Source organism: Anguilla rostrata, chromosome 9 (genome assembly GCF_018555375.3).
Source record: "Anguilla rostrata isolate EN2019 chromosome 9, ASM1855537v3, whole genome shotgun sequence".
NCBI classification, from domain to species: domain Eukaryota; kingdom Metazoa; phylum Chordata; class Actinopteri; order Anguilliformes; family Anguillidae; genus Anguilla; species Anguilla rostrata.
Window position 1 is genome coordinate 41,320,451 of NC_057941.1, and position 286,274 is coordinate 41,606,724.

Sequence of the window (286,274 nt, forward strand, 5' to 3'; positions counted from 1 at the left end):
ATGCGGCAATCGTTTTAGCATTCTCCTGTGGACGGAGATATTTTTTTAAAACGCCGGTCATGTGGATAGGATTTTTTTTTTAACGGAGGGGGAAAAAAACTAAGTTTTCAGAAAAATCTGTATAGGTGTGGACAGGGCCTTAGATGGCCCAGTGTGTATGTACAGCTGCAGCGCTTCCATGCCGCAACTAAAAAAGACCTCACACTAGTGTTGTCACGATACCGAAATTTTGACTTTGATACCGATACCAGGTTTAGTATCACGATTCCCGATACTGAAACAATACTGATTCAATACTCGGTACCTAACGATACTGAAATTACCTTAATAGATCAGAAACGTAATGTCCACAAGGGTTGACCTCATTTTTGAATTCACGGTTTATTAAAAACCTGGTTTATTAACAACCTTTAAGTTGAAGCCTGTTCAATAAGCATAGGCCTATAGTGTTACAACACTAAACAATAGAAAAATATATTAAATATATTTCAAAAATTAAACAGTTGTAAACTAAATCTTTAAATGGGTCTTTCACTTTTAAGTAGATCTAAAAACAGCATACTTTAATAACAATACAGCACCTTCCTATAATAAAATATTTCCAAATTAAAACACCTATTGCTACTGAAGTGAACTGAGTCGAAGCTTACGCTGTATCAACGAGTGAGTGCACAAGCGCAATTTCACCTCAGTTGGCAACCTTAGTTGCTACTGCCATCTAGCGAAGATTCGGACAAATTACACTTTTCATCCTCTCAATCAGTAATGTGGGAGAGACATTTCCCTGGCTTTTACATTTGACACAACTACTAAACGTCGGAAAATTATAATACCGAACCATTTTTTTTTTTTTAAAGTACCGAAAAAGTGCTGAAGTTTCGGAATACCGTGCAACACAGACACATATTCCAATCCATTGCTCAGTTTAGCAGAGAATGCACACTTCAGAGCGCTTCAGAGACAGATAGAATAATAATACATATTTCAAATAATAAATACCACATTGAAAAAAAAACAAAAAACTAAATATCAACTCGCCATCCCTGCTACCTGTGAGCTGCGCGCAGAGGAGCCTACCTTATTTATTTCGACATTGGCAGACTACAGCATAAATTGTGTCTTTTGTTTATATTCAATATTAGTAATTGCAGCGAGAAACTGCAGCTGTAGACACAAGAAAGTTTGTTATATTATGGTAGCAACGGAACAAAGCGGACTATATATTTACCGTCATTGTTTTATTTTACCAGCGTGTTTACGCGTGTTTGCAGAGAAACTCAAATACTATAAAAAAAAAAATGGTTTTAGCTATTTCTCAGCAAAATGACGGATGGGGATGGGACGATAAGAAAAGAATTTAACCGTCCACCACGTTTTAGCAATGTTCCAAAACTCTCGTCATCACTGTTGTCAATCAAGCCAGGCTGTACTAAAAATGGTGACAACGCCCTAAACAACAGGTGTGGTATAACGCACAGCTATTTTTGAAGGTACCCAGGCATCACAGATGCGCGTATATTTCACAAACGGATTGTCCAAGACAATATATGACCACTCAGTCTCAAAAGGGACACCTCTACGCGTAAAACCAACGGTAAGGTTGTATATTTATTCAATACTTAGTCCCAGATATTGACTGTAGAATGACATGGTATCATTTTTTAAAACGTTGTCTCGTTTATTTCGTTACTCAGTGAGCAGTGTTTTCACTGCTGTATTGGCATATCTTAGGGCTATTGTCTGGTTTATCTTGTTGCTATGACGGAATACGATTTTTTGAGTGGTGAAAGAATATTTTTATAAATGCCCAGATAGATAATATTGTCCATTATGAAGTTCAGACCCTCCCCTCACTGATAAAAACTAGACCCGACGGTGTCGGATTACTTAGTTGCGTCGCCATGGATGTCTTCTAGCCGCTTGCCTTAAAGGAGTTTACTAGATGTCCTAACACTTTAGATTTTGAGCTACAGCTCTTCCGCACCCCAACTAATAAAAAAGTCCAAATGGCGGGCAAACAAAATGGCGGACATAGGTGGTCCCATAGCAAAGTTGTATGGCACATTCAGATGCATTGGTCGATGAAGTGTTGTGTTGATCTGACTTATGGTGTGGGAGTTATGACCTTTTATACATGACCCTTTGTTATAGCGCCACCACCTAGCTGACATAGGTGATTTGTAGTGCCTGAGTAGTGGGGGGCCATAGGAACCAATTTACCAAATTCTGTTGGTCTACAACTTATGGTTGCTGAGCCTCAGACACTTTTAGTGGAGAAAGCTTCCACACCTCAACTAAAAAGTCAAAATGGTGGGCAAACAAAATGGCGGACATAGGTGGTCCAATAGCAAAGTTGTAGAGCATGTTCAGATGCATAGGTCAATTAAGTTGTATGTTGATCTGACCTATGGTGTGGGAGCTATGGCCTTTTACGCATGACCCTTTGTTATAGCGCCACCATCTGGCCGACATAGGTGATTTTTAGTGCCAGAGTAGTGGGGGGGGGCCATAGGAACCCACCTACCAAATTTGGTTGCTATAGGACTTATGGTTGCTGAGCCTCAGACACTTTTAGCGGAGAAAAATAATAATAATAATAATCCTAACAGATACAATAGCGCTCCACCAGCTTCGCTGCTTGGACCACTAATTACGGTAGAACCACAAAGATATGAACTCAATGCTTCAAGACTGACCAGTTAACTGAACAAAACGCAAACCCGGAAGCAGCATACGAAATAACGCAGTCATGCTCCTTATAAAATACATAGATTCTCTTTATTATCCCGGATGCAATAAAGCAAGTCTTCATTGGAAAACAAAGTCACACCTTCCATTGATAAAAACCGGGAAAACACCTGTAACTCTGCAACTGCATGTTGGGTCCGTCAAAAATCAACGACTTTAAAGTCCCAAGTGACTGAGGAAACAAAAACAATGGTATCTTCTTGTGCCAAAAAAATGCACGTTTTATTGTGCTGCTGGACACATTGATGGATGCATTCATTAACAGTTCGGGAAGCAGTTTCTGTTTAACCGTGTTGTCCGCAGTCACTTACTCATCATTGGTCCCCCTTCCGTGTTCCCTCACCAATGCCTTGTCTGTTGTAACACAGCTATGATCATCCCCTGCTTGTTTTGAACTCCCTACAAAGCTGATCTCTCCTTCTGTCTAGCTCTTTTCTTGGTCAAGTTTTCAGTTTCTCTGTGATTGACACTCTTTTAGGGCACATTCATTGGGACAATTAAATTTCTCTTACACGGCATTCTTCGGAAAGCACGTTCCAATGAGAACACATTCGTTAAGCCATTTCCGCTCTGTAACGTTTTCATTTTTGAGAACACAAAGTGGATAGGATTCTTTTGCCAGCAGTCCTTAACTGAACAGGTCCTTAGAAGGCATTTTATTATGTTGCATCTTTTGGTAGGCTGAAGTAGAAAAAAAAAAAAAGTTCCAAGAAGAACCTTCCAGTTGCTCGTCTGATTATTGGTTAAGTTACAAAAAGATTTACGGCAACAAAATAAGAGCCTGACAAAAATAAAGTCTACAACAACCATTCCAATGAATAATTAAAATGAAAACAAGCACATTTTAACTTCGGTTTCAGAGTTCTGAATTACTCACATTCCCCAAAGGGTTTCTGAGATTCTGTACTACTCTACTGTATTATAACGGGTGTGAACCTTCAGTTTAGACCATGTAGAACACTGATCTCTACAATATATTCATACCAAAACAGCAGTCAATCAGTGAGATTATTTGAGAACGAGACAATCACTGCAAAATTAAATCAAAATATTATTCCATCACTGCGCAACAAACGACAGAAAACATTTTCCTTTGCCACATTTATACTTTTCACATACATTTATTCTTTAGAAAAAAAAGTAAAATTGAAAAAAGGCTGCGAAGATCAGAATTGTTCCACAATTTTTCCTCTTCTCTTTTCGTCAGCAGATAATTGTTCATTTGATCTACGTTAGTAAAAAACTGATGAAACACGAAGACGGCCATGATCAAGAGCAGCTGTCACTAGTCCCTTCTGCAGTTCTGAAATTGCTGTGCCCTTTCACACAATCTTTAGTGACAGTCTGACAAGACTGAACAATACAGTCAACAGCTTGAAGGAGACACTTGCCTCGAACATAGACAACCGCAAATCCTGCTGGTACACAGAGGGAGGGGGGTTTCACACTCTTAATCCAGAGCAAGAGAAATGGGTAAAAAGAGAAAGGAGTCTTTCGTAGCTCTCTGAAGAAATGTCCGCAAGTCTGACGCAGGGGTGGGAGGCTGGCCTAGCCGCCAAGGCGCTGCCCCTCCCCCCAGGCAAAGCCACCTGGGCGCTCCTCTGGGAGGGGGTTATAGTTAGCATCTTCTTCCGGAGTGTCAAACAACATCTTTCTGTGGGAACCACACGGAGACATCCTATTTAGAGAGTACTAGCCTTGTAACAATTAATTTTTTAAAAAGGGAACGAATGGCAAACATTTGTGACCGAGGTTATAACAGAATTCAACAACAACCAATTTGCTCCTTACAGAATGGTTGGTGTCTTCAGCCACCTGCCACCCCCAGGCTGGTTTGGGAAGACATCCTCCAGAAAGAAGTACACATGTCCGACAGCAATGCCTTTAAGGGCGGGGGGGGGGGGGGTGGACGACAAAAATGCGAGAGAGACAAAGATTGAACACATTTAAACATGAGCAAAATAATTTCCAAGACTGTTACGTGCTTAACAGGGTTACTGAGATGAAGAACGTACCTAGAAGGTCAACAATGATGGAATTTCCTAGAAGCAGGGAGAATCCCATGAGCACCCAGGGCAGAAACGGGGCTTGAAAGTTTAGTAGGCCAAAGAAGTTCATGCGAACATTGGGGTTACGTCGGCTCCACACATACACCAGCATGATAGTGAAAGCTTGGCCCAGGAACACAAGGCTCACAAAGGTGCCAAATATCTGAGCAGTTGTAAAGGTAGACCTTGGAATTGGAACATGCATAAATTCAATGAAGAGTGAATTCACATGCATACATTTCTATAACAATCAAAAGCACAGCCTGCATTCTTAAGCTGAATGGTTGTTCTCAAAATTCTCATGGCATTTTCACAATTTAGAGATATTGGAACTTTCGATTCTGCAGCCAGAAGGGAGGAGCTGCTAAAGCAAAGCTCACCCTCTTCAACATGAAAGTTGTTAACAAAGACAAATTAAAAATATAATGTACATTATAGCATGTCATTGAAATGACACAGAGAGAAAATTCCAAATATGAAAAGATCACACATTTTATTTTGGGGAAAGTGGTTCTCTCACTGTCAACAACAAAGTATGCAAGTAGCGGTGTCAACAACTGACGAATGTGCCAAAATGGCTAATTAAATTCCAAAGCCTAAAGATCAGGGCTGTGTATCTGTGCAATGACCACAGCATAAACATGGTTGTGTTTTTGGCTATGCATTTAGGCTCATTACTGGATTTCATGGACATTGCTTTCTTGACCACATCGGTGGCGAGAACTAAAAAATATGCATGTGGACAGACAGTGTTAACGGTTGAAGGATACGGTCATGAGGACACCACCAAAGAGGAACATGAACACAAAGTCAGCAGTACGGCCTCTAAATGAGCCCTCCTCCAGCATCCGGCAGTACCGATATCTGTGAGCCTGCAGTTAAGGACATCTCAGGACAAACAGTAAACATTACAGGATGAAAACGATCTGCTTTGCATCTTACAGGTAAACCCAACATTTTCAAAGCAGGACATTTAAAAACAATGCATTTGAAATGGCAGAACATTAGTTTAACAATTAGAAGATTTCAATACTCTATGCTCTACTCAATACAAACTGAAGCCATGAACAGTCATCTTACCAAAGAAAGGATACAAAAAAATCATATTGAATAGGAAGTTGAAACCAACAGGACCAAAAAACAGAAAATTGGTTATGAGCCGCCATACCTGCAAGGGTGAAAACAGCAAAACAGTACGGCAACTGTAATCTTGGCAATATATGTTATCTTGTTACTGATTTTACTTTTTTCTTGATATCAAAATCACAGACATAAATTGTAAGTCAACGCTGTGATATTAATAGCTCAAAACAGGTCACACGTAAGATTGTCCGAAATGACAGAAACTCCATTTCAGGAAGATTCCACTCACCTGATAATGTTTCAATATTAAATCAGGATTGAAATATAGCTGGAAAGGTGTGATTAGTTCCAGTTGCTGCGGGCATAGTAATTCAGAAAGGTTACGAGAGCAAAACAACAATTTGAGTTATGAATAAACTCATTGAGTTAGCGAAAATAGACGTCGTTTTCTACGTAGCTAGCTTTGGATTTGCTTGCTAGTCAGTCACATCTGGTATGGCTACCTACCCATGTCAGTGTGGCTAACAAGCTACCTGACCTTCCCTTGTAGCCACTAGTCAAAGTTGAAGATTTAGCACGTAGCACTTTACACTTACACACGTGCCTGTCGACAATCAGCTCTTCATTAGTTACTAACGTTAGTTAGCTGTGGAGCTTAAAATGTAACGTTAACATTGCAGGTAACAGAATAGGCAACTACACGATATAGCTAGTTAGCCTTAGCCGATGTGGTAACACCAGGTTTTATCGCATTTGTAACAAGCTAACACACTAGATCCGAATTTCAATTCAGACGTTATCTTATTTAATCATTTTCTCTTACCACAGCGGCGGTTGTGAGAACACAGGCGGTGGTATATGCCCTGGTTACAACAGGAATCTGAAGATATTCCTGTTGAAACGTCTGGTAAGCCATCTTGGACAAATCGGCGCTTCCGGCACTTTCTTGACACGTCATTACTCTGGGCGTAGAAGTGAAGAACGAATGTTTTTCTACTGCAGTTTCTCATTCGTTGTGGTGTTTATATCGCTTTACCTGATTAACCCTCGCAAGTGTCAACCACAACCCTACCGCCTCAATTTCGATGATGGCACTCTCTGATTGGTCCGCGTATACTTTGTTTCGATAAATAAGGAGAAAGCTTGGGGTGTTTTTGTCGATTCACATGTATTCTGCAATGCATAACGCAGGTTTTTAGTAGTGAAATGTACACCTCCATGCTATACAATGAAATGCATTCTCGCAAACCATCAATGCTGTTTATTAGCCAAATGGCTAAATGTAAACAATGCAACACTTAATCGTATCATTTAGGATGTTAGTTATCCAAATGGATAGAATATTTGCCAAGTGTTAATGAGTGTGATCACGAATAATATAATTTAATAGCTCGAATAATACAATTTAACAGCTATTATTAACAAATATATTGTTGCTCGTCAGTTTTGACTGGCGTTAGCAAAGCGTCCATCTCATAAACCAATCATATTACAACTCTGGTGATGGTTGAGTGAAAGCGAACGCGGGAAGGTAAGCTTTCCCGTTAATTTAAATTGTCTGCGAAAATTAATTACAGTAAAATGTATCATTACATGTGTGTTCATGTACTTCAGATCAGTTAATTCAGTTTATATAGAGATGTATCATAAAGTTAATTATACAGTTGCAGTGGGTTAACAGTCCCGCTCCGGTTTACTGCAGACAGCAAGGGTACGTGTCAGTTCCCTTCCACTGATTGGCTGAGAACAAGGTTTAGTATATTTACTTTCCTCTAATTCGCTGTCATGCTCGTGCGTTTCCGCTGGGGAGGGAACTTCGAATGAAGTTGAACTGCTGCACAGGCAGGATTCCAGTACAGATTAATGGGCGGGAGAAGCAGAAAATGGCGGAGTGCGCAAATGAAGGTATTGCAAAAAAACTCATAGTTATCTCAATTTATATTTTTTCTGTAACTAACTGGATAAATGCACATATTGGTTTAGTTATCATAGTGGACAATTAAACGGTATTTAAAACGTACACTTCCAGTCGAGTGTAGACAGGCTGTTTATCTGGCTAGCACAGTCAGCTAGTCCTAGTTATAGTTTTAGCTATGCCATGGTGTTTTTATATGGATATTTAAGACTAAGTTAATAATAATGACCAAACCAGCTACATTAACTTCTTAACTTCACATATTTTTAAAAGACGTGCTTTAAAAATGTTATTTCTTTCTTCCTGGCTGTCTACAGTGGAGCCGCTGTGTCCAGAGTCGCTGAAGTTATACGAGGCTCAGTTCTTTGGCTTTACCCCACAGACTTGTATGCTGAGAGTGTACAGCGCTTTCCAGGACTCCCTGTATGACATTTTGACCACCGTTGAAGCAGTTTTTGTTAAGAAGCTAGGCGGGGCAGATCCACGGCCGGAGTTGTGTCAGCAAGCCAGAGAATGCACCGAGAAGTTACTCAAATTCCTGCAGGAACGCATTCAGCGTCTCTCCAGTCGTATGGAGACCCTGCTCGTGAACAACGTCCTGTCCATTCCTCGTAACGTGCTTCTGCCCGCGGACCAACCACACAAGAAGTACCCCCAAGGCGTCGAACAGCTTCTAAAGTTGGAAACTGAGCTGGCAGAACTGCAGCAGTCCTACCAGGCTGAGGTGTGTGCCAAGCAGGCCTTGCTGGCAGAACTAGAGGAGCAGAGAGAGGTGCAGAAACAGCTTGACGGCTTGATGAAGTGGATCGGTGAGCTGCGCTTTACCTGGATGCAGGGCGGCATGGGTAGCCTCCAAGACAGCTTCGCCTTCATGACGCAGACAGTCCAGAATTTGCAGGACACAATGAAAGAAATTTCCAGAAAAAGCAAAGGACTAGAAGACATGTGATCTTTCAGGTTAAGTAACTTTGTGGGAAATCGGTCTTTATCCTTGTTGCAGTTTTGGGTGTGAATATGTGCATTATTCACATGTAACCTTGGACGGTAATGTCAGAGTTGGACATAATTCTCCATTCCAGTAATTGAAATGTACATATGTATATACTTGTATCAATAGTTGTTGTTATTCTGCATCTAAATAACTGATAAGACAAGGACGTAGACTCCTGTTTTTACTGTTGGCATTTAATTTTCAGAATCAACTGAGCAGAAATCTGTATTTGGATAGAAAAACATAAAATATATCAGCCCAACTTGCATTGAAATAGGTTGTCATTGTGGAAGATATAATAAAATTTCCTCCAGGTACTCCGGTTTCCTCCCACAGTCCAAAGATATGCAAGTAGGCAAATTGGAGACTAAATTGCCCATAGGTGTGAGTGCTCTGCGATAGATTGGTTGCATGACCAGGGTGTATTCTTGCCAATGAATGCTAGGATAGGCTCCAACAGCCCCTGCGACCCTGCACAGGATAAGCAGGTATAGATGATGGATGGAAGATATAATCAGAACCATTTTTAGTTTATTATGCAATACTACACTCTCTTAGAATTAGAAATTAAAACAACCATCTGATGTGTGTGTGTGTGTGTGTATATGTATGTATATATATATATATATAATTATAATTGAAAGAAATAACCAGAAAACTAACAATCAAAAACAAGAGATTTATCTTATAAAGGATTTGGTGTCATTTTGTATGTGAAAAGTGTAGGCCTATTAAACATGCTATTTTGAATTATCAATGGTAGAGAGGCATGCTTGCACACACAGCTTTTTGCCTATTTCTTTCTGACAAACGAAATCCTGTAAACGACTATCTTCTCTGTATCAGAACCTTTTACAGGCATGATTAATCCTGAGCATGTCTTTGAACTTCACGTGATTATTGACATCTCCTCACGCTCCCTGCTTTCTGACAGTGTCTTCACAATTGACCCCAGGTATCTGTGAAACTCCTGCCGCACCTCCTCTGGATCCTCCTCTAGGTTTGAGTGAATCAGGGGCAGCTTGCTCAGCTGTGATGCTGTGGGTAAAAAAAAAAAAGCACAATACTGGTTTTTAAGGAATTTACATGATAATGCACTGTAAATATTGTCCAGAACGATTACTATTGAGACAGATATTCTTCCATTCCCGCCAATGCAAAAGGGTGAACCAAAAATGAGCATGTGGCTAATTTTGAGATCTTGTCAGCCACACAATCAGACTATTTCAAGATTGCATTGCTTAATATGTCTAGTGATAAGATGATAAAAACGGTGTTACACATTACATAGAACTGGTCGTCCGTTGTCAGCTGCACTGCCTGGTTTGTGATGCGCCATTAGCAGACACTGGCTGTCCTGTAAACCTTGTGAGGAGATGAATGAGGAATGCCACATCTCCGCTTCCTTCAAATGGCTGGGCACATCTGGGTTAAAAACGATGGCCACTCCGTTGGAATCCTTCATTAAAGCTGGCCAGCAGGACTCAAACCTTTGGATCACAAAATTTGTTGGAAAAATTAAAAGTCACTGCCACAAAATGTTTTATCACCAACTTCACGGAAATGGTGGGCTGTCCCAATCTTTTCTCTTATGCAGTTTCCCCTTAATTTTGTAGTGCATATGAAACTACTTGTGTAATGTACAGCCATTCACAGAAAGATGTAGCTTGTCAAGCCATTTCACATATTACCAAGTTTGCATGAAAAATATAGATATCAACCCTTAAACACAAGTCCAGACTTTAAAAAAACTGGCATGGAATCTTTACCAGTTTTAAAGGCTTTCAAGATGTTAGCCCCAAAACATAACCTGTGTTTCAGAGTAAACTGGACAGTTTTTCAAAATTTGCATGACTACTGATCATAGGGAGGTAAATAACTGGTGATTAAAAATTGAATAACATCTTGGAGTTTTTGCATTAAATGTCGTCTGTGTCTGACTAAAGTTATGTAAACGTATGAAAATTTGAGCCATGTGTATGCGATTTTAAAAGTGAATTCGAGTGATGAGGCATTTGCGTGTGTATGACTGTTTCTATAATATATGTGCTGTGTGTAAGTGCTGCTATTTCAAATATGTATGCATGGGGGTGATGATTTGCTAAATAAGTAATGGGTGGTAGTGACAACGTGTGTGTGAAACTGACTGTGTGCAATTACCCTGAACTAACCTTAAGTCTCCAGCACAGTCCCAGAGCTCCACCTCACAAGCCACGTTTTTCCCACTGCCACTCAAAGTCTGCGATTCAAACTCCAGGATCCTAAAGCCAATAACGTTAATCAATGATAGAACGCATACATTTCTGTTCAAACATTTAAAAATATTAAAACAAGCATAATATTTTAATAACAACCTAGTGTAGTCAGTATAATGTCAAAATACTAGACTGACTACTATGCACTACAGTGTAACACTGCTTGTGAACACACGGGTTCACTTGGCCATAGTAGTGCCCCAGAACAGACGAAAAGAACAACATGAGAGGATGAACACAAACGCTCGTACCTGACACCTTGCGTCGGGCTGTAGTCCCCTCCTATTGTTTCAACAGTGTCCGAGAGAAAATTGGACAGCACCGTCTTCCCACACTATTGGAAATAAAAGCGATTTCAACACGTTCTTGTACTTGCAACACAATAACAAATAAAATCGAACTAGCTAGTCTAGTAGCCAACTAATTATATTTAACCAAATCCGACGTTAATATCATGCAAGCAATGCTAGTTAGCAAATTATTAGTCACTGGCGTAAGATAACTTGCTAGCTAGCTAGTCTAACTTAACATATCCGAGGTAGCTAGCTAGCTATAATTCTTGAATGTCAGATGTTGTTACATTCTGCATCGTCTTACCTCACTTGGTCCAATAATTAGTATTTTTGCTTTGAACATTTTGCATGCTAGAATATGCGAACTATCACGTTAGTCTCTGATCTGAGGGCTAACGTTACAGCTAGGCTAGGTAACGTTGACGTTAGTTATCCGCGTTAACAGTTAGCTACCTAGCTAATTATCCACTTCTCAATTCAACGTAGTTAGCTTAGTCTAGCTATAAACTAAGGGGTAGTATTTCGCACACGACAGCTACAATCAGGACCTAACGCCACATTCATCACTTAAATAAAATATTATGTCCTGTGCTTAATATAAATCTGGTGTTTGGAAGCCATAGCTTATTCAGCTAACAAGCTACAAGCTGTGATCAACAAGCTTTTCGTAACTAAGGGCGTTTCTAAGCAGAGGTAACGCTATCTGACATTCTGAGTGCACACATTCGTAGATTGGAAGACGGAAAACGTTTTCATGACACTAGTTTAAAATAACCGGACAGAATACATTACTTAACACAAAAACAAAATTGGCCAAATTCTGATTTTTGAAATAATTTGTACAGCAATTTAAACGAATTTACTCTTTATTAAAAAATACATTTACTCAGAAACAATGGGGAAGGTTTACGATGTGACACCACCTCTAGCCTAGATCACCAATGAACTACATAATACATTCTAATTCAGTATCACTCATTCACAGTAATACGAGTTTAGTGACTTACACCGACTTTGCAGTGCTTTGCACACATTAGTAGCGAGGTTGGTTGTGGCTGAGGATGGACTGATTTATGAATGAGGGCACCTCGTCTTTTCAGCCATACCTCTTATTTTTGTTAAGGACATGAGCACTCTGTCAGTCCATCTGCTCAGTAGGCCTGTACTAGTTCATGCAAAAACTATCAGTTGTGGTGAGGTAAAAAAAAAAAATTCTTCTGTAGAGATTATATATGGCGTGGTTTCTCCGATATTTAATGTACTCCACTTCTTATTTTTAACAGTTTTGGGTGAAAATAAATTTGAGAGATCCATACCAATATCTGTGTTTGCATTCAAAGAAAAGAATGCTGCAGCCAGCTAGCAACTCATTGTGGCTCCCAAAATGATGCCTGGCTGGGTCTATGCACAATGACGCAAAGGGGAGTATTATTAGGTTATATCCTCATTTGGTTATTACTTGACAGTTTTACATTTGGAGACTCAGTGACAACACTCAGCACAAACTCAAAAACATGCAAGCTCACTGATGTAACTGTGACAGAGTCTTTCACAGTCTGGCAACTGACAGAAGGCACTGAACCTGAAAGTCCATACTGATAAAATGCATTAAAATATCGCTGAATCATTGTCTGCCATGACTGATGCAGGAAAAGTGGCTCCCCTAACCTTTTCCACTTCGACCTGTTGGATGATGTACCATCACTAGTCCTGCAAATGTAAAATCTCTTCCATCCACTTGGATCTTTCTTTGTTTCTCTGTATGTCTTTTATTCTTAGGCATTCCTCGCCAGGGAGTTCAGTTAATTCAGTTATCCCTGGCCTACTAAGAACTGTTACTTTTGCTTTCTTTGTAAACTATAAGTGCTATAAGTTTCTGGTCCTCAAATTACATTTGGAAGGAAACGCTATTTAACTTTATTTAAGTCAGGGTTAAATTTAGCTGTTTAGGCTGTTTAATTTTCTCTCACACAGAGAAAATTAAACAGCCTAAACATTTGCACAATTTTTATGCATACTTTATTTATAGAGCTGAGTATTTACTGAATCAAACTGCATGCCCAGTTCCCTAACCATTACTCTGCATTACTGCCCGATGCCACCTGGCAAATGAAACTTTCATAGTGTTTCTGTTTGCCAAAAGCCCTCTACCTCTTTGATATATATATATATTCATTATTTCATACTGCATGTGGTCCTAAAGTATTTATCTACTCTTTCATGCACCCCTTTTCAAATTTTAATTTAGGTTATTGGTTGCAACCATTACACACATGTAATGCCATATTTTGCATGTTTATTTTTTAAACTAACATTAACATTTTTCTCCTGAACTATTTATAACCTATCCCTTGCTTCATTAAATTAATGTAATGCATTGGCAAATCAAAGATTGTTGACATATCTGCCATCAATATTAATTACTTCATTGTTTTTCTTTTTTTATTCTTTAAAATGTCTTTGAATAAAGCAATGACTTAAAATCAGAAATCTAGTTTATATTTAACCGTTGAGATCTACCTTGGTAGTTGATAGTGACTAAACACAATAGAGCAAAAAATAAAGACCAGAAAGCAAGACACTCATTGATGCAAACATCAGTTTATCTTACAGAGAGCATGAAGTCAGATGAGACCAGAGAAAACTCTTCAGGCTAAAAACAAGAAACAGTGTTATTGATCCAAAGCAGCATTCAGTTACTTGAGTGCTAATAGCTCCCCATAGCGGAGAATCTTCAGCCTGCTAAACGTGAGTGAGTGTTACAAGCCGGGTCCATGAGGTTCTTTGCATCAAATCAAAGGTCCTGCATATCAATTGCTATTTCATGTTTTACATGAAACCCCATATTTTATGGTTCATTGAAGTGTACATTTCCCTTCTGCACAAACCAATCTCAAGTGAAGGGAAGTATTTCATCATATAATATCAAATAAACAAATATTTGGACAATTCAGTGCAAAAAAAGTTGTCAGTTTTCCGATAAATATTTCCCAAAAATGTATTCACATAACCAGTTCACAATGGAGCGAATCCATGGCAATGAAACCACCTACCCATCTAAAGAATATTATTCATTAGACAAGTTTCTGTGTTATCATTTAAAGGGTTAAGGTTTATGCCTTAAGGATAAATAAGTGTCACAAGTCCAAAAAGATGCTGATTAAAAGCCATGATCACTACACAGGTGTTCCTTATGATGGGGTCAATAAAAGGCTACCCTAAAATGTTGAGTTTTTTGTTGTTCAACACCATGTCACAGATGCCTGAGTTAAGAGATCGTGGAATCGGCATGCTGACTGCAGGAATGTCCTGTAGAGCTGTTGTCAGAGTAATGGGTGTTCATTTCTCCACCACAAGCCACCTCCAACATCGTTTCAGAGAGTTTGGAACTTCATCCAACAGGCCTCACAACTGCAGACCACGTGTAACCACGCCAGCCCAGGACCGCCACATCTGACTTCTTCACCTGCAGGATCGTCTGAGGCCAGCCACACAGACAGCTGATGAAACAGTTGGTTTACACAACCATAGAATTTCTGCACAAACTGTCAGAAATCGCCTCAGGGAAGCTCATCTGCGTGCTCGACGTCCTCACCAGGGTCTTGATTTGTCTGCAGTTCGGCGTAACAATTGAAGTGAGTGGGCAGGAGCTCACCTTCAATGGCCACTGGCACGCTGGAGAATGGTCCTCTTCACTGATGACTCACAGTTTCAGCTGTACAGGGCAGATGGCAGGCAGCATGTATGGCGTAGGGTGGGTGAGCGGTTTGCTGATGTCAATGTTGTGAACGGAGTAATCCGTGGTGGTGGGGTGTCGGTATGGGCAGGCATATTCTATGGGCAGAGAACTCAAGTGCATTTTATCCATGGCAATTTGAATGCACAGAGATATCGTGATGAGATCCTGAGGCCCATTGCTGTGCCATTCATTCACCGCCATCACCTCATGTTTCAGCATGACAATGCCCGGCCCCATGTTGCAAGGATCTGTACACAATTCCTCAATGCTGAAAATGTCCCAGTTCTTCTATGGCCTGCATACTCACCTGACATGTCACCCATTGAGCATGTTTGGGATGCTCAGGACCGGCGCATACGACAGCGTGTTCCAGTTCCCACCAATATCCAACAACTTCGTACAGCTATTGAAGAGGAGTGGGACAATATTCCACAAGCTACAATCAACAATTCGATCAATTCAATGCGAAGGAGATGTGTTGCGTTGGCAAATGGTGGTCACACAAGATACTGATCGGTATTCCGTTCATTTCATGGTATCTTCTTTTTTTGGGGAATCTGTGACTAACAAATGCATATCTATATTCCCACTCATATGAAATCAATAGATAAGTGCTTAATGAATCTATTTCAGTTGACTGATTTACGTTTATTACCTTTGAACTCAATAAAATCTTCGAAATTGATAACTGTTGCATTTATATTTCTGTTCAGTGTATATGGTTAATGGTTGCCATTTACCTCTGCTAGATCACATTTGACAATGGAAGTGTCATTCAGTTTTTGTGAAAAAGATTTATAAAAATCCACTGTAATGAAGTCATGGCGGCATAAATTATGTCTATCTGAGAAAAAATGAAATGAAACAAGGGTTTTATGCAGTAGAATATTCATATTTATTGTTTTGCACTGACATTCTCAATTATTTTTAATCTTTCATGTTATTACACTCAAAGAAACCACAAAGGCAAAAATACATAGAGAAAATACAGATGGTGAAGAATTAATAGAAACACAAAACAAGAATTTATTAAACCAGATTTATTCACTGGAGATTAAATTCATCTCCCAAAAAGGTCATTCCTCTTTTCATAAAAGTTTACAATGGGTCAATATGATCAAAACTGAACACAAGGGTTAATTCAAAATGATTATAAATGGATCATTTGAAAACAAAGTATATTCACCAAAAACATGAACACACACACACGCACACACAAACACTAAAATAATGAGCCCCAAATATTTATTTACAGTTTATTTCGCTGTGTCTTCAAGAATAACTTTACCAGTAAAACAAGTTTCAAATATATATGTAAAATAAGATAATGGATGGTATCATTTATCACATCAGCACGACCCCAGTAGTATAAACACTATTACCACCCTTAACTGCCAAACAGTTGCTTTATACCATCTTTAACATTACTTTGGTGCAGAATATACATTCTATATAAAATACACTTGTACATACATTTACAATATACAATATACATACATTTACAATATACAGCAGACATTCCCTTGTTCATTTTTTCACCCACATAAAACTTTACAAAATGTTGATTAAAATTACATTCAGCTGAACATAAGAAATACTACATAACGCATGTGTGGTTTCAAAAGTTTATTCAAGTACATAAAATGATTTATTTGGGTCATTCTACGAAAATGTGCCATTTTACATCCGAAGGACAAATTGCTCTGTTAATCTGAACTAACAATAAATGGACTACATTTTTTGTATGTTCACAATGTGTATCTGATAATATAAAGCCAAATCAAATGATTTCTTAAGGTTTGATGTGTCAGCCCAGTGATCATGAATACATAGAGAAACATTTTTTTTGAAATATTCTAAATTACCATTATTATCATGTATGCTAAATTTACATACCTTTTTAATGCACACAGTGTAGAGCCAATGTCTTTGCCGTATGGTTTAGTTATGATATTTTTCATCAACCCAGTTACCGTGAATCCTGTTACTTTTCTGGGGTAACAGGGTTGACAAGATTATGTGCATTTGCATTATTTACAGCATTATTTACACAATATGCACAACTTGTTTTCCATATCTTACTGTTATAATTATTTGTTCTTATTTCATTGATATATGGTATGTTATGTATTTTTTACTTTTAAGGATGTATTGAATTTCAGTTACAGTCTAACACATCTATCTTAATACAATATAAATAATTTCATAAAATATTTACCGTACTTACCATTAACTATATACAGTATACAACAATGTAATTCATACTTTTGGTTAGTTTTTGTTATGATGTGCCATTCCGCTACTGAGAAACAGTAACAATACCGACAGCATAGGGATTCAGATCCAGCCAGACGAGAGAAATATAATACAGATGGGTTTTGTATAGGTCAACATAGCTGTGTGTGTGTGTGTGTGTGTGTGTGTTACATGAAACCCTGGTGGTGAATTAACCCCAACTGTTAATTTAACTATTTTACTTGGTTTTGTTAGAATTTTGCTGTACAATTCAGTAACATCGCAATAGGTTATAAATCCAAAAAGGGAGTACGAGGCTCTCTGTCTTGCAGTAAAAGCATGTATTCTAATGGCTGAATAATGGATCTTTCAGATGATAGCCCAGTAAGACCCTGAACCTGAGGAATGGAGAAAACTACCCTTTGGAGACTGAATTCAAATATTTTGAGTGGTCCAATGAAAGAACAATTGAAGATAGAACAACATTAGCTTACAAAATTATTAGCATACAGAACAAGAAAGCAGCAGCAGAAGACCATATAGAAGATAAGGGATCCCCATCCCAAACCTACAGATTATATAGTACAGAATATCCAGAAGAGTGTCAAATATATTACAGGATCCTACAGTGCCCCCACAAAGTATGGTAACGGTCAAGGAAAATTTGCTTTTTTTGCTTTATGCTTAAGGCATTTGGATTTGCATTCAAAGGATGGATGTGAGGCAAAAGTATAGACAAGCAGCTTCTATTTCATGGCATTTACATGCTTATATGTTTTAGCACTTTTCAGAAACAGCTGTTTCAGTGTTGAGTACCTCCATTTTCAGCTTCGCAAAATTAAGGTTACAAATGACTGACAGGTGTTAACTGTAGCTCAGGTTTTTCCTTTTGCCTGAGTTGTTCACACATAAAGGAGCAGTGAGTCTCTAGTTTTAGTTTCAGCCTTTGTTTTCATCTGTGGAGACTGAAGACCAGAGAACTAACTATGGATAAAAACAACTATTCTGTAAGCTGAGAGAACAGAAGAATTCATTTAGAAGGATAGCACAGAAACTGGTCATATCAAGTACAGAAGTTTGCAAGATGCTTAAAAAGAAAGACACCTGTTATGGATTCAGAAACATACACCGTACAGATCGGCCAAGGAATACGACCACAGTTGATGACAGACTAATCTTGAAGCTGTGAAGAAAAACCCTAAAACTGTGGTCAGTGACATCACCAGCAGTCTACAGAGGGCAGAGGTGAAAATATCAAAAGCCACAGTACGTGGAAGACTTTGAGAGCAGAATTATAGCAGCGACGTAGCAAGTTGCAAACCTCTCAAGAGCAGCAAGAAGCAAGAGGCCAGATTAGAACTAGCCAAACAAACACACAGAAGAACAAGAAGAGTTATATGGATAGATGAGAGCAAAATAAACCTTTGCCAAAGTGATGGAAAGTGTGGAGAATGGATGGAACAGCCCATGATCCAATGCATACCACCAAAGCATCATCAGTGAAATATGGAGGACGTAGTGTCATGGCTTCAGCATGTATGGCTGCTTCTGGAACTGGCTAACTAATCATTATTGATGATGTAATGAAGGATGGCAGCAGTAGGATGAACCTGGAAGTGTATAGACAGATTTTGCCTGGGTATGTACAAAGAAAGTCCTCCAATCTCATCAGCTAGTGCTGATAACCTCAAGACAGTGACCCCCAAGCACACTGCCTATGCAACCAAAGCATTCATCAATGGAAAAAAGTGAAATATTTTGGACTGGCTAAGTCAGTTACTTGCCAAAGAGGAAACTAAAGCCCCCCCGAAACAAAGATCAACTGAAAGCAGCTGCAGAAAAGGCCTTGAAAGCATTACTAAAGAAGATACCAAATATTTGGTGTCAGTGGATCACAGACTTGATTCAGTTATTTCATTTAAGGGCTCTGCAACCAAATATTACACTTTATTGTTTTGATTTACTTTTCAGTTAATCAGTTAACTTAATTTTGCACAACTGAAAATGGGGTACTCAACTCAAAACAGCCAATCTGTACGGTGTATATTTCTGAGTCCATAACAGGTGTCTTTCTTTTTCAGGATCTTCCAAACTTCTGTACTTGATATGACCAGTTTCTGTGCTATCCTTCTAAATGAATTCTTCTGTTCGCTCAGCTTACAGAATAGCTGTTTTTATCCATAGTTAGTTCTCTGGTCTTCAGTCTCCACAGATGAAAACAAAGGCTAAAACTAAAACTAGAGACTCATTGCTCCTTTATGCGTGAAGGCAAAAGGAAACACTTGAGCTACAGTTAACACCTGTCAGCATTCGTAAGCTTAATTCTGCACAACTGAAAATGGAGGTACTCAACACAGAAACAGCTGTTTCTCTAAAATGGTAAAACATATATGCATGTAAATACCATGAAATAAAAGATGATTGTCTGTAATTTTGTGCCATATTCATTTTTTGATGATGATTTCAGATCTAAACGCCTCAGGTTTATAGCAAAAATAACAAATTTCACTCTACCATTGCCATACCTTTAGAGACCTCAACAACCTCATTAGGCTTACCCACAGAAACAGAGGAGAAGAACAGGAGTTTAACAGAAAATACTACCACTGAGGAACTGAATGCTGTCATAACAAAACTTAAGGCAAACAAAGTGCTAAGCACCGACGGCTACAGCACATCATGATATAAATCATTCCAGGAGCCACTTACCCCCATGCTATTGAGTGCATTTAACTGGGGGATGGAGAAAGGTGAGGTATCACCCTCATTGAAAGAGGCTGTTATTTCAGTCATACCAAAAAGAGGGGATTGACAGTTTACATTACATTACATTACATTATAGGTATTTAGCTGACGCTCTTATCCAGAGCGACTTACAACAGAGTAACCAAACTCAGGATCAAGTCCGCTTAAGTCCATTGAACAACATGTAGATAAAAGCCTTTACTATGATGCATACATAAGGAGAAACAGATAGTCTGAACAAATTTTTTTTTTTTTTTTTTTTTTTTTTTATAGTTATGGAGGGGTTAGGAAGAGAGAGAGGTACACAGAGAAGGTGCGTCTTGAGTTCGTTGAAGGTGCTCAGACACTCTGCTGTTCTGACCTCCACTGGAAGATCGTTCCACCATCGTGGGGCCAGAACTGCAAAGAGTCGAGACCTTGTTGCTGCTCGTGTAGGGGGAGGAATCAGCCGCCCTGTAGTAGCCAAAAGTTTGGCGTGTGCAAATTATAGACCTATCAGTGTTCTAAACCAGGACTACAAATTGTTTGCCTTCATTTTAGCTAGACTGATTGAGAACATTTTAGGCAGACTAAACTGGATTTGTTAGACAAAGACAAACGTAATACAACATTAGACGCTCACTCCACGTATTTGCATGAAATTGTACAGAACATGATTGGAGCAGTCTTGGTGGGGCTTGACGCGTTTATATGAGACCATTATTAGAACAATACAGACATTATGACCATCAGCCAGAATAAGGTTTAATAAGGGGCTATCAGTCAAGGTAACTGACAACCATCTCTTCAATTGGGACAAAAGGAACTCAAGATTTATGGAAAGGAAAAAATTCCAGAATTGTCATGGTTCTGTGTTTGTCTGCGTTTCCTTTTTTGGGCACTTCAGTTTGTAGTTCTGTTCCTTTTCCCTGTTTAATTGTATTATTGTTTTAAATTATTCTATTATTGTTTTTTGGTTATCTCATTTTCCCTTCCCTCTCTGTGGTCTGATTGTGCATTGTGCCCTCCTGTGTCTCGTTAGTGTTGTGTCTTTTTAAGTTCTTTGCTTCCCTGACTCGGGTGCTGGTTCCTTATGTTCTCGCGTGTGTTTGCGCTTGTGTTTTCTGCCCGTTTGTTCCTGCCTATGTGTATTCTGCCTGACTGTCTTTCTGCCCCACCCGACTTCTGTTTCTGCATGTTTTTGGGCTTTTGGATTTTTTGCCGTTTTACCTTTTTGAGAAAGTTTTTGTTTTTTGTGAGCAGCCCTGCGTGGCATTGCTTTGGTTTCCTGCTTTTTGTTACTTTTTGTGATTAAAGCCTTTGTTTGGATTTGCCTTTTGAAGTTTGAGTTTTTTTACTCTGCTTTTGGGTCCATTCCCTCGCCAGTCCTGATAAGAATAGGTAAAAGAACTCGCAGCTGCCTAAGGATGAGGGGTAATGACTGTCCCATGTCTTAAGAACTACTTCTATACTGCACAAATACGGCCATTGGTGTGTGTATATGCAACTCCGCCTACACAGCCGGGTGGAAGTAAGTGATGATATTCCGACGAAAGCACTGCTAGGGGGGTGTAGATTGGTAGGGCACATAATCGGGATGCCTTTTACTAACCCATGGAACATTTACAATATGGTAGGATACCAACAGAGTGAGCGGAATGAAAGAAGTTTGAAAGATGTAGCAAGTGTGCACTTATGACTGACTTTGTCCCAAATAGGTTAGATCACAGTTGTCAGAGTCGACTAGGACGGGCCTCAAGCCACGATTTTGACCAGGAGCAATTAGGTTTTACAAGAAAGAGAATAGCTACAATGGATTTTACAGATATCGTAAAGTTTCTATAACTTTGTGCTAGCGCTCGGATAGAGTCTGCAATGCCAATGTATATCTACAAGTATGTCATTATTTGGAACAGATAATTAGAAGAGGAAGAGGATTCGGAGCTTATGGAATCTGTGGCACAAAGTATTTTCAGCAACCTATGAATCTGAATGAGGCAATAAGATCATCTCCCAGAAAAATGAAAAGGAGCAAACATAATATACAGTAAAGGGAAAATAGGAGAAAGATACTGGAAGGGGATCCATGAAAGCATGGAGGCCATTCTAAAGGTAGAAATTCCATTGACATTTGTCAAGCTAGGTGTCAGAAGAGCAATCTTTGGTTCTACATAGAAAGAAGATGAGTATCTTTGCAAAACAATGCTGGATGACTGGGTTGATGTAATGCATGAGATATTTGTGATGGAGTGATTCAAATTTTTTGTAGTCACTCCAGCAGGTTTCAAGTTTTAAAGAATGTGAGACTACTGGATACTGGAGTACAGAAGCCCAAAGAGACCAGAACTGGTTTATGCACGCAAACATGTACACGTATTAATGTTATTAATTAATCTTTTTTTTACATTTTCTTCTTTTTAGTCCAAATAAAAAAGAAGAAGAAATAAAACCCTTTATTCATGTTTCAGAATTTGGTTCAGTCTTTTCTGGGGAAACTCAACAAAATACAAGGAAAAGATCATTGTTCAGAAATCATTGCTTAAGAATGAACAGGCACACATGCCCCTGGACTTAGAGAAGTTATTTTTTGACCTCTGTAAATTGATGGAAAAAGAAAAGCACCTGGACCCACATACAATTACCCTGTCAGATTACTGAAGGATAACATTTTTTAAATGCAAGACAGTGCCTCAGACTCCCTTTTTTGAATTGCAAGGATGAGAAACAATTTCCAGAATGATTTTCCAGCCTCCCTATTTATACTTTACTAATAAGCGTAACAATGGGTGTTTTATGTTTTGTATTTTTAACCAATTCAGTAATGAATGTGTTGGTTACAGGGCTAATGAAATTATATACATGGACACATGAAATCTAAAATGGCACAGTGTCATAGAATGACCCTTTGTCTTTTCTACAGTGCTCTTATTATACATTTCAAATAACATCAGCAAAAAACATAAACAGGCCTGGCTGCTCCATGCTCTTGGAGGTGCAGTTTCATTAAAGAGTGGCCATGATCTCTGTTCGATAAAGATCTCTATTCACCAGCACCCCTACAACAGACATCAGCCCAGTCACACTACCGGAAAACCTCCCCCAACACAGAACTGCACATGATGCTATTGCCACAGAGGAGCTTTTTACCTGTAGTCACAGCTCAGCAGTAATTAAACCTGTACCACACTCACACAATGGCAGGGCTATAGTTACGGATGAGCTCTCACCTGTACTCATAAAATAGGATATAGGCGGAGTTTGACCTCTGCCTCAACACAGACTTCTGGTCCAGCTGTTGGACTCTCTCATCGTCGAATGAGAGCCAGTGTGTGTTGGACTCACAGCTCTCACAGATGTAATGACCTGCAGAATTATAGATGGATGTTCAGTCTATGCTCAGTGTGACTGTAATAGTGGGTTAATCATAGACTGAAAATGTCTCTGGATCAGACTGTGCATACAGGGCCCAGGAACATGTGAGTGTGGACTTTGTGCCTCCAGTGTATCTTACCGTGTCTCATATTCGACCCAATGTGGGACAGCACACTGGTGATTCTATATTCATTCTAGGAGACAGAAGGTAGAGACCTACAGTCAGAAGGGGTACACACCCAAACCCTAACCCCCCATCCTGCCCTATCCCAGACCACCATTATTTTCCATCAGCGCTAACAACAGCAACCTGCCATTATGGCAGATTTAGGCTGTGGAAACAATCAGGTTCCTTAAACAATCAGTGATGTACAACACTGAATAAAGGTGCTTAAATGCACTAAAAACCAGCAGACACCACAGCAATCCAGGACGGCAGTTTGAGGTCCCTGTCTGTCAGTGATTATTAGATAAATTAATGGGGCAGCCCCAGGGAGGAGCAGACTTTGGCTACTGCCATTCTACTCTTTCACTCTTTCTTCTCCTTCTCTCTTTCTCTCTCTCTCTCTCTCCCTCCTTCTCTCCTCACCACAGAGTAGCTTTTCTGCTCTATTCTGTTGATTGTACATCCCTCCACAGGGTTCTTCTTTTCAGCTTCAGGGGAACCAAACAAAATCAAAAACACCATCAGACCTCATCTGTACGACCAAAGATTCTACACACTTACCCCTCAGCTTGGGATTGCAGGTTTCTGTGGTCTCCTCTTAACCAGCAGCCAATACAGGCCATGGAACCAAGGTGTATGGACCTCTTACCAAAACAACTAACTAATTAAGACTTAAGTGTGGAAACACACCAAAAACCCACAGACACTGGGGCACTTTAGTAGTACACTCTGACACTCTGGGCCTAAATTGTTTTCCAAATCACAGGAAGTGAAATTGGTTGGAATGAGTCTGAAGCATAAAATACCTGCAAAGGGAACAGCACCCCCTGGTGATGGGGAGGTTTCAAAGAAATCCCCATGGGTGAGGTGGGGCTTGGCCGTCCCTGGCAAGCGAACGCTGGCCGTGCTGTGGGCCTGCAGGCTGAGTTGTGGGGAGATGTGCAGACGATCGTGCAGCTTCACCAGGTTCCCTCTGGAGTTAAAGCTGAACCGTTTCAGCTGCACGACCAGCACTCTGCACAGACGCACAGAGGAATCCTTTATTTAAACCAGGTAAGTGGTCATTTAACCGGCCCAGATGTGCTGAAAGACAGAAGGACTGAAAGAGAGGGGAGGAGGCTGCACTTACCGAGGCAGTGACTGTAACGTTGGCTCCACAGTGGCCAACTGCCCAGAGCACCACTGGCACCGACACTCTACCTCATAGCCCTGTGACAGCAAAACACATTAACACAGTCAACACAGAGCTGACAGCCCTGTGACAGCAAAGCACACTAACACACTCAACATGGGGATCACAGACCATAGAGCACACTAACACACTCAACACAGAGATCACAGACCACAAAGCACAGTAATACACTCAACATAGAGCGCACAGACCATAGAGGACACTAACACACTCGACACGGGGATCACAGACCACAAAACACAGTAACATACTCCACACAGAGATCACAGACCACAAAACACAGTAACATACTCCACACAGAGATCACAGACCACGAAACACAGCAGCACACTCAGCACTGACCTCGCACACCACAAAGCATAGCAACACATTCAACACTCGGCTTGCACCATTTCAAAGTCTCCCTGGTGGATACTTACCTTGAAGTAGAGGGCCAAACTGTCTTGTACAGAGCCCCCAAGGACTAAGTCCACAGACAAGCAGTTGTAGGACTCCGTTCTACGCACCTTCTCCCCGCAGCTTTGGAGAGGGAACCACAGAGACACAGAAATGAACACTCACAGGCAGGGCTGGGGATGGAGTCAGTTCCCATTAAGGAAATTCAACTGTTCAGTTTAACCGAGCACATGGGAGAGACTGCACATGGCGGCTCACCTGAGGCACGTTCTGGTGGTCAGGAGGTCAAATTCAAAATATCCCTCAATGGAACAGGTGTAGGGGTGCAGCCCCTCCCTTGTCCTCAGGGAAACGCCCTCCTCTTTAAGCTGGGACAGGAGAACACTGAGGAACTCATGAGCATCCTGCAGTGAGACAGAGAAAACCCATGAGAGAAGGAGAAGGTGTTAGGCTTCAACAGTGACCTGGTCCTAGCCATTGGAGTCACTAGCCTTTTGTGCTTGTGAGCAATCTTTCCTATGCTACATCATACACCATATCTCCTCAATCTTGATTTGCTACTTAAAGCACAACTCTCTCAATCTCCCTTTAGCATAACAATTTGAGTCAATCGATCTGTCGAAGAAGGCAGCTACTTTATTGACATGCATGTAGAAAACATCTTATTCATGCCGATGTTTATAAAGGTTACGGAAAATTGGTGCCTGTATTTTTAAAAAGAATCTTGCCTATGGGAATAAATATCGGAAGAACACTGGGGTGCGTGTTTATGCGTCTGTGTGTGTGTGTGTGTAGGTGCGTGTCTCTCACCTGCTGCTCGGTCCCACAGAAGTCGCTGAAGTTCGTCGCGATGGTCTGTTTTAAGGTTTTCAGCAGGCTGATTTTTTGCCTGCTGTGACTGGCCCTTGCAGAGTGCAGATCTGCAAGGCACCTGCAGGGGGCAAGAGAGGCAGCAAGCAGTCAGATAGTTGCCACTTGAGTTTTGTGGAATTAAGGCTGGAAGGAAACCCAGCCAGCATACACACTGCAGTCTGAGGACCAAGGCTGGGAACCCATACATTTGATACTGCAATCGTAGCAATATAATTCTTTAATGAAAAAAGAACTTATAATAGGGACACAAAAACAGTTTTCAGCTGTCATTCACAAACGTTTTTCAATAAACATAGTTAAAATGTATTTTCATGTGATTTCTTGGGCTGAGTACATTTTTAAAAGCAGATAAACAGACTTCCCATAAAATCCACAATACCTTTTCCACCATTAATCCATAGCCAATACAAAAACACTGGCATAAAAGTGCTGTCCATAACAGCACTAATATCTGCAGATCAGTAATGATAGATATCTACATACTTCAGTAAAGCTGTCAGATTTGACCTCCAGCAGCCTTCCTCTCCCCTGATGTCCTGGGCGAAAATCCGGAGACTGAAGAGACTCTGGAGGGTTGCGTTCATGTAACAGGTGTTCCCGATGTTTGGGAACCTGTGGCAGAGACATTAACACATCCCTACTCTGTTACTGTGTGGAAGTCAGATAATAATAGGTCATTCAAAGACAATGAATGGCTTGTTTCTATTTCTTCAATACATGAACTGACAAGAGTTTTCCAAACAAAGACTGGGTCTCAGAGACAGGGGTTGGGAAGATGAAGAAATTATACAATAAAATGATATAGGATGAAAATCAAGCAGTCCAGATAGCACACCAATTCTAATGTACATACCTTACTCCATCTGTATTTACCGACTCCCAGAACAATATAATAAATATAACAGAGTTCTGATCAATAATAATTTCTGGAGAACATTTAAGATTAAATTTAAGCACACTAGAGAAAGGGAGTGCAAAAGATGCCTGATTTGTTTTTCTTGTTTGTTTTTTGTTTTGCCTGTCAATAGGATGCAGCGCATTCATTCCATTGTGCAGCTTGAATAAACTGATTGTGATTCTTACCCAAGAACAGTGTGATCAATCGTATTCCTCTGGGTCTCCTTCTGGATGCTGTGTTCCTCCTGGAACTTCCTACATCTTTGGAATTCCAGCCTATGGAACAGAAATGAGTATAGAATAAAGACAATAAATCAATTTTGCTTTTGTAAATTGAATGCCCGGACAGCAAACATAAGTGGCAAAATGAAATTAAACGAAGTGAAGTGAAAAACACTACCTTTGTCGTTTTGTGCAGTCAATGGACAGAGCAGGATTTTCTACGCAGACAATCGGAAGAGCTGCCTGCTCTGCACGGCCGATGTTACGGGTCGATGTCTGTTCTGCACGGTCAAGGTTCTGGACCGATGCCTGCTCTGCACGGTCGATGGTACGGGCCGATGTCTGCTCTGCAAGGTTGATGTTACGGGTCGATGTCTGCTCTGCGCAGTGGAGAGTCAGGACTGGCTCTTCTGAGCAGTGGACTATCTTTGTCCCCTTCTTCCCTTTCTTCAAAGAATGTTTCTTCTTTTCTTTCTTCTTTTGTTCTTCTTCCTGCTCAGTATGACCAACAAACACGGATGGAAAATCTGTGCAATCAATTTTAAGAGCTGCTGCACACTCAATGTCAACAGCAGGTTGTTCTGCGCAGTCGATGTGCTGGGCCAATGTTCGCCCTACGCAGTCGAGGGTCAGGATTGATTGTTCTGAGCAGTGGACTGTCAGGGACACTGACTTTTCCTTTGTCCCCTTCTTTCCTTTCTTTAACGACCATTTCTTCTTCTTTTTCTTCTTTAGGTCTTTCTGCTCATTATGATCATCAGTCAGGGATGACGACTCAACGCAGTCAATGGTGGGCTGCACAATGCAATCGATAGCGGGCGTTGGCAGCTCAACGCAGTCGATAGCGGGCTGCTCCACGCAGTCGATGGCGGGCGTTGGCAGCTCAACGCAGTCGATGGCGTGCTGCACAACACAGTCGATGGTGGGCTGCACAACGCAGTCGATGGTGGGCGTTGGCTGCACAACGCAGTCGATGGCGGGCGTTGGCTGCACAACGCAGTCGATGGTGGGCTGCACAACGCAGTCGATGGCGGGCGTTGGCTGCTCAACGCAGTCGATGGCGGGCGTTGGCAGCTCAGCGTAGTCGATGGCGGGCGTTGGCAGCTCAACGCAGTCAATGGCGGGCTGCCAACGCAGTCGATGGCGGGCGTTGGCTGCTCAACGCAATCGATGGCGGGCTGCACAACGCAGTCGATGGTGGGCGTTAGCGCTCAACGCAGTCGATCGGCGTGGCTGCTCAACGCAGTCGATGGCAGCGCTGGCAGCTCAACGCAATCGATGCGGGCTGCTCAACGCAGTCGAGGCGGGCGTTGGCAGCTCAACGCAGTCGATGGTGGGCTGCACAACGCAGTCATGGGGGCGTAGGCGCTCAACGCAGTCATGGCGGCAGCCAACACAGTCGATGGGGCGTGGCTGCACAACGCAGTCCATGGCGGGCGTTGGCAGCTCAATCACAGTCGATGGGGGCGTTGCAGCTCAACGCAGTCGATGGCAGGCTTGGCAGCTCAACGCAGTCGATGGCGTGGCTGCACAACGCAGTCGATGGTGGGCGTTGGCAGCTCAACGCAGTCGATGGGCTGCACAACGAGCGGTGGCTGCCAACGCAGTCGATGGCGGGCGTTGGCAGCTCAACGCAGTCGATAGCGGGCTGCTCAACGCAGTCGATGGCGGGTGTTGGCAGCTCAACGCAGTCGATGGCAGGCGTTGGCAGCTCAACGCAGTCGATAGCGGGCTGCTCAGCGCAGTCGATGACGGGCGTTGCCTGCTCAACGCAGTCGATGGCGGGCGTTGCCTGCTCAACGCGGTCGATGGCGGGCGTTAGCAGCTCAACGCGGTCGCTGGCGGGCGTTAGCAGCTCAACGCAGTCGATGGCGGGCGTTGGCTGCTCAACGCAGTCAATGGCGGGTGTTGGCAACTCAACGCAGTCGATAGCGGGCGTTGGCAGCTCAACGCAGTCGATGGCGGGCGTTGCCTGCTCAACGCAGTCGATGGCAGGCGTTAGCAGCTCAACGCAGTCCATGGCGGGCTGCACAACGCTGTCGATGGTGGGCGTTGGCTGCACAACGCAGTCGATGGCGGGCATTGGCTGCTCAACGCAGTCAATGGTGGGCGTTGGCAGCTCAATGCAGTCGATGGCAGGCGTTGGCTGCTCAACGCAGTCGATGGCGGGCGTTGGCAGCTCAACGCAGTCGATAGCGGGCATTGGCAGCTCAACGCAGTCGATAGCGGGCTGCTCAGCGCAGTCGATGACGGGCGTTGCCTGCTCAACGCAGTTGATGGCGGACGTTGGCAGCTCAACGCAGTCGACAGCGGGCTGCTCAACGCAGTCGATAGCGGGCTGCTCAGCACAGTCGATGGCGGGCGTTGGCAGCTCAACGCAGTCGATAGCGGGCTGCTCAGCGCAGTCGATGACGGGCGTTGCCTGCTCAACGCAGTCGATGGCGGGCGTTGGCAGCTCAACGCAGTCGATAGCGGGCTGCTCAACGCAGTCGATGGTGGGCGTTGGCTGCACAACGCAGTCGATGGTGGGTGTTGGCTGCTCAACGCAGTCGATGGTGGGCGTTGGCTGCTCAACGCGGTCAAAGGAACGATCTGCCTCTCTCATCCATTCAATGGTCAGAGCTGGCTCTACGCAGTTGAGGGTAACATCAGACCCCTCCACGGAGTCGGTGGTAAGAGATGTTTCCTTTACGCCGTTGATGTTAAAAGCCGGCACCTCTGCGTAGTCGATGTTAACAGCTCGCTCCTCTGCGCAGGCAATGATAGGAGTGGGTACCTTTACGCAGTCAATGGTAGGAGTTGGCTTTTTCACACAGTCAATGGTAAGATCTTGCTCAGTGCATTCGATGTTAGGAGTTAGCTCCTCTGCGCGGGCGATGGTAAAAAGTGCCACTTTCGTGCATCCGAGGTTAAGAGCTGGCTCAGCACAGCTGATGGTATCTGCTGGCTCGTCTGTGCGGTTGATAGAAAGCGATGTCTCCCCTGCACAGGTGAGAGTTTGAGCTGGCTCTTTCACGTAGGCGATAGTAGCAACTGTTTCCTCAGCGCAGGCAATAGTAAGAGCTGTCTCGTTAGCACAGTCAATAGCAATAGATGTTTCTTCCGTGCAGACGATAGTAACAGCCGGCCCCTCCCCACAGCTGATGGTAACCGCTGTCTTCTCGGGGCAGTTGTTATTTAGGGCCAGTTGGTCTGCAGATGCTGACTGTGCCTTCTTTCCTTTCTTCCCTTTTTTACATTTCTTCTTAGTCTTCTTCTTCTCGTCATCCTTTACCTGGGCCAACGTGTTTTAAAAATTATTAATCATATAAATACCTGTTTTCCTGACACAGAGATAGTGGTTTACACACCACAATATGTTACATCGTTCTTGTCATTTGAATGAAGAATATTGTTTTACTGCCAGTTTAAACCTCAGTCTAACAATTATGTAAGATCATATTTTATAATGAATTTTACACCCTGATTATAGGTTATTGACTTCTGTTTATGTGAAACTATATCCTAAATAATTCTACAATAAAACATACCCAACAAAATACTCTAAATTGAAAAATGCTATTCAGAGAAAATATGTTTGCATTTGATTATTTTAAAATAGCTACTCCATTATATATTATATTAATCTATATAATATAATATATTAATATTAATATTAATATATTATATTAGTCTGTTTTGTGCAAGAGAACGACTTATGAGATGAAACCAATATATACGAATTTACAAAAAGGCGATACCATGGACAATTAAATATAAAGATTAAGTACTTACCGGACAACAACATAAAAATGAATACTTGAAGCTCATTTTGGTAGTTTGCAGTGTTTCGTCTTGTTCAGTGAGCTGAAGTAGTAATGATCAATGATGAATTGGTTGTAAATTTTCAGTGTACATGTACGTCTGTGACATCATTGTGAAGATAAAAGAGCGAATTTACAATGATTCTTATTTCACTGTGACGTCGGTTATTTTTGCATTGTGTTGCCTAGAAATGTTCGATACCTTAGTTACTAGTGTGTAAACAGACAAGTTTCGTTAATAAACTTAGTTACCGAATTTCTACTAGCATGTACGTTTCTATCCCTAGGTGTTATGATCAGCATTACTGTAACCAAATAAAATTGTTGTGTTCAAACTCAAATTTACATTTGAAGGACACTGTTTTTGACATCTCGACAGCATTAAATTAATGACCTCTTAGAACGCAACGTGTTATTATTGTTCAAAACATCCGAATTCCGGAATTAGTTTTTAACACCATATTTAGAAACGGTCGCTAAGTAACAACATCTCTTCATAACAACCAAGTCTGGCGTGTATAGATCATAAATCCCCAGTCTATCCAGTTCTATATGTTTATTTTCGGTTTTATGTGTTTTGTTAATACCGCTTTCTGACTCGGAGGCTGGATGCAGTTAATTCAGTGCAGTACAGGGTCAGAGGCTGACAATTACCCACTGCCGTCAATGACATGCGGCACAGTGACCCACAGAAGTAGATCCACCTTGGATTTTCATAGACCTGTAGGGATGCCCCGACCAGTGAGCAGGCCAATCCCTCCCGATCCTCCGTTAATTCGAACTATGCATGCGCGCATTTAACGATATTAAATATGTCGCGAGAGTGTAGGCTACTTTAAAAGGGAAGAGTTGACGCGGAGTGAATCAAATACAGGCTATGTTTAACCTTTGCTGCTTCCAATCAGTTGATTTGCGAAACTTGGTACGGTTGGTAACGAATTGAGTTAGAGCTTGACCAAGCAAAGTAGGCTACCATAGGTGTTTTGTGACATTTCAATACAATGCAGCAGGTGCCTGACGCTTAGTCTGGAGTCACTGTTTTTCCAAAACCAGTGTTATATAGCCTTTTAATGAAATGTGAATCAATTTACACAATGGAAAAGGAGACTGTAAAATCTTAATACATCAGTCTAACAGCTGTCAGCTAATAGTTTTTTTTTTTTTTATTTTTATTTTTTACCAAAAATTAATCGCTTGCAAATAAATTGAATTATGTGCAATCATCCTGAGTTGTGTTGCAGAAATGCATGGTTTATTGGCTTAGCTTTCATTCCTTCTCAGTGACAATTTTTTAATTACTGGATTAGCCCCAAACTGGCGGTGTCATTTGACCCACTGTTACAAATGGAGTTGTCCATTGAATCACATAATGGTACTGTAGACAAATTGAGAAGTAATGTATTAGAGGTACTGAATTTATATAGCGCTTTTATACAAAATACAAAAATTTATGCCTCTCATTGACCCATTCACACACACACTCACACACCAACATGCAAGGTACCAATCAGCTTGTTGGGAGCAATTAGGGGTTAGGTGTCTTGCTCAGGGACACTTCGACAAGCCAAGGGCGGGGGATCGAACTGGCAACCCTCCGACTGCCAGACACCCGCTTTTACCTCCTGAGCTATGTCACGGTGGTTGTCTGGATGTGGTGCGTTTGCAGAGGATGTTTTAATATCTTGAGTGGGTTCAAAGAGAAATTGGCTATTTGCAAAAACACATTTTACAATATGGCACAATCTATCCATCCATTCATTATGTGGCTTATTCTGAGCAGGGTCGCGGGGGGTGCTGGGAGCCTATCCCAGCGTGCATTGGGTGAGAGGCAGGAATAAACCCTCGACAGGCCGCCAATCTGTTGCAGGGCACACACACCATTCACTGACACACTCATACCTATGGGCAATTTAGAGTGTCCAATCAGCCTATCTGCACGTCTTTGGACTGTGGGGGGCAAACCAGGGTACCCGGAGGAAACCTACGTGGCCACTGGGAGAACATGCAAACTCCACACAGAAAAGCCCAAAGCCAAGATTCGAACCCACAACCTTCTTGCTGTGAGGCGAGAAGGTTGCACCACCGCACCACCCAATGTGGCACTAGCATATACGAATTAATGACTGCAACACAATCATGGACTGTTTATTTGTCTAGATTTTACACTAAACAAAAATATAAATGCAACACTTTTATTTGTGCCATTTTTAATGCGTTTAAATAATACCTGAAAGATTTGTTCTATGTGCACAAAGATCTTATTTCTCTCAAATTTTGCCAACAAATTTGTTTATATCACTGTTAGCTAACATTTCTCTTTTGTCAAGATAATCCATCTCCTGCACAGGTGTGGCATATCAAGATGCTGATTAAAAGCCATGATCACTACACAGGTGTTCCTCATGATGGGGTCAATAAAATGTTGAGTTTTTTGTTGTTCAACACCATGTCACAGATGCCTCAAGAGTTAAGAGATTGTGCAATTGGCATGCTGACTGCAGGAATGTCCTGTAGAGCTGTTGCCAGAGTAATGGGTGTTCATTTCTCCACCATAAGCCGCCTCCAGCATTGTTTCAGAGATTTTGGAAGTTCGTCCAACAGGCCTCACAACTGCAGACCACGTGTAACCACGCCAGCCCAGGACCGCCACATCCGACTTATTCACCTGCAGGATCATCTGACGCCAGCCACACGGACAGCTGATGAAACGGTTGGTTTACACAACCATAGAATTTCTGCACAAACTGTCAGAAATTGCCTCAGGGAAACTCATCTGTGTGCTCAACGTCCTCACCGGGGTCTTGATTTGTCTGCAGTTCGGCGACACATTCAACTTGAGTCAGCAAGAGCTCACCTTTGATGGCCACTTCTTCCATGTTCTTCCATGGCCTGCATACTCACCAGACATGTCACCCATTGAACATGTTTGGGATGCTCTGGACCGGCGCATACGACAGCGTGTTCTAGTTCCCACCAATATCCAACAACTTCCTACAGCTATTGAAGAGCAGTGGGACAATCAACAATATGATCAATTCAATGCTAAAGAGATGTTGCCTTGCATGAAGCAAATGGTGGTCACACAATATACTGATTGGTATTCTGTTCATGTCATGGTATCTTTTTGGGGGAATCTGTGACTAACAAATGCATGTCTGCATCCCCAATCACATGAAATCAATAGATAAGTGCTTAATGAGTCTATTTAAGTTGACTGATTTACGTTTATTACCTTTGAACTCAGTAAAATCTTCAAAATCGATGTGTGGCATTTATATTTTTGTTCAGTGTATATAAAGCAGGGAATTTATGTTTCTTTCACATTCATATAAAATGTATTTTATTGTATTAAATTTATAGACATATGACTACCTTTGTGAATATAGCCATTGAAAATGTCTAGCCAGCTAGTGCTCGTATGTAGAATAGAAGTGTGTGCTGCAAATTACTTCTCCACATAATATACGAATTATGAACAGGATTTTATGGCAACCGTTAAATATGTACTTTAAGATGAGTTAGTCTTTAGTGTTCTTTGAATTGACAAAAATACGTTTTGTAGTTTGCAAAGAAGCTCATTTCAGAAGACCACAACGTTATTTAAACAGTCCGAGCAGTTGAGAGGTGATGGGCTTGATTAGATGGGCGTGTCATACTCAGCGAATTCTTCACTGTACGATTCTGTTAAGGTTAAGTAAAAACAAGCGTGCGTGTAAGACAAAGCGCTACAGTGGACCGAAACCCGCTAGCAAATCATTTTTTCTTGTATTGGGAACAGCATTGTTTTAGATATTTAAAAAAATAACGCTAATACAGTGTAAACCCGTAATACACGGTCATGCCGTTTTGATTGGGAACGTGCAAAAGAATAACGCTCATTTCAGACGTACGTCGTTACAATTGTTTACAATTTATAATTTTGCTACAAACACTGTATTGCTTTTGACAATAGCTGACGATGTTCGTGGGGAGGTGCCTAGCGGAAGTTATTGGCTGTGTTCAAAATGGCGATATAATTGTGATGAATGAACGGTTAATACTTCAAAGTGAGTATTTTTGTACACGAAAAATACTATTAGGCTAATCAATATAGTTTTAAAAATGGAAAATGTCAAGGGCATTTTTGTTAGTGGCTAGCATATGCTACTTACTAGATAGTGGAATTAGACTGACTTAGCCAGACTGAGCAGAGTATAGCGTATGTAAAAGGGGGAAAATGATAGCTGCAACAATAACACGTAAAGCGTCGCCTATTTAAATAGTAGCCTAATGTTTAATAGGCTATGAGTGACTATTACTAATCTGGTGCGGGCAAGGATTGCATGCTTTCAAGCAATATTTAGTTCAGCACAAATGTCTATTTTAATTTACTTGCTGTCTTGGAAACATTTCATATTTCATATTTTCATCGATTTCATATTTTGAAAACGGTTCTTACTCATATGGCATTCCAGATCAAGGGCAATTCCCTAATTTATCAATGTTGTTTTGCCAGAAATTAATCTTAATTGTTTTGCCTATGGAAGTCAGCCGAGAGCAAGCTTTACTGTTAATTGAATCTCAAAAGTATTGAAAGTCTTAAAAGTCGCACTTTTTCAATCAATCAGTTGACAGAGCTTTATTATTTAAAGCTCATTTGGTATACTTAAATATGAGTAGGTTTATGTTTTTATGGGTGTTCTTTGAATATCTGCCATCTTTTTCAGCTCTGAAGTACCACATTTCCCATTGCCACTAGAGGGGTTTTAGTAATGGAATCTGTTGCATTTGATGAAGATTCATCTGAAGAAAGGGTATTGCCTGATGGAGCCGAAGTACCTGAGCTGGACCCTGCGGACCAGTCGGAGGATTCTGAACTTGGGGACCGGTTTATTCAGGAACGCGACTGTGAAAATCTGCACATTGTTGTGAAGGAGGAGGAAGAGGAATGGGAGCTGGGTTTAATGAACGAGGAGCGCAGCCCATCTCAGTTGGAGGACTGCACATCGGGCGGAGAGGGGGACACTTTACCCTCAGCAACTGTAACAGTTCTGGGTCCCAAACGACGAAGTGCTAGACACAGGAAAGAGAAACCTCTGCAGAAGTGTGCCGAATGTGGTAAGTGTTTCAAATTCAAGTGCCTCCTCAAGCAGCATCGGCGAATTCACACGGGTGAGAAGCCATACTCTTGCAACGAGTGTGGTAGGAATTTCGGGAACCTCACCAGCCTTCGCATGCACTGGCTGGATCACAAGGGAGAGAAACCCTTCCTTTGTCAGCAGTGTGGAAAATCCTACAAACAGCGGTCCCACTTACTGGACCACCAGCGCGTTCACACTGGAGAAAAGCCGTATCACTGTGCTGACTGCGGGAAGACATTCAGAAGACAGCAGTACTTGAAACGGCACCAGCACACTCACACGGGCCTGAAACCCTATGCCTGCAAGGTGTGCTCCAAGACTTTTGGCTGGATGGAGAGCATGATAAAGCATCTGCAGTCTCACTCGGGTAAAAAGCCCTTCCAGTGCAGCCAGTGTGGGAACAAGTTCACGGAAAAGAGAAACCTGCGGACCCACCTGCTGCTGCACACCGGCGAGAAGCCCCACACCTGCAGCTTCTGCGGTAAGAGGTTCAGTGTCGTGAGCCACCTCCGCAGGCACGAGAACATTCACAAAGGCGAGAAGCCTTATCGGTGCGACGTGTGCGAGAGGAGCTTCAACCAGCTTGGCAACCTGAAGGCCCACAAGAGAGTTCACACAGGGGAGAAGCCATTCCACTGCGAGCACTGTGAGAAGAGCTTCACCCACCGGGTCAGCCTCAAGAACCACCAAAAGTACCACTCTGCCAAAAAACCCTAGCGCAGCTAAACCTTGAGGTGAACCACCTGACCGGCTGGAAAATTCGCAGGGCGCTACATTCATCTCAGCAGAACGTCATTAATCCAGGGTCGCTCAAGAACATGTGACTGTACTTAAACTGACACTTATCTGCAATGGAGGTCACTGTGAGAAAGGAAGGGTCAGAGGTTTCCATCAAAGACCTTAGAACAAAGGCTGCTGATTAAGGGACTGAAGTTTACTTTAAAAAATGAGCTACGGTCAAAGGGCTTTGGTCCTTTGGGTAGATAGATTTGCTTGACTGAAGAGGGGATTCACTAACACGTGAATTAAGTATTACCTGGCTGCATGCCCTGTGTTGTATGGCTGATATACTGAATTAAAAAAAAAAGTTAATTGCAAAGTTTTAGGTCATGGAGAAATAGGCTTAGAATTTATTTTTTACCAGTTTATTTTTTCCCACAGATCTTAAAACAAATGCTACACTATGTGACTAATACAACAATCATTATGTACATGTTTAGGTTATACTCAGATAGCAGCATGGTAGTTAAATGGCAATGTTTATAGTGTTACAAATTGGATGTAGACCAGGTCTGTGCAATTACATATTTGGAATTGCACTTCTGAAGTTTTAATTAATTTATGAAATACAATGAATGTGCATATAGCTTTCATACAAACAGCCAAAGCTAGCTTTTTATGTATGGAAGTATGCTGTAAACATTATAGTTATGTACCAGAAATATTCATACACATTTGATTAATTTGTCAAAATTCTGAAACCTTGTTCATTTCAATTTGATAACTTTGGTCTGTGCATAGCACAGAAGAATCATATGAATCCTAAGCAGTAGTATACATGTGAATGATATTGATCATTAGATGGGGGGCCTGGAGTATTTGTTCATTCTTATTTAAATGTATTCTGGCTTAATATCAAAGCACCACTGGAATAACCTGTTTTGACAGAGGTCAAATTTAAGTGTTGTTTTGACATTGCCTCTAAGTAAAAACAGTAAAATATAATCTGTGGTATATTCTGATGTACCATGAATGTTTTTTTTTTATTATTCAATCTTTTTTCTCATTTGCATTCCATTTTGTTTTCACCCTAAAGGTCACTCTTGGACCCTCTTCATTCATCAAAAGTTTTTTTTTTTTTTTTTGCTGCTACGTATTACAGCACATTTACTTCAGTGTAAATGACTCTGCCAGCCATTCAGATTCTGGAAATTATTGAATCATATGTGTGTAATAACAGAGACAAGTGTTTAAATAAATAAAGAAGTCTTAAATGGGGTCTGAAATGTAGAAACAGTGCCTAAAATATACACAATGAATTAAACATTCTAATCTCTGATTATATACATTAACTTGTCAAGCACAAAGATGAAAGCAACATGCATTGTATTCTGAAGGATGTACTGTATTTGACTGTCAAAAAATAGCACCTGTTCTAGCTTTAAATACATTCAAATCTCCACATACTTGGGTCAGAAGTATTATTCTTCTGTGTTGCCAATTAAAAAATTATCATTGTGGGCTTAGAACTCACACATAAGTAAAAATTCTGATTGAATCTCCCTACAGCCGATTGAACGTAATAGAGAGCAAGCAGAGTTGTTTGAATGTCACAAAGTCACTGTACCCGCTTCTTATCTTTCAGGTGATTGGATGAAAAAGGAGGTAGATAAAGGCAAGTGGTTAATATGTTAAGTGTGTGCAAAGACTGTTATCAATGGAATCTTTTTCATAGAAGGAATTAGGAATTTAAATGAATTTGTTCATTTTCTTATCTCTGTATTTGTTTACACATGGTAAATTATTAATTTTTAGAAAGTTCCTTTTTCTTGTATGTTTTTTTTCAATGTTATCTTGTTGGAATTCTGAAAATGAAAACGTAATTAGATAAACAAATATATATATATATATATATATATATAATATATATATACCTAATGCACTTAATATGGTCTATACATAAGGTCTATACATTTTTAACTAAACTTTTGTTGGAAACAGTACATATCTTAAGTATATTTACAGTAATGAATTCTCAGATGTTTTCAAAGACTGAATGTGAATGTAAAAAATTACCACTTTTGAAGGGAGTAAAATACAAGAAATTTGTTTAATCTTGAAAAGTTTATTTAAAATATTGTTCTGTTTCAACAAAAAAGCAATAATCACTGTGTTACTGTTGTGCTGGTATTATTTCCCTTAATTATATATGGTATGGTTGAACATAAAAAATTAGTACTTAAGTGAAAAAAGAAAAGTGTGCGCTGGATCATAAATAGATTAAAGGAATGTATAATTTTTAACATGCATGTCAAGAACATCTTACAATATACACTTCAATATTTAGGTACTGACAATAAGATGACAGTTGAAGGAAAATTATGAAAAATACTGAAACAAAGCCTTCTTTAACAGCATATGGGTACATAAATTCACAATAAAAAAAACAAATGTAAAAACAAATGCAATCCAAAAAAGTTAAAAGGAGCCATGTGGTACAATGTAAATGTTTTTTTTTTTTTTTTTTTTCTTCGTACGAGGAGTAGGCCGATCATTTCAGTTGGCAAATCTTAACGGAGGTGCCCACTCCAAAGCCGGGGTATAGTGACTCCTTAAACGTTGTCTCAAACTTATGCAGGAGGGTCATAGTCTCCCCAATGCTGTAGAAGGACAGGATCCCAGCGGTGTGATCTAAATAGACTCCTATCCTAGGGGAGTGGGGAGCGTTTATGGCCTTGTCCACTCTGTTGTGCCAGGCCGAGTAGCCGGAGTCGGAGCAGAGCAGGCTCCAGGACTTGTCGTTGTAGCCCAGGAGGCAGAGGGACCCTTTGCCTTTTCGGCTGATCCCCTTGTAGGCCACCCCGATGGAGAACTCCCCGCTCCACTCAATTTCCCAGTAGAAGCGCCCCCCTGACAGGGCCTCCCGGCACAGCACCTGGGCAAAGCTGTCGAACCTCTCCGAGTTCTCGGAATACGGCTGCAGGTCTCTGGTCCGGATCACCTTTCTGTTGCCATCAGACAAGTGGAGCTCTTTGTATGCAGTACTGGGATCCAATCTGAGCTGGCAGAAGTCTGTATGGAAAAATATAGTGTATCCAATATGCTTAAAATAATACTTATCACAATCTTATTATATCAAAGTGGTACCTAAATTACTCAGATTAAATGTTAAACCAAATTAAAATGTCTCCTCCGAGTAAACCACTTACATTTAAAGGTAACATAGAACATAGAAATTGTCCAGTTGTGTTATTTTATCATCTTATTAATAGATTATTATAATATTTCATCATCATCATCATCTTATTAAATAATGGGGAAATTTTGATATGAATTCAAATAGTATTGACCTGAGCGAGAGAAAGATGGGGGTTTGAGACAGATACTTACATTTCAAGAAGTCAGATCTGCTCTTTGGTTCAAGAGGTGGAGCACTATCCACCATGGTCATCTCTTTAGCTAGGTTCAGAGCAAACACAAAAGCTGTTACTTCAATGAAAAGGTATGTGGAGCCTGTCTAGGATAGTAAAGAGTAGTTCCTGTTTCAGTCCTATGCTTGCAAATGCTTTGTTGACAAAGGAATTCAGTATGCTTAGTGAAGCCTGGTAATACAGGAAAACTCATCATGACATATTCTAAACATGTTCTGCGGTTTAACAAATACACACCTTCTTATACTACTGTAACATGGTTGTGAAATTTAAAATTGTGCAGTAAGCATGCAGGAATTAATCATTACCTCTAATGGTTCTGTCCCTTGTCCGGTTCTCCATTGTGTAAACGGGAGTTTCATTCACTGTAACACAACACACAGGAACTTGTTAGAAATGTTCGAATCAGAGATTCAAAGCTACATACTGTGACAGGCCCCTTCCCACTTGGATGAATCTGAACAATAATCCCATTGTTTCATTACGTGCAGTGCCTTAGCCTTCAACCTTTGTTGGTAGCAGGTCTGACCTGATTTGGAGATCTTCATTAGTTCCTCTCTGCTCAGTTCCTCCAGGCGCTCCTTAATTTCAGCCACCGCTTTCCGAGCAGCTCCGAAGGAGAAGTCTGGGTTGAGTGACACCCGTGGTATGACCCCATCATCAGTAGGGGTGCAGAGATAATTGAAGTTCTGTAACAGGCAAGAGCAGACAAAACATGTGAGCTTGTGATAAAGAAAGATAACCTTCTGTGAACACACTTTCTCTGAATATAATGGTGCAGGTTAAGTAAATAAGGGCATCATTTGTTGTTATTATCACAAAGGTCCAAATTCATTATTCCCTTAGCGATTGAAGGGAATTGAATTTAAATGTATATTTTAGAAACTTTGTGTTTCAATTACTGAAATTGAAATTTCAGTAACTGAAACACAGTGAAATTTCAGTTTGAAATTACAGCATACTGAAGTATTTGATATGAATAATGTGCAGCTTCTGACCTGTAAGAAATGTATATGGTCCTCTGTACTGTGCAGTTGTTTCAGTCCTGACTCTTTCTTCTTCAGCTCCTCAATTTCTTGCTCCAGCCTCTCCACCAGCCCCTCCGCCTGGTTGAAAGCGGCCTTCTCGTTGATGCCGATGAGCTTGGTGACCTCAGCGCGCATCCTCTCGATTGACCGGATCATCTCACTGAACAGCTTCTCGCTCTCAGTCATGGCCCTCTGCGCTGAGCTCTGATTGGGTAGTCCACATATCAGTCAAAGCTGTAATTCCCTTTGCCTGATAGGCGTGCATGAATCTATCAGTGGCATCAAATGCTCTTCTATGAAACATTATTACCACCTCACATCAGTATTAGTGTTTGTACTAGTGCTTATACTATATGTATATCATGGATTCTTGATAGTTGTCAATCTCAACTAAATTTACACTTAAAACATACCACTTCAATGACAGCATAAGCCTGTAGGTATAGAGTGCCTGATCATGCTGATTAATGTTTTCTATGTATGTTTAAACTGGCCATTGAATGAAACATTTAATGGCTCTGTAGAACATAATTTAAAAATGAGTATTTAAAAAACAACAACACGGGAGTATTTGATTAGAAGTACCAAGCACAACCTGAGTAGATCTTTGAATACTGATGGATAAATGGCATTGTGCACTGTACCAAACGCTTCCCATTGCCTTATAATTTCAGTCAAAGAAAGTTGTGTCAATCAAAGAGAAAGTGTCCTTAAAAGAATGCAATATTGGTACATCAGTTAGACTTATTGAGGCTGACTGATGGTATGTGATTGTTTGTTTCACCATTGAAACTTACTTTGAGGGAATCCACTGCTGTTCTGAGTTCGTCCAGTTCCTTCATCCTTTCCTGACATTTCTGACGGATTTCTGCCTGTGAAACTCCCAGCAGTTTCTGTTGAAGTGATTCCAAAAAAAAAAGGTCAAAACTGTAGAGGGTGGCCTTCACTGGCACTGATGTGTGCTTTGGTCTCTGATAGTGTGAACAAAGAACACAGAACTGACAGTGTGGTGGCTTTTGAGCTTTAGGCCTCAATATACTCAACATACTATCTAAAATATAATGTACAAGTGCAATTTAACTAGTTTGGTCTGAGAATGGAAACAGTTATTTAATTTATCCAGAAAAAAGTCACTTGCACTAAACTTTCTGAATGGAGCCATATTTTCATGTAAAATGCTTTGAGTCTGACAGATCCATTGTAGAAATCTATTGTCCACACTACAAAATATGAACACTCATATAATAGTGGGTATGAACTGGATATTGAGTTGTGAACAATGGGATGAATGGTGAACACCCAGAACATTCTGAAGGTATGACGCAGGGCCAAATTATAAATATGTCGTATATAAAAATATAAGTATTTGTGTTTGTGTAGAAACATTTTTGTTACCTGTAAGAAACCCCACTTTAATAACTGCTGCTCTTCTGCTCTCTCTCTTTACTTGAGCGGTGAAAGAGCTGCCAAGCGTGGGCTGCTTTATCTCAGAAGCAAATAAGGAATCCTAACCATGCTTGGAATGTGAAACCGACATTGACTGCTCCAAAAGCCGTTTTCAAGGTGCTCACATTTTGGCCTTGTAAGTCGAAAGGAGTTTTAGTCAAGCCATTAGCCGAGCCCGCTGACCCATTCTTCAAGATAAGCTTGAAGAATGACAGGAATCTGATGAGGAAAAAAGGGCGGGAGGCACAAAGGGAGCAGCCCCTGGTTGTAAATCTGGGCTTGAGTGCAATGAGATCTACCAACCGAAAGCAACACGTTAAGATATAAAATAAAGCACTTCAATGAAGAAGTCTGTTGGCTTTATTATGTTTGCTTATTTTGCTTCACTGGGTTTAATTATTTACCATTTCATTTCAAGGAGGGCCATGTGTTCATTATCCAAAATTATAGCAAATGGCATACTTTTGGCTGAAACGGGAGTTGTGGAAACAGATGTCCTGTTTGTTTTAAAATTCGCAGCTGTTTCCTCATTCATTGTAGCTAAAAACTAAAGGCGGAACACGGTGTGCAATTTACTTTGAATTTGGTTGCCAGCCACGTACGTGGTTTACAACAGGCACATAAACAAGAGGTGGAGTTGGGACCTTGATACTTACAATGATGATGATAAAAATCATTATACAATCAGCACTGGTTCCTGTGATATGAGTAATGGAGGTATGTACAACAGCAGACATCAGTGGGAGAATTGGACTGATAGTGAAATGCAAGGTCACACTGAATCTGTAGACGGAGGGTTTGTACTGGTCATGAAGTGGGTGACGAAAATTCTGGAATTTCAAAGTACAGGTCTCACAAGTTTTTGTGCAAAGGAATACTACACATATTCCTCACGCAACATTCCTGTACCAGACCACACCCCTTACAATTCCACTCCCAAAATCTGTTCCACTTTTTTAAACGGATGAAAAATCTCTCGTGTATATTCCCAAGGCAAAAAGTGTTAGAGGGGGAGTGTTGCTGAAATAATCATTAAAAGCTTGCCTGCAGTTCACCTTGACTATTTGTTTGAACAGCTCAGCTGAACACTGCCTCCACACCTTACAATAAATTCTACCCCCTCTTTCTATATAATCTACGGCAGGCCTTTTCCATCATTTGACAACTTTTTTGACAGGTGTTATATTTGTATTTCAACAAATACAACACCTTGTTAACACAGCTGAGATACACACACACACACACACACACGAGAGAACAGGACTTTGTCTCTTGAAACAAACTGTTTACCTTACAATTCACATTCACCTTCAGTTTTTTTCGTAGCACTTTTGGTTGTTCATTTGATTCCTTTTTACAAGATCCATTAGCACAGCTCTTATGAGTTACGGAATGACCCACTTTAACCACCATGGCAACCACAATTACCACAAACAATTTGGGTTTGAGAAAGAGAGCTGCTTACCTGCTTCTCGCCCCTCTCAGCCTCTGCAGAGACGATGTCGTGGCCCCTGTGCTCACTGACAGTGCAGATAGCACAGATGCACATCTGGTCGGTCCGACAGAACAGCTCCAGGGACTTCTGGTGCTGGGGACAGATCTTGCGGTCCAAGTTTCCCAGCTCGTCCACCAGCTTGTGGCGCTTGAAGGTGGCCGACTCATAGTGAGGCTTCAAATGCTTATCGCAATAGGAGGCCAGGCAGTTCAGGCAGGACTTGATGGCCTTGAACTTCTTGCCCGTGCAGAAATCACACGGCACATCGCCCGCGCCAGCGTAGCTGTTAGGAGCAGCAACCGTCGGGTTGAGGCCCGACTTCTTCATCTTCTCCGCCACTTTGGTCAGCAAGGTGTTGGGGCGCAGCACGGGCCTCTGGGTAAAAGTGATCCGGCACTGAGGGCAGATGTAGATCCCCGTGTAGTCTGCCTCATTCCAGTAGTTGCTGATGCAGTCCATGCAGAAACTGTGACCGCAGGGAATGGCCACAGGATCCCTCAGCATACCAACACAGAGAGGGCAGCTGAAGTAGTCTGGAGACATCGGATCAGCCATTTTTCCACACCTGCAAGGAAGGCACAGAGGCTCCCAGCTTCCACAATACACAGAATGCTTTGCGCTAGCGCTACTAGAGGACCTACTTGTATTTCTGAATTCCAGAGGTTATTGATTGAAAGCAGGCGGAGCTCTGCCCTTTGTGAGTGTGCAGACGCAGCCCAGTTCAGATAAACAGGTTGAGCCGAGGCAGCTGAAGCACAGAGTTAGGAGGGGGCGGGGGGAAGGGATAAAAAGGGGAGAGGCTAAGCACTGGAGAATGAATGAACTGCAGGAAGGAGCACTGGTTGTAGCTTAAGAATGCTGAAAGAAATTAGCATTCCAGCTTGTGTGTTCATCCTACAGCTCTGCTGTAGGTGTTTTCAGTCGTGGAAATTTGAAAAATATAGAAATAAGATTTGGAATAAGTCTAACTGAGCCATCTGTGTTTTTCTGTGTTAAAAATTTAACCACATCTACTGTATAGTTATGTATGTTAAGTCACGGTTCTTAAAGTTGCATGCTGTGTTCCCACAACAGGCATTTTCATCATCAAGCCATTCAAATTTCAATTCTGTGTTATTTTGTGTTTGTGGATCTTGTAATCATGCCTGTATGATATATTAAGATCTAAATTCTAAATTTCTAAAGGAAATTGTAGAGGTTTTTATTGTAAATACTTGCCATGGGTGACAACATACGGAGCAATGTTGTGAAAACAAGAACTTGATCCAGAACATGTTAGTTTTGCTACCTTTTGCAACCCAAAACAAACACAAGTACTGGTAGATGTTTGAGGTGCACTAAAGATCATTTGACTTCAGCAGTCTTCAGTGGAGACATGGGATGTATATTTAAGCTGTCACCTGTTTAACTAGTTTTGTGGCCTTCAAGACACTGAATGAGAGTACCTATTTAAAAAATGCTAATTAGTTGTTACACCTCAACCAAAGAAAACTATCTATCAATGAGAAGTATGGATAAACATACTCATCACCTGTGTTGCAATTTTCAGTTATTAAAGGAGGACTAATACATTCTTCAAATATTTCTGGGTATTGAAAATGGCATGCCATATTGTGCAAGAAGAAAATACAGAAGTGGTGACAGTTAATGATGACATATTTCACAACCACATTCACACATTTATTGCTTCATCAGTTTCACCTGTTGAGACTCCTCCCTTAATTTACATAATAAGGAATAAACCACATTCTAATTCTAGTGGTGACTTTAGTGATCTCAAAGTTGCCACTTTTGGATGAATATCAAAAATTCCAACTGATGGTTTCACTGTTTTATATTTTTCTTTCAAACATATTCTTTCCAGGATCGTGTGCTGAGACTTTGTGCGTTTTCTTTCATTTAAAAAGTCTTTGCTGGTTGTGCAAGATCTTGTGGTTCCTCCTTCATTGCATTTCTGACATCACTCCATAGACAGTTTCACCTCACTCCTTATTAGGAAAGTGAGTTTCTGATAAGCGAGTTCTTTTTTTTCCCCCCTCATTCTTGTTTTCGGTGTTGACCAGAAACCAGAAAAGGCTCTTTGTGTAACCTGCTCACAGTCTTTGCTACTGATTAACTACTTCTGAGAGAAGTAAAATTCAGTTGAAGGACAGAGTTCATTTGCTGTCAAATGAATATGCTCTAGTTTTATGTGAGAAATTGGTCCAATTGAGGATTTAATGACCACTTTAAGTTCATCAAAATCTATCAAACTAATTTATGCATGTAGTCTCTTGTACTTGATTAAAAAAAGAAAATCTGTGTTTCATATTTATCAATGTATTAGTGTTTTATTATTTAATGAAAGAGTATAAACCTCACTGCTCATTGGAGCATAAAACAGTCATAGTTAAAAATGAATAGCTAGGTATTGTTGGCGTAATGGTTTCGAATCCAGCCTCTTCAGTAATTTCCTTTGATCAGGCAGGTGGAAAGTCTCATGTTTCAGGGTAGGTAGTCAAGGCTATGGGTCAGACCTTCATTTTGCGGACTGAACTTTAAATATGCTGGGACATTAGCCTTGGTGAAGGGTGGCCCGCCTGTTGGAAGAATGTAAAAATCGACATTAGCGAAAAAGTCAGGATCCTTTTTGTAGTGGTGACTGGTCCACGCATGGAGGCGAGGTATTTACAAGTGTTTCCTCAGAACAATGGCTACCTTTGTGAGCACTGGCAGATACACAGAGCAAACAGGAGGGACCTGGAAGAGTGCCACATTAAATCACACTGGCTGCACAAAAGCCATCATAAAAGTACAGGCAAATGCAGAATTGATTGAACATGACTATAAAGACATTTAATATCTTTGAAAAAAAACCCAAATAAACCAGTGTTTCCTAAAGAAAATAAGCAAGGCATTTGTAGTTCATTCTTTTGTACTTCGTATTGTACTGACACCATATCCACATGTTTTTATTTCCTTTTGTTTGTCGGCATAGTAGGGCTGGCATTTTTGTTCCTGGATTAAACATTTCACAAAGCAAACAGGGTCTATGTCAGTTTCTGTTTGCGTAATTTAAAACTCAGTGTTGGGAAGAGTGGTTAGCTACCAGAAGGAAAGAAAGTCTTAAGGTAAACACTCTGGGGAAAAAAATTAGAAGCATAACTTTTACTTGAACACACACAAAACTTGAAAATGCATGTGTCCTTTTGTAGACTTGAAGGCAGCACACATGAATAAAATCTAGATCTGGTTTCAGTTAGCACTAAATCTGAGAAGCTGTCTGACAACTTCTGGCCAAGAGACCTACTTTATCAGAACAACCTGATGTTGAGACTATTTATAAACTTTCACACCAGTGCAGACTGAAATGAACTCCTGCAGTGAAACTGAGGCCGTTCACACTGCTTTCCTGGGATTCGGTTTGGGCTTAAAAGAGCAGCAAGGTCTCATAGTATTGGCCACCATTGTTCTAACTCTGACCTTCAAGAAAGCCCCACCAGTAATGAGTTTCCTTTTGGACACATCCACTCTGCCTCTCCTCATTGAAGGTGACTGAATACAGCTCACCCTCTCATATTACTGTAATAGACAATGCCATACTGTATGTGCTATGTATAAAATGGCTGTAATTCATAGACAGAATACCCAACATGCATGTAAAAACCCTTAAATTAAACAGTCTGCACTTTAACCTTGTATTAGTGTTGAGTGATTAGTTTTTTTTGTTGTTGTTGTTGTTTGGTTTGATTTCGAAATCACAGTTTTTTATTTTGATTTTTCAATTTAGTTTGTTTTATGTAGCATGAAATAACATTAACTTTAAAAAAGAGTTTTAAAACTTTCAATCTATTTTCAAAGGTTCAAATGTTGTGAATGCATATTACAGTAAATCATTACATCACTTCAGTCTTTAAAAATATATATGAATTTCAGGTGTGTATATTTCATTTATTCATTTGTTAACTTTATAATTCATGTTGCTTATCATACACTGTTGGCTCTGGAAGTAAAGAACTTTTCTCTTTGACAGGCGGCCAGGCAACCAGCCATCGCTGTTGAATGTTACCGACCCACAGTTTTCAGTGTTCCTTGTAAGCAAGTGAACTAGTAACGTTGACAGAATCATGACCAATTTCGAGGCAGATATAACATTCTGTTGAGTAAAAGCGACCAGTTTGTTAGTTTGTGTTGTTCGGTACAGTGTTACAGTCGCATACCTCCTTAGCCCAGCTCCAGTTTCGTTCATATGGTCTGAGTAGACCAATGAGTTCTGGGTTTTGTGTTTCCGAACTGTCACATGACTTGCGTGTCTACAGGCCCAATGGATTACGGTCATATAGAAATGAGATGTCTTCTGTACGAACTGTGTTGAGTAGACGCCTTTTTAAAAAATACTACTTTAAACTACTAAAATACTACTAAACTAACTCACCGAGCTTGGAGAATACCGTTTATCCGAATTATGGCAATTCAAATAATAGAACCGTCGTTGATGAAAGGAGTACAGCCAAAACAACAAAAATAGTGTCGCTGTCCAAATACAGATAGACAGACAGACAGACAGACAGATAGTACTTTTGTGTATTACAGTTCAAACAAGGTTAATGGATAATAATATGAAAAGGAGAGAAAAAAGACACTAAACATCGAACCATTCAGCTTGACAAGTTAGAGCTACTTATTTTACTGCAGTTTAATCTCCAGCAATAAAAGAACAAAGCTCCCTGTTACATTGTCAGGTACTTCAAAGGAAACAAATTGTCAGCACAATACATTTGTCTTAACTGGAAAAGTAATTTAGTGTAGCCCTACAAGACAGTTGTTAATGTTGAACTGATTTAACATGTCTTTCTCTGGTCTGATGTATGCATCTATAAAATGTACTTTAGCATGAAACCTCAGAGAGTGAATTACGTGTCTGAAGTTTCCTCACTTATGGATTTCGACTAAGTTTAACACTGGCTGCCTGTTTGACTTGAGGAGCCACGTTGACACAGTGGAACTTTTTGAGAAACCTCTTGACCCAGTGCTATCTCATGAATCTGGCTTGGCCACATTCTATTTGTAATCCTTGTGACAATGAGTATGATAAGAGAAGGGGAAAATGTATTGTCATAATATGCATGTTCACCTGTCATATACACTGTGGTAAAGCAAAACAAAGGCACAAAAATGTATGTCCTATAACTGCAGATACAAACAGAGAAAAAATTTGCATTATAGCTGCATTATAGGAGTCTTCACATTTCTGTAATGCGTAAAAAAGAAACATGAAGAATTGACATTAGGCAAAACAAAACTGCAAATTAAACAGGAAGTTGGTAACTAACCACTCCAAACAACAAGCTTCAGCACTCATTCCAATTTATAACCTCTGGTCACCAGTGACAAAGACTCCTGCAGCTCAGTGGAGTTTCTTCAGCTGCGCCTAGGAAGTTAATCTGAAAAATGTTTCTTCAGCAAATGAAAATGTAGCCTGCGGTCTCAACCGCTCCATAGCAGTTATCAAGCACCCTAAATTCAAAGCAACTCTTTCAGCATGATAAATTAGAATTTTGAAACGGGGTCTGACCAGACCGCATGAATCTGTGGGCGAATGCTCTGAATCACAGATGAGAGAAGCTGAAGACGGGTGAGTAAGGACTACAGGAATGCCAGAAAGGGATTGGGAGACCCCACCAAATCTGCAGACCCCCACCTACCTCATCAATCTCCCGGCTCCTGTTGCGGGGAGGTCGGAAAGCTTTGATGTTTACAGTCTCGGAGTAAATCCATCACAGACACTCCCCCGGTTTGCCGTGACATTCCGAGATCTGGGGCAGGTGGGAGCTGCCCGTGCCTTGGCTAAATGTCCTGCCGCAGAACTTCTCTAAAACAAAAGTCATCATGAGAAAGAAAGTCTCTTGCATTAGGCCTCCTTCGCATGTGACTGCACCACTGCTTCAGAATTGGCAAAATTATACTGGTAAAACAAACAGCTGTAGACACTGGCTATGTTTATGTCAGTTCACTCTCAAAGATCTTTGCTGTTTGACCATTCTCAACTTTGCACCCATGATTAATGAATATAGATACTGCAATGCCCCTTCCTGTAAACTTCGGAAAATCGGAAAAGGCACCAAAAAAATTCTTGTGACTGGATTTGAATTTTTAAGCTTCCAAAATGTAAATAATTAAATTCTACATAAAAGGAAGATAAAGTATTTGAGATTGGACAAATAACCAAGGAATTTCCATGAAATACGGTGCACATCACAAGCATTGTGGTTCTTTCCAAGCACTTGATAAAACTGATATGTAAATCTTGTTGAAGTGACTTCAGAGTTGCTTACCCTAATGATGTCACCTTGCTGTAGTTACTTTTAAATCCAAACCACTCCGCAACCACCACAAGTTGTAGTAAAACAAACATATTGGACCATGTGAAGTGTTTGCAGTGGAAGATGCTGCTGCCATTTTGTGTTTTAATGGCTAGAATCAGGGTTCACATTTTAAGTTCTGTGTCACAGCAAGTCAGTATCCTCAGATCACACATTTCACACTCATTCCTCCCTCTCTCAATTTTTACAGATCCCTGTGATTGATGCCAGCTTGTTCCTCATCCTCAGCCCCGCCCCCTTTTTTTCTAGTTTCTGCTCAACCAGTTCAACCTCCAACAACCCTCCCTATGTACTCCATATAACATGCAGCCCTGTCACCGTGATTCAGTTTCTGCCTGATCTGACAGACCGATAAGTCTCTTTCCTGAGGAACTGAACAAGAGTATGACCACAGAAGACGACTGCTACCTGTGCAAGGAGGACCTGAGGGACCCCGTGTCTATTCCCTGTGGACACTCCTTCTGCTCTATTTGTCTCAAAACATATTGGGACCACGCTGACCACATCGGGACCTACAATTGCCCTCAGTGCAGGGTCACCTACAACAGGAGACCGTCCCCTCGCCGGATGCAGAGCTCCAGGCATTCGGGGGCTCCCCGGAGCTCCGAGTCTTTCCCGCCGCCGCCTCCGTCCCCCGACTACAACTATGCCGGACCCAGGGACGTGGGCTGCGACATCTGCATCGGCAGGAAGCACAAGGCAGTCAAGTCCTGCCTGATGTGCCTGGCGTCGTACTGCGACAAGCACCTGAAGCCCCACTTCGAGTCGTCCACCTTCAAGCGCCACAAGCTGGTGGACGAGATCGGGCACCTGGACCGGCAGATCTGCCCGCAGCACCAGAAGGGCCTGGAGCTGTACTGCCGCACCGATCAGATGTGCATCTGCGTCCTCTGCACGGTGAAGGAGCACAAGGGCCACGACATGGTTTCCGCTGAGACGGAGAGGGCAGAGAAACAGGTAAGGCGGCTTTCGTTATGCCTGACCCGTTTCAGGGCGTGGTGGGTTCTGTGTGTACTAATCTGATCACTATAGGAACTTTACACTGTATAAAAGACAAAGTTTGGAAGACGTCAAATATATTTTTCAAATATATAATATAAATAGCAACAACAACAACAATAATATAATTATGATCATATTATTATAATAATATAATTATTATATTATATTATAATATTATTGTTACTACTCATAGGTTATTTGTCAAGCTAAGACAAAGAAATGACATACGCTTTGACATTGCGTAACCACAGGTAGGTAATTATATATTTGTTCTTTTTTTTTCAAACGTCAGTTAGTTCCACCCAGTAAATAGTAAGGTTGCTATGGAATGAGTTCAGACCAGGGTGTGCAAGGGGTGTGGCAATGCAACACTGCAATGCATCACTAACCGGCCCTCTGTTCTGGCTCTGCTGCATGGTTTGAAAAAAAAAGCAGCGCTGTCCTTCCTGACTTTTCATTGACTGAAAGCAGAAAAATGTGGTTCTGCTCCAGAGAACCTGTGGGAGGGTGCTTCATGAAGCCACTGAGGTACTGGTCAAAATAACACTCTTTCTTCTCCTCAGAATCTTCTGGGTGCCACGCAAGCAGAAATCCAGCAGAAGATCCATGAGAGATTGAAGCAGATGGAGGAACTGAAACAGGCAGTGGATTCTCTGAAGGTACGCATGGCTGCTCTAGAATCAAAAGGGCAGGCTCACTTGAGGATGACCTCTTTTATTTTGGTATATCACAGAGAGGGAAAAGGTCAGGTCTTTTGAGACGTTATGGAGTTAGCACAGGACAAGCGTAGAGCAACAGCATGTATGATAGGTCCTCATCCTCAGTCTTACGTTCCCCTGACCAGAGCTCCGCCCAGAGGGCCATGCAGGAGAGCGAGAAGCTGTTTGCAGAAATGCTGCGAGCCATCGAGAGGATGCAGGCCGAGATGACCAAGCTCATTTCCACCAACAAGAAGTCGGCCCTCAACACAGCCGAGGGCCACATGGAGCGGCTGACCCACGAGATCGCCGACCTGAAGAAGCGGGACGCCGAGCTGACGCAGCTCTCCCGCACCGAGGACCACATCCACTTCATCCAGGTGATGCAGGCAGTGCCGCGAGACGTGTGTTAGAGCAGGGCAGCGCGCTTCCGCAAACTAGGCAGCAGGCGCCGAGTGCACGGGAAAAAAAAATCTGAACTGAACGAAGGTTCCTCACTTTCTGACCGATTGAATTTCGGACTGAATTTCTCCCTCTTTCTGTTTCACTGCAGAGCTTCCACATGCTCATTGCCCAGACCGAAGCGGAGGAGCTGCCCACCGTGTCGGTGAACCCGTACTTCTCCTTTGGGTCAGTGACCAAGACTGTGTCTGAGATGAAGGAACATCTAAATGAGTACAGCAACGAAGAGCTGGTGAAGGTGGCAAAAACAGGTGGGTAAAATAAGGAGTCATTGCCCATTGACTTTTAACTTGGGGCTACATGGCTACAAGATCACACCTGCTTCAAACATATTTTTAAACGGCCCGGATTTCATAAGCTATAGGGGTCAAGATCTCGGCTAGTTATCTACCGTTTTTACTGCGCTTCAGGGTATTTCAGTAAATTCTCTATTTTTTAATTCTGCCACCTTTCTCTTTTCAGTCAATAAGATGCCATTTTGCCAGCTGGATGAACGCAACAGAAGACAGACAATGAAATGTGAGTCGATCACAATAATGACATCTCATGGACCTCCCTTTCACACACAAATGATTGGACTCATCTGTTGATGCAACATGCAAGCATCTTTTTGACTGCCCACGTTTATACGATAAAACAGTGATTCTGTGATAAACTACAAAATTTTATTTTTTGATCATGTCAGATTTTCATTACAACAATATGGAATTCATAGGGTGACACACCCAGTAGTGACCTGATCGCATAAGCTACTGTTTCATGCTATTCAAAGGAAAGTAAACATTTTATTGAGCTGCCTTTATTTGAACAGCGTGAGCTTGGTGGATTGCACAATTATGTTTATTGGAAGTTAGCCGGAAAACCGGTACTTTGCCCAAGCCCTCAGACTGTTTTCTCTGTTTACACTTCCTGATTAAGGTACAGCTCATGCAGGAGGTTACAGTTTGAAATCAATACTTACACACTGAGTTTGAGAATCATGTTCATAAAAAGCAACCGTTGTAAATTCTTTACAGTTCCCTCTTATGACTTCAATGTGTAATCCGTAAAGTTACACATTAACCATTTGATACAACGAACAGCCCCCAGGCAATGCTGTGGGGCAAGTGGAAAAGCAAGCTTGGTTTCACATCATTTTTCTACGGGGTCTGCCCCTGTCTGTGAAATGATAATTCATCTGAAAGATCAAAAAATAACCAAAAAGAAAGATAAAGATTTATGGATTTTGTAGATTTATGTCTGCAGAAACACTCCTCGCTTATATCTCTATTCTGTCTCCTCAGCCAATGAAGTCGGGCTCTACAAGTCTCCCAGCCACGAGCCGCGAACAAGAGATGAGTTCTTACAATGTAAGTGCATTTTTCTTATGTACTTTAAACAGGCTTGTGAAATACATTAATGACAATGAGGATGAATTTACCCAATTAGGTTAATTACATTTTATTTTATTTACAGCAGTAGCAGTATTCAACATACTTATTTGTACTCTAGCACAGGCATGGAGGATTGCTTTAGGTTATACAGTAATGTTATGAGTTTATGATAACACAAGAATAATCTTTGAAGACTTTCGCTCCTCCTGGCAGTTGTACATACAAATCTTAAAAATGTGGAAACAATCAAGCAAGAATTTGGAACAGGTTCAACAATACCCAAAGATTATCTCAAGGTTGCCGGATGCCTCTTTTGCATTCTTGATTGTTACAATTTCAAAAAAGACACAAAAGATACAAAAATTATCTGCAGCAGGACTGATTGGAGACAATGTCAAAATGGAAACCAGGGTATACTTACCATGCAAAAAATAATAATAAAAAAATCCAAAAACAAACTAAAAGTTAAGGATCCACAGTCAAGGCAAACTTAAATGGAAAACAGGTTAACTCCCATTTATGGATAAGTTATTTTGGCATTTCTGCCATTCCAGATCAACGCTCTCGTCCGTCTGGCAGAGACGTCAAGCAAGTATACCATGAGTTCTGACCTTCTGAGGTGCAGAAGCATAGCCACCAGGCAGGTGACTTCTTCTGTGTTTTCTATTTGCATCCCGTTGTAGACCCAGATAGTTACATTTTTAACATCTAGAAAACTGTTGCATGAAAGGTTGCAAGGTGGCATCAGGCTGTTTGTTTGGTCATGAAAAACCCCAACCATGTTTCAGAAATAACCAATGCGAATGTTCAGGCATGCTATGAGTGGTCTTTGTTCAGTTACTGTAAAGTGGGTATTACTTGGTAGTTTCCACATTTGACCAAATTATATTCTTCGTGGATTAACAGAATCCACAATGAAATACAATTCATGCATATTAGTTTCTTGTGAACACACAAACGATGTAAAAGTAATCATGGGAGGTTCTGCAGCATTTCTGGAATATTCTGAGTAGATCTGGGCCAAATACATGAGCATTTAAGTATTTATATTTGAAAATGCTATTTTCTTTTCATTCAAATATTTGCAAATAAAACGCTCCAAAACCACTACATATTTACTTCTACTTAAAGTTTTTATAATGCTACATGCTGTCTCTCTTGGGACTATACTTTGCCCCTCTATGGAGAAACTGCACTTCAATCTTTGAACTTGTGCTTGCATTGTAAGCTTTGGAAATCGAATATTCTGTTGAAATGCATTTAGAGCATTTACAAATACTTCTTTAAAATACTATTTCAATCTTTAAATATTTTTCTTCAAATACTATGCCCTATAAGGACCCATATCAGACCTGGGTGAAATACTTATTTGTTTTGAATTCAAATACTCAATTACACCAAGTAAGATCAATAGAGCACAGAAAAGTATTTCAGTCCAAAACAAATACGTATCTGACCCAGGTCTGACCCATATACATTTATTTTAATTTTATGTAACAACATTTTCATATTATTTTTGTATATAGTACATAGAGTTTTCTATTCATGCATGACACAACAGAGTAAAATTAAGCCTATGAATATTATTTTGGCACTTGATCCAGAGGAGGTGTCTTTTAAGATCCAAAATCAAGATCTTGACTGAAAATACTAGTTTTCAAATATTCGTGTTTAAAAAGTATTTGAAGAACTTGTAAATATATTTGAGTTGTTCTGAATTATTTTAATACATTATCTGAATACATTAATGTGTTTGTATTTATGTATCTGTATTTATGTATTAAATAACACAGAACAAAGACTTGTTTCCAAGAGTATTTAAATGCAATTCAAATACATGAAATATGCATTTGACCCAGGTCTGGTTATGAGTTTGCAGGGAAAGTGTATTATGTGCTCTTCAGTGTTCATAATAAGACAATAAGGAAGTGACAAGATAATAAGTAAAAGAAAAGACTTAGAAAATTAGTTATGAGTACATAAATCTTTATAAGCTCAGAATCTGAGATAGACATGAACTGTATAAATGAATAATTAACCCACACAGTGTATAATGGGATTTAACTTAAGGGGTAACATAGTCAAATGCAGAAATTGCCTTTTGCTTCTCCATAGTAATGTGCTTTTAATAATATTTTCAGCCTTTGACTAATTTTTCTCCCTTTGATCAGATGCCTGCCAGCTCACACTAGACCCAAGCACAGCGTACAGGCAGCTGTACTTGTCGAGAGGGAACAGGAAGGCCGCCTTGAAGAGAGATGCCCAGTCTTACAGCGATAACGCGCACCGGTTCGACTCCCTGCCCCAGGTCCTCTGCAAAGAGGCCTTGTCCAGGGGCGCTTATTACTGGGAGGTTGAGTGGAGCGGGGAGGGGGCAGCCTTAGGGGTCACCTACAAGGGAATCAAGAGGACCGGATACGGGGACGGAGCCCGCATCGGATACAACCGCAAATCCTGGAGCCTCTTCTGCTCCGACTCCAGCTACTCCGCCCGCCACAACAAGGACCAGACCGAGATAAACGCCCCCTACTCGTCCCGCATCGGGGTCTTCCTGGACTACGACGCCGGCACCCTGTCCTTTTACAGCGTCACTGACACCATGTCCCTCATCCACAAGTTCCAGACCACCTTTAATGAGACCCTCTATCCTGGCTTCTGGGTGTGGTATGAATCTGCCATCACCATAAACCAGTTGTAAACAGGTTTTCTGTGTAATATGCTGTATAAACAGCTCATGCCTCCTGCATGAGCTGTACCAAAACAACAACTTTCCCACTAACATATTAAGAATACTTTAAAGACTTTATTTTCACCAGTTAACTCTAATAAATTGCATATTAAATAATTAAAGTGTGTCGTTTTTATAAGCAAACCTAAAGCCAAAATATGGGTAGTACTGTGAATCTTTTAAATAAACAACATGAATTAACTGTATAGCTTTGGCTTACAACATGTAACAGTCCATTGGGTGGCCACATTTGGTCCTGGAGAGCTGTAGGGTATGTTGGTTTTTGTTACTCAGCACATAGTTGGTCAATAAAATCAGTTGATTACACACTTAAACTCACCTCACCTGGTTTTTTTTAGGTCTAAAGTGGTTGCTGATTTTAAGGTTAAACAAAAACAAGCATACCCTGTAGGTCTCTATGGTTAACATTGGCCACCCCAGCCATAGTGTGTACAATAATCTGCTTGCTACTGTGTCTCTATATAGAACAAAATGGGTTATAGCCCACCAACCTGAAACTTGTTAGAGAAAAGCAATGTATTTTTTAAATAATGATATGCATGTATCACAATGGGTTTTTATTACACTGTATTTTATCATACAGATATACAGAGAATTATATGGACATTATATATACCTAATTGTATAAAATCACATTTAAAGCCTTTTGTCAAATAAAGTTTTTCGTTTTTTATTTTGTTGTTGTTTTGCATAATTAAGTTTTATCCAGTGAGATTGTTGTTGCACTGCTGAATATAATAAAATGTAAAATGAAATTCTATTTTATTGATATAATTAACGGTAAGAGTGACCTCTATTGGTCAAATGGATTATGGCCCGATGATTGCAGTCGACTACTGTTTATGAGTCAACTACACTGGCTAGTGTGGCTACACCTCACCAAAAGACGTAGTACGCGAACTCAAAGAGCAGTCTTAAAAATGTCATATGACTATTTTTAAGTCTACGTATGAGAGATGTCATGCAGTTGCTGCGCGTGCACGACATTCTATAAAGTGAATGAACTAGTAGTGCTAGGTCCTTAAAGCTGCAATCTTTCTCAGTTTTCACATTTCGGTCCTAGTCTCACATCAATTGTATAAATCAACATCTTCCTGGGCGCATCAAGGTATGCAGTATAGCTTTAGGTGCATATTCTGCGAACGTGTATTGTAGCACAAATGCAGATATTTGTTAAAACTGTGTAATAAAGAAGGAAATAAACATGGTCTTGTAAAGTCCAGTTGAAACATACCAACGCAGGCTGTAGTGTGCTGCAACGACACGGATCGCGGTAGCAGCATTTGTTGATAAAACAGGTGCACGTCAGTAAGCAATATTTGCAGAAGTGCGAAACAGTTGATGCAGCTGAATGCAACCTGAGAGAACCGCTTCTGTTGTTGACAGCAGGCTAACTAACTCGGTTACTATAGTACACCGCAGAAATAAAGCATATCCTTTCTTCCTACTAGCTAGCTAGCCAGTTAACTGAAAAACAGACTGAGAACGACAAATGTCTTGACCAGATAACCTATGGGGACCTTTGCTCTCTGTCACGATGCCACCAGGTGCCCCCCTATATTAGGCACTTACCGTAAAAAAAAAAAAAAAAAAAAAACAATTGTCAATGTTTAGGTTAAAAAGCTGCAGTAATTACCATGCATTCATATAATTTTTGATGCTGAATTACTACGTTTGTTAGTGGGAGGATGAGTGATATAATTGTTGATGTTATATATACACAATACAGAACATTTAACGTGAAATTACAACGAGGACTGACTGCATACTATTTTGACTTCACCACTCATCTCTCGGCGTGGGTTGAAACCATGGAACTGAATAAGCATGCTTCCAGAACATTTCGTTTTGTGTATTGTTTCTATACGGAAGTAGTTTGATAGTGCACCCAGGTCGAAGCGGCAGCCGCATTTTTGAAAACATGGCAGCGCAGGTGAGTGACTTGAACGCTGTAATAAAGACTCCTGTTATAAAACATTCGTGGTATTTATTATATTAGGAAAGATTTAAATGCTACTATGTTATTTGATGGGCCAAATTACCAGGTAATTTGCAACTATTCAAATGCGAACGATTGTGTGAGTTGATGAATGAAACCGCGTAATGTTAACGTAGCTAGCGTGCTGTTAGTAAGCGAACAAACGCTAGTTAGTTAACATCTTGACGGAGCAAACGCGGCAAGCTGAATTTGCGACATTGTCCAGTGGTTGACTTCAATTTTTGCTTAAATGTAAGTGAAGTTAATAAGCTGTGGTTGTGAATTCTCGGTTCATCTCTAGAACATTCAAGTTAGCTAAGTTAGCCAGATGTACTATAGGCCTCGTGTTCCAGCTATTTCTAGAAGTGTCATAACGTTAGGCTAGCTAACTTGGAGAGCAGTTGATTTCATGAATTAACGTTATTCATTTACATTTTAGTACAGGTGGCTCATTTTAGTTAATGCATCGATTAATAGTGACACGTGTTTGCATTTTTACTTACTAGTTGTAGTGGGCCACTTGCTGAATCTTGTGTTGTAGTAAACTGAACAGCTAGCTATATCACTATGGCAACATGGTGCTGCTCCAGCGTATCTAACGTTTTCTATAAACCGAAGAAAACACGGAATTGGAGACTGTTTTTCCACATAGAAAACGCTTCATATTCTGCCGTATTCAGGATACCTTTAACTGTTTCAATATTAGGACTGTCAAAAGCTCTCAAGTTGTTTTTAATTTGATAAGCTAGCTTGTTTGAGAGTTTGGTGTATTTTGTATAGCTCTCTATCGTTAGCCTGACTAACGAGACCGGATACTATTTGTACAAATTAATTTACATATTCAATAGCTGACACGCAAGCTAGCAAATTGTTCTGACCAACGGAATGACCTTTAATTTATCTCATTTTCACTATCCTCAAAATAAAACAGATGGCAGCCACAAAGGTTCCGGAGGTGCGTGACATCACCAGGATAGAAAGAATCGGTGAGTTCATGGCATTTATAATATTACAACATGTTAATAATTCGATATCTAGTTAATACTTCTTTGTTATGGTGCTTGTATGGAGACTCTGTGATATTTAAGTAAAATCTACATAGTGATGCACTACTATGTCAATATTAATTAAATTTTAAATAAGCCAGCTCTATATCCACCCTTCTTTGCCGGACTCCTTGATAGTGGGGCAGCTTTGGCCTGTATTCTTTTTTTCATTTAAAGTTGTCTATTCTGTTTCTGTTTTAAATATTCCTTTATTTCACTTTAACTCTTCTTGGACAGCCTTGCATCGCAAATGGACTCAACAGGTTCTTACTCTCAACTGTTGAACACATTCTGACTCGGGATGGTTTTCACGATTGGGAAATATTCAGGAATAATTATGTTTGTAATGTTGTCTCCTTTTTTACCATAGGAGCTCATTCTCACATCCGTGGCCTTGGATTGGATGATGCTTTAGAACCTCGTCAGGTAAATCTCAGCTTCCGGAAAGTCACAGCTGTTAATGATGGCCAATACAGTATTTTGACCGTGGCTAATCGGCTGCATTACTGTCGCTCCCAGGTTTCCCAGGGGATGGTGGGTCAGCTGGCATCTCGCCGGGCTGCAGGGTTGATCCTGGAGATGATCAAGGACGGACACATCGCTGGACGAGCCGTCCTCATCGCTGGCCAGCCAGGCACTGGAAAAACCGCCATCGCCATGGGTATCTTTCATGTTTTTCCCTCTCTTTTTTTTTTCTCTGTGCCTCTGAGAAAGTCATCATGGTCTAATTAAAATTTGTATTTCAGTAAGTTTAACTTTTAAGAAACAGTTGACATACAGTGGTGCCTTGTGAAACATTTTATAGAAGTCGTGGTCTCCTGACCCCTACAACTTGGCACAGCTTGGCCCACTCTTGCCTGTTGAATTCGCACCAGTTTTAAATGAAGTGATATTTCATTGTCACTGGGTTTTGGAACAAGTCCTATCAGCAATAGCCTTAATCAGTTGTACTTTTTTCTTTTCGATGCATTGGGTAGGGAAAGCTACATTCAGTTTGCAAAGTTACATATGACAGTGAGGATATTGATCTTCTCCTCTGACTCGTCAGGTATCGCTCAGTCTCTCGGACAGGACACGCCTTTCACAGCTATTGCTGGAAGTGAGATCTTCTCTTTGGAAATGAGTAAAACCGAAGCCCTCAGTCAATCGTTCCGGAAAGCCATCGGAGTGAGGATCAAGTAAGTGTGTGATCATTGGAGTAGAGTCCTGACAAAGAACCTGATGTACTCATTCATTCTGATGGTGTTTTTTAATGACTATAGCACTGACTTTGTAGCTTCACTTCTTCTGTTGTAATCTAAAATGAGTTATCCTCACATAATGGATCCTTTCATCAGAATTTTCAGTGACCTACTTGTGACATAATAAAGGAGCAGAAGTGGACTTTGTGTAATTGGGTATGCTTTAGGTCAAGAATTCTAGCGAACGTTTTTCAGAGTTTATAAAGGAGTTGAAACTCATTTAATTTCCCTTCATCTTTTCAGGGAAGAGACGGAAATCATCGAAGGAGAAGTCGTAGAGATCCAGATTGACAGGCCCGCAACTGGAACAGTGAGTTCTGGGCTGACTGTCCTTTTGTGCGCTGACTGTGTGCATAAGCGTATATTTATACGGTATGCCCAGCTGGCTAGAGATGCTTTCAGGCCAGTCTCTAGAACGATTAACGTCCCTGATACAACAAAGGAATATGATTCATTTTTGCCATGTCATTTTCATATGCACCCATTCGATTGCAGTCTTACGCTGTGGAAGCATACATTAGAAAAGATGCTTGGTTATCACAGTGACAGCAAATGAAATGTTATTGACGAAAGGTCAATAAAGATGCAGTATTAACCAAGCAACTACAGCACACCAGACCTAAGACATGGCCTTTTCTGTTCATTAGGGTGCCAAGGTGGGAAAACTGACCCTGAAGACGACCGAAATGGAGACCATTTACGACCTGGGCAGCAAAATGATCGAGAGCCTCAGCAAGGAGCGAGTGCAAGCGGGGTGAGAAATCCTAATCCGTATCGATCCTCACGTGCGCGGCAGTGCATGCTGCGAGCTCCATTTGCTCCTCGCTAGCGAGTAAATCACTGGACGGCCAATGGCCCCGAACGGTGACGAGCGGTGCGCTTTTGCGTCTGCAGGGATGTGATCACGATCGATAAAGCCACGGGGAAGATCACCAAGCTGGGCCGCTCCTTCACCCGCGCCAGGGACTACGACGCCATGGGAGCGCAGGTAGGCCGGCCGCGTCCTGGCCTCTCGCCCACCCTTCGTCTGCTGAAATGGGTATCCTGTTCCAGCGCTGCCCTGACCTAGCCCTGGAGCCTCCTGGTTTATGCCGCTTTTCATTCCGGCCGTAATTACTCATCTGCAATCGTAGTGAGCTGATCATTGATCTGAACTCGACACCTACAACGATTTGCTCTCCGATGTTAGACGATGTTATGTCAAAAAAGTGTGCTTGCTGCAAAGATAAGTCAATGTCTAAAATGTATTTAGAAATTTTTTGATCAGTAATGGAGAGTGCTTAAAATGCTAATGCATTCACCTTCTGTTATTTGGACTAAGGCAAACAATACCTTTGGAATGAAGTTACATACCATAAATGCAGAACGCACGGATGCCTTAAGTTAAACGCTTACCTGTGGATAAACAAATTTGTAATCGGCCAAAGTTGAAGACTTTAAAAATCACCTCAGTTGAAATTTGGAAGTACTTCAAATTCTGTTTTCGTTAACTTCAACTGGTTAAAAAAACCAAACGGCATACAGTGACTCCTGAGTGGCGTGTTTAGCTGATGCGCTACCCAAAATGTACATTAATTTTGGGACGGTCCTATGATGATGATTGGTTGTTCCAAAATGAGGAGAAAAGGGGTGGATAAAAGAAACACAGCGCGCATGGGAGGTGAGCAGGCAACCCAGGACTGAATTTGTGTCCTGGACCGACACTGGACCTTTTCCAGTGTAGACTGCTAGTCCCGCTACTTGCTCTGTTACTCTGTTTTCTCACCGCCAGCGTCTTTGCGTTTTAGACGCAGTTTGTCCAGTGTCCAGAGGGGGAGCTGCAGAAGCGGAAGGAGGTGGTCCACACGGTCTCCCTCCATGAAATCGACGTCATCAACAGCCGCACGCAGGGTTTCCTCGCTCTCTTCTCAGGTCCGACATACTTCTCCCCGCCTGGTTTTAGGACGTGCGCACAGGAGAGGGTTTCAGCACAGTTAAGACGCTGAAGGCTAATGACGCTCTGTTTGATACGACAGGCAGTACAGGAGAGGGTTTCAGCACAGTTAAGACACTAAAAGCTAATGATGCTCTGTTTGATATGACAGGCTGTGAAGGAGAGGGTTTTAGCGGAGTTAAGACACTAAAAGCTAATGACGCTCTGTTTGATACGACTGGCCGTACAGGAGAGGGTTTCAGCACAGTTAAGACACTAAAAGCTAACGACACTGTTTGATATGACAGGCGACAGGAGAGGGTTTTAGCAGAGTTAAGACACTAAAGCTAATGACGCTCTGGTTTGATATGACAGGCTGTACAGGAGAGGGTTTCAGCACAGTTGAGACACTAAAAGCTAATGACGCTTCGTTTGATACGTACAGGCCGTACAGGAGAGGTTTCAGCAGTTAAGACACTAAAAGCTAATGACGCTCTGTTTGATACGACAGGCCATACAGGAGCGGGTTTCAGCACAGTTAAGACACTAAAAGCTAATGACGCTCTGTTTGATATGACAGGCCGTACAGGAGAGGGTTTTAGCAGAGTTAAGACACTAAAAGCTAATGACGCTCTGTTTGATATGACAGGCTGTACAGGAGAGGGTTTCAGCACAGTTAAGACACTAAAAGCTAATGACGCTCTGTTTGATACGACAGGCCGTACAGGAGAGGGTTTTAGCAGAGTTAAGACACTAAAAGCTAATGACGCTCTGTTTGATATGACAGGCTGTACAGGAGAGGGTTTCAGCACAGTTGAGACACTAAAAGCTAATGACGCTCTGTTTGATACGACAGGCCGTACAGGAGAGGGTTTCAGCACAGTTAAGACACTAAAAGCTAATGACGCTCTGTTTGATATGACAGGCGACACTGGAGAGATCAAGTCAGAAGTCCGGGAGCAGATCAACGCCAAGGTGTCGGAGTGGAGAGAAGAGGGCAAGGCTGAGATCATACCAGGGGTGAGTCTGAGCGTGTGATTTGTCATTCCTGCGATTCTACTGGCTTATTTATGAAATAATGCTGAAATATAATGAAATTCAGTTCCTGAATGAGGTATCACTTTGTATCATTGTTTCCTTTTTTAATTATGCTATCAAACCTCAGCTTTTATTGTGTAATGCTACGCAGTTTAGCTTCTTCTAGTTCGCTATGATACTTTTCCTTTGGGAGTGTTCACGCTTGTGTAAAGTCTGAAGTATCGTTGTTGTCTGATTCCAGGTGCTCTTCATCGATGAGGTCCACATGCTGGACATAGAGTGCTTCTCCTTTTTGAACCGAGCCCTGGAGAGCGATCTGTCTCCAGTCCTCATCATGGCTACTAACAGAGGAATTACCCGGTATGTAATCACAGTTCCTGTGCTCCCTGAACATCACTGAAATAAGTGAATTTAATAAATCAAATCTGACCTTTGTTCTTTGCTAGCCTGATATTTTCTCCATCAACGTTAGTGTTAGTGTAAGTGTAACTGATACTGTTAAATCTCCTTGGTCGCGTGTACAAAGCCTGCTACCAAAAGTCATTTGTACCTGGTATTCAGTGGCTAACGCTTCACAGATGTGTGCCTGTGCTAACGGGGAATATTTTAAACACAACTTTTGTGGAAAAAATATTGCTTCTTCAAAAGTAAATCTTCAAAGCTTCCCAGTTTCAGTGGAACTTTTGAATGTCTCAGAGAAGGCAGGAGAAGTGTAAATCTGATTGGGAGTGTGTGATCTTTTCGGATCTTATGGCTAGAAGACTAAATACAATTCTTGAACTTCCGTTCTGTTGTTTCCCAGAATTCGGGGAACAAACTACCAGAGCCCTCACGGGATCCCCATCGACATGCTGGATCGCCTGCTCATCATCGCGACGTCTCCCTACACAGAGAAGGAGACGCGCCAGATCCTCAAAATCCGGTAAGACTTGGCCTTGGCTGAGAAGGGCTCACAAGCTCTAATCTTTCTCATACAAACCCTTGAGCACCAGTGCGCACTGCAATCTTTTAAGTCAGGAATGCACATGCTGATTTTTGTGCCAACCACTTACCTCAGTTTTAGTTTTCTAACACTTCCATAGACTATGCTGGTTCACTCCTCTACTTGAGCGCAGTGAAGTCTTTATTTATTTGTATTTTCTCATTGACAGAGACAATGGGTGAGAAATTTTCTTGTTGGGCCGTGAAGGCCGGCCGAGAACAGTTAATGTCTCGTACTGAGGGGCTGGCTGACCTGCTCAGTCGTTGGCTCCCTATTGTTGAAATGTGCGTGAGTGGCGGTGTCCAGTAGATGGCGGTATTAATCCATTGTTGAAACGTGTGCGAGTGGCAGTGGTGTGCAGTCGGTGGTGGTATTAATGTTACAACTAGCTACCACAAGTAAGTGCAATAATTTTCATGGACAGAAAAGCAGTGCAACTATGGATGTAAAATTGTGTTCACGTTGTACGTAGCTAGCTAATTATTGTTTAAGCATGTTAATAGAATACAGCAGGTTGTATATTTGTTAGATAAGTAAAACAGGGCCTGGATGGGCAGCATATTGGCTTGGATGGGCAGTGTATTTGCAAAACCAAGGATGGTTTGTGGTAGTATGAATGTCATTATTATTATTTCATAACTTATGTGAATGTTACATTGACAGTGATTTTGTGATATGTTTTACATTTAAAAGCTAGCTTATTATTTCTAATTAAGATGCTTACTTATCACAGAAAAGGGATGAATTTTGTTATTTAACAAAAGTAGCACCGCCATGGTCCAAATCTGTTAGGCTCGTGGCTGTTGGAATCCTGTAAAGCTGTGTCGTCGTTCATTTTTCTAGTTTATATGTTGCCTCTGAGCAAGTTAACTGTCCAGCTCTTGAAGTCGGCCTGAGAGGAGTCCTGTGCTTTCCTGTAGGTGTGAGGAGGAGGATGTGGAGCTGAGTGAAGAGGCGCACACAGTGCTGACCCGCATCGGGCTGGAGACGTCCCTGCGCTACGCCATCCAGCTCATCAGCACCGCCGGCCTGGTGTGCCGCAAGCGAAGGGTGGGTAGCGTAGCCGTAGCGTAGCGTCGGCACAGCCACACCAAAACAACTGGTGTGGCTAACGCTTTGTTTCCCTTCCACCTCACGGTAATTATATTATTGTTTATGGCTGTGTTCTCTTCCTCCCTTTCAAATGGCCAGCCACATTTTCCTTCTCTGTGTGGCCAAGTTCTCCACCAATTGGGAAGGTGTAGACTAGCATGCCAGTCCACCAAAAAGCTTCCAGCCAGCTTTCGCCTTTTGACCCAACTGTCCCTCCTTGGAGTTGCACAGGCATCGTGTAAGAAGCCCGTACATCTCCAGCACGTGGTGGATAATGTCCAGCCCAATGAAACCTCCCTCCTTAACTGATGCTGTGGCCAGTCATGCCTCAGGTCCTGGGAGTCCTGGCCACCGTCGGCTTGGTACCCTGAGACGTGTCACTGGCAAATGGCCATGTGTATTTATTTATGGAAGGTTTTTGTGTGAAAGCCTGTGTTAGCGGATGGGTTCTGTGGCTACCTTAGACTCTGAGCTTTAAGACTGTGTGCTCTGTTGTGCTCAGGGTACTGAAGTGCAAGTGGAGGACATTAAGCGGGTGTACTCGCTCTTCCTGGATGAGTCCCGGTCCTCGCAGTATATGAAGGAGTACCAGGATTCCTTCCTCTTCAACGAAACGCGTAAGTGTGGCCACTTGAACACAGAGTCTCAGTGTATCAACTTTAATTTCAGAGATCCACCGTATTTGCCCTGATACTCGGATTGCATTTAGAAATGCAATTATTTGTCCGTTGTAATATGGTATGCAGTGAGTTTGTATCAGGTTCGGGGCTTTAATGCTTTAAACTGTGTTTTTTCACATATTTTAATGAACAGCAGAAAACATGTTTTAACAAAAAGATGGTTCTGAAGGAACATGAAATTAGTTGATTTGTTGATGTATTGCTCAATTTGAGCCATGCATCTAAATACTTTCCTCCAATTTTTGTGTTTTTCAGAAGGAAATCAGATGGAAACTTCCTAATGAAGCGGACTTGGACAATTCTTTATTTTTTTACTGTGATACCTTTTCATTGGCGTTGTGTGTCTTTACCTTTTCAAGGTCGCAAGGCAGTGTTTCGGATGTTTTTTGGAATGGGGGCCTTAGCCCCACTCAAATGCACACCCTTGGTTCACTTTTTCCTGAAACTCCTCACATCTTCATTCTAATCTTTCTCGTGTTTGACTTTTATAGGTTGCTTATTTGGAATTTAAGTTGTGTTACTCAGTTACTCTGTGGGGGTTAACATTTCCTCCGAAAACCAGCTGGGTCTCCAAGCCTAGTAAAACAGTGGATGATAGACTAAATAAACTCATTGTTTATAAAAATAGGATCTAAGCAAAAACTTGTGGTTTTTGATTGCTCATTTCTCAAATAGAGTAGAATTGCAATGCAACACCTTTTAAAATACCCTGCGTAGGCGGTCCAGAGTGAGTCAGCTGGTAAAAGAGCTCAACCCGAGAATAGGCTTGGTCCTGTAACCTTCTGCAGGATTGAGTCTGCTCTTTGTCATTGGGTGGCTATGACCGGGAGTCCAGGCCGGTGGGATGTAGTTGTCTTAGTCTGCCAGGATTTTGATGATTCAGGTTTGGTACAAACATAGAGAGCAAAATGTCGATCTCTTCTCTGTGTCCCTTCACGCTCTGGACCTGCTCACATACCACCAACTGGACCAGCCACGCTGATATTATGGTTGTTTTTATTGCTCATTTCTAACACCTCCCACTGCCTTTACTTTGCAAACTGAGCCATAAAAAACATGGGTCATTTTGTAGAGAATATTCCAGAATGAAGTACAGTATTATGTGATGAATTATTTATTGGTTGTTGACCTTTTGATGTGTGTAGATAAGAGAAAAAAATGTTCTGGTCCGGATGATGTTGACATTCTCTTTATATGCTGGGTTTTTTCAGTGGGCTACACATCAGTAGAGCTGCTGGTAAAAGCCCCTCTGCTGGCCATTTGAATTTTTAACACAGAAATACTCTTTATTCTGTCTGGACTATTGCTATAATAAGCTGTGCTTTGATGGGATACTGAGGTATGCTCTGTCTCTCCTCTGAAAAGTACAGGTAGTTCCAAGCTGCTTCTAAATCGGTCCTGTATATATTTCCAAATGGCAGGCGTACAATGCAGTGAACAAACCATTGGGTGGCGTTGTTGGAACGCATATGATTTTAGGGCAATGAGAAAGGCGCCGGTGCGCGAGGCAGTTATTTTTTCGATTTAATAGGCCACTCCGCTGTAAAGCATCGCGTACAATTTGGAATGGTTGCTCTAAAACTTCTGCAATTTACGAGAAAGCCGTAAACATACGGTGAGGTAATTGTGTCTCTTGCAGTATCCTCCTCTGCTGCCATTAAGTCGAACAGAATCCAATTATCTTGGACTGATTCTTTTGTGGCTGGACCTGTATCTACCTTCTCTCATGGTTCAGGCTCCATGGCACTATGGTGTATTACAATGAATGTATGAATGCAAAAATCATGTTTTTAAAGGGCAACTGGTCTCTTAATTTAAGATCCAGTGAAAATGTGCAGTTGGACGACTCTATCAGGGCTTGTTTGCCTTGCCCAAATAAACACTCCTGAGGTGTTTGTTTTCAAAAGCACATCGACTCTCCTGAAATGTACATTTTAGGTTGTGCTTTGAACTAATATTAAACTCTGATCGTTAGTAAAAGGATATTTTATCATCTGAGACGTGTGGACTTCATAAAAATATTTGTATTTACTTCAGCGCAGCATCTGTATGTATAGAAAAACATTTGAAGGTAGCCACCGGAAAAACGGTCTCAACGCGTTATTTCTGTAATGATAGGATGCTGTGAATAAGGACAGACCAAAGCAACCCCTTTCCAGTGGTTAAGCATGCACCTGGACAGTAATGTACACCGTGCTGGCTTTGTGGTCTAACCTGAGTAAATAGCTGCACAGAGACTTCCCTGTGTCGGGGAAAGATGGCTCTGGCGGTGTCCAATTTGAGCGCACATGAAGTATTAATAGGATGCCGGAGCGTAAGAAAATAACCAAAGGGAACAAAGATCCGGACTGTGCATAAAACGACATTGGGCAGCGGAGATAATGCTGATGCCCACAAACGCGCAGTCAAGAGACAGAAGGCTCTCTTGTAGCGTGAGTTAGGATCGAGGGATGGAGAACAGGGAGGCTGTTGATGAGGGATGTGTATACAGTTTCAGAGATAAATGAGGGTGTAACTGAAAACTGCGGATTTGCCTAACGGAAAAGTAAGAATCGCTGAAAAGCCCGATAATCGTCAATTAATTCTTAATTTGACCAGGCTAATCCTACGTGACAGGTGTTAGTCTACAAATAGCATTGCAGTATATCACAGGTTTTGCAGAAGTATGTTTCAGAATCAGAACTAGAACTTTGACACACCTGCTATAGCACACAAACTTTTTATTCCTTGGAAGTAAAATATCTATAAATTGGAAGCATGCTTTGGATCAGTGGTGAATCTTCCCAACAGTGGTAAGGACACCGTGGCAACTCATCCAGAAAGTCACAAAAGATCCCAGGAGAACATCCAAAGAACCGCAGGCCTCTCTAGCCTCAGCTAAAACCAGTGTTTATGACTCCACAATAAGCAAGAGACTGGGCCACAATGGAATTCATGGGAGAGTAGCAAGACTGAAACCACTCCTAACCAAGGGAAACCTCGGTGCTCCTCTCACATTTATAAAAAGCACTTGGATGAGCCCCTGACCTTTTGGGATACTGTTCTATTGACAGATGAGTCAAAAGTGGAACTTTTTTTGGATGACACGGGTCCCATCTGGTGTAAAGAAAATATTGTATTCTCACAATAACATTATACCAAGTCAAATGTGGTGGTAGTATGATGGTACGGTGACCTGATATTGCTATTCTTGAAGGGGCCAGATTTTCTACTCTACCAGAAAATTCTGAAGGAGAATGTCTGGTCATCTGTCCATGAGCTGAAGCGTAACTGGGTTATGCAGCAAAACAATGACCCAAACCACAAAAGCAAGTTCATATCTGAATAATAATTAATAATTCATTAATAAGTGACTTTATATTTTATATTTAGGCTTTATATTTTATTTGACTTGAAAATGTTTTTCTGTATTAAATGTTAATTTGTATAATGATATAAATAAATAGGAATATTCTAATGACACTAGTTTGACTGCAGTTTTCCAATGAACAATATAATGATGTTGATTGGCAAAGCTTTAGAAGCTGAAGAAAATGTTTTGAACTGAAGCAGTGTAGTGCATTTAGTAAAATTGTTGTTTCTTAAAAAAGAAGCTCCAATATATTAAATATGGCACTGATTTCCTAGGTTTGGGAAGTTAATCTAAAGAATAGGTTACCCTTTCAACAGATTTGGCATGTTAATCAACAATCTTTTTAGGAGTATACCATGTGTCACAGAATTACTGCAGTAGTCCCCCCTTCACTGAGCCCACTCCAGATATTAATGGACTGAACAAGGGGGCCTAGAAACTACCCCATAAAAACTGCCAGGTAACACCAGATTCAGGCAACCCCATGCTTACTAATAGTATTCATGATTTTCTAGAACTAAACCATAAAAGTATTTAATTCTGCTAATATGGTAACCATAGTAGTAAACCACGGTAGTTGATAACCATGAAAGCCATGAGTATAAACCAAGGGTATAAACCATAGTAATAAAACAAACAGTTAAGACCATGGTAATTTAAAACCTTGATTACCTTCAGTGTTAAATCAACTCTTACAGAGTACATATAGCCCCAGTTGGATGCATATGTACTCTGTAGGAGTTGAATTAACACTGGGAATTTTACTGTGTGGGAAAGGGGGAGGGGATGGCATAATGGGTGATTTTGATGCCCTTCCAGAACGGTACTGTGAGAATATTGAGAGGCCAAGCTGTCACTGACAGTTGCTGACGTGGAAATAACACAACTGTTATGTAATCACATACGTGGCTGCGGGTATGCTTTCAGCAAATTGCTTGCAATTTTCCCCTCTCTGCATCCATGATCTGGACAGACACATAGGCTATGGAATGTATCAAGAAAGAATGTGTGAAGTAACAAATCAACAAAGGGACCGCTCGTTATGTTCCCCTGAAGCTAATTACCTACTGACATTTTGTTTTAGCCCATTTAAGCCTGCAGGCAACTAAAGTTGATGAAGTCTATACCACTCTTTTTCCATCTGTGAATATTTTATGGATGACTATATATGCTTATGTAAGAAATCTCTGGGGAAAATCTAGGCATTAATGGATTAATTGTGCTTCGAATCCACGAGACTGTTCGTCCCAGTCCCTTGTACTCACCTTGCGACTTGTGCCATGTGGACAGGAAGGAAAGAAGCTGAATATTTGTATAGAATAGAATGTCATATTATGACTGACTGTAAGGAGAAGGAACATTCCCTATGGCAGAGATCACCTCAGAATCCTGTAATTTTCCATACGGAAATGTCGTGTGCTCACATGAATCACACAGTGACGTGGTAGGCTACCGTTATTTTCCTTCGTAACCTACGTGTCAAATGCTGCATTTTCTCCACTTCCTCTCTAAGTCCTCAGTCGAACTGCGGGTGCTGTTGACACAGTAAGGCCCAGGTGTGTTCTGACGATAGCCTCTGCGTGCAATTGGAATGTTCACTATTTAGCGGCGTGCGTTCTTATTTATAGTGTGTAAAAATAAACAACCTTTCAGCAACAATGCCTTCCAGCGAAGGTCATTTCCCTCCCCATGGTTTGTTTCCAGTGCCAGCTACCTGTTTACTTTCAGACCTGTGACATTCCAGAAAGATTGGTAATAGTCTGCAAATGGATGGTAGGGGAGATGCTCCGAACAGAAGGCCAATCACAGCCGTTCTCCTGTGGTCCTCGCGCTGGGAACCCACTACGTCTTCTGTGGGCATCTCCTGCTCTTTACTTCACCTGTTGACATTGCTCTTTGTTCTCAATGGATGGATCCAGGCTAGATCTGCCCCCCTTTGGCTTCCCATTGCCTGCTGCCCCATTTGACAGTTTTACAGATAGACCACATTTCTCTCTGGCAGCACTGCACCTCTGCATCAGTCAAAGACACAAGGGGGGCTTCCATATTAATGTCAAACACAGCAAGGCAGAGAGCATAGACCTGCCCTCCCTGGTGTAAATGGACTGCATTTATATAGCGCTTTTATCCAAAGCGCTTTACAATTGATGCCTCTCATTCGAAAGAGCAGTTAGGGGTTAGGGGTTAGGTGTCTTGCTCAAGGACACTTCGACATGCCCAGGGCGGGGTTTGAACCGGCAACCCTCCGACTGCCAGACAATCGGTCTTACCTCCTGAGCTATGTCGCCCCACCTCCCCTCCTCTACCCCTCTACCCCAACCAATCTGCTGCCTTTGCCAGGAAACCCCCTGCCTGGCTACGCAGGCCGCCCTCCTGGTTTCTGGAACCCGCAAGCATCCCAGCGCTAGGTCCATTGTTCACTTCCAGGAATTGACCACCTCCTTTCATATGTGGCGAACAGGATGCTCTGTTTTAAACACTTGTTTTAGATCAGTAGAGACATGGTGGCACACGAGTGACTAGAAATCTCCATCGCACAGAACAGCATTGTCAGCTTCGCACAGTCTTGTGCTTTCTGTTCAGACTGAACGCGGTACGAATTTAAAAAAAAAAAAAAGGAAACTGACATCTTGGAGAGTACCTCTAACTCTGTTAAAGCTGTCCTACTTCTAACCGAGTGTTGTCTAAGGGTTTAATTTTCAACCACGGTGGGTGTGAGAGTGTAGATGAGCGTGTGTGGGGGGGCTCAGCTGTTTGGGAATGGCCTTATCGAGTTTCACACAGTCTGCACAGACATTTGCCTGCTGTCTTTTCTCGGGGCCAGTTTGCTGTGTCAGCCCTGCTGTTCCTGCTGTTCACACATAAGAAACCTGTTTCCTGGTGACACTTCTCCAGGATTTTTTTTTTCTTTTTTTCTGTCGCCTCTCAATGTTTTAATCACTGCGATTGCTGAGCGCCAGACTCAGAATCAGTTAGTTTGGCAAAGGCACACACCCCCTCCAGCTGTGCTTGCAAAGGTTGCGCGCCGTTACTTCAGACTGATAGTAATTTCACGGCTTGGTGCCTGAATGTACATGAGGACTGTCTCCAGGGGGGTCCCTGAGACACGGAAAAGTGCCACACTGAAACGAACCGCAAACGAGCGCTCTTCTCCCTTTTTGTTTTGATTATAGCTTGCAGGCTAGGGCCACTGTCAGCTCTCTCCAGTAGCTGGAGTTGCTGCTCAATCCATAGTGCCTGTTAACGCCTTCCCAGCAGCCTCTTGTGCCTCCACGTGCCAAGCACCGCCCACTAGTCTATTTCCCTGAAGTCTGTGAGGTCAGTGTTATGTCATGTGACATGAAGAGATTTATTTTAAAAATTAACAGAAGACAAATATTAACAGAATAACATATCAGTAACTGTATATCAGACATTATGTAACCTTTGACTCAACAATAAAGAATTTCATCATACAATTGAATAACAGTTGTGTTGAAAAGTGAGTGAATCATTAAAACTGTAGTAGATTTGATGTGGACGATTCCAAACTGGGGTTTCAAATGCTTGTGAGTGTCCACCTGTGACTTGTGTGCCATCTAATTGGCGTTGAATGGGTTTTTCTTCAGACCAACCAGAAAGTTTAAGCCGCAGAGTGAACCCTGAGATGAGAGAGCAGTGAAAGGGGATGTGTAATCTCGGTTTGTGTTCCTGAGCGGTTCCCCGCGTATCGGTTTCCCGCCCAGAGAACCACACGCGGTGGCTGCCGGCGGCTCTGCCGCGTGTACTGCCGCTGCAGCTGTGCCTGGCCCGCTGAACCGTTCCGAGTTATGAAAACAGTCGCTAATGCCTTGCGTAAACAGGGCGAGGGCGAGGGCCCCTCGGAGCGGGCGAGACAGAGCCACCGTCGGGATCACGCAGAGCGGAGCGGTCTCCAAGGAGGTGTTCACGGCTGCCCTCTGGAGCGCTGGCCTTTTCGGAGCCCCCCCTCTCCACATTCTCAGCTGGGAGAGCGTCTCCCTCACACGTTACAATTAGAGGCTGGGGACTGGCTTCCTCAGGGGAATCTTTGAAGGATAATGAGTAGACCAATTAAACAGATGTGTTTTTTTTCTTCACTGGGTTTAAAAGGACACGCACTGATTTTTTTTTATTATTTTTTTTCCCCCAAGACGTGTAGATGTCTGTCTAGGTATGGGAAGCAGTTCCCATTCAGGGCACCAACATCTGTCCATTGGGTTGATATGCTTCATACAGGACAGAGTAATGGGGTGAAAGGGTAAATTACATTCTGCCTCCTTTTGACTGGACATAATTAGGCTTTTGACATGCACAAGAGGGCTTTGTTTTTTGGATCTGCAAAAGTATTAATAGGAGGTTGGAGTAATGTCAAGGTTGTTTCAATTTTGGCAAGCATAGAATTAACTTCTCTGTAAGAAGTTGGCGTTTAGTGTCAAAAATGAATTTACTGATATATCCATTTACTCAGAACACCTAAAGATATCATTATCTTTGTTCCCTATGAGTAATATACCACCAACAGGATGACCGAGGACATATGACTGAAAGAATGCTGGAGGTTGTTCTTGACAGGATAGAGGTCTGAGCAGTTTGATTTCTTGGATTTCCCTTTCTAATCTTCACATTTTTTGTCTTTGTTTTGGAGTTTCATTTTTCTGGCTGCAGACATTTGCCAAATGGTGACATGTAACTACCGTTTGACCTATTTTTAGGAAGCCATGTTTCTTATCTGAAAAATGCTGATGTGGGTGCAGGTATTTTGTTTTAGCCCAGCACCTGATTTCTACTAATTGTCTAATCATGGTCTTCAATCAAGACCTTGATGTATAGAATCAGGTGTCTGAATGTTGGGCTAAAACAGAAATCTGCTATCAGGTAGGCCCTTTTTGGATAGTATTGGGAAACCCCTGGTGTAAAGCGTTTCATTGAATTATATTTTTAACCAAGGAATTGTTATGTGGTATCGATAATGGTACGTGCTATTAGAAGGACACAGAAGCGATGCATGTAGTGCTAAGTCTGCACTCTTTTGTACCGTCCTTTTTCTTTATGCACACGTGCATTGGACCATCTTATTGCGACTGCTCATGCGTGCATGTTTGGTCCCGTCTGCACGAAAGCATCTGTGCTGTGATCTTACGTCTCACACGTGCGTGCATCCCTCAAGGGCAACGTGTCTCACGCGGCTTTGTGAATGATTCGCACGCGTCGCGTTCCGAGGAGTAGAGGAGTGGTAATGAATGGAGCAAAGAAAGGAAGTGAATGAAGGCTGAGAAAAAGGGCCGAAGGCTGAAGCTCATCCGAGTGGAGAAGTCTGCTCCCAGCTCCACTCATTACCGCGATTAGCATCCGTGTTGACGGCGCGCAAGGCTGCCGTGTCCAACCAGCTTCAGATTCAGCGTAACCATTTGAAATGACGGCGGAGTCTGTTCAGGAATGCATTGTCTGCTTCATTTCCTTTAGTTTATCTCAATTTGCATTCTTCTCCATTCCATCGGTATTCCTACTCCAGTCATTTCATATCAGTGTGTAAGCAGCCTACTCGTATATATTATTTGCTAAAAACAGACGCATAAATGTGTTGGTTTTCTTTCCTTTGGTACCTTTTGTTTCAATCAGTTGAGCCCTCGGATTCTATTCGGGAAGAAATTAGCTTTTACGTATTCGGGGGGCGAAAGGAATGTTTACTGGGATGCAGGTGCTGAAACCAAGAAAAGAAAAACGGGCATTTATCTTTATTCTGGCAATTAAATTAACAGCTGTACGCTAAACGGCAATGACTGGGGGCAGTTTAGAAAGTGGCCGCCGACTGGCATGTCTTTTTTAAGTGATATTAGTAAAACGTGTGATAAAATTACTGCTGAAATAAAATACGTGACACAGCTAACATTTGCTGTTTAGGCATTTAGTCTAATCTCCCTGTCCTCAATCATTGTACCCTGTTACTCTTTCAAAGTTGTGGGGTACGTAGATTGTGTGATTAGAACTGTTATGTATGATATTGTATATGGCATCCATTTCATCCAGGTTTCAGAATAAATAGTTTTGTTTTGGTACATGCCTGTGGGCTGCCTTGGATTATAATTTCTGTGATGCCGTTATCTCCAGTTACAATCTAGTGGAGAACAATCTGAATATTAGGCACAGCTTGTATACAACAACAATTCGACACGTGCAGAATTAATAGCTCGTGCACGGATCATGATGAGGATTACTCATCGTTTGCTGATGCTAATTTAGCACCGGGGCACAGAATGGCCCATGTTTTTTGTGTTCCCTTGTGGTTACAATTCACTGTCCCTTAATTCTCATGAATCATAAAATACAGGATACGGCAAATAAGAATTTCATGTCGTGCGTGGTGGCTGCGTTCCTCCCTACTTTAAAATGGTTCCACACGCGATTTATTATTTTTTCCGAGATTTTCTGAAATCTTAATCAGAATTATATTGCTTTTGTTCATAATCACGCTACCGTAGCCTTAGTTCTGTTCCTAGCGAGTTACTACTGAATTTATAAAGACGAATGCCTCCATGTATATTCTCACATTCGTGTGGGAAATATGTCTGAAAATACTACTGTGTAATGTCTCGATTAAATACTGTGCCATGCGGTGAAATTCTGTCATTTGATTTGAATATTAATTTTATTTATTCCTGCATGCGTACAGGTTTGCCGTCTGTTCGCATGCAATTAATTTTCAGTCGTCCGTTCCCAAATAGGACGTAAGATTATATCTTTGACAAGGTCCTTTTTCATGATAATGTCAATCGTATCTACTTATTGCTATGGTATATGGAAGCTCCATCCATTTGATTCTTGTAAGTGCAGGCCTTTTGTAATTTGATTTTCTGTTCTGTGAAAAACACTAATCATCATTTGTAGCATGCTCACATAAATACAACAGACCAGCTTCACAATTTTTCAGAAACCACTCTCTGAAAGAAATCTAATTTTGTCATTCATCCCCCAGTTTGGAGTGGCCGATATTATTCGTAGACTCATTTCATCTTTGCAATCCCCCATCAACGTGGCGAATTCAGACGAGTGCGCGCTGTCTTCCCAAGAGCGCGCTGTCGGCCGGTCTCTGTAGTTCGCCAGCTGAGTTGCGCGGTCGTTGTGTCGGAGGAATAATGGAGTATACTCCATGCACAGCTGGCGCAAACAGACTGCAGGTGCCTGACTGACCAGAGGTACCGCCCTTATGTGATGATACAGGAATAGTCTAACTGAAACCCTCCCTGTAGGACTGGCAATTAGCTCCAGTCAAATAAAAAAGTAATTGTGGGTCGCATTGAAAAGACGCAAAAAGGTGTGTGGCATACAACAAAAGAGAAGAAACCTGTGTAAGGTGAAATGAGCATGGTGTGTGTTTATGTAGGACGGTGCTTTGCATGACAAAGAACTGGGTGTTGCATACAGTTTGTGTGGTTGTGAATGGTTTGTATTGATGGATTTGAATGGGAAGGAAGTGCTGAATAGTAGGGTAAAGCCATGTCTGGCTGCTATGAGAGATGTGGTCTCTGGAGTGACTTGAGTGCGGAAGGATCAGTGCGCCATGCGAAGAGGTGAGAAATTCACACTGGAGGTGTGATCGCAGTGTGCTGATGTTCCCCTTGCCCCCCCTCCGCCCTTGACTCTTAAAGGAACACCGCTCAACTCTCTGAGTAAGGTACAGTTTTATTTCTCAGCTCCTGGTCTATGAACAGGGGTATAGCAAAAAAATTCTGGGCCCTATACATAAACGTCTCTGTGGGCCCCCTTCCTCTCTTGATCCATGTCTCTCACGCATCATTCCAGGCTTTTTTTGAGGGCCCTCCCCTCATTTGGGCCCTGGGTAGTCAGTCCTACTTTCCCCCCCACTATGACGCCCCTGTCTATGAATAATGTTTAATAATCGTTTTATTTTCAAGTGTTCTGACTTTTTTGTAACTTGCAACAAATTAGTAAACATAATTTAATATTTTTAAAAAGGAGAGCTGGACAGTCTGCCCTCCTGTATTTTTTGCTTAATTTAGACAGGCAGAACACAAGGATTAACAGATAAAGAAGGGCCCACAGCTGAGAAAGTGCCACACAGGGACAGAACTCCCACCTGCACAGGGGCATATGACCAGGATTCAGCTGTCCTACAGGCTGTGCCACACTTCTCATCAGGAAGCGTGATTTTAATTTGGGAATGTGTGCTTGGAGAGAGGCACTCTGAAGTGTTTCTTGACAGTACATCTGAAACATGATAGAGTAAACGGCCATTCTCTCAGGCCACAGTCATCTGCTTTCAAGAGCGGTTGGCTATTTATCATAGTCAGGTGTTCAGTGGGCATGTCCAGTATGTTACTATGGTGCCATTACCAGCCAGATGTCACTAGCATCTGATTACACAAAAATGATGGAGAGAATTGAAGCCCTTGAGGTTCTATATTGTTACGTTATGCGGCCAAGCAGCAAAAGTTTAAAAGAGTAAACTGCCAAGAGGCGGCAGCTTGACCGCGAGAGGTTGCGGTCCACTTCAAAATCCTCGGCCGCAAGCGTCCCATTGAGGCTAACAGAGGAGGTTGTGACGACCGCAGCCCGTGAGAACGGCCTTTCACTCGGCTGCCTTTTCCGTTCCAGTGCTCAGTATGAACTTGTCGATATTGTAGCATCTTTAGGTTTTCCCATGAAGGACCTTCCTATCATTTAGAGTAGCCTCCTCATTTGTGTCCCTTCCGATGGGCTGGAAATTACACAGGAGGTACAGAGAGACATTAAAGAGCTCTCAAAGAGCATCTTACTTTTCTTTCTTTTGTATTTTTGAAAACCTGTATTTTTCAGTGATTTTCATCAAAGGTTCCCGATACCCAACCTAACGTGTTGTCATTAGCTCCAAGGCCATTTCCTGTCAGGTTCCCTGTAATTTCCTCTTTTCCCAGTGCACGTGAACCCAAATCTAATGCCAATCCTTTCTTTGAACCACTATGCATAAAATAAAATTAGAAAATCTGAATGGATTTGTTGTGCACCATTATATTTAAAGGACATTATTTTAAACTGTCAAAATTGAAAAGGGCCAGTGGAGATTGTATTGACCAGGTGCAGGCTCACCTATACAGTATATCTCCCTGGCTAATCTGGATTATTCTACAGTTTGCCAAGCGTGCCCTCACAGAATATTCCTGGTCTTGGCTCCCGTCAATGTTGTGGATTTTTTTACTTCTGTCTGTCTTTGCATTCCTATGGAAATAAATTAAGCAACTCCTCTCTTAACATCTTGGCCATAATTGTCCTCTTCATGACATAAGAGTCAAATAATTGACAGTGTTAGATGAGGTCTCTTCTTTTTCTGCTTATTTTGTTCTTCCCTCCGTCTGTATTTCAAATTCTCTGTTTATCTTTCTGATATAAATGCCTTTATATATTATCAAAGTGTTCTGTCTTTCACAGTTTCTCTCTCATTATGCAAAATATTTGCAACCTAATTATTCATTACCCTTATACTCATAAATAAGAATAATACCATTAATGTAACTTACTGATGTAACTTGCATTACTCACCGGACCCCTGCTTCACATATAGCAGTTTCTTTGACAATCAAGTTACACTGGGATTAGGCACATAATTATTTCTTTTTTCTTTCTTTTCTCATAGTTTTGTATTTCTTATTTCTTCAATAAAAAGCTACATATATTTTGCATGTTGAGAAATATTACGCACATACTGGTTTGTGTGGTTTAAGACACTGTCGCTGGCATTTGATTTCTGTTCTTAATTACGTTTATATCAGGTTGAATTTAACTGAAGCACCATATGAATGAAGAACATTAGCATGGGAAGTGAAAGACACTCAGTCCTCCAGTTCAATCCAGTTGTATAGCTGTATAGTTTCAGGAGTTTATTTGTTACAGGAGTTATACAGGTAGGCAAGGCCCCCAAAATTCCATTGTGGTATCCTCAGTGTTTTATTTTGAGTGGGGAGGGGGGAACATAGAATTTCCAGCTGACTATGGTGTCTCCGTTTCCTGTCTACACCCCAGTATTTCCTGCTTGTTCTTTGGTTTAGTGCATTTGCTCGCAAAACGTTAGTCACTCGTTCTCCAATGGGGGTGGGTGGGGTGGGTTTTTAGACAGTGTGAAAGACATTGAGATGATTCAGAGAAACGATTCTGCTGAGAAATTCCCTCCAGTACATTTATTTTTTTTAAAATGTTCCCTAATCTCCCAGACTCACTCTGAATCCCACAGTCAATAAAGAGGCAGCGAACCATAAACAAAGGCACAAAAAGTATTCGCTTAGATCAATACTTCTCTGCAACAAAAGCCCGCAATGCAAGATGAGAGCTAACCGCCTCACAATGATGGGAACATGAACAAGCCTGTTATGAGTCTGTCAAAATCTCTGTTGGCTTGCTTTCTTGAGGAACGGATTTCCGCAAATAAATATCGCTGAAACTGAGTGACCATTCATATTTGTGTGTTCTTTTTTGAAATTTAAAATAGCTTCCTCCCCAGGAGATGAAAACATTTTTTATGCTTAATGTTGGAATCTGTAAGGAACCTGTGTGCTCCTTCCCCTGGCGCCCTGTCAGTCCCCGTTCCTCACCACATACCTTTTCACTACGGTCCTCCGCGTCTCCATTCAGACACAAATGGCCCCACATCGGTGACCTATTCGCAGGGTAAAGCTATAAATAATACCACTTACCGCCTCAGTGAGTCCCTGCCCAGCACTGAAGCCGGGTTGAGTGGGGAACATGCAAGGCTTCATTCCCTAAACAATGCAAGGCTTCATTCAGGGCTTAGGCCTACCCAGCCAAGCTAATGTTTCCTTGCCTTGATAAAATCAGGCCTTTGTGAAGTCTCCATAAGAGCCGTATAGCAGCAAACTGACCCCCCCCCGCCCCCATCCCCCGCTCAGGTATTTTTCTAAAAGAACTCGTACATTACTTTTATTTATTACATACCTCTTTTTCTATGTGATATAGTATTTCCAGTCACACAATTTTGAAGGGGGAGGGCATCTTTGCATACAGCAATTTAAAATGAACTCCAAATCTGGAATATCCATGCAGATTTTAAAAGGCACTAGTGTTGGGTGTAGGGTGTTGCCTGTTTAGAAAATCTCCACCCACTAAATTGTTGGATGTGGTTAACCACAGAAAAAACCTGAAAAAAACTGTTCACATCTCCAAGTGAATTTTTCCTTTTAAAGAATTCTAATTAAAATTGTGCACAAGAACATTTGATCAAAAGTCCATTTTGGTACATATGTCAAATTTATATTCCAATAACGTGCTACTTAAATACATGTACAATGACCATTCCTCTAGCAGAATTAATAGCAGTAGATAATGGCAGATTCTATACCTTTGATGTGGATTAGTACTTTTGTATCCTTAACAAAACATATTGTTTATAATGAACAGGATTTTTGACTATATGGTACAAATGAAATCCAGTGGCCACCAAACTGCTTTGATTAAATAAGTTTATTTGATCATTGACATATGGTTGTACATTTCTTCTCACTCCAGAGGGAGTGTCACAGTCACTTCCTAGACAGCATTTTTAATCACACTCGCTCTAAAAAATAAAACAGCTTCTGTTTTCTGTTTAAACCCAGAAATAGGATTATAATTTTACATGATTCTTGTATGACAAGAAAGAGCACAATCTTACATCACATCTCCCCCGTGACGAACAGGTGCTATTCAATAGTAATTCTTCAAAACAAAACAAAGGAGAAAAAAAAACCTCATTTAAAATAGTGAAGACCTAGTTTTGGCATTGTGAACCCACTGTAGCTTATCCAGTTCAGATCATCTTTACTTCAAGAGCACCGCTTAAAAAAAAAAAAAGATCAGTTAAATGACTCAAAACAATTACAAATTACTGTGGCCATGAAATGCCAGCCTCCTGTTTCATCATGGGTGTTGCTTTAGTGAGCACTGTAGACATGACAGTTTCTTAACAGTGGATTCATCACTGAATACAACTCAAAATGTTGGCCTAACTGTAGAAGCATGAAACCATGATCAAATCAGGTGGTATTAATGTATGTGTTTCACTTGATTGATTAGTTCAACTTGCAGAAGGGCCCAACAAAGCATTTCAGTCTCAGATACAAGGGTTCAATTACCAAGCAATTGCCAAAACTGATTGCCAGATTACCAAAACTCAGAACATTTGAGGATTTAGTCCTTAAATTTTATTTATTTAAATTTTTGCCTTTTTCTCCCCAATTGGAATGCTGAATTGTATGCATATCAGCTCCACCATGGATTCTGCAGAGCACAGACAAGAATAGGACATCCTCAGAAGCACGTAATGCCAATTCTTATCACGCTGCAGTTCACAAGATGGGCTCGCCCACACTTCAGGGAGAGGGAGATACTTCACGGGCAGCTCAACAGGCGAACCGGCATGTGCCTGATCAAACCAGTGGGGTTCGCTAGTGCACAATGAGATGCTGTCATCCCAGCTGACTGAAACCCAACCTTCCCCAGGCAACCCCCACGACCAATTGCACGTAGCCATGTGGGGCAGCTGGTTACAGGTGGTACTGGCATAATACAGAATTAATATCTAACCCTGGGGCCCATCCATACACTAGAACAGTGCCTTAACAGGTTGAGCCACCCAGCAGATGAGAACTGGCCAATACAAAGCTCGTTATCAATTCAATGGGAGCTCTGCATTAACATACACAGTCTTTCTGTCTGTGGGCACTGTTGTTTGACATGTGACCACAGTAAGTGCATTGTGATTTGCTGCGATGTAAACAGAATGGTGTTGTTTCACTGTGATACAATAAACTTGTAGGAACACATAACTCAAACAAAAAGGTGAAAATATACATAAAGTCCATTAACTTTCCTTTACAGGGATTCTTCATTGTGGTAACAAACATATAAATACATTGTGTCCAAGCTTTTGTTTATAATATATTAAAATTGCTGCATGATATATCCATATATCTCTATAGTAATTATATATAAAAACTTATCTGTAAAAAAGGAAGTTCCATTAGAGAACCACAAAAAGAAAGGAGCTTAATAATATTGATTTTCGGTGTAAACACATTGTTTGGACAGAAGAACGTCAATATGTGCTGATAGCTGACAAAAAGAATCAAGAGAAAAAGAGAAAAACAAGATGGGGTCCAGGACAAATTCCACATGCCGACAAAAATCAGGTCATGAGGTTGTTTTCTCTTCCCAATTTTCCTCTAAATGCAAGCCTTGTTCAGCACAATGCTTTTAACAAAATACGCAACTGTCTTTTTTCTGTGTAAGAAAGAAGCAATGCTGATATAGGGATTCCTGGGGGGAAAGAACACAGCTTTAAGTTTAAAGGCAGACATTTCCATGGGGCAATAAAACCAAGCAATAACCCCCCTATTCCCTTATTAGACCCCCCCCCCCCCCCAGGGACGTCTCCTGTGAAGAAAAGCCTTAATGGCACAGATCCACTCTTGTTGATCACGGTAAGCTATACAGTAGGTGGTGCATTTTCAATCCATTACGTATCAAAGAGATTTTGTCAAACCATGTCGTCTCAGAAAACGTGAGCTGACCTGCATTGCTAGCTTTCTTTGGGATTCAATGCAGTGCTAGATTGAAAAAAAAAACTAACTATACAAACTACAGTGTATCTAGTTTAATTTGAGGTTTGGTTGGCAGTTTTTCTTTCCTCAGGGGTAGATTTCTGTGACTAATTAATTTGCAGCTGAATGGAAAAACCTCCTGCCAGGGAAAAAGCACTTCTCAGGAATTGGATATCTACAAAGAGGGGGTGGGGGGTGGTGGGAGGAGGGGGTGAACCTGTGAACAAAGCCTTCTGTTCTATTGAGCTTGGATTCCAAATCTTATCCGATGTTCTGTGTAACTGTCATTTTTCGGCAGTTCAGGAATTCAAAACCAGGAAGTCTGTAATCAATCCTTAAATTGCACATACTGTTCTAAGATAAGAGTTTGGAAGGTAGGTTGCACCAATCCATTAAAATTCCCAGTGTGTCTTCACACAAGAGAAGCAGGGCATGTTTTTTGGCATACACACCTAAATTAATCAAAGATTTTGTTTGTTATCATTTTGTTAATATTATTTGCCAAATATTTTTGTGGGACAGGCTATAAGTCAACAGATCAATAAATCAAAATGCCAGCTGGAGAGTTTTAGAGCAATGCGCAAGTCTTACATTTCTCCTTTTCTCTATGTCTTTTCATGTGCAATATTAATAATCTTATACATGCCCTCTATGAAACAATCATAGGTTATAACCTCCCGTTCCAGTTCCACTTCTATACATAGTCATAACAACAAATACAAAAATCTATTCCATTGTGACAGTGAATGTTACGTATCGGACAATTTACTATGTGGTGACGCTGGCACTTTATATATTATCTACTGTAAGTGCTAGACATTGTGACGTAGAAAAAAACACCAACAGAGCAGGTCTGCCCTGCAGTTTCGTCAGGCTCAAAGTCTTAAGGCTGGTTCTCCAGGCGCTGTCGTCGTCAAGGGCAACTGAGGGAGGTCACTGCTCTGATATTTTCAGCGACTTCCTGTCGGCTGCTGCGGTCAGTGCAGATTTGGGGAAGGAATGTTGTGATAATGCACTTGGTGCAGATTGACAGACGGTAGGACACCCTTATCCTTCTCTTCAGTAGTATGGCACTGGCACTGCACGGGGGCGGGAAGGAGGGGGTGGGCGGGGTGAGTTTGTGTCACCTGACACGCCTAGCGGCCTGTAGCACCGACAACCTCGCACAGCCGCGCAGCTGGTTTCGCGTCTCAGTCCTTCTTCGCGTGTGACTTCATGGTGTACTGCGGGTTTCTTTGGATAGGCGGTGCTCCTTCATTCCAGTTTTACACACAGTCTTCAAAGTGTAAATATCAACGACGAAAGTAGTTATAGTAATGGCGGCGATGATGATGCAGGTGAAGAACTGGGCTCCTCTCCTCCCCCGTTCTGCTCGCTCTTCCACTCCTCCCACAGCTCTCCTCACGTTTAGACCTGAGAGAGAGGAAATGGAAAGCGGTTAGGGTCTGGCTTCCCCACAGGATATTCCCGTAATTACGGATGGAGAGCTGCTGGCCATCTGTTTGTCTTGCTGGCGGGCCCCACTGGTACAACATGCCTACTGGGACCCATCTCAAACTGGGCCCTTCAAAATACTGGTGTCAGTAATGCCCCCCGCCCTACATTTGTGCATGTTATGGTCACTTAACAGACCCCCCAATGCTTCCAATTATATCACGTCTGTAATAATCTCTGATACCTATAAACCCTGAATAATTTGTACACAGTAGTATAATTATGAACAAAGACCGGTTTGAGCCAAGTTAAACTGCTTATCAATTGGCTGCTGTACCCTCTGAAGAGTAATTAGAGAAGATGTTTCTCTGCCATTATTTCTCTTTTATTATGTGGGATGATCAGGCCGGATATTCCATAGAGCTGCTGTAAACGACTGTCGGATTATAGCCCTGGGCCTGTTTCTTCCCTGCTCCTTTTACTCACATGAGCAACACACTGACACATTATAAGCAAGCATAGTCAGCATTAGCACTGCACTGCCAGATTTCACGAACAAAACAAGAGTATATGTGGAGAAAATAGCTTTTTCAGTTCGTAAAGCACTGAGTTAAAATTCTGCTCTTCCTCAGCATTAAATGGTAACCTGTAGTACACAGTTTCATACCCGATACCTTGAAGCAAGAAAATATACCTTGGATCAAAGCTAGTAGTTCAAAAAGCAATAAAGAGACCTAAATATCAGTGATACTCCAGGCGTCTGAATTTAATTTGACATGATAATGAGACAGAAACTGTTAATTAGTCTGTGAGTTCACTTCGAATTGATAACAATATGACCAAAAAAAAAAAAAACAGATATCATGAAGGTATTTCTGCACTGATACTACTTGAACAGCTAGCTCAAAATCCTGCATTCCAGACGCACTTAAAGTTGACATTAATTTTCATCCATGTGGACAAAGGACACTGGATGAAGCGAGGGACAAACAAACGTAATCACAGAGTCCAACCAGTTGTCAAAAATTGTTGTGTTGTGATTGAGGGTGCCTAGCTTGGACAGCTTTATGGACAAATTTGGAAATGGGGCCGGCCACTCGGCAAATGCCAAAAACAACACATCGGTGAAAGGTCCCATTTGTGTCGTGAAGCCAAAACTTTGCCCTCTTGGTCTCCCCAAGGCCACAGACAGAGGGAAGGTAAAAGGGACAGGAGCCTTTTGGTTCATTTCTGTCCCCAGCTTTGCTGAATCAAGGCTTTCGGCTTCCTGTCGTTCCGCGTACTCCACGACAGTTAGGATATGCGCAGAGATTCTATCGGCGTTTTGCCACCCACACTGTTAGATTCAATCGATTGACAATATTAATCTCTCTTTATACAGCAGCCTAGCGAAAGGTGCTCTGGCTGGCCTGTGGTGCCCCACAGTGCAAGTTAATTGGATGCTCTGCTATCTGAGCTCCATCTTTATTGCGCCATCAAATATTTATGGCTTGTGATGCGTTAAGGGTTCAGCGATTAAAGCCGCGTGGTTTACCCAGATCCCTCCCCTTCCCGCCTCCCTCCGCTAACTACCTGCTTTTCACCCGCGAACAGGGCTCCCGCCTCAGTTAAATACTGTTCCCGCTGCCTAATGTAATCAAATGGCATCCGCGATGTTTCAATTACTCCCCTCTCAGATGCTGTCAGATCAAAGCCTTGCTGCATGACCACTGATTAACAGGAGGGGAAGAGGGCAGGGGCTGTCTGGGCTATCCCGTGTGTCTCTGTTAAGATGGCTGACCCCCCTGAACTGCATTGATCCGTGTGTACCTAATTTGTGAGTGACACGTGCAAGGCACCGCTGCACTTGAATGATATACTTTGCTGATTGGCTTTGCTTTCAAGGGCATGATTGACGGTCGCTGAGTTTTTCATTCAAGGCATCCTTTCATTCTGAACAGGGCTGTGTAGTCCAGACCTCAATATTTGTGTTTCTTTTAGCAACTAAATAAATCTTTTAACACAAATGAGCAACAAAGTGCTCTGATTAGACGGAAAAAAACAAAGCAAAAAAGAATGTAAATTGTGGGCTGAAAATTGCCAACTATTCTTTCATGCTTCCCTGTGCATGATGTGTTGTTTTGCCAACTGAAATTATCACCCTGCTAATGAAGATGATCCATGCTCGTTCCACTCACTGTAATTAAGTTTCAACCCTCTATTTGTGTTCCTTACAAATCCCTGTTGAAAAGCTTGGCTGTTCGCACCGGAATCAAAGGGCCAGAGGGTTAATCAATCTGCGACTTGTGCCTCTGCGCGATAACCTTTGAGGAGAAATAATACCACCACAACACAAATCTTTGACCTCCCAATCAAATTGTCTGGGCTTAATCTTGTTATTGTTTCTGTCGAGCCCCATTGTCCTGCCCCAGCTCGTTGACCTGTGTGTGTGTGTGTGTATGTGTGTGTGGGCGTGTGCTGAGAGTGTTTGTGCATGTATGTGTGTGTGCATGTGTGTGAGTGTGTATATGTGTATGTGTGTGCCTGTGTGTGTGTGTGTGTGCATTTGTGCGCACATGTGTGTGTGTGTGTGCACACTTAAGCGTGTGTGTGTGCGTGTGCGTGTGCACACGAAAGCATGTATGCATGTGTGTGTGTGTGTGTGTGTGCGCGTGTGTACGTGTGTGTGTGTGTGCGTATGTGTCTGTGTCTGTGTTCTGCTGTGGGCCACAGTAATTAGGCTGGGAGGCTCCACTCTGCAAGTGGCTGTCTCAGATAAGGAAAAGGGGGAGGGGGAGAGAGGGCAGACTGTGACACTGAGCCAGACGCACAGCAATGACAGGCTTACAGACAGCGACTGAGGCGTCTCCCACCAAAGGAGGACACCCCAAGATGGCTGGGATAATTCGCAGCAACTCTCTTTGAAATACGAAACTCAGTTCAAATCTTGATCATTGGAGCCTGTCAGAAGTGGATGAAAGAGGCTCCGTGTTATGGAATTTGTCATTTTTCTGTGGGGGCTGTGCAATGACTGCATTTACAGGTGCAAGAAACAGTTACCTGATCATACCTTGACAGAGGATGGTGACTTGGCCAGCTGACTCAACCTGAATGAGAGAGGAGAACAGCTGTCAGATGGGCTGGACAGGAGAACACATACATATCTTTTAAAGGGGAAAAAATCATGGGTCATGTCACATCATAAACAACAAACATTCATTGACTCCAGTTAATTATCCATAATAATAATAATTATGGATAATTAACTGGAGTCAATGGGCCTCAGCTAAGTAGCGGGTATATAATAATAATTTTTATTATTATGTCCTTCTCTCTTCATTTAAATCAGATTTTTTTCCTTAGCATGCCTAGCTTGGCTGGGTGCCTGTGAGGCTCACGCAGTCCAGGCTGCCTGCTACACGCCTGAGGGGCTGCGGGGTCTGCGCAGATGGGCCCCCGGCTGCGCAGCCGCCTGGCGAGGTCTCTGCGCGTGAGAACGCGGGCAGCTATTAACGGAACCTCTCTTCCCAAAACAGACAGCCTCATAGTAATAAGACGCACTTCAGACCATGAATAGAACAGCGTTCCAAAGAGCTTCTCTCGTGCTGCTTGGATTATTTATAGGGCACGAAATCAAAGGACAGCTGACAAATTGAACACTTTGGTAGATATTTTTGAGGGAGCTGCGTGACTCTTAAAAGCTTCTTTTTAAAAAATAAATAAATAAATGACTATTTATAGCACTGTTGTCTCGGTTACATCATTCAAATCATACAACCTTACAGCTCGCTTTGGCCCTCTCACGAGCTCAGACATAAAGTACACTCCGAAGTGCTCCTGCACATTTTGGTCCACATGATGTTTTTCATGCACACAAGCTTGTTGTCTAAAATAAATGTACATTCATTTAAAATGTAAATCGGTCACAGCCTGTAAATTTGCATGCTAACTCATACTGTAGCTTCTACTTGTGTAAATATCTGCGGGGAATGGATGCGCGATGAACTAACTTTCTTGGAAATGAACGACTTCCTAGCAACTGCTGTAGGGGCTCATCGCATTTGCACAAGGCTTTGTACAGTGATGATAGACTTCGGGATGTGCTGTGGTTAGATAGTGGCTAGAGGACCATAGAGCAGTGTAAACAAAGCAGTGAAAGTACTGCTGTTCCACAATAATCCCCGAGGTGGATATGGCACAAAAAACTTGGCCAGTTTGCTTACTGCTGCTTAAGATCTGCACAAAAAATGTGACTGCCGTCTCTTTAGCCTGTGCTCCACTCTGGGAACGATGACACTGAAATATGAAAAGTCGAGTGTGAAAAATATGAAAAATAGTGTGATTATCTGTATGTAATTGTAAAAAATACCAGTGGATGATTTGCTTCAGATCACTTTCAATAAGCCCACAACGTCCCCATTGTTTGGTGGAAACAGGAGATTATTATGGGATAGGCTATGTACTGACAAGGGCAACAGGGAGCCATGGGCATTAGGCATCACATTGCCACCCTGCCTAAATATGTCCCCCCCATCCAGCAGGAAGGAAGTCTTTGTGAGCGGCATGGAGGAAGTGATCCTGATAAAAGGACGCGAAAGAGAAAATGCTTTCAGGGTCCCAGAGTGTTTATCTTCGCCTTTTAAGGGAATGGGATGCGGTTGTCTGATGCCAGCTCAGTTAAAGTGAAAAATATGCTTGTTTTTTCTGCAAATGTTGGGTGGTACTTAAAAAAGACAATGTAATGACAGCCCATCCCTTCAGAATAGCTTGCGTTGGCTCCAGTGCCAGGACCATGACATGCTCAGAGATGTGGCTGCTCCCTTCTCCCGCTCATATCTACTGCAAAACCTAATGCTGTGCTTTCATTCACAGTAATGCCTTTGTTGAACCCTTGACCCCCAGGGGCATTAACGTAAATGACCACAGCATCCTTTCAGCGTCGCAACGGCGTCCATTTTAAAAGGTCTTTGTTGAAAGGCTTCCCTTTCCTGCCGGTTCACCTCTCCTATCAGGAATATTTACAGATTTCCAAGACTGCTGCAAACCCGAAGGCCTTTAAATGTAACTTATGCTATGCCCTCTTTTTAACACCAACCTGTACATATGCAAAGCATTTTCATTTAATTCACTTTCATTTGGTAACCAACATACTGCATCTAATACATCTTTATTATATCCTATTCATAGACCAGTTACTGGGAGGTCCGCAGTTTGTTGTAAATCTTCCATGAAAATAGAACATTTAAAATCTGGGCCACTGTTATTACACTAGGTGAGGTTATTTCCACTTAGTAAATGTTATAGAATTAAGATTAGTATGATATGCACTGTGTGTAATCATACCGTGTCGGTTATCCACATTCTGTGTGATATTTGGCAGTAAAAGTGCTATGCTAGATCATATCCATAAACCGCACAATGCCCGAGACTGGTGGGTCCAGACTGGGATTGTTGCTGCAGAGCAGGGGGGGGGGCTTACTGTTTCTCTGCTTTCTCTCGGTCGTCCAGGAAGAAGAGGGCGGTGGCCAGGAAGAACATCCCCCCCAGGACGATCACGAAGGGGCACACCATGAGGGCGTAGCCCAGGCTCAGGAACTGCCACAGGACCGACTTGGCGTAGGTCTTCTGCAGGGCGTCCGAGATCTGACAGCACACAGACGCACGCACCCAAATGAACTACGTTTCCATACAGTCCCGACCCTATCAAACAAAAGCCTATGCACATATCTGTAGTCCTGAGAAAAATGTATCTCTGACCCATATCCACCCAGGGAACTGTACCTCCGTGCTGATATTTACCAGAAATGATGCTGATATTTACACAACTGATCAGAAACCGATCCAAGCCTGCATGCACACCTCAAACAGATGAAACCTTTAGAGAAGGGGTCCTCAGTCTTATCCAGAAAGGGCCGGTGTGGGTGCAGGCTTTTGTTCCAACCAAGCAGTTACACACCTGATTCTACTAATCAAGATCCTTTGCAAAGACTCTAGTGGTTGATTAGTAGAATCAGGTGTGTAACTGCTTGGTTGGAATAAAAGCCTGCACCCACACCAGCCATTTCTGGATAAGACTGAGGAGTCCTGCTTTAGACTGACTGCTCCAAATGTAAAAGGAATCCAGAGGGGTTCTGTGTGACCCAAACAAATCCAGGGAAAGTGTTTGGTCAGACATACAGTACCACGCATTAATCATGAATCAGTCTCACAAGGGAACACTGACTCAGTGTGTGATTGACGCATTCAACTAACACTCTCCCAGGGTTAATTTTCATATACTTATTATGAAAAATACTTCAATTTCATTTCTAGTTCAAAATGGTAAAGTAAAACATATTTTAGACGATGAATCCAGCTGAGGTACTGATTGACAAAATCAGACACCCAGTGATTTGTTCTTTGGTAAAAAAAAAAACACCCAGCGGTTTAAGACATATTAGATTAGTCTGTAGATTATCTGTAATGATTATCAATAGCCTGATTTTGTGATATTCCCCAGGGGAGGCTGAAGAGAGCTGGTGCCAAAGTGTTTCTGTTTGCTTTCTGCTTGGGCTTCATTGAACAGACATTTAAAAGCCACATGAGGAAACATTATCCCATAAATACTGGAGATTGAGAAAAAAAAGCAGATTATTACACTAGTTTAAAAAAAAACTTTTGGCTGCAAGAGTGGGTTGTAAATTAAGCCTTTAGATTTTTTCTCTGATACTTCTATAGACCCATATTTCACATGTATAATAAGGTATTAGGGATACACAGTATAATTTTATTTTTAAATGCAACTTAAGAAATACAAGATGTACTCTATACGAGTAAAGTGCACTGTATCAGATTTAACACAAAACATTTTGCCACATGAGAAGCACCATTAATTCTTTGTTCACAAAAATGAAGGCCTGTTTCTTTTGATGTTTTAAACCTGGAGAGTCTATCAGGCAAGACAGATGAAAAATGAATACAGACTAAAACTGTCCTTAATTTCTCACTGTGGCTTTCACTTCAAGTGAAGTTCAGTCATGTTAAAGCAATCCTCCCAGCAACCGTGGCCACAAAAGAGCCATCCGCTTGTCGAAGTTACTCCACTGACATGCACATATGATGTAGTAGAGAAGAGAACTGGACTTCACGTAAACGGAGACTGCAGGTTTAAATTCTGGATACTCTACTGTTATACCCTTTGCTAAGATACCAAACCAGAAGTGCTTAAGGCGATACTGAATTGCGTATTTGTAATGCAATGTGTAATACTACAGAACAGTATTCAACTAAACTGTGCCAGGTAAAGAGACTTGCTATTAGAATACATAAGGTAATACGCAGCATATTAGAGCAAATCAGAGAGCTATGACAGCTGGATATATGGGCCCGTGTAAATGCCAATCATCAGAGTGGGTGACCAGAAGCTCTCTGAGTTGCTAAGCAATACGGCTCAGTTCTCCTTTCTCTCCTTTTATGCTGGGAGCTCCATTCAGTCCTGGGCTGCAGGGGAGAGGAGCGCATCACCGGCCCAAAATCTCACCACCCCGCGAAATCTCCCGCGCCTACAGTGGGCCGTGCTCTGACGCACTTCACCCCGGGCCGCGCCGCTACGACAGGCCGAGACGTGGGCTCATCCTGTGCGTCAGAGCGACCGCCGTGGCCGTGCTCCTTCCTCAGGGGGGCCGAGCAGCGCCCGATTCCGCGGGTGCCGTGTCACTTCCTGCGGAAGCCAGCTCGGCTGGGTGCAGTTCAGGCCCCACGTGTAGGCGGTGAAACGGAGGTAGAAAGAGTGACGTGGCAACGTTTTTCATTTTCTCCAAAGACACTACTATAGGGCGTATAGTATGAGTAACCAACCCTGTTCCTGGAGATCTACCATCCTGTTGGTTTTCATTTCAACCCTACACGCACCTGATTCTACTAATTAGCAGCTCAAGAATATCTGTAGCTGTTGAATGAGGTGAGCTGAGTTAGGGTTGGAGTGAAACCATACAGGATGGGACATCTCCAGGAACAGGGTTGGTTACCAGTGGCATATAGGCTAATTTCATTTATGTTCATTTCTCTTTGACATGCAACTGAACAGCCCAGCCTAGCCGATCGAGAACCCCCCGGTATGTGCACTTAAAACAGACGGCAGCCACCGTTAAAAAAAAGGGCTTGACATGACATTTTCGGTCCTTTTTTTCCTGTCACAGTATGTGTTCTTTTCCACACTTAAAATGCCAGTGAGATCAATTCATGTGCCAGGAGTTCTTGACATTTCATGGTGCGAAGAGATATTACGCCTTTACACGTGATGAACTGGAAACCTGAGGCATCAGTCAAAGCAGCTGTTGTGTCCCTATGCGCCAAAGCTATCCGTGGGACTTCTTGTCTGAAATAAACTATTTTTATTTCAGGTACACTGCTCTACAGAATCTGGGTGCCATGTTGTAATGCAGTTTCACCTCATATTAAGTACCAGGCACATTCACCTGAGAGGAGTGAGGTGGCTGGAATTCAGCTCAGCATATTCCAGACCACATGTTAGACATTAAAAGCACAACCTCACCGCAGTGTCAATCATTTTATTGCGCAACAGGCTGATAAGAACCTGTTCAGTCAGCGGCGTATTCAGTCAGCGAGCCAGCCTACCTTTACCCCCCTGGGTCTATTTACCATTCAGTCATCGCATGGAAGGATGACGAAACGCGATTCTGAGGTTCGTTCTAAAGGGAGGACTCTGCGGGATGTAAGGTACTTCAGGAGTTACTGGTTAACTTGGAAACTCGCTGCGTTTTTAGCGAGGAACGGCAGGAATGTCGAGTGGCGCGCGGTTAGTTTTTTGTGGAACCGTGCGACATCGTGAGTCTGCACACCAGCCATTGTCTGGTGTTCGTGACAGGACATTTAGGAGGCCACGGGGAGCATTCAAGGAATGCTCAACCCTGTTTGTGCCAGTTACTGCCATTCTTTAACACTGCCTAATTCAAACGATGCAGCCTCCCGAGACGCTGGTTACTGGAAGGCAGCTGGCAGGATGGAGCGAGGAACGGCAAAATCACAGCTCAGTTTTTCACCCGTGTGTTTTTCCATGATTGTCGCTCTGGCATCCTGCTATGTGAGTGAGTAACTAGACATAGAGATGTCCTGTTTGAATGCACGCCACTTAAATGCTGTGAACCCACCTCAACCCTGGGCCCAGAATCTCTTCCCCAGAATGTTCTTTGTGTTCCTCACAGTGGCAAGCAATGACTCTGATCTTCCTCGTCCTCCCTCATACAGACCAGCCTAACGTCCTTCTGCTTGGTTTAAATATTGTAACCCCAACACCTTATTTAAAATGAAAGTCTGGGAAACTATTTACTCTCTTCAACGTAAGTAGGGTATGAACAACTTGACCAAAAATGGTTTCCACTATATTGAAGGGCATAGTAATAGGAGGTAGCAGTGCTGTCTTACCAGACCAATCAGGTAAGGGCTCCCAGCATCCCCCAACAAGTGCGAGGTGAAGCTCTGGAAGGCGACGGCCGTGGCTCTTCTTGTTGGGACGACGACGTGCTGCACAGACAGAAACGGGGGGGGGGGGGGGGGATTCATTAGGGGAGGTGGGGTTGGTGGGCCAGCAGGGGGCAATCTTCCCTCTGGTCAAATAAACCCCAATGCCCCAGTGCAGTACACTGTGCTCTAGGAGATGCCGTCTTTCAGATGAGATGTTAAACCGAGGTCCTGACTCACTGTGGTCATTAAAGATCCCATGACACTTATCGCAAAGAGTAGGGGGTTCCCCGATGTCCTGGCTAAAATCCCAGATCTGGCTCTCGCAAAAACTTGCCACCTAATCATTCCCTGATTTAATTGGCAAAAAAAAATGTTCTCTCCCTCCAGTGGAGCTGCTCAGTGGCCAACAATAGAAGATTGTGGTTGTACTGGGCAGCTCCCAGGTGTGAATGTGTATGAGTGTGCAGCAGGGCGTTCCTGCAAAAAAGCATTTGTGCTCAGCAAACCTACCCTGGGTAAATAAAGGTAAAAAAAAAAAATAAAAACAGGTGTCGGCCCATTAATCCATCCAAAAAAAACCCCCTACAGGAGTCTTCAATTATGCATGCCGAGTCCTCCTCATCATCTCAAACCTGTAGTACTGTCAGGTCCTATTAAATAACATATTGAACTGTTTCTAATCCGGCAGCGAGTGCTGGAGTTTCCTTTGCCATCTCCCTCTTGGGACACTGGCGGTGGGTTTATCCTTAATGGTAGAATAAGGGTGAGTCTGTTCTTTCATGCTACAATTATGTTTGACTTTCCTTAGGCTTGATTGAAGCTATACTGGGGAGTCATGAAAAAAAAAAGCTTTTATTTTGAAAAGGGAATCCTATTTTTCCATGGGTGGTATTTGAATTTAGCTCTGTCCGGGGAGTAGTTGCACTCCCCGACATCATTTTGCGCAAGACTTTTACATTTGCTCGGTTTTTGAGAACCTTCCAGAAATTTGACCAGCTTTGTAATGCAGCATAACTTTCCAGCCTCTTAGTGGATAAGTATATGTTGCAGTCCTTACCATTAAAATGTCTGCAGTAATGGCCCAGTTTAAAAAGAGCAGCGTCTCTCCTATGAAAATGCAGAACTGTAAAGAGACAAGAAGACACAGGACATTAGTACCCACACAAAGGTCTTACTATTTGGTATTTTGGTTGCATTCTCCTGTGGCTAAGTCATGATTATAAGTATCTTTGCCAACATGCTACAGTACACAAAATTTGCAGCACATATCACAATGAGATGGTTTGTCCTGTAGATGCCTGAACCTACATTGGCAGTAGCGTGCGCCAAGCTTCACTATTATTCATGATGGAAAGATGAAACCACTGTGGCTATATCGTATGCGGATGTAAAATTCAGCACTGACCATTGAAAAATATTCCTACTGTCCAATAGATTCAAGCTTATGATGACTTATGAAGGCCTGGAAGTTAACTCAGAAGCTTTTCGTGACAGCATTGTTCCTAGATCAAATCCTTTCTTTGTACCCCTGGTTTTTTAAAAGTCTGAAATACCACATTTGCAGTGAGAACTTCTAAATTATTTGTATGACTGTATACTGCTGTGTGCCATGCGCTGTCATTGATCCATGAGGAAGAATAACATTTAAAGGATTAGTCTGTTCATATTACTGGTCAGGAAGTGGCGATTGGTGAGCAGTTACTGAGCGTTAGATCAGGAAAAAACCCCAGCCAAAGACCTGTCTTTTACAATTGCATGGTCTGGACTGGCCTGACAAGTCGGGACCAGCTGTTGACGGGAGCAGGTGACACTGGCATTCGTGTAATGGATCTGTGGAGATACGGTTGCGCTGGAATCCCGTGAATTCTCGGTGACTTTGGACTTTTCGCGGCGTCTGCCGGTTCCCGCCGGCTGCCATGGGAACGACCCCTCGTGCCAGACGGACAGCGGCGGGTACCGTCTCTGCGGCGTCTGGGCCGCCCTTTTGGGACGCCGCGACTAGCAGCCCTCGGGGAAACGGCGAGCACAGATCAGCTGCCAGCCCTGTGCGCGCCGGGGTCACGGAGCGGCAGCTGTTCCGAACTCGCTCAAACGCGCCGGCGCATTCTGATACCGAGTCACGCTCGTTAAACCGTCTGTAGGTTTCACTGAATGCCAGAGGAAGCGGGGAATTGATGGAAAATCGAGCACCGAATGTAATGGGGCAATGTCTACGGGAACGACGATGCCGTTTTCTATGACTATCCATTATCTTCAGTAATTATGGATTCATCTGGTAATGTGGTCAATATTGGGGTCAATTTAGGATCAACCCACATGCATTAGTCAGCCTCAACTCAAGTTTTGACCAGATAATGGGAAACAGTGGTAAATGGTAGGATTTCCCCAGAAAAAAATCTATTTGGCCTATTTGGACTTGAACTGACTGAATTGTGACCACCTGGAAACTGACACAGGGCATGGCTGGGGGTGGCCTGGCCCCTGTTCCTGCAGGGGGCCATTAGGAGCAGCCAGGCAGAACACAGACAGCCCCCCCCCCCCAGCCCATCCCAACCCAAAAGAGGGGGCCAGTGATGCAGCTAAGTATAGCTCAACATAAACCTCCAAAATGCCAAATACTTACATCAGACACCATAAAATGGCCTACATGATGCCCCCATTCAAAAGAAACATACGCTAGAGAGGAACAGGTTGGGTTTGATAACCTGTAGGGAAATCAGAGGCATGGATGATCTGGCTACTTCTTTCTCGATCACTCAGCACATAGTCCATATGCACTGGTGCGACTCCATTGTTCATAATCTAAGGGGTATGGTATTTCCTTGTAATAACCGTAAAAGTGAGTCCAAAAGCCACACATTGTTTCAAGTGGCAAACCCTTAGCAATTAAATACGCCCTTCCTGGTTTTCGAGGAAATTAAACAAGAAAACAATAAGCCTCTTGGCTTAGTCCACCTTTCTGACAGATTCCAAACAAGCCTAATCTCTGAGAATTCTTTATGAGCTCTCACGTAAACACGATCAGGGAATATCAATCATTATTGAAAAAAAAAAAAAACCACACACACATTACTGCATGTGTCACAGTAGGTCACAGCTCAGCAAGGGACCAACATTCCCAGTGAATTACAGAAATACATGTAATGTAATGCAATGTAATGTATACGTAGAGAAGGTTTTTTAAGGTTCACGCAACGGTACTGAAACCTTTCAGACGTTCGCCTAACACTCACATATGCCCCCACGATGCTCTTCTTGGCCACGACGAAGATGAGGCAGATGAAGATGGCCGAGCCCAGCATGCTGACGGCGCACACCAGGGGGTCCGCCCTCTCGGTCTTCAGCCGGCACAGGCGCGTGGTCGCCGCGCCAATCAGCACTCCCAGGAGCCCCGTCACGCAGGTGATAGCCCCGAAAATCAAACTGGAGGAGGACCAAAGACTTTTAAAAGGCCTTATAAGGCTGCATAGTAACCAGTAGTACACATTCAAAGTAAGAACTTAACGTTTAAAGTTCTGCTCATGGATATGAAAAGCAGCACATCCTGTCCTGAGTCTCCACCATCTCCAGATTGCTGCTCTACTAAGCATGATAAAGGTGTGTGTGTGTGAAAGGTGCGTGTGAACTGCTCACCTGTCCCTGCTGCTGCAGGGCTCATTGGTACAGGGCACCACGGTCTTCTGCACTACCTGTGCCCTGTACAGGTAGATCGGGATCCACATGCCGAAAGCACCGGTGGCGAAGGAGACCGCGGACGAGGCCAGCGAGGAGAACACGTAACTACGGCTGCCGGAGAGAGAAAAACCAGCGCGCTTTCATTCCTCCTCAGGTCAGAAGAGATGGCCCAGTTCCACACAATGCATACAATGGTGGGGCATGTCACGATGGGCAAATCCACAAGAGAATGACAGGAACTACACAATTAGCTAAAGGGAAATGGAACAATTGCAACATACATGCATACATTCTGCGCAGAGAGGAATGGCATTCTCAGGAAACTGTGCGTGAGTTTGAGGCTGAGTTTGAGCCCCTTACTTTTTGGCCAGTGCTTTCATGTCACAGATCCAAGGCGTGCGAATCCTCAGCTGCCCTCCCTGCTGGTCCACGCTCCCCCGTTTGGGGTCGGGTACGAAGAACAGGATCAAGGTCCCGGCCGTCATCCCCAAAACTGGGGACACCTTCAAAAAGGCAAAAAAGACTGCTTCAGGAACTGCGCTAAGACCACACCCACAGGTTACATCAGCAGTGACATCATCAGCAGGACTTATCGAGCCTGTACACGTTTGTCACAATGTGTGAATCCTTGTATATGTCTAGCCTGCTGCAACTGAGGGGAATCTGTATTGTGTGACTACAGGGAAAAGCCAGACCAGATAGAAGCTCCCGTTTGCTAAATCGGAGACTCATTTGAAATGTTTGCCAACCACGCATGCTGACATGTCTAAGCAGCCTTCTTGGTCACCGCCTCACGTCTGTGCAGGAAGAGGTTCAGCTGTGTGGATGAAATTACCCAGAAATCGATAGAGTGACTGCAGAGCTCCACGCGAAAGCCGCCTCTCGCTCGCTCTCTCTCTCGCTCGCTCGCTCTCGCAATGCCGCATTAGCTCCTTTATTACCCTTTACGATTCGGGCGGCGGTGCGAGCGGCACGGAGAGGGGCGCGTGTCGGCAGGGCGGATTACGCGCAGGCGAGCGCCGGGAGACGCTCTCCGCTCGGCAGAGTGAAACCAATCTCGTCTGCCAGAAGCGATCCTCCACCGCATCGGCGCTTTCGTGGCACGGTGACCCCCCGAGCCTGCCGGCCGACGGGCGGGGCTGGGCGGGGCGGGGCTATTTGCTTTAATCACGATGCCGCGCTTCCTGTTTTACTGCCCGTCCGTCTGCCGGGCCGCCGTACGCCTACGACGGAGCTGTGGAGCCGCGGTCAACATGTCCTTGACGGAACACGCGCTGCAGGCGGCAAGAGGTCAGAGCCGAAACGATTACAAATGAGCCTTCGCAGACGCGGCCGCGCTCCCCGTCTCCGCCCTGCACGCCAGATCCTCCAGCGAGATGCAAAGCAAGGCCTCGTAAGTCACGGCGAGCCGTTCCCATTGGCAGATAAATGCATTCCTTGCCGCAATTAAAAGGTGGGGAGGTCACGCAGCAGGTCTGCCAGGGCCTTTCCTCTCTGGCCTGTGAAGGCGAGATATGGAACAGGCGAGCTGTCTAGCTCCCAGCTCCTAGTCCTCCTCCGTGACCCCCCCCCCCAACCCCCCCTAACATCCACCCCTCACTAAGTTTGCGAGAAGGAAAGCCGCCGAAATCCGGGCACAGAAAACAAACGGAAAGCCGAACAAAGTGTTTTTTCCTAAAAGCAGGATATCACAGGCAAAACCTTTTCATGTGTTTATTTTCTTCTTTTTTTTTAAAGTGGGCAGTATGATTAAATCTCCTCCGATCGTAATTGTTTTATTAATGGGTAACTATGCACACTCCAAAACAATATGGCTCACGCTTGTTTTGAAATTCGGTGAAAAATGTACATCCCGTTTCCGCTGATTGCTCAACTAATACCACAACAGGTAATGGAGGCATGACGATCGAACATCCAGTGCCTTTCATCTTTTTTGCAACACTTGTAAAATTTTTGGAAGGACACATTCCCTCCCCCACAGAAGTGGAATGTACAGCACTATATTGTAAATATGTTAACCTTTTTGAAACAATGAATATATTTTATAGCAGTGTACTTTTTAAGCAAAAGTTATTTGTTATGTATTTTATTGAAATATATTTTCAGTATTTTATTTTTTCAAGGTCTTATAAGGTGCAATCATGATATTATTTTTATCATCCGGTTTGACCTTGACCAGAATATCAGAGGAAGATTATTTTTCAAGTTAATCACGCCACTGTTGCTAGGAGCTTTCGTATTCTGTATGGTACTTCTGGGCATCTACATCTAACATGTGGAGGGCCAAGTATTTTGAACAAGGCTGTCTTTGTGCTTGGCAAACTTTACCCTGTGCAGCTTTACAAAGGGACTTCTGACAGATCATTTGCTGCTCTACGGTAGGACTAAGAACACACTATTTCATTGAAGCTGATATCTCATCTCCTTTGGCCACATTAAGGGAGTGTGAATTTGTGCATTGTTTAACAGGCAGCAGGGGTGCATATAATAATTGTCTTTATTGGCACTTTCACCTCTTCTTGATATCAGTTAAAATTTGCAAGATTAGTCATTTTAGGTCATGGGTATTTCCATGATGACCTGGCACTGTAACCCAGACTAGGTGTTTCATTGGATGTACAGGGCATGTCAGTCAATGCTAATTTTAAATACTTCATATGGCCAAACATTTTCTCTTTTTTTAACATAATATAATCATGGTGTCCACAGGAAGTGCATGACTAAACGGAAATCACTGTGGTTTTATCTTCTGCTAAAGAAGGAATGGACGGGGAGAGCCTGAAGCCAATATAACACTGCAGACTCAGCTTCACCATCCCAGGCTTGGCTGCCAGCTTTCTGCAGTGTCATATCAGCAGCCCTCCTGTTTTAGCATGTGTCCCTCAGAAGAGCAGTCAGTGCATTCCCCCTTTGGGCATGGCTCTCCGGAAGGACCAGCTAAATAAGCTGAGCGTGGGCGTCGTGGACAGCCAGTGAGATCTCTTACCCTCAGGGCCCAGTGCCAGTCTCCTGCCGCGTCTTTCGCACTGGAGCCCAAGATGTAGCCCAGACCACTGCAACAGAAAACAGCAGAACGAACGTTAGCATCCCCAGGCCTGAGGTGAAGCCGTAACATCTCTACATCTCATTTGACTCAGGATGCGGGAGCAGCCAAAGCCTGCTCTGATCCTGGCACAGAAGAGTGAATCACACCGAGTGTAATATTATTCATAGACCGAGACTGATCTTTGATGACGTTCCCAGATAACTGAATACGCATTCAAGTGAACCACCCGGTGCCTTGATCTCGATTGTGCCTGACGTGAACTTGTGTTTGGAGTGCAAACACCCAACAGCCTTTATTCCTAGGGAAAGAGCAGCGGGTTGTTTCTTTTCCGCGTGTTTGATTAAGAAAAACTCTGAATAGCCTTTGGCCATTTGAGCCTTATGACCTGCACATGGCCTGCATTATAAGTCTCTATAGGTATTCCCATTGGACGGTGTCTACACAACAGTGTATTATACCTTATCGAACCTGTGTTTTGTAGTTGTTCCTATGACCATGATATGCACTTTTGTACGTCGCTTTGGATAAAAGCGTCTGCTAAACAAATGTAACGTAATGTAAATGTAATGCTTAGTGTTATATTTGGGTGTTGAAAACCCAAAGGAATCAGGAATTTAGGAATTCATGAATCACACAGGGCTGGTTCCTGCCTTGATTACAAAAGATGATACTCTTGGATCAGCGGCTATGTGTTCGGCACATGACCCGATAAGAGGCTTAATTACCACAACAATTTCTTAATGTGGAAGGGATATGACGCAGCCACTGATCAAAGCAACAATGTCTGGGCTCTCTGAAGCCATGCCAGCTCAAGGAGTGTCTCTTCCAGGCCCTTTGGTGGGAGGCAGCTAAACAACAAGAGCTCCTCCATGGTAATTACTCCTCCAGACAACATATTTTACACCATATCATTCAACTGGTCACACCTATGGTCCTCTATTTATATGATATGTGGAGGCTCAGGACATTTAGGACAAGTTATTGTTGCTATAATTAGTGGGTGGGGCTTTGTGGAGAGACAAATAAAGAATGAGTTAGGGGTTGGGTGGCATGCAATGCATGGTTGTTGCTGTCAAGATGACGCATTTTGGACAGACAAAGATTAACAACTGAAAACTGTAAAAATGATTGCCTCCACTCCAGTTAACTACAATTTTTTATTGAACATAGTGGAGTTTTTGGAGATAAGTGGCTATGAAAAATATGATTCACTCCATTTCATATGTCTGACAAGGCAATGTACTTGGAATATCAGGAACGATAAAGGTGAGGTTGTCAATTTAAAATGCAAGACATGGTTTAGATGCTAAAATGGTTACAGTGGCACGACTGCATTGGGATAACTACTGTAGAACAATAGTGAACAGAAGTGGTGAAGCCAAATGTGAATAGCTGTCTCATTACTGATACCTGATTGGTCTATTTATTTTCTTATGTCTTCAAAATGGACACCGTGTGGCTCTGAGGACAGTGTTACTTTCCGAAAGGATTCTGTTGAAGAGATGTGAGCAAAACACAAGGGACACCCACCATCTGGCTTTGTGTGGCCGAACAGGTGCCCTCTTATGTTTTTATTTCACCATCGTAACTGCAACTGGGCTTTTCCAGAGTAAACAGATACTCCTTCATACTACAGAGGATGATTAACTGCAATGCAATCAGCTAGTGCTTAGCACCTACACTGAAGTTCATCACTGTACATGAGTCACAGAGAGCACTATGGACAGCTCACTGGTATCGTGATCAGATAAATGTTGGGTGTTTCACCACATTCCCGGTCTTTGTTGTTTCCTGTGTTCCAAACAATTTGGGGCAGCCTGTCAGGACAGGAGTTTGACTTTGCAGGCACCGCTGACCATAATTAGAGATGAATTCGCAGACTGAATCAAAGTGATACTAGGGGGCTTACAATACACTATTATAGGGGTGTATATTAACAAAGCATTGCGACCTCCTGATGGCTACTCCCTATCTATTGCATAAATGGAGTAAACCATTCTGCAATTTTGTTTTGTACTGATTAGCACTCAAAAAATAACAGAAAAAAAGTCCTGGGCACACATTATATTTCCAAGGAGCGACTAACGACAAACCTTATGAGCCTTACATCCCATGTCTACTTGGAATGTTGGACATCAACACCGCCGATATCTGAAAAATATTGCCGCCTTTGTCCCGGAGGTAAGAGACCGGCTTGGCAGGGCGTGTTTATTAGCTGGGGAAACCTTTTCTTTAGGAGACCCATTTCCTCTGCACCCTGTCTGATTCCTGAGGTCACTTCCTGGAAACGGTCACAACAACTCAATCAAGATAAACAATCAGGGAAGTGCAGAGGATGTTTTGGTCACTGGTTCGCAGGCTTCGGTCACTCAGCTCCTATTGTTCCTTCGCCTAAATGCTTTATTGAAGTGAAACACTTTGCCTCAGCATTCCAGAGCTCCTCCGAGGCCAGGCCTTTCTTTCCTGCCTGTCTCCGACTATATTCGTTCTGCCATCAATTCTGTTAGTGGGCTGCATGCATGTCTGATGAAGGATTTCCAAAATGTAAGTTGCTGCAGGTTTTGTTCTTTTTGACATTTAATTGAATTCCAGCCACAGCACAGATTATGAGGGACATAAATCTCTCGGGCTGAAAATATAAATTTTAGCTCTCTTGCTAGTTCCTTCGTGAAATTAATGAACTACAACTAGAGTACTCTGTGTTGCATTTGGAGAGAAAAGACAGCACTAAGGACCTGAGTCCTTAGAGCACTACGTCTGTTCATTTATTCACCATTTGATTTTCTTCCTCCACTTCTGCCTTGTCTCTCATTGCCGCAAAGGTTAAAAACAACCTGACACAGCCAAAAGCGGTTGTGCAGCAAAGCACCTTGGGGGATTTCCACGGTAAATAAAAACAAAGAAACAGGAGCCATTACAGGCCCATTCATTTTTTATCATCCAGCTTTGTTTGTGTTGTGTCTTTCCCCATTTTTCTTCCTCTTGAATAAACCCTTGCCCTGAAACCCAAAAACAGCTTAGCTCCTCATATACCGTGACCTTTCCAGTAATGTATCTTTATATTATCCAGTCGATCTCTGGAGTATGGGGGGTTTCATTGGAACTGTAATAAATAGAAAGAGGCAGGATGGCAGTTGGATATTTTAAACTCCACAGGACTGGTGCGTCTGACCTTTTTGTTGTGAAAAGGTGTCTGAGATAAGACTCTCCTTATCTCCGTCTCAAGAGCCATTTGACTTTTCTTGTCCTCATCTGCACCATCTTGCCTCCTTTTCTTTCATTCCACATTCCTCACTATTAACTGAAATCCTCAATTTCAAATGTCTGGAGACTCCTTTCATCTCCAAAATGCAGAATTAAATCGACCATCATGGTGATATTTAAACTAACTAATCTAAGTTTTGTGCCTTAGATCTTTTAACCTTCCACTGTTTTGCAGCTTATGAAACTCTACTTCCACAAAATGGTACAGGAAGTTAGTGTTACAAATTTGTATTCCACTAGCATGGTCAGGACCTGATACCAAAACATGGGGTGTGTCACATCACTGAATTAGATCAGGAGAAACACTTTTGGAATAACTGTGTCTGAACATATAGTGTCTGACTTATTCTGGCTTTGTTGTGATTGTTTTGTGCAGTGGAACTGATTTATGACATACCTGCCCAGGGGAATGGCAAAGTAGAAGACAGAGAGCATCATGGTCCGTGTGTTGTTGGTGAATAGGTCGCCGATGATGGTGGGAGAGATGGAGGAGTAGCTCGACTCCCCGATGCCGACCAGAACCCTCGACAGGACAAACAGCCAGTAATACTGTGAAGGGAGAAGAACGTGGTCAGGAAGGTAGGCCAGTTAACAGCAAGGACACGCACAGAAACAGAGGAATCCTGCTTGCTTTTCATCCTGTGAGAAGGCTGTTACACACGAACGTGTAAGTAACTTCTCTGGAACGTTCTCTCCGCTCCAAGTGTAATTCATTTTTCCCCATGAATTGTCCTGAATGCTTATTATGAACCATCACAAGTTCATAAATCTGTCAACTTTAAATCACGCTTTTGGAGCCAACTGCCAAAGATAATATATGTGAAAAAAGTGTCGAGAACATGACGTCAAGGCAGGGCAAATGCGTGCATCGAGCTGCTTGAACGCTTACAATCCCAGAATCTCTGTGGGGGGTGCCAGTTGGTGAAGGACACAATTGTGGTACATAGGTCAGCCATCTTCTTTTCCAGCACTCCAGTGGTCTGTATGACACAACGGAAAGGAATGGCAGTGTTCTCAATCTCGTGAAAATGTGGCCGCTGACCTTTGTCTTTCTTTTGGTTTTAATAGGGGAAAGGGGAAAATCTGAACCACCTCTTTCATCTTTCCTACAATATTCATCCATCCATTATCTATATCCGCTTATCCTGAGCAGGGTCGCGGGGGGTGCTGGAGCCTATCCCAGCATGCATTGGGCGAGAGGCAGGAATACACCCTGGACAGGCCGCCAATCTATCGCAGGGCACACGCACCATTCACTCACCCACTAATACATATGGGCAATTTGGAGTCTCCAATTAGCCTACCTGCACGTCTTTGGACTGTGGGAGGAAACCGGGGTACCCGGAGGAAACCCACGCGGACACGGGGAGAACATGTAAACTCCACCCAGAAAGGTCCCAAGCCGAGATTCAAACCCTCGACCTTCTTGCTGTGAGGCGACGGTCTTACCCACTGCACTGTCAGTATTGAGTTAGTATTTATAGCTGAAAGTGAAGTCATCTTCATATGCTCAGGCCGGACATTCTCCGTGCGTTCTTCTTGAGTGATCTCATTCAGGGAGAGCGAAACGTGGCCAGTGCTTCCAGTGCTTTTACCTGGAAGGGAATGGCTGAAGCTTATGGGATGCGTTTCAGTGCTGAAGCACAGCCTCCCATGGCCGAGTCTCATGCACGGCAAATGAAAATAGATAAACGAAAAACCGACAAAAGCGCGGCGCTCAGCGCCGTATCCGAAACGCTGATGCGCCAAAAAAAGAGGAGTGATGGATAAAAATAGAAAAAGAAAAAGACGTAGAGTGCGGAGCGTCGGCGCAGCGAAAGGAGGGAATGCCCAGGGGGCAGCGCTCCCTTCCATTAATAGCCGGCCGTTCGTACCCGACGCCGCCCCCCGCGTGATGGGCCTCTGAGCATCACTGAGCTATTGTCCTGTTACATAAGTCCCCCGGGATTGGAGGGGAATAGTGATGGGAATCGGCAGTGACTGAAGCAGGGTTATCCGATGTGGCTATTTGGACGCATGCCTACATGATGATTTTTTTGCCTTGCTTTCCCCCCTCCCAGATGCCTGAGGACACATTAGTGACCGCCTATTCTGTTTATGGAGAGGGGGCAGGGGTTGGGGTGGGGTGGGGTGGAGTGGAGTGGGTGCTCAGGAGTGGGTAGTCAGCTGGCACTGACTGTATTAATTACAATTCAGACAACGCCTCAATGTAAAATCTGAAGCTGCTTCCACTAGACCAAGAATTTAAAGAGCAATCACCCACTGGAGTGTACCCATATATACAAAATTCAACAATGCCATCAACAAAAAATGGTGCCAGCTGATCATATCTGAGCATAGACAAAAATACTGGTGCTTGTTTTTATCATTGGCACGCAATGTTTAGACATGTTATCTGGCAGCATTTGGTTCCCTATCATCCAACCTATTTTGGATGATAGTTCCACTCACATTATTTCTGTATGCACAGTCAGATGCCTGAAGATTATCTTGATATTTCATGTGGCAGCCATGACAACAGATATATTTCCATGTTTTTCCATATTAGATTTAGGAGGCTGATGCTGGCAGAGAAATTACATAGACCCCTCATAGTGTGGGTGTAGAAAAGCTGTACTACAGTTGGTGCACGCTACCCATCCCCCGCTTCCAAGACAATTTATTTTTGCTTCATTACGTTCATCACAAAGAAAAGACAGGGGATTTGAATGAATGAAAAAAAGACACTACAGCAATAGGTTTTCTTCTGCAAATGAAAACACAAAGCTGTTTGCTGTTGTCTTAATTAAGCAGGGAAATTACTTCAATCTAATTTGCATTATTGCTTCACACCATGAGTAATAATGCGTAGCAATATTAGACATGGAGCCTTGAATCCCAATGACGCACCTCTCTGCATGTGAGTGTCTGTATGTTATACATAAACAGCAAGAGATCAAGAGATAGAAAGGGTAGTGGGGGTTGGTCTACTCTGCAAATAGCCACTGCCGCACGTCGTACCTGTTTGAGATTATCTTCATCAGCTCAGTGAAAAGATAGCAATGTACTGAGAGGCATATTCTCAGTAGTGTGGGAGAGGTTAGTGTCCCCTGCAACTGACAATCATAATTATGATCTGTCACTTCTCAGACACCTTATGGATAGGACAGCAGTTTAATTAGCAGTCATAGCACAGCATTGTCTAATACATTCCCTTGAGACTAAAAAGCCACTAAATCCTCCTTGATGCTGATGAGCTCTACAAGGAAATGTGTGGGACAGTTACAGGATTGAATCAATGAGTTTATGATGCCAATTAATTTTGATATGCAATGCAAATTAATAGAGATATTACATGTATACTATTTTATTTGAAAAAAATAATTTATTGATGAAATCTGAATAATAAATTACTGAACTATTACTGAAATTGGTAGTAGTAGTAGTACACTTTAATCTCTTTCGCCTGTTACTGAATATTTTATGAATTCTCTGGTTGAGCAAATCCATCATTCGGCATTAACAAGGCAGAGATAAGATGGCTGCATTTTCCCTAAACATTTAATTCAAGTAACTGCCTACACCTGATTTTTATTTATTTTTTTTATTTTTTATTTTTTTATAAAAATAAAATTGCTGACACCCCATTTTTTACTGCTCAGTGGAGTGTACCCCCTCTGCAAATTGTCCTCTGAAATAGCATCAGCATTACTGAGGAACAAATGCACACCGTGTCCTTCCCAGACATTATGGTCACGCCAACCTTCTAGAGAACCTCCAGTGAATAATGTGTTTTGGCTTTGTGGACAAAGCTGTGGCCTGCATTTGAGTAAGGACATTTCACAGACCGTGACTAGCCTTTACTTTGGAACAAATCGTTTGACTTTCTGCAATATTTTTTCTCACTGTACGATTTTAGTCCTTACTAAGACAAAGTGTGTTCCGCGTGTCTGTAAAATAACTCACAAAATAATAACATACTTCATACTCTTTTTTTTATATCTGATTTTCAAAGTAAGAGTGCTCTGTTTTCTTAGCTGATAGTACATGCCTAACTGTCGATTCACAGACATTCATTTCATTAAAGTATTCTTGTGAGGGTACGTTGTGAACCAATTTAAAACCATTCCCCATCTAATGTGTAACTAGTGTGATAGGTTTTAGTATGAACAAACCATAGCAACACACAACATTTTTTATTGTATCCCCTTCCAGTTCAATCCCTATGGCCCTTAAATAAACTTGGGCTAGCTTTGGGTTTTGTTAAATACGGGAGGAAAGTGCTGTGGAGCCTTTTTATCCGGCAGATCTGAAGATGTTAAGTGACAGCCCAGAGATTACATTTCCTGTTCCCAGCTGCCCCATCGAGTCAGGCACAGGGTGCCTAGGGAGAAGAGCTACTGGATTCTAGCTGCTTCTCCATTAGCGATAGCATTAGAGTGTTGTGCTGCGCAGCGCCCATTGATGGAAGGGCACTCCAGGGCCACCGTAAACCTCAAACGGAAATCACCAGAGGCCGAGGAGACCTCAAAAGCAGATCGGAGCTCTTGCGGTTTAGCCCAACCTGGATTTAAAAGGCACAAGGAGCACGTGACCTCCACGTTTGAAATATAAAACTAAGTGATTGTCTGCTGGGCGCATTCATTAGGTAATTGCTTAATACCAGGGACCGCTTAATTTCATTTGCTGAGGCTTAGAGATAGACAGAGATAACGAGAGCTTGAAGGCAGTAAAAACCAAGCGGAAGTCACACTAAACGAGCATGTCATTTAATCAGGTGCCAAACGAACAGGCTTTAGACGGCAGTTTTGTTTCGCCAGTTGTAATAGTCAGCATTATGCATCAATATTGATACAGTATCTGTGCCTCAATATACAGAATATATTGTGAATAGGTGATTTATTTTGGGGGCTGTATTTTAGTGGAACAAAAACTAAAGATGGCTTTGTGTACAATCGAACCACCCTCCCCCACTCAAGGCACGGAGACAGCCCTTACCTCTTTGGTGATGAAGGAGCTGAAGAGAGTGACGGCTGACCAGAAGAATATACCGCAGCTCAGTATGATCTTCCTGTTGAAACGGTCGCCAAGGTAACCGAAGATGGGCGCTGCCACCATGAAGCTGCAGATGAACACTGCAAATGACAGGAGAGAGACAAAAGGGGGTTCAGGGTGGGGCGGGTTAATGACACTGGAGGAGAGCGCGATTAACATATGTCACATTCTTCCTACAGAGAACTAGAAATACCGCTCTGAATTACAAAGGCTGAGATGTGCCGTGCGCTATATTCCCTCTCAGCGTGTAGCATCTCATTGCATTGCACTGACCGCGTCCCCTATTTTTAGGCAGGTTGCCGTGTTTGTTAAGGGAAGCCGATGTGCTGCTAGCGGTTCGCGAGTTTTAGCACGTCCCCGGTGCCGCGCGTATCTCATCGCGCTCCGCAGCACGTGGCTCGCGATGAACCGTCGGCCCGCTGCCCTTTCCAAAAAGCCCTGGCTCACACAGAGCTCCCAGGGGGCCACGCCCTCTGCATTCCCAGATCATGGAACAGAAAATTCCCGAATTCACAAATTCTCACCAATTCGAGGATATCCTGAAACCTGTTTAATTTGGCTGGGCCCAGTCCTGTGCCCAGTGGAAAATTTTTATATTTTATGGGGAAAAACAGCCTTTAATAATTCTCTATTAATAACCTTCCCAGGCACTATCCGGCCTGACACAATGTTGTTTTACACAACAGAATATAGTGTGCAAGGCTGGGACCTGGGAGTCCTTTAAGGCATTCAACAGCTGCCTTAACCTTAATGTTGTTAGGGTATAGAACTATTATCAAAGGAAAAATAAGGTTTTAAATGTCTGGCCTTTTTAAAACATGAATGATGAGAAGCCACATACAATGGTTTCATACAGGTCATGTTGCATTTCCCAATATGACTTTGGGTAATGACTGATTTTAACACACAATTGCAGGTTGTAGCTCTAGCTGTAGATATATGGCAAATGGAAAGAACACATTTTTTAGTTAACACATTATCAGTTTTCTTGCCTGTGGTGTGCAAGAGTTTTAAATATTTGAGACACTGTATGACTGAGATGTGACCTTCTCTACTTTCCAAATCCTTTCAGTGCTGACTACAAGAAAACCAAAGTCAGAGTCAATATTACAGAATATACAGAATATACCCCAAGCAGGCTTAAATTATTCATGTCTTTAAAATTAGTTTGGGAAAAAGGGAAAGCAGACTGCTCTTTGTGGCATAAATCCAAACAATTTATGATTATCACAGTCCAAGAGTTTATTAATACACACTCTGCATACAACATGATCTCAGTGGAGTCAAGGTGACGATGTTACGTTGCACCCAGTATCACAGAAATGAACACATATTTTAACTGAAAGACTGTGACTTAGCCAAAGCAACAGCATTTCATTGTTATTTTATGTAGCGTGTCTGCTTTGTGAGATAAATAAAACATTCATTCGTAACGTTTTGTTTTTCTTTTACTTTACTACTACTTTTTCCCCTAGTGCAGGCAGACCAATGGATGTATTCCAAAATACTCTTTTGGGACCTGTGTCTATTTCTTCCAACTTTGATGACAAGAACATTGATGCTGGAGAAATGCATTTTAACTGGCCGTGTTTAAAGGGTACTTATCTCATACAGTTCTGTTGACAGTTTAAATCAAGCATTGTAGTCATGATAGCTCAAACAGGTGCACTGGGCTAATTTAAACTGCACACCAATAGCAACATGCATCCTTGATGCCTCTATTAAACCAATATAGCAACAATGTTTCAGATCATTGGCACCCAAGCAAGTTTGTCATCTGATAGTATTATATTTAATTCTGTCATACAAACACAAACAAGCTATTGGAACATTCCCAGGTCCTTGCCAAGTATTGACGGCAAGATTTTGACCTTTATATTTCTGGGGTAAGGGTTTTCTGAGGTCGCAAAGCTGATCCATTGTGCTGGATGATTTTTTGTGTTATTCATAGACTTCATGACGGGGATGCAGCCAGTGCAAACGTTACTGAAAAGTATTCTCACAAAATAAATGCCTTTTTAAGCCCACAAGAACCAGCTCGTGGTGTTTTAATAACTGTTAACAAATCAATTTGCAGCAATGTTTCAGGCCACCTGAAGTGGTTCAATGAGAAGACAAAATCCATGTTAAACATACCAAGCATTTATGAAGAGGCTGAAATGACGCCCTTTAAATGATTTAAGATTAGGTGAATTATTTTATGGGAACAACCCTGGGTGCACTTTAACTATACATAATGCATATTCATCATTACACATGGATTACTTCTACAAATCCTTAGGCTGGTTTAACTGGTCTTGTTTCCATAAAATATACCAGTGAATCGGCGTACAAGAATTTGCACTGAAGTTGCGTGGGAAGTCCAGGTCACAGCTGATGTAACACACAAGCTAATAAGAAGGTACAGTATCTATTGTGATCAGGGGACTGGCCTAAACAAAGCATTGTGCAATAGCAGCCTGTGAAACCAAAACATAAGCGCCCCGGTTCAGATGGTTTCTAAGTGTGGCTGTCTGTGTCATCCTCAGGCCACGTGCCTCCTACCTGTGCAGCGTCTTAATGGGTCTAATTAATACCTTACCCGACTGCTCTAGGCCAGGAGGAACCCGTCTCCTGTCTCCTCCCACAATGCCGCAGTCAGGTATGCACCACTTAGGCCTGTCCTTAAGAAGCCAACGGACCGCTCCTTCTCAGGATGCACTTGTTACAGCCTCAAGGCATTTGTGGAATTCTGTACCTGTCATGGAGTGCCTGCTTTGTTGTGTAACATTAAATTTAAACGAGCCACTTTAGCGACTTTAGTTTGTCTGTATTCTTCTGTGTTGCCCCCACTCCCCATCCATTTCCACAGTCCTGCTGAGCCACACAGATATAACTGGGTGAAATAAACATGATAAGGAGAGAGTTTTTGCAATCAACCCACTGCAGCCACCTCGTCTGCATTTGAACACCAGGGAGAAAAACACGCTTATCTAAACAAGCATGTCAACAATAAAAAGCACAACCAAGTGTCTCTTTAAATATAATTTAATGCGCTAATGTTCTAATAATAACGGGTAGGTGATTACCCTTTGTAAACTTTTAGTATCAGTATAAACATGTTTTTTTTTTTGTCTAACCGTTCATATGTATTTAAAAAATGACTTTGCTCATCCATAAGCAAACTGAGCATATTCTTTCAGATCCATCCGGCTACAGTAAATAAAATGATAATACATGATAAAAGACTGTCAACACAAGATATTAAGATGTTCTAAAGAAATGGCACAGTCATGCACAATCCATGCACACCTTCATAGATGGGTGAAGTGAAGTGGAACTGAAACACAATCAGGTGATGTCAGAAGAATTTCTCAGGTTCTAAGATGACAATACCAAAGGTTCAGTTCCTGGGAAGATGAAAAAAGAAACCTCCAGCCATTTTTCATCCACATTCTTGGGGAAATGTCCCATCATAGCAGAAGACTCTGTCATTAGACCGAACACCTTGCTTGACCAGTGGAACAACAATTTTTTGTGGGGTTTGAGTGACTTGAAACATTTCTTTAAAAAGAGCCCCACCCTGTTAAAGAATCAGGGATCGTTAGTTCCGGTAAAATCCTGCATTCATCTGTCAGACATTCTCATTTTTAAGTGAACTCATTATCTGGATACTCATCATTAAAGACTATCACCACCCTTAGATGATTGATTGGAAAAGGCTGATGAATTAAAATGACACTACTAAATTAGAAGCTCCTTAGTTTTTCACAGCAAGACCAACCAGCAGAGACTGAAACATACTATACCTCATTATTTCATACTGTAGTTTAAATCTCACTTATGCAAAGGCATTAAGAGTAATGATTTTAAAATATTTTTTAAATGTAACCATTTGTTATCGGTAGTGACTTTAATACAAAGGATACTAAGTAGAAAAAGGTCACATATTAGACCACAGGTAATTACATAAATGTGATTTGACCGTGGAATTGTACATGACATGTCCCATGAGACATCACTTTAGAAACTACCCACTTATCCAAGTCACATATGGAGATAGTATGTTCTTACGTGATCAACAAGTCACACCCTCCCCGCCCAAAAACAATTGCTCAGAAAAATGAACACTACAGAGGAAGCCCCAACATGACGTGCAGCTTTCACCATCTGAAAATCCTCACTGTCAAACACACACCTCCAGCTGCATGACGTTGAGCCTAAAGAGGCTGAGCACGGTCTCTTCCGACCGTCTGTCAGGAGTGGCCCACGGTGAGGCCCGTTCCTCTGTTTCACCACAGTGGTGATGTGAACGGACTAAATTTACAGACAGTTCTGGGAAAATAAGTTCATAAATGCCATGTGTATACATGCAAAAAAGGGAGGAAATCCCTTGTCTAAACAGTCAGGACTCGGGGCACTGGCTTACACAAGTTATGTTTCCTTGTGTTTATATATGTATAAATACATAAATCCATACATACTTGGATATGTTTATGACAGGAATTGCTGCTGCTGAATAGGAAATGGCTTTGATGAGCCACAGGACAATATCGAGCTCTGACCCTATGTCAACAACTGACTTGGGAGAGAAGTTCATGGATTTGACTTGACAAGCTCAGGTCTATGATCTGTGAGGCTGCAGTCTTAGAGGAGAAGGGAGAAAACAATGAAATCTGTCAACAGCAGCAAAACATGGAGAGTAGTGTAGCGCAGCCGTCCTGATGCCTGCTATTGTTTGCTTTTCTGAATTTAACAGACTAGAAGGACAAAATGGAGCAGACAGGGGTAACTGTTCTTCAGACAGAGAGCAGCTGTTTAAATAAATTTTGATTGGTGTGGGAAAGGGCAACAGAGCCCTTTGATGTAACTACCCTCTTTATACAGTTGGGGGAAATACACAGACGATTGTTTGCACATATTTTTGTGAGATATGTTTATAGAAGTGGAACTTATCAGTTATTATCAGGGAATCACAGATAGGGCACTACTGGGACAACTCAGACAGATATCTCAATCTCATGATATCTCAAACTTCAGCTGTGTTCTAGGTATTGTCAACAGTGACTAAAACATTCACACACAGTCTCTGAAGAGAGACCAAATACACACTTTTCATTGATTGTTGGTTGTTCTAATACCGTTCTCAGTCTTGGTTTACAATGTCATTAAATTATGTAATCCCTCTTAACTGACCCAAAAAAATGTTCACAAATAAGTTATTTGCTCCACCTCAACAAAGCCATCACCCCTGTTTTATTCTTAGTTACCTACATGCATGCCTCTGGCAGTCATTTACTAGCATTCTAGTGTCAAAACCCGTCTCCACAGTCAGTACTGATTTATGGAAGATACGGTATTCCGAATTTTTCAAAACAGGCCGCGAGACAAACAAATGTCCACCCATTGTTTATTTCCACAGAAAGCTTTAATGGAGCAAGACTGATCCAAAAAAAATCTTTTTTTTTTACGCCTTACGGTACATATTTTCAAGTGGAATAAATTAATTGTGTTCTCTACCTTGACCTTCTTCGTCCGTCTGGCAGAATATGGATCAGTTATTATTGCCTTCTCAATGAAACCCATTACCAAGATAATGCAATGCTTACAGTTGTATCACAAGGACTCCAATTCTGGCACGGATCACCTGACATGGATGAAAATACCGTCACGTTAAAGCTGTCCGTCTACACTTTGCCCTCATATTCACTGTTTTATTTCAAATCCAATATGCTGGATTTGCTGGAGTACAGAGCCAAAACAAAAAAAAAAAATTGTGCCACTGCCCTAATGCTTTTTCATTCAACAGTATACTCTGAATGATGTTTTTACTAAATAATATGTTCAAAAGTGAAGTAAAGTAAATGGGCTCAGTTCTGGTTTTATTGTGAGAGAAAAATCATTGTTGATCCATATGCGCTGTCTTTAAACAGAAGATATAAAGGCAGAGTGGGTAGGGCACAGTTGACACCATTTGCTCTCTTTGGCATTTTGAACTGCTAATTTATTGCATTACACACCTTGCTCCAAAACTATGAGGGGGAAAATGATGCCAGCGACACACGCACAAAAGAAAATTAATATTCCTCACACAATTTGCTTTGCTTAATACTGCAGTTAATTTGACAGATCAGGCATGCAGTAGGTTATCTTTTCAGATGCTTAAGTGTTGACACAGTGAGCCGATTATCTTCGCAAAATCGTTTATATTGTTTTGCTACCACTTCAAAAACACAGAGCAAGGAACAAAGTGCCAACAACTGTGGGGAACAAATGTCTACATACCTGAGGTAAATTCCTGAGAGGTTTAGGAATGTCTTTATTCAATTAAATAGATCTACTTTCAGCACACACTGTAGGTGACATGACATCTGAGTGTACTGTATACCTCATTCTGGGCACAATGGGCTTTACTTTAACTTGTTTTTCAACGAGTCATAATTAAAATAGCTTGGTCTAGTGAGCCTATTTGAGGAATGTTGCCTTAGAACAGTTGCTTGAGAGCTCAAAGTGTTATGACGGAGGTGTTTAATTAAGTCCAGGGGCAACGTCACATTGTCAGAATCATCAGTCTCTTAACAAACAAAATAGAGATACTCTTCCCTCAAACGTTCAGCTGGATGTGTAAGAATGCTCTCACATCTACACATTACACCCACAGGATGCAACGCCTGGCCAAAACGGACAGATGAGTCATTGAGAACTATAAATGTCATGTTTTTCATGAAAAAAACAAGCATTTATTGGACTTGGTGAAATGAAATTCATTGTGCTTAGTGACTGCACATAAAATATCATCTAAAAACCAGTCTGGCTCTGATAATACTAGCTGGATGGCTTTCAGCTTTACACTGCATCAGCACAACGATGCACAATAATCACAATAATCAGCTTCCTTCAACGTTATAATACATATGTATGTAATAAGAGGTACATCTGTGATGTTCTTGTCCAAATACAAATTTGCCTGATTTCATGCTTAATTTCCAGAATCTTTACAAGTCCACTTATGATTTTGGTTAAGATGAAGCACTCGTGCAGATTTTCCTGCCCAGCTCAAGACAGCGCGCATTACTGTACGGTGTTAAGCTGCAAGGCACGACCACGCGGACGACCGCTTTGAACGAGGCACGAATCGAGGCGATTCAAATAGACCTCGGCTGCCGGAGACAGAAAGGTCCTCTACGCAGGTCTGGACATGCTCGGTCAGTCATCACGTTTCTATTGCAGGGCCCCTTGGCCTGAGTCTGCCTGTAAGCCGAGCGCAGAACTGCTACCGGACAAACATCCTGCTGCCCCAGATACTCAACCCCTTTTGGGTCACACTTTTTTTTATTAACCCTGCGCCTGTACTTTCCCCTACCACCGCTAGCACAACCAAGGTTAACCGGTTTGCTCAGATTTCTTTTTCGATTGCCAGAGATTTATGGTGCGGGAGTTTATTTTTTCCTCCATGTTCACAGTTACTGGTTTGGAACTCTGCAGTGTTTCACTGGCCCAGACTTTGTGTTCTTGGTTTTAGGTTTTGATTCTCTGGCTGAACTGGTGTGCTGGCCGAAGAGGCTGTTCTGAGGGAGATGCTGGACCAGCATACTTGCAGTGTGCGAGCATTTGAGTATGAAGAAGCTCAGTCGTCAGCCAGTACGTTCGCTTTAGATGTCCAGATATACTGAAGCCGTGGTCAGTGATACTTTGGATCCAAAGGCATCACAATTTTTAAATAAATTACAACTGCAATGATATAACACAAACAGCAGCACAAACAGTTAGACTGCTACCAGATGTTTACAACAAAAATCACAGAGCACCTATTCCTTGGTGTATATTGAACATTTCCAGCAGGGCTGACTGAGGAAGACTCTGGGCTTTACAAGTACAAATACAAATAAATAACAAGCCAATGTTCATAAGTCAGTTTTTCTACAAGGTTCCTTGATTATATTGATATTATATTCTGTGATTATCATTTCTGTTTATGTCTTGTTATGTTATCCTTAAAAGCAAAATTTCATTGACAGTACCTTGACAGACAAATAGATAGTAGATTTACATTGACAGTAACTTGACAGACAAATAGATAGATAGATAGATAGATAGATAGATCTGTGTATTGGAGGTTTAGTCCATAATGAAGGGTACAAAGAATTTTCCTACTGCACCACAGAAACTGAAAGACTGACTCATACGCCGATGATTGAAACACTGCTATTAATGTTTGCACTGCACACAAGCATTAGGCATAACGACGCCTTGTGCAAGAGCAACAACAGAGGTTCCAGTGATGGTTACCAAAAGATCCGTGAAAGCATATAATTTACTTTACACGGATGGAAATTCGGTTAAGAACGCAATTGTTTCGAAAGAATACAGACCGAAAAGGTCAAACGGTCAAATTGGGGAAGAAATGAGAGAGAAAAATATGAGCGGTGATTAATGGCTTACATAAGAACAGAACGGAAGTAAAGCACCTTTACCTAGAAGTGTTGGCATAGCTGCGGTTCTTTAGGGCATTCCAGCCCATGGGAACCAGCAGTTTCATATTGTCGTGGCCGAGCCCAACTCCTTTTGTTCCCCGGAGGAATACCGCACCGGTTTCCCTGAAGAAGGGAAGGGCTGCGGGGGTTACAAGCCATCCTCCTGATTCATGCGCCGGTATGGCGGTCCTGTGAAGACGCACTGCCACAAATGTCATAGCACCAAGGCCGAAAATGAGTCCTTTTCATGAGGACAACAGGTCCATATCTCTGTCAAAAAACTAATCTTGGGTGGATTTTTTTTTTTTTTTTGGATCAGGCTCCTCTTTGGCGTCTTGTGCTGCCGCTGCTTTGTGTTTGGAAACTCGGCCGGCTACGTCTCTAAAGAAGGGGTGGGATTCGATCACCTTTAGCCCTTTACTTTCACCAACAATTAAGAACAAGAACAAGTGTGTTCTTCACAAACACACTTTGGCTGGTTTAGCAATGACTAAAACGAACTCGCCAAACTGAGTTTGTGAAGAAAATGTATAATGCCTGCATCTGCTTATGAGTTACAGTTAAGGATAAATGTTGATTCAATACAGGCCAAGAGCTGGACAACTGCAAAAACAAAATGTGCAAAGGGATCCACTGGTATACATATAGAATATAAAAATGTAACCCGACTTGGAAGGCAGCTTGCTGTTGGCATGCAATGCCAGCTTCATTTAGCTGTGACGGATTGCTGTCTCTCTGAATGGGGCTCAGGTGTTTGGAATTGATGCTGTGTGGATTAGATGTATTGCTGTATTCATAGCAATGAATACTAGCCAAATGGAACAGCTTAGCAGGCAACACAAACCCGATCTTTATGAAAACAAAAATCCTTTTTTGACTTTTCCTTTTGACCGGGTGAGGTAATGCTCAAAGTCTTTCATGCGTTTTTTCCGCATTCATTCAAAAAAAGGAGATGAAAATGCTGCAAAGCCCTCCTGTAGAAACAGACTTTGTAGTTCACCTGGTTTCCACAGAAACCAGCCAGAGGGACAAAGAACTCTGATGCAGTATTCTGCTGGACTCAGAACTGCAGTTATTTTAGAGCCATCTAAATGATCTCCTTCATTCTGACTCTGAAGGATAAAACCAATGTGTATGTTCTCAGACAGAATCATTCATCGCCTGGCCAACAAAGGTTTCAATTTCATGTTCAGACAGATTTTTAGAAACACTCTTTGTTATTTGGGTTATGCTTTGCTAGGTAATGACAAATTAAGCTTAACTCAAATAAATAAAAGCCAAAGCTCTAAGGCAAGCCAGTTCACACATTATCCTGTCCACAATAGCAAGGGATAATTGAATGTAATTCATGTTATACTATAAAGGGATTTCTCTTCTGTAATTCTGCAGGGACTCCAGCCACTATTCATGAAGCATAAAGAGGACTTCTACCAGTCATATTTCAGCTACGGTATGTGGGCAGCCAGTACTTACTGCAGGGCAAATGATTCATTACTACACTTTGAGCGCAGGCTTTTAATGCTACAGTTCGCCTGCCCCACTCAAACTTTAGCAAATTGACATGATGATGAATGCAACGCTTAAGCCCTCGATGGCTTGACAATGGATCAACTGTGCAGCTTCCCAGCGCATACAGCACACACAGTAAGAAAAGGCACGAGAGGATATCCTGACAATGCGGGCTTATTTTCCTAAAGGCTGAGGAAATCTCCACAGAGTGTAAAAGTGCAACGCTCGGTGCTGGTGTAGTGTGTGTGCGTGGGACTAATGTGTGTCTAGACAGTGTGTGTGCAGGGCTAATGTATGTCTGGCCTGTGAGCGCTGGATCTAGCGTTCTTATTTATTTATTTTCTCAGAGGGAGAGAGAGAGAGAGAGAGAGAAAGAGCGCAAGTATAACGCCAAAGGTTTTTTGGGTAAATTATGTGCTCCTTTACTAGCTAACCGACGTGTAGTAAAAGCTGCTGATCCCATAAGAGCACAGGAAACTTGTGTGGAACCGGAACGGTGAAGCCCACTATATTTCAAGCCGCCTGACCCACGAGAGGAAGCGGACTGTGCGCAGACGGCCATTGGCGGAGCGCTCTATTGGACGAGACAGGACAGAGCAATTCAATTACCCGCATGTCATCTGGGTCACAGGAGCTCATATCAGCCTGGCGTCACAACAGTAACTTTAATGTCAGAACTATCGCCCTGATTTCATTAACAAGGGGTTTTGTTCGTGGCTCGTGGTCGAGGAGGAGGCTGGGTAAGTGTGTGTCCAGTGGACTTCCTGCGCTCTCCTCCTCTTCCTTTGTGTCCTGGAAATGGGCAAAGCTGGCTGTGCTCACGCAGGGGTATGGAGAGCTGGGTGTTGAAGCAGGAGGGTGACCCCTCCCCACTGCAAGCCGCTGCGGGTGAATCTCTCATCTGAGACTAAGGGAGGGGCCGAGGGAGTGGGCCGTTCTAAAAATAGCCCGGCGGGGAAGAAAAACCTTTTTTTCCCTCCGTGCAATTCTTTTTTTTTTATTTCTGCCCGTGTGTAATTGCAAAAATCACAAGGGGGAAGGAGCAGCGGTACGGGTGGAGTGGCAGTGGCAAACGAAGACAAGTCCCCCGCCCCCCCTCCGCCTCAGGAGGGAATCGGTTTAGATTGAGTCTGCGGACAAAAGCCGCCACCGATGCGACACATCGAAAGGGCCGTTTTCTTACGTAGCGCGCGCACACGCACGAGCAGCTCATGAACACAGCTCCCTCTGAGGCGTCGGGTCCGCGGTGTTACAGGTACGAGGCCGGGGGACCCCCGTCCCTGCGGCAGGCGGGGGGAGGGCAGGCGGGGGGGGGAGGTGTCGTTAAGCTCTGGAGGTCTGGCAGCCCCCCCCCCCCCCCCCCCCCGCGGTACACTCGGAGGAAGAGGAGAGAGAGGGGAGCCAAAACAGTTTCGAGTCCTCAGGCTGTGTGTGTTTTTTGGGCTCTCTCCTCTTCAAATATCCTCAGGAAACCCTGTTTAACCGCGAGGCAGCGCGTGCGGACGCAGCCGGGGTAAAATACGATATAGACACCGCTTGCCACGGAGACCGCTCTCGGCTCCTTCCGCACACCAGAGGCGCTTGTATGGCGAAGGCGCCCGGCGTCCCTCTGCGGTGGCACCGGTGTTTTCCGCATGGGCCCTCAGGTGTCCTGTTACCTGAGGAATGTCCGGACGACGGGCGACGAAAGGGCGTCTCGTGATGAGTGATCGCCGCCGACCGAACCTGGCACGCTCACACGGCGCAGGTCATTGGCTACAGCGCCCTGATTAAGACATTCCGCTCTCTGTGGCATTCCCCCGCAAAGAAAAAAAACAAAAGGCGAAACTGTACACGGGAAAAGGGAGGCGGCCGTCAGTCGCATTCCGAGCGTTTCCTTTCGTGAGATCGTTTCAGAGAAACGATCCTCAGGCGACAGCGGCCATAGGTCGCCGCTACGTCCTCCGTTAGCCTAGCGCCGCCGCTGCAGAAAGACCGGACCGTGCGGGACGAACCTACGGACGGTTGGGCGCGGCGGAATGCTGCGGTCGGCTTTCATCCGGAGGCATTAAAAGACCCGCAGCCCCTGGCGCACATCTGGAGTGAAAGGGACGTTCAGGGTTCCCCTGGTTACGGGGCAGACCCGCAGCCTCCCATTAAACCGGAGTTCCCTGCTCCCTGCTCTCAGCTCTCAGCTCTCAGCTCTCAGCAGGCAGCACACTGCAGCCCCCCGGTTCAGGGAGGTCCAGAGTCACAAGCACTCTGGGCTGCTGGGCGCTCTTATTAGGATGCAAGTCAAGGAGCTTTGGGCTGATGCTGGGTGACAAAGAGGAAGTGAATCTGCATATCTAATACAAGTACGCACACGCAATGCACGTGCACACATAGCCAGAAATGACACCCATGTATACGTGCAGGCATTTATGCAAATGCATTCAGTTACACAGACATGCGTGCAAAGTACTCACTCACTCACACACACACACACACACGTACACACACACATACACACAAACGAATGCAGATGCACAGAGACACAAGACCTTAAGGGGTTGTACACATGACAAAGAGATGTTTTGGATGTGTAGTTTGTGTAGGGCAATGCCAGCACATTTAGGGCACTGATGTCTGGTCGCATCTTACATCTGAAAATTCTATCAAACCGTACAAACCATATTATCATTTTGTAGATAACCAGGGTAATCTTTGGAAAATAAAGAGATTTTTGCTTCAAGCGTTTATTGTAAACTGCCACACCCTTTATTTTTAACAACAAAATTCTGGAAAACACCATGGAAACATGCTGGTGCCTGTTTGAGTACCTCCTAACTAGGGGTGTACTGAGACATGGATGCATCAGTGCATTGTGATGCAGATGTCACGATACAACCACGTTGATGTGACATGCATGAATCGATTTATATTGTGACATTAATTTACATGGCAAACTTATTTTTTATTTAGGCAGACTGAAGTTAATAAACCAACTTGTTAACTTTGAAAGTTATACTGTTTGTTATTTCAATTATCTCTTAGGCGTCGGTGGGGTGGAAGGAGTCAGTCAAATCTAATGGTCACATCCACATCGCAGCTAACTGCGTTACATCATAGCGTGATTAATCATTATTAATCATATCATATCATTATAAATAAACAGAAATCGTACCGCATCGAGTGTTACTACTGTATCGTATCATCATCAAGAGGTATCGTTGCACCCCGACTCCTAACTACGCCAGCAAAAAGTTTACATTGCATCTGAAAGATGCATCATCATCATCATGCTGAGTCCCACAGCACAACATAATTACTCTGCTCATGCAGGTTTATGCTACGCTGGCTTTCTGTAAGTGAGCGGTAGGCCGCAGAAACTCAAAGAAAAGAAAACACGGTGTTATTTTCTCCTCTGGACACTTTCTCTCGCCGGTGGCTATATTTTCATTCGAGCGGGGTCCGGAGGCATTTCGGCAGAGAGAGGAGGTTCTGTTTGCGGGGGCCCTAAGTACAGGCGCAGCCGGCTTAATGACAGGCCGTCCCCCGAAATGACAGGGAGCCGCAAAAAAGAGCGCTACATTTCTGCTCCGGCTAATTCGGCTCACAGGCTAACGGCCTGGCCGCTAAGCGACTGGCCCGCCCGTCGCTCCACGAACGTAAACAACTGCCCCTTGTCCCGCCTCCGTCCTTTTTCCCCAAAAGCGGATGTCTCTTAATCAGAAAAGCGTTTATGCTAAATGGGACTTCGGGAGTGAATAAAAAGGCAATGATCTGGATTAATAAACTATCAGGGCAGGGGAGGACACAGGAGGAAGTGTATCCTTAGGAACTGTGACCGGCAAGCCATTATTTTGACTAGAAGTTTTTATTACAGAAAGACGACGGCAGGGGCAGCTAGTATTACTTTAGGCCACCGTCCAGCTTCACGAGCACATCCCGGACAGGCCCAGACCTGCCTGCTGTGTGAACAGTGCGTCGGAGCGGTTCGGTGAAGGAAAAATGATTTTTTCGCGCCTATAATCCCCTGCCTCGCTACCCTTGTTCAGGGCTCCGGGGGTCATTTGTTTTAATTGGCTGCGATGGCAGGATTAAAATGGCGCACTCCATCCGGCAAGACTTTGGTGGGAAGGCGGAGCCACTGTGGGGGGGGGGGGGTGTGCGTGGGAGGGCTGCCAATCATCATCTGCCATTCTTCCTCCTCAGTGACGAGGTGTGCAATATGGAGTGAGATGCCTGGGGACAGGGTTCAGTTAGAGCCCCTTTCCCACACAGCCCCCTGTGGCCCTCGCAGTGCAGACATCAGGCTGCGATTTTCACACCTCTCAGCATCTCGGCCATCTTGGAACAGGAAAACGTCCACCAGAAGGGTCTCCATATCAGGGCTGCGCAGCCCTGTTCCTGGAGATCTACCATGCTATAGGTTTTAATTTCAACCCGAATTTGGCACTCCTGACGCTACTAATTAGCAGCTCAATGAGATCTCAAGCTGTTGAATGAGGTGTGCTTTGTTAGGGATGGAGTGGAAACCTACAGGATGGTAGATCTCCAGGAACAGGATTGGGCAGCCCTGGTCTATATAAAGTGCAGAACACAGCCAAGTCCAATTTCAGCAAAGAGAGACTGGAGTGGTACATTATTTTGTTCCTGACAAGCATGATATTTTATTTTACAAATTTAAAATAAAATATATATATTTTTTTTTACCGGTTCATTCTTTATTTTGCAGCAGCATACTGTAGAGGTTTGTGTTCATTTATGAAACATAAAGCACTAAATATTATCAGGACTACCACTTAACTTTCACACCATATATTTTCCAAATCTAAAATTCCCAAATTATGAGAATTCCGAAATCAAATACCTGCAATGCCAACAGCAGCCTTAAGGACATTCCACATTCCAGAAATGAAGACCTTGTAAATTAGATTAATTAGGTGCATTTCAGAAGCATGGGACAGCAGATACTCCCTCTCTCAAGCTTTCTGTACAGGGGACGATAAACGTCATTTTCAGTACTCGGATGCTCATTTCACTCAGTACCAATAGTCAAATTCGGCATAAGATATGAAACTATTCAGGAAGAGGATGTGTACACAATTCATCCACAGGAAATGATGTCGTCAAATGAAAGGAGGCTCCTCTGGAGAGAATATTTGCCGTTTGGAAATTCCCCGTAGTTTCTCTTTTTGTTTATGGCATGAAGCATTTTGAGCCTTTCATGATCTCCGGTTAGATTTAGCTGCATGCACAATAACGAGTAAAATGGCTGTAGACAAACGGCCTTGAAACTGACAAATGCGTCGGATAGAAACGGATAAATCGATACTCCAAACGAGACGTGTAACTGAGGCGCCAAATGCAGGTGGATACGCAGCAGGTGCGTATCCACTCCACCGCGATTGGGTTCTTTAAAAAGCGCCCGTCTAAGTGGCAGTCTAAGAAAGAGACAGCTGCTGGCAGGAGAGGAAGGAAAATAACACGTTCCGTCACGCCTGATCGCAGAGAGACGCGGTGCGGGGGGGGGGGGGTGGGGGTGGGGGAGGTCGCTCTGAGAGAAAACCACGGCGGATCGCGGGCCGCTAACTCAGCAGCCGATTTGAGGAGGAGGCGAGAGAAATGTGGCCTGAATGAGGAGGTGGGAGGGTGGGGGGGTTTGCTTCGATTTACCTCAGCAACCCTATCCCTGGTCTGCTCGCGGCACGCAAGCGTGCAGGATTTCCAGAATGCCTTCACGTCGGTCCCCGCAGACTCATTTTCATGCACCGCGTGCGTGTCATGACAGCGTGCGTGTCGCGACGGCGACTCAAAGCTGGGGCCAGAGACCTCCACCTGTGTGCCAGTTACTCAGCCCTGAAGCCGAGGCCCCTGACACCGGCACAGCACAGGGCCAGATAAGCTCGTCTCGCGTTTCAGCCCGGGGCAGACAGACACACACCCAGCAGCAGCGGCGGCGGTGGTCTGTCTGTCTGACGGCCGTGGAGCAGGCACGACCTCGGCCATGACAGTGATGAATAGCACACAGCCTGCTGGAAGTCTCTCTCTCTCTGTGTCTCTGACTCTCTCTCTCTCTGTCTCTCCCTCTCTCTCTGTCTGTCTCTCTCTCTCTGTCTCTCTCTCTGTGTCTCTGTCTCTCTGTCTCTCTCTCTGTGTCTCTGTCTCTCTCTCTGTCTCTCCCTCTGTCTCTCTCTCAAATTCAAATTCAAAATGCTTTATTGGACATATTTCGAGATACATATTGCCAAAGCTCTCTCTCTGTCTCTCTCTCTCAACTCCCCACGGCCTGTCAGTTCTCTCAGTCACACACAAAGCGTCTCTGATATGGAGCTGGGTGATCGGTGATTGAGTAGGGGGGAGAGGGGGGTGTCTCTCACAAATCGCTCGGTCTGGGTCCACAAAGGATGGGATCATGCAGAACTACTGACCTCGAAGGAGAGTAATACTACCCAGATACTGCCATCAGGCCTTTTTCCAACCCACACCGCACATTCCACGCACAAAGAGGAAGAGACTCTCGTTCTAAGTACATTTAATCTGACACCGTGGGTTCCTTCCTTCCTCCGAGGCCTGTCAGGAGAAACCGCGCAGAGAGCGCCGCAGTGGTTTGAGGGCTTTTTCCCCTTCATGGTCAGGGTCAGCCCAGGAATGAGCCACAATGGCGGAAAGAGTTCAACTCATTTCCAGGTGATCCATGGACTCCAAAGCAACCTCTAAGAGGAACCAAAGCCTATATGGTGCAATCTTGCACAGCCCTCTCTACGTCTTTCATGACTTGCACTCCACACATCCTAATGTCTTGGGCTTGACAGATGTTCCAGGACCTGAAGAGGCCAAGGCAACTTGGGAACAATTAGAGCGTCACTTTTAACAGGTGCAAAAGAAGGCTGTGCATGTGAAGTCATCAAACGCTCTCCGGAGAGTTCATTCGCCTCTCTTTCACTCACTCTCACTCTTCCTCGCTCGCTCTCCCTCTCTCTGACTCCACAGATAAGACTGCTCTCGCCTCCCACACCTCCCTCTATGACAACACTTTGAAAGGGAGGCCGAGTTCCACCCTTGGCGTGAGCGATGAAGAACGGATGGCAGCCTGTCAGCAGGTTCATTTGTCCTGATCCCCAGGGCTTAGGGGGGGGGATTGAGCGGGTAGCCTGTCCGCGATAGCCGCCCGTGTGCGCCGCATCCCAAGCAGCGCGCTAACGATTTCAGCAGACAGTCCGCGCCGCGGCACAGTCGCCGCAGCCTCGGGGTATTAGGGCCCGCGCAGCAGACCTAGCGCCAGCGCTAACGCTAACGCTCATCGTTCCCCGCTCGGGGAATAATTAACGAGCCGACCTTGAGAGCATCAGGTAGTTCAAAAAGAGTAGTCAGGGAAACAAGGAAGCGCTGCCGCTTGCCCCCCCACTCCCTCTCTCTCTCTCTCCCGTTCGCCGGGGACGGCTTGAGTAGGTGACAGCTGGGGAAGATGGCACCTTGCAGCCCCAGCAAGGTCAGCTCCCCTCCCTGGAGAAAGCGAGCGCCGGGCTGGCCTGTGGAGTCCAGGGCCGGGGGGGGGGGCGGCTCGGCAGCGGCCAACACCCGCCTGGGCGCTGAGGAAACCCAGGCACGGAAATCAAACAAACCGTAAGAGCAGCAGCCGCTCGGTAGCGGAGTGAGCACAGGGGAGGGTAATGTCGCGAGGCAGTTAGGGGGGAATGGGGGGCGAGGGCAGAGGGAGGGGAGGGGGCCGCGATCCTCGTTATAAAAGGAATCAGTCAGCGAAAGCGCGCTCTTCTCACATCAGCACCTGAGCAGCTGGCGTCAGCAGTGCGGGGCCAGGTAGCGAAGCCGGGGGGGGGGGGGAGGGGACAGGATACAGCAGGCCGCTGGTGCTCGCTGCGCTCTCCTTACTGAGGACGGTCACGGCCTCTGAGCGGGCTGACTTCCGCGGTCTCCCTTCCCCCCCTAACCTCCCCCCCTCACACGCACGCCCTGGGTCAACGCTCGCTAGTATTCGGAAACCCTCCTCGGCTTCCCAAATTCCTCGGGGCGGCGCGAGCGGCGATCGAGGGGGCAGAAATGCGCACTTGGACGGGCGTGTCGTCGAGAGCTCTCACCTCGCGGGCCGTGCGGTTTCGCGGATTCCAGAGAGCTGACAGAGCGCGGCTCTGACGCTGTGATGCGTGCTGTCACGGGGCATACCTGCTAATTCGCACCTGAAGCTCTCTGGCTCTCCGCGGCTTTCACAGATAATAGACAGGCGGGGCTCTGTATGGGGATGTAGCTGTTGGGTCAATAATGCTTTCATGAGAAAGCGCTGGATTTTAGAGAACTAAACTCTACTGGTCCTCGTAAAAAAGTTGACTAATTGTATGGTAATTGACTTACCAGAACCTTGCCTGGTGGCCTTTTGTGTTAGGTCTAAAAAGCATTGTTCACAATCATTCATTTAATACAGTTTTGTAAGGAGAAGAGGATAAGAACGTATCTCTTCATTGCATTGCCAAATGACTGGTGTTCGTCTCTTGGAATTAAGAAGATGCCAGGTTCCCGTTTTGAGTGTTGAGGAAGCACGGTGTTCCGACATTCAGCACCGAGCGGAGCGAGCTGTGTGCTGGATCCATGCTGGGATATAACAGCATTCCCCGCAAAGGCCAACATGTGCTCCAAAACATCAAGGCCCAGCAGGCAGAAAGAACCAATTGCAAACAAGCAGATTTTTACGCTTCTTATTATTTTTTTTTTTTTGCTTAAGCGCTCTTTAAAAAGTCTAATTTCATACAGTGCAGCCCAGTGGTGATTACTCTCCAGGGGGTTTCATATAAAGGCCAGTGCCAAAAATACAGAGCTCTTAATGGATTGAAAACATCCCAGGGTAAATATGCTCATCACTGTGACCAATAAAATGAAAGCCAGAACTCTGATTTAGCAAATCCTGCATGTATCTCACTATACATAAACACTCAAACTCACACACAAACACACAGACACACACGCGCACACACACACATTAAAATAAAAGGCACTACATTAATGACATTACAAAACGCATACTTAGAACAAAAGAATGTGGTTTGCCATTGTTCTCTATATATAAATATAAATATAATATATATATACTGCGCAGATAACAAAGGCATTACGGCCAACAGTAATATTTTACCATATACTTTCTGACTGCCTACACTGCAAGGCAGGATAAAACTAAGCACATGCTATACATACACTGTACCATAGCACCTGGGATTATCTTTGGGTGTGCTTGTAGAACCATTTCTTCACGATTTGTGAAGCAGTTAAAAGAATCTGTAAAACACTCCCCATACTGTTCTGAATCAAAGAAACATAACTTGCCAAATTGTAATTAAGAAGCAGAACCCATATCCATGTCCCCATAACTGGAGGTCTGGATGTACTCAGACGCTTTGAGAGGAAATGGAGGGAATTACCTTCTTCATTAAAACTGCCATGAAGTCAAATCAAAACAAAATATTATACAAATATTTGAAATATTTGAAGTCCTGACTATTCTCAGTAGTCATATAGGCCTGTTAATTTAGACTGTAAAAAGAGATCATGGGGTATTTCATTTCTCTGTGCCTCAAAAAATCTATATGCCCTTCATATAATAAAATATGAATTGGAGAAATATTTTTTTTGACCCCACAATCTATAACGGACAAAGCATTTCTCAGAGGACTGGTTCCATCCATTATGGAGATGTGCTATAGTCATTGCACAGGAATATAAAAGATTAATTTCCTTATTGTGTGTAGTATAGTAGAGTAGAGTAGACACGGAACACCCTAACCCCTCTCCTTCTCCCTGCACCCCTGCCCCAGACTCACAGGCTCAGTAAGCCTCTGTGTTTCCCTGCGTGGATGTGTGTGGGTAACTGACGAAACAAGGCAAGGCCTCTTCCTCCACTGTGAGCTTTTCATACAGACGCTCCCTCACAAAAGGTGAATTCAGCAGGCTCTATTTAACAGGAACTTCGGCTCGTGCCAAAGCTCATGTTATTTCTTTCTACTGTGCATGAAGAGTCTCTTGTTTCTCCTGGCCCTGGCTCTAAGGCCCGATTCTTAGCCAGATTCGACTCGTACCCCTCTGTTCATTATTGGCCCTCTGGTCCTGTCGAGGAATTGCCCCCTAAACCCCGAGCACCCGAGCTCGGGTGTGACGTGGCAGAAGTGTGCCTCTCCCTTGCCTTCTCCGCAAACCCAACAACCGTATCAAACACAATCAATTACACCGGCTTAGTGGAATGGGGGGGAGGGTGAGCTAATGCACGGGCCGCTGCATACTCCTTCTTTTTGTTGTCATTACTGCCCGAGTGTTAAGAGGCTTAAGTGTGCGGCCACGCTCGAGCACCGGGTCGCGTTACGGGCGGTCCCTGGAAAATGACCGCATTATGCAAAGTGTGGGCGGAGCCGTCGGGAGCGAAACCGGGACCGCGAAGAGACGCACCTGTTTGCAAGAGGCCCGCCTCGCTGTCGCTGACGCTGAAGTGCTTCTGGATGTCGAGCAGAACACCTGGAGGACAAGGAAAAGGGGAGAACGGGGTTTGATTAAGTGCGTGTAATTCCAGCCTTCCAGTAAAATTCCTAGCTTTCACATAGTTTCAGCGGCACATTATTATACAGACAAAAGATTAATTCTTGTATCTTTCATCCGTTTGCTAAAGGATATTAGTGAAAGACAATTCTTCGGCTTTATTAAAAGGCTGCTGTTTACCCCTCCTTCCATTTGTGGTTTTTATAACACCAACAAAGGCTACATGTAACAGATTACTACCAATGAGCACAATGCAATGGTTGTGTCTGATTCTGCTCAAGTAATGTCCATTAATAAAAAATAAAAAATAGACACATCGCATTTGAAAAGAACAAAATAAATTGTAGAGGATAGGATAGACTATCCGATAGAGGATTAGAGGATTTCATGACAATTTTAATCATCCAAGTAACCTCCTAAATGAGTGTTTTCTGAGATCACGAAACAGCTTTTTGGTTTACTGTAGTTCAACAGGATGTGTACAGATAGGGGCTCTCCTGGCAACCTGAGTGTCCCTTTAAGTGGCCTCTGCCGCTGCACCGCAAGCTGTACTGCGCGCCAGACGAAGTACTCTGCGCAGCAAATAACACCGTGCGGTAGCGGCCGGAGGAAGGAACCTCCCGCGGAACGCTGTCATTACCCGAGTCCCCTGCACCGCTGCCAGGCCTGGGCGGAGAGACACCGCCCGCCACCTACTCCCAAAACACCATCAATTACACCCCACTTCTCTTTCTCAGCTCAATATAAAACCTGCGCATGAGAGTAATGCTTGTGGTGTCTGTATGCTTGTGTTGCTCAGATACACGCACAATACAAGCGCCTATGATTGGTTCGGGCATGGCGACTGGTACGCCTTAACCAATCGAGCAGAGAAAAAGGGAATAAGGAATGCAAAATGGCCCATGCCACATGTAAACTGGTGGGAAAGGGGATCATGGCCAGCGCTGTAGACTGTTGTAACATTTGGCTAAACCCTCGTGATTTCACAAAGCAAGAATGTCACGCTTCGGTTTCACTACATGCAAATAAGTTTGAAATGATTCTAATCAATCAGTCAACTGTAACCTACATTTCTCTTCCCCATTCTAATATGACAGCTTTCTTTGATCATCAGCTTCGGTGTGTAGAGAAGAACTTGATTGATGCTCATCAATCAGTTTAGTATGGAACAATTCTGCGGCATTTTTCATGTGAAGATATTAGGCTTTAATTGCAACAGCTTCCTGCTTTCAGTATGTAAATCTTGAAACAACTTTAAACAGTATTTAAAGTCTTGAAACAACTACATGACAAATGTTTCAAGGCATTGTTAAAATCTGTCAGTTCTGCAATAGTAAGATGCATATATGTTAAGAAGACAATTAGTTCACAGGCATTTAGAAAATACGTTGGTCTTTGTTGTTAAATTGTGGCTATACAAAACTAACAGGAATTTTCAGATTGAAATTAGGTCAGCAAAGCAGAATCCTTCTCAGCAGGTTTAATTCACCGCTCCCTTTTTTGATAACTGCGGTTTGAGCATTCACATGGATTTCCTTAAATAGTCTCACTCTCCGCTCCAATTTAAGGATTTAATTTTAATCAGATATTGCTTTTCTTTCCCTACTTTTGACCAAGGTGTAAAAACGTTTACACTTGACAGGCTGTCAGGGGATGTACTAAAGCAAGGTGGCTGTTACTGACAGGAAAGAGTCCAAAGACTCAGGGATTCAAATGTGAGGCTTGAATTTGAAACAGAAGCGTCTCAAACTGTTGTATTAAACTACTCGTTTCAGCTCACCGACATACAAATGTCAGTTACCAAACTGTTGTATTAAACTTCACGCTTCAGCGCCACAGTACTGGACTTATATTCATGAACACAAGCTTGTGAAGAAAAAATGATGACAGAGAAGAATAACAAGACATTGGTTTATATTTGAGTCTTTGATCTCTTCGAGTGTCACAAAGCAAAGAGAAACCCCATTCCTTTCATGACTAACTGAAAGATCACCGGCATTAGAAGGTTTAGCGCTTCCACAATGCAACCATCACAGTCATTGACGATACTGCGCACACATGACAGACACACGGTGACTGGCAGGAGCATTCAAGGGGAAAGCGGCACAGCACATATTTTCCAACGTATTCATTTAATGTGGTAATCATCAGCCTCGAATTCCCCCCAAAGGTATGCGACTTTGTGCTCAACAGATTTTTAGCATCGTGGGAGAGCTATGTTCGCGGCAACGTTGAGAAGGAGAGAGATCGCGATCCGAGCCAGCGGCGCTCAAACAGCGCTTAATCCTCGGGTGAGCGGGTTGATTAAAGGGCTCACCTGCCAGCGTTCTGCTCCTCCAGGCGATCGTACGCCCGGCTGGGGGACTGATGCACATACCTTTCACGCATTAGCTCCGAGAGGAGGAGCCTTTGGTTAAGGCTTCTCTAAAGACACCTCGGGCTGTTCAAGGAGAAAACAAAGCGCCGAGAAACTAGCCCGCACCATCGAACATACCAAGCATTTATTTACACGCCCTATAACGAGGACTGACGACTGGGACTTGGTCTTCACCTAGTATGTTTAGCTAAGCAGCTTCTCTAGGTTTCATTTTCAAACACAATCCCCACCTCCTGCCAAAAAAAAAAACAAACAAAAAACAACAGCTTATAAATTCCAACTAGATAAACGATAATGTGTCAGGTAAACTCAATTAACTCAATTATCAAATAGATGGCTTTTCAGAAGAAAAAAAAGCTGGCACTCTGTGCTTTTTAAGTGATTGAAGATGTAGCCGGGTTAGGGCCCTGGGGAGAGCAGGCTGCACCTGCATGGCCTGTGCCCCACAGGAAAGGCACCACCTCTACACTTGCAGGATCAGAAAATCTTCTTAATATAGGCTAGTGTTGAGCCAGCGCTCTATATGGGTCTCGCTGCAGTGATTATGTCTTGGTGTGCATATGCGCCCCCGAGCTTCTACCAAATTCTGCCGAATTTCCACCACAGTGCCACGGATGTATAATGCTGTCGCTAAATAACTTTAGGCTTTCTAATTGTCCAAGTCACGTTTAACAATAATATATTTAAATTGAATGCTCTGTTCTACATTTTTCTGAAGGGGACAGAATGCCATGCACTATCATTGGCTAAATGATAATACAATTTACTTGATAATTATAATTTACTTAGTCATTATAACACAGAGTGGAAAAACTTGTTATTTTGGCGGACACGATATCATCATTATTACTGATATTGTTAGCACAGCATTTTGATTGCTGTCTCCACCCAGTTCATTCAGACAGCTTCTGGGTTTTTTTAATGCGTCAAACACAATGCAGGCACGGCTCAATGCTAAAACAATACGTAGCGACACTCCTGTCGCCTGGGAAACATCTCTCACATTCCTGTGCCACCGGTGAACATTCTTCAGCGTTGCTACACCCAGGCACTTCCACATACTTTTGGGCTTTTGTTTTTAAAAGCAACCACACAATTAGGTATTCTTACTGTAAATGTTAATCCCGAGAAACACCAGTTCCAGTTATGTACAACGCTCCAGTTTGGCAGCCAAGTATTTTTTGGACCAGTGTCACCAGTTTGTGCCTATAGTTATGCTAGGTTACATGCATCAGATATAGGCCTACTGACTTCACTGTCAACTAATGTGCTAATTCACATTAAGGATTTCTCACGCAGCCACATTTGAACGAGGTCTGTTGTTTTGTAAACTACTTGAAACTTGCAATATGCTCACTACTCAATGTACAACTGTCACTGTTCATCAGAAATCTTTCTTGTTGATTAAACAGAGGTTTTACTGGTTTCCGCTCCCGTCTCCTGTATGAAATGTGTCGCGAATGCCGGAGAGCTTGTGTGTTCAGGCAGCTGCTTTTTGGGTTTTCGTGCTGAAAACGGCCGTGTGATCATGTGCACTGAACCCTAGCCCTAGCGGACGTCGGGCCTTTTCCTGCGCGACCTGAAGTCGTTAAGGTGCCACACTGACCCCTGTGGCCTCGGAGGCTCAGCGGACGAGCGATCAGGTGACGCGGGCGAGGGCGGGGCACACAGGATGCCCCCGCGGCGGAGCTCTGGGCGTGGGTCGGGGCTTTCGGGGGCCCCGCAGTTACAGCGCGCCTCTGCGCCCAGGGGCCCGATACACAGCCACCGCCCTGCACCAATCAGCTGGCCGAGTCAACAGGCCATAGACCGCCAGCCGCCACACCCAGCCTGGAGGAAGGCCCCCGCTCCAGATGGCCGAGCATCCGCCCGTCAGCAATCCGGACCGCGCCCACCCGTACTGTCGCCACAGTTACAGTAAAGCTCACACCCCCAAACTCCCTTCCCCATACCCCACAGGAGCTCACGTGAGACGGGAGATGGCCAGGGCGCTCACAAATTTACATCGGCCATCTTGAGCATGTGTGCATGTGCGTGTCACCTCCCATCCACCTCCCCCTGCCTCATCGCCTCCCCACCATGGCCATTAATATTTTAGTCTCCTTTCCACTCCAGGCTGCAAGGGTTAACTGAGGTGGAATGAGGGATGGCTTTGTTCCCATAACAACCTGTTTTGATGGAAATAGGCTGCACTCCAAAATTCAGCCTTTATATTGTCTTTGGGAAGACAGTGGCCTAATTCTAAAACTCGGCTAGATATGTTTGGAGGATGAACCATTCTAAACCCCCCCCCCCCCCAAAAAAAAATGCTTGCTTGTTTTCCTCGAACACACAGCTCAGCTACATTTGTGCAGCGCAGTTAAGACTCATTCGCGCGGCCATTTCCTCTCTGAAGGTGTGCATCTGGAATAAAGCCGTACAGCAAGCCCCAAGGTTTGCCCTCACCTTTCTTTCTCCATCCCACTCTTTACCCCCCCCTCCCTCTCCCTCTTTCTTCCTTTCTTGGGTTTGGCAGGCTATCACGGTCCTCCTGACCTTGCACATTTCAGTGTCTCTCACCGCATTGCATGAAGCCCTGCTTTTTGTCCCCCAGCCACAGTCAAGCACATTTAACCCTGAATGCACACAGTACGTGTGCAGCACGTTCACACTGGTCTGATCCTCAACTGCCTCCTCAGAGCCAGCAGGATATCAGTACATAAAACGTGATGAGATTTTTTAAAATATGAGCGAATGTGAACATAAAAATGTCAGTTACCAGTATCCAACGCCACCCTGCACCCTCTTTTCCACAGAATTTCACGGCTAGAGCCTGAATTACATGTGCCCCCACTAAACACATAGATGGATCTGAGAAGGATGAAGCCTGACATTTACAGGAATAATATTCCATTTCATTAAAAAATGAAAATGAGAAAAGAATCGGGGACGTCACCACACCAGATGTCCCCTGGAACAAAATAGCCTATAAATGCTGCCTGTTTGGATTTGCCTCATTTTATTAAGGCCCTGAAGACACTGTCCAATAAAACAATGAACCATTTTCCCTGTGTTTTTGCCGATGGACTCCGTGATGCCATCTGAGGCCGAGGATGCGGGGGTCATCCCCGTGACCTTTTCTGATTATTTTCGTGGAAATGGTGCGACAAACCGGTGAGGCCCTCGCGAATGCACGGCGCCAGGGCCATGCTGCCATGGCAACCTTGTGTGTTCACGGACAGAGAGGAAAGGTGAAGCAATGGGCCAGGAAGTCAGAATGGGTGTGAGGGCTCCATACAGGAAACACCCCCGTTTCCCTGACACCCCCAAACCCCCACACACACACACACACACACGCAAACTAGTTTCCACAGAGACCAGCACTGTTCATCTGACTCTTTGCAATAACCTATCAACAGGGCCGGGGGTTTTCCCCAATCCGTAGAAAGCCAGTATCCTGCACATGTGATATCATCTTCTCAAGCTGACCATTCAGTGCGATCAGGGAGAAATCGCTTCAAAAGCAAAACTACTGTGGACACGCCCTGCAGTTGATGTTCAGCGCGACTGCTTGAGGCCTTCCCTTTGAAACGGCCACAAGGCGTGCCAGCTTTGAACGAGCCGAGCGGGCCGCACCGTCACGCTCTTCTGCTACCACTGTCAGGAACAAGTGCCCTCATTGTGACAAAGGGAGGACGGCTCAATGTCGCCGTTTAACCAATCTACGACGGCGCTCGATTTGGCTTCTGCGTCTCAGAACCGTGGGAGCAAAGCCGTGCTCGAATGGTTTCCAGCAACTGTGTGCCAGTGTCCTCACTTATGAGCAGATAAGACGGGTCGCTTAAAGCAAGCCTTCCAAACTGTTCCTCCTTAAGCACATTAGGCTAGTGATAGTGATTTCTCTGCCCTGAGAAAATATAATTTGTAGCTTCAGCGGTCCTGTGAGACCAAGGCATTAATCAGACCACAGTGTTCCCATCTTCCCATCAAAATGAATAACTGCCTGCCTCAGGCGATATGCAATAATCAATAAATAACATTTCAAAAGTTTGTGTGCGGCATCATTTGTCATCATCCATCTACTTTAAAATTGATGATATACAATGAAAAAGATCACTGTAGGTACACAGCTACACGAGTAGTACCTTTCTGTGCATACACAGTGTTTCTACACACTGTTTTAGCAAAATAAATACACTTTCTTAGCCTGTGATCTGTTAGAACAGCAATGTTGACGTTAATATTTTTTTTTTTTATTGCTAGTTCTGAATATTTCAGGTGAAGAGTTGCCTCATTCTTCATACATGGCTAAAACATGTGAAGTAACACACAGACCTTGCTTTGTAAATTAAGGCTGGCCTTTTATTGTTGCACCAACACTCGGAGACTAAACCTATTGTAGTACAACACACTGGTAGCCTTCTTCTGCGTTTAGCGTAGCATTGATACTGGTATAAGCTTCCCAAATAATGACTGATTATACATCCTGATACAGCACTATAGGCAGTCCTGTCGTTTTGGAACTACAGAAACGTTAATTCAGCACTGCTATAAATGGAGCCTTTATGATTAAACAGTAAGAAAAACGTTCTGCATGTTTTCAGCAATATGTCCTCGGGAGACATGCAGTAATCGTATACGTTTCATATGTTTTACAGGCATGAATGCAGCTAGTAATAAGAAACCACTAACGACTAGGGGCAAATGCATCTCATGTTCAATTGTGAGTGAGCTGTAACCACCGTCCACCCCCCTACCCCCCCCACCCCGGCCTGTGTGCTGGTGTGCTACTGTTAATGCCTCCCTGAGACCTCTCAGCAATCAACTAGTAAAGAGGAGGAGGAGCGTTAAGTCATTTCTGCTGATCCTGCTTGTCGGCAGTATGGTTGAGCTATGGGCATGTGCACATGGATTTTACCTAATTTATAACATTCCTGGGTGCTTGACTGTGAGGCCAGGCGGAGAACTCGGATTGAACTGTGTATCTGTCCGCCAACCGCAGAGGACCCGGAGCCAAGGCTGGGAACCGCTAAGACCTACTGAGCCGTTTAGTGCAACCTGGAATTACAGAAACATTTCTGGCAGTTTTGGCGGGGCCTGGTTCATACTGCTGTTCTGTTTTTGTTTGTTTTTTCTTCTAGCGACAAACCCATTGGGCTTCATAAAGCAACCTCTGCCTGCCTGCCTACCTGAGCAGCTAACGCGAGTGACATGGCACAACACAGAGGCTGCTGTTGGTTACTCTATCCTCACCCGTGTCATGAAACTGTGACTCAAAGCCTCTCAGGTTCAGCCAGACGTAAACACAGACGCACACACACACACACACACACACACCTCATCTCACGTTGCAAAACACAATCATGCCTGGGCCAAAGGAGACGGTTTCACAGTCGGCGTTGTGCAAACAGTGCGGTGAGGGCAGACCCAATTTCCAATCCCCCAAAGGGATCCCCAGATTGCTAGCCCCCAATTCTATTTCAGGACTCTGAAACTAGGATGACTGGGAGCATGAGCGAAGGACAGGGGAAACCGGTGCATTCGGCAGAGAGTAGTACAACAAGGAAGAGAGCCATGAGGAGAGGGGTACAGCACGCGGTCAATGGCGCTGAATACTGCCAAGCACACATTTTCTTTTCTGTGTAATGCTATGCTTTGTGGTAGCACCTCACTTCCTTTTTCCCATAATACACTTTAATAAGAGTAGTACAACAAGGAAGAGAGTCATAAGGTTAGGGGTACAGCACACGGTCAATGGAGCTGAATACTGCCAAGCACACATTTTCTTTTCTGTGTAACGCTACGCTTTGTGGTAGCACCTCACTTCCTTTTTCCCATAATACGCTTTAATAGCATCGGATCTCCTTGGGAATTCCTTTCAAAGGGGTGGGGAGCTGCTGGCCGCTGACCGAAGCGGATCGTGTCACGTCTTCGTCAGCTAACGACGGTTTGTTTTTGATTTGGGTCAGTGGAAAGAGCCTCTGCTCCGAGGGAGGAAAAGCGGTGAACATGAACTCCGCGAGTGAGTGTGTCTTCAGACGCCCGTTTCCCAGCAGGCCTTGCAGAACGGGGGGGAAAAGCCTGGCCGCAGATTGCAATGGGCCGACCACAGAAATGCATGACTGTGGCCGGCGAGCTCCTGACCGTGTCTCCTCTGGGCCTGCTTGCGCACGGAGGGACGCTTTTCCACTTCCTCTCTCTCCTCCGCACACAGGGAAACGCGCTGCAGCTGTGTGAAAACCAGGGCTGTGCACGGCACACCCTGGGTCAAACTGAGCCCTCTTTAATCTGTCAATGATTTTGTCACCAGTATCTAGGAAAATTTAAAGAGTAAAATCCTCTACGAACTGTAGCCAACTGTTTTTGTAGCCAAGTTGTAAATATATATATATATATATATATATATATATATATACTCATTAAGTTATTATTTTATCAATGTTTTTACACTATTGACCATTATGGACCATTCACTATTCAACATTGGTAGAGTGGTCAGATGTGGCTTTGGTACATTTGCATAACACATTAGCCAGCATATGAATGACCACGCCCATTTACTAAAGTTACGTTTTCGTCTGTTGTTCCCCGGGAGTCCAAATAATATCCCGGAGAGATTCAGCTAGGACTGTTTCAGTTAAAAGCTGGCCTAAATCACCCAGCCAAGATCCGCTAAATATTGCAACGCTGAGAAGGAATCTTAGCGTCACAGACGGTAAGTAGGTAATAGCGCATCAATAATGAATCAAACATTATCTGACATATCCTCAGTCATGTGTGACTTGCCAGACTCAGAGCAGCGGGTAGTCAACCAAGGAAAATGCGTTCAGCACTGGCTATATATAATGTCTTTCCAGGTACGAACCTGGTGTTCCCTCTCGCGACCGCTCATTCCGATAAGACGGCGGAGAGCCCACGAGGGCCACCGCCCCTTTCTACCGGTCTCGCTTTGAGGGGAATAATTGAACAGGAAGGCTCGGAACGATACTAGCACAGTACGGCGCCGCCGCGGCGTGTGGCCGCTGGCCGCCGTGGGGCGCGTCCCTTCGGTTTTCGCCTGTTCGAGTCTGTTTTCGCAGCTCCCCCCGAAACCCGACGCCGTGCGAGACTCTAATTAGGAGCAGTCGGAAGCGCCGCATCAAAGCCGGACGGCCGAGCCCCGCGACGTTCTAAAGAGAGCTCGGGAGCAAGGAAGACAGGCAGCTCAATTAAATGAGCAACGGCTCGACCCGCTGCTAACACTGCTCTTGTCCTGATTTACAACCAAACTGACAGATATTCCGGGGCTATTTCGGCACATGAAATTGAAAAGTCCCATCCATAATACAGCCATTCGTTTTACATAACACTGTGAGGGATTACAGTAATTTTGAGGATTTCTTTCTTTAATGAGATTCCTCTCCTTGCACCTTCCCTCCTTCCCAGTGCACTAGGTGGGTGGGATCGCTTCAAAGGTCAATAAAACTGCCTTGCAGCATGCGTAGTGAAAGTGCACACACCATTTGATTAGCTGCCCTAATTATGGCCGTTTTGACATGCTTTCTTAATTACTCAGACTGACAAAAAACGTGCCCACGAGATCACATATGAAAAGGGCTGTGTTAGTCAACCAGCTACATCTCGCTTGCACTGTATTACAGCTGGTTCAGCTTCTCTGATTGAATTTAAATTGTTTCTCCCTCTCCTGAAAAATTGATTTGATTTCAAATTGCAAAGATGGATTTTTCACTAACTCAAATCAAAATGGGAGATTGAGAGAAGAAAGAACACAGAGTGGAGTACGTTGACTTTTTTTCAAGGCATGCTTGGGGTGAAGTTCTAAATTTCTGACTGGCCAAATTTAGCTGCACTGCAGCCATGCTGTTTGGCTGCCTTGAGCAGGGTGCTTATTAACTATGAATCAAATGGAGGTGGTTAAGACAGGGAGTGTGATGGGAAAACCCCCCCTCTCTGCACACACACACACACACACACCTTCATAAATACAAGCCCTGGAACAATCTGTAAATACATGGATGACTGCATCCAACCCCCCCCTCCATTCCTACACCCTCCAATTCCCTCATGATGGCCAACATGCAGCCCAGCCTGCCGGTCCAGCTGAGGCTAATTATGAGCGATTGTCACAGGGTCCATCTCTTGTTCTGTGTTGTGCAGAATACAGGATTGATATATCACAGTTCCCCCTGTACCCTATATAAAAACCCTGTATTTGACACACAGCAAGTCAACCCAGAAAAAACCAAGCACATGGCTTCCTTCACTCCATTTGGTTTTTTCTGACTGAGGTGTGCACTTGTTTAAATCAGCTTTTTGAAAATTCTGACCGATATTCCTTCTTATGATCTTTTTTTCTTTAGCTGCAGTGAGATTCCTGTGCTCGGTTTGTCATTCATTCACAACTTTACATCAGCAAGCCGCAGTGGTGGCCAAGTCTCCCTTTACAAGGGCATTTTATAAATGTAAAATGGACTTCCTGGTTAAGTAAAATATGTCAGAATGGCTTGGTTGTAAGAGTGCGGAAATGGTGGGGGTGGGGGTGGGCTATATATCATAATTGGGGTCTTTGCTATTGCTCCCATCAATCTCACCCCGGTCACTGAAACGGCTGCTCTCTAGCATTTAGTTTGCCACTCTGAGGGATTCTAGGAAGATGTTAGCTATAATTGTTTTAGTGAGTCTGCGAAAAAACACTTTTGAGGATTCAGTGTATTCACAGAGAGGAGAGGAAGAGACTATGAATAAAGAGAATGAATAAAAGGAACCAAAACCAGCTTTTTGGAGGACATTAATAGTTTAAATCACTAAGTAGATTATTTGTGACTTCCCCATTCTTAGAATACTCTTGAGTGGCCAGAATTCTCAGAATACTCTTGAGCGGCCAAAATGCTCAACAGAAAGCATCATGTTATTTCTGTGTACAGTGTATTTGGGGAATTCCACGATTAAAGCTGCGCCTCTCAGGCTGTAATTACTGCGGTTCCGTAGCGGTTAGAATGTTCCGCCTGTTACGGGGTGTTATCTACCTGTGACTCACCTGCACACAGGCAAGTGACTGATTGGTGGAACCTCTGCCCAAGGCTCAGCAGTATGATGAACTGCAGTAGCGCTGCAGAACGAGCACTCATTGAGCAACAGCATAGAGGCTAATGAGCGTGTTGCTATTTACACCCCGACAGTACCTCTTCATTTCACCTCACCTCACTAACAAAGCCAGGAATAAGGTGCTGAGCGAGAGTGTGGAAGAGAGGAGCGTTTATCACCATTTTTTCAACACTGTCTGCATGCCACAGCTGCCTCTGTGTCAGAGACAATGGCGCTACAGACTTACACCATATTTATTTTTGTCTGCAGATGCTACTACGTTGATGCAGTCACAACACCCACTTCTCTGGGCTGGTGATCCCTGTCAAGTTGATGTATTGCAAAGTGTGTACTACTGCTGCCAGTCAAGCACAGTATTCCACAAAAGCACGCCTACCTTATGGAGTGAATAATTCAAAACGCACTCAAATATTCCAACTGTAATCATGAAAATAGAATAGAAATAGATATATAGTAGAACATAGTAAATATAGTACTACCCGTAAGTAAATAACATATTTCCAGTAAATATTTTACTACTGTAAACACACACGCATGCATACACACAATAGAGAGAGATACTGCACAGATAGAGATGCAGATATAGATCAGCTGATTCATTTCCATTTCTGATATTCTACTAGCAGTGAAAATCCATCTAACATTAAGATTTAAAATCACAACACACAAAGGAGAGGACAACGGGTGCTTGTTAATCTTCTCCCCAAAGTCCAGGCTCTTGGAACAGGAGCACTCTGTGCTGGAGGTGTACCTGAGAAGAACAAACCGAGACTCTTCAGCCAAAGAATTAGAAGAATGCTCAAATCCGGCCGGGGAAACGAGGTGTAACCATCCTGTTAATTCTTCCGAAAAAACACCCGAAACCTTGCCCTTCGTTCCATTCAGCACCTGACCTTCACGCATGAACTTATGTCTCATTAATTCCTCCCGCCTTGCCGCCTCCTGCCATTACACAGAGTTTGACAAGCCATGGAAGGAATTCAACCTCAGGTGAGACTGTGACTACTCTGCTAAGAGGGAAAAAAAGAGTGTTCTTCCCCGTGTGTCTGAGTTCTGGTCTTCCATTTGGTGGTGAGAGTGCTTAGAAATGTAGGTCTACTCCACAGGGGCCAGGGACGTCACGCATTAAAACAGACATCTCTGGTCACAGAGGAAGGGTCAGTGCCCCTGTTTGTCCATAGTGCTTCAGCTCCAAGCAAACCCTGTGGCTCCACTCTGGTCATCTAAATAGAAAATCCTGTCTGATATTTTTTTTCCCCCACTGCACCAAATGAAATCCTATAGAAACTGAGATAAACTGAGATATTGTGATTGTGTGTCTATAAAAACCTGGCTATCACAGACAGTAGTGTACTATGACCTCCGATGACCGGGGTTAAACACATTATATAACTACACTGCTGTTTGTTTTGACTACTGCTTTTTTTGTTGGGGGGGGGGGGGGTGGTGGATAAAGTGACAAAGGAAAAACTATGTCAGCAACAATGCTGAATATTACCACGGCAATCCTGTGTTTTTGCTTACAGTAAGTTGTGACTAAATTATTCCAGCAAATGGGGGCATGTGCTGTTTGGGTGTGTGAATCCATTCCACACCATAGCCTAATAAATAGCCCATAATAATCAATGCAGAAATGAGCAATAATTGGGGAAAATATGGTATTTCCTCCATTATATACATTAATTTGTGTGTCTCAATTACTATTAACATGTGCTTCAGGAGGAAATCATTGTTGTCATTGTCACAATAGTAACTAATGTCTGTGACATTGCTTTAACCTTCAGTGTGGAGGAATATATTTCAAATTTGCCTGATCATTTTCACGATTCTAATTCCACAAAAAACCTGCTCAAACTGATCCATCCCCTAGTTGCATCCCCTGCTGTTGAAAGCTGTATAAAGATGGATTTAAACCTGGGGGCAGAAACTAGAGCTAGGATATATGTCTTACTTAAATACACTGCCAAATTAAGTCTGGGAGCTTGTGATCGAAATATGATCATTTCCCAACATTTCAAAGTTCCTACTGAGTATGTAGATAGAGAGTGCATTCACCATTTTATCGCTGATTTTGGTTCCCTCTTCGATGGCTAATTGTTCCACAGAGGATCTCATTAGCTGGACACTCCTACAGACTGAAATTGTGTTGCATACAGCCTGGTAGCTCTTAGAGAAGAGACAACAGGCCGAAGGAAGAGTAGGTCTGAATCTGAATTCTGTAGGCGCCCATTTTGAGCATCCAATCTCCTTCAAAATCCTGGGTAGGCAGCATCTGGGGAGTCCGTGTGGGAGTAATGAGTTCCTTAAGACGGCAGAAGGGGCATCGCTGTAGGTTTCCCTTAATCCAACTTTTTTCCCCTGATCTTCTGTCCGCTATTTCCCTGCAGGGGTTTACAGTCTCATGGAACGTCACTGGAAGGCTGAACAGGCTAATCTTGAAAAGGCTGAAAGTTTAGTCAGGCTCTAGAGATGACACTGAAAACCAACAGTTGAAATTAGGAGGAGAGCTTACAACAGGGGATCAGAGGTATGGTTAGCCCGGTTTGATTGAAGGGCGGCCTACTCTCCGCTGTCGAGCCTTTCCAAAAACGCATTCCTCTCTGCTTACCCATGAATCCATTATCTCCAGGGATGTGAAAAGGATTTCGCAGGTAAAACGAGAGGGGAACTCCAATCTGTGCCTGGGAACTGCGGTTCCACAAGCAGGAGCGAGGATGTGTTTATTTCCCGTTTCAGTCCTTGTTTGACAAGTTCTACCAGTCATGTGTGCAAAATCACTGCCTTTGGTCTGGAAGTTACTGCTGCGCTCTGCAATGCCTGCCAGCCTCGGAACACATGCGAGCCCGGGTGGGTGGGACGCCGCGGGAGGTCACGCAGGAAGTGCTGCTCTAACAAGCAACACCTGAGCCTTTAAGTACCGCTAAAGCCGCGTAGGCCTCACCTTCTCCGAGCCTCGCAAGGACAAACACACAGGAGAGCGCTGCCGAACGGAGAGAACCCCTCACGCCGCCGCGCTCCTTCTCCCTAACTGTTTGAACACGCCGACGAGCTCGCCACAGCACCCGCGGGGTCAGCGCTAAGCAAACAAGCACAGAGGCTTCGGTCGCGGGCATGTGCGCCGTCAAAACACACACCGACACAAGTTTCCACGTCTGGCTCCATACCTGCGGCACATCAACAATCGCTGGGCTTCTTTCCGAAAGGACAGGATAACGAGGTAAAACAAACGCGGGGCGGTATCGCGTTACACGGCGCTGACCTCCCGGGCTGTTTTCCGAGATGGCGGTCCGGCATGCCCGCGCATCCCGCGTCACTTCTGCAGCCCGAGACAGCACGCGGCCGGGGCTCCGCGTCTGCCCAGGGCCGTGCGTGAATACCCTCCGCCACCGTCACATCTATTTTAGCCTCGTTGTTGCGGTGGCGGGCGGGAGCAAAGTGAAGCCATGGATTCAGACTCCGCGCCTGGCCAGCACTGAGTAAACAGGCGAGGGAGGGACGTTACAATGCGAGGAGCCCGCGGGCTCCCTGCAGCCCCAGTCTCGGGAAGAAGACCAGAGGAGGCGAGCTCTACTCTCCGGGTAATGGCCGCCGCGGCAGCGGTTGCCAAGGGAATAGCGTGGCAAGCGGCATAAACCAGTGAGGCCACATGAAAGGCACTTTGGCAACGGGAAGAGGCACCGTCTAATTCCAATGGTTCCTATTACAGAGGCGCGTTCTAAATTCAACCGGGGAACCTGGCCCCGTTCTGTATTTTGACAGCACAGAACACGGGAGGGGTGTAAATCTTTCCGCAGCCTGCGAGCAGAAGGAGCTTGTCAGAGAGAGCAGATCAAGGAGGGACGGTCGCGCTGCAAGTGCCGAGCTGAAAACCGTCAAGGGTTTAAGCGCTCTGCCATGGCGGCAAGTACTTTACGGGCCGTCAAAATTGCTACAGCTTTATTTCATAAAGCGACAAAACGCAGACACAGTCATATTACCCCACTGAAAAAATCTGACTCCCAGCTCATTCTGTTATGCAGCATTAATGAGGAAAGGGAACGGGTTCCCAGGCGGACACAAACAATAGCCAGAAGGGATGGAAGCTCTTAAGTGGTTTCTGAAAAGGAGGCAACCCTATAAAATAAATTGCAACTTTTTCCACGAGTAAAACACATTTGTTGTTTGGGAGCCTTTAATATGAGCATCGTAAAAAAAATGTGACTGAAGCCTGCCCAAGTAGGCTGCCAGTTTGGGCAGACCTCATTCTGGGTAGTGCTTCGACACGTGTTCTGTGCTCCTTGGATGTTCTCATAAGCAAGGCAGCATGTAGAATTAGGAAGTGATTCAAGTACTTTAGATGAATGCTTTGCTTTAGGCACTAGTACATCCTAATGTAATGCAGTTAGGCTGAACTTACGGGGAAAGTCCAGATCAAAATCAATGTTCTATGATTTTATCAGGCACTTACATGCATGACTGAGAGAGATGAGGAAAACAAAACTGAAATGGAACAAGTAGAGAGATAATGAAAGCACATTCTATAGGAATGAAAAGCACCTGAATCTCCTTTAAGAAATGGGGCCAACACCCAAAGAGCAGTAGACATTTGCACAGAGCAGTCGGGAAGATGTGCAACTGTCTCCAGTAAGATTCTATTCTATTATATTCTATTCTATTCTAGACGTTTCCCCTTCTACAGTCTTCTACAGTGATGCTGGCAGCCCTGCCCAGGTGTGGCTGACAGAACTATCATTATGACCTGAGACGAGGATTCTGAAAGGGACGTGTGTAGCAGCCGCAAAGTCCACTGCAGCAAAGATTGAGTTAATGTTGCTGAAGATCCTCAGCCGCCATGACCAAAAGGCCACAGCTGACAGAGGGATCAGCGGTGGTGAGGACTGGCCTGTGGCAGGACATGTTGGACTGGATGGCCTGGTGACATCAAGCCGGCCTCATCAGGCTGACAGCTGGAATGTTTACAGCTTCCTCTGAGGGAATTAAAACGCTATCTACAGTGGCTTATTCCTGCTGTATTTGTTGTTTTTTTTTTTTCAAAGTCTCCAAGTGTTTTAAATTGAGGCAATGTACTGTTGCCTGCCCATTGTGGTGCCTTCAAGCTGACTGGTTGGAGTTGATCACACTGACATGGCCAAGGGCACTTATTGGATGAACATCTTTGAAGCTTCTATCCTACTCTCCACCCCCCTCCCCCACCCCACATCACCTCTGTCATCTTGCTCAATTTTATAAAAGCAAAACTGAGTACTGTGGCTTCAGGGGGTCATAGGGTTGCAGATTACCATACAGAGAGCCCTTAAAATTATCTGCTTGACAGGGACGAATAGCGGGATTCCCAGAGGACTGGAAAAGCCTCATCTGTGGCAGTTCCCCATCTCTAAGCCCAGATATAGGGGCAGGCTTGCCTCCATACACAGGAAGGATTGAGTTTACAAATGGGGTAGCTCCATGCATCAAATAACTTGAGTGATCCCCCAGTCTGTCACCCCATCTTTCCACAAAGCTAATCCAGTCTTTAACTTAAGCTCCCTCTGAGTTAAAACTGTCTACAATGGGATTTAAGACAATCAAGATAATTGGCTGTTCAAACACACAGCACCATTGGCAAAATTTCATAAAAATCCATTATTTCATCTTTAAAAGTATACAGCACTAATTTGAATTCAGGGGGGAAAGCAATGTCACCCCCCCACACACACACACACATACACACATATACCTCCCATTGCTACATTTTCCTTAATCTGTTTGAAAAAATACAGTCCTTTGGTGGAGGGTTATGGGTGTCTTCTGACAGATCCACATACAACTGATCCGACTGCTTTTTCCATGTTGGCTTGGACTGGTAGTGTTTGGCAGCTTGTGCCTTAACATGACTTCCAAACACATGTTGAGGCCTTAGTGCATCCTCATGTAGTGTGACCACTTTTCCCAAACAACTAAAAACAGTTTCCCACATGATCTATTTACAAAGGGGAGAATGTTGGAAATTGCAAAATTACAACTTTACCGCTCTCTCTACCCTACATGTATTACAATTGAGCAGGAACCAGACTGAGATTACAGGGCGGTACAGGGGGATAAAAAAGTGATATTGAAAACACATTTTTTGTGGACGTTTATTTACATTCAGGGCAGGACAAGGTTTTTGTAGGTCTCCTCCAGCAGATTTGTTTCCAAGTTCATTTTCTGCAGGAAATCAAGACCTGAGCTTTAATTAAACACTTTGCACTGCTGTAACAGCCTCTGATATCCCTGGTGAGCCCTGGTGTGCGAATATATTCTTAACTTAGAATAGGGGGCATTTTGCAGCCTTAATAAGTAGGAATCACAAATGCAGCCCTGATATTATAAAGCCATTTTAATCTGAACATCTAATAGCTTGACCTACTTCATATTATGCTTTTTCAGGGCAGTTGTTCCTTGTAAAACGGCCAGTCTGGCCACACTTAATTATAGCCAACCGTAAAAAAAGCACATCAGCAGTTAACAGCATGACTGCTTTGCACTGTTAAAAAACTCAATCAAATCTTATGCTTTTATGAACACATCGGCCCTTTGCAGTCAATGAAGGCAACGTGGGGCCTCTTTGTGTCAACTCGTGGCTTGGACTGGGCTACGGTAAGTGCTGAATAATAGATTACGCCCTGTGTCTGAGATACGCTTTCAGCTGGGAGAACAGAATGGAGGAGAGGAGTGTGACCGCTCTTGGTTCGGAAGCCCTTCTCTGCTCAGACAAAGCAGAGACTCAGCGCGGATCGGGGCTGCGCTGCGAGACGATGTGGCAGCGCAGCAGAAAGTCAAGTCTGCCGAGGGTCACAGGGGACAGGACTCCTCTCTCCTCCGCTAAATCTGCTGACAGCTCAGGGAGTGCAGGCCTCCAGTGTTGACCCAAAAATCCCTAATTGCCAACTGGGGGATTCCAGACCCTCCACATGCGCTCCCCACTCCGTAAATCCACTTCTTCTAAGAGCAGCCAACTCATGTTTAAGGAGGCGTCCTCATCCCCACAGAAGCAGCTTCGGATAAGGTTGGGGGGGGGGGGGGGGGGGGAGCTTTGGAGTGGGAATGACTCCGAACATACCCTGAGTCCCCTTTCAGAGCCCAATTAGCACGCATGTCCTAGCTCTGTCAGCTGTTCCTAGCTTTAGCCAAGCTGCACAAAAAGGGTACCCTACACTACACACAGTCTAACGAATCGCTCAGGGTCTGAGCGATCCCACCCCCTAATCTCAGGTCAGCCAGGGACTTTTCACACAGCAAAATCTCCCAGGATTCCCTCTCTACCTGTACCTTTTTTCTCTCAACCTGTCACTGCAAAAACCTGTACATGTTCACACTCTAGCACACCAGATTATTGAGGCACATGCTAGTATTGTCTCCCTTCAAAGACATGACGATTGTACTATACTCTGTATTTTTATGATGTGATAAAGTAACTGGTGATTAACTGAAACACTATCAAAAACACCCTCTATGCTCTGTTTATGAATTGCGTTAGTAAGGACGGGGAGTTCCAGGGAGAGGTCATTGTAGCTCAGTTTTACTTATCTGTGATAACCAATCTAGTCTATGAAAAACAGGACTTGAGTGTTGAGTGCCTTTACTATGTAATCTTAATGGTTTACCCATTTATCTTTTGCTGACAGAACTGCGCTTCAGGCGCTTTTTTTATATTGCATGAAACCATATATCGCTAAGATACAGAATCTTTCCAAACTGGGTACTGGAGTCGGGCAATCATTTCGGGCAATGCACTTTTCACTGTTAAATCCACAGGCGTCTACATGACATCAGCCGGAAATTAGACTACAGGAGCATTCAATTTATTTTACGAGCATTGTATCAGAAGCGTGGCTTAATCCAAAAATATTTCTCCAGGTAAGCCTGATAGTTGCCGACCACCCTGGTAACAGCACTATTGTCTACAACCCTGTGTGCGATTCGTTTCTTTTTCAATTTCAAGAAAATCTTCGTTGCTTGGACGAAAACACGAGTTTATGGATTGTCTCATTCGAAGATGCTTTGGCGAAATAAAACGGACTGTTGCCGGGCATTCTTGTGTATACCGAGCACCCACCCAATGTGACATTATACAAATGTGAAGCTGTTAAAAGGGTAGGCCTATTAACTGTAATTTTCAGTACCCAAGCATATTTGTGCAGTCTTAACCTTTGCATGGTCGAACTGGCCTATGCCGTTTCGTGAAAAGATGATACATTTCTGCTCGGACTGCATGCTGCGGCACTGAATTTAACTACTTCACTGCGGAGAAATGGCCACGGGCATCCACACAAAGCCTGGAACAAATAGACGATGGCGTTTTCTACGAACGTCTGTAGACATTTCATGTACATTTACATTTAAAAATAGCGATGAATAAAATCATTAGTTGGGCTGCTATCATTCATTGATTAATTAATTAATTAATTTAACCAGCAGTAGTAAAAATGTCAGGTGTGTTACGATATAAATAATTACATTACAACGTTGTATATGCATATTCCGCTATATATTATATTCATATATAGACTACAGTGCATCATTTTACTCTGCACCGAATATAAACTATATGTTCACCAAAGTCTTCATATGGTAAAGCTTGGAAATAAATAATAACAGTGAGCGTTATGCATTATAGGAGGTGAGATTACTCCCCCCCCCCCCCTTAAATTGTCTTCTAATACAGTAAAATTGCTTCTCATCTCAGAATGACGAAAATGAATGAATGAATGAATGCATAATATTATGTCATTATAATGACATGCTGTTTGCAATGACTGTATCCTACTTTCCTGCCTTAACGTTCCATTACTTGTCCTATAATAACACAAACGGTTTTGAAATTAATGATTCAGAAAAAGCAAATAGCCTAATAAGTGTCTGCACTACAGTCGCGCAAGTATGAACATACTGATGTCAATTCAAAAATAATGTGGTAGATTAGTCAACAGAACTTTATATTGGACAATGAAACTAATTGGAGGACAGCAGTCTAGTTTCCATGGATACCTCTACCTCTAAAAGTCTGCACTTCAGGTAGCCTAGATGATTTCTAAAACGACATAAATGTTCTATAAAACATCAGGATCTTAGATTATAAATGTTGCAGATTCAGCCACATGGTTTATCTCGCTGTAGTAAAACAGCAAAACGCATACAAACATGAATGTTGTAAACAACCTACACACAACACTATACGAGTTAAAGACGTTATATTCTTTGTTCTATACTTCAACAGTAAATATCCGGTATTGATTCAACTCTAACAGAGTAAATATGATCCAATAGGGACCATATATACTCCGTTGGAGTTGGTTTAACACTGAACATTTTACTGTGTTAAAGCCGGTTCTTTTGCACCTGTCAGCCAAATCTGACCTCATGCGGTCCCGGTGGAAGTTGTAGTTAGAATGGCGTGTTTACGCACTCTGGACGAACTTTTTAATATGTAATATTTCTAAATAAATTACAACCTTGTTAATTAATTAATGCTTGAGCCTTCTGAGTTGCGACACATTTCTAAGGAATAGACTATCTATGACTGAACTGCTACGGAACGCTCTTATCTACGACTGAACTGCTACAGGACGCTGAAACGCTCCAGCTAGCGCTGACTGAAAATAAGTATCTACTGTGATGCAAACTTGTTTTACTATAGCATTCTAGTTTGTATTTGCATAAATAATGTCCTATGTTAACTTTCTGCCGATCTAAGAAGGTAAACTTTTGCTTACTGATATATGTTTTTGAGAGAGTTTATTAAACAATCAGCAAGCTCATAGATCTGTGTGTGTTTCGAGTTGGCTCCCCTAAACAACATCTCATATGCTGTAACAGCAAAATATTAGTTAATTTCTAAAAGACCTTTGGGATGTAACCTATTTCAGGGCGCATACAGCAGCAAATTAGCGCACACTACAGACTCAGCTCTGCATTGTTCGCTGGCAACCGACAATGAAAAAGGAAATAGCCTAATGTAATCTGATGTAATTGTTTAACTATGTTCTCAATACCAGTAAATCACGGGCTAAGTCAACCTACCGAAACAAAAGGTATGTAACCTACACCTCTTCTCACTGGGTACGATCATTCCATGGGCAGACAAAAAACTTATGGATCTGTCAATAGGCGGTAATGTTGGACTTACCTACCACGGTGTATCTATCCATGTAATTAAGCACATTCCCAAAACTGAGAATCCCTGCGGCTGCCGTGGGAGACCTGCATTTTAGGAGTGCGGCACGAAATTTTTGCCCGGGTTTGCATGGATGGAGATCGGGGTTTGATTTCAAGCCGGGACTCATGCTGCCTGACAGCGTCTGCACCTCGTCCGAACTGCTGCAGCCCTCTATCTCGCACCCATCGCTCTCCACACACATCTTCTGACACGAAAGATCCAGCGCAACGAAAATGAGCGGCACAACAGTGAAAAGGCAGCAATCCTCTCAGGATCAGAATCGCGATGAAATATTAATCGCGATGTAGGCTTTAAGCGTTTGAAGGGGGAATGTTGTCCTGGTACATGTTTTGCCAGCAGTGCAGTGGCCGTCGATAGCGTTCCTTAAGGGTTTTCCCACTGCCCTATAGTGCCGTTTAGAGTGGACTAGAGGGGGTGTGTCGGTATAGCTAAACTCCTCCCCTCCGAAGCCGGCGAATGATGGAAGTTGCACCTGATGTAGAGAATGCTGAGAATTGCAACTTGAGCTATCATGAATGCAGAGCATTTCGCAAAAATGCCGCTGTTGGCGCTTGTACATCCGCGACAGTGCCTGTCAGGGAGAGATTGTATGATATGAACCGTTTTATCAGAAGTATTTCCTCATAAAAACATGCTGAAAAATCAACAAGGTATGCTATGCAGAACACTGTGAGGATTATAAAGCTGTCTGAAATATATTTCTTCGATTTTGGCATTGAGTGGCTGGTTGTTCAAAAATTGTTTTTTTTTTTCCGGCGCATGGTTCTAACAAGAAGTTGCTACATATTAAATATTACTGTTCAGAACATTAAGTGTAACATAAGTCAAAGTGTGGGGTATTTCACATACCCTCGATTGTTACATTTTAGTATCAACCCGAAACCTGATTCAAAGCTGAAATACAGTCTAGCTCCAGAGACATGGCTTCCTTGAGAAATAGCATGGTACTTATAGTTTCTGCAGAGTATGCCTATTTTACGAATGATCAGAACTAGCTAATTTACGATGAGAAGTTGTAGCTGGTGAACGGAATGCGTGTTTTGTTACTTGGTACGGGGCAATTTACTTGCGCATTTTAGCTTTGGAAACGAGTAAAGTTTTATAGCCTACCGCTGAGTTATGCAGAGCACTTATCTTAAACAGTAACAATACTCAGGGTCCTGCAACATTATCGGTGCTAATGGCGCTCAGTTATCCGATATCCTTATAAACAGCATTTTTAAAGTGTAACATCTTTGCACATTTGCAACGGCATGATTATTTACAAAATGAGAATGAAATGCGCGTCAGAAATAAGCCACTACACTAAAACAAAATCATAAAAATATCATAATTGCATGTTATTATTTTTATGAAAAACAAAGTTCTTAGCAAGTCTCATTCGTTCACATAAAATCAAAAATGAATGTTTTCATTCCAGGACCTGCATGTTTAAATCTATGCAGATATAGCGTAGCTTCGGTATTCATACAGTGCATTGGACTTTGTGTTCAACTTGTTGTTTCCGGGCAGGTCACAAGGGGGCTTTTAATAAGTAATGTTTTGACAATGAGTTGCCATTTGGCCACATTGTCTCAGCTAACTATGTGTGACAATGTGGAGACAATTTGATCCGATGCCTCTGTATGAATTGATTAACTGGTCTGTATTCTCTCGTTTTTCTACCACTTTAAAATTTGTCTAAAGGATTAACTTGAAACGCGATTATGCTAAACCAGTCAGCGTTGATAGCACACGTCCGAAATCATTAGAACAAAGTCGCTTACCACCCTATCTTTTATTGCAGATTTGTACGTTCGAGAAGTATGCCGTGGAAATCGTCCTATTGACTTTAGCCGGGACTGTTCAATAGACAATAGTCAGTAGTCTTGATACAGTCGTAATTTCTGTTCCTTTTTTGAGTTTAATTTACGTTTATTTTAGATGTGGAGATAATTGCACTGTTATATTGCCCTGCAGTATCAACTATACACGATTGTCAGTACGTATAACGGCAAAATATAGCTCATTATTCTGAATTGGTATTGATAGTGGTTGCCAAGGAGGATGGGTCATGGAATTTTCTAATATTCAGCACCCTGGAGAGCTCGGGGGGGGGGGGGGGGGGGGGGGGGGAGGGGGAGAGGGGGTGGGTTATTGTCTGGCAACCATATTGTTGTAATATAATAATATTATATTATATAAATGTGCATTGTAATGTGCACGTGACAGTTTTAAACCTTTTTCGTCTCTTATTTAATTTCACGCACAAAACCATAGTTATCTTATGAACGTCAAGTTCCAGCATCTCTGACTTGGTGTTTGCTTTTTTTCGGAAAAGAAAATCTGGAAGACCAACTCCTAGTGTTGGTACTAGTGCTGATAGACCGTTCAAAAAGTTCAACGGTGCATTCATAGATCAAAGGCATTTTATCTAATGTTGACAGAATAATTTCAGTAAATTAATTATTCACAGAATTTTTAATGTTGCAGTGCTTTACTGTGACAGCAGTTACATTTTGGGCAAAAATAATAATTAATAATGAGTTGTTTCAAGGGTGCAGATTTACTGTACCTGTCCTAACAGGAAGGGCCTGTTCCATCCATTCAGTAGGTGGGCCAAAGTACATAGAGAATGTTACCCAGATGTAGAGAGTCTCATATCATGCATTCAGTGTGTGCTTATGCATTCACACAACCCCTAATTCTTCACATTCATTACATAACTAAAACCATTATTAAAACAATGAATCCTTTCGTCTGATAAGGGGACTCTCTATGTTCATAGTTTATAACTGCCCCAGTTCTTTGACTGTCAGGTCTTTTGATTTTGAAAATGAAAATGTAAAGGACAATTTGCATTATTTGAATTTTGTCCGGGTAGATGCGTGCCAACACAGAAGTGAATTTGCAAACAGCAGAACTACTGTGGATTTTCATTTATGACAGTCTTGTATCGTGAGAGGGTGGTTGGCCTTCAAACATTGAAAGTAAGACGACTAATTGAATTATCATTCATTTTTGTCATCAATCATGCAGTTACAACAAGAACATGTTATTTCAAATGTACAGATTTGATGGTTTCCATTTGCATTTTAATTAGTTTTGTCATGTATTGTATGGAAAATGAAAAGTCAAATGGGAAAATTGTCAGATAAAGTGCGTTAGAAAAATGAAGATGCAAACTGGACTTTTGCATTTGAATTTGAATTATGTCATGATGTTTGCACACATCCAATGAAAAAGAAATGCAATTGCCAATTTGCTTTTTAATTTGAAATATAGCCAGTTTGCTTCCAGGATAAACCTTTAATGTGTGATGTAGTATGATCACAAAACAAACGTTTGTTCATGTTACTCACACCTGCTGGTAGAATGTGGGAATTTTCACTTGGTCTGTAAAGGGTATATTACAGTTGCACATAATCCATGTCCACGCAAGCACCAATGTAATTCAAAATCCGTGTCTACACAAACAGCAGGGCAATGTGCACATTGAGTCAAACAAAAAACCAACACATATCACTGTATCTATAATTATATGTTTATTATATATTATATATCTATATTATATAAGTTTGTGATAAAAAAAAACTTAGTCATTGATAATTCCGCTCTACTTTAATTACAGTTACAATTTGGGCTACCTTGCATAAGTCAAAAATGGCTGATTAGGCTACTTACATGATTTTGACAATGAGGCGTCCGTTCAGTAGCTAGTGTAGAAATAGACGTTTTGGGGTGCTCCTGTGTCAAATTTGTGCCTTGTTGGATTAGGATACATTGGGATTAGGATACTTTTGTGTGAAATTCTGATCTTTTTTCAGCAACTGCAATTACATTTACTATTTATTATTATTGCAAGAATTCAATGTTGGCTACAGTTCAAAACAGGAGGTTAAAGTAGGCTATAATCAATCAGCGTGATGGCAAAAATTATAGAGAACAAGACAAATTTCGAAAACAACCCAAATTTTGAGGACAGCAATGTTGGAATAGCATTTCGTGGCTGGAAAACTGGCTGTCAAATAGTATTTGCAGCAAAAATATATTTACTGTAAATTTCACCTGTCATCAAATTTTGGCCAGTATACTTTGCAGATCTACGGCTACAGTAAGGATTTTTTTATTATAAAATTGCCGTGAAAACTACAGAAACACTTACAAAATTAGAGCAAGATAAGTGGGACACAGAACTGAAATATTTGATTTGTTGCTATTTTTTGTCATATCAACACACCGGCAAAGCATTCATTTTGAAAACTGAAGTTTACAAGGATATGAATACGAGGTATAATCCTGAAATAATGCTGTACGACTGAGGTTCTGAGGTTTCCAAGGTAACTTACATTGTATGTTTATGACATAGACTTTTAAAAATTACGTAGACCTGAAAAAATTTTCATAAATCATCTCACACCAAACAGGCAAAGAAACTGGCTGTTATTGTCATATTCCTAAAAAGAGCCTTTCACTCTGTAAATGTGCACAGTCACAACATGAGAAGACTACAGCAGTGGAGAGGAACTTTTGAAAGTTAGTTCATAGCATTTTCAATATGTTTCATTAAGATCTTAAAAGATCTCATGCATCACTGCCACACTGGACTGTTTGGGATATTAGCTAGATGTCGTCTTCTGTGTGTTGCTATCAGTTATTTTTAGACATAAAATTACTGCATATCTATAATTTAGCTTTTTATTTCCTCCATGCTGTTGTACCTAAAAGCAGATAATGTCACCTCCTATGAAGTAATTATGAAAATTACTTCATGGGATTAATCAAAATCAGATGCTTTGTGTTTTCATATTTGGCTGGAATGAGTAGTGTAGTCCCTGAGAGATGGATGCATGGAGTTATAAGGCTTGTGAGTGTTAACATGATTATGTGCCATCTCAGTATGAGCTAGCAGGGTTTAGCAGCTAATGAGAAATGGTTTAACTGTAATGCACAAAAGTCTCTGTCCGTGATTCATATGGAAGAACACATGAGAAAAGTGTGCATGAATTTCTAATTCATCTGTAGAGCTCAAAGGTCAATCATACTTTACCTATATACATTTGACCTTTTTCCCCCATTCTATACACTGATAATGCCCACTAATTCCATTGACATACTTATTTCAAGGTTAATATGTGGCATAAATATGACAGCTTTCCTTGGACAAGCCCTTATTGCCCCTGAATGCACACGTATATCGTTCATTGTTCCTACCATATATATCTGTATATCTGAGTTATTACAGTAATTTTAGGTCAATGCATCATTTCATTCAATATTTCATTTTAATCATGCTTCCATCTTAAAATTACATAGTCACTTGCTAAAATAGGGCAGTAGAGTTGGTGCAAATAGCAGTCAGTAAGTTATAATACACTCAGTATTTTAAAAAAATGTTTGACTCATCTTTTATCGGCTTCAGTAAAAGTGTAGGTCCTGCATTCTTGCCCAATTTATTTCATTTTGACACAGACAGCATCTGGTACTGGGTCAGAGAATGCTATGCACAGCACAGGGTCATTACGGGTTGTGTAAATGGGCATTTCACAGAAGTTTACTGAAATCAACATATAGCTTTGAAATTAGGAAATAAATACATTTTTTTTTTTTTTTTAAATCAATGAAATAAAAAAACACCTCAGTAATACTGCGATGCCTTTTGAGAATCAAGCTGAGTGAAATCTTTTTGGTGCGTCTGTGTATCACATCATCAGCAACTGTAACACATGAATTGCAGAGATCTGCTAGAAAGAAATGTGACCAGGAAGCTGAAGTTGAGTACATAAACGGTATATTTTGCACACATGAGACCGTCCAGTGCAGGAAATGAGTGATGCGTACATTGCACATATAAACGCCATTCTTAACAAAACGCTGTCTAAGCAGCAGCAGAATCGTAAAACAGGCCATTACATTCTGCTGAAACAAAACTGTGTTAAAGCCAATTAAGAAGAATAGTCCCTGACCTGGGAGATTAAAGTAATATGATCAACTCTACTTCTGTGTTAAGTTATTACTGCTTCAAGTCATATTTTTTTTCTGACGGAAGTTCCATGAAGGACATGGATCAACTCACATGCAACTGAGGGAATACATAAGTACTCATTGTGGTTACAGAAACGATGCTGTAGGTGAGCTGCGTGAGGAAGGGAATACAATCTCGAAGCACGTTGTGGTGTCAGCGCGCACTGTTTGCAGCGGTGCGGTTAGCCTTTTTAGCTCCTGCGGCCACTCATTCGCTTCGTGCGGTGTAAGCCAAATAAAACTAATTTCTTCAGTACTCAAGAGTTCCCCAATTTTTTTGGCCTTTGGTACAAAAACGATGAAATGCGACCTGACATTTTGGAGGGCACTGAGCTGGTGTGACACAGGTCAGGTTAGCCGGAGGGCCTCTTATTTACATTCTGCTCCAGCGCAGCAGCATATGCCTCGCAAAGCTCTCTGTGCTTCCATCTACCACAGGCCTCGCCCGATTGTCTGCTTAATAACGCATCGCCCTGAACACAGTGTGACAGTGGCAGTGTCATGTGACGGGTCTCCAGGCGCTGTGAGTCACATTTAACTCTGGGGCCATCTTTGCAGCGTGGTGTCCTGCTCCGGCTCACACTGCATAATTGCTTATTATTTACTGAATATGTTTTTTTTTAAAACCGTCTGTAAACGTTGACCTTTCCGTCGTATGGGGCCGCCGCGTTCCTGGGCCGCGCGCCATCGCGGACTCTGATTGTTCGGCTGCCTGTGGCCCCGTCGGCGGCTATCGGGGCCATTGTGCGTGTGTGCCGTGATTGATAAGGAGGCGCGACCCTGCAGGGGAAGAGCTGGGGCCCCGCTGCCGCCTCCCCTCCTGCCTGAGAGCAGGAAACGATAAGGCCGAGCCCAGACAGAGGGAGCCCCTGTTTTTGTGCCTTTTGTTTTGTTACCTCCATACCGTCTTGCCAAGGACGTTTCGTTTGCACTCTGCGTATTTTTCAAATGGGATTTTCTTTTTCAGGCACATGGGAAAAATGCAGGGCAGAGGCCTATTTGATTAAGGGGCTGTTATTTGGCTGTTGTTTGATATATAATTTGGGTGGGAGATCTTGCCTGTGATGCATGCGGAGCTTTGGAGTGGGTGATGCAGTGCGTGTTGCGTGTGACTTCAGCGCTAGGAAGATGCCTCGGCATCAGTAAATAAAGCCTCCAGCCAGGCGACTGCGCAATGAAAAATAATGCTTCAGCCGCACTGGAGGTGCATCTCTACTGCCTCAGCGACCCTGTTTATCATAACAGTGTCCTGGACTGCGCGTCCAGCTCGTTTATCCTCACTATATATCTGTGGTTTTAATAGAGAATTAGCTCCCCACCACCATGCTCATTTCCCTGCCTTGAGTGTAAGGGATGGGAAGCCCGAACAGAGCATGCTCAGAGGCAGTGACTCAGTGGGACAGCTCGCAGCGAGCCCGGCACCGGCCTGGCACCGATCCCATATCAAAGGGAGCGAGAGGCCGACGGAGCTGTTTCCTCCCCCCCCCCCTTGGCCATGCGTGCAGATGCTCTCGGAGAAGAGACAGCGGCGAAAACAAGGGGCAGCATTGATCAGCCCATACTGAGGAGCCCACAGTCCGCCCGGTCCGGGGCACAGCTGTGCGGGCTGCGTCTCTCTCCACACACCCCCCCCCTCCTCCTCGAAAAGCTGCCAATGCTGGACCAATCACTCTGACCCAGACTGCGGAGAGGGCTCCTCTTCAAAATGTCTGCATTGCTGCTGGACCATTTCCAAAGCTCCAGCAGAGAGAATACAAATAAGCGCTCTGTAGGTCTGTAGGTCTGTAGGTTTGGCATGCATACTGTACATCCTATGGCTGCACAACAGAGGTTGCTAGAACTGGTGGATGATCACTTGTCTGTAGAAGAGAGGCCCAAACTGCTCGCTGTTTTTTCTTTCATTCTTCAACCTAATGCAGCCTCCATCATAACAAAATCTGGTGTGACATGTTACAATGCCCCCTCCCCCCTGCCCCTGGCCAATGGCATGTTGGGAGATAAAGTGAATGGTGATTGGGCCCATCTGGACAGTGTACTTTGATGAAGATCATTAATGCAAGGTGATTTAGTGTTTGCACTTTGCAATCAGTTTTATAGGGGATAGGCACTGGAGCAGCGGAAGTCCAGTATTCCCCTGACGTGCCCCAGCTGGGTTGAATGTCCGACCCACGCACTCTGAGTGGCAGTGGGAAAAATGGCAACTACTCGTTTAAAGGAAAGTGAGAAATATGCCGCATTGAAAATCACATCACACGAAACTTTCCTTTTTCCCCGTGCCAGAATGGGAGGTGTCGACACGCACTGGACAAGTGGAGTTAAATTTACTGGGCAACAAGCAGCACATTGTGAGGGATGGAAGGGGCTGGGCGGCTCACACGTGACAGAAATCGTGTGAAGGGAGAGCTGGGCTGCGTTTCGCCCCGCCGTGCTGACCATGTCAATAGGGGCCCGCAGCCGGCTCTGTCCCCCTCCCCCCGCAGGCGGGCCGAGTCGCCGCAGAAGAGCCGCGGCGACGGGACCCGCGCGGACTCTGTGAGGTGAATGGGGATCGTTTGCTGGCGCGGTCCAAAAAAAAAAAAGGCTTTCGCGGTCAGGGGCCGCGGCAGACCTGAAAAGGCTCTGACTCAGCCGAAATGCCGCGTGCGTGAGAGCCAGGGCTGGAGGGGAGGCGGGGGGAGGAGGGGGGTAGAGGGGTGGGGGGGGGGGGTGGCGGTGCAAAAAAGGAGCTGGCAGTCAGACGGGGTCCGTCGGGAGCCAAACGCTGCCGGGCGGCGAGGTGCTTGAGATGCCGGTGGCGTGCCGGGGCTCCTGTTGTTTTCCTCCGGCGGCGGGGAGAAGGCTTTGTCTCCCTTCCCCGTCGGCCTCGGTGGACGGGCCTCTGCCTTTCCTTCCTGGGGCTGCGTCTGGGGGCACGAAGGCCCTGGTGCAGGATGGGCGATAACCCCTTTATCTCCCCGTCCCCACGCGTGGTGGGGCTCGCCGGCCGATAAGCGGGGCTCCCTTTAAAAGGCGGGGCAGGGCAGTGATGTCACGCTGCCTTTGGGTTTAAAGAGCTCCGATGCCGAGGCTTTCCCTGATAGGCCCCGCTCGGCTCCACTCCCTTCACCCCCACCACCCCATACATGTCACCAGCCCTGTGTGTAGTATTTACTGTCCGTGGCCCTCTCCTCCCCATTTCCTGACAACAGCTCATAAATTATGTGCCCTGCAAAAGAATTTTACGGGAATTGTGGGGTCAGTGTGCTTGCGCGCGTTTTGCATGCTATGAAACATAGCCGGTGTCAGGGTTAACAATGTGAGATAGTGAATCATGGGTGTAAATTAAATGTAGCCCGGTGAGCACTCAAACACTTCATTATTAATGCCTGTACCTGTTCCCTTTCAGCTTTCCTCTGTACGCTGACATACCGCAAGTGGTTACACATGACTGGGAGTAACCTTATAATGTGTGCGCCATATTTATTTTAGATGAGACAGATCTGATGCGTTTTCGCGCAAAAGGTGCACGCACAATTTACATTTATGAGCTAACTAAGCCACAGTATATCACCATGGCATGCCGTGCTCCCCCATGGAATGCCAGCTTTCTAACCCGATGGCCTGGATTTCATTTCGCAAAGCTACCTCCTCGTTTTAAAATGTTTGTTGCGATAAGCTGGTAATCCGTTCCTTGTAGTATCTATGGTGGACGTTCAGACCGCGTTGCGTGTGATCCGGTAATTTAATTTCACGGATCACCACGTCTCATGTCAGGTCGTTCGTCATGGCTTTGTCATGATACTGACATGGGAAGCATATGACTGCTCGTGTAATACTGATACGGTACGGCTCCTTGTCAAACCTCCCCGTGGCCTCTACCCAGTACACAGCCTGAGAAAATAAGGGCTGAACTTGCTGGAGTTTCCTGAATGATAGGGAAAGAGACCTGGTCTATTAATTGATCGTGCATTGTTCTGTGAAGTGCAAATCCAGCTGGCTCAATTTTCATTGTGTTTATAAACTAAATGATTGAGGGCAAAGATTATCTTGACCTACTGCTGGACAAAGATGCTGGAATTGTTCCATCGAAGGCTCCTGTGTAAGATGATGTTGTTCTCTTCTATGATGTGTATGAAGTGCTGCACATTTTAAGTTTCTTTATTTTTTCAGCCCTCCCTTCAGTGTATTTCAACATTTGGATCTGCTGAAATTTTTTTTTTATTACAACCCTAAACCAAATCCTAAATCTTTAATGTCTACCTTGTACATAATGCTTTTGTTGATTGTAGATGTATTTCGCCTAGATGGTTCCTATAGTTAAGCTGGTTAAGGAAGAACCCTGTGAGATGGATTGCAACATAGCGCTTACTTGCAATGCAGATGTCCTTATCCTGGGCAACTTACTTAGCTAATATGTAACCAATTAATATGGTAGGGTATTTAGTGAAGTCATTCAGGTCAACTTCCTTGCTCAACAGAAGTGCCCCACTGCAGTTTTAAACCTCCTGTCGGCCCAATATTTGTCCAGTTCTCTACCTACTACACACACAGCAGCCCTTATTGTTTGATATTTCTTCAAATAGATTCAAAAGTTCACCCCCAACATATTTCCTATATATTTTCAGTATTGCTATGTGTTAATTACTCTTTTTATTTTACTTAACTTAATTGCTGAACTAGATGGCAAATACTAAATCTTTCTTAATGAATTAGAAATCATGTTCCAAGATGTTCAAGACAATGACCTTGAATCTTTGTCATTGCTTGAAAGCGCTGCTAAATGATGTGTTAAATCCATCACCAAACAACTTGTGTGCTGAACAAAGAATCAAAGAGCATTGTGAAGCCAAACATGTTCTATGGATATAGTCATGACAACCTCAGTAAATCATAATAAAGGCTTCTTTATTTATTTCTTGTCACATGTATGCAAGAGGTATGTAAGAATAGTAGCTCTTGCTGCACATATGGGCAATATCAAGCATCAAATCATTCGCAAGCAGTCGACTAAAAAGAACAATGTTGCAAGCGAAAGTTTTCGGACTCTGGGTTTTGAATTGTGACCGGTGTCACATTGATCAATGATCGTTGCGTGTCACCGGGCATTAATCAGGTGCGATTATCATTGAGAATCCGTCGGCTGCTCCTTGTTGTGCTCTATATGTTCAGAACCCCCCAGCCCTCAGAACCCTTAGGTATTTGTGTTTTGTTCTTGGAGCCAAGAGTGTCTGGAGTGCAGTGAGCGTGGAGCCGGAGTGTTTGCCATTGGTGACCCCTGACCTCTGCCACCTTTATTTTGGGAAGTCCTGAGTGTGACAGCTTGCATCCACTGAAGCCTCTGTGAAGAAAGACATTAACAAGCATCACCAAGTGGAGGAAAATGCTGGCGGAGCATTACATGCTCACTGAATAGGAAAGGGGCATTAATGGCAGCAATAAAATGCTCTTGAAATAGCCACAAGAATGTTTCTTACATGTCTTTGAGGCACTTGTCAAACTCTTTTCCCCCCACCTCTCCCACCACCCACACACACACATATAGTGATACTTAAAAATGATGCGGTACAGCTGAACTCTTTGGCATTTGATAGATCTAGGCTGATGTTTCCCCTTATAATGGGTCCCATCTGGACTAACTGAGCTCTGGCTTAGGGGAATGCCTTGTTAGAATGAGGCTGAAATTTAGGCAGGCAGCAGAGAGGGGCTTAGTCAATTTTCCATCCATTAAATGTCTCAATCTGAGTTTGACTCCTGGTTTTTGGCAGCGCCGTTGAAGTGGATTGCATTTTCTCCTCAAATTACTCATCGTGAAAAATGTGTTGTCCTCCCATCCAAAAAGGCCGATCCTGATGGTTATAAATTGGCACCCAGAATATTTGTTCAGGGTGAAGTGCTGTCCGTTCCACAGAGGAGAGCATCAGTGTACTTTTTGTCAGAATCAGATCCTGCCTTTGCCATGATATGTAGTCAGAACTCTTGGCCTTGTGTAACTCAATGATCATCATATGCATTCTTCTTCTGCGACCAAAGAGGTGGACCCGAAGGAGGGTGGCATGTTTGTTGATGTGTTTCAGTCTCCAGAAACATTTTATTGAAGGACCCCTTGAGATGTACGCGTGCAAGCACTAAAATCCACTGTGGAAACTAGAGGTTGGGTTGTTGAACGTGTTAAATCACAGTTCTGAAGACGAGCAGACCGGCGGAGCCTGAATGCGTTTCCGCTTGAGTGGAAGGTCCAAAGTGTTGCAAAAATGCTGACTGTGGTATTGCAATTCCTAAAGATTTCATAACACTGCACACCTCTAATGCATTTTTTCACATGAAATTTCTTGTGCATTTTCATACGAGAAAAACCCCACTGCATTTCAGAACGCTCAGCGTTTTTCGCAGGCTTCGACTGCGCATGAAGCAGAAGAAAAAAAACTTTTGGTCAGGGAAAGAATGAAGCCACATCGCAACCTGATTGTCAGACGTGGTCGCTGTTATATTTAGTTCACAGAGACTTTGTAATTATCTCCCTATAGCAGGGAACCAGCATGTCAGTCACAACAGCCAAATGAGTTTGGGAGGCTTTACGAGCCCAGAGAAATACAGAGCATGTATCATTATAAAGGTCCAAATATTGGCTTTATTTTCAACCGTTAGCTTCAAATAAAGTCATTCCCTCAACTCACAATCTAAAATGATATTGCCATTGCATAATTATTCAGTTGTACAACTGCAGCCTTAACATGCAATGATAAAGGTATGTGACTGAAGCAGACACTCATTGTGAGTTAATTCCTCCTAGGACTCTGAGCCTTTGATTTGATGCTTACAGGAATAATACCGTGAAGCCAATTTAAGCTTCTGAATACCACATAACAGCAAACATATACAGAGGGATTTGGATAGGTCAATGAAGAAATGGTTGATTTATTTGCTACTAGAAATCAGTCACTGGATTTCAATGCAAAAACAGGCAGTTAGGGTTAGAAATTTTTTTTTCTTTTCTGAGGCTTGGCACAAGTTGTAGGATTTTCAGCATTATCCTTACATAGTCTTATGCATTCCCCATGACAACTCACATATTTGCTGACAAGACTTTTTGTCATTTCTGTTATTCCAATACTTTTCAAGTTTTACATTTTTGTAAATTTGAGGTTTCTCATCTTTTATGCAATTCACATCTAACTAATTTAAGATCGATTAACATATAACTTAGCCTGCACTTCAAAAGGTTGTACGGAAAGAACACCTAGTAAGATCCAGCATGCAGTTTCACATTTTGTGATATTTCAGATCAGGATAGTAGGTGATAACATAACTATTTCAGAACATTTAATCCTGGGACCCCTGATTGACATTGGTCTATTCCATTATTTTAAACAATGTTATTTTCATCTCCCCTGCCAGTAAGAGTCTTACAGAATACTTTATTAATAAGCTGACATCCTCTGTAGCCAGTGGCATGGACGCAAGCCCACAAAGATGTGAATTCTAGGAAACGTGACTCTGATGTAACATGCTGTATGTGTGAGCATGTGTGAGCGGTGGTGATGTCACCCCAGCTGGTAGGAGATAAGGCAGCCGCACGCCTTTCCCCCGAAAGTTGTCCATTGATAAAGAGGACTTTCACAAGCTTCCTCGGCCTTATCAGAGCAGGCCTCATGTCTAGGCACAAATGTAGGAGGGCAACAGCCCCATAGAGATGCCCGGTGAAGGTACACGGCCAATCAGCTCGTCTTACCTCCTCTAATGCCATCACTTCATGACAAACACGCCGATACCCCAAAATGCCCCCTGCCATAAGGAGCAAGTGATCTGATAAAAGCTGACACATTAAAACCCAGAACCAGAGATTCCATGTGCCAACTGAATAGAATTTTAACATTAGCTTGTTGAGCACACAATAATTTTTCAGGGCATGATTTCTGAAAATGTTCAAATATCATTGTTTTCATTTGCTATGGTGACGTTTCTGTAATCAGTATTTTTCAAATAAGAGGTAAAACAGATCTAATACATCATCTTGACATTTTGATCTGAAGTGGGTACAGAGATGTAGACTTTCACTAGCTTCTAGCAGCAGTGATAGGATCTGATCACCACTATGTGTAGAGGAAGGTCACTTTATGGGTTATTTTATGCGTATCTCCATCACCTGCTTCTCTTCATTTTCTTTTTCAATGGGAGGACATTTTCACAGGCCATAAATTCAGTTCCATTCCAACTACTCCTGCACTCAGCTGAAAGCTCCTCATTCTCAAGATAGTTCTTGCCAGTTCTACATTTTTTCCATGCACTGATGAAGCAAGAGAATTACAGGTTTAACTGGGTTAATCAAAGGATACGAAACGCAAATTATGAGAATTTTACCATTTAATGAACAACTTGAATTGTAGGACGATATTAATTGAACATCAATGCATGCTGAAATTGATAATTAAATGTTGGGACAAGTGTTTAGCTGAATTAATATGTCAATTTACCTTTCACAAGGCTAATGTATGACCACCACATTCGCCTAAATTTTCTCCTTTGCTTTATTTTCTTATAGACTTGCTCCTTTAATCATTGAGATTAAAGGAAAGTATTATTAAGATACATCAAAATTGTCTATATTGGTCTGAATATCTATTTTGTCAGTATACCCACTAGTCACAGGATAATAAGTCACAGGATTATGAACTTTGCTTGCACAGATATAAAATATATTTTTATTCACACATTGTTTTATAAATGACCATGGATAATGTTTGGCCCATATGCACCATTTCTAAAGAAAGAATTTGGCCCCCAGGAAATGTCTGAAGACCCCGGGTGTACATGTTGATGAGTGATGGACGCTTGGCTCAACTTGGGTCTTTCCATAGATCGTCCGTAATTTATTACGCATTGTGGCGACTTCCTGAACAATAAAAGCCAACAGGGGAAGTGAGTAGCTGTGGAGATAAAGTGTTCGGCGCAGGGCAACAATACCTATTGTTTCCATAATTGCAGGTTAAACGATTACGAGTGGGAGAAAAAATGTTTCCAGAATGTCTCTGGCGTGCGTGTTTACGATAACACGCAAGCGCCGCTCCGTGCTGCGGACGGGGACCCCGGTGGACCATCTGAAACATTCCAGCCTCAAGGTTAGAACAACACAAAGGTAAAGCTCAAGGACAAGTGGGCAGCAAATGCTACTCAAAAGCAAATAAGCTATCGACGAGGTTCCTGACCCGCACATTCATTTAGGCTACGGCATTTAGCGCGAGTTCGGCAGGATTTCATGTGGGAAATACTTACACTAAAATAATATAAAATATGACATTTGAAATTTAAATTATGTTTTTGAGTTTATGAGAATGCACTCCTCTCATAGAAGTACTCAATGTAGTAACAAACTCATACTAAAAGTAAGTATAAATAAAATATATTTAAAAATGTATCTCATATAAAATGAATACAAAAGTCATACATTATAAATATAAGAGAATGTATATAATGTATAAAATAAGGATATAAAATATATTTTTAAAAATACCCAGTAAATGTTGCTTTCTCATGATATGAAAAGAGTTTGTGAGGTATCTGTAAATGTGTGAAAATGTATAATATTTATATATATTAAATATGTTGTATAATATTATAAAGTTTATATAAATACAATATATTAATTACATCTATGTATGCTACATACATACTGTCAGTAAGTATATTGATGACAAATTGTACATTTTTGGAAATTAAATGTAATAGAATTGTACATATTGTTCTTAAGTAAAAATATTTGGAAATATAATCTTTGTTTTTGGGAGGGTGAGGGGATGGGTGGGGGTTGGGGGAGGGGCAGTGAATGGGGGTTCTCAGATCTTGTCTTGCCAACGTGATCACGCTGAGCCCTGTGAGCTGCTGCAGTCCATTTGCGCGTGTGATGACAGGCCCTCGTCAGGGCCAAGCGATGACATCAGACACGTCCGAGACAGCCGTCCACTCAGCTTAGGCCGGATTGACGGGCCGCTGTCACATCTTAGCGTGTGAGCACACGGCCCGGTCCGGCGGGCACAGATTCCGTCCACTTCCTGCCTGTGAAAACGCCGAGGGGCCCAGGTGAAGAATGAGCACTCTGTGAAAATCGCCTGTGAAGATCACACTGGAGGTCGGAAACACGAGAGCCTTCATTTTGTGGTCTCATTCAGAGTCACAAAGCATGTTCATGCAGCAATGGGAAGTGGAGTTAGGTGACAGAAGCACATCTGCGAAGACGAGTGATATTGCAGCCGCTTCCTGGGGGCAAAAAAATGAGATGTGAGTCGACACTGTTAAAAATCACTTGGCTTCCTCAACGGTCTCCACACTGGGTCATTGACGTTCTGAAAGTCAAAAGTAAAATGAATCTGTCTACAATTTATTGAGTGCTATGTCACCCTTGAGTCACCTACACAATGCCTATCTGATTAGTAGAGAGGGACATTAAAGCCTAATTTGTTTTATATGCAGCCAGAATAGTGTCACGCTTTAAAATGGGCACAATATTGACGCTGCCTGATTTAACATCCAAGGAGGAGGTAGACTGTGGGGAGCCAGTGGCTCAGGTCCCACTAACAGATACAGGCTGCATTTTTAACAGGGCAGTCCGAGCCTGCAAGGCTGCGGGATGTTTACAAGCGAGTGCAATGAAGTTTTGTTTTCCTTTGATAAACAGTGCCACCTAGTGCTTGCTTCTGAGATGGAAAGTATCATCTTTAACAGGAAGTGGTTCTCATGTACTTCATGTTTGACTTCTTGTATATTTTATAATAAATGTCTCCGTTGCCTATGTACAACCTTTAGCTTAAAAAATAATTACAAGGTCATTACTTTTTTAAATTTACATTACTGACTATATAGGTGAAATCTAAGAAAAATGTGTTCTCTTCAAAGAACAGACAAACTCTCGGTTCTCTTATACTCAGTCTCAAATAAGAAAAACAATCAAAATGTATGTTCTTTATTAATCTTAATCAGGTTTCAATAACCTGTTTTCATATTAAGTCCAGTATCTGAACTGTTCAAGCCCATTTTATATACATGCAGAATATTCTGTTGAACAACACTCACTTTTTTAGGAGCTTGTTTTAACTGACACGTTCATTATTCCCTCTTATATTATTTCGGAGGAAAATTTGTGAGTACATTAAAAGCCTTTGATATCCTACTGTAAATATCCCGTACAGGTCTAAAGGCCCAGCTTTCTTCCTCCCCAAGTACTAATTAGTACTAAACAGCTGCTGGGTGATGGGTCTAAGGAGTGTGCTTAATTCTCATAAATGATGAGAAAGGCAAAAATGAGACATCTCTGACGGAGTGTGGATTTTTATTCATACCTCAGTCAATAGGTGGTGTGACTGATGCAGGTAATTATTCCCACTGGACATAGCAAATATATTATTTACAAATTGCAAAAATATTTTTTAAAACAGGATAGATTTTTTAAATTTAAAACTAACAAAAACACAAAATACTGATAAAAATTTCCAGCCAGTTCCTGACTGGCATTGAACGAAGAAATGGTGTTTCATTTTTCATTATTAAAGCTCGTCTGTATACCCATATTTGTATAATTCCAAAAGTACCCTCATAAGGGCTAAATTAGCCTCCTGGCCAGCACTGAGTGTTCTCCAGTTGGTACATCCATATGTGCCTCTTCATGTGCAGCAGACTGGCCTGCCTCAGGAACAGGCAGGAATTTGGTTCTTTCTGCAGTCAAATCTCACTCCATTGAGGTCAAGCGGACTCTGTGACAGGGACAGCTTGTGGAGGAGCGCCACCTGAAACACATAGACAGTGGCTGTTATCTTGTACTGTGCTGTCTGTTCGGGCCTGTTTCACAAGCAGGTAAAAACAACTGTGTGGCATGTAGATGGCTTCACTTCAATCTTTTATTTACATACTTTTATTTACATAATATATGAGAGTAGCTGGCTATATAAATGTATGCATTGAATAAAGAAATCTAACAATTCATACCACCATTTTACGATGCATATCTCGCATGTCTTGCAACACTTTGTACAAAAAGACTTAGTAACTTCTCCTTAGCAGAAGTGTGGGAGCTGATAATGTCAAAAAACTCATCTGAAAATTGACGAAAGGGAAGTTAACCGGTGGTTAACTTTGGGGTGATTTCAAGGCAAGCTTGTTTTGCAGACAGTGCAACTGATAGTGTATAAACCTCTCCTAGGGGTCGCAAAAGGCAAGGCTAGAAGACAAAGATGTCTCTTATCTTATCCCTGTGTCTCAGTGCTGAATGTTAACTGAATTCCTCAAGCCAGATTTCTGGGGACTGGGGTAATCACTGAAAGCACGGGTTATCTCTGACAGTCTCGGGGAACGCTATCTGAGGGGAAATGTTTTGACGTTGGGCTTGGAATAAACAGCGGGTTGCTGTTGTTTTTTCCAAACCTCGAATGCTGTTTTTGTTTTTCCGAAACCACGGACGCCCCGAGTGAGTCGGCCCTTCGCCGACTCATCGTCGGACAGGGAGCTATGCTGTCGCACAGACGACCGTCGGTCGCACACGCGCTCCGTGTAAACACCTTGCGCTTCTCCCCCGCGCGTCACACAAGCCGGGGTCGGCTCTCGCCGTTTCCGCGCCGTTTCCTCGCCCATTGTTTACCTGCGGCCTGCAGCTGCGCTGCCTTCCTGTCCTCCGCGATGTAGAGCGCCGTCATGAGGAAGAACAGGCCCCCCAGGACCCCCACAAAAGGGCACAGCAGAAGGCTGTACTGCAGGCTGCGGAACCTCCACGTGTACGTGTCAGGGTAGGACCTGTTCAGAGCGTCAGAAATCTGGGAGGGGTACAAAGGGCCAAAAAAAATGCATGACTTCAAAGGGGACTGAAAAGCTGGAAGGAGCATTTTCCTGAAAACACAGTTTGTGGGTTACTCTGGCTGGCGGGAGGTAGCTACCCGAGGTTGCAAAGGATGCCAGTCAATACGAGATACGTGATATCACGCCTGGATTGGAGACTTGATTGAAAGTCAATGGGCTACTCACACACCAGGCTGATTTCGGTTTAATGCTGCAGCTGATGGCTGTTTCCTCACCATGTTGAATGTTGGCCTCTCTGATTAGATTTTTGGCTTTTAATTATGCTTGATGTTGCAAGAGAATGATATCAATCAAAACAGGAAGTGTACACAGGGGCAGGTTGGCCAATATTGTGTCAATGTATGATAAGCATTGTGAGATATGACATTCTCACAATAATCTGGGTCTAAATCATTTACGAAATGGGCATAGTTGAAAGTGTAGTTTAGTCCTCAAAATGGCCCAAGAATCTGGTTGAAGCCAAATAATTGTGTAAATGGAATAATTATTAACCAAATACTTACTGCACCCAGCAAGTAAGGACTTCCTGCATCACCAAGGAGGTGGCAAACCATAATTTGCAAGGCCTCTGCTGTTGCCCTCCTGGTCGGTATGACAACGTACTGAAAAACAGCAAATCAAGACCTAACAGCTTAAAAGATTTCTGAATTGCAGAAGGAAATTCTACATTATTTCATCAAGGCAAATACGGGGGTCTAGACAATGAATGCTTGATGCTACAATACCGTTGGGGCCTAAAGAGTTACCAGAGCTAAAAATCAGGATCCACCTGGCAGATTTCCGGCTTTAGTTTTTTTGAAGTGTCACACTTACCAGCAGGATGTCAGCCAGAATTGCCCAGTTTAGCGAGAGTAACGTCTCCCCAATAGCAATAAAAACCTGGAGAGATAATGATGATGTCATTAAGGGAGGTCCTCTGGTCCACGAGATCCAGGTAGAGAGTGATTCCAAGTGCTAATCTAGGAACTGATAGCCTTACTATCACCCTGCCTCAGCCATTCAGAACGGGTCCAGGCATTGAGCCAGGCTTGGGGGCATTGGCAATCTACACTGCATTGTGATACCTGAGCAGTGTTAGAGCCTGTGGCTCCTTTGGGAATCTTGCTGATCACACTGGGCATCATTCACAAAACATGTGCACAACGATCACATTTGTTCGTAAATTGCGCGTAAGAACGTTTCCAAGCATTCGTCATTTTTTTTTCTTATCTGTATTTGTTCATGGCTGTTTCCTTATGCTAATCACACGAACAGGATTGCGCATACAATTTACAAACAGTCAGCATTCATCATCTCATAAACCTGGGATATGCACAAAACAAAGGTCTGTACATGTATCATGAATCCAATTTTGGTTTTTCATAGGAACATTTTTAAGAACATAAGAATAATTTAAGAAATGTTTTGTGAATGAGGTCCATTGATCTTAAACCCATTGGGGGTATTACAAATATTTCAAGGTAGAATCTTTCAATATTGCTCACCAAAATTAGCAAAGCTATTCTTATTCTGAAAATGCATGTCATTGAACTGTTGAATAAATATTCAAAATCAGCACAGAATTTAACCTATATTTACCAGACAAGCAATGACAACCCCCAAACACCCTCACCCGTTTAACATGACCAAAGAATTTTTCATATACTCATTTCATAACAAACATTCCAGTATAACCTCAGTCATCATACAAAAGAAACTGACTCATAAACCAGATACAGAGTGCATGCCATTAAGTCCCTTATTAACAGTGTATGCACAACGTGTTGATGAGAGAATGGTCATAGAAAATGTCTGCTGTTGCACAAATTGTACAAACAGCATAAGACCTGCGTGCTCACATAAGTTGCTGGGATGCTGTTGTAGGCTAATACAATGGCCAAGAACAAGCAGGGAGCGGAGGACAGCATGCCCGTCGCACAGATGAGAGGATCAGCGTTAGGCACTTTGTCCCTCAGTCTCCTGGCAAGCAAGGTGCCAATGGCCACTCCCACAATCCCGGTCACCACGGTCACGGCGCCAAATATGTAGCTGCGAGAGGAGAGAGAGGGCCGAGCGGTCATCAAAGGATGCTCACAGGGCAACGGAGTTGACTGTCGGAAGTAGGTGGGGGGGGCGCTACCTGTCAGTGGTGTCGCAAGGCTCCTTTGAGCACGACGGCCTGATCCCCTGCATCACCTGAGCTCGGGACAGGAAGACCGGCGTCCAGAAGGCCAGCGCCCCCGTCACAAAGGCCATTGCTGTCACCCCCAGCGAGGACCAGACGAAGCTGCGACTGGGGGAGCAGTCAACCAACAGTTAGACCAAAAATTTACTGTACCGACCGGGGTCACTACGTACTGAAACAAGCTCCTGTGTGAATACTGTTCCCTCCCCAGATAGGACTTTCTCTTTCACTTACTTCTTGATGAGGGACTTGATGTCCTCTAAATAAGAGGTGTTTTCCATGAGCGCCCCTCCTTGTGTGTCTGAGGCCCCCCTTGGAGGGTTGGGGATCAGGAGTATGAGTAGGATCAAACCAACAAGCCCCAGTATGGGATTGAGCTGAAACAGGAACAACACAGAAGTCAGGTGCTGCGGAAAACAATTGCCTCTCATCAGCCGTGTTTAAACCACCATACAACGCCACTACTTCCCATCGGAAAAATTTTGCGCTATGAAACCAACCGCAAACCAAGTATGTGGCAGCTGAGCCAATGAAAAGTAGAAATGAAATGCGAGAAAAGTTCACTTGCAAATGCTGAGCTGGTTACTGGTTAATTTCAGTCTGACACTGGGCCTATAGATTAGTACAATAAAGGGAAGAAACCTTTGCCCAATTAAGTGGATTATCATAAAATTACACTAATCCAATTCCACCAAAAACCAATGAAAATGAAAGCTATTACTGCCTCCTAGTTTGGCATTCATGCATAATAACTGAAGTTATGATTGTGTTTCACACAAGAAATCCAAATTTTCATACTTTGAATTATAGGCCCCATTTGTTTGCAGTTTCCACGAACTGCAATTGAAGACTGTTCAATCCAGGCCAAAAATGCTTTATGGTGCATAAAACAATTTATGCACCTTAGGTTTTCAGACTGTGTTTATACTTTAATTAACTCTGCTTCACAGAGCATTATTTACCTCTTGTGCTTAACTCCAAATCAACATGGCCTCTCTTACCCTGAGTGCCCAGCGCCAGTCCCCAGTGGCAGTTGCAACTGATGATCCAATTATATATCCAAGTCCACTGAAAAAGCAGAAACATATCCAAGTGGTTATTTCAGTTGTGCAATCAATGAGTCAAGTTTTTTTTTTTTCAAACACTCCCAATCTCAATAAATATTTCATTTACAGTTTTCTAACGCCTTCGCACTTGAAGGCGTTGGCTGTCTGCTCTGTGTAAGAGATGTTTCAAGATGGTTCCACGACCAGAGATCTGGCATACCTTCCCACTGGAATAAAGATGTAGAAGAACGATATCATGACAGTCCTTTGCGTACCAGAGAAGAGATCACCAATAATGGTGGGGGCTATAGTCGAGTAGCTGGCATCTCCTGTCCCAACCAAAGCTCTCATCAGTAGTAGCACCCAGAAGTACTGCAAAGAAATTGTTATTAGGGCAACACATCAGTGCTACTTAGATGGAGCAAATCAAGGCTGGTAGCATTGGGGGGAGGGTGGGGGTTGGCATGGGTACATGGTTATTATACAGCTATACTCTTCAACAAAGAGACTAAAACACAGATCACTTTCGCAAAAACCAATGTGTGGATGAGTTTCAGTATACATACAGAGGGTAAATTAAACTAATAGAGCGATTTGTGGAACAAACATCTCAAAACAATTTAAGATTATATATGAAAAAATCTACTTGATTTACACAGTTAATTATGTATATTTCTGTAGCCATTGGTGTTAGTATTTAAACATTTTCACTTTCATTAATTTGCATCCATCTTGCAAAAGATGTTTCCTGTTATGTGGCACTAGCTTCACATTTTTACCAGTTTAGGCAACCTGGCCGCTTTAAAAGCATACAGATGTAAGATATAATATGTCTCAACCAGAAACCCTTGTCTGAATAATCTTAATTTCCACTCTACCGACTCGGTGATGAAAGAGCTGCCCAGAGTTGTCACAATCCACACGCTCAGTCCGCCCACCATGATCAACTTCCTGTTGTAACGGTCTCCGAGGTAACCAAAAACTGGGGCCAGCAGCATGGAACTGCAGATGAAAACTGATACAAAATACATAAATAGATTTGTGCTCATTGCGATTTCCCATGTGCACATTGTGGCTGTATGATTCTGCGGCAGTTTTTCATTTTGTAGTCAGAAGAGGCTGAGGTAAACATGGACTGCATAAACACAAATTTATATGAAATTAGGACTCTTCAGATGTGGCAGTAAGGACATGTCTGAGTACGTAAATAACAATGTCCCTGCTTCATAAGATGTACTGTTTTTTATTTCATTGAGGCTTCTAAACACTGGCGACAGTTTCATTTCAGTATGTTCAGTTATTATGTACATGTTTCTGTTTCTTTATTTATACTCAGATAAGCAGCATATTGAAAATCTGAGACCGAATGCAGATATTGCGAGAAATGTGTCATAAAAGCATCATTGTACCTGTCTGAAGAAGGCCGGCTGTGCTGTCATTTATCCTGAAATATTGCTGGATGTTGAGAAGGATACCTGCGGAAATATATCTTTGATTAATCTATGATATGATAAATAAAACATGGACAAGGATGCATCATACATGCATTTTATGAAATGACATGTGTATTGCATAGAATAACAATTGGCATAAGAAAAGTCTGTATTTGTAGCTCATTTTCAAGTTTTCAGTATCTTACCTGCAATTGTGTAACGATCCATGTAGTTCAGTAAGTTCACATAGCAGAGCACAGCAACAGCTATGTATGAACGTTTTGGTGACGGGATCGCCATTTTAACTGATGTAGTTTCATCCTTTGTCTGATTTTCACTTATGGATCCATATTGTGGCGTAGAGCTTGTTCTCGAATTCAGGCGGGCGTTGTCACCATCTTGAAGGGTCATCACTATTCCACCCGTCTCCATTGTGCATGTCGTAAACCCGTGTGGTTTACTGCAGTAAAAGAGAAGTGGCTGAAGTTTAGACGACCTGCCACTTCCTCAGTATGGTGAAACAGGCAAGAGGTCGTACTCCGAGCCAGACGTTTTCAAACTTGTTCCTGGTGTTTCTCATAGCCAATATCATGATCAAGTATGATTGTTGAAAGTGGGTTTGAGTTCTAAAATAATTTTGTACTTTATTCCAACGTAATGCAGGTTTGGCTAATTGCTATTTGTTCTGTCATTGAGCTCTTCATTTATCACAAACAATATAGTTTCAGTGACTAGGTGACCACGCATTCAGCAGTAGAGAACATAAATAGCATTATCTCTGTGTGAACCACAAAAGATAAATTCAGTCGTGTGTCTGTTATATCTCTCAACTAAATCATTCACATTGATATAAGACCTTAGAGCAGGAGCCCTTGGTCCTCAAATGTCTGTCCATCTTCAGCTACAGTACCACTAGCAGGATACTGTTTGGTCATAATGTCCCTGCACATAATGTAACTGTAATAGATGCAACAACTTTCCATAAGAATACAAAAGATTAAACTAGTCTAAGGAATGAACTGTACAGCAGATGCATGCTGCAACTCCAGTTAAGCATGTTTATTAAACAGTTGTTTTGCTGTATTTGCTTACGAACACTTCATGGTTGCCATAGGAAAATATCCATGTGCACATATGAAACAAACACAGTAAACTGTAGCTGACACAAATACTTTGGTATGGTTTTGCATTATTAAAATATTCCTTACATACTGGTCAATGAAGTCTTGCAAAGTTGTTCAGTTAATTCCCGTTTTGTGCCACAACTGCTCAGAATTCTTCTCAGGCTGCACAGATTTGCTGGGCGAAATGAAAGAGATCTTTCTACAGCTTTATAATGCTGGGTGTTATCCAGTTAGCTCATGGTCCTGCCCCCTCTGGGCCTGTCATACAACCAATAACAATTCCTCATTGTGACGTCAAGTTAACCACATGCTGCATTCATTAAGCAGTTTTATTTCAGGAGTCAAAGTACCCTGCAAATGTTTCAGAATCATCTCGGAATCACTCTATAGCCAAGCTTCTGGTGATCTGATAGCAATGCAGTACAAAGTGGCAAGGGAATGCATACGAATTCACATAGCTGAACACTGACCTGTATGTTCACACTAATACTAAGAATCTGTTTTTGTGATTTCTGCATTTGTTTCCTCGTACATACCATGTTTATTTCCCCCATCTATATAGTTACACACTTTTCAAGGGATAGGTAACAGCAATGTTTCTGCCACAAGCACTCACAGAGCCGTATAGTAAATGAGTCAGCATAAAGACTCATTGCATTTGTATTTGACTGTGGTAAGACAAAAAAAAATCTCATAAGGAAGTCTTACTTACATGGATAAAACACTGACACAAGACACTTCCTCAGATCCTAATATGGAGAAATTTAAATTTATCCAAATGGTAGATAAGATGGAGCACCATTACCTACTGCAGGCATCAGAACAGGATATATTTTAGTCTTTATGTTAGAGAACCAGTGACATCAGTTGGGGTCTATCAAAATACCTTCAAAGATGAACTGAAGAATATTAACCTGTGTTCTATTTAAAATTTTAGAAGTTGGTGCCATATTATTAATGTAACATTTTATATGACAGAAAACACTGTGCAAAGTGACTGTTATCTGACAGACCACACCATCCATTCTGCTAGTCAGTCAGTATTATCAAACTGAACAAAAGAAAGCTCTTTGTGAGATTCACAGTTTTTTTGGTTTTTTTTGTGACACAATAGACATTGACACAAATTGGCCAATTAGTATGCATAAAGACAACATAAGATTTCCGTGTTGGTGATCTTCTGTTCATAAGTACATTTAATTATACTTTTTCTACTTTGTACTCACTTCGGTTATGTGCAGTTTTGCCGTATTTGAATCTAATATGCTTTCAAAATCTTTTTTTTCAAGTGAGAAGGCAATATGAGAAAATATCAATGTAATTATGTTAGTCAGTATGGTGCACTGGGTCCTCCAAAAAAAAAGTGAGTCACTCTGAATTATATAGGATGTCAAATTATAAGAAGCAAAGAATTGGAATTTTACATGGTTACAAATCAAACTCACATATCATAACATTTATATTCTGTCTGCCTGCTTTAATTAACATGTAAGGTTGCAAAACGGAAGTGGGGAAGCAGGGGAGAGGTGTCAAACTTCACATCTAAACAGAAAGCTGACAAGATTAGATTTTTGTGACTGTGTGACTCATTCACCAACTGAACTCGCATCATTACATTACATTACAGGCATTTGGCAGACGCTCTTATCCAGAGCGACGTACAACAAAGTGTATAACCATAACCAGGAACAAGTATGTCGAAAACCCTAGAGAGAAGTACCGGTCCAAGTGCAGGGAACAACCGCATAGTTCAACTTGGACCCTGAAGGTTAAACTGATTAACACTAAACAACGAGAACGGCAACAACGCAGTCTATGGAAAAAATACAAGTAGTAGTTAAGACAGTTAATGCACCTAAGTCACCTACGAAACAGCTGCCTAGTTACAACCCTAAGCTTACAGTCATTTACAGGGGGGTAGGGAGGGATGGGGAGAGGTGCAGCCTGAAGAGGTGAGTCTTCAGTCGTCGTTTGAAATGGGTCAGTGTCTCAGCTGTTCTGACCTCCACGGGGAGGGGAGGCATCAGCTGATTCCATTTCAGATTAGCCAGAGCAAAAAAGAAATTAAATTAAGCTTGTGTAAAAGGTAAAGCATTGTGACAACCATGATTATATATATATATAATATATATTATATATATATATATATATATATATATATATAATCATGGCTGATTATACAAAAACATTTGGTGTTTTCATGATGGTGGTGGAGAGCACAGTCTAACATGTTGGTCTCTAATTTAAAAAGATCTCCCATAGGTGTTCAATTGGGTTGAGATCTGGTGACTGTGAAGGCCATAGCATATGATTCACATAATTTTCATACTCATCAAACCATTGAGTGACCCCTCATGTTCTGTGGATGGAGGCATTGTCATCCTGGAAGAGACCACTCCCATCGACACAGAAACGTTTCATCATAGGATAAAGGTGATCACTCAGAATGACTTTTCATTGATTTGCAGTGATCCTTATCTCTAAGGGGATAAGTGGACCCAAACCGTGCCAGGAAAATGCACCCCACTGCATAACAGAGCCACCAAACCTCACTGTTGGGGTCAAGAATCGAGGCCTGTACCGTTCTCTTGGTGTACGCCACACATGCACTTGCCCACTTGATGAGAATATGGGGAAGGATGACTCATCTGACCATATCACTTTTTTGCACATATCTGTAGACCAGTGCCTATGGTTTTTGCACCACTGAACTCTCAAATGTGCATTTGTCTTTGTAATGAGGGGTTTATGCACTGCAACCCGACTATAATATCCCTCTTTATGTAGTTGTTGATGGGATATTCTTGCTGATACAGTCTGATCACATCCTGCATTGATATTCTCACTCTCCTGAGGAGGAGTTGCCCTTCTGTTTTTCTTTACATATCGCACTAATGCATGAGCATCACAGTCATCGAATATTTGCTTTCAACTACAATTTCCAACCCTATTTACTGATGTCTTTCCCATAGATCTAAATGCAGAAGTCACTTTAGTCACTGTTACTGTTGAAACACTAGCCAGTTCAGCTTTGTGTGTTTGTGACTGAAGCACCAGCCAGCTATACCCCAATAATGAACCTTATTTCAAAGTCACTTAGATCTTTTCCTCTTGCCATTTTTATCCAAAATTGAGGTCAGCTGGGCCTGCTCAGCATTTTTATACATGCCACAGAAACTGAATTGTAGAGTGCAAAGGCAAGTGATAGAGCTTCACTCCTTTCAATTTATCACTGCTGAAAAAAAGAATGACAGGCATATTTGTTGACCAGGAGATGTAACAAGATGCAGGTGTCAAATGCTTCATGGCACCGACACTTCAACAACACTTGCTGTTGCTTCAACTGTGTCATTGCTTCAGAAAACTTCGCACACCACTGCAACCAAAATCTACAATGAAAAGACGGGCAAGAAACCACAACCACAATATATATATATATACATATATTTATTATTATTATTATTATTATTTTTAACCAGGCAACACCATGCAGCAGTGTCCATAAATAAGCAAAATAATTAGGTAATGGGCTGCAGCCAATGTGATTACAATAATTCACAGCTGCAATCATACCTGTGAGTAGGCCCAGTGGATATATATTACTGGCACAGATTATGTAAACTCTTCATTTATAAACATAGTCTGACAATGAATGTAGTATTTTGCAACAGTTTCTTTTCTTTAATAAATATAATATCAACAGACAAAAAGAAGAAATAATTAGCATTTTTTGTTAAACAAGTAATAAATATTACACCTTCCCATATGTATTGGTAAATGGACTGCACTTGTATAGCACATTTATCCAAAGCACTTTACAATAGATGCCTCTCGTTCACCAGAGCAGTTAGGGGTCTTGCTCAGGGACACTTCGACATGCCCAGGGCGGGGATCGAACCAGCAACCCTCCGACTGCCAGACAACCGCTCTAACCTCCTGAGCTATGTATTAGTTTGTATATAAAAAAATTAGCAGTCTAATCTATCTAACGGTCTATCTTAAAATCAGCTTGAACACGTATATTTTTGTTCATTATTTTTCTACATAAAATGATAATATTCATGCAAAGAAAACCTTTTTGGCTTGTAAAGTATACAATATTTCAAATTACTGATAGACATTTAATGTCACTACCACCCATGGTCAAGAAGATAACTGTTTAAAATACATTTTTATGGATGAAAATGGCTCCGTTTTCTTTAAGCACTGTTTTTCCTTCATTTGTGCCAGTACTGTATTTAGAGTGTCAGTCTGTAAGTATTCAGACACCATTTTTGTTGTTTGTTCTGTATTTCAGCACAATGAATGTGAGGTTATGTGCAGCCTGTCAGCTTTAATTTGTGTGCATCTACATCAATTCCAGGTGAACCTGAACCACGTAGGAATTGTAGCCCTTTTTATACATTTTCCCCATATTTTGGAGGACCAAATGTAATTTTACAATTGGCTGCGCTTTCTTTGCCAGCTGTGAGCTGTTGCATCATTAATTCAGGCACAAGAAAGCTAACAAAATGTCAACAGTTGATCATAGGAGTAGAATTTGCATTTGAAGGATTTAGCATTTGTTGCCATTGCCTTTCAGTTTGAGGACCTAGTAAGTGCCAATGCTAGAATAGAAGCATCATGAGGCTGAAAAATCATAATAAATTGTTCAGCCAATCATTGGGTGTGTTAAAATCAACAGTTTGATGCATTACATTACATTACATTACATTCATTTGGCAGACGCTTTTATCCAAAGCGACGTACAAAAAAGTGCATTTCATGGTCGTAAACAACTGCTGAACACGGGTTCAGTAAGGTACGATACTTATTTTGTACAGCTATTTCTAGCCGAGAACAGTGAACACTATTCTGGCCTAACATCTGCAAAGCCAACTAGGCAGAAGAATAAGCTACAGTATTAGGACAAATACAAATTACCAAGAAGTGCAGGGATGGGGCAACATGTAACAAGTGACAGGAAAAAGGTTTTTTTTTTTTTTTTTAATTTTTTTTATAAAAGAGTGAAATATACAGCGTGGTGGTGGTTAGTCTAGGTATAGTCTGAAGAGATGAGTCTTCAGGCCACGGCGGAAGATGGGTAGTGAGGGGGAGGTTCGGAGAGGGACGGGGAGTTCGTTCCACCACTGGGGAGCTAGGGTGGAGAAGCTCTGTGATCCCTTTGGGCGGGTGGGAGGGGTTACAAGGCGCCCTGCTGCCGCAGAGCGGAGTGGTCGAGCAGGCACATAGAATTGAGTCATGTCCTGCAAGTAGATGGGGGCTGTCCTGTTGGCAGCAGTGTAGGCAAGGGTCAGGGCTTTGAACCAGATCCTGGCAGCGACCGGTAGCCAGTGAAGTGATCGCAGCAGAGGAGTGACGTGGGAGAATTTGGGGAGGTTGTAGATGAGTCAGGCAGCGGCATTCTGAGTCATCTGATGCATTGTTAGGAAGCAAGAATAGCAAATGACCTGGCAGACAACAAAAAAACACCTTAGTGTATGACCGAAGAATACTTTCAGTTATGAAGAAAAAACCCTTTTCAGCTGACGAACAGATCGAGAACTCTCTCCAGGATGTAGGGATAGATGTATCAAAGATGCCATAAAGAAGACTACACCAGTATAACCTCAGATGGTCCACTGCCAGGTCACTGGTAAGCCTTGAGAACAGAATGGCCAAGTTCGAGTTTGCAAAAAGGTGTATGAACAAATCTGTAGAGTTCCGGAACAAAGTCTTATAGACAGATGGGATGAGTATTAATCTGTACCAATGTGATGGAAAGAGGGAAATATGGAGAAAGAAGGTAATTGCTCATGATCCAAAGCCCCCTTCCTGATCTTTGAAACATGGTGGAAGGCAATGTTGTGGCTTGGGCATGTATGGCTGCCACTGGAACTGGCTCACTTGTCTTTACTGATGATGTGACTGCTGACGACAACAGCAGCATGAATTCTATAGAGTACACAAACATCTTATCTGCTCGGATTCAACCAAATGCCTCAAAACTCATTGGATGGTGCTTCACCCTGCAGCAGGACAATGACCCAAACACACTGCTATAAGGCAACCAAGAAATTCTTCAGGGCCAAAAAGTGCATGTTCTTTACTGGCCGAGTCAATCACCTGCCCTGAATCCAATTAAACATGCATTTCACTTGCTAAAGATGAGACTGAAGGTAAAAAGGAACTGAAGATGGCTGCAGTACATGCCTGGCAGAGAATCAGCAGGGAAGGTACCAGTGCCTGGTGATAGACCGCAGACTTCAGGCAGTCATTGAATGCAAAGGATTTTCAACCAAGTACTAAATATGACAACTTTTATAAAGATTTTGCTAATTTGTCCAATTTCTTTTGGTCACCTAAAATGGGGGACTATGCACAAAAAGGGCTATAATTCCTATATGGATCAGTGAATATGGATGTAAATACCCTCAAATTAAAGCTGACAGTCTGCGCTTTAACCTCACATTTATTGTTTTATTTCAAATACAATCTGCTGGAGAGCAGAACCAAAGCAAAAATTGTGTTGCTGTCCAAATACTTGCAGACTGCTCTGTCTTTAGTTGACTCCCGATTCACACTGTTACTGAAAGCCTGACCTCTGGTGGTCGTAGGGTGGAATGTGATGAACCAATTAAGTTCTAATCTATTTCTAGAGTCTATTACTCATGATACACCTATTTATAGCCATATATTTACTGACGCATATTAGATGAAGTGTGTTACACAAGCATTCAGCGGCAGTGCTATGCACTATGGCCAACCAATTGTGTGTTGCCTCTCATGACTTCCAGCCAAACCCTATACTGGCATGCTCATAATTTCATTCCAGACTGTGGGGAATATTAGTGCATTAGGGATTGGTTGCTTTAACGAGACAAGCCACCCAGGACTCACCACATGTCAACATGTGGTTTATTAAATTTTATTTTTCAGAAACTTACATATACACAATTAATAAAGAAGCAGTTGTGTTCATTTCAAAATGAGAGTTATAAACCACAGGTAATGATTATACAGTATCTCTGTAAAAAAAATGATTGTTGTGTATCTCTGTCAATATCAAGGTCAATTTCACAAATATCAATTTCACACCATATTCTAACTGTAAATATATATTCAACGATACACATCTGTGGGTGCATAACCTTTTCAGGCAGTGAATTATTTTTTAAGACCATTTGTTTACTCTGGAATGACAGAACCAGATGGCTACCTTCTACTAAAGTAAACATGTTGTATTGAGTGTTAATACTTACTCAATATAGCATTGCTGCACTTTGAAATAGATTGTCAAAGATAAATCAAAAGTTTTAATGGAGACACAACAAATACTTTGAGCATCAATGCTGTTTGTTGAGCTCCAAGCCCCTTAAGAATCTATGTATCATGACGCCACCTCTCCAGACAACCAAAGGGTTTAAAAAGAAAATTATATATATATATATATATATATATATATATAGAGAGAGAGAGAGAGAGAGAGAGAGCAATTTTGGTAAAAAGTAGGTGAAAGTTTTTTGCTACCATTTGCAAAAAGGTAACGAAGAGATGACCCCATTAGTCAGCATAGCCCCACAATTAGCCTAATCTGAGATCATTCCCGTTGACCTTGTACAATAATCTAAAGTTCACAGAAAGGGTGAATTAAGTGTATTATACATTAGTCTAGTAAATGAAATTAACATATCAACAAAATAAATAAATAAATAAATGTTTTAATTTACAGCGCATGCCCCACACATATATTTTTCAATACATGCAAAGTCCTGTCTATCTACAGTGAAGGCAACTCCTTCACAGGTAATTGTGGTTGGTGAATGTATTGCACACGGTGCACCAGCCAGTAAATATTTTTGCAATACGCTTGGGAACTTTAAAGAGCATTAAATCATTTATTTATGTATGTATCATGAGCCTTGATAGCTCATGGTCAGACTTTCATAAACAAATAATAAATACATTTGGTTTTAGTATCAAAGTCTTTATCAATATCTTGGGTGATGACTATTTTAAAGTAGCCTAATAAAATGACTACAACTCCATATGTGCTCGTCTTTACATTACATTACATTACAGGCATTTGGCAGATGCTCTCATCCAGAGCGACGTATAACAAAGTGTATAACCATAACCAGGAACAAGTATGACGAAACCCCTAGAGAGAAGTACCGGTCCAAGTGCAGGGAACAACCGCATAGTTCAACTTGGACCCTGAAGGTTAAACTGATTAACACTAAACAACGAGAACGGCAACAACGCAGTCTATGGAAAAAATACAAGTAGTAGTTAAGACAGTTAATGCACCTAAGTCACCTACGAAACAGCTGCCTAGTTACAACCCTAAGCCTACAGTCATTTACAGGGGGGTAGGGAGGGATGGGGAGAGGTGCAGCCTGAAGAGGTGAGTCTTCAGTCGTCGTTTGAAATGGGTCAGTGTCTCAGCTGTTCTGACCTCCACAGGGAGGTCATTCCACCATCGTGGGGCCAGAACAGACAGGAGACGTGTTCTGGAAGTGCAGGTGCGAAGAGGGGGAGGTGCTAGGCGTCCTGAGGTAGCAGAACGGAGGGATCTGGCTGGCATGTAGGGTTTGATTATCTTGTGGAGGTATGCTGAAGCTGATCCCTTGACTGCCTGGTATGCTAGGACCAATGTTTTAAATTTGATGCGAGCTATAACAGGCAGCCAGTGGAGGGTAGTGAGCAGGGGAGTGACGTGGGAGTGTCTGGGGAGGTTGAAGACCAGACGAGCCGCAGCATTCTGAATGAGTTGCAGGGGTCTGGTGGCAGATGTCGGTAGTCCAGCCAGAAGAGAGTTGCAGTAGTCCAGGCGGGATAGAACCATTGCTTGGACCAGGAGCTGGGTTGAGTAGGTGGTGAGAAAGGGGCGGATTCTGCGGATGTTATATAGGAAAAATCTTTATGGTAATCATAACATTAATTTGATCTTGCGACAATGTTCTAGTTTTCCAAGTGTTAACCTACGATACCTAATGAGCGCGGTTATTTATTGTTTTTATGGTTTCTAGACTAGAAGCCCCTTCATTCCCACAGGCACTATACTACAGCCTAGCCGCAGACCCCTTCCTCTGCTGTCACCAAATTTGCAAAATTGGATTTTGTTTTGTTTACATTTTTTCTTCGATTTTCTTCGCGGATTCTGATCAGCTTCACTGATCCTTATACGTTGTGAATTGCTCGTCATTTCCATTGAGACATATTTCAAGCGATTGCCGTTTATCATTAATAAAGAAATGTGTGGCTCTTAACGTCGTTCATCCTCAGAGCAAGCACAGGCTGGCCGACGAATATTTGTGCGCATGCGCAACATGGGCCAGAATGCTGAGCGAAACTCTGGATGGAAGAGACGAGCGGTGGCTGTTGCTAGCTATTTATTGAACGCAGTTATTTCTGTTGATAACATAAATCAGTCTGTTTAACGCCAAGTTTGTTGTTTTAAATTCCAGCGTACAAAGCCATGACAGAGCCGCAGTCAGCGTTGTTACTCAGGAGACAGCTGGCAGGTAAATCCAGAGTGGTTGCTAGCTCGCTAGCGTTAGCCATTAAACGCTGGGGATGAAAATGCAATAGACTTGCTAGCGCGGTTTTCTGAGCTAGCTTGTTAGCTAACAGTTATATCATCCATTTATGTGGCCCACTTTCGACATGCTTCTTTGATTATTTTAAGTGCTGTAGATGTTGGAGTTAAACACTCCGACTATAACGTAACGTCTAGCCAGGCAGCTAACGCGGCAGTCGAGTGAAAATGAAAGGAGAATTTGCTGCCGAGTTAACGTTAGCTATTCCGTTACTTTTAAACTTCCAGTTGTGTTCCACAGGGTGTTTTGACAGGCAATTGGGCCTGTTCTGTTGTAGAATGTTAGCATGCTGTGGAAAAACTCGCTAGCGTTAGTAATGCAAGCCATTGGCTGGTATATTTGGCCAGGCAGTTAACATTAGCAACCCGGCTTCTTATGACACACGGGCTTGGTTTTCTAGCTTTTATCAGTGAGTAATGCTGACTCGCTAGCTACATAGCCTTTCAGTAGCTTCTTAACAGCAAACTGCTAGCTGGCGTTTCATGACGTTATAGCTAACTAACATTTTACGTTTTTGGCAGACAGATTTCCCCTTTGGAATTGAACGTGATCATGTTGACATGTACCGTACAGCGGATAACGTTAGTTCGCCGATACGTTTTATCCCTTTGTTTAAACTGTAGCTAACTAACGTTAGCTTTGTGTGTGTCGGTGTTCATGGCTAACTTAGCAAGCTATCACTGAAAAACGTGTCAGAATTCAGACCGGATATATTAGTTAGGGTTAAGATTCATGCCCACGTTCATAGTGTTTTGAGAAATGCTATATGGTTTAATAAATAATACATTTAATTCCATTGTAAGATCGATTTCCATAGCCTCGCTTCTTTGTCCTCCGTACATTGGATGCATCCGCTGAGAGACAGTCTAGCTTCTAGTTTAGCTAGGTCGACTGAAAACTGCTCGGCCCGGCGTCACGGCGCATGCGTATATGGATTGGCACTCCATGTGCTGTGTATGTAGCAATAGTTATTCGTAAGGACGTGTAATAATATTTACGAAAGATGTAGGCATAAGGAAGTGTCCACCCGCAAGACAATCCTGCGGAAAAGCCGGCGATCCTGTGCGCAATACTGTTACTACACTAATTGCGTACCACTCACCCTTGGTTTAGTAGTTAATTACAGACGCATCCCTTATTTTCTAATTGCTGGTGTAGATAATTCCTTGATACATGAAAATGTATTGGAGTCAAATGAAGACATTTATCTGAATCTGATCACAGAAAAGCCACAAAGTAAAACGGTTGTCTTGTATAGATAAGCGCAGCTGTTTCTGTAAATCAAATCGGGCTGTATGTCAGAGTAGTGTATCAGTTCTTGAGTGACAGTACTGCAAGTCATTGAAACTCCATGTTTCTTCCTGATTGACTCTGGCAGAGTCCATACAGCACTGCTGTAATTCTTGAGACCCTTTTGGAATCATGATTAAAATGGTAAAAAAAAAAAAAAAAAAGCTTTTGTTTTTCTTCAGGAGCTTCTTGACATTTGATAATTACTGTTTTTGTCTGTAGAGCTGCAGATTGTTTCATCCAGGGTTGCTTGCAGTGCAGCAGAGAGAACGGGAGAAATGATGGTAACTAAGGGTAGCAGTGAGTCAGCCCCTCTTTGATTGAAGGGCCACTGCTGTGGAAGGCACCAAACATACCTCCTTACCTTTGGCCATTGAAATGGACTGCTTGCTTTGAGCTTGTAAGATTCATCAGCTTGAAGTAGGGCTGGGCGATGTACTGCAATCATAATTATCGAATGCAATAACGGCCGTCGCCACCATGTGGTGTATTGGCTTTCTTGTCATCTTTTTCCCTTTAATTACATCTGATGCAGTAGTAAACAACCACGCTTCAGAGGCCGAGTGAAATGCTCCCGGTAAAAACATCACCACTGTTGGGTGCATCTTCATGTTAAAAAAATGTATCATGTTTTCCTCTACTACCTCGTATCCCCTCGATCTTTGTATCCTCCTTCATTGTAGGAGACGAGCAAAGAATGGGGAAGGATACATCAGTGTATTCTACCGCTAAAGTCTTTGCACAATTTTAGGTTTCATCATCGTACTAGAGATTGAAGACCATCCCACAGAATTTGACGCCATCCAGGCTATAGAAAGCGGAGATGGTGGAGAACTTGAATCTCCCCAATTATGCAAGATATTGAGATAAATCTGTGTGGTTCAGTAGGTCGTTTTCACACGTAGCATTCTCACCGAGGGCAAATTTACCTACAAAGGAAAACAAAAAAATCTTTGGCTCATAGGCTATCCTACAGACAAATTTGGCTATTAAAGATGGGAAATCAGGTTTTGCTTGTAGGATGCATGAATGTTGCTTAAATTAACATGACTCTGAACATAAATAAGCACAGCAACTACCATTTTATCAGTAGGCTATGTGAATGGTATGAATTAATGAATTTATTCACCCGTTTCCAAATTTATTACCAAGAAAATTGATTTCTGATTTTTCGGTTACATTTGGGAGTAATGACTCATAATATTAAGCCACAAATTAATGTCACCAATCAACAGAAATGTTTCAGAATCAGCCTATGAGAGATGCAATGAACTTGCAATTGAATTTAGGCGGTCACAGTATAGCTATATTATATGAGGCAAATTAGTCCTCTGGAGATTCAGACATTGGACAAACTGGGATTCTGGAATTACAGTAAATTTTTATGTTTGTATACTATGAGATGTTTCCTTTGATCTAATGCTGCTGATTACATATTAGTGTCTTCGACTTGTGCACCACAGTGTCATATTCATGTTTGTACAGGGTACTGTAGGCTACATGGAATTACTTGTACTTGAAACACACAAGCTGTTTTGCAGCTTCAAATGGGCTGACCACGTGCCAGATCTGTGATTGGCTATGGGACTGTTTGTGGGCTCTGCAGAAAATAGCGATGATAGGGCTATTTCATCAATATTCAACATCAACTTTGATGACGGAGAAGCAGAACAGCTGTCCCAATTTTCTCCATGTCCCCTAGGACTCTTTTCCTCTGTTTGTCTTCTCCCCTCCTTTCCTCAGCATACTTACGGGTAGAAGACAAGTGGGAGTGGGGGAGTGGAGGAAAGGAGGTGAGGAGTGAAAAGTAATGGGGCGCACCTGTTACCTGTTGGGTGACAATAAGCAGCATTTGATAATTGTCATTGTGGTATATCGGCCGGCCCTCGCTTGAACCTGAACACTTGATGCTTAATGCAGGAGGGCTAATTCTTCGGCTAAGGAGTCACACAGGTAGCCATGGTGTATAGGGTGTTGCTTTAGTGACTTCTTTTAAACTGGGAGGCCAGCTGAGGGTGAATGGGGAGGACAATCATCTTTGTTTATTATGCTTCAGTTGACCATATAAAGTTAAAGCTGAATAACTGATTTACAGCAAGCTTCTAAATCAGCCCCAGATGTAGTGTAGAGCTATCGATATGACGATATGCTTTATAATCATTTCTGTAAATTCCTAGCCTTGTCACAGCATGGGCCTGTTTCACAATTTATTTCCAGCATGTATCTGTTAAGTGCTGTAAAAGAACCCTGGCTGATCCAGGCAATCAGTGTCTGTTTATGATACATGTATGGGAAATGGGCCATGATTCTGGCTTTAAAATGGCTGACACATGTTTTTATTCAGTATGGAGTTCACCTCTTGAAGGTTACTGAGTGCGTACACAGTGTACACAGAGACACAAGTGTGCGTTGGGGTGTCAGTGAATGTTTTGAGCCCAAATGGTGGTGCAATCCAATGTTGCGGCATGTCCGGTGTCCCCAGAGATCATGTGTTGAATATCATTTTCCATGCTTGGGGCCATCTGTTATGAGAATCAAGTCTGTTTTGAGAAGGAGATGGGGTAACTAAATACAAAGTATACATAAAAGTAGTATTTTTATTTTTAAATATTGAGTTTATCAGTGTTTCTAGTAATTCAGCATTTTAGCATCCTAAAGCTGTATATTATATTTTATTTGTACTCTTGTGTCATTGGTACGATCCTGCAATACCAATTTCCCATCTGGGACAAATAAAGTTAAACCTTGAAAGATATTAGAATCTCATGGACTGGACTAAAACCTGAAGTAGCCTTTTGTATCCATATGTAGCCTGCTTCATTAATTGTTAAAATGAAATACTGATTTTCACTGAGTGCATGAGCACACTCCAAAGTTGTTTTAAATAAAATGTAGGTTTTCTAGCACTAGCATTAAGCTTGTGAGGAGCTTTAAGTACCGGCTTGCCATTTGGCATAAATCAGGTTTCTAATGTAAATTTCAGTTGCCTCCTAACACAGGCACAGAAAATGCTGTTGGTAGATTAAATGGCATATTAGCTGTCATGAATTCATCTCCTATTCACTGTATAGTTTCCTTGTTGACTGAGTTTACATACGGTGCTATACAGAATTTAATTAAGCATTTGAGGGGGTTGTGTGATTTCTTAAAAGCACCTGCAATTAAATGGATAAAAGCAAACTGTATGCTAGTAATGTTCTTGGAATGCTAGCCTTTTCTGGGTGGCAAGGGTGATGTTTGCAGGAAGTTGACTTACGGTAGACACTACTCAAAGGCTGCATGTCAGCTTTTGTCCAGGTTACGAAGATTCAGTATTTCGCCATTTTATTAGCAGTTTGTTTCCACATTTTTGATCCCTGATTTGGTATTTCCGACTGTGCCTCAATTTGTGCCTCGAACTGCAGGCTTACACGGTCCCAAAAGCCAGCACGTTTATTCCACACTCCCATCCATGCATAATACAGGAGAGCTAATGCTTATTTTTAAGAGATTGGTCTTTAACTGCCAATTGTTGGCCCATTCGCATTGCCCTGGTGTACTGTTGGGAGGAACTAATGCAGCAGCAACACAGTAACCCAGGCTGACCTTCACTACCTCTGGCCTGGCAAAACTCATTTTGTGTAACCATCTGTTCATAGTCTGCTAATGACGAAGAGCCTACAATGTCTTTGCTATGTGGCTTAGTAGTGTTCATTCTCTAATATCTTCTGATCGTATCCTCAGCCATGCCATGTTTTTGAATAGCAGGGTAATTGCCCAATGCGATAGTCTGTTCGGTCATGACCGGGTGTGTTGACATAATGTGTGTTTGTGTGGGGGGGGGTGATCTTCATTCCCAATATCAGGTTCAAAAATTCTTTGTCCACTTCCAAAGTTAATTTGAAATAAAAATGATTTATGTGGAGAATTATGGCAGACACTGACAAAAAATGTAGTACATAGTGTGGTTTTGTTAAAGTAGGATGCATTGCATGTGATCTTTGATAAACAACTTCCTGTGGATGAACTTTTCCCTTCCTGCTAACCCTGCTGGTAAACTCCCTGAGCCACTCCCACCCAAATGCGACTGCTCAGATTATCACATTGCACCCAGCCTTTTGCCCTTGCGTTGAGCCAGCCTTCCCTCTTCGTGCTACTGTATTTGTGTCACTGCGCTATGTATAGCCAGCGCTACCTTTGAGAGCGGCTGTGTTGAGTCATTCCCTGCTAACCTGTTTTTTCCTGAAACTGCTTGATTGAGGGACTTTAGTCATTAAACAAAAATACTCGATCCACGGTTATACATGAATTGGATCATTTCAAGTGCCAAACAGTAGTGTTCTTTCAAGAACACTGGATATTCTTCCCCATTCTGATAACCTTTCTTGATTGTGGTTATACTATTAAGGTTGCCTTGTGCGATACATACTTTTATAATTTCATTAATTTGGGAATAAAGTAGAGGAGCAGGAAGAATACTACCTTTGTACTAGGTTATCGCTTTACAGAAGTACTCAGTTTCATTTATCGGTTCATATTTTAAACACACATAAAACTAATGTTAATGAAAGTGTCAGATTATTATTGTACTACTGTAACGTATTTGTTCCCAAATATCTGATGTGCTGTCAGTTTTGTTTTCCAGGGCATGACATTTAAGTTCTATTAGTGCAGAATGAGGGGTTAAGGACCTCATGGTGTTTTGGGGTATGCATAACCTCATTGCCTTTTAGAGACGCTGCTTGCTTGTAGCCAGTACAGCCTACTGAGTCATGTCTTCCTTTTCTTTCAGAACTGAATAAAAATCCAGTAGAAGGTTTCTCAGCAGGCTTGATAGATGATAATGACCTTTACAGATGGGAGGTGCTAATAATCGGTCCCCCAGACACACTGTAGTAAGTATTGTATTATATTTTATCATGAAAATCAACTTGTTTGCTAATTGCAATGTTATAACCTCTATGATCCATTCAGGAAGTAAAATTATAGCCATAATAAAAAACAACCACAACCAGGGTTATATCATGCTGGAACCTCTTCTGTTCTCTTATTGTTTGGTATTTGGATGTGGAATTATGATTTTATTCATCCGGTGTGGTAAATTTCTTTTTTTTTTTTAATGAATAAATATTCAGCCAACTTAAATCATACACGTTGACACTCTAATTTCTCTGTTTGCAGCGAAGGTGGTGTGTTTAAAGCGCATCTCACGTTTCCCAGAGACTACCCACTCAGGCCGCCCAAAATGAAGTTTATCACCGATATATGGCACCCTAATGGCAAGTGCCCACCCATTCTGCTGTTGTATTTGTGCTCTTTGGCGTACTGCACGCACTTCTGTGATTTCATCGGTAATCCGCGTGATCTTATTTTCCCGTGGTCTCCTTTCCAGTTGATAAGAGCGGTGATGTATGCATTTCAATTCTGCACGAGCCGGGAGAGGATAAATACGGCTACGAGAAGCCCGAGGAACGCTGGCTCCCCATCCACACAGTGGAGACCATTATGATTAGCGTCATTTCTATGCTGGCAGATCCCAACGGAGACTCTCCTGCCAACGTGGATGCGGCGGTAAGTCCTCTCTTACGCCATGGGCTGATGGTCATTTTTATACCATTTAGATAGTATGCACTGAAATGCTGTAAATTCGTTGAAGTGGTATAATATTACAGCCTTCACAAATATCATGTACTTCTACCTTTAAATGAAAGTAGCAGATGTGATGTTTTGGCATATGGACTTGCAGACCTTGTTGAACATTATAATAAATGGAGTAACTGCTATAGAGGAAGTCACTAGGGATTAATTAAGCAATGAACAAATCGTAGAACCTTTTCTAAAACCACTGATGGAATTCATTTCTCAAACGCAAGTTCTGCTTTCAAATTGAATTGGCCATTTTAAAAATGTAATTCATCAAATGGTTGATTAATAAAAGCAAAGTATTATCAGTTGTGTTTGGGAGTACCTGCATTCAAAAAATGTATTTAGGGGCATTTGCCAGATTTTCTGCTTCGTTTACTATGAAATATCCATGTTGTGTGTTACAGAAAGAGTGGAGGGAAGACCGGCATGGGGAGTTCAAAAGGAAAGTCGCCCGTTGCGTAAGAAAAAGCCAAGAGACTGCCTTTGAGTGACACCTATCCAGCAGCGTGTAGCTACACCTTTTTTTCAGGGTATGAAACTGAATTTTCTCCTACAAGCTACAAGTTATTATGAAACTTTCTACAAGACTGTATGCAGTGCTGCATTTTCAGTGTATAAAGACGTTTTACCTCTTTGTGGGGTACGGAACATTGTGAACTTCATCGCAGCCTAAAATAATCCCTATAAAAGCATTACCTTGTCTAGCACTGTAGTCCTGACCCAAATAAACAAATCCTACCATGAACTCTTCAGCTGTCCGCAGTGGATTTGTGGCCTGTCCCTCCATATGACAAACATGCTAACACTGCTTTCACTTTACTATGAGTCAAATACATAAATCCAGAAATTAGTCAACAAGCAATAACGATGCATCCTGGTATGGTGTGGGAGGGAAATGTCACATTATGTAAATGAGGGTGGATGCAAAATTAATCATGTCAATACTTCATTGTGGAATAAAGATTGGTACTATAGCTTCTTACACTTATGGCTGGGGAGAGATATTGCATTTGAGTTGTACCCAGCAATGGCTGATGCTCTGTTTGTCGTTCACAGGTCTCCAATTGAGAAACATGGCACTGTTTTCCTGCACTCTACTCTCCTATTGCCGGACTTGTCCTTTTTGATTGTTGGCAGACACGGGCTGGCAGAATAGGCTGCAATAGAACACCACAGCCCTGACTGACGTTGATGGAAAAATGCCTAGCAAGTGCCAACCTAAAGATGATTACGCAATTTTCGGAATCCACGAACTGCTTCAACTTTCAGGAAGAATTGTAAAGACCTGTACATAGCACAAACATAAACCTGATAATATATAAACTGTTCATATCCATCCAGCAACACACATAGTACCAAATAAATAGCGCTTCTGTAGTTAGAATATGAATCCTGTAAATTCTTGAAGATTTTCTCCCCAACCCTCCCACCCCAAACACATCCTCCTTTTTTTCTTGTGAGCATTTGCTGAACAGGTTGCTTTGACAGAAAGAGTCGTTAAAAGGTGAAAACAGGTTTTGTGATGATTTCAGCGGTTGAAATGAACTTTTGATTCTAAATTAACCGTAGCTGTCTGAATGGCTGTTTCTGGGCTTGCGTACGTTTTCATGAGTAAAAAGGGTGTATTCCCCGGCGGCAGTAAAACTCTTATAGCATGCTTGTCATGTTGGGTCCCATCTTATTTTCAGTCCTTCAGGTAAATACTATAAATCTCAAGTTGAACATTTTAATTCATATTTCTCCTTTGGTTTTTAACACAAGATGCTCACACTGAAAGGAAAGCGCGTTCCTGTGCTGCATGGTGGGATACACCTGGTGTTTTGTTTGGTTTCAAGTTCACCTGCACAAATGGTGATTTCCCCCAGAGGAGCTGCATGCGCAAGGATTCCCCGATTTATAGTTTTAATTTGTTTTTCAAAAGTGCCTCCTATTAAATTGCTTGGTAATTACACCCTGCATCAAACAATAAATGTATGGGTGAGAAGACAGTGAAATTGCTACATACCCTTAAGCGTGTGTGTGTATTCTTTTTTCAGACCCTTTGTACCTTGATAATTATAATATTAATAACATGGTGTAGCAATAACCTTTTTGTGTACGGTGCACTCTTTGCACTTGCTCATTTTGAACATTCAATTGAAATTTTGGACATTTGGAGCCCATCTATCCTAATATACACATTTTGAAGCAAATGATTTTGGTGCGCTTGTTTTTGTGGTTCCCCGGGAAGGGTTTATTAAGCATGCTTTAACTGTAGATTTTCATGTGGACAGTTTCTGGGTTTGGTTTCAAAAAATGCTGGTGTGAGTGTGTATGTGAATTTTTTTTTGTTTTTATTTCCTCCCTCCTGTATTTCCTTTATTTTTATTTTGGCTCTGGTGGACTACTGCAGTTTTCTTGCCTAATGTACAAAGACAAAATACTGATGTATATTTTTCATGTAATGGAAATTGTCACCTTCTGTAGTGAGTTCTTCCAAAATATAAATTTTTTTCAATAATTGCTCGGTGCATTTTCTTACATCAACTTTATGGTACATGTGGGAAAAGACTCACAATCAAAAAAAAAATTGTTTTTACTGTTTTAAGGTTTGGATTTGACACATCAGCAAATGGTCCAGCCACTTTGCATTGTTCCTCCTATACTTGTATACATGCATTTAATTTAATGTTTAACTTTACTTAATTTAAGCATAGCAGAAACAATTTTATTTAATGGTCTATTGTGTCATAAGCCTACTTTTCCTTAAAAGAATAGTGCATATCGCTTCTGTTTTATTAACTGCTATTTGAACCCACATAGAATGGAAAATCCTTGTGCAACTGTGTTCTCCTGTATGGACTGTGGGTGTTTTGCCCTTGATTATAAGAAGACTGCTATTATGTGACTTGTAGTTGCATGTTAGTGTTGCAGAGTACAGAGACTTGAGTAAGCAGATGAATTTCTAGGAGTGATGTCATCCCCTTGAGCTTCAACAAGAGTGCAATTAATTTACTTGGCTGGAGTTACTATTTCCACACAAGTTAAGTAGAGCTTCATACTTCCAAGCTAACATTTTCAGTCAATTTACAATCATCAGACTACATTTGATAACTTGATTTTATTGAGTTGACAAGTTGGAAAAACACAGGACAATATTACATTAAGGATGGTGGAATTACTGAGTATCATGTACATGTTTGAGATACTTGAAGTAAATGATTTGTAGCTACTACATTTTAAATCAATATTTGTAATGGAAGATACTTTGTATAAAGTGATGTTTTGTGAATATTATTAGAATATGTCAATTTAAGTTACGTTAAATGTATAATTCACTTTTTTGATATTTCAGTTGTAGTGTGCGCGTTTATATTGGCCCGTTTTTATGTGAATTAAAGGATATTTTGGATACTTTCAGTATTATCTGCTGACCAGGTTGGGAAATTTAGTCTTAGAAACTGTAACTTGTGTTGTGGAAGGCAAAAGCAGAAGTCAGAAACCCACAGCGAAGCTCTTATATTAAATGTATTTCTGTCGTGTATGTGATACTTCTGTCTGCTTATGTAAGCATATCTACAACCAACAAAACTGGTTTGTGGATACCTATATGAATATTGGAGCCATCATTTAGGTCCTGAGCTAGATAATGAATTTGTGACACATCTGGAGCCTTTTCACTTCTGAGGTCTTTTCATTGTAATATATCCCTGTCTGCGATATGGATTTCAAGCCAATGTTACTTAGGGTTATATGAACTGGAACTTCAGCAAGAACACTGAGCAATGCATAATAGCTTCATGGTATTACAAATCCTGTTCCCAATACAGTGTCCAGACTTGGGTCAAATACGTATTTGTTTTGGATTCAAATACTTTTCTACACTTTACTGATCTTGTCTGGTGTATTGGAACCAATTAAATGCTCTCAAAAAGTGCAAACCCTGCCTTCTGGTCATATTGGCAAGCTCAATTACACCAGGCAAGATCCATAGAGCACAGAAAAGCATTTGAATAACCAAATACATGTTGGACCCAGGTCTGACAGTGTCACAGACCTAAAACTACTTAAGAAATGTATGTGTAAATTGAAAATTTTCTGTCTTATGTAAAATAGTGATGAAATGCATGTCCCCATTCAAATAATTTCCATTGGAAGCATCAGTGTCTTCAGTCAGGTGTTTGCCAAGTTGAGTTGCACCATATGGCCCGAACAAAAACCTCTGAACTGCCTAGAACTGCCTAATTTAGATCGGTTGAAAGCTCCACGAGTGGGCTACAGTTCAGACAATGGCCACTTGTCCACTTCACCCGCACTAGCCAGTGAGATTGCTAGCATGAGCCTAATGCACACTACCGATTTGATATAACATTACCAGCCGCCTTTATTTTCAAAACAAGTATATTTTGTGAAATATACATGAAATTCGCGAGAAAGGAACAAGTCTGGATCGCCGCTATAATCACATTTTGAAATATCAACAAATATCATTGTGGGAAATTGTAACACTTCCCCCGCAAATAACGCTGTTTTTTGTGTCAAAACCAGCTAGATGGCGCACCGCTTCTGCATTAACGTGATCAATGCCAGTTATCTATACCGGACATTGTCTATGTCGCGGACCGGCTTCAAGGTTTCAGTCTTGTTTAGTTTTGCTTGCAATAAGAGATCAAAGTCCTGATGATAGACAGACACTTGCCGCTGTAAAAGATTCAGCCTTATGAACCATCCAGGTGCCTTCACTATCTCTTCCACAGACCTACTGCTTCCTTCGTATGCAAAAACTTTCTCCTTACCCCTCTCGGCTGGCCCTGCCCTGCTTCTTCGTCCTCTCGCGATAGAAGACGGAACAGTTCCCCCGACCCAACATGGCTGAAGGTATGAGAATGATTTCTGAACATATTTACACCGCCTTACGATTCTTTGCCGCAGGTTGAAACGTTTTTATCATCGGTAGTGCATATAAGCATTTTCTGAATATTTTGCGCAAAAGTTTAAATAAGGAACGCATGATTTATTTCCGCTTTATTGTCGTAGTACGTCTTCTATTTCGTGAAGCTAACGGTTAGCCTGATAGCTAGTTAGCCACAGCTTGCTTCACACAGTCAGGTGGTGAATAGGGTGGTGTTGGTGCTGAATGCCACGGGATTTACTGGGCAGTTTTTCTTGCATGATTAACAACAAAAATGTACGAAAAAGAAACGGTGTGAATTAGCCTTCGGGTATCTTGTTTAAATGTTCTCGAATTTGAAGTCATCTTTCATTGCTGGTTATTATTTATTAAACAGTCATGTCCAGAATCCCCGCCTTTTTATTAATTTCAGCTATCACTACTGGCTAAAAAGCACGTATTTTATAAAACTAGCTAACTAAAATATCTTGCAGCTATATTGAAACTATCCTGTGAGTTATTAGTTAAGATGTTTAGTAGTCTCGGCTTGCATATTGGGCTATCTTTGACCTGCCAACGTAGCTAGCTAACTTGTTTGAGATCTTGATATTGCCAAACATCATCCTGTCTGTAACGCTAATTTAATTGTCATTTACGTTAGCTGGCTCGGATACACAGGATCTACATAGCGTAAGCTTAAGTATAATAGATACTTTTAGCCTAGTTTGTTGTTTTGATACCCAGCTATATCATCTTGTCTGCAAGCTAATTTAACCAACCAATAATACGGCATCATCAGTTGCCAGTATAGCCGGTGAACTGCAGCTATAGATAACGTTGGCCAGACTGTCAATCATTGTATTTAGCTTGCTTCGTGGATAATTCCATTCTGTGGACTAAATATGAAAAAATTTAACATTTGCATAGATAGCTATGAAGTGTAGACATGAAATTTCTAGCTAATTTTCTTTCTTGTTAATTGTTAAAAACGTATTTCATTTTGCCAGCTATCTTAATTCGTTAACAGCAATGGCTGGCTATTTTACAAAGTATTTGTGTTCGTATAATGAGGGTTTCCTAGGCATCTTGCCAGCCAGAAGTCATAACGTCAGACCAAGATAGGGGTGGTCTGGCCTTAATCGCAAATTATCTAACGCCTAGGGTTGGTTATTCGACTAGGCGACTAAAAGCTTTAGCGAGTTACCACGACCATTTCCTGTTAATATTGCCTGTCCATTATGGCTCACCGTCCTGTTTCCTACTTCTCTCCTGTGAATTCGCTGGTTAGGTACTGCTCACAATTTTCCCATTGGTGAATTATTTGTTTAATATTCCTTAACTGGAAGATACAATGGATCAAATAACAATTATAATATAATAATTAAATAACATTAATTATGACATTCCAAGGCAATTGCACTCATTGGCTGTGCAATTGGTCTTCTGTATTTTGCCTTTTTTATGTTAGCTTATGATTTTATTTATTTTTTTTACTACAAGATATGAAAGTGGAGGAGCTTGGTAGCTATATGTGCGTACCAGTTGCATGTAGTTACAGTACAAAACCTTATTCAACACTGCCACCGCATGAACTAAGAAGTCATTTAATTATATTTGGGAGCAGCCTATGATCCGCACTTTTTTAGGGTTATGCGTAGGTATGTCTTGATTCTAATCAGTCGTTGGTCTGGGAATTGTTAGCCAGGTCTGGCACAATTGCTTATACAAAGCAGCCTAGCTTCAGTTAAAACTATTGGACACAGCATCAGCCCAGCCTACATTTTTTCAATCACATCAGTCTTTTTAATCCCATGATTGCCGTAAGGAACGACATTTCGTTAGCGCAAAAGACGCCGGTATCAGTTTAGTTTTTGTTGGCCGCCGCATTTCTTGCTGTCGCAGCATTTGTCTTTCCTGTAGATCCACTGGCGCAAGACAGCAGAGGTTTTCCTGCGATTTTCTCAGTTCCGCGCACACTGCTGAGCGCAGAGAGTAGCAGGAAATGTTTGGGCCTCCGAGTGGGAGGGGCGTGAACTGCCTCCTCAGCTGTTCTCCATAAACTGAAACTAAGGATGAGTTCAAGAAAAGGAAACTTGGAGCGGGCCTGGCTCCTGCCTCACTCGAGCAGCTTGGGGAATCCTGTCAACGCCGTTGTTTGTTGCTCTGCTTGTTGCTGTGGATGTAATTTCACTGATTACTGCCTTGCACCGTGTTATTATGCTCAGCCTGCCTCATGAAATTCTGAACGGCCTCATTTCCATGTAATTTTTTAATGAAAAAGTTAATGGTACTATTACAGATTTAGTTAGGCTAATTTGTTTTCTTTTTGGACAGTTAGTCATTTTACATGCAGTTCTACTGTGCAGCTGGATATTTACTAAAACAATATCTAGGTTATGAGTTTTACGTTAAGGAACAACCAGCAATTTCAACTTGTCTGTACCAACCAAGCTACTAATTATATCTTAAGAAAAGTGAGAATAAAGTAATCCAGTATCCATTCATGCAGGTTACAGGGCTCCTCTGTGCTGAAATTGGATGCTTATTCATTGTGAATGCCATTTCGTGATAAGTGTGATTTCTGCTCTGTATTCTGCCATTATGTTTGTATTGCCACTTTGTGTTTTATTTAGCCATCTGTGCCTGAATGAGACCCTGCCTTTATTTCTAATGTGGTCAGGACTCATTGGCTTTTAAAGGGAAATGTTGAATAGTTTTTCCAGTATTTGTTGAAACCATCTGTAATCCTGTCCACTTGCACCCCTGCTACCTGCGTGCACAGGGCTATTGCATGGCTGAGACTCGTATCATTTCAAATAACAGGTCTAGTATTTTTCTTAAATCGATATAAACTGTAATGCTATGCAATATGACAGGCCCGGTTGGTGAACTAAGGATTATGTATATGTACAATATAGCTAAGTACGAGTCTGTGTTTATTTTTTTTGAAGTGCCTTAGTGTCATTTATGAATGAACAGTGACAAGTTTAAAATGACTAATTTTCAGTTCAGTGCATAGCAAGAGCTGGAGTAATACATTCTGGAAACCTGGGAATTAACTTGGCTTTTTCGGCACGGATGTGTAATGTAGCCTAGACCCCAGTTACTCAAATCGCGGCCCTCGCGGTCCAAGAACTGCTGGTTTTCCACCCTCCCTTTACCTGGGAGTCAGGTGTGATCACAGCCTGGCCAATCAGTAGCACTAATTGTTCAGTTAATTACCTGGGGGGAAAAGAAAACCAGGACTGGAACTGGATTTGAGGTCCAGATTTGCGTGTCCATGGCCTGTAGCGATTTTAGAGGACGGTCAGTCCGTGGCCCAGGCCTTGTGCTGCTTGGGCGTGCCGTGTTTGTAGGCACGCCCTTCGGGCAACGCGGCGCACCTTCGCGCTGGCCCTTTCTCAGCGGCTCTCTTTGGCTCTCCCACCCCAGAGGAGGTGGCCAAGTTGCAGAAGCACCTTGCCCTTCTGCGGCAGGAGTACGTGAAGATGCAGCAGAAGCTGGCGGAGACGGAGCGGCGCTGCGCCATGCTGGCGGCCCAGGCCAGCCAGGACAGCGGCAGCGAGTCCTTCATCGGCCGCCTGCTCACCATCGTGGGGGAACTCTACCAGCAGGACCAGTACAGGTGAGGGTCCCTACCTCAGAGCTTCTCCACCCTAGCTCCCCAGTGGTGGAGCGAACTCCCTGTTCCCCTACGAACTAGTCAGTCATTGTCCATCTTCCGCTGGGCCCGAAGACACATCTCTTCACTGTACCTGGACTAAGTATCACTATTGTGCAGGGCACTCCCACTCTAGAATTGCTCTTATCACTTGCATCCTTCTAATTTGTTCATGTTACACTTGCACCTCTACCCAGCACTTGTATTGCACTTGTGTCGTTATCTTGGTGTTGTTGCTCATTGTCTTGCCTCCTAGTTTGACTTACCATAACTTTCCGACCTAGCCTAATGCTTACTGTGTGAACTGGACTTAATGTGTTCCTGGCTATGAATAGCTGTTGCATAAGGAATATTGTACCTTATGTGACCTGTGTATTATAGTTGTTCCAGTGACTTTCGGTATGCACTTATTGTACGTCACATTGAATAAAAGTGTCTGCCAAATAAATGTAATACAATGTTAATGTAATGGGTGCTTGTCGCCGTGGCGACGCACATCTTCCCACTGACTCATCTGTAGAATCGTTCAAGGAACGTCTCCTGTTAGGCGATTGGTTGCCTTGTTTTTCTGACCAATCAAGGCAGCATATGGAGTTGGATATGAGGCTTTGTCTATGCAGTTGACTTCACCAAATAAAGAATCCACTCCATGTCAGTCACACTTATTGTAAAACAAACCTTTTATAACAGTGTCACTTTCCACTGTATTTAGGGTTTACGGCTACCATCTTGAGCTCTAAATGAGCTGTAAGCCTGTTGAGTTGGGCTGTCTGTGGTGTCGTGTGGTTTGTGCAACGAGCCACAGCCTGAGGTGGTAACAGTTACAGCCACAGCATGTGCTTTTTTTGGAAGTAAGATTGGGAGCAAGGACACGAGTACAACCACGTTTGAGAAATAAAATTTGGGACGGAGACCAGACTGTAGATGTGCATTGAAATGCGTTTCTGTTCATCTGGCAGTGACCTGAAGGTGAAGGTGGGAGAGACGAGGTACAGCGCTCATAAGTTTGTGCTGGCGGCTCGCAGCGAAGTCTGGAGCCTGGCCAACCTGGCCTCCACAACGGAGCTGGACTTATCGGGTGAGTCATGCGTAAACACCGCGACCGTGAACCGCACCGCAATTCCCGCACCTTCCTCCCCTGACCGCACCTCTGCGCCCGCAGACGCCAACCCCGAGGTCGCCATGGCAATGCTGCGTTGGGCGTACACGGACGAGCTGGAGCTCAGCGAGGATGACGCCTTCCTGATTGACCTCATGAAGCTGGCCAACCGCTTCCAGCTTCAGCAGCTGCGGGAAAGGTAACCGTCGCCTCAATTTTGGTTTTGTATTTCCTCGTATGTGCTTCCCAGGTGGTTTATGGGCAAACTTTGGACTATGTCTGGGCTGTTACATGGACCTTCTGTATGCTCATCATTGCAGGTGATGCAAGTGTTTGGTTTATTTACTTTAAAAGTGCATGTACCGTGAATATAGTGCCTTGCTTGTCTCATCTGTCACATTGCTCTTGGACAGGTGTGAGAAAGGGGTGATGTCATCGGTGAACGTGAGAAACTGCATTCGCTTCTATCAGACGGCCGAGGAGCTAAACGCCACCACCCTGATGAACTACTGCGGCGAGATCATCGCCAGCCATTGGGTAAGGAGTCTTTCTTTCATTGCGCATCTTCAGAAACAGAAACAAACAGAAAAACAAACATGGAAATATGATTTTTACTAGCTTTCTCCTCTTTTATTGGTGGTGCACCTGTCATCTAGCCTAATCTATCTCAAGTAGATAGTTGAGTATGCTCCTGACCATGACAAAGAGAGCTCTGATGTGGAGGGTGGCCCCAGTGAGACAGAAGCTCAAAGCCATGATGACATCATCTTGTCCAAAAATGGCAATATATCATGGTCCTCAATCCCTTAAGAAAGGCAAGGTAGAGTATAAACTGATTGAGAACATTATCAGAAGGTCCTCAGGGCCCACCTGATATACAGAGTCACATGTCCAAGACATGAAGTCTGCTTTTGAGCTTCAGATGATGAACATGGAAGGGTGATGAGGGCTTAACAATCTAGGGGCTAGATGAAACGGGCCTGTATGCTTCACACGGGGCTGTTGCTTCTTGCTTGACTGTACATATGGAGTAATAAGGCTACTGTCTGCTTATGTGAAGGCTGGACTGTTTTCCGTGCTGCTCTGTCACTGCCTGCGGTTTGTGTCTTCTCAAGAGTTATTTCATTGATGGTTATGAAACAAGACCCGTGAAAAAGAATCTGCTCCCATTTGACATGTTTTGGACAGGTGGGTGGAGTACTTGCCATGTATTATAATCCGGTGTCTGAAGCCACTGAATATGATCACCTGCTCCTTTACTGTGGCCACTGTCTCTTCTGGCAATATAAGAATGTGTGTAAACACGCACAAGCACACGCGCACATGCACATTTTACTATTTTCTGCTGAATATTGATAAGTGAACATATGAAAATAAGTGAAAGTATACTTTCACATGAGCGTCTCATTTGTAAGGTTCTAATTTTTAAGATTGATGTCAACTAGGTGCTAAAATCATGCAAGGTCCATGCTCGCATTTCAGTGTAGCAGTTGTGGCCAATTCACAACCAGTGAAATGTTTTAGTGTTAGTGGCTTGACATATCTAAGAATGTCCTTGTGTCAACTGTAGGAAAAATGTAATTATTTTTCACTTCAAAAGCTTTACAAAGCCATTTCTTTGCGTATGCTTTCCTTTGCTTATTTAAAAATTTTTAAAACATTTTTTAATAGGACCAAGATGTGTGTGAGCTCTAGGCCAGCACATTTTTTCGACTGGTTCTAAAATGGCTGCTGTTCTGGCACCTGAGGGACTGTCTTTTCTGCATTTTTGAAAACAACTGAACATAAATCTTGAGTGGCCTCGGCCAGACGCGGTGGAGGAATTTGGGCCAGACCTCTTCTCTGGGTTACATTCACTGTTGGGAGAGAGCACACGTGCTTCTCCGTCCTCTAGCATAGTTAGCTGTTGCTCCTGCATTGTCTCTCAATCTTTAATTTATTAGCTGGATTACCTGCATTTGAATAGACAATCACTTTAAAGTTTAAAGGCTTTCGTACCTTTTGGTTTAAGCAATTGTGTCATCATTAACTTAAGAAAATGGGCCTTCAGACATATTTGAATGTATAATTCCACAATTTGTGTTTACAAAAGAATCTTTAACAAAATTATGAATTGATACCTCATGCTAACTGTAATGTAGCCTTTATCGCAGAGTGCATTGCTGATGAGACGTTTTTCTTCCACGTATGCTCACAGGATGACCTGAGGAAGGAGGACTTCTGCACCATGAGTGCACAGCTGCTTTACAAGATGATCAAGTCCAAGACAGAGTTTCCTCTTCACAAAGCCATCAAAGTGGAGCGGGAAGACGTGGTCTTCCTCTACCTCATCGAGATGGACTCGCAGGTATTGTCTTTACAGTCCAGCCCCGAACAGTCAGTCAGCTAAGGAATGTGGCTGGTCACAGCCCAGCCTTATTGCAGGATTCCCTTAACCAATGAGCAGTTGCTGTACGTGTGTTGGTCATGCTGCTTAATTGCTATTGGTTGGATTTAAGTTTATTCATAGTGGCATGGTTTATGCCTGGACTGCCCTACCCTGTTCCTGGGGATCTACCATCCTATAGGTTTCATTTCAACACCCGATTCCACTAATTAGCAGCTCAATGAGATCTCTTTCTGTTAAATAAAGAGGTATGCTTTGTCCGGGCTGGAGTAAGAACCTGCAGGACAGTAAATCTCCAGAAACAGGGTTTGGCAGCCCTGGTTTATGTTTTGTTTTAGCCAGTATTTTCACCTGTAGCACATTATACTTTCCAAAGCAAGTCCAATAAGTTATGTCTTCAAACCCAAGTGCTCTGTATCTTCACACAGCTAGGAACTGGATGTCTTAATCAGCATATTCTTACATTGTGTTTCTGATCATGTATGGAACGCCTCAGGTGATGTTTTGGTGGTCCTAAAGATACAAGCAGGCAGGCTCAAGCAAGTGTAATGATTACCTGCAGTTACAATGTTCTGCTGTTGACCTTCAGTCACTAACAGATCAAAATGAGCTTGTAAGTGTCTTTAAAACCAAGAGCGGCAGAGTCATTTCTCACACAGAGCCTGCGGATGCAATGAAACATGGGGACACACTGGCCTTGTTCAGCTGTGGCTTATTCATTGTCAGGCACTGCCTGATGTATGCTCTCTCTCAGTGTTCACAAGTCCATAATTTCTGAATGCTCTGTCTGCTTGTGGTTCATTTTGGTCACACTGGTTTATTTCTAGAACTGATTGCAATCACTTAGGCCAAGAACAACAGGTTCAGCTAATCTTTCTCTGATCTCTGACAGAAGCGCCTGTTTCGGCTGCAGGCTTGTTTCTGTTTGACCCCTTTACACCTAGCATTAACGTGCGTCATGTATCCAGATTGTATCTACACTTCCTGGCCAAAAAAAAAGTTGCACACACTAATATTTTGTTGGGCCGCCTTTAGCTTTGATTACGGCGCGCATTCGTCGTGGCATTGTTTCGACAACCTTATGCAACGTCACAACATCTATTTCCGTCCAGAATTGCATTCATTTTATTAATTTATGCGGCAATGAAATGAAGTCAGCTGAGTACCTGAATGTACTGAATGACCAGGTTATCCCATCAATGGATTTTTTCTTCCCTGACGGCACGGGCATATTCCAGGACGACAATGCCAAGATTCATCGGGCTCAAATTGTGAAAGAGTGGTTCTGGGAGCATGAGGAATCATTTTCACACATGAATTGGCCACCACTGAGTCCTGACCTTAAGCCCATTGAAAGTCTTTGGGATGTACTGGAGAAGACTTTACGGAGTGGTTCAGCTCTCCCGTCGTCAATACAAGATCTCGGCCAAAAATTAATTCAATTCTGGATGGAAATAAATGTTGTGACGTTGCATAAGGTTGTCGAAACAATGCTACAACGAATGCAGGAGACTCTTTTTTTGGCTAGGCAGTGTCGATCACGATCCAAAGTCACTTCCAAGTCAAACAACCGCAGCCCTCCTGAGGTTGCGAGTACCATAGAAAGATATAGTAACGAACTTGCAGACATTACTTTGTCTGCAATAAAAAATGGGTCCCTTAAGAGATAACGGTGGCCATCTGAGAAGCTACACGAACACGTATTTCCGATTATGTACTTGTTACGTGTGGATTGAAGACCCATCTGCACTTACACCTGTGTTCAGCGTGGTCACAGAGTGTCCCGGACCACCTCCTGAGGTGGCTTAGGCGATCAGATCACAGTTCGTCCTCCATGCGTCTTGGGAACATTTACACTGGTATTTGTACGTGGTTGAGTGCTGTCCCATTGCTGTCCGATCACCCGAGGTGTTGAATGACGGCGGTTGGTAAAGGGGGTCTCAGACTCACTCTCCGGCCCTCTGCCCCCTGTCCCTCAGCTGCCGGGGAAGCTGAACGAGCTGGACAACAACGGGGACCTGGCGCTGGACCTGGCCCTGTCGCGGAAGCTGGAGAGCATCGCCACCACGCTGGTCAACAACAAGGCCGACGTGGACATGGTGGACCAAAGCGGCTGGAGCCTTCTGCACAAAGCCATCCAAAGAGGTGCGCCCGTCTGGCCGAAGCGCTCGCCGTTAGCGTAGCGAGCTACGCCGCAGTCTGGAGCTGAGTCCCGACTGCGCCAGTGCAGTCTGCGATGCAAGATCGGCCGTAGCTTCACCCAATCAGGGGAGGTTTCAGTCGGCAGGATCTCTCCTCTGCCCAAATTAGGACAGGCTTGCTAATCTGATTTGTTGTTCCAAATTGGGCAATGAAGTAAAAATAGAGTGTAAAATCCCTGTGGTATTTGAGAATCAGTTATGGGTGTACAGTTCTCTCTCTCTTGGCGTTACGACATATTCAGTGTCCAGAATTGCTAAGTTTATGCAGAGTGATGTCCGGTTTAAACATGATAGTGGAGAGGGTGTGAGGTTGATCGAGCCAGGACGCCCACAGCCCTTCTCTGAACAGCCAATCCGACCCTTCCCTCTGACCGCAGGTGACGAGTTCGCCTCCACCTTCCTGATCCGCCACTCGGCCCAGGTGAACGCGGCCACGGTGGGGGCGGTGGAGACGCCCCTGCACCTGGTCTGCTCCTTCAGTCCCAAAAAGCACTCCGGGGAGGTGATGAACGGCATGGCCCGCATCGCCGAGGCCCTGCTCAAGACCGGGGCCAACCCCAACATGCAGAACAGCAAAGGCAGGCGAGTACGGGGCGCCGCGTGCCGTTAGCGGCCGGCTAGCACGCGCAGGCCTGCTGCACTGCTTTGGGTTTTCTGGAAGTTTCCGTAGTGAGTGACCTGTGCTTTTTTTTCTTTAAGCAACCCTCCATTTTAGGATTCTCCCAAGTACAGGTGCTCTTTGACTGAATGTATCTCCATTGAATGCAGTTTGTGCTCCGATATTGAGATTTGTGTTCCTGCGTTGTCCGCAGAACCCCTTTACATGAAGCGGTGGTTTCTGGGAATGAGCCCGTCTTCAACCAGCTTTTACAGTGCAAGCAGTGAGTATCGCGGCGGCCTATACTGGTATGGTGATTTCTCCAACGTGAAGAGACTGGACCAATTTAAATCCAGTGACTTTACTGTTCTTTACTTAACCTTTTTGTCTGCGCTTTGTAAATATTTTTCAACTAGAGCATCTGCTCAGTGATTTGATGTAAATGTAATGTGATGTTTTCTGGGGTGTCAGACGTGTGCTAGCGTGTAGTGCTGCAAACTGACTAGGAATGGGCATCATTAGGATGTTATTGATACTGGTATTGATACCGATATTACCTGTTGATACTCTTATCGATACTACTCTCCATAATTTGGAGACTGTTATGTTGTGAAAAGACTGAACTTATTTTCTTATTATTTTTGGCAGAACATAACTATAGAACTATAGTTCTTGAGCTTTTCACAAGCTAACAAATATATCTCTGGAAGAGGGGTGGTAATTGGGGTCCAGGGCCCTAGTCGTCTCCCTACAGTGGAAAAAAATGGTAACAACCAGAAGTGATACAAAATGAGTTCTCTGGTCGCCAGTACAGGGTTGCACCAGTCCATTATTGTGGGCTATCCACATTCAGCAGGAGATTTTTATATTATTGAACAGCTGTTCAATTGTACCTTGCACTAGAGTATTCATAACATGCGAGTCTATTTATACATTAATCACCATTGGGTTTGTCACAACTATTATTCACTGTCATGTTTAAAAATATCCTCATGAGGACCTGGTCTCTAGTCTTGGACCTGATGAGACAAATGAGCATCAGTCCACATGGACTGTTGACAGAACCCATCACAATTGTAACCGAAAGCAAATGGCTTATCCCAGTTCAGCGTTTCCTCCACGTCGAGGCACCGCATGCGGTGTTGAGCGCTGACCCTTGTGCTCTCCTGGCCAGGCTGGACCTGGAGCTGAAGGACCATGAAGGGAGCACAGCCCTGTGGCTGGCCCTCCAGTACATCACCGTATCTTCCGACCAGTCGGTCAACCCCTTCGAGGACGAGGCGCCGGTGGTCAACGGCACGTCCTTCGACGAGAACAGCTTCGCGGCCAGGCTAATCCAGCGAGGCAGTAACCCGGACGCCCCCGACGCCACCACGGGTACTGACTCCGCCCCTCGCGTCCGTGTGCCCGCACCTCCCAGCTGGTTCTTATGCCCTGCGAAAGAGAGCATTGTGTAATTTATCACCGGTGGACAGTCCAGGGTTTATGTGTTTGTTAGGCTTTCCTAAGCGGAACATGGTTTAGTGCTACTCGTTTGTAATAATGTGTTGTAAAGGCATCAGAATAAATCGCTGATGTAATACTGATTGTACGGATAGTAATGTTAAAAGGTTTTTGGATAGCCGGTAGGAGTGTTGCATGGGTGATGTCATTCTACAGTAACTTGCACGGGTGATGTCATTCTACATTAGCTTGCATAGGTGATGTCATTCTACAGTGGCCTGCATGGATGATGTCATTCTACAGTAGCTTACAGTTTTTAAATTCGCCCCCTCAGGGAACTGCCTCCTTCAGAGAGCGGCGGGAGTGAGAAACGAAGCCGCCGCCCTCTTCCTGGCCACCCACGGGGCCCAGGTCAACCACACCAACAAATGGGTACGTCTCTCGAACCGCTAACCGTAAAAAACGCCCCGCCCCTCGTCTCGTACGCCGGTTAAACCCCCCCCCCGTGTGCCCGTCCCTCCCGCAGGGCGAGACCCCGCTCCACACGGCCTGCCGCTACGGCCTGGCCAACCTGACGGCCGAGCTGCTCCAGCAGGGGGCCAACCCCAACCTGCAGACGCAGAAGGCCCTGCCCGAGGAGGAGCGGGGGCAGGGCGTGTACCTGCAGAGCCCCCTCCACATGGCCATCGTCTACAACCACCCCGACGTGGTGTCCGTCATCCTGGAACAGAAAGGTAGCGTCGCGCGCGCTCCGGAAATGCTTCGTTCTCACGGGGAGATAACCGCTCTGAATGGCTGATGTTTGCCCTTTTTCAGCCAATGCCCTCCACGCCACCAACAACCTGCAAATCATCCCTGACTTCAGCCTCAAAGACTCTGTGGACCAGACTGTGTTAGGCCTGGCCCTCTGGACAGGTAGGCTTTCTGTTACTGAGAATTATTTAGTTTTAATGGGTTTAATGACAAAAGTCATTTATCAAACTACCACTACGCTAATACTACTATGCTACTACTACTAGTACTAGTACTCGTACGAGGACTACTACTACTAGTGCTACTACTAGTACTAGTACTAGTGCTCACTAGGACTACTACTACTTTTTCTTTTTCTTTTTCTAGTACTACTATAATCTTATATGTTGTTTACATATAGATATCTGCAAGTTAAGCCTAAATTGTTCTTTAATAGCAAGCTGAATGCTGATCTGTCTTTCTCTGTGATCAGTAGTTGCAATCATGGGCCTGGGATTAAGGCACAATAAACCTGAAGGATCCTGTAATGATGTGTGAAAATGATTTATTGCCTTTTTTTAAAGCCCCGATGCTCACTCGCTTTGCTGTTGTCAGGCATGCACACGATAGCCGCCCAGCTCTTGGGCTCGGGTGCGGCCATCAACGACACCATGTCCAACGGGCAGACCCTGCTGCACATGGCCATCCAGAGGCAGGACAGTAAGAGCGCCCTCTTCCTGCTGGAGCACCAGGCCGACATCAACGTCAGGTGCGTCCCGATCCGCAGCGTTTCTACACTGGCTAACACGTGCTGAACGCGGATAGATTGTCAGTGTTGTGCAGCATATACATTTCACTTGAGAGAAGTACTACTTTCTTTCTGTGGATGTGCATTCTGCAGTCTTTGATATAGCATTTTTCCCGGTGTCTAATTTGATCAAATAAGGCCGTAGGGCAGGTATACTCAGACCTGGCCCCTAGGCTAGTAGTGGTGTTGGTTTTTATTCTTCCCTGCTAGTCAGGACTGATTTACACCTGTGACACCAGGTGCAATAATCTCTGGCCAATCAGTGGCATAAGTCCAGACCTGGGTCAAATACGTATTTTTACGGGATTGAAATTGTATTGGAACCAATTAAATTCTCTCAAAAAGTGCAAACCCCGCCTTCTGGTCATATTGGCAAGTTACACCAGGTAAGATCAATAGAGCACAGAAAAGTATTTGAATCCAAAACAAATACGTCAACAAATATGACCCAGGTCTGCATCAATCAATCAGCTATCGGGTAGAAAAGAGAACCAGCAGTACCAGTGGCCTCGTGGGCTGGGTTTGAGATTCCCTGTCTTAGGGGGGTTGGTTTTGGGAGCTGGTGTCTAACGCTGACGTGTTTTTCGGCAGGACCCAGGACGGTAAGACGCCGCTGCAGCTCGCCATCAGCAACCAGCTGCCGCTGGTGGTGGACGCCATTTGCACGCGCGGTGCCGACATGGCGGTGATGGACGAGAAGGGGAACCCGCCTCTGTGGCTGGCCCTGGAGAACGGCCTGGAGGACATCGCCTCCACTCTGGTGAACCAGCCGCCTCCTGCCTCCTCACGCTGTCAATGGGACCAGTGGCTCTGGAAAGCTGCTGCTTTGCAGGGGACTGTGTGGAGTCCATTCTGGTTCCAGCAGTTGTGTTTAGAGTGGCAGGTGACATCGGTCAGGAAGGCACTAAACTGAAGCCACAGATTGCTCGCTTGGTTAATGATCAGTAACATTCTGCTGGAAACATCTTCAAATGAAAAATGCATTGGACTTGGGCCAGCAAATAAATCGGAGTTAAAACCATATAAGGCGTCTAGTCAGTCTGAGCACTGTGTGGCTTTAGCTGGGGCCTGTAGCCTTTCAGGTTGAAAAATGAGCCTGTTTGTGTAACGGACTTGAAGTAGATGGAACTGAGCCTTGAGCAAATGATTCACTCTGTCATATGAGTGTAAGTGAGCGCAAAAGCAATCCGCTTCTGTCAGTGCTCCTGCAAGAAAACTGAGCAAATATTCAGTAGATACATTGCTTGCTTCGTGCTCAATCATTATTGTTTGCCATAAAGATAGATGTAAGCCAGCAGTTTTATTGTCTTTACTTGTCCCAGATGTGAATGCGTAGAGCTTTTTTAATACTTGTCATTCTTGACATCACGCTTCTTGCCAGTTCAGTAGAAATGAAATTAACAGTCATAAACATTTAAATGTTGAATATCAGCACAGGTTAAATGGATTATTCAGAATTGCAGGTTTGAGGAGGAGCTGAGGTGTGTGCTGTAAGAGCAGGTGATCTCACTGTTGGCTCCGCCCCTTGTCACTGCAGGTGAGGCACGGCTGCGACGCCACCTGCTGGAGCGCAGGGCCGGGAGGCTGCCAGCAGACGCTGCTCCACCGCGCCATTGACGAGAACAACGAGAGCATGGCATGCTTCCTCATCCGCAGGTGTGTCCCGTATTCCCGCTCTGTCCCGTATTCCCGCTCTGTCCCGCGTTCCCGCTCTGTCCCGTATTCCCGCTCTGTCCCGCATTCCCGCTCTGTCCCGTATTCCCGCTCTGTCCCGCTTCCCGCTCTGTCCCATATTCCCGCTCTGTCCCATATTCCCGCTCTGTCCCGCATTCCTGCTCTGTCCCGTTCCCCCCCTGTCCCGATTCCGCTCTGTCCCGCGTTCCCGCTCTGTCCCGTATTCCCACTCTGTCCCTCTGTCCCGCGTTCCCGCTCTGTCCCGTATTCCCACTCTGTCCCTCTGCCCCGCGTTCCCGCTCTGTCCCGTATTCCCACTCTGTCCCTCTGTCCCGCGTTCCCGCTCTGTCCTGTATTCCCGCTCTGTCCCGCGTTCCCTCTGTCCCATATTCCCCCTCTGTCCCGCATTCCCGCTCTGTCCCGTATTCCCGCTCTGTCCCATATTCCCGCTCTGTCCCGCATTCCTGCTCTGTCCCGCGTTCCCTCTCTGTCCCGTATTCCCGCTGTCCCGGGTTCCCACTCTGTCCCGTATTCCCACTCTGTCCCTCTGTCCCGCGTTCCCGCTCTGTCCCGTATTCCCACTCTGTCCCTCTGCCCCGCGTTCCCGCTCTGTCCCGTATTCCCACTCTGTCCCTCTGCCCCGCGTTCCCGCTCTGTCCCGTATTCCCACTCTGTCCCTCTGCCCGCGTTCCCGCTCTGTCCCGCGTTCCCGCTCTGTCCCGCGTTCCCGCTCTGTCCCGCGTTCCCGCTCTGTCCCGCGTTCCCGCTCTGTCCCGCGTTCCCGCTCTGTCCCGCGTTCCCGCTCTGTCCCGCGTTCCCGCTCTGTCCCGTATTCCCGCTCTGTCCCTTATTCCTCCTAGTCCTGCATTCCCACTCACTACCGGATACCTCCTCTGTTCTGCATTCCCCCTCTCTCCTGGCATTCCCGCTCACTCCCACATTCCCTCTCTGTCCTGCATTCCCGAATGGAAGTATTTGGACATGTTTTGGGAAATTGCATACAGCCATTAATGAGTCCTTCTGCTATTTATTCTTACCAGGGTAGTATCAGCCTTTAAAATCTTTTTTCCACCTCATATTTGAAATACCAGTTTACAGCCAATGGCAGTAATCCAGCTGACTTAGTGCATTTTTTTTTCATGGCAAATGGACACTGCTATCAAAGCAGTGTGGCTTTATTGCTTTGAAACGATCCCCTGGGGATCTCCATTGTTTTAGGAAAGAGCTGAGAGCAGTGCTCTGCTCTGCTGACCCAACAGCTGTTTTCACATCTGTTTACTTTGATCAACTGAGCCCCCGCATTCCCGCCATGACGGCCCGTTGAAAGTGTGAGAATATAATGTTTCAATTAAATAAAGGCATAACATTTTCAAGTCACTGATAGGGCACATCAGTCCGTAGTCTAGCTGTAGTCAAGCTTGATGCAGACAATTACGTTTATTAGGTTAAGACAATGAAACATACACATTTTAGTGTTTTGGAACACTGCTTGGGAACTGAAACAAGTCTGAGCCAAGTTAACGCTTAATGCTGCACCTAAGAGGCGGGGGTGGGGGGAGGGTTTATTGTGGACTATCCACATTCAGCAGGAAGATTTTATATATTAATTGAAACAGCTGTTCATATTGTACCTTGCACCTAGGAGTATTCATAACATGCAGAGTCTATTTATATATCATTAATCACCATTGGGTGGTTTGTCACAACTTATTTATTTCACTGTCATGTTTAAAAATATCCTCATAAGGACCTGGTCTCTAGTCTTGAACCTGATGAGACAAATGAGCATCAGACCACATGGACTGTTGACAGAACCCATCACAATTGTAACCGAAAGCAAATGGTTTAAATTATTTAGTGAAACAGAGTGCACTTATGCAGTACACACCTGATTAGTCTAGGCAGTGTCTCCATTAGATGGCACTACATGGCCAAAAGTATGTGGACGCATGTTCATCTAACATCTCATCCAAAATTGTGGGCATTAATGTGGGGTTGGTCCACCCTTTGCTGCTATAGCAACACTCTTCTGGGAATGCTTTATACTAGATGCCGGAGCATTGCTGAAGGGATTTACTTCCATTCAGCCAGCAGAGCATTAGTGAGGTTGGGCACTGACTGGGCAGTTAGGCCTGGCTCACTGTTTGCTTTCCAATTGATCCCAAAGGTGTTGGATTGAGGTCAGGGCTCTGTACAGGCCAGTCAAGTTCTTCCACACCAATCTCAACAAAAGCGTTTCTATATGGACCTCGCCGTGTGCCCAGGGGCACTGTCATGCTGAAACAGGAAAGGGCCTTCTGCAAACTGTTGCCACAAAGTTGGAGGCACAGAATCATCTAGAATGTCATTGCATTAAGATTAGCCTTCACTAGAACCAAGAGGCCTAGCCCAAACCATGTCAAACAGCCCCAGACAAAGGGATGTCCAGATACCTTTGGTCATATAGTGTAGCTGTGATTGATGAAAGGGCGAGTGTTGATTGGGGTTACCATGGCGCTGACCCCATGTGACCGTCGCTCCTCTCTCCAGCGGGTGTGACGTGAACAGCCCGCGGCAGCCGGGGCCTAACGGCGAGGGGGATGAGGAGGCCCGGGACGGACAGACGCCCCTTCACCTGGCCGGGAGCTGGGGCCTGGAGGAGGTGGTACAGTGCCTTCTGGAATTCGGGGCTAACGTCAATGCACAGGTCAGTCCACCACCAGCAGATTTTTGATTCCCTACAGAAATTCCTTTGGATGTCCATTGTGAGCTGCTGAGTGGGAAAATGCTTGTAAATGGCATTATATGAAAACTAAGATCGACTTATTGATATTGAAGAAGTATTGCAGCTTTAGTTGCTTGCCTCTAATGAAATTGATTTATTTAAACGCTCTGGGTGAGCGGTTCTCGCCATGTAGATCCACCAACAGTTAAACCGCCTGTGGATATCTTGGCACCACAAGTTTCATTGTAATGAAAAATATTGAACGGCTGTTTCCTTAAACGTTAATTTCATGTTAGAAGTCTATAAACAAAGAGACAAGCTACTCTTCTCAGTAGAACAGATACTCTATAGTTACTTTGGACAAAAGGTGTTTTGGAGGATGGCCATTGGTTGAATGTATCGAGGAAGGTCTTGGTAGGCTGCCATTGTATTCACAGGAAATGCTGTATGAAGGCACTTTTCTTCAGTATTGGATTTATTCCCAGAAATGAAAATGGGTTAATGTTTATTGATACAGGCTAAGCTTTTTCATTCAGTGGTTCTTCTTGATTGTTCGATGCCATCCCTTCATTCGTTGCAAGGTTCAATCACAACATATCAATTCCATTTGGGTATCCTTTGCCCATACACATTCATACAAATATTCATATTCAAAAGATCTTCGCTTAATTTCAAGGGTACATGTTGTTTTTCTCTGCAGAATGATTAGCAGTTGACCTTACAGTTACAATGAACTTCTAGCTAATTGGGATTTATATTTACCAGGTGTTCTGTAGATGAAAGATATCAGAATTTGAAAATGAATTCCAGAGGGAAAAGTTTATCTCATTAAGTTTCTGACCCTTGCTGGGCTGAAGCAATGAAACCTCTTGTAAAACCCATTTGGGCTTCTAGCAGACCAGTCCTTGGTGCCTTATAAATTAATGGAGGAAGGAGAGGCCCACGCTGGCATTGAATTTGTATGTCAACCCCCTCCCCCCCCCCCAGGACGCGGAGGGAAGAGCGCCCGTCCACGTGGCCATCAGCAACCAGCACAGCGTCATCATCCAGCTGCTCATCTCGCACCCGGACATCCGGCTGAACGTGCGCGACCGGCAGGGCATGACCCCCTTCGCCTGCGCCATGACCCACAAGAACAACAAGGCCGCCGAGGCCATCCTGAAGAGGGAGCCCGGCGCGGCCGAGCAGGTGGGGCGAGGGGCTAAATGTCATCGCCCGGTCCCGAAATGGGCCGAGTCTTTCCATGCTGGACACCAAGGGGTTATTGTGGCATTATTGTGGCGGAATTGTTCAGTTGCATCATTAGTTGTGTCTGAATTTGCCTAAATAAGTTTGACAATATAAGATTTCTGTTCATTCGTTTCCAACCAGACATCACTGATGACAGGTTAATGTGTGTATATTGTGTTGTCATTGTCATGCCCTCCCTTTTACAATCACTCTCTAATTCTGAAAGCATTGGAAATGTGACTGGGCGCTTAGCTTTAGCAGAGGTCAGCTAATGAGCATTGGGAGACTATTACTATCAGTACTATACTATCAGTAGCTCTAAATTCTTTCCTGTTCGTTTGGTTCTCACAGGTGGACAACAAAGGGCGGAACTTCCTCCACATAGCCGTGCACAACTCGGACATCGAGAGCGTCCTCTTCCTCATCAGCGTCCAGGCCAACGTCAACTCCCGGGTCCAGGACGCGGCCAAGCTCACCCCCCTCCACCTGGCCGTCCAGGCCGGCTCCGAGATCATCGTCCGTAACCTGGTAATGGCTCCGGCCCCGGCAGAGCTGCCGCCAGACCCGCGGGTCGCAAAGCAGCAGGCCAGCGAGCCGCCCCAGAACTGCAGCCAGCCAATCAGGAGCATTAGTCAGGCAGTGATGAGCACGAGTCAGACGCTTACTGAAGAAAGACTGGCCCCAGTCAATGAAGAGTATTAATCAGACACTTAATCACAAACCTCACGTCACCCTGTGGCTTTGTTCTTTCCTAGCATTCTGGTTATAAATTGACCAATAGGTAGATAACGTATCTGCAGAGAATAGCGTGCCAGTCTGTGTTGAGGAAAATCAATCAAAATCAAATATTTATCTTCCTGGCTTTTCACCTGGATAAGGTTAAATGTTTTGAATATAAAAGAAAGAAAATGGTATCATGATAATGAGACATTCAGGCCATCCAGTTTCTTTGTTGTGCCTACTGTGTGACGTAATCAGTGCGCGGGACTAAAGACAGGTGTGAATGAGGATGTGAGAGCACAATCAGACGTGCCCGTCTTTGTGTGCGCCCGTCTGCAGCTGCTGGCCGGAGCCAAAGTGAACGAGCTGACCAAACACAGGCAGACCGCCCTGCACCTGGCGGCCCAGCAGGACCTGCCCACCATCTGCTCGGTGCTGCTGGAGAACGGCGTGGACTTCGCCGCCGTGGACGAGAACGGAAACAACGGTGGGAACGTGGCCCGCGAGCCCCGCCTCCTCTCCCCTCTTTACATGTCACCCGTTATGTCTTCAGGGCAGCTGAGGCAGCATGCCTTCAACAACAGCTGGAAGATAGCATTAGTTTTCTGTTGCGCTACCAAGCGTCACCATAGTAACAGTAGAATCTTACGACTGTAAATCTGATTTAATGCAGAAAATCACTTACTGTTATCCCTCACCCCTTACATTTGAGGCATTATGTGCATCACCTGTAGGTAATTTCCTGAGATAAGGGAAAATCATCTAGTAAAACCTTGGAGAGTGTCCATACATAGTCTTACTGAGCCCAAAGGGAATTGCCCTTAGTTACGTAGCCGGTGTCGTCCCGCAGCTCTCCACCTCGCGGTGATGCACGGGCGCCTCAGCAACGTCCGGGCCCTCCTCACCGAGTCCAACATCGACGCGGAGGCCTTCAATCTCAGGTGGGGCGCTCATTCTGGCAGTCATCTTGCATGCTTTTTCAAAATACATTCCTCTCCAGGTGCCAATATTCATCTTCCTTCTGATAAGACTAGGTGATCTTTCCTACTGTCGTTCTTGTATCGTCGTGAACAGGAGTCCACACTTAACCTGTTCTAATGCCTGGGCAATAACTCAAGTTATACATATTTTTTCTCCTGTATTTCCATGCTGAAGTCTCACTGGGCTAATCCATACTGTGAGCCCAGTGTTCTCTCTCTCTGCCCTGAATAGCATTAAGTACATTTGAATTGAAGTCCACAGTTTCTGAAGTGTTTCGGTTTTTTGTAGCAAGGAGGTGAGGTCCCTCAGTGATCATTAGTGGGGGTGTTCCTGTAAGCACGTTGTCGTTGCAGGGGTCAGTCACCCATGCATGTCTTGGGCCAGTATGGCAAGGAGAATGCGGCAGCCATCTTTGAACTGTTCCTGGAGTGTATGCCTGAGTATCCTCTGGACAAACCCGACAGTGAAGGGAACACAGGTAAGAGAACGGTAGTGCTGTTCACCCTGTGATTTTTCTACCTGAGTATTGTCGATTCTGTCAGGGCAGTTATTATGACACCGTAGAGTGTTTTTATGATAATAATATGATGCTGTCTCTCTCGATTACAGTGCTTCTGCTGGCATACATGAAAGGAAACGCTAACCTCTGTCGGGCCATCGTGAGGGCTGGGGCTCGGCTGGGTGTGACCAATAACCAGGGCATCAACATCTTCAACTACCAGGTCGCCACCAAGCAGCTGCTCTTCAGACTCCTAGGTGAGTTACTCGCTTTACACTGCTGGCCATAGAGGGCTCTGTTATGGTCAGCATTGCATTGAAATCTACACTACATAGCCAAAAGTATGTGGACACCTGACATTCAACATCCCTTGCAAAATTATTAATATGGGGTTGGTCCACCCTTTGCAGCTATAACAACCTCTATGCGTCTAGGAAGGCTTTATACTAGGTGTTGAAGCATTGCTGCACGGATTTGCTTCCATTCAGCCAAAAGAACAGTGAGGTTGGGCACTGATTGGGCAATTAGGCCTGGCACGCAGTTGGCTTTCCAATTGATCCAAAAGGTGCTGGTTGGAGTTGAGTTCAGGGCTCTGTGCAGGCCAGTCAACTTCCTCCACTCCGTTCACAACAAAACCATTTCTATATGGACGTCGAAGTCTGCCCAGGGACATTGTCATGCTGAAACAGGAAAGGGCTTTCTCCAAATTGCTGGGGAAGCACGGAATCGTCTAGAATGTGAATGTATGCTGTAGCATTAAGGTTTGCCTTCCCTGGAATTAAGGGGCCTAGCCCAAACCATGAAAAACAGCCCCAGACTAAAGGGTGTCCAGATACGTTTGGTCATATAGTGTATTCTATTAGACCTAGTTGCAGTGATGGACTGCCGTGGTCACATGACCTTCACATTGGTCATTAGACCTTGATAGCCAAGCGCTTGCAACATTTCTTTTTTCTCTCCCACGTCTCTGGAAGACATGCTGTCCAAAGAACCACCATGGTGTGATGGATCAAACTGTTACGAATGCATTGCGAAGTTTGGCGTCACCACTCGGAAACATCACTGGTGAGTTCTAAAAGTTGGGCCTTCAGTGACCTCTTAAACGATTGTCGTTGTGGTTTTAACGAATTTGATATGCTTCACAAAGGTAATGTAGAACTTTGTGGAGAGAACGTTTCTGCAGAGATGTTTGGGCAAGACTTCCTCTGCAGCCCAGTTTTTTTTTTTGCGGTCTTGGAAATCGTGAAGCCCTTTGGAAGTAGCATTTCCACTTCATAACAACTGGGCATTTTGAAATGGATTAAATTGATTGATTTATTGCAGAGAAACTAGCATAATATGTTTTGGATAGGGAACATATCTGATAAAGGGGTGTGTGTTTATTGATTGACATTAAGCTACACATTTCAGGAAGTGTCAGTTTTCTGAAGAAGTCTCACATTTAAGAAAAACCCAATGTATTTAGCTTCTTTAGTGCAACTTCTGTGCACAAATCATTGCCTTCCTAAACCCTTCTGTTTCTCTTCTGTCCGGTTCCAGTCGCCACTGTGGACGCTTGCTCTGTCACAAGTGTTCCTTGAAGGAGATCCCCATCATCAAGTTTGACCTGAACAAGCCAGTGCGGGTGTGCGACATCTGCTTCGACGTGCTGACTCTGGGGGGGGTGTCGTAATGCCCGCCGGAACCCCGCGTCCTTCACTCCGGGCCCCACCGTGCCTGACGGGCGCCTGGGCGCGCAGTCCGGCCTGGAGGACCCCACGGGCCGTCCGCAGAGAGGCCTGGGGAAACCCTGGACCACTACTTCTGTACTATTCCAGTCTTTCAAAATTATATGCGTTATAGTGGACTTTCAAGTAGAATTTAATAGTCTGGTCTGGTGATCAAAGTAATTGTGTGAGGAGAAAAATAAAAGTCCAATGGCTCCTTGACAGAGCTGGTTGGGGGAGTTTTGCAAAGGGGTGGGGGGGCTGTGTGTGTGGGGGGGGGGGGGTGTAAGGGGTTAATCACCCCTACTATTGATGGGGAGTACTTAAGAATCTTGAAAGTCACATAATGGTCAAAATTAAACATTGAACCTTACCTGCCAGTAAGATATACCTAAAATGTTTTGGGTATTACATTCTGGTTAAAAGGTGATTCCAAAACCTGAACCCTAAAAATTGAGCTTTAATTTAAAATTATAACTACTCTAATTATAGGCCCCTTTGAACTAACGATTTAGTGGTTGCAATACTGATAAGACACTAAAAAAGATACAGAAGTACAGTATATAAAAATGCACCATCACCAGAATCCTTTGCAGTGCTTACTATATCTTGCTTTTAAAATTAAAACTTTAAAGAAACATGGTATAATGTCCATGGAATGGAAATAACGCATCATCAGTGGACTATTATTAATTTACTCTTAATGTACTCTTTTCTGTGCTATATCACATGAATCATACACTTATTAAATAATGGCTCATTTGTTTGCTCATCTCCAGTCAGTGTGACCCAGTTTCTAGCTGTGTATGGGAATATTCCAGAATTGGGAATTAGTTCTGGAAATACAGAGTAACCAATCCTAGCCTTTTGATAATGAGACTAAAACTTTAGTCTTCATTTGTTGCTCACATTTTAAACATGACATCACGTTTTTCCCAGGTCAGCAAAGTATACATTCCATTCATTCTGAGCCTTAACTATGTTGATTTGTCACTCTAAGAAGTTATCGTTAAAGTCCGTCAAATTGCATCAAGTGGCTTTGTAACCCTTCATGAATTACTTTACGTTCTCCTTATAGCTAGGCTAAGCTGGTGCACTTTATCAAATTTACAAGACATTTCTGATCATTTTGGGAGGGAGAATGGGGTGGGGTTAATGGTCCGCTCTAGATGTTAAATTGTACAGATAAATGTATAATATTTTTGACCACTACAACTGTTTTGTACTTAATGCAGTTTGTGCTTTTTGTCAATGTGACAAACTTAACTTGCCTCTGTTAATCTTTTATGCACATTGTTAATCTTTTATGCACATTGTATAGTATCTGTTAGCTCAGATATTCAGCCTGTCCCTCCCTCTAGTATTCCTGGAACAAAAGGGAGGACAACTTTACATAAAGGTCGTAAAAAAAAAAAGAACAGCAACTTTGACTCACATTTATTTTTCAGAATAACTGCCATCCATGTTTCGTCTCCCTACATGTTGGAGTGAACAAGTTTGAGTGCACAGCAATGCTCAATTAAAGTGGTCTTTTTATATTACTACCTGTGGATTACCGGAGATTGTGTGTATGTGTGAGACCAAATCAATGTTGAGTGTATGAACTGTATGTCTTGCAACAGCAGACCGGTTTCTGCGTAAATGGTAGGTGACTTATAATGCAAGACAATGTGACAATGATCACATATAAAGACTCATTTGAGTAAGCGTTTGTCAGCAAATTCCAACAGGTGAAAATTAATATGCAGGCACAAAGGGACAAGAGCTTGGAGTAATGGTATTGAAGGAAATTCACAAATCAAATCTGATTGACGCTTGAAGTACAAGGTTTTCTTTGCTTCTACTGGTATTTATTATATTGCTCACTTTGGATTGTCTCTACCTGAGAATCCCAGAAGACATAGTTGCAATATCCACGGCTTTAAAAATCCCTATTCAAACTGTTTTTCATGTTTCTTTCATTCCATTTTTTGATCAGAAATCAACTTTTAAACAATTAAATTAAACCTGAAAATTAAAATACCTGAGTATTTTCCATTTACAAAAGTGCAGTAGTTACTCACTTGAACTATAATCTGAAAAATCTATATTTTTATCTTCTTGATTGATCAATTTCCTTAAATTAGCATAAATAGTTCAAATATTATCATAAGATTTACAATTAAACCTAAAAGTTCAAAATTCTAAAATAAATGAGTATTTGTTCCTCTATTCCCAAAAGTACATTATCATTCAGTGTATAGACTAGTATTCATTTAACTGAAATGGTGACTACGATGCAGTTAGTTTCGAATAGCAGATGTCACCTATCTGTACATGTATACAGCCTGACATTTTACCATTAGAAATGTTTGCCAGCATGTCACTGCAACAATAGCACTTGCAGTTCCATTAGTGTCCTGTTCTTTGGCGACTACTACTGAATGTGTGGAATGTTGTTTACCAGCTCACCAGCTGAGCAGCTTCCCCAAGTGAGAGAAAAAATATATATCTAGCACCTTTTCCATTGGATTGTTCCATTTTCTCCATATAAGGGCTCATAAAAAAAGGTCTGGAGCCTTGCTGCGTATGCTGTCTTTCAAAGATAGCAAACTGTTGATTGCACAGAATGAGGCATCCAAAATAGATGTACATGCTTACATAGATTAACCTAAATCCACGTTGAACCTGCCAGTGAGTCAGATCAGTTCTGATAACCAATGGTCCGATTTTCTGTAATGTGTCCTGAAGCAAATAATCTGATTAGAAAAATTTTAAAGGTATCAATATCATGTCACAAAAATCATTGTTGGCCCTAAATCCTGAAAGTATGGACACTGAAACCAAACTTTAAAATAAATATTTCAAAGATAAAGCAAATGACAACATTCCAAGTAAGTATTCTGTTCAAACTGGTTTCAGGATGTAATTATGGGAAGTGCATAAATGTAGGTCTTGAAAATCCAGCACACACACGGGAGCACTTTGCTGTGAGTTTAGGAAACACCAATCCATAGTCTCTTATTCAAAGCTGTGCTTGAATACGAGGGGTGTACATGTTCACAAGGTGTTGACAGGGCAGGACTCTGCGAGGGAGGGGCAGTCCTCATATTCCTTTAGAAGGGGGCTGTTCAGCGCTGTCGGGTCTTCGCTCTGTACACACACGCAGCGGAAGCCACTGCTTCCGGGGGAAAAAAGTTTCCTGGGGACACCAACCCAGCTCCTGTGCACCCCGCCACTACAAGGAGAGAAGATGGGGAAAACTTCTGAGGACTGTCCACAACGGCAGGACAGACTCTCAGAGAGAGCTTGCAACTCTTGCATTTTGAACAAGGCGTTGCAGAGAAGGGCATTTCAAGAGCAAACCTGTAGCCTACCTCATTGTGGAGCACCACACCCTTCCACTGCTGGCATCACTCCAAGCGGAGTTACAGGAAGGGAAGCGTTTGTTCTGAGCCTCAGCCTCAGCCTTGAGTTTCAGTCCTTCCGCCAGAATCTCCTCAACCTCCCGTAATGCTGTTGTGGGCTCCCCGTTCTCGCTGTAGTATCGTCCAATCAGCCTGCCTTAAAATAGGCAATAGGATTAAATAATGATCTTGTTTCTGAAATTGGCATTGTTGGTAATTACTAACTTGTTGCAGGGAGCAATGACTTCCAAAATATGTTCACTGTGAAATATTCTGAAGGGCTGCAGATCTTACCAAGATTTTTTCTTCTGTCTTGTGTACAGATCATACACATAAGCTTTTTTCTATTTACTGTATTGACAACACATGAGGTAACTTGGATACTATCACACTTACCTACTGGTTTATATTCCTTCTGATAAAAGGCCAGCCAGTCGAACAGAGCCACTATCTGTTCAGGGGAGAGACCAGATAGGTCATCTGTTTGTCCAGTTTCTGAAAAATCCCCTGTCACAAAGGCACGTGACGCATCTTTACCTGAAAGCAACACCACAAACATCGCAGCAGTCATAATCCTATCTGATCAATAATCAGCATCGAATTTTGGTTTCGTACATTTTTGATCTCTCTACACTTCTCTCCATCCATGAACATTATAGCTTTGTTTAAAAGGCTACCGACTGCGACTGCAAAATAATCGAGGATTTACCTGCAAACAAATGGTAACCACCACCTGGTCCATAGTGCTCCCGCCCTCGACTAACATCAAACACCTGTCCCAGTACTGAAAGGTAAAGTCCGTTGCTGTCCGATTCGCCGTTATACAACGAAAGATCGTTTTCTCCCAAAAGGCGTACTTCTTCTTTGCGTCTTCCGACCGAAAATAAGAGGGACACTGTATTTTCATAAATACTATCTAAATCATAGTGTACGCTCAGAAAGACAATAGATGCAGAGATTACCGTTAGAATGAAATATTTTAACATAATGTAGGTAGCGAACAAGTTGAAAACAGAATTAGCTATCGTAGCTCGCTCAAACCATCGCGAACATTGATGTATTTCAGGGAATCATACTGCAGTTTTTCTACCTGACATCAAGTCACTTTTGAACCTAGGAACTACAAAAGGGAAGTCTGTAGTCCGGATAGGAACCATGTGTAACTCATTTCCTGTTTAGTAATCGATGGTTTCCGTTTACTGTTCCCGTATTTTCAAATCAAAGATCGTGTGTATTTTGGATGCACCACTCACCTGTCGTTCATTTGTTTATTTTAATAAGTGGCTGATATTTGAAAACATGTAAATGTTATTCAGAAATTTAAAAAATGCTGATTCAGTATCAATATCAAATGTAAAAATAGCAGACAAATGGCTCTGTCTACTCATGATACTGTTCCTTTAAAAAATATATAGCTGAAGCAATTAATTTAGCTAATTAATTTTCTAAATGACTGTTATGTACTGCATATGTTCAAGTTGTTGAGGAAAATACTTTACCAAGTGCACTTGCCCCACATAGTGAATTGTACGTTTGCCAAAGAAGCAGGCGAGTGAATGATGGTTGTTTTCTGATTCATTTAATTGACCCTGAAAATATGCAGTAAAATTACGTGTTCTATTGGATATCAAAAAAGGCCGAACCATTTTAAATATTCTGTGTTTCCTTCCATATATGGTAAGAGGGAAAATATTATTTTGTTTGTACTTATTTTTTCTATGTGTCTTGAGGAACTTGAATTACAGGCTCTATAATCTTGATGTCAAAACGCCTTATTTATAGTGCTTACAGGACAAAAAGCCCCAGGTTATGTAAACAAAAAGTGTGCATCTAGAATAGTTTCTCGACCCGAGTACTATCAAGACCGCCACAACACGGGTTTTTAGTTTTCCCCGAAGTCATAATACACTATAAACTATAACAAATGGGGAGATCATCGTACCGCAAGCAAAAACCAAAGACAAAAGGAGAAACACATCGCAAATGTTTACAAATTAAGAGCGTTCACAAATTGGTTATGGTAACTAATGAAATCATAGTTTCAGGGACAGTAGCCTAGCCTACTCATCGGAATGATTGGAATGTTTCAGACAAAATTAGCAATGCTGAAACAGCTCTTAAACTGTTGGTTTGTTAGGAACGCCATTTTTAAAGTTTAGTGACTATGTATGCTATTCTGTGAGCTAGTTTACAATTTAGTGTGTAGTCAGCAGTATAACAACTACCTATATAACAACGAAACACAATTGTAGTCAGCTGATGAGGGACTACCGTCATCGCGAACTGGGTTCAAAGTTTTCTCAGGATTAATGACGTATGCACGTACTGTACGTCAATGCGGTAGTGGCAACGGAAGAACACAGTTCGGGCTAGCTGTGGTTTTGACAAGCCCAAGCCAGAAACTGACCATTTTTCTTCGCTAACCGGGCGGCTGAAAACCCGACGAAAGCCCGAGGCCGCTGAACAATATGGGGAACGCAGAGAGCGGCTGTGGAGGGGGTAGTGGAGACGAGGAGGACGTTGAAACCGAGAGCCCTGGGTTTGCAGGGGGCAGCCCGGCCTCTGGGGCCACGGGCGGCGGCGGTGCTGTAAGTGGCGGAGGATCTGGCACTGGAGCTGGCGGAAGGGGGTCGAATAACCCTCCAGCACCAGGCTGTGGGCTTCCAACCCCTGGAGCTTTACTAGAGCAAGTGAAGCTGAGAGAGGCAACGGCCCGCATGAGCGATTCGTGGGTCGCCATTTCCGAATCGGTCCTGACTCGGAACGAAAGTACATTGGTGCGGCGGCTGGAAGAACGACTTAGCCGTGGAGAGGAGTCGGTGACCGTGGAACAATTCTGCGAGATGCTGGAGAGCAGGGACGCTCCAAGAGAAGAGTGCGAAGAGGTGTGTGTTTCTATTGCACTACTTTAGCCTGACATTGGAGAATAAGTAGTTAACGTCTGCTGTGTGCTATCGATTTGCTAGCTCGCTACTAATACTGATGATTAGAATGCTGCCAACATATTGCCACCAAATATTATACGATGGCATAACTGTCAATAATGTTATAACTCAGCTATCTTGCTATTCGTTCTGCTAGTCTGGTTTGGTGGTAGTTTGTTAGTTTGCAAACGAACACTAAATGGTTCCCCACGACTAACCTAGCTAGCCAAGTTACTTGTAAAACAATTCGCGTAGTTAGCTCCTTTTAGCTACCTAGTTAGCCATATAACTGAACCCATTATTATTTGCTTGACATGCGCCTTTTATCCCCGTTTCTTGTCACGCACTGACAGGGCTTACCATTGGCATATTATATATTTATTAAAGTGGACGTAATGCCAGTGATTTATGTGTACAACGACCTAACTAAACTACAGCCTTCAAGTTTTGAGCTCAGGTACTTAATTAGCATAATAATATGTCGTATTACTTAAAGTCACTGTCTTGCAACATGTCTGACATAGTAAGCACAATCTGGGTAGATTACAAAGCCACTTAATTGTGTCTATTGCAACGTCCAGTTGTATGAATTCCTTTGTCTGCTTCAATAATACGTTCTATTGAAAATACAGTAGCTGCTGCATACATTGTTTTACATGTAAGGTGACTGAATTTTCTGTAGAGAAGAAGTCGCATGCTTTCATGTTGTTTCCTGCACAAAGTTAAGTTTGAAGTACATATATCTAGATGTCTTCTATTAAAGAACCAGAACCAAATCACTCAATGGCCATTAGGGCTAAGAACAATAAGTGATTTTTCAGTTATCCCTCTTGATGTCTTGAGTGTCAGAACTTCTTTTATTTGTAACAGGTTTTGTCATGTTTGTGGCACTGACTGTCAGATCTGTTGGTTTGTGTCACCACAGAGGACTGTTGTTGATCTTTCTCGTTTTTGTTCCCGGTCTCAGGCTTTTGGGCAGTTTGATGCAGAGGGCGATGGCATTGTGGATGTAGAGAATATGCTGATGGCTTTAAAGAACTGCAATGGGGCCAATCTGCAGGGAGAACTTAGTCATGTCATCAGACAGCTGCAAGCTTGCTCCCTCACCCCAGGTAAAATTTGGTTTATTAAAGCTATGGGGAAAACGTGTGCCTTTATATGCAGATCTTAACGAGTAAAATTCCACCGGGCAACTCTGCTTTTGCACTTGAGAGGCTGAGCACGAGAGGATGGGATTATGGTTGCGCCACAGCAATGCATTTGCCACTATTTAATAAACCTTGTTTGTTTTTCAGGATTTGTTGATATCTTCTCCAAGTCGAAAGACCGCCTGGGCGCACATGCATCCAAGATACTTAAATTCCTGCATCGCAACAGAATCCCCAGCAGTGCCATTCCTTTCCCTGTTTTGGAGAGCTACAACAGCATCTGCAGCATGCGGTCTTCTGTTGTGCAGGACTACTTGGAGTTCCTTCTTCAGAAAGAGAAGGGTAAAACTTTGCACTTGGTCATTTCAGTGAAATGGTTTTAAATGGTTTCTTATTAATTTTCCTTTTCAGCTTTTGCATGTATCCAAGTTCATTTTTCTCTGGTACCCATTTGTCTTTGGTGTTTCATTGGTGGTTCACTTTGATGGAGAGCAAGGCACCTCCTTAAGCAAACTAAAACATTGTCCCCCTGTAAAATTGTATTAGCGAACATAAGCACTGATTTGAGGTAGTTTATTGTCAATTTGTGTGCTATGTATCCAAGCCCTCCAAAGTACAATTCATACTGGATGTACCTAATGTATGTACCAGGTTTGGGGTCAAAGACATGTCAATTCAGTCAATTAAATTGAAAATTAAAATTCAGTTCTTGAATTGAAAAATGGCAACAATGTCCAATTTGAATTTATTCAGTTAATGAATTCAATTTCAAGTCGGTATAGGCCTAGATGATGGATGGAATTCAATTTCAGTTCTGTTCCTGAATTTACTGAATTGGAATGAAATTGGCCCCATATTGGGTACATATTCAGTTTTTACCAGCTTGGAGTTAGTATAATCTAGTAATGCAGTGTGACTGCCTCTGCACAATTTTAGTAGTCTTTAAAACACTTCCAGCCACCTGAGATGGACCATGGTCCACCAGCAGAGCAGTCTGCTGTTTCACTGGAAGACTGTGCATGTTGTGGGTGTCAGAGAGCTTATTTTGCTGGCTTTTATCTGCCAAGACCCCCAGTGTGTTTTTTTGTTTGTTTGCTTTTACATAAATGACAAGTCGCTGCATACCATCCGCTTTGAATTTGTTTACTCGGAAAATGTGAGCATGGAAACCCAAGTAAAACAGCGTAGAATAAACAGTGCAGTATCCCCCAGGTTCAACTGCAGGCCTGTATTGTACGTTACTCTGCACAATTGTATTCATTTGTGTGTAGGAAATGATAGGTGTCTGAGTTATCAGTTGATATACCATTGGGATGTCCTAAAATCAAGTGAGAGTGATGAATATATTTATTTCTGATGACATGTTTTCAGATTTTCTCATTTTCCCCCTCTCAGACTTGGACATCCAGTACAGAGCTGAGCTGAACCGTGACCCCGAGGTGGACCAAGTCAAAATAGTCACCCAGTGCTTCAGCTCCATCGAGGCCTCGTCCAGCGCTGCTGATGTCTACAAGATGACGAACGGAGAAACGTCCTCGTTTTGGCAGTCCGATGGAAGCGCCCGATCGCACTGGATTAGGCAAGGCTGCTTTGATTATATTTATGGCTCAGCTGTATGCATGCTGTTCCTGTTTCACTCTGCGCTAATAAGTGTTCATACTATAGTCTAGAATGCTACTAGCTTGCCTATAGGCCGTGTTATTAGCGGACTGCAATTGGGAGCCTCCTGCGGCTAAACACTATTGGCTTTGTCCCAATGGGATACGGTGGGCTAAGAAGATCACAGAAAACGGCAACTTTTCTGTTAAATTGGAGAAAGTATTAGAAGCCGTTCAACTGTATTTTACCATGTAACGCATGCAACGTGTCATTTCCTGCAGGTTAAAAATGAAGCCGGATGTGGTGCTGAGGCGGCTGGCCATTGCGGTGGCCTCGAACGATCACAGCTACATGCCCCAGCTGGTGTCTGTCGCCGTGGGGAAGAACCGGCGGTGCCTGCAGGAGATCCGGGACATCCGCATCCCCAGCAACGTCACGGGCTACGTAGCGCTCCTGGAGAACGCCAACATCAGCCACCCCTGTGAGTGGACCTGGCTCCGTCCGTCTTTGCTCTGACATCCGGGATGAGAAATCTCACGCTCTTCATTCTAATGTTCTCTTTTGTTGACTAGCTGTTTTTCTATTACGAGCTGAAGATGCCATTTTCTGCTGAAACAACCCCCAGCATCTAACAGGCTGTATGAGGTTGATCTTCTTCATGTTGTTATTCTGGTTTTTGTTGACTGCTTCTTCTTGTCTTTTCTTCAGATGTTCAGATCAACATCAAGCGCTGCCTCAGCGACGGCTGTGACACACGCATCCACGGCCTGAAAACCATGGGCTACCAGATCACCAAGAACAAGGAGGTGTCTGTGTCGGACGCCTCAGCCATCTGGTACCTCTCTCTGCTGACCTCCCTTGTGACCGCCTCTATGGAGACCAACCCGGTGCTGGCACAGACGGTCCTTCAGAGCACGCAGTGAGTCTCCCCCTCATCGCCTGTCCTCTTTCGGTGGTCTGCCTGATGCGCGTGAAGCCAATTACACGTCTTAGACCCTCGAGCTCAAATCTGTACATTAGACAGGCAAAAACGTTTAGGAACTGTAAGCAAGCCTCCTTGCAATGGGGTCGTTTCTGGTACCCATTTTTGCTGTTTTGTCAGCATGTGTGAATAATTCTGTTTGTTTTTTTTCTCCCATCAGGAAAGCCTTGCAGCACATGCCTCCTCTGTCCTTAACTCCTGGCTCGACTGAGTTTCCCAAGTTCTTCTCACCCAACATTCTGGAGGAAGTGGATGGGTTTCTCCTCAGGATAGCTGAGTAATGGCAACTTATGCAATACAATTATCTATCAGTTCTTTATTTTCATTCATGAATCAGTAAAACATATATAATGCAGCACACTGAACGGGAAGAAACCTCATATCAGGGATTAGTTAGGTCAAACAGGTGGATGTATTCAGTCCAGATTTGTACTTGTCAAAAAAGTCTACCAGTTTGTATGAACTAATTCACTGACTGGGAAATTATAATGCAGGAGTCAGCAGAGATTTTAGAAGTTTATGCTTTCTTGTTTTTTAAAATGATGTATTTTAAAATATGTGTTATGTATATATTTTATATTTTAATATATTTTTTATTATGGTCATTTATCTTGAAGAAATTACATTATTACAAAATTACAAAGAACCCATCAAAGTGTTCTGTTATGAAATACAAAGTGGATTATTGCAGCTATCAGGAGTGGTCTTTAGTGTAGTGTAAGGCAGAGGTGATGGCAATTATGTATCCCGTGTCTGGGTTTAGTCTTTGATTGCTGGATTTAGTCTTCTTTCTGAACCTCCTCTGAGCTGTGTGAAACGTGCCGTTTGCGTGCGTGTGTGTGTGCGCCTCTCAGCTGCTGTGTGAGCCCGGAGGCGGAGCTGACCCTGCTGGCCTTCGCCTTGGCCCGGGGCAGCGTGGCCAAGGTCATCCTGTCCCTGTCCAGCATCAGCGACCACCTGGACTCCGAGTACCGCGCCTCCTCTCTCATCTCCTCCATGGCCTCCGTCAGACTCAAGCTGCTCTACAAGAACTGTAAGCCTCCTCCTCCTCCAGAGATGGAGTAAAAAGAATCGATTGCAAAAGCCACCGTAAAATGTTAAGCACTGGATGTCAGCTGGTCAGTAGATTTGATGTTAAGCAGCGCTGCATGCTCACCGCGCTGTTGTTGTGATGCTGGTGTAAGAATCCCCTTAGCTGCACCGAACAGCAGAAGCATCCCAGTGGAGAAGGAACGCGTATAGTGTTACCCGGTGCTGCTGGAAAGGGATTCGTTTAATGTTATCTCGGTTATCTGACTGCAAAACGATGCTTTAACCTTTCCTCTGTGCAAGCAGTTATACACAGAGGGTGAGCGAGCTGTCTGTATCTGTGTATTTGCAGTGTATGTTTGTTATGTAATGCTGTTTTGTTTGTATGTGTTTTATAATTTTGTATTTGTGTCTGTAGGACCCCCTTGAAAATGAGATGCTACATCTCGAGGGGTTATCCTTTCAATGAATTCCTTTCACATACATACATTAGACTGCAAATGAGGGGCTACAGCCTCTTGCTGCCTGTATGGCTCTGTACAGATCGCTATGTGTCTTTACAGACATGGATGTGCCTCTGGCTTGTGTAGGCCTTAAAGATACAATTGTGTGTTTTGCGATGGCACTAGTGTATAGGCAAGTGACTTCAGGGTGCAGATATCCTGCGCTCTAAATGTAGGTTAGGACCTTAAGACTGCTGGGTCTGTAGTGGTTTAGAGGAGGAACGCCAGGTTTAAGTGAATGTAATTTATTATACTGCGTGTTCAGTAATAGAAATATATAATGTGCACTGCAAAATGTGGTGAAATGGCTAAACACGAGTGTCACACAGCGGGTCGTATTGACGAGTCTCCTCAGACCATTGTACTTTTACCCAAGGATCAAAGAAAAACAGCAAATCATCAGAGAAAGACGCAATTACTACAGACCAACAGGCCTATCAAACCAGGTTAATCATTGTAGTACAACTGGCTGCTGACTCATAGATAACTTGCATTACCTTCTGTTTACTTTTAAATGCTGTTCCCAGATCTTTAGTCAGCATCCACACCAGCAATGACACAAACTTGTTCCCCATGACATCAGCTTTCCAACAACAGCAAACACGATTAGGCTGTATATGGCAAACCTAAGGTTCACATATTGCTGATGCAGCAGAATGATTGCAACTCTGCAGTATTGGGGCCACTGCGCTGTCTGTTTATCAGACCTTTCTGACTCTCTGTCAGCACCGTAAACACAGTCTGATAAGGGGCACGCTTCTGTAAACCACCCTACAATTGCTGTTCACATCCAACTTGAGCGTGGTTCCTACCCTCCTCCAGCGCTCCTCTGCCATAGTTAGCGATTGGCGGTTGTTAATGGCGGACGAGGTCTTTGAAGTTGTCTCCTGTGTTTTTGTGCCCTTGCGCAGGGAAGCCCATCCAGCTGCATCTGCAGGCCTGTGACGTGAAGGGGAAGGAGGAGAAGTCTGGCCCGGAGAACATGCTGACGGAACCTTCCAGTGGCGACGGTAGGGCCGCCATGACCCGCTCGGCGTCCTTCTGTTGTGTCTCCAGTCACCTGCACGCTGCCTCAGATCTCTATTAGTTATGAAATATAATGGCTCCTGTATTGATTGTGACTCCTCTATTCCTTATCATATTTTCAAGATTCTTTCTTGTATTGGATATGTAAGATGGATTTCCACGTGTCTTCTTTCCTTGTTCGGGAATAAGTTAGCCATGCGATTTCCCCCCAATAATCTCACTTTTGAGCAGAGAATAATGATTATGAATTAAATAAAGTGGTTATCTGTTGAAATAACCCACACTTTTTTCGACATGAAAAATGAATTTTGGCCTTAAATATTCGTCCAGTGATTATCCAGGGCTTATGGTACTGTGGACTTGTACTCAGTCTGTTTTGCACAGTGAAATGGTAAGTCAGGTTGAGTGAAAGGCCTTTTTACACCAGTTTCTTCATGTTTACATTGGCTGAGAAAATCTCAGTCAAACCCATGACAAATTTACAAAGCTTCCCCAACAGGAGGCAGTTTTTCCCCCATTTTAGAAAATGGAGTAAATTATTTAGTCAGACTGTCACCAGCAGAACGCTACTTTCACTCCTGCTGAGCATTCCGTGATCTGAGAGCAGTGCTTAATGGTGGACCAGTGCCAGGCGATGGGTCCTCCCCCTTCTGTCCATGATTCTGTATTTAGACCTTTGTTGCTGGGACAGGTTAGGCCTCTAAGTAATAATTCAGGGGCGTTGGTTCTAGGGGGGTAACCATATTTAGTTGCGTGCTTGCACTTGGTAGACTGGGAGAGCCAAGCAGAAGTCTAAGCTGTAAAGAAAATAAGTTACCGCAGAGTTAATGGCACATTTTTATGTGATTATTGCACTTGGTTATTGTTATTATTAGTGTACTGGTTTTATTTTACAGTTCTGTCAAGTCATGGTGTGATCCAACTTGGCTGCAACTTTCAATGCCAAGAGTTGGGTTTTCATAATTATTTTTTTGTCATATTTGTTTTCATGATTATTTCTCGTAATCCTCCAAAAGTTTCAGCGTCATGTTAAACCACATCTGTGTTGCTTTTAATCACATTTAGCCATTTTATCCCTGCCAGTGTCAATATGAATTGTATGTAAATTGTGTTGCTTTCAGGTTTCCTCACAGAGAGTGGCAAGAAAAAGGCCAGCGTAATCTTATCAACAGAGGACCAAACCAGTTTCCAAATCACTCAGATAAAAATCAAAGTGAGTCATGGCCTCTCATTCCTGATTCTAGAAAATTCCTATGGCCTTTTAACTGCTGCACCTCTTGTTGGGTTTGACCTCGATTACAAAAATGAATAGCTTGAGTTACTCCTTGCTTACTAGACACCTTCACAACTGTACTACAATTACCCTTTTATCTACAACTGTCCCTTGGGGATAAATGCTCTATTGTATTATTGTATTGTTCATACTGAATAGCAATAGCTCAAAATAAATTGTCTTGTAACGTTGCCATAGTGCTTATTTTAAATCCAGCAAGCGTTTGTCTCAGACTATTGTTACTCGTTCTAGGTGCGCAAAGGAGCGATTGGTGCCAAATGTGGTCTAGTGTTCGCCTATAACGAAGCGGACTCGTTTGACGCCGACAAACACTTCAAGAGGTTTAAGAAATATGATTCCTGGGACTACAAGAACTACAAAGATTTTGTAAAAGACAAGTAAGGCCATCAATTAGAATATCATATCATATAATAGCGTTCCCTTTTTTTTGTTTTGAACACACAACCCTGGCTTACTCATTTTTGAATCTTCAGTTATGATATTGAATTACTTGGCTGCAAATGACAGTAATTATGTGAGGAACAATGTACAGCTAGGGAGGTGTGACATCACCCAGTTAGGGCTTATTTTCAAACAAGTTCACTGTACAATATCCCCATATAGCAATGCTGCTTGCCAAAAAAAAAAAAAAAAAAAATTATCTGCCCCAATTTGTGGCAACAAACAACAGCAGCTTATAGGCTCCTTGCAAGCATAAGGAGGCTAGCGCACATTTTGAATTTTGGGTGCTACACAAAAATCTAACTGTACGTTTCCATTTGTTGTGAAATGTGACATGTTAAAGGGAGAATTTTTTGGATATTGATGGTGAGGATTGGAGCACCGCTGTTCCCATAGCATGATCAGCTTTTAACACTTTCCTTCTTTCCACGCTTTTTTCCAGTATTGCCGAGTTGATGGTAAAATTAGTTATTGACACAAGAGCGACCTCTTGGCTACATAGACTGCAGTGAGATCTGGTGTGAGCAGTCATTACACTGTAATAATGACCACTTTTTTACCAGTCAGAATCGAACCTCTTGCAATGCCATGAAATGTCTTACAAAGCCGTGATACAAAATTAATGTTGAACAGGAATCAATGCAATTTTGCATTCTTTGTGTGGTTATGAATGACTATTTAAACAATATCACCAAGAGTATGTGCCCTGTAACTGTTCTATGTGACTCCCCAGCACTAAGGTTTTGGAGCTGTCAGAGGACGAGCCCATCGGCTGGTTTGAGCTGGAGGACGACTGGAACGACGTTGAGATCAAGCTGCAGCAGTGTCGCATTGTGAAGGTGCCCCTCCAGTCCACCGATCCTCCGACTGCACTGCTTCATGCATTCCTGCAGAGAGTTTAGAATCAGTCTTGAGTTCCTACATGAGTGCTGAATTTAAGGAGAGGCTTATATCAAATGTTACATTCCTGAATGACTTAACTCGGGCCAGTTAGGAACCCAGCATGTACACCAAACTGTTGCCCTAGTAGTTGCTAATGGAAACCACAAGAATGTTATGCTTCCCAATTTTGGCTGGGGATCATATTTGTAGTTAAATTGCACATATGGTGCTGAAGCAGTATTACTGTATGTTATCTACATCAGTGTTTCTCAACCTTGGTCCTGGGGACGCATGTTTTAGATGTCTCCCTGCTCCAACACACCTGATTCAAATGAATGGGTCGTCATCAAGCTCTGCAGAAACCCTTTATATGACCCATTCATTTGAATCAGGTGTGTTGGAGCAGGGAGACATCTAAAACATGCAGGGCAGTGGGTCCCCCAGGACCAGGGTTGAGAAACACTGATCTACATGATGTATTACTGCTGATTGAAGAGCTTCACACACATGCAGTCCATTTGTATGGCTGAGTATGTCCTGAAACACCTTACTCAAGGGTGGTACAGCAGCATCCCACTCGGGAATCAAACCTGCAGCCACTCCGTTACAAGCTCAGTTCCCTAACTGTAATGCTGTACTACACAGGGTTGGGCAATATACCACAACGATAATTATCAAATGCAGTAACAGTCATCGCCACCATATGGTGTATTACCTTTCTTTTAATCATTTTTACTTATTATACCTGATGCGGCAGCAAACGTCCAAACTTCAGAGGTCGTGTGAAATGCTTCTATGGAAAAACACGTCACTACTGTTCTCTATTGGGTGTTCATAAGGTAGCCAATCAGTAGCAAAGTCATACAGCTTCCTTGTGATTTGATTTGTTTTTGTCAATCGCATGGAAGCTGCAATGCCTTTCTGTTGACTGGCTGTCTTATCAACCAATCAGCAGCGACTGGGCTGCCACTGCCACCTTTTATAAGAAACGAAGTGCTTGAGGGGCCCTCCGTGCCTTGCGCTCACTTCCTGCCTCCTTCCGCAGTTCCTGATGATGAAGTTCCTGTGCCCGCGGCAGGACACCGCGGAGCGGCTGGGCATCCAGCAGCTCAGCTTCAGCGGGTACCTGTGCCCCGGGGCGGAGCACCTGGCCTCGGACGACCTGGCCCTGCAGGGGGAGTGCGCGGACGGCAGCGTCATCACCGGCCTGGACCTGCTGAAGAAGACGCTCTGCTTCATCCAGCAGCTGACTCGGGACATGGTGCGGCTCCCTCCTGTATACTGCTGCTACCGCCCACTGAGAAACGGCCAAATCAGGGCGCAAGGAAATAATTAAAACATTTAAAATAGAGAAAGGATATCTGAACTTAGTCATGTATCCCAGGAATGGTTTTCATTTATATTTGTACATGGTTGTTATTTTTTTTTTTAAATATATATTTTTTTGGCTTTTTTCAGCTTTTATTAGACAGGATAGTGTAGATAGACGGGAAGAACTAGGAGGAGAGAGAGGGAGAGACGTGCGACAAAGGTCGGCGGTCGGACTCGAACCGCCGACATCGCGGCTCGCAATGAGCATGTGGAAAGCGCTCTATGGGCTACGCCACTGGAGGCCCCTTGTACGAGGTTGTTTTGATGGAATTGTGTTTACTAGTGTACTAAGTCACAGTGTGTTTTGTGTTACTGTGGTTGTTCAGGCGCTGCAGGACATGTCCCTCTTCAAACAGAAGCTTCTGCTGGACTTCAGCGGCCTGAAGCTGCAGCTGTTCTGGAGCTTTTACAGCAAACTGAGGCAAAGGTATTCTACTGGAAGAAGAGCATTCAGCATGGCTGTGGCGTTGGAGATAATGTACTGATAATGATAATGATAATGATATATTACCTCAACCTCGTACTCCTACTTCAGAATAAAAGTCCATATTTGTCAGGAGTTATTGGTTACTTTTCAGCAATACGTCCTCCTTGTAGCAGTATGTGAGTTCGTATGCCATTTGCAGGAGGGAGTCTGTCTGTTTGTGACAGGAGCCCGGCATGTTGTCTTTCTTTTGCCTGTGAAGGCATAATCCACGTTAGTGTGCATGATAGAGAGACCAGGGCCCTGTATCGCGAAGCAGGATTACTGAGTTAGATGTAAAACCTGGAACCCTCCCAAATCTGGAACACGGACTGCAGTAATAAGAGCTGTTCCGGGTTTTACTCGGCGCTGCTGTCCAGCTAGCGCTGCTTTGTGAAACAGCGCTCAGGATTTGACCCCGTTTCCTGTGTCCGCTCAGCGAGGGGGAGGAGGCGGTGAGGGCGCGCGTGCTGCTCCTGCAGCTGCTGCAGAACTGCTTCCCCGTGCTGCCCAGCCCGGGGGAGTGGCCGCAGCGCGGCGGAGCTCGGCCGTCTCTGCACGGCGACGGAAACCGTACCGCCGCCACGGCCCGTAGTGCCCGTGAGCTCTTAGCAGATCCACCTGTGTTCGACCGCGCTGGCTACAGGAGCCTACGGGATAGTACCTGCTCTCCTACCCTTTCTAAAACGCAAATTTAAGACATTGGTGCCTTCTAAACGTAATCGCTTTTATTTGAAAAAAAGGGCTCGCGTCTGCTAATGAGTGTTTTGTGTGTGACTGAGCAGTAGTGGACGGTCCAGACGGTGAGACCACGGTGGAGAAAGCGCTGAGGAAAGAGGCGGTGAAGGCCATTCTGAACGGCGCCGCCGTCTTCTTCCCCGACAAGCAGAGCCGGAGGGACAAGCTCTTCAACATGATGGTGAGAACCGGTCCTCCAGTCTCCCCTCCCTCGGGGCCTGGCGCCGGCGCGGAGGCGTTAGCCGCGGTCGAAGCGGGCCGCCGCGCGGTTTAAAAAACCCCCTCTCTCTGCGTCCCTTCCAGAAAAACATCACCGACGAGGACCAGCCGGAGTCCCTGAAGCTGACCTTCGAGTCCCTGTGCAGCTACTTCAGGTGAGCGCCGCGTAGCATTGCTAGCTTCTCTTGCGCTTGCTAGCTTCTCTTGCGCGTTGCGAAAGCGCCCGGGCGCGGTCGCTAACTCCTGTGTCCCGCGCAGCGATCAGGATCCCAGCGGTCTGCTCCTGCTCCCACCCAAAGGGGCCCCCGCCGATTTTGACATCAGCCCCATCCTGACGGTCATGGACACCCTCCTCCATGTGGCCACGCGTGAGGTGAGCCTCGCTTGTTCCCTGCAAGCCAACATTGATTTAAAATTTTAATGCATTATGGGAAATGTATGCATTAGCATATAAATAGTGATGATAATAATAATGGATTGTATAATGCTTTCCATCTCATGTCATTGTGAGGAGATGCCGCATATCTGCCACCAGTCCTGGCTCCCATCCGGGTGATATATGGCACCAGAAATCTCACCACGCATCATCTGTGGTGGAGCGGGACGAAATTATAGGGCCAATTAACTAGAATATGATTGGCTGGCAAATTATGACGGCCAAGCTGGGAATCTAGCCAGGATGCCCTGCAGTAAATACCATGGGAAATTTTATGAGCACAATAAGTCTTTAAAGGACTTTAGGTTTAAGATCTTATCCGAAAGATGGATTCTCCTCATGGACGGTGTGCACTGACGCCATCACTGCCCAGAGGCTTCGGGATTTTTTTGGTTTACAGCAGTGATCTTTGTTCCCGTTCCTGGAGAGCCGCAGGGTCTGCTGGCTTTCGTTTTTGCCTTAACACTAGAAAGGCCAGAGGCTACGCCATTGGGCATTTAAACACTGTAAATCATCCCACTTGACTTTTCGTAAATATTTAAATTGAATGCGTTTTTTAAATTCTAAGAAATTGACTCAGTATAGAAATACAGGCAGTTTGTGCCATTTTCTTCACAAAGAAGAAAATGGCACATTTTGTGTATGTCTCCTGCTCACACAAACCACTAAAGCTGTGCATTCTCTGTGGGAATGATGAATAAGAGGAGAGAGACTGCATATGTAAAAGCGCATTCCAAATAGTGGGAGCAGGGGAAGAGAGAAGTGTGCCGAATTGACTTTTTAAAAATATAGCACTTTGTATTTCTTTAAATACTTTTTCCTGTCTTGTTTAGCACTTTTCCCAGTGTGCCTGCACAGTATTATGCCTAAATACATTTTTCCCTATATAACAAAACTGCTATAATTTAGAAATGCAACTGTTGTAATTGATTTAGTGTCCTTCATTTAAAAAAAAAAAAAAAAAAGTTTTGCGACATATGGTTTCATAATCTTTAATGAAATGAGGTCACTGTGGTTACAGAAATCAGGCTTGGCGGTAATGGGTAGCAAAAAAAATGCAGCCTTTCGAGTGTTAATATCAGCAACCAATTCAGACCCACAAGACCAGGTGAGGGGAGTTAACTGTGTATTCGACTGCTTTGATTCATCAATTAAGTGCTGAGTAACAACAAAAATGAGCAGACCCTGCAGCTCTCCAGGACCAGGAATGAAGGTCGCTGGTCTACAGGGAATCCCTGTCCAGACTGAGAGTGAATGGCAGCCACTCCAGCCACTGTAGGCCTCCTCGGTGGCCTTTTCCGTGTGCGTGCTGTTGCGTGTGCGCCCACACTGAGGCGCCGTCTGTGTGTTTTCAGTGCGAGGTGATGATGGCGGACGCCAGCGGCGGCCAGAGCAGGAAGGTGCTGCTGTCTCTGTTCTGGGCCCTGCAGGGCAGCCTGCTGTCCTGGTGCTACCTGCAGCTCAAAGGAGGGTCCTCCACCATCGCGGCTGACCTGGCCAGGGACATCCTCCTCAAGTGTGAGTGCCCTTGCCGCTCCCGTCCTCCAGGGGGCGCACCGTCTCTCCGCTGTCTGGAACAACGTCCGACGTGCCGTTGTAGATAAGCGGGGCCGTGCCCCTCGCTGGCTGGGTCCGTGACCGTGTCCTATTTCTCTCGCAGACGTGGACCGTTTCCTGGACAGCACCCAGGCCATCCTGCTGTCCCTGCTCAAAGAGAGCAGCGGAACCAAAATGGTGGAGAAACTGAGCAGCTCCATTCTGGCCATGGCTACCAGACAACTGGTACTGAGCACTCTTTCCTCTACAATCAACTGTTCATAATTTCCTTTTAAAATGTTTTGCTGCCAGCGGTGTCTTAAGTGTCATGTTATGTATGAATGCATACATATGTAGTACATTTATATATTTACGGTTTTTAATGGGCTGGAATGTTGTTATTTATTGTTGGTCATTTCTTATCTTTTTCTAGGCCATCTTTCTGTTGGAGCTGTGCTCTTTGGACATCCCTCACTGTATCCTGCTGAGAAGCTTCTCCTCACTGGTGGAACTCCTCAAAAATGTCTTCAACGACACGGAAGACATCTTCTCCAAGGTACGGACTCCCTGTAGGAGCGTTGTAGTTGACCATCAGTGCTTGGAAAGGGTTTGATTTAACGTATGGGCATGTTAGTCCTGTCTTTGTTCTTTTTGCGCCATTTGACTAAGTTTCACGGATTGTGTGTCTCGTTGCATATGAGCATCTCACTGTGTCAGTCCTGGTGCATGCGACTGTGTCTCCCTTGTAAGATAGATTCACCCCATACGGCTGTGTCTCATTGAGAATACTGTTGCCCTGCAGGCAGTTATGTCTCACTGAGGGGGTGTAACAGTACACATATCTGCTCTGAACCATTTGGTATGGGATGTTTGGTACAGCATGCGCTCCCAACCAAACAATTCCACCCTCGTAACTTTTATTTGTGCGGAACTTACATTCAAAACTCCGAGTTCCTCCCGTCGACCTAGTGTTAATATGCCCATGTTCTGTTCAGCGAGAAATTTTGGCCAGTTAGCCACTGTTTACATTTTCATGATAAGTGGAAAAAGCAATTTTGTATTTCGCATTTAATTTTTTTTTCTGCTGTACCGAAAAAACGTACCGAACCGTCAAGTCAAAGCCGAGGTACGTACCGAACCGAGATTTTTGTGTGCCGTTACACGCCTGGTCTCGCTGCACGTGACCGCGCGTCACTGCAGATTATGCACAGCGATTCATTCATTATTCATATGAAATATTCTGTGGTTCCACAAACCGAATACATGGCACTGCCTTTAGCCCCAGCTTTATTACTCTGGCCTGCTGTGTCGTCATAACTCGCTCCTGAGACCTCTGCGTTCAGGGGCTGATACGCACCCGGGTCATTCCAATGCAAAGTGATGGAGCGGTGAGCTCCCGGTTAAACATTTGAATAATAAAATATTGGTTCTCATCATTGTCGCATCATTGTTGCTGCATGCCACACCGCATTTTGCATCGTACGGCAGCATTTCATTGCGTATTCCATTCCGTGTCATTGCGTATCATTGTTTCACTAACTGTCCCATGCATTTTGTGTCATATCAGGGAATACGACCGTGTGTGACTGTGTGTGTTGTTGTGTATGGGCATGAGCCGTGGTGTGTAACTGTTCTTTGTGTATGTCTGTTTTTCTCCTCCCGTTGTGTATGGCTGGGTCACTGTTACCTACAGTATGCGGGTATCTGCCCTGTTATTTTATTGTATATCAATTTGTGCCACTTTGTGTGATCCTGAGTCCCCATATGCTACTGTGTACCAGTGTGTGGCAGTGTGTCCCCGTAAATCACTGTGTGTCACTGTGTGGCTGTGTGTCCCCATAAATCACCGGGTACCACTGTGTGGCTGTGTGTCCCCATAAATCACCGTGTGTCACTGTGAGGCTGTGTGTCCCCATAAATCACTGTGTACCACTGTGTGTCCCCATAAATCACCGTGTATCACTGTGTGTGGCTCTTAGGTGGACCTGGAGAACTGCCAGCAGCCCCAGCAGCCTGTGGTGCTGAGGACCTGGAACATGGAGTCTCCTCACAACTACGAGAACAGCCGCCATGAGACCACTGTCTTTGTGTGCCCGGGGGCCACGTCCTTCGAAGTGGACTTCGACGAAAGATGTGAAACCGAAATGAGGTTGATATTTTCTCGTTTTGCAAATTTAAACAAAATGAAAATGGAGATTTTTTAATTGAATGTGAGGGTCAGTTGCCCTCTAATTGTTTAGCGAAAGTGCATTTTGTCCTCCTGTTCTCACAAGTCCTGTCACATTCTTTGGGCTTCACTAGATACGACTACTTGGAGTTCACCGATGCCAGAGGCGGAAAAGTCCGTTACGATATGAAAGTTGGCACCGAGAAGTGGCCGAAGGTAGGCCTTTGTGTTTTCTGTCTGCCGTTAGACCCCTTATACGATACCCACACTCAAAGTCAAGCCCGGCCATTTAAAAAAAACGTTGTTAGTGAAGTGGTTCCGTGTTTGTTTGGATTCGCAGAAAGTCACGTTCAAAGCGGGCCCCGAGCTCCAGTTCCTGTTCCACTCGGACAGCAGCAACAACGAGTGGGGCTACAAGTTCACCGTGACGGCGTACGGCCTGCCGGACATCACCGTGTCCTGGATCTCCGACCTGCAGCTGCTGGTGTCCCGGCTGATGGGCCGCCTGGCCTCCCGGACCATGGCCCTGAAGTCTCCGCACGGTGAGCGCGCCGCCAGTGCTATGCCTAGGCCCTACGGCTGGGCGATCAGTGGTTGGATCGAATAAATTATCGAATTAACACTGAACTGTAATGTAAAGTACATCCTTTATTGTCCCTCTGGAGGGAAATTTGTGTTGCAACACTGAAAAAGACGAGGCATTAATAGCCCCAAAAGCTATACTCAGCAATAAAAGGTGCGCCTCAGTGAAGAAGAGGTAATGTTATTTTCTGGTTGAAAAGAATTTGGTTGGAATTACCAGTGGGAATTTATTTATACGCTTGGTACTGAACACCTTCCTTTGGGATAGCTAAGCAAATGATCAAAAGCCTCGATTTTCTGCTTCGAGCTAAAAGCACATTGACCAAAGCATTTTATGCAATTTTGTTTTGTTTTGCTCTGAGAGCTGCTATTTTTCTGAGCTCGGGGTAGCCGAGAAGAAATCAAACTGCAGACGAATCGAATAGGATTTTATTGTCTGATCCTTCTTCACAAGTTTGAAGATTGCCAAATTAATCACCGCACTCACACCCGCACATTTCGCTGTTGGTACAGAGACGCTCCGTTTTCAAAACAACAACCGGATTTGCTCAACCTCATTGGCTGGGCCAGACAGCAGTAAGTGTAACCATAGTAGCAGGGCTCTCCAATGTCAACAGCAGAAGCAATGTATTTTGAAATGCAAACCTGAAGGCATATTGGGTTGGGGCATGGTCGTTGGGTTCAGGGAATATGTAAATATTTCATTCTCAGTGGATGGGGCACAGGCTTGCCATTTGTCCCTGAGCACTATTCCATGTTCCACACATTCAATGCATGTTAAGCTTCAGTCACTCTTGGTATACATGCTAAACTAGAACTGTGAATTAAAAAATCACGGAACGGAATGGACTCATTGTCAGCAGGATGACAGGGGCATTTACGCTGCAGCATTAATTTCATTTCTTTAAATTGTGCGTAGGTGTTTGGACATTTTGAGGAGAAAACTTGGACCAGAACCATTTGAATAAATTATCTTTTTGTTGCACTGCACGTGCCAAGCATGTGCCAGGACAGAAAGACTAGCCAACAGTGCTAAAGCCAAAGCAGTTTAGCGCACGATGTGTTAAGAAATATACGCTACTGACTCGATGCTAATGCTAAAGGCATATGAGATGACTGATCTGATCATTTCAGCATATGAACAGGAGCCTTAAAACTACATTCAGATGGCTAAAATTATGATCTGTAGCTCACTGTACTTTTGTTTCCTTTAAAAAAAAAAATAAAAATAAAAAAGTAATGATACCCCTGAAGTCAATATACATTTTATTTTTGATGATGAACCTTCACGATGAATCGGGCCTGTGTTAGCGGTTGACATGGCTCGGCGCAGCAGCTAAAGAGAAGTTTGTTGGCCTTCGCAGAAATCCGGAGTGTGAAAGAGCTGCCGGCCGGTAAGATGAGCCACATCCTGGCCTGTCCCCTGTGGAAGCCCCTGTTCAGACACGGACTCCGGGATGCGCAGGGGGAGAGCGACCCTGCAGAAACCAGCACGGAAGCGCTTAAGGTACAGCACTCACAGTGCAGCGGTGCGTCCACACCTGACCCATGTCCAACATCACCTTTCTGTCCAGCGTACAGCTTAGAGTACTCAGAAACTGAGATGATGCTTGCACATGTATGTATATCTCTGCATTGTTTGCTTTCTCTCCTGCAAAAGAGATTCTGAATCTCAAGAGACTAACCTTGTTAAATAAAGATTAAATTAAAAAAAGAAATTGTAGTGTTTTATCAAAAATTGAAATATTACAGGCTTCTGGCTTCAGTGATGTCATGTTTCGGGGTCTCGTTTTTATCGTGCAGGGGAAATCCTGTCCGAAAGACGATTTTGTGAGCTTCCTCGCGGAGTTTGCCGGCTGGGACCCCTCTGGCGCGCCCTCGGACGGCAGGGCGGAGGTCATGAAGGCCCTCATGCTGGCCTGCAAGAAGCAGCCAACCAGGAACGAGATAGCCGGGGGGTCGAAGGTCGACCAGGCGGTGAACGCCATATGGGCCGCCATGGTGTACCACACGCCGGTCCTGCACAGCGCTCTGAGGAGCTACGGTAATGGCCACCTCAGCGTTCATCTTCCAGTTCTCACAACAAACCCATATTCTGATCCGTTGCTCAGCTATGAACCACTGTGTTCTATCACAGGGATGCATTGCTTAGCTGATTGGCAACGCATACTATTACTTTTATGGTGATAGATGGGAAATGAGAGGGTTTGTTGTATCTGCTGGGTGGAATTCAGAGAGCAGGCATTCCTGAATAACAATGAGGTGATAGACGTCTGTGGATGTCAGCCTTTATGCTTGTTCAGTGCGTTTTTTTCTTTCTTTCTTTGTTCTGTCATCAGTTGCCCAGGGAGGTCAGACAGCCCTGACTGAAGAGCTTGTGCAGTTATACAGTCTTGCTGAGGGGATAAAAACTTGGATGGTAAGCTGCATCATCAGCCCAACTGAAAAGTCCCGTCATTCAAAGCAAGTTTTCGCATTGTTTTTCACAGTGGAATGATGATTTTTTTTTAACTGTTGCTTTTTATTCAGAGGTAATATTCCGTTTTCCGCCGTACGGTTCCTTTTCCTGAGACGAATATGAATGATTCGTGCGGTGTGGTTTTCAGCTGGAGATGAAGCAGAGGTACCTGGTGGGGAAGATGAATGTGCCTGAAGAGAAGGAGGAGGATGAGAGCGAGGTGAACATGGAGTCGCTGGGTAAGCTCGTCTCGACAGACATGGAAAAGGCCCCATTGTGTACTCTTCTCCCATTTAATGTGATAATTATTGGTAAATGTTTAAAAACACTGATACTTTCTCATCCTTGTTGCATAAGTTGCAGTCAAGATGATGGATTTTGATGCAGTTCTTATTTTTATTCAGTATTTATCTCAGCTTGCCCTTTCTAATCGCTCTCTGTCCTTTTCCCTCTTTAATTTAAATTTATTTCTCAAACTGTTATCTTTTGCTAACACGTATCTCTCCCTCTCCCTCCCTCGCTCCTTCTCCCGCCCTCTCTCCATCTCTCTCCCTCCCTCCCTCCCTCCCCTCTCTCACTTGCTCCCTCCCTCTCTCTCTCCCCCTCCCTCCCTCCCCTCTCTCTCTCCCTCCCTCTCTCCCCCCCCTCTTCCTTTCTCCCTCCTCTCTCTCTCCCTCCCTCCCTCCCCTCTCCCTTTCTCCCTCCCTCCCTCTCTTTCCCTCTCCCTCCCTCTCTCTCTCTCTCCCTCCCCTCTTTCTCTTCTTCCCTCCCTCCCTCCGCACAGCGGACACCTGTATTGCGAAGAGCCTGCTGTTGTTCAGGTTCAGCCCCAGCGGAGTCCTGAGGCAGGACAGTGAGACGGGGCGGGCCCAGGGGGGCGGAGCCTCTCACCCTCTCCTGCGATCCGTGTCCATATCGGAAGGGGACTTCCAGGCCAGCCCCTCCCCCAGCTCCCCGGCAACCGGCCCCTCCCCCGGCCCCCCGGCAGCCGGCCCCGCCGACGCCAGGGGGGACACGGCGGCCCCCGAGCCGGGCCACGCCCCGTCTCTGGTCCAGCCCCAGACCTCCACGACGTCCGACCCGGGTTCGGCCGGCTGCCTCTCCGCGGGGCCCCACAAAGGCTCCGCGGAGAGCCTGCAGCCCCAGCCCGGGGACCCGGCCTCGCCCCCCGCCCTCACCCGCAAGGCCCCCTTCAGCAAGGGCCGCCTGCGCCTGCTGTCCTTCCGGTCCATGGAGGAGCCCCGCCTCAGCCTGTCCATCAAGGACAGGTTCCCCCTCCTCAAGCACATCCTGAATTTCATGAAGGACCAGGCCATCGGCGAGGCCAAGTACGTCCCCGCCCCTGCCCTTCCCACACACAGCGTCACTGGCTAACATTTACAGAAGGGCTTTGCCTCCCCAGCACCTGACACAGGTTACTCTGGATGAGTGTATTTTAACCAAATACATAGGCATTCACTGGCATTCAGTATGTAATGGCTAGTCATGGCTGCGTAGCAAAACATTCAGTCTAAAGTCTATTCAGACAGAAGTAATTTTAACTCTGATGGAATATATATGGTCTCACATAAACTCTTTAACTACTGCTGTGTTTAATCTGCCATCTTATTGCCAGTGATGGACTGAAGGTAGCAGCAGTGCTTTTACAAACGAGCCTTTCAGTGTATTTGCGTTGACAGAGTTGTGATGATGCTTCATGACTCCAAAAGCGGGTGGAATCACCACGTGCTGCTCTGCAGAACCAATCAAATTCTGTGCTCCCTATGGCAAAGCACTACGATTGGTTCGCTGAGCGGGTCCATTGATAGCGCAAACGTACGGTTCCCTGCGCCAGCTGGAGCCGGTTTAGCCGGGCGGCGTCCCGCAGGGCTCAGACGTCATCGGCCTGTGTGTGTGTGTGTGTGTCCCGCAGCGTCCTGCAGGTCCTGTCCTTGAAGAAGGCCCAGGCGCTCAGCGTGTGCGAGGCGCTGACCATGGTGCGGCAGTGCCTGCGGGCCCTCGGGACGCCGCACCTCTTCCAGGCCCCCTGCATCCTCTTCCTGCAGGAGCTGCTGGCCTGCCAGAAGGACTTCACCAGGTACGGGGCCCAGGGCCCACGCGGTCCCAAAACCGAGCGGGGGGGATGGCTTTACACGTCGCCGCGCTTCTGGGTCAGCTTCTCTATCCTCTGCACTGCGAAATTCAACATTTTTAAAAAATGCAGAGCTGTTCCTGCAGGACAGTGAAGATGTCCCTGATAAGGGGATTGCCTAAATGGTATTTACAATTATTTATAGTACCGATTATGATGATGACGATGATTATTGTGATGACAAAGAATGTAGAAATAATGATGATTACAATAATAATAATAATAATAATAATAAGAGATGTAACAATGGCACAGTTTGGTCTGATTGACCCCACGCGGTTTTACATGTGGCCTGTCGTGCAGGCAGACCGTCAGTGCTTGATGTTCATTGGCTGTCGTTGCTTATGCACGGCTCGGTTCTCCTTTTTTAACGGCAGTATTGGACGAGCTTTAGAAGCGACGCGGCGTGTGTATTTCTGTAACGGCAGTTACGTAACGTTTTTCTCCTCTGAAGCTACTTCGCCCAGCTCTCCGGCAGCGGGCAGGAGCTGCGGGAGGAGGTCCGCCGGTCCTATCACCAGCTCGTGCTGATGCTGGTGGAAGCGGTCCAAGGCTTCAGCGCCCTGAACGAAAAGTAAGGCTCCGCTCCGGCGTCTGTGTGGAAGGCCAAATGGAATTATCAAGCAGTGAAATAGATAATGAAGTAAATAAGCAGTGACCTATTTACCATTTTATGTCTCTTATTCCGTGATGGTTTTATTTCTGAACGGCACTTTGCATATTGGCTGTATTTATTTCCACTCATTTATTTAACTGCTTATTTATTTTGAAGCTCTTCCACGGCCATTAGAACTGTACTTCTCTCTGCATTACAATGTGGTGTTAAGGGAACAGACTGGTGTTCAGTATGCGCTTCTGTTCTGTGGCATTAAAGTGAAGCTACACAGCCCCCCTACGAGATTGCCTGGGATTGCTTTTACCTGCCACAGTCGGTCGTTTGGGGGGGGTGTCTTCCATTTTGGACACACTTTGTTCATTAAATGCATTTTGCTTGTGTACTATGGTAAATCCCAACACAGCAATATTTAACAAGTCCTCCTTGACAGAACTGCGGAATGGGGAAGTAAAATCTGAAATGGGGGACAGTTTACAGTTGACGGATCTTTAATCTGATTGGTTATCCCCGTTGCGCTGGCCTGCTTCCTGTTGCCAGCTATCCCAACATGCCTTGCAGATGAAAAGAATCACCTCTCATTGAAAATGGAGACATTGTAATTTCCTGAAAAGTTTGATTCTCGTCAGAGGGTGTGGCTTCACCCGTAGTTATACACTGTTCAGTAGTTTTAAGGGTATAGACTGGTACTGGATGGTGTTAAAGATATAGACTGGTGCTTGGCATTGTTGATGGTATAGACTGGTGCTGGGCATTGTTAGGGGTCTGGGCTGGTGCTGGACAGTGTTAAGGGTATAGATTGGTCCTCAGCAGTGTTAAGGGTATAGACTGGTGCCAAGCAGTGTTAAGGGTATAGACTGGTACTCAGTAGTGTTGATGATATAGACTGATGCTGCTGGGCAGTGTTAAGGATACAGACTGGTAGTCAGCAGTGTTAATGGTGCTATGGACTGGTGCTCAGCAGTGTTAAGAGTATTGACTGATGCTGCTGGACAGTGTTAAGGGTATAGACTGGTGCTGGACTGTATTAAGGGTATAGACCGATGCTGCTCAGCAGTGTTAAGGGTATAGACTGGTGATAGGCAGTGTTAAGGGTATAGACTGGTGCTGCTCAGCAGTGTTAAGGGTATAGACTGGTGCTGCTCAGCAGTGTTAAGGGTATAGACAGGTGCTGGGCAGTGTTAAGGGTATAGACTGGTGCTGCTCAGCAGTGTTAAGGGTATAGACTGGTGCTGCTCAGCAGTGTTAAGGGTATAGACTGATGCTGCTCAGCAGTGTTAAGGGTATAGACTGGTGCTGCTCAGCAGTGTTAATGATACACTCTGTGACCCGTGTCCCCAGGGCCCTGCTGCCTGCGCTGTCCTGTGTGCAGACCTGCCTGCTCCACCTGCTGGACATGAGCTGGGAGGCGCAGGACCTGTCCCTCTTCCTGGACATCCGGCTGCCGGACCTCCTGCTCACCATGTCTCAGGAAAACATCAGCGTCCACGACATCGCCATCAGGTAACACGCACTGCCAGTACCACAGTGTGAACTTAGTTACACATACGTGTGAGTGCATGTGTGTACTGCGTATGCATGTATGAATTGCATGTCACTAAAATGTTGTCATATATAGGCCTACTTGTGACATATATTTTTATATAGTTGCTCTGTAGATGTTCAGATCCAGGGGATTGACATAATGTATTGTCCATTTGTTAAAAGAAACTTACCATGTCTTAAGTATGTGACTTGAACCCTGAACTTTAGCCAACACCGATGCCCGTGCTTTATTTGATACTTAAACCCAAATACCCTCCCTCGGGCCTGTAGCGCAGAATGACAGCAGTGACCGTTTTTTTCCCATGACCCCCCCTCTGCCCCTCAGTCAGTGGACCGAAGAGGACGAGATCGCCGACTACGAGAGGAACTGCGAGTGGATGGACGAGTGCCAGGACGGGATGTTCGAGAAGTGGTACGACAAAATCGTCCAGGCGTCCCTGGAAGACAAGAGAAAGGTACGCGCTCCGTCGCCCTTCATTTTATTAGACATGATAGTCATTCATTTATTCAAATTAAATTGCAATATGCCTGATGGGACATGCCTAATCATAAAGGATAAGAAGATAACAAGCCATTTTGTTCAATTGCACTTGAATGTTTGACGTAAAATAAAACTGCATTTGAAAAACCGGGAACCATAAGATAAACCTGTCATCTCTTTTTTCAGTCTAATTAAGAATAATCATGTCCAAGCATGTAGTGTTTCAGTAGAGGTTCAGACAAAATGGTGTTAGCATATTAACACTGTGTATCATCCATCTCCAATGTAGTCACCCCCACCCTTTTACCTTTCACACCCATTTAGTTACATGGCTACATGGTTTCATGTTCTGAATCGCACAGACAATACACCTTGGTTTCTTTTGGTGTTGACGTGAAAACAATAAAGATGACTAGACACCTTTAAAAATACATTTTTACTCAATTCCTAAAATTGCTGTGTGGGCCCTGTGATGGTTTGGCGACCTGTCCAGGGTGTATTCCTGCCTGTCGCCTAATGCATGCTGGGATAGCCTCCAGCGCCCTCCCCCTCCTGCGGCCCTGACTAGGATAAGAGGGTTAAATAATGGATGGATGGACGATTTCTAAAATTGCAATCCAGAGCCATATTTAGTGCAGTAGTTCTCCATCTTTCACTGAGCAAGAGTTTCCAATCATTCCCATATGCTTAATCTTTGACCCACCAACCCTCCCATCTCTATAAAACCTTCCTGATCAACCATCCAACTCAACATATGTAGAAAAGCAATCTAAATCATCTGTTGGCCGCATATTGATGCCCTCCCCTACCATAACCCTCAGAAATGAACTTTAACCTCAGAGTTTGGCACGCCACAGGATGTGACCTAACAGTGTGGTTCCTGCCGCAGATGCACATGTTCATCGCCCGCTACTGCGACCTGCTGAACGTGGAGATCTCCTGCGACGGCTGCGAGCGGATCGCCCCCTGGTACCGGTACCGCTGCCTGCAGTGCACCGACATGGACCTGTGCAAGACCTGCTTCCTGAGTGAGTCCCCCCCCCCAAGCCCCCCCGACACACTGAGCCAACGGGCCCTGGCCCCCAGCCAGCCGGCCTCCATCTGCTCTGTTTCCCTCTCCAGTCTGAACTTCCATTCAGTCCCTTATCAGCATTCGTAAGGCCGAGACGGAGCCGGAGCTGGGCTGGACGATATAGCGCAATGAAAATTATCCAGTGCAGTAACGGTCTTCTCCACCGTGTGGTGTATTGGCTTTTTTTCCTCTTTTTCTCTTTAACTGTATGTGATGCGCTTGTAGACAACCATGCTTCAGAGGCTTCAGAAATGCTTCTGGAGAGAAAAAAAAAACATAACTGCTATCGATTGGGTGTTGATAAGACAGCCAATCAGCCGTGCCAGCTTCCATTAGATCTTGTGATGTGTTTTTGCCAATCACGTGGAAGCTGCGAGGACTTGCTGCTGATTGGCTGTGTTATGGTCACCCAATAGATAACCGTGGTGACGTTTTTGTCCGGAAGCACGTCATGCAGCCTTCGAAGCGTGGTTGTTCACAAGCGCATCAGGTATAATTAAAGAGAAAAAGAGGAAAAGAAAGGCAATACACCACACAATGGAGGACGGAGTGTAGCACAGTGGGTAAGGAACTGGGCTTGTAACCGAAAGGCCACAGGTTCGATTCCCGGGTAGGACACTGCCGTTGTACCCTTGAGCAAGGTACTTAACCGAAATTGCTTCAGTATATATCCAGCTGTATAAATGGATACAATGTAAAAATGCTATGTAAAAAGTTGTGCAAGTCGCTCTGGATAAGATGCCTGTAATGTAATGTAATGTAATGTAAACACAATGGCGACAACCGGTATTGCATTCAATAATCATCATTGCGGTACATCCCCCAGCCCTAAGCTGAAGTGCCTTTTGGTTTGCACTCGACTGGCTTTTAGCGTGACCCTGCTCCTAGCCGTCGCGGCTTTTACGCGGTGGTGACCGCGTTGCCCGCGCGCGTCGCTGAAGGGGCGTTCTCTCCATCCGCCGCAGGCGGAGCCAAACCGGAGGGCCACGAGGACGACCACGAGATGGTCAACATGGAGTACGCCTGCGACCACTGCCAGGGCCTCATCGTGGGGAGCAGGATCAACTGCAACGTGTGCGAGGACTTCGACCTCTGCTTCGGCTGCTACAACGCCAAGAAGTACCCGGACAGGTGGGTCCCCCGTTGTGGTGTGAGGGAGTGGAGCGGGACACATGAGGTCAATCCGGGGACTTTTGGAATCGTTGAAAATAACCTGTCGTGTTTTCTCCTCGGCCCCCAGCCACCTGCCCACCCACCGCATCACGGTGTATCCCATGGTGACCATCCGCATCAGCGATCGCCACCGGCTGATCCAGCCCTACATCCACAACTACTCGTGGCTGCTGTTCGCCACGCTGGCGCTCTACACCTCCGACCTGACCAGCGAGAAGGAGCTGGAGGGGGAGGCCTTGGACTCCGGCGCGCTGGCCAAGGCCGTGGCCCTGCAGACCCGCTGCTCCGAGCTCATCGCCGACTGCCTGCTCAAAGGGCAAACGGGCAAAGGTGGGCACCAGTCCGGCCGTTTCTGGAGCCAAAGGGTGCTATTTACCGCGTATTTACATCGCTACTGTACTGCTGTGAGTCATCTTGGGAATTTAAGCAGGTTCTGTTTCCCTCGGCTTCAGCTTGTTTTTAGTTTCAGTCTCCTTATGCTTCCTCATTTTCATGCTGTCTCAACTGCAGTGTGCTTCAGCTTCAGTCCTTGTCAGGTTCAGTCTTCCTCAGATTCAGTGTTCTTTAGCTTTAGTAAGACCGATTGTCTGGCAGTCGGAGGGTTGCCGGTTCAAACCCCGCCCTGGGCATGTCGAAGTGTCCTTGAGCAAGACACCTAACCCCTAACTGCTCTGGCGAATGAGAGGAATCAATTGTAAAGCGCTTTGGATAAAAGCGCTATATAAATGCAGTCCATTTACCATTTACCATTTCGTCTTTGTCAACTTCAGTCTTTGTAAGTGTCAGCATCAGCTTCAGTCTTCCTCTGCTTCAGTCTTTGTCAGCTTCAGTCTTTGTCAGTGTCAGTCTGCCTTGGCTTCAGTCTTCTTGTGCTTCAGTCTGCCTCAGTTTTAGTCTTCCTCTGCTTCAGTCTTCCTCAGTTTCAGTCTGCCTCAGCTTCAGTCTTCCTCAGCTTCAGTGTGCCACAGTTCCGGTCCGTGTTTAACCTCCTGTTTGCCGGCAGGTCTGAGGGCGTCGGCCCTGCTGTCCCTGCTCTCGCCCAACGAGTCGGCCTCGGAGAGCGAGCTGTGTCCGGGGAGCCCGGAGTCCAGCCAGGAGCTGAGCACCACCGACACCTCCTCCCTGCCCGGCAGCACCGCCGCCGTCTGCTCCCCGCCGCCCCCCAGGGACAAGGTGACCGGCCCCCCCACCAAAGCCTCTTTGCGCCTCCAGGTCATTTCCTCCCTGAACAAACGCCATTCAGCAGTCTGAGTCCAGCAGCCTGTGCTTGCTCATGCTCACAGCCAGGGCTCAGACTGAACAGCATGTGTAGAGCAGGAGGCTGGGTCGGATGGCTAGCCGGTGTCTGTATTCAATGCTGTTTCTCCCTGTTTGTTGAAGGTGAAAGATCAGGTCCAGGAGCGGGAATCGGCGGGGGAGCCCGAAGGCCCCTCGGCTGCGGAGGGCTCCAGCGAAGAGGAGGCCAAGAAGAGGCTCATATCCCAGGACACCCTGGACTCCACCAGCCTCAGCCAGACGCCCTCCGTGTCCAGCGAGGACACCCTCTCCCCCGTGGTCAGAGGTACAGTGGGCCTTCCAGAGCACTCTGCTTTACTGTAGATACTAAAATTGCTTTTGACATTTCAGTGATGAACCTTAAACTGCATTCATATCAGAGCTAATGTTTCGTAAAAAGCTGGTGTAAATCATCACCCTTGGTGAGGCGTCTGTAGGGTGTTTATGCCTGAGGGGTTTAAGTGTGGCGTTTTGTGACCCCTGCAGGCTCTGAGTGCAGTGCAGAGACGGCGGTCACCCCAGTGTCTGAGAACCCGGACGTTTCCAAAGAAGCCAACGAGAAGACCGCCAGGGTGCCCATCCAGGAGCACGTGTTCGCCGAGTGCTCCCGAGAGAGGATCCTGGGACTGCTGGCCGCCATGTTACCTCCGGCCAAACCGGTAAGATGATCGCCACGCCGCTCTCCGTCACCGTCTCTGAAACCCCGCGTCTGACCTTTGACCCCTTGGCGTCGGCAGGGCTGCATCATCCCGCTGTGCAGCCTGAGCCCCATCCTGCCGCTGCTCTTCCGCGTGGTCATCTCCAACGCCGGCTGCCTGAACGAGGCCTACCACCTGACCCTGGGGCTCCTGGGCCAGCTGCTGCTTCGCATCTCGCCGGCGGCCGCCGACGCCGCCGTCACCGAGGCCCTCGCCGACAAGTACGTCCTCCTGGCGCTGGGCGACGGCGCCGCCGACACGCCGGGCTGGAAGACCACCCAGCTGCTCTTCAGCCTGGGGGCCGTGTGCCTGGACAGGTGAGCGGTCTCCCCCTCCGTGGGAGGAGGTCTCCCGGCGGTCTCCGATGATGTAATGGTTATGTAATGGCGGACGGCGGGTCCTGACTCTGCCCGTTTGCGCCCGCAGCCGCATCGGACTGGACTGGGCGTGCTCGGTGGCGGACATCCTGCAGGACCTGAACGCCTGCCCGCAGTGGTGCCCGGTCATCGCCGCTTTCACCGACCACTGCATCCGGCAGCTTCCGCGCCAGCTCAAGCGCACCAACCTCTTCACCCTGCTGGTGCTCGTGGGCTTCCCCGAGGTACTCGCCACCCACCGCTCTCCTTCCTTCTTCTTCTTCTTCTTCTCGCGCAGTGTTGGCCATTTATTTTCATCTGTGGTCTTTTCAAACGATGACCTCCCCGGAAAGCGAAACCGTATCAGCAAACGGTGCTATTTATTTTCTAAGCAGGCTTCCTTATCTGAGGTGGATTACGTTCTGTGTTTATTGATGCCCATTATTCATCCATGCGGATGAATATCTGCTGAAGCAAGGAGGTCACTTCATTCAAGGGTACAATAGCAGCGTTTTTGTTCAAAACAGTGACCTTCTGAAACCATACCCAGTCTCCTAATCGCTGCTTCGCACTTATGTAGTAGAGTCTGCCTTTGATGCCTTTGTGGACTAGAGAGACTAGTAGGCTAGTGGAGAATGACATTTCTCTTCCCTGTTTGCACATTTCTCACTGTATCCCCTCTTTTCCTCTCCCTCTCTCTCCCTCCTTCTGTTACTTTCCCCCCTCCAGGTGCTGTGCATGGGCACCCACGCCATCTTCATCGACAACGCCAACGAGCGGCACAGCATGATCCTGCTGAAGCACTTCACCGAGAAGAACCGGGCCGCCGTGGTCGACGTCAAGACCCGCAAGAGAAGGACGGGTGAGTCCCCTGGCGCCATGGCAACGAAGTCGCTCGCCGCCGTCGAACTGCCGCCATTTCCGCGTAGTTGGCGTTTACCGAACCCCCGTGCTCTCTGTGCCCCCCCCCTCACCCCCCCCCCACCACAGTGAAGGACTACCAGCTGGTGCAGCCTCTGGACCACGCCTCCCCGACCGCCCCGGCGGAGAGCCAGGCGTCGGGCCAGGCGCCGGACCAGCCCCACCTGACGCGCTACCTGCAGAACTTCACCTCCATCAGCAGCCAGCTGCTGCAGAGCGGGCTGGACGGCAGCGCCGCCGACGCCGTGGAGGCCACCTGGGTGCTCTCGCTCGCCCTCAAAGGCCTCTACAACACCCTCAAGGTGACGCCTCGTTCCCCTTATTGCTCGCCCTACGCTTCATACCACGCTACTGTCTCCTTATGTGTGATATAGACGTTGGTGTTCAGTGATGGGGCCGTTTAGGGTTTCATTTGGCCTGTTTTGTTGAAGGACGCTTTTGTCGGTTGGGTCAGTCGGCCGTTCACCCTCACATATTAAGGAGTTTGTGTAGCATTGATGTTCGTGCTCCGGAATGTAAAGAAAGATGGCTGTAATCCTTTCATTCAAGTCTCCCTTCTCCAGCTCCCAGCTGTCATAATCCGCTCTTCTTTTCAAAGAACATCGCTCTCTGAAGTCACAGGCACTGAAATGACATTGAAAGAAAGGCAGAGCAGGAATATAAGTGTAAATAAAGGTGCGCTTGGGTCTTATCGGCTTGTTTGGGCTGATGGTCTCTGAGCATCTTTGACCCTGGCCCTTTGGATTCGCTGGGTTTGAATAGGGCTTATGCTTCAGTGCTTCAGACCGCACTCTGAGCTCAGTTAACTCTGACTCCTTGGTGATAGCTCACTGGCCTTGAGAAGGAAGAGCTTTTAGCTACTCTGTAACTTCTATTCCCGGTCATATTCAGGGGTCCAGTAGCCATTGGCAGTTTTAAATCACGTTCACTTAAACAGGCACATCTGTTATTCTTGTTTCAGCGTTTCAGGAAAATGCAATTATAGCTGATTTTTGCTTTCAATTTGGAGTAAAGAACTCTGGGGTGCTGGTGTGGAGATGTGCTTATTGTATTGTATGGTGTAGTATTGCGTATCGTATTACATTGTAGTGTATTGTATTGTGTTGTTGTGCTGGTTTCACAGAAACATGGGGTGGAGGAGGCCCAGACGGCCATTCAGCAGTCGGGCCTGATCCAGCTGCTGGTGAGGAAGTGCAGCAAAGGAACGGGCTTCAGCAAGATGTGGCTCCTCCGAGACCTGGAGATCCTGTCCATCATGCTCTACTCCTCCAAGAAGGAGATCAACTCCATGGCGGAGGAGGTGGACACGGAGCCGGAGGACCGCGAGCAGGAGCAGGAGAAGGAGCAGGACTCGGACCACTCCAGCTGCTGCGCAGACGACCTGGACCCCAACAGGCCCGACCCCCTAGAGGGGCTGGACGAGGAGACCAAGATCTGCTTCCAGGTCAGTCCATCTTGCGTGAATTTCAGTGGAATTAAATTGCATTTAATTCCATTGAAATTCAGCGTTATGATTTCGGTCTCAGTTATAACCTAAATACAGGACTCCATATCCAGAGCAATATGAGCCATTCCAGATCTTACCAAAAACAGGCTAGTGTATCATCGACTTCCACTCAGGACAACACTGGTTCTACTAAAACCTGGAGCGGCTCAAACTGACACATGTTGGGAATGCCATTTCCATCCCTAAACAAGCTAACTATCCTCACATAGAGTTTATAAATGTAATAACGAATGTTTTGTGCTCAGACTAGCTCTCATAGTGTTGTGGCGGCTCATAAAGGACACGACAGCGAGCAGTTGTACCTCGAAGGTGGTGTTGTTGTCGTAAGGGTGCTTGGACCCCCTGACCTGCATAATTTCTATGTTAATTCATATAAAAATCCTTCTAAAAACCGTAGAACATTATGAAGATTTTTCATGATTCAAATTTTTTTTTTATTTACTCAACTGACTGCAATGAAACTGACTCCAGCCCTGGTTAATATTACTATGAAGTCTAATAGTGTGCAGAACTTCCTATTACATTGATAAATTGCACACTTAAACTACAGTTTCTTGCTTCGCAGGTACAAGGAAAAGCAATTTGCTCTCAAAATTGCAATTATAAATCTTTAATTCTGAAGAGAGTTGATGAAAAGTTTGGGAAAGTTCTAGCAATGCCTTTTTCCAGCCCGTTTTCTCATAAACATCGGATTCTTTATGGACATTAATGTTTAACAGAGTTCTATAAATCTCTACATTTTTTGATGCAGATTACCCATGATGCCCTTAACGCCCCCCTGCACATCCTTCGAGCCATGTACGAGCTGCAGATGAAGAGGACAGACTCTTTCTTCCTGGAGGTTCAGAAGAGGTGAGAGAGCGTATGATGGCGCAAATCCATTCTAACGCTGTACCCACGTGCAGTAGCCTAGCATAGCGTAGCCTAGCTGTGGGAAACTTTTCACCTGCAGCAGGAGGCTCAGCTCCCACCAGTGATTTTCCAACCTCAAAAAGATGTCTGAAGCGCTGCCTTCCCCCCGCCCACGCCCCCCCCCCGCCTCGCCCCTCCCGCAGGTTCGACGGGGACGTGATCAAAACGGACGAGACCATCCGCACGCTGGCGCAGAAGTGGCAGCCGTCCAAGCGGGCGCGCTCGGGGGAGAGGAGCGCCAAGGCCGTGGACACGGACATGATCGTCATGCCCTGCGTGGTGAGCCTATGAGCCGTTCCCCTTATCCAGGGTCTTTGCATGGTTTCAGGGCCTGTCCGGTGGCTACTTGTATTAATGCAGCGGTTGGTTGCTTCAGGACGCTTCAAAAGCACCATCGTTTTTTAAAGGGCAATTAACTTTGTGTAGTATGTGATATTTTCTTGGTTTGTGATTTGTACGTTTTATTCATTTCTTTTTATTTTACTGTTGTTCTGAAGCTCCAGTTAGATATGCCTGTTAAATTACAGTTTACTGATTACAGGGAGACTGGCCCTAGCTGCCCTTTCTAAGACCCTGTATCCTGTGAGAGACTATCCCTAGCTGCCCTTTCTAAGACTCTGTACCCTGTGAGAGACTAGCCCTAGCTGCCCATTCTAAGACTCTGTACCCTGTGAGAGACTAGCCCTAGCTGCCCTTTCTAAGACTCTGTATCCTGTGAGAGACTAGCCCTAGCTGCCCTTTCTAAGACTCTGTACCTCTGAGAGACTAGCCCTAGCTGCCCTTTCTAACCCTGTACCCTGTGAGAGACTAGCCCTAGCTGCCCTTTAAGACTCTGTACCCTGTGAGAGACTAGCCCTAGCTGCCCTTTCTATGCTCTGTAGCCTGTGAGAGCCCTAGCTGCCCTTTATAGACTCTGTACCCTGTGAGAGACTAGCCCTAGCTGCCCATTCTAAGACTCTGTATCCTGTGAGAGACTAGCCCTAGCTGCCCATTCTAAGACCCTGTATCCTGTGAGAGACTAGCCCTAGCTGCCCTTTCTAACCCTGTACCCTCTGAGAGACTATCCCTAGCTGCCCTTTCTAACCCTGTACCCTGTGAGAGGCTAGCCCTAGCTGCCCTTTCTATGACTCTGTAGCCTGTGAGAGACTATCCCTAGCTGCCCTTTCTATGACTCTGTAGCCTGTGAGAGGCTAGCCCTAGCTGCCCTTTCTATGACTCTGTACCCTGTGAGAGGCTAGCCCTATCTGCTCTGTGTCCTCCGCAGTCCAAGCCGAGCCGCTGTGAGAAGGCCACGGAGGAGACCAACATGGTGACGCAGAAGCTGATCACCAACACGGAGAGCGACCTGCAGCTGAGCTACGCCAAGCAGCGGCGCACCAAGAGCTCGGCCCTGCTGCACAAGGAGCTGGACGCCCGCAGCAACAAGGCGGTGCGCCAGTACCTGTTCAAGGTGAACGAGGCCATCGGCATCCTGTACGCCCGCCACGTGCTGGCCTCCCTGCTGGCCGAGTGGCCCAGCGGCGCCGCCATGAGCGAGGAGGCGCTGGAGCTGAGCGGGGCGTCCCACATGGCCTACATCCTGGACATGCTCATGCAGCTGGAGGAGAAGCACATGTGGGAGAAGGTGGGCCCCCCGAACCAGCCCGTCCCGCCCCGGGCCCTTAGCGTCGCGTGGCGTCGCTTAGCTACGTTTGTCAGGCCTTGGTTTTCCTTTCCTTTCCTTGCATGCTTGGTGCTTAATATTTCACAATGCCAAAAGTCATCAGAATAGATCATAAGTCACTTGCTCTGAACTTTTCTGTCCTGATGTGGGGAATTTGGTGTGCAGATTCTGCTGTGTGTGGGTGTTTGTGAGACTCTAAGCTCTGCTGTGCTGTGTGTGGGTGTTTGTGAGACTCTAAGCTCTGTTGTGTGTGGGTGTTTGTGAGAGTCTAAGCTCTGTTGTGTGTGGGTGTTTGTGAGGCCCTGAGCTCTGCTGTGTGTGGGTGTTTGTGAGGCCCTGAGCTCTGCTGTGTGTGGGTGTTTGTGAGACTCTAAGCTGTGCTGTGTGTGGGTGTTTGTAAGACTCTAAGCTCTGTTTTGTGTGGGTGTTTGTGAGAGACTAAGCTCTGTTGTGTGTGGGTGTTTGTGAGGCCCTGAGCTCTGCTGTGTGTGGGTGTTTGTGAGACTCTAAGCTCTGCTGTGTGTGGGTGTTTGTGAGACTCTAAGCTCTGCTGTGTGTGGGTGTTTGTGAGACTCTAAGCTCTGCTGTGTGTGGGTGTTTGTGAGGCCCTGAGCTCTGCTGTGTGTGGGTGTTTGTGAGACTCTAAGCTCTGCTGTGTGTGGGTGTTTGTGAGGCCCTGAGCTCTGCTGTGTGTGGGTGTTTGTGAGGCCGTGAGCTGTGCTGTGTGTGGGTGTTTGTGAGGCCCTGAGCTGTGCTGTGTGTGGGTGTTTGTGAGACTCTAAGCTCTGCCGTGTGTGGGTGTTTGAGGCTCTAAGCTCTGCTCTACCCTCGTGTTCAGATCCTGCAGAAGGTGCTGAAGGGCTGCAGTGAGAGCATGCTGGGAAGCCTCTCTCTCACAGCCTGCCAGTTCATGGAGGAGCCCGGCATGGCCGTGCAGGTCAGGGAGTCCAAGCACCCGTACGACAACAACACCACCTTCGAGGTACAACTGCCCGCTGTCCTGTCCTTTATGAGCCGTCACAAGACAATGAGAGCTAGTCTTAGCACAAAACATTCATTCTTACATCTTAGCACAAAACATTCATTATTATTATATTTATAAACTCTATGTGAGGATAGTTAGCTTAGTTTGCTTGTTTAGGGATGGAAATGGCATTCGCAATGCCTATCAGTATGAGCCGCTCTAGGTTTTAGTCGAACATACAGGGTACTGAGCAGAAGTCGATGATGCACTAACCTGGTTTTCAGTAAGACCTGGAACGGCTCATATTAGCCCCGGATCTGGAGTCCGTCCTGCATTTTGTTTTTAACTATGACCGAACGCAATGGCGACTCTCTCGTTCTCTGGTTCAGGACAAAGTGCACATCCCGGGCGCCATATACCTGTCGGTGAAGTTCGACTCGCGCTGCTACACGGAGGAGGGGTGCGACGAGCTCCAGATGGCCAGCAGCGGCGACTTCCTGCAGGACCAGCACAACTTCAGCGGCTCACCCCAGAAGTGGACCGACTTCGAAATCCCCGGTGAGGTTCTCCTGCAGGCTCTCCCCAGACGCCGCGGTCACGCCGTTTACCGGAAGGGCTACAGTGCCCTCGAAAAAAGTACGGTAACCACAGAGGGACATTTTTTTAGTTTCGGAAAACGCTTAAAGCATTTGGATTTGAGATCAAAAGATGAATGAGACGAAAGTACGATTAGCTTTCATTTCATGGTTTTTACATGCATGTTTTCTTTTTAACCGTTTTACGGGAACCGCTGTTTTTGGGTTGCGTCCTTCCTTTTGGAGGACACCGTGTATCCATTTTTGTTTACGCTGGGACTTCCCTCTCCATTGGCTTCATTAAAAATAGAATGACTTCCCTGTGCATTTCCATTTGCGTCGATATCTCCAGACGGATTACTGGCGCCTCTGTGTGTATAATATTAGAGGATGATGTGCTCTGTGCTGGGTCAGGATCTTTGAGGAGTTTCTCATCAGCCTCAGAATGGAATGTGATTACTCCGGGTGCGTGTGCATCACATCGTGTGACTGGTTTTGTCCTGTTTTTTTACAGGGGACACCCTCCATTACCGGTTCATTTCCGACATGAGCAACACGGAGTGGGGATATAAATTCACCGTGACCGGCGGCCACCGGGGAAGGTTTCAGACAGGTTTGTGGTCCCTGTCGTTTTTGCACTTATTATCATTTCATTACAGTGACCTTGGTGGAAGTAGCACTGATATAGGGATTCTCCAAATCCCATTCATATTACACTGTCACTGGAGAAATCTGATGTGGGATTTCAGTCCGTCACTGTCCATTCAGTCCATTCACTGTTGCAGCTTAGGTTAGTTCTGCATTCCTTTACTGTCAGAAGCTTTGTTTTGTTCATCACACTGGCAGGGCAATTTCTTTGACACCCCACCTAATAATGAACACAGTGCCCGCGTTCCGGGTTCAGTCTATTACGGTCATTAATCTTCATTTGTGATCTGAGCGCGCTCAGTGCGTCCGCTTGGAGCGCTGTGTTGTCGGGTGACCTTTCCCCTCTGGAGGTACACGCCTGATGAGGCTCTGATTGATCGCCCGCACCGTTTTGGGGGTAACAGCTGCGGAACCCCGACCTGCCTGGAGCGCTTAGCGTTTTTCACTGAACGCAGTCAAGCTTTGATCTCGTCGCTCGACGCGAGCTAAAAAAAAATAAATTTAAAAAAGCCTGAAACATTAATGAGGTTTCGGGTCGGGCTATTCTCAGCGTTTCCCGCTCGCTTAAGACCGAGCCGCCGCTCGACCTCGCGGGTTCGACTGGAACGGTCGCCCCGAGAGAGAGAACTCTAGCTCCCGTTCGACGGCGGTCTGTTCCTCTTGCGGTCGCTGTCGGGTGACCGCTCGCGCGTTCTCCTCCCGACAGGCTTCGAGATCCTGAAGCAGATGCTGTCCGACGACCACACCCTGGGCCACCTGCCGCTGGCCGACATCTGGGAGTGGCAGGTGGGCGTGGCCTGCCGCCAGACAGGAAACCAGCGTCTGAAGGCCATCCACTTGCTGCTGCGGATCCTGCAGTGCCCCACCCAATGGTAACGCTCGGGCAAAGAGCTCATTTCAGCTTCCTGTGTCGACCGTATAGCACACCTGAATATCATTAGGACTTACAATTCTATCTCCAAGACCTAGTGCCTACATTTTATATGCAGGATACCTACAGAAAACATGGTTGTGCATTACAAAAGTGTATCGCTTTCCATGTCAGGGTCAATTTTCTGATTGCCGAATCGGGATTGTCTGTATAATCGCATTATTATGAATATCCATGCCAGTCGAGGGTGTTTGGATGAAAGGGTCAGAGTGTTACTGGATGTATGTAATGGATGGTTCTGGAAGGAGGCTGTGCAGAGGGCGGCACTAGCCGCCGCGGCAGGATTTCCACAGGTTTTGCATGGAGCTGGCAGACGCAGCGTCCCGTGCAGCAGTGGAGGCGGAGGCAGGGACTCTCTTCCTGACGGGGATTTGCATGTTTTCCGTGCCGCCTGACCTTGTCTTTGTCCTCTTCCCCGCCCCCCACCGTTTCCCGAGCAGCGGCTGTGACCTCACCTTGCTCCGCCCCCTGTGGCACCTCTTCAGCACGATGGAGAGCGGCCTGAGCCAGGACCCCACCAGCATCACCGTGCTGCTGCCCCTTCACCGCGCCCTCACTGAGCTCTTCTTCATCGCCGAGACCAAGGCCATCGTGAGTACCGCCTCCCCTGCCTTGCCTCTAACAGCAGGGGTAGTACCGCCCCCTGCCAAACCCCCCCCCCCTTCGACAGGGGTTGTCGCCATGTCAGGCGGGTGAAAACTTTTGACATGAATTATGTCTCATTGCCTTCTGGGAAATGTAGTTTTCTGCCTGAGGACTCCAAAAAAGTGAGAGAAATACAGTTTTAGTATCTTTTTCAATGCAAAGCCTTTTCACTGTACAGCACTCCCCCCCCCATAGGCCTCAGAGACTGAGGGGTGACTCACACACCGGTATTGAGCAACACCCACAAAATGGAGCGGTGACTCGCACAACATATTCATTTTGCTGTCATACTGCAGTCCCACCTTCACTGGTGCATGAAAATGAGTCAGGACAAGCTTCACTGGAGGCTCTGCTGATGGAGCTTTGAGTGGAGCCTTTTCTCACCTCCTGCATGAACACTGTGAAAGGTTTAATTATTATTACTTTGCAGACAGACACTCAACTGCCACTCTCTCATTTCTTCTTAAATATGAAAATGTGTGTGTGTGTGTGCGCACTTGTGTGCGTGTGCATGTATTTGCATATGTGTGTGTTTGTGTGTGCACACATGGGTGTATGTGTGTATTTGTATGTGTGTTTTAGTGCGTGTATGAGTGTGTTTGAGTGTGTGTGCATTTGTACACGTGTGTTCCTGAATAGGAAGCTTTTTAAACAGCCTCTTTTTTTACAGAAGATTTTAGGAACTGGCCTCTTCAGAACCCAGAGTTCCCTTTTGCAAGTCTCATTTGCCTGGTTCACTCAACTGAAACCCAGTCCCATAATCCCCTCATTTTACTGTTACTACTGATCCAAGAAAATAATGCAGTCCACATCCTTTCAGTGGCCCTAGCTTCATTTCACTGCTACACTCCGTAGCACAAATCCAGGTGCCATTTCTCCTCATCAGGCAAATCCCTGAGAAGCAGAAACGCGTTGAGACCCATCGTTCATTCAGGGAGCGTATTTCACCTCTATAGACACCGTCGGCGGCGTGACCGAACCGAGCGGAAAAGAATCCCGCTTGCCTTGGAGAGGCCAGCGTGCGTCCGTGAGCGTTTCTGAGAGCGAAGGGAAGTGTGCCTGGGCGTAAAAGGCGCTGTCGATAGTCAGCTGACGCGCTACGCGCTACGCGCTCCTCTGGGCCCGCGCGGGGCTGTCGGCGCGGGGCCTCTTTTTTGCGGGGATCCCGGCCCACCGGTTTACCCCCCCCCCGGTCTCCAGGCATCTGCGAGCACAGAGCGAGCTGTCGCATTAATAATTCACCGCGCAGGAAGAAGAGCCCGCCCACCTCGTCCCTCCGACAAACAGCCTGAGTGCAGGAGCCTTTTAATGAAAGGGGTTTGAGTGAAGTGCTGGCGGTCTGTGTGTGTGTGTGTGGGTGAGTGTGTGTGTGTGTGCGCGCGTGCGTGTCTGCGTGCGTGTGTGTGCGCGCGTGTGCGTGCATGTGTGGCTGCGTGTGTAGATGGATGGGTGGACGGGTCGGTGTGGCTGTTTGTGCTGTTTTTGTCTTGTGTACAACTGTACAACTGTGTGTTTGTGTGTCTGCTGTGTATGGGTGTTTGTACAGCTGTGTATATGTGTGTATTTGTGTGTGGTTAATGAAGTACTTTTTACCAGTTGGCATCTGTAGTCCTTGTGAGCTCTGCTCAATGCGTTTCATAGCAGAAGTGGATGCACAGTTTTTTATTTAGAGTAAGTTGTCTGTAACATGCTCATGGTATTCTTAAACCATCTATTTCATCTTCATGGAGGTGTCCCACCATCAGCTCCAGGTAAAGAGAGTGAGGAGGGGTGTGCACCCTGTCCTGTTGTTTGGGGTAAAGCCCCTCAGCTGTGCACCCTCACGGAAAGTGCGTCAGGCTGCCAGCAGGGGGCAGTGCTGGACCTCTGCAGCGGCGCAGGCCGAGCCGTTCTGGCAGACCCGCGCCGCGCCGAAACGCGAAGGCTCAGTCGGCGCCCACCCTCCCCCCCTCCCCACCCACCCAGCGGCATGCTGGGATACGGAATGCGACCTCTGTGACGCAGTCCGCTCTCGCCCGTCTCCTCGTCCCGCAGAAAGGACGCGTGGTCTCGCGGGTCCTCCGCCCGCGCGGAGGGCTCGACGCCGCGCTCCTCCCGAGCCGCGTTCCGTTTTTAAACTTGTGAACGAGACGCGGCGAGCGCTCGGGGTGCAGGAGCGGAGACGCCCGCTAACGCGCTAAGCGCGCGGCCCCTTTTTTTTCTCTTTCTCTTTTTTGCGCGACCCGCGCGCTGAGGCGAGAGTGTCGTCACCAGCCTCGCGCCTCGCGCCCGCAGACAGTTTTTTTCGAGTCCCGACGGCTTTCTGTCATTCCAGATATTTTTAGGCAAGGCCGCCGGAGCGCGTGTCTCTCTCGGGCCTGCGTCCGCGTCCGAGGCGGCGGCTGTTTTTCAAGGTCCGGGAAAAATTAAGCGCTCGCGTCATCGTTAACATCGTTAACATTTAGCTGCTCGGAGCGGTGCCCATTTCAGATGTCATCGTGCATTCTGAGATGACACCAGAATTTCAAACATTCTGCTGTGAATTATTGTCGAGTACTCATTGCTCCTAAAAACGGTCTGTTTTTTCCTCAGGTTGATGAACAGTTGATGATAAATTTGGGGTCTGGGTTTAGGGTTAGGGTACGCACACTGTGAAAATGCATGGGCGGCATGTGTGTGTTCGGTTGCCTGACAGGAAATCTGCGGGGTTCGACAGGCAGTCGGCTGCCTTGATGCCTCGCCTTGCTGGTGGATGTTTGTTCTTCTCTGCTGCAGGATGTGGTTTACTGTCTTTTGTGTTCTTTTGAAAACAGCCAATCACATTCGCAAGCGTTCTGTGTAACCAGTGATTTGAACACACTGTTAGCGTGGACTGGGTGCTTCAGTTTCATAACCGTGTCAAAGCTCTTTGATTTTCACAAAGTTTTTACAAAGTTCCCTGAAAACAAAGCGAACGGCTGTGAATGGCTGTGAAAGCAGGGCTGCCCAATCCTGTTCCTGGAGATCTCCCGACCTGTAGGGTTTCACTCCCGCCCTAACAAAGCCACACCTCATTCAACAGCTTGAGATCTCGCCGGCCTGCTAATCGGTAGGCTCAGGTGTGCCAACGTAGGGTTCAGATGAAAGCCTGCAGGGATGGCAGGTCCCCAGGAGCAGGGTTGATCAGGTCCGGGGTGACAGATCATAGACTAACGTTCGTCACTTACCGCGTGTGATCCAATATGGCCTAAAGGTTTTTTTTTTTATAGGAGTTTGAAATAGTTCCCCAGTGAGGCACCCAAGCACAAAAAACAAAGCCCACATCTCTTTTAACCGAGCTGATCACAAACATTTGCTGAATCCTACAGGCACTTTTTTCGCCGAGTTTCATTTTCGCGTAGGAATACCCCGGGTGCCTTTCAGCTGCGCTCGCTGAAGACAGAAGCGGCACTAAATGGCGGCACCGCCCTCCCGGTCCCCGAAAAGCAGGACCCTCGTTCGACTCGTGTCTCCTCGGCGTGCACGGCTCGCGGCGGTGCCCTGAGAGATGGAGGGCGATACCGCTGGCGGAAATGGCGCTCAGATAAGCGCCCCGGCGCGCGCGCTCCCCCCCTTTCGCGAGCCGCCCACAGATAAACAGGATGTCGCTCAGATCGATGGTGGAGCGCAGGCTGGTTCCTCCGGTGGTCCGACCTGTCGCTGTGCGGAGTTCGCCTGGATACCCGCTTGTCACGTATTGAAAATGTAATCTTTTCTTTATTCTGAAGTGCTTCAGAAACGGTTGCTTTATTTTAGGTCTGCGATTCCACCTTAACTGTTCTGTGAGTGCTGCTGGGCCCCTGGAAATAATCTGCAGATCGATAAATAATGCAGATGAGCGGATGAAATATTTTTAAAAATGAGCTTGAGGGTCACTTTTAAAGAACATTTACTGCAGAGTGAGTGAGAAGTGTGACAGAGCAAAGCTTATCCCCATTTTATTTGAATAGGAAAGTAACTGGTATGTACGCCCCTCTTTTGAGTTTGTTTAGTTTTTTTATTCATTTTTACTGTATTGCACTGATATACCACTGACTCGCAAACTGTAGAAATACTGTTTTTCATTCTGGTCTTATTTTTGGTGTACGTCCCATATTCCAAGCGTCTGATGTGTCGTTTTTTTGTTTTTCATAGGGCTTGAGAGTGAATGCAATTAACATTTAGGACAAAAAGAAGAGTGAAGCTTTCCTCAAACTTCATAATAAGAGACCTCGAAACTTCCGGCGCGGCTTCAGTGCATTATTCATGTATGCTCTTAAATAACAGCTCTCCATTTCCTGCCTCATACCTGCGCGATCTCTTCGGGGGCAGCATTCAGGACAAGCCTGCCTTTGGGGGGCTCGGAACAGAGCACTGATCTGAGATCCTCCTGATCAAACAAAGCGCGTACGCCGTGTTCCAAACCCGTCTTTTTTTTTTTTTTCCTCCCACGCAGGAGCAAGGCGTCCTCCAGGAGTACCTGCAAGCCCTGACGACCCACGAGCAGCTCCTGGTCCACACGGCCCAGGTACGAGGCTCCGCCCCCCCCCCCCCCCCCCCTCGTTCGCACACACACAACAGCGGAAGCTTCCGGAAGGGTCTGACCGCCTACCTTCCAGTTCACTCTACCCTGCCTACCGGAGGTCTGGTCTCAGGGCGCTCGCTCTCTAAACAGATGCGCTAAAAACAACACAAAACGTGTCATTTCTTAACACAAAACGTGTGGTTAAGAACTACACGTTTTGTGTTACTTTCGACCGAGCGCTTGTTAAAAAGTTTCCCTTTTTGGCGCGCAAGGTGTATATGCGTAACAGAAAAGCAGTAACTTTGACGCAGAACGTGTTGAGGGTAACAGGAAAGGCGGTGACGCGCGAGGCGTGTCGGATATTAACACGTCCCTCTCCGAGCGAGCACGCGTTAATGCGCGCGATCGCCGGGGGGGTGACGGCAGCGGGGGAGACGGCGGTGCCTCTCGCGCTCCCGTACGGCGGCTGAGAAAGCAGGCGGCCGGGACAGGGCGGACGCGCGTCTCCTCCGCCTCCGCCTCATTAGGTCCGCCCCGTCGTCCGCGACGCCCGGTTTCGCCGAACGATTAATCACCGGCTTCGGTCGCTTAGGAAACCCGCTTAGGAAACGTTCGGTCGGTCGCTCCGCGCGTGATTCATTTCCTCGTTCATTTCCTTCCCTCTCCCTTTTTTTGCACGTTAAAGCCCCTAATGGAATTAATGTCACCGAGATGCAGGGGCTTGTGCTGGCGGAGCAGGAAGCGAGGCCGGAGTCGCAGTTATCCTCAGTGTGATCCTTCTTTTCACGAGGAGTAGTGCACACTTCTGTTCCAGCACTGGTTTTCCCACCAGACATCGTAAACCTGGAAAGGGCTTCATTTTGAATGTGAAGAACCTGAAAGTGCCTTTGTGCAGTCCTTACGTGGATATGCATGACAACAGTAATCCAAATTACTATGAATTTAATAAGATTTTTGTTTGTCAATGACAGGCCTTCGACTTTCGATAAGGATACAGTGGGGATGTAGAGCGGCCTCAGATCTTTGGTGTAGGGCCCCTGTGCAGGAAACAGAGAAGCCAGCGACAAAAAAAAGAAAACTGCAGATAAAATGCATACCATTTCTTGTTGTTTTTGTAAGCTTGTTTTAAACCTTCGGCTTGTTTGAGATAAGCCAAAATTCAGTTGAAAGTTTCTCGTGATATAGCCCATCCCTCCTGTGCCGGTGGATCACATGATGATCAGATGCCTCACCCAGATACCCCCTAGCTATGTTCTGGCTTTAATATGAAAGCTGCAAGTACATGCAGGACTCGTATAGCTGTTTGCGTTTCACGAGTTCCGGCTTTTAATGTGTTTGCTGTCCCATATAGCTGCGCGATTAGCATTTGACCGCTCGCACGTTAGCCAGAGTTGACATCGATCCAAGTCAGCACAGCCAAGCGAAGGGAGACCGGCGTATGTGAAAGTCGAAGCCGGGAGGACCTTTCGCGAAAAACATTTGCGTTAACTGCCGTGACGGATTGCTCTGAAACGCCAACCATTTGCATAATGTGTCTGACTACTTTTTTTTTAAAAATTGTTTTTTTGTCCCCCAGGCCCTGAAGAACATCGCCGCCATTAGCCTGGCCATCAATTACCCGAATAAATCGACCAAGCTGCTGAACGTGCCGCCTCACTGCGGCGAGCTTGGGAGCGCCCTCTTGGACTAGGGTCGGGATTTTTTTTTTTTTGAAGAGGACGGGCGCTACGCGAAATACCTCTCGAATGTCTTCCAGACGAAGCGGCCTGTTTTAAGGACTTAATGACTGCTCTGTTTCTGAAAGGGGGGGGCGCCCGGATGAGTTCCAGCCACGCCCGCGTCGCACAAACCAGGTCACCCCTGTGGATGCCCAACGGCTCGCCTCGCACACAGTTCTCCGCCATAGACGTTGCCTCGGAATACTTCTGAACGCAGTTCCATCAAAGCGTCCGTGTTTCTGCCAGAAAGATGAATCTGTATTTTATTTTCTTTTTTTGTTTTTAAGTTTGGAGCGCGAGCTCTCTAGAGTTACTGCTGTCCCGTGTTTAAGAGCAGACAGCGTGCCAAACTGCCGAACGTTAGGAAGTTTTCCCTTTTCTGTACCCCGTTTTAAAAAAAAAAAGAAAGCCGCGGGTTGGACAATCGATCATCGTAAAAGCAGGTCACCTTGTCCCTTTCTTCCTCTAAGCGAACAGGTAGGGGGACCTAAAAATACTGCGCTGCGCTGAAGGGGGCCTCATTATTCAAAACCTTGAGTGTTCTGGCCTTTTCCCCAGGCCTCGTCGGAGCCTCTAGAGAAGCATTTTCGCATGTGCACAACAAAACTTTACTTTCCCCCCCCACATCTGCGTGTAGTCCTCACTGAGAGTCCTGAAGCCCCCCTTACCCCCATACGGTTTCACCGAAACACCGTGAGCACAGTGACGCAGTCGTGCGAGGGACGGAATCGCTCGAGGGTTCAGCGTAAGCTTCCCTGCCTTAAGCTAAGAACTAGCGCCCGAGATGCTTTTCCTCTCAGCCTGGGCGAGGGTTTCCTCTCGTTAGCCTCCCGCGCGCACGTAGCCCCCCACGGAGCCGACGTTCCGCCGTCCGCCCGCAGCCCCACGGAGCCGACGTTCCGCCGTCCGCCCGCGACGCGTCTTTCGCGCGCGCACGGCCTCGACAGGAAGACGGGCGTCTGTCAGCGGGCCCGGTCGCGCACGCTGCCTTCTGATTGGATCTCTTCGGCATCGGACCCGCAGCGTGCGAGGCCGCGAAAACGCATCCCGGTTGACACGGCTGTCTCGCTCCCCCCCGACCCCCCCGCAGCCCCCCACGACGCTGGCTCGGTCTCACTTAACGGGACCGGGCGCGGTCTGGCTCTGGTCACATCACGGGCCAGACCTCCACACGGTTCAGGAAAGACGCTGCTGTATTAATCGCGGTCAGGCTGTAAGGGCTTCTTTCAGGAATCTTTCCTTTAGATGGGTCAGTGCTCATCACCATCGACGGCAGAGCCAACATGAACAGGTGCAGAAGGGAAAGTGCGGCAGTGGAGTATTTGCTTTGGTTTGATGGATCTCTCTTTATCTTGACAGTGGCTGATGGAGTATACCGAAGAATTTACTGTGTATGCAGAACAGAAATGAAACGAGCTGTATGGAAAGTGTGTTGCTGTATTGTGCAATTTTAAAATATTGCCCTTCTGGGATGCCATTGACTTGCAGGGATAAAATATTAGTATAGTCTAGTTGCTTAATGTAAAATTTATTTAATTCTGATCGGGATAACCATGCATGTTTTCAGTATATACATATATATATATTTATATATATGAATATTGTTAGCTTATTTTACTTTCACAGAATTGAATTTGATTTGACTTTGTTTTTCTTTTTGGGTAGCCTGTCCTGATCCAAGAATCTGCCTACTTTTAAAGTGGCTTTATTCAAACACTTCTGGTGACTAGGGTGTGGTTCTACAACGGTGACATGAATTACACAACGTTTAGTTTTTGTGGCATGGGGATGAAATTATGATGAAAGCCAAAGAAATAATATTTACTATCAACATATTCAACTCGATAGGTTCCAGACGTTTTCATTATAGACACTTTATTGGTCATCCTAGATGAATTTATTTTATCTTTGATCTCATAGAAGGAAGTGGGTGAGAACTTCAGACTCAGTTGTTTTGTTTACATGAGAACTTACCTTGACATTGGCGACGAGGAGTTCTTGAAAAGAATGCTCGATGTTCTGCACCTCTCATATTTAAAATGTGCCTATGGTCAACGAAGCAATTCTAGTTTAATTTTCATATTGTTATAAAAGTATTTTCATTAATCATTTTTAAAGAGAAATATATCGTTTAATTTAGGTTTTTCTATCTTTTTATTTTAAACCAGTTTATATTGTGAGTATGCTATGATTGGGGTTGTTTTTGTTTTATTTTTATTTTCGGTTGATGATTTTGGATGTTTGAAAATGATCTGATATGAATGTACATAGCTGTTAATATTGTTTAATGCAGGCATAAATAATACAAAGTTTAAAAAAAGCCTTTTCGTACGCCCAAATGTCATTATAATTCTAATATATTGTTTTGGTGGCACTGCTAGACAATTGATCCTTTGGACTTTGTACGTAATGTCACGTTAGGAAAATACTGACTGCTTTGGTTGACTTGTGATTAGTTTTTAATTAAAATGCTGTTTTGATGCACAGACCTGGATGCGTTTCTTTGCGCCTTGATGAGTCGCATGTTCTGCCCCAAGTGTAGCAATCGGCCTTGGCTGGGCCGGTCTTTGTTTAACTGCATTGCACTGACTAGGCCCAGGACATGTATGCATTCTCTGCATTAGTGCAATCCACATTCATTAAGGCCTAATGCTTCATTTTGCTCCCCGTGCATGGGACTCAAACTAGTTTGACACACCTGCTGATCAAATAGAACAGACCCATGCAAATATTGGTTTCTTTTGTGGGCATGGTTTTGATCTGGCGAATTGAACCAACCAACGTCCCCAGGTTTGCAAATAGTGCTTAGTGGGTGTGTCTGTTTTGAATTCATATTAGGGAAAGGTTAGCAGAACTAAATGTCTTGTAAATGCTTGTAATAGACAAAACCTGACACTATTTACTGTGCAGGATTTGCAGGAATTGTGGGAACTTTATTTTCATGAACCAATTTGGTGCCATTGAACTCATAAGTCCTGCTATTCTTGACTGTGGTACAGTGAAAATTGTATTACACACAGATATGAGAAAGATTATCCATAATTATAATGGATATAAGATTTGTTTGTAATCAGTAATTATCATTTGAACTATTTATAGATTTGCCATTTCAGCTACTGGCTGATGCCAAGCATTAGAATTCTGCAGTTCATATCTAACGCTGGTGAATAAATGCCCAGTCATTGGGTCTTTCAGCAGCAGCTGAAATCCATAACCATTCCAGTCTCATACATTTTGGGTTCATAAAGCTTCATGAAGGCCGGCTACATATCCCCCCTCATCACAGTTCACTGCGTTCTCATGAACCCTGTCGAATCTGCATCTTTCATTCGTCGAAACGGCGGCCATTTCGCGCCTGTAATCGGACTCATTTTTCAGAATCTAAAAGTTTGTATTAAAGACGGCGTCGCCTTATTATCTGAGGGGTCGGCTTTGGTCCCTCTGACTTGGAGCGTCAGAAACTCGGTTGCGGAGACGAGGATGACGACGACGACGGCGAGGGCATAAATAAACCGGGCGAATATTCAATAAAGGGGTGATTCAGCGAAGCCCCCTCATCTGTCTGAGTCAGCCCTCCTTGCCTCGCTCTCTGCCTCCTAATCACGCTCGGCCGAGCTGAGCGGTATGAGCTGTGAACACAGAGCCGAACGGAGCCGTCACGCCGCCTCCCGCCGTGGGCTTATGAATTATGGATCATTTTTCATACCCTAATGGCGTGAACGCATTTCTGTTCCTAGGCCTATCCGATGCGACCGAACCAAAGTCGCTGCAGAGAGGCTGACGGTCGTATTTGTTTGCCGTACTAAGTCATTCAATTCTGTTTTTTTTTTTTTATTATTATTATTTTTTTTTTTCAATCAACGGCGTGCTATTTTTTTCTCCGCGGTACAGAATCGGCGATTGTGACTCAGGAGTCGCCGCGTCCCACGTCCGCGAACCGCCCGGAGCACCGCAGCTGCACCGCTGCTGTGCTCTCTACCGGCCGCAGGGCAACAGGAAGTCTGGTGCCTGTCAGACATGATGTGTGTTTCTCACTGCTGATAAACAATAACTTGTAGGTGCATGGAACTTAAGAACCAAAACAATAACCCCAGGAACCATAGCCGACGTAATCCTCTCACTAAGCTACGGCTGCCAACTTGGCTATGAACAGCTAATGACATAGCCGAGGCTATAGTCAGCTAATCACATATCCGAGGCTATAGGCAGCTAATGACATAGCCAAGGCTATAGGCAGCTAATGACATAGCCGAGGCTATAGGTAGCTAATGACATAGCCGAGGCTATAGGCAGCTAATGACATAGCCGAGGCTATAGGCAGCTAATGACACAGCCGAGGCTCATTTCGCGCTGTTGTGGAATTCTGGGTAATTGCCTGCTCGACGTGAGGTTCCTTTCATCTCAAACGTCCGCTTTCAAATTTTTCTTTCGCCTTCAGAATAAACCAGGCCCTGCTGATGCGGGCTCCCAATCATTGTTGTGCAATGACAAAGCCCTGGGATGAATCTGCGATGTCTATGCTTTGAGGCCCAACTTGCACACTTGTGGCTTGTGTTTATATAGCCACATGGGAGCTAAACTGACAGTTTGAAACTGGCTAATACTGAAGCAGAGGTGGAAAGTCCAGGGATCAGGAAGTTATGTTGTGTGTTTCTCCCACCCATGAACTCAGCCAGCTTATTTCACTAATTATTGGCTGAAAAATCGTGCTAATTAGCAAATCCAGGTGGTTGAAACAAAATAATGGGGGAGGACTTCTACTTTCTGAACCTGGATTTTACACCTGTGCATTGAAGGCAATGAACAATTCAGTATCTTACAAGCATGGCACAATATGTTGTTCAAGGATATAAAAAGCCTTGCTAAACAAGTCTGTATTTTTTCCTTTCTTATACTTTCATGTAGAGGCCATTACAGTAATAGCTTGCTTTAATTTTCATTTAAAGTCCAGTGCTTTTGGCTTTAGGCCTGGTTTTTCGTTCCCCTTTTCAATCTTCAAGATCATTTTGCAGAACTCAGGTATTTGAGGCAGTTGAGAAGAGCTCCTCAAGGCCCAGGTTTCACAGCTTGCTGCGATGAGTAATTTTATCAATAAGCACATGCGGTGGTGGATTTTACTCCCCCGCATCTACGTTGGGCATGATTTTTGTCCCTTGCTTCAAGGTCCTGAAATCTGAAGTTGAAGGACAAAGAAAGGTGAGCTCTCTTCTCTTCACAAGATTAAGCCTTAAGGCTTATAGGCCTATCAACATTCTGAGATACACAATACATACCCATTGTCATTGAATTTATTTAGATTACCAGTAGATATAATTGTTCCTTAACATTGGATAAACAGTATTCAATCTTAAATACCACATTTTAGCTCCTGTAGCAGCAGTTCAAAAGCATTCACATATGTACGGTAAAATATGGGAAGGTATATGGTACTGTGTACAAGTCTCTGAAAGTGCTATTGCTAGCTGGAGATGTATGCACACTGTTATTATGTGTGGATTCTGCTGTATTTGTGGATGAAACATCAAAGATACTCGATTCGGTGATGAGTCACTACAAACGCATGGCTTTTGTGCCGTCAGCATGTGAGCACTAACCCTGGCCCTCATCAGGCTGCTCATTCCACAGGCAGTGTTTTCCCTGGAGGCCTGCTGTTGAGTTAGATAATCTTTGAGTAAATTCACGAGAAATTCACAGCTTGGCTGGGACAGCACTTGTTTCGAGCTGTTGATTTTGAGTTGGTATTCCGGCAGGGGAAGCTAAGGCCTGAGATGTATTTAGGAGCCTTTTAGGCTAGTGTTAGCTGACCTCTCTCTATTCCCTGCGTCCTATCCACAGGAAGCTAATGCTTACAGGGTAGTGGACTGAGTTGTCAGGATTCACAAGGACTCTGGAAACAAAGGGGGCGCGGGGCACACCATCAAAGCCATTGCTGCACACCCCCCCCCCTCCCTGCCCCCCCCCAGGCACGTCGAGCTCCAGGGGGACCGTGGCGTGTCGGCTCGCGTGCCTGAAGCGCGTTCTCTGATGTCGGACGCTGTCGGCCTCCCCGGTCCCCTGCAGCTCCCCAGATCGAACGCTGAGAATGATCTGAGAGGGTCTGGAAGCGTTTGAACTGACGTCCTCCTCTCTCGCCCCGCCCCCCTCTTACAGGAGGTGAGTGCATGAAAGATTCGATGAGGCAGGAAAGAGGTGCCCCGCTGTGAGCTCGGTTACACAAACACTTCTTTCAGCGATACAGTTCCAGTGAAATGCACACCCGCCTCCCCCCCCCATCCCACCACCACCCCCAAGTCAGATCACGATGGCCGGAACAAGGATTGGTCATTTTTCCCAGAAAGGGAGGGGTTTCTCTCCCTCTGCTGGGTCATCCTCAAACCCTGTGGACATCTGGTGTGTGAGAATAGAAGCAGATTCCATGACTTATAGCTATGAGCTATGAACTATGAGCCATTGTGTCATGCTCAGTGATACCACTAATACCACGCTCCACAACTGCGATCTGTATGGAGCGCACTCCATAAATGTGATCTGTACGGAGCTCGCTGCATAACTGTGGCCTGTGCTGAGCATGCTCCATAACTGTGGCCTGTACTGAGCATGCTCCATAACTGTGGCCTGTACTGAGCATGCTCCATACCTGTGACCTGTACTGAGCATGCTCCATAACTGTTGCCTGAACGGAGCACACTCCATAACTGTGACCTGTACTGAGCATGCTCCAAAACTGTGGCCTGTACTGAGCATGCTCCATAACTGTGACCTGTACTGAGCACGCTCCATAACTGTGGCCTGTACTGAGCATGCTCCATAACTGTGATCTATACTGAGCACGCTCCATAACTGTGGCCTGTACTGAGCATGCTCCATAACTGTGATCTATACTGAGCACGCTCCATAACTGTGGCCTGTACTGAGCATGCTCCATAACTGTGGCCTGTACTGAGCATGCTCCATAACTGTGACCTGTACTGAGCATGCTCCATACCTGTGACCTGTACTGAGCATGCTCCATAACTGTTGCCTGAACGGAGCACACTCCATAACTGTGACCTGTACTGAGCATGCTCCATAACTGTGACCTGTACTGAGCATGCTCCATAACTGTGACCTGTACTGAGCACGCTCCATAACTGTGACCTGTACTGAGCACGCTCCATAACTGTGGCCTGTACTGAGCATGCTCCATACCTGTGGCCTGGATGGAGGACAGAGGGAGAGGTGGTGGAGGAATTAAATCGAACCATTGTGAAGAATTAACTTTGGCCTCCATTGCACACAAAGACATGGAAGTATGGATGTGTTGCAGATCTGAGAAAGTGCAGAGGAACACACAATCTCTAGACACGCTGGTGGCAGTGTGGCGTAGAGGTTAGGGAACAGGGCTTGTGGCCTAAAGGTTACAGCCAAGACACTGCCATTGCACCCTTTCGCAAGATGCTTAACCTGAATTGCTTCCATAATATATCCACCTGTATAAATGAATACTATCTAAAAAATGTGAGCATAGTTGGAGTCGCTCTGGATAAAAGCTTCTATTAAATGTAACGTGATGTTTAACACACAAACACATGCGGACACGCATACATACAGATGCTCAGCGTGAACACACCAATAGATTTTGTGTGTGTGTGTTTTTTTGTGACTGATTCACTGGATGATTCATCGTTTCACATTCAACGGATGTGCTGCAGCGAGGCTGGAGGAGATGGCGCTCAATCACGCCGCCGCTCCGATCGTGACATCCCCGGCTTCCGGGACGTGCGCGCCCCTTCTCGGACGTGCGCGCTCGTTCTCGGACGCGGCGTCGCCGGCGGCGCGCTTCGCGCTTCGCGGCCCTCGTCTGCAGCTCCCGTCTCATCCGCAGGTGCGTCAAGGCTCCCCCGCCCCCGCAGTACAGGAGGGATGCTGGGGAATTCGGCTGTCTGATGCGCTGAAAAACCCACAACAGATCTGAGGGGCTGGGGGGGGGACGGTAGGGGGGCGGTAGGGGGGCTGGCGGGGGGGCACTGGGGGGGATTTAGACTTGCGCTGAAAGGAGTGCATGTGAGCAGCAAAGCTGATTTCCATAACAAGAAACTTCACTTGTTTGATTACTCCCGCAGATGTGCTGCCCACTGACTGGTTGTGATATGTTCAAAGATGTTGATATTGCTTTGTGAGTGTGAGCCGCGGGCCAAGCACACTCATTTACAAAATACTCGAAAGTAATCTTTTAAGTGTTTTGTCCTTTTTGTCCTCACCTGGTCTTCTCGTAACAGGCAGTGGATTTACAGCACTGAAGTCAGATATATAGCATTTAGCATTTCATATCTGTGATGAAAACATGTATATAGCTGTCCAGCTAACAAAAACTGCTTCTCTAGCACTTGGGAACATTACAGTTGGTTGCCCATGTAGTACTGAGATCTTCTTAGATCACTCATATTTAAAGTTCTGTCAAAGCCACCAAAAAAATATTTCAGGCATTTTACACACAAGCATACTGGTAAGAGCCTCTGACAATTGTCATTTAGTTATGAAATCAATGTGGAGAATATATTTTAATCATCTTCCCAAAAAAGCATTGAAGTTCCTGATGGAAAAAGCACAAAATGGAATAACATTCTAATACCTTTTCTGCAGTTTTTCTTGTGATTTCAAAAAAACGCTCAAGCAACCTGCAAGAAACTCGATAAATCTATGTGTAGGGAACATTTAATCCAACTTTCTGGAAAAGTCACCCGCCTAATTCGAGGTTCGTGAGCATGCAGTATGGATGAATGGCTCTTATCATGTAATCAGTTTGAGGGAGATCTGTATTTTTTCCAGACTTGCCAAAGCTGATTTCTTAAATACCTATTCAGTGGAGCACAGCAAACCTGCTTTACAAGAGATTTGATTTGGGCTTTCTGTAACTTGATGACTCTGCCCTATGTTATGCGCTCCAAGAATACCCATGCAAAAGTTGATTATTTTCTTTGTTTTTTATGCTAATACAGTCGGTAATATGCAGTAAATTATTTTTTCCCCACATTTATTCTTCATAAGAAGCAGGAAATGTCAGTCTCCAGAATTTTTATGCTACTTGTGCCACTGCATCACTTTACGCTAATCAAGATAAGGCAAAACATTCCATATTGCTACTGAACATCACACTGCATGTCAAAGCAACAGTGGATCTCTTCTGAACCAAACAAATATGTGACAATGTAAAGGATGTAAAATATGACCTCATATTCTCATTCCCTGTGTAGGCAAGGATTGTATTAAGGTTATTCTATAACAAGCAAAGAACTGCTATTGAATATATCACAAATTATTTTTTTTTAAATATGGCAGAAGGAAAACCTAAATATTATTCAAAAACATTTCCCTTTCTTGTTCTAAACCAGGATTCAGCTTGCCACCTGGTCTACTCAAGGAACAAGGAGAGTGGTAGGGGAACAATCAATCCATAGCAATGCTATGGGCACCATTTCATTTTTTGGTCCAGGCCTATTGGTTTTGACCAGAATGGCTTTTACCCATGCAGTTCAACTTGTCTTAATTATGCATATTTTAGCTTCCTCATAATCCCACAAACCCCAAAGAAGCAAAAAGGTACACGAAGGCCATACTACACACAGAGCTGTAGGGTGTTGTTGGTATTTATGGGAGGTACCTGAGATAAATAATAAATAAAGGGCTTGATATTGTACCACCTGAACAGGAGTGTCTGGTTATTGAAACCTTATTATTATTATTAACTATTGCAATGCTTATATAATCAGTGTCTTTCACACAACATGTTGTGCTTAGCGCATGGAGAAAAGCTGTTTCTCTTGTTTAATGTCACGTAGATTGCAGTTATACCTGGGATGATAAATTGTAGATTACAATGATGAAATAGAGAGTCCCTGGAAAAAACTTTTTAAATATTACTTTAAATACATCAATTCTCTGGAAATCTCTGGAAACATAACCATGACATAAAATTGAACTATTCTTTGAAACCTGTACTGGATTTTCTTCACAAGTACAAGAAGACGCCAAGACGATCTTTAAAAAGCGCCGGCAAATGTGACATTGCAGTGACATTTGGTGACATTGAGCATTGCGTTACACGGTCAAAGTTTTACACCTCATTGGGGCACAAGCACCGTGCACTCGAGAATAAATCCCTCAGCACTGATTTCCCTGCTTCAGCATGTATCGAAGCTCTATTAGCAGGAAGCCCAGCCATCAGTAATGGACCTAATTCCACACACCCAAGAGGAACTCTGGGGCACCTCCCATAACGGCTTCTGATAATTGTGTGGTTAAAATAATCTTGGAGTTAAGAGTACATTTAACCCTTCTGACTATATTTAGCATACCAGAATAGTCGAGGTACCGGTGTCTGTTTCTCAACAGAGAAAGGGGGGATCTCCTGAGGTTTGTACTGCAACACAGTTCTTTTCTCATTAAAGGAAATCTAGGTTATTGATTCATTAAATTTTGCCACTGTATAATGACCCACCTGTTTTCTAAAACCTCATTTGCACCTTACATGTTGGCTGGTTGGTATGTTTTAAAAGTGCTACCAAAAAAAGTAATCCCATAAAAGGTATGGGTCATATAATGGCAAATGCATGCGAAATAAATTACTTAGCTATGGTACTGATTTGCTGAGTTGTGGAAAACATAGATATGCAGTACTGCATAGGCACTCTCTCCTGTTTTCTGTCAGTCTTCACCATTTTAAAGAACCATGTCATGACTCACTTCCATCTTGGTTCCAAGAACCAGAATTTATTGCATGTCTAGCTCCTGGCACCTCATAATGCCATGTTCCAAGTCATGCTTGATGTAGTGTTTTTGCTTGTAAAGCATTTTGTAAATTATTGCGACATACAGTTAAGTTGCTGTAACTCATCATTGCAAGGCCATGTATGCAATGAGAATCTATTAATTTCTTTCACAATTTTAAGCCATGCATATGGTTTCATCTGCTGTTGTTGAATTACAAAAACATTTTCAACGTAATACTATGTAATTTGGTGTATGCTTTTGGTCTTGCATCTCTTATGATATGTACTATAAACATCTTTCCATGGAGGCATTGTACAGTAAATGCTCTTGGAAAATCTCTGTTTAAAACCACTTGCCGAATAAACAAACGATAATAATGTAATGGTGCTGTTCTACTAATAACCTCTTAATGTTCCTGGATGTGTTTTTCCTTTGTTGAACAGAGAGGATGAATGAGAAGCCGGATCTCTGGCCTCTGAAGATCTCGCCTGAGGGGGTTTCAGAGGGCAACTCAGTGCCAGGCTAATTGAACTAAAAGTCTTGTGCCTGTGAAACATTATCTCATGTACAGTACTGTACAGTACTCAGGCAAGCATTATGCAACAAGAACCAGAATTGCCTGTTCTTCAGTTCAGAAGGATATTGGGTGGCACTGGGGCACAGCCAAGACTGTGACTAGTCCCAACAGTCAGTAGGGGGGCTACCATAGCTTTCCTGGTTTCGCTGAAAGAAGGCCACTAACATACCAGAGACGCACAAAAAAACCTGTCGTGTCACAAAAATATGAGATGCTATCAACGCAATGGATTAAAATTGCCCATTCTCAAATTATTTGAAAAGCCCTCAGCAGCATCACAAAGTTTGTTCAGAGCAAGTCACTGTTCCCCCTTTGAACCACCCCTGGCACTGGCATTTTCAAATGGCACCTTCAGCTACCTTTCACTGCCAACGAGCTCCTCTCTCCTCTGCAATTTATTCTTGTCTTCCAGGAGCAAGGAGATCTTTGTTGCTGAGATTTTCTTTTTTGTAGGAGGAGGGTTCTGAGCCGGTGAGTGAGTGAGAAGTCATGAAGGGCCCATTACACTCGACCGCTGTCGAACGCTGCTGCCCACGGATGTACCCTGGACTCCAGGTGTGCCTCGGGGAGCAAGGAGGAAAAAAGCGAGAGAAAAAGCTTTCGCTTTCCATCGCTGAGAGGACCATCTCTCCCCCAGACTGCTTTATAATGCTTGTTCACCTGGCTTATCCCTGATACCTTTGACTTGGATGTTCTTGAAACTCCCAGTCAGGGTACTTCTGAAGCAGCAATCTTTTTTTTAAAAAAAAACAATTTTTGCCCCCAATTTTCTCCCGAATTGGAATGTCCACTCGTATTTTGTAAGCCCATCCCATCGCCGAATTGACGTCCTCCTTCGGGTCAGGAGAGGGGAGGCTAGCACGCAATCTCCTCCGAAGCACACACTGCCAGCCCTTATTTCTCAGTCCCAGTCCACGAGCCGACGCGCGCAGCCATCGTGTCCGAGGAGTGCGCTTCATCTGCGGCTAGCAGAGCAGCCTGCGGGAGTCTGATCAGCCAGCTGTGACGAGACAGGGCCCACTGAACCCCTCGCTTGCTGGGCAACACTGAGGCCGGTGTCGGTATATGATATGCCCAGCCTGAGCGTATCGATGTCACATATCGACGTTATTGACATTATTATTTTGGATTTCTGTAAACCTTTGAATGACACATTCAAAACGTAGTGTTTCTGCCATGGGATTCAGGAGTCGTGTCGTCATTCCTTTTAGGTTCGTTAGCATTTTTGAGACAAGATAGCCTGTGAGAGAAATGAACGGTGTTTTCCTAATTCCTTCAAAAATAATGTATGAAATTTGGACATGTGTTTGTATAAGAAAAAAATAATGATTTTCACCTATTTTTAATCTGAAAAAAATTGGTGTAATTTAAAAAATTGCTAATGGTTAGCGTTGCTAAATTTGCTAACGTGGTTAGCGATCCGTGGCACAATTATGACATCACACACAGGACTATATTTCCAGCTACCATTCACACGGGTAAGCCATTTGCCGTTACCCATTAGTGTAATAAATTATACTTTTTACTGACATTGATACTAAAAATTTTGTACAGTTGTAGATATCACTGTATATATTGCTGTTATCTTTGTTGTTTTTATTAGTAATTTCCTTAAGTTAATTGAGTAGCCTACATACTTTAAATGTCTTTCCTGGCTAACTAGTTTTGACTAGCTTGAAAAGCCTCGCCACAAAACCTGCTAGCTGTGAGGTAAATAACATTTGCAGCCATGTTAGCTTGCTCTTTAATCACCAGATTGAAACTCAAATACAAGAAATTTAAAAGTAATAAACAAATAATTTGAATTTACTGTGTAAAACTTCTCAATACATAGTATGAAGAACATATCAGTAGGGAAGCTACTTTGATTGTATCTACTGCTTTTTATGATATGAAGAAACTGTGAATAGGCTGAGCTGTGTTTCCTTCAGGAGTTCACAAAAAAGTGTTTTCGCATCGGCATATATGCAATTAAAAAAAAAATTAGTTCAGGATAAATGAGTATTGTTTTCATTACTACCCATAGAATACTCGTAGCAACCAAATATAATATTTCTGAAGTAAAGAGAGAATTAGGGGTGTGATTTCAGTGCCTGGTCACAAGGCTACAGTAATCAAATGTGATATGCAAGGACATTATGTAACAGAGATACACAAGTACCCTGAGTTAATCGTCGAGCCGAGCTGATCGTGGAATGGCAACGGCTGTACACCGACCAGCCACAGTGGCCATTGGCAGCATCCGGGTTTGACACCTAGCCATGTAGCATCTCTCCGAAAGCCAGCACTTTAGCGGAATGAGTCAGACGGGCTGAGTCAGTGCTCTTTTTCAGTAAATACACTCATTTGTTGGTATCTGTTACTGTGGTAAGGATCTTTCAAGTAGGACTTGATTACGACCTGCATGCTGATTTTCTGCACCAAAAAAATAGTTGTAAATGAGAGTTTCTTCCACTGCTCACTACTTGGGCACTTATCTTGATACTTTCCAAAGATAACTCTATATCCAAAGAAGAATTTCATAATGACTTATTCAAGGGAAGATGAATCATTATCAAGACCGAATCTCAGAAAGCTTTAAATTAATTAGTAATGCTCACTGGAGTGCAATTTCTCATTTCATGACAATTTGTGTAATTGGACACAAAAGAATATCCATTGTCCATTGTTAGCACTTGTCAGGGCTTCTCTGCCATCTGTTTGCAGTTAAAGGCCAATGATTAGGTTAGAGTGGCTAGCTGTTATCAGAGTGTTTCTGTTCCCTTGTTCTCTCTCATCCATTCACATATCATATTCATTCAACCTAAATAAGTTATCCTGTGTTTTATTGCCAACAATGCTTTTTTAAAAATGAATTATTTTGCATCAGAGATGTGGAGCAAGGAACATTCTGACGGAGAGCCGAGGCTTTGATCAGATAAAAATTTGAGATGGAGCAGGAATGTCAGTCCAGAGTCCGGGGTTCAGAGGAATGGGTTCTCGGAGTAGGGTGGTGTGCAATTCTGTCATCGGCAAGGTCACTGTAGCCCTGAGAGACCTGCAGTCACTGGACCTCAAGGCCGGGAACCTGGAAATTACACAGCAACAGCAAGCCCCTGTAATCAATGAGCCAGCGAGCGAATGAGTGAGTGAGTAAGAGAGAGAGAGAGAGCGTGACAAAAAGAAAGAATGAATAGAGAAGCAGCGGGCCAATGTCGTTTCATTCGTTTTTTATTGTGAAAGGCTATTTTTACTGGACCCTTTAGTGCACGACATGCTATTCATTAAAGTAACTAATGTAGCGAGTGCAACTTGGAATTGCTCTTGCTTTTTGGACTGCACTCATATGCAGATCATGAAGAACAGCAGATCAGGAAGAAACAGGAAATATTCAGGCGAGCTGCTCTGGTGTATCTAAGTACCATACTTCAAGTGTAATGTATAATGCAGCATGTCACGCTCCATGCACAGCTCCACACCAACAGTGACTGCTGTTTACTGTAAGTAAGATGTAGCCAGCTAAATTGTCTGCCAGGCTGTAAATAATATATTGCTAATTTCTTATTTTGCTATTTACTTTTTAGTTACAACTTTGAGCAGTCGTGAGGTAGGCAAATATCATGTGATGTATATGCGTGTGTGTGTGTGTATACAGCATGCGCTGTAGAAGCATTACAGTTTTAATACCTTGGTCCAAATGAAAGCTGTTCTGCAGCAGCTACCATAGGTTTGCAAGAGGAGTACTCTAATTAACTTCTGAGCTGACCTATCATAACATATCATGAGGTGGAAATTTGAAACCTGTACAGAACCACCTTTCCCATTGTATTTGGCAGCGGAGGGAACAGAAGGCACAAAGGAGGCAGCGAGAAGCTGAAAGGGGATACCTTGTTGCTTCATTTTTTTTTCAAGCCTCATGTGATAGGCTTTGTTCTTTTACCAGTCTTCTACCTGAAAAACAAAAACAAAAAAAAAGGCTGGAAAGGTAGGCAGGCCCGTCAATTTTTAATGCTCTCATCCACCAGAAACCCCCCTGCTCCCCCCCTCCCCCCCTTGCCTGTGTTCATTAGCTACCGGCAGCCCTGGAGGGCCTGAGGAGTGGGGCTGTGCCGGGAGGCTGGATCTCTGAGTCCCGTCTGAGTGGCCTCTCCGCTCTCTGTCACGGGCAGCTGTCCGGCCGGCCCTGCTGAAGAGCTGGCTGTCTCGGGCACCTGCTCCCCAGCCACGCGCTCTCCTCCAGCCCGTCAGCTCTCCGCGGCAGGCCCCCTCCGCCCCCCTCTCCACTTCACCCGCCCCGGCCTCTTCCTCGGGCAGAGACGGCGGCGGCGGCGCATCGCGCGAGTCCGCCTTTCTGCCGTGGGCGGCGGCGCGCCCTGCGTGACCCCCCACGCGATCGAGCGGGACCTTCCTCGCCAGGGCCCACCGCTGCAGCCCGGAAGAGGGGGACATGTCCTCTGAGCGCGCTCTGTCAGGGGCCGGCTGCTTTGCATGCTGGCTCTGGCCCACGGTTTGCCTTGCAAATGCCTCTCGCTCGACCTTTCCCCTGCCAGCCCTGTTGATTCAAGGTTTTTCCGTCCGCACAGGTGGTTCATTTGGAGCTGCTAAATGGCCTAATGAAACAAGGCCCCGTGGCCCGAATTTCACCGCAGAGATCAAATATTGATCTTGTTCTGGTTCGGTGTCCAGGCGTTGTGCACCAACACCGTGCTCCCTCCCTCTCCTGCGCTCTCCCAACTTATGCAATGAAAGCAGACCTTCGTTCTGATGCACCTGATGTGAGCTGAGCTTTGGTGCATTACGTACATTGCACCTCACTCAGCCTACCTAAATCCAGGCCATCGCTTTATTTAAAGACTCCAAACTCCTGCCGCAGTCCGCTGGGACCTTCAGGTACACCTCACCCCACATAGAGACAATCCACCTGAAGAAGAAAGGCAAAACAGCCCTCATGACTTAAGCAATTTTAGATTAAGTTTGTGGCTGCCAGAACTAGATAGAAATTTTCATTGTTATTTCTATTTTCACTAATTTACCAGGAGTTATGACAAGGGGAAACAACTAATCTTGAGGTTCTGAGTTCAGAAATTTGGAAGCCACTTACATAGATTTTTATAGGAATGTATATTTCTGAAGCAAAATGTTTGACCTTCAGGGTAGAAGTCATATTCTTCCATATGAATAGACCTTCATTCAGGATAAGGAATAATGGACATGTTTAGGGATTGTGATTTTATATTAATTACAGAGGTGATAAGTAGTGGCCCTACTTTATACTGAGTGCAGTGTGGTTACGTTACAGACACGT

At 44.1% G+C, this 286,274-nt stretch overlaps 13 protein-coding genes and 1 long non-coding RNA gene across 24 annotated transcripts; 7 read left to right on the forward strand and 7 right to left on the reverse strand.

Annotated features, from left to right (window-relative positions):
• Window positions 1-3,376: 3,376 nt before the first annotated feature.
• Window positions 3,377-6,862, reverse strand: derl2 (derlin 2). Its single transcript, XM_064352170.1, has 7 exons — window positions 6,703-6,862; window positions 6,169-6,234; window positions 5,891-5,964; window positions 5,567-5,660; window positions 4,764-4,959; window positions 4,540-4,630; window positions 3,377-4,402 (listed from the first exon to the last, which is right to left on the reverse strand). The coding sequence occupies exons 1-7, from the start codon at window positions 6,835-6,837 to the stop codon at window positions 4,297-4,299; spliced, it is 762 nt and encodes a 253-aa protein (XP_064208240.1). The 5' UTR covers window positions 6,838-6,862; the 3' UTR covers window positions 3,377-4,296.
• Window positions 6,863-7,639: 777 nt separating this feature from the next.
• On the forward strand, window positions 7,640-9,102 carry mis12 (MIS12 kinetochore complex component). Its single transcript, XM_064352171.1, has 2 exons — window positions 7,640-7,784; window positions 8,112-9,102. The coding sequence occupies exons 1-2, from the start codon at window positions 7,700-7,702 to the stop codon at window positions 8,741-8,743; spliced, it is 717 nt and encodes a 238-aa protein (XP_064208241.1). The 5' UTR covers window positions 7,640-7,699; the 3' UTR covers window positions 8,744-9,102.
• Window positions 9,103-9,444: 342 nt separating this feature from the next.
• ift22 (intraflagellar transport 22 homolog (Chlamydomonas)) lies at window positions 9,445-12,017 on the reverse strand. The gene is made up of 5 exons (XM_064352172.1): window positions 11,638-12,017; window positions 11,292-11,374; window positions 10,957-11,046; window positions 10,073-10,275; window positions 9,445-9,823 (listed from the first exon to the last, which is right to left on the reverse strand). The coding sequence occupies exons 1-5, from the start codon at window positions 11,674-11,676 to the stop codon at window positions 9,675-9,677; spliced, it is 564 nt and encodes a 187-aa protein (XP_064208242.1). The 5' UTR covers window positions 11,677-12,017; the 3' UTR covers window positions 9,445-9,674.
• Window positions 12,018-23,238: 11,221 nt separating this feature from the next.
• LOC135262416 (uncharacterized) lies at window positions 23,239-25,315 on the reverse strand. The gene is made up of 5 exons (XR_010332229.1): window positions 25,181-25,315; window positions 24,699-24,778; window positions 24,376-24,584; window positions 23,543-23,597; window positions 23,239-23,394 (listed from the first exon to the last, which is right to left on the reverse strand). It is a non-coding gene; the product is annotated as an uncharacterized LOC135262416 (long non-coding RNA).
• A 9,275-nt stretch (window positions 25,316-34,590) lies between these two features.
• Window positions 34,591-38,524, forward strand: LOC135263788 (zinc finger protein 239-like). Its single transcript, XM_064352173.1, has 2 exons — window positions 34,591-34,998; window positions 35,659-38,524. Exon 2 carries the CDS (start codon window positions 35,704-35,706, stop codon window positions 36,787-36,789), a length of 1,086 nt encoding a protein of 361 aa, XP_064208243.1. The 5' UTR covers window positions 34,591-34,998; window positions 35,659-35,703; the 3' UTR covers window positions 36,790-38,524.
• A 373-nt stretch (window positions 38,525-38,897) lies between these two features.
• Window positions 38,898-44,927, reverse strand: ftr82 (finTRIM family, member 82). The gene is made up of 7 exons (XM_064352174.1): window positions 44,163-44,927; window positions 42,049-42,144; window positions 41,222-41,455; window positions 40,753-40,912; window positions 40,532-40,588; window positions 40,183-40,251; window positions 38,898-39,864 (listed from the first exon to the last, which is right to left on the reverse strand). Exons 1-7 carry the CDS (start codon window positions 44,745-44,747, stop codon window positions 39,344-39,346), a joined length of 1,722 nt encoding a protein of 573 aa, XP_064208244.1. The 5' UTR covers window positions 44,748-44,927; the 3' UTR covers window positions 38,898-39,343.
• A 5,935-nt stretch (window positions 44,928-50,862) lies between these two features.
• On the forward strand, window positions 50,863-57,511 carry ftr83 (finTRIM family, member 83). Of its 3 annotated transcripts, none has more exons than XM_064352177.1 (8): window positions 50,863-51,511; window positions 52,120-52,215; window positions 52,401-52,634; window positions 52,808-52,967; window positions 53,179-53,235; window positions 54,000-54,065; window positions 54,644-54,729; window positions 56,261-56,399. In XM_064352177.1, the coding sequence occupies exons 1-7, from the start codon at window positions 50,939-50,941 to the stop codon at window positions 54,697-54,699; spliced, it is 1,242 nt and encodes a 413-aa protein (XP_064208247.1). In that variant the 5' UTR covers window positions 50,863-50,938; the 3' UTR covers window positions 54,700-54,729; window positions 56,261-56,399. The 3 variants fall into 3 exon arrangements, with proteins under 3 accessions (XP_064208247.1, XP_064208248.1, XP_064208246.1); XM_064352178.1 differs by having other exon boundaries at window positions 54,644-54,733; window positions 56,261-56,398; XM_064352176.1 differs by lacking the exon at window positions 54,644-54,729 and having other exon boundaries at window positions 50,864-51,511; window positions 56,261-57,511.
• Window positions 57,512-58,654: 1,143 nt separating this feature from the next.
• ruvbl2 (RuvB-like AAA ATPase 2) lies at window positions 58,655-67,437 on the forward strand. Of its 2 annotated transcripts, none has more exons than XM_064352179.1 (15): window positions 58,655-58,771; window positions 59,748-59,802; window positions 60,233-60,288; window positions 60,382-60,523; window positions 60,911-61,040; window positions 61,347-61,413; window positions 61,751-61,857; window positions 61,998-62,091; window positions 62,891-63,014; window positions 63,941-64,035; window positions 64,295-64,413; window positions 64,856-64,975; window positions 65,956-66,085; window positions 66,630-66,744; window positions 67,063-67,437. In XM_064352179.1, exons 1-15 carry the CDS (start codon window positions 58,760-58,762, stop codon window positions 67,086-67,088), a joined length of 1,392 nt encoding a protein of 463 aa, XP_064208249.1. In that variant the 5' UTR covers window positions 58,655-58,759; the 3' UTR covers window positions 67,089-67,437. The 2 variants fall into 2 exon arrangements, with proteins under 2 accessions (XP_064208249.1, XP_064208250.1); XM_064352180.1 differs by lacking the exon at window positions 58,655-58,771 and adding an exon at window positions 59,044-59,068.
• Window positions 67,438-81,606: 14,169 nt separating this feature from the next.
• Window positions 81,607-152,155, reverse strand: spns2 (SPNS lysolipid transporter 2, sphingosine-1-phosphate). 3 transcript variants are annotated; one of them, XM_064352182.1, is made up of 13 exons: window positions 151,707-152,155; window positions 130,012-130,077; window positions 109,580-109,716; window positions 105,000-105,151; window positions 101,279-101,345; window positions 98,653-98,795; window positions 98,251-98,403; window positions 97,851-98,040; window positions 95,675-95,740; window positions 94,579-94,677; window positions 90,635-90,798; window positions 88,226-88,262; window positions 81,607-85,155 (listed from the first exon to the last, which is right to left on the reverse strand). In XM_064352182.1, exons 1-13 carry the CDS (start codon window positions 151,936-151,938, stop codon window positions 85,150-85,152), a joined length of 1,512 nt encoding a protein of 503 aa, XP_064208252.1. In that variant the 5' UTR covers window positions 151,939-152,155; the 3' UTR covers window positions 81,607-85,149. The 3 variants fall into 3 exon arrangements, with proteins under 3 accessions (XP_064208252.1, XP_064208251.1, XP_064208253.1); XM_064352181.1 differs by having other exon boundaries at window positions 88,216-88,262; XM_064352183.1 differs by having other exon boundaries at window positions 88,216-88,262; window positions 151,711-151,847.
• A 16,887-nt stretch (window positions 152,156-169,042) lies between these two features.
• On the reverse strand, window positions 169,043-176,563 carry spns3 (SPNS lysolipid transporter 3, sphingosine-1-phosphate (putative)). 3 transcript variants are annotated; one of them, XM_064352184.1, is made up of 13 exons: window positions 176,432-176,563; window positions 175,426-175,679; window positions 175,196-175,261; window positions 174,665-174,801; window positions 174,007-174,158; window positions 173,742-173,808; window positions 172,975-173,117; window positions 172,696-172,848; window positions 172,415-172,604; window positions 171,390-171,455; window positions 171,080-171,178; window positions 170,362-170,533; window positions 169,043-169,513 (listed from the first exon to the last, which is right to left on the reverse strand). In XM_064352184.1, the coding sequence occupies exons 2-13, from the start codon at window positions 175,649-175,651 to the stop codon at window positions 169,470-169,472; spliced, it is 1,515 nt and encodes a 504-aa protein (XP_064208254.1). In that variant the 5' UTR covers window positions 175,652-175,679; window positions 176,432-176,563; the 3' UTR covers window positions 169,043-169,469. The 3 variants fall into 3 exon arrangements, with proteins under 3 accessions (XP_064208254.1, XP_064208256.1, XP_064208257.1); XM_064352186.1 differs by having other exon boundaries at window positions 176,428-176,522; XM_064352187.1 differs by lacking the exon at window positions 169,043-169,513 and having other exon boundaries at window positions 170,390-170,839.
• Window positions 176,564-185,633: 9,070 nt separating this feature from the next.
• Window positions 185,634-195,339, forward strand: ube2g1a (ubiquitin-conjugating enzyme E2G 1a (UBC7 homolog, yeast)). Its single transcript, XM_064352193.1, has 6 exons — window positions 185,634-185,849; window positions 191,986-192,088; window positions 192,375-192,472; window positions 192,586-192,764; window positions 193,244-193,369; window positions 193,896-195,339. The coding sequence occupies exons 1-5, from the start codon at window positions 185,804-185,806 to the stop codon at window positions 193,328-193,330; spliced, it is 513 nt and encodes a 170-aa protein (XP_064208263.1). The 5' UTR covers window positions 185,634-185,803; the 3' UTR covers window positions 193,331-193,369; window positions 193,896-195,339.
• A 2,088-nt stretch (window positions 195,340-197,427) lies between these two features.
• On the forward strand, window positions 197,428-221,692 carry ankfy1 (ankyrin repeat and FYVE domain containing 1). Of its 4 annotated transcripts, XM_064352188.1 has the most exons (26): window positions 199,912-199,970; window positions 200,492-200,532; window positions 201,142-201,334; window positions 202,330-202,448; window positions 202,533-202,668; window positions 202,883-203,006; window positions 204,667-204,816; window positions 206,835-207,000; window positions 207,434-207,638; window positions 207,869-207,937; window positions 208,829-209,031; window positions 209,432-209,529; window positions 209,624-209,831; window positions 209,914-210,012; window positions 210,445-210,598; window positions 211,229-211,397; window positions 212,175-212,293; window positions 214,841-214,997; window positions 216,003-216,203; window positions 216,597-216,773; window positions 217,305-217,452; window positions 217,816-217,906; window positions 218,300-218,424; window positions 218,556-218,702; window positions 219,420-219,510; window positions 219,985-221,692. In XM_064352188.1, the coding sequence occupies exons 1-26, from the start codon at window positions 199,927-199,929 to the stop codon at window positions 220,115-220,117; spliced, it is 3,567 nt and encodes a 1,188-aa protein (XP_064208258.1). In that variant the 5' UTR covers window positions 199,912-199,926; the 3' UTR covers window positions 220,118-221,692. The 4 variants fall into 4 exon arrangements, with proteins under 4 accessions (XP_064208259.1, XP_064208261.1, XP_064208258.1 ...); XM_064352189.1 differs by lacking the exons at window positions 199,912-199,970; window positions 200,492-200,532 and adding an exon at window positions 197,428-197,696; XM_064352191.1 differs by lacking the exons at window positions 199,912-199,970; window positions 200,492-200,532 and adding an exon at window positions 199,768-199,890.
• Window positions 221,693-222,888: 1,196 nt separating this feature from the next.
• LOC135263795 (neuferricin) lies at window positions 222,889-224,681 on the reverse strand. The gene is made up of 4 exons (XM_064352192.1): window positions 224,247-224,681; window positions 223,934-224,074; window positions 223,508-223,694; window positions 222,889-223,368 (listed from the first exon to the last, which is right to left on the reverse strand). The coding sequence occupies exons 1-4, from the start codon at window positions 224,521-224,523 to the stop codon at window positions 223,191-223,193; spliced, it is 783 nt and encodes a 260-aa protein (XP_064208262.1). The 5' UTR covers window positions 224,524-224,681; the 3' UTR covers window positions 222,889-223,190.
• Window positions 224,682-225,241: 560 nt separating this feature from the next.
• On the forward strand, window positions 225,242-270,072 carry zzef1 (zinc finger, ZZ-type with EF hand domain 1). The gene is given in 54 exon segments (XM_064352195.1): window positions 225,242-226,422; window positions 227,429-227,573; window positions 227,757-227,951; window positions 229,005-229,188; window positions 229,490-229,689; window positions 229,917-230,127; window positions 230,351-230,467; window positions 231,045-231,223; window positions 232,634-232,732; window positions 233,870-233,961; window positions 234,274-234,419; window positions 235,217-235,322; window positions 236,411-236,626; window positions 237,063-237,163; window positions 237,639-237,810; window positions 237,963-238,118; window positions 238,241-238,311; window positions 238,415-238,529; window positions 239,948-240,110; window positions 240,253-240,374; window positions 240,562-240,684; window positions 242,108-242,277; window positions 242,430-242,511; window positions 242,636-242,837; window positions 244,242-244,384; window positions 244,681-244,921; window positions 245,217-245,296; window positions 245,484-245,574; window positions 246,120-246,663; window positions 247,248-247,412; window positions 247,921-248,040; window positions 249,421-249,582; window positions 249,950-250,079; window positions 250,995-251,133; window positions 252,143-252,308; window positions 252,418-252,680; window positions 253,354-253,562; window positions 253,731-253,911; window positions 254,112-254,284; window positions 254,363-254,640; window positions 254,750-254,924; window positions 255,409-255,541; window positions 255,670-255,902; window positions 256,724-257,044; window positions 257,859-257,959; window positions 258,163-258,298; window positions 259,284-259,643; window positions 260,521-260,664; window positions 261,036-261,204; window positions 261,736-261,834; window positions 262,576-262,741; window positions 263,241-263,391; window positions 267,878-267,949; window positions 269,523-270,072. Coding segments are annotated over 54 exon segments (9,243 nt in total). The 5' UTR covers window positions 225,242-226,005; the 3' UTR covers window positions 269,637-270,072.
• The last annotated feature ends 16,202 nt before the right edge of the window (window positions 270,073-286,274 follow it).

Excerpts from the sequence above, each read along its gene's own strand:
- derl2 (XM_064352170.1), bottom strand. The coding sequence starts at position 6,837 with ATGACGTGTCAAGAAAGTGCCGGAAGCGCCGATTTGTCCAAGATGGCT. Across the intron at positions 6,235-6,702 it reads TTCTCACAACCGCCGCTGTG|CAACTGGAACTAATCACACC; the intron begins GTAAGAGAAAAT and ends CTATGCCCGCAG. Across the intron at positions 4,960-5,566 it reads TTGGTGGTGTCCTCATGACC|ATATTTGGCACCTTTGTGAG; the intron begins GTATCCTTCAAC and ends ACAACTGCTCAG.
- ftr82 (XM_064352174.1), bottom strand. The coding sequence starts at position 44,747 with ATGGCTGATCCGATGTCTCCAGACTACTTCAGCTGCCCTCTCTGTGTT. Across the intron at positions 41,456-42,048 it reads CAGCAGTGGATTCCCTCAAA|AGCTCAGCGCAGAGGGCCAT; the intron begins GTAAGTTTCAAT and ends CTACCCAATCAG. Across the intron at positions 39,865-40,182 it reads CAGATCTGACTTCTTGAAAT|ACTTCTGCCAGCTCAGATTG; the intron begins GTAAGTATCTGT and ends TTTTCCATACAG.
- spns2 (XM_064352182.1), bottom strand. The coding sequence starts at position 151,938 with ATGTGTGTGGAGAGCGATGGGTGCGAGATAGAGGGCTGCAGCAGTTCG. Across the intron at positions 98,404-98,652 it reads ATGAAAGCACTGGCCAAAAA|CCGTAGTTACGTGTTCTCCT; the intron begins GTAAGGGGCTCA and ends TCTCTCCGGCAG. Across the intron at positions 95,741-97,850 it reads AGAGCATCGTGGGGGCATAT|TTCTGCATTTTCATAGGAGA; the intron begins GTGAGTGTTAGG and ends GTCTCTTTACAG.
- ruvbl2 (XM_064352179.1), top strand. Across the intron at positions 63,015-63,940 it reads TTTCCTCGCTCTCTTCTCAG|GCGACACTGGAGAGATCAAG; the intron begins GTCCGACATACT and ends TTGATATGACAG. Across the intron at positions 66,086-66,629 it reads TGGTGTGCCGCAAGCGAAGG|GGTACTGAAGTGCAAGTGGA; the intron begins GTGGGTAGCGTA and ends TGTTGTGCTCAG.
- ube2g1a (XM_064352193.1), top strand. The coding sequence starts at position 185,804 with ATGACAGAGCCGCAGTCAGCGTTGTTACTCAGGAGACAGCTGGCAG. Across the intron at positions 192,473-192,585 it reads CGATATATGGCACCCTAATG|TTGATAAGAGCGGTGATGTA; the intron begins GCAAGTGCCCAC and ends TCTCCTTTCCAG. Across the intron at positions 192,765-193,243 it reads CTGCCAACGTGGATGCGGCG|AAAGAGTGGAGGGAAGACCG; the intron begins GTAAGTCCTCTC and ends TGTGTGTTACAG.
- ankfy1 (XM_064352188.1), top strand. The coding sequence starts at position 199,927 with ATGCTCAGCCTGCCTCATGAAATTCTGAACGGCCTCATTTCCAT. Across the intron at positions 207,938-208,828 it reads CAGCTTTTACAGTGCAAGCA|GCTGGACCTGGAGCTGAAGG; the intron begins GTGAGTATCGCG and ends TCTCCTGGCCAG. Across the intron at positions 217,453-217,815 it reads GGACGAGAACGGAAACAACG|CTCTCCACCTCGCGGTGATG; the intron begins GTGGGAACGTGG and ends GTCGTCCCGCAG.
- LOC135263788 (XM_064352173.1), top strand. The coding sequence starts at position 35,704 with ATGGAATCTGTTGCATTTGATGAAGATTCATCTGAAGAAAGGGTATTG.
- LOC135263795 (XM_064352192.1), bottom strand. The coding sequence starts at position 224,523 with ATGTTAAAATATTTCATTCTAACGGTAATCTCTGCATCTATTGTCTTT. Across the intron at positions 224,075-224,246 it reads TGGTTACCATTTGTTTGCAG|GTAAAGATGCGTCACGTGCC; the intron begins GTAAATCCTCGA and ends TGTTGCTTTCAG. Across the intron at positions 223,369-223,507 it reads GTGTGGTGCTCCACAATGAG|TGGCGGGGTGCACAGGAGCT; the intron begins GTAGGCTACAGG and ends CTCTCCTTGTAG.
- spns3 (XM_064352184.1), bottom strand. The coding sequence starts at position 175,651 with ATGGAGACGGGTGGAATAGTGATGACCCTTCAAGATGGTGACAACGCC. Across the intron at positions 174,159-174,664 it reads GCTCTTTCATCACCGAGTCG|TACTTCTGGGTGCTACTACT; the intron begins GTAGAGTGGAAA and ends ATTTCTTTGCAG. Across the intron at positions 172,605-172,695 it reads CCTTGCGACACCACTGACAG|CTACATATTTGGCGCCGTGA; the intron begins GTAGCGCCCCCC and ends CTCCTCTCGCAG.
- mis12 (XM_064352171.1), top strand. The coding sequence starts at position 7,700 with ATGAAGTTGAACTGCTGCACAGGCAGGATTCCAGTACAGATTAATGGG. Across the intron at positions 7,785-8,111 it reads GGCGGAGTGCGCAAATGAAG|TGGAGCCGCTGTGTCCAGAG; the intron begins GTATTGCAAAAA and ends GGCTGTCTACAG.
- ift22 (XM_064352172.1), bottom strand. The coding sequence starts at position 11,676 with ATGTTCAAAGCAAAAATACTAATTATTGGACCAAGTGAG. Across the intron at positions 11,375-11,637 it reads TAATTATTGGACCAAGTGAG|TGTGGGAAGACGGTGCTGTC; the intron begins GTAAGACGATGC and ends TATTTCCAATAG. Across the intron at positions 10,276-10,956 it reads GACTGTGCTGGAGACTTAAG|GTTTGAGTCCTGCTGGCCAG; the intron begins GTTAGTTCAGGG and ends TGTGATCCAAAG.
- ftr83 (XM_064352176.1), top strand. The coding sequence starts at position 50,939 with ATGACCACAGAAGACGACTGCTACCTGTGCAAGGAGGACCTGAGGGAC. Across the intron at positions 52,216-52,400 it reads AGGCAGTGGATTCTCTGAAG|AGCTCCGCCCAGAGGGCCAT; the intron begins GTACGCATGGCT and ends TCCCCTGACCAG. Across the intron at positions 52,635-52,807 it reads ACCACATCCACTTCATCCAG|AGCTTCCACATGCTCATTGC; the intron begins GTGATGCAGGCA and ends GTTTCACTGCAG.